At 39.1% G+C, this 210,466-nt stretch overlaps 2 protein-coding genes across 4 annotated transcripts; one reads left to right on the top strand and one right to left on the bottom strand.

Moving 5' to 3' along the window:
• Positions 1–66,372: 66,372 nt before the first annotated feature.
• Positions 66,373–155,827, bottom strand: INTS7 (integrator complex subunit 7). 3 transcript variants are annotated; one of them, XR_009505692.1, is made up of 21 exons: positions 155,547–155,827; positions 145,074–145,203; positions 143,757–143,903; positions 142,486–142,623; positions 136,349–136,395; positions 132,166–132,365; positions 131,560–131,682; positions 115,787–115,904; positions 113,497–113,631; positions 110,004–110,101; positions 106,765–107,004; positions 104,759–104,896; positions 103,445–103,651; positions 89,800–89,994; positions 89,132–89,235; positions 88,019–88,087; positions 78,237–78,369; positions 72,626–72,724; positions 71,088–71,273; positions 69,577–69,694; positions 67,775–67,859 (listed from the first exon to the last, which is right to left on the bottom strand). XR_009505692.1 is itself a non-coding variant. In XM_059938474.1 (20 exons), the coding sequence occupies exons 1-20, from the start codon at positions 155,638–155,640 to the stop codon at positions 67,572–67,574; spliced, it is 2,889 nt and encodes a 962-aa protein (XP_059794457.1). In that variant the 5' UTR covers positions 155,641–155,825; the 3' UTR covers positions 66,373–67,571. The 3 variants fall into 3 exon arrangements, 2 of the variants coding, with proteins under 2 accessions (XP_059794457.1, XP_059794468.1); XM_059938474.1 differs by lacking the exon at positions 69,577–69,694 and having other exon boundaries at positions 66,373–67,859; positions 155,547–155,825; XM_059938485.1 differs by lacking the exons at positions 69,577–69,694; positions 145,074–145,203; positions 155,547–155,827 and having other exon boundaries at positions 66,373–67,859; positions 143,691–143,778.
• Positions 155,828–156,064: 237 nt separating this feature from the next.
• DTL (denticleless E3 ubiquitin protein ligase homolog) lies at positions 156,065–191,672 on the top strand. The gene is made up of 16 exons (XM_059904336.1): positions 156,065–156,146; positions 161,326–161,451; positions 162,275–162,373; positions 163,379–163,440; positions 163,525–163,645; positions 169,024–169,089; positions 170,309–170,421; positions 171,682–171,755; positions 173,624–173,727; positions 174,043–174,147; positions 176,825–176,937; positions 182,325–182,414; positions 184,820–184,955; positions 188,376–189,208; positions 191,048–191,158; positions 191,260–191,672. Exons 1-15 carry the CDS (start codon positions 156,095–156,097, stop codon positions 191,144–191,146), a joined length of 2,193 nt encoding a protein of 730 aa, XP_059760319.1. The 5' UTR covers positions 156,065–156,094; the 3' UTR covers positions 191,147–191,158; positions 191,260–191,672.
• Positions 191,673–210,466: the final 18,794 nt, after the last annotated feature.

The following is a 210,466-nucleotide window of genomic DNA, read 5'->3' as shown; positions in this document are numbered from 1 at the left end:
GTCCCTATAAATCTTGCTATTTACTGTGTGGGCTGCCAACATCAGTGTCACCTGGGATGGATTAGAAATGCAAAATCTCAGGCTCCACCCTGATCTTCTGAATCAGGATCTGCATTTTAATAAGATTCCCAGGTGGTTTGTGTGTACATAACATTTGATAAGCAGTGCACTACAGTACAACGAACAACATCACATCAACTCAAAACTTGAAACCAAGGGAGAGCTATCAATGGATAACCTGGAGCAAGCCTTCTTCCATGGGGGTCTTTAATGTGTACTCAACAAATATTCATTAGATGAATATATTTTCATGGAATAGGTACCATGGAAGTCCCATTGTGCAGACTAACTTGCATTGACAAAATCATAAATGAACCAGAGGTCTAGATAAGTGTTTGAGTATATAAACAAGACTTTTTTAATGTATTAATCAACAAGTATTTACTTATTAGGTGTTTTCCATGTGCCCAGAATTTTGCTTCTCCCATTCTATTTGGGGGAAAGAAAGATAATATAGAAAAGACTTATAGGAGATAATGAAATGCCTCGATGCTATGTGGGCATTTGATGTTTGCAATTGGAGTTCTAAGAAGGGGGGAAGTATACTGACTGAAAGAGTCAGTGGAACCTCCATGGAGGAGGAGGTGAGCGGGTGGGTAAAGTATGGGAGGTGTTAAGGAAGCAGACAGGAGGCCTTTCCAAGAAGGAAAGAGAACAAGGAGAGAAACTTAAAATGAGCTTGATTTGTCTGGGAGACAGAGAAGTGAACGGCCCTATTATGGCAAAGGTTTTAGGGGAGTGAAGGACGGAAAACAAGAAGGTTATGTAGGATGAAACTAAATTGTAGATGGTTTGAAAGTCAGAAGTAGAATGTGCTATAGCATGTGTTTGGACAATGCTGGTTATTTTCCCCAATCCATTTTTTCTTTCTACTTTACAAGAAGTTTTTTTTTAATTGTAGTATAGTTGACTCAGGGGATTTTTTTTTTAAGTTGGTCTCATAGCCAACCAAGACGTAGACTGTATTTCCCAGCCTCCTTTACAGGGCAGTGTGATCATATGACTATCTTTTGTCCAATGAGATACAAACAGAAGTGTTATATCAGCTGTGACTTCTCTAAAGTACCTTTAAAGGATGGGGACACATCCTTTTTTACATCTTCCACTTTCCTGTTAACTAAATAGGGGTGAGGATAACTAGAGCTCAAGTAACAATTTTGGACCAGAAGCTGGAAGTCACAGGCTAACATGAGCAAACAGTGACATAGGAGGAGTCTGGGTCCCTGGTGATCAGGCCATTCTAACCCCAGACTGCTTTCCTCTGGTCTCTTTAACATGAGAAAGATGTAATTTTATATCTTCCTTAAGTCACTAATATTATACTTTGACTTTTCTGTCATGCACAGCCAAACCTAACTCGAATTCATAAAACATGTAATTGAAAGCCAAAAACGCAAGTGTTTATGCATCAGGCACCATCCTGGTTCCAGGTGCCCAGCCCTATGACCCTAATAGATTAGTTACCTAATCTAAGCCTTTGTCTTCTCATATGTAAAATAGGGAGAACATTCCTCAAGGGTGGTTATGAGGAGCAAATTAGATTATATAAAGTATCCAGCACAGTGCTGGTGTACAGCACGCTCTTAATAAATATACTCTTTCTAATTATACACAGGGACATAGCAACAAACCAATATGGGACACAGTGGCTGTGAAAAGTCAGAGGGTATCTACATCTAGAAGATAAGTTTGGCAGTAGTGGACTTCATAGTTTGAAAGGTGAATAGACTACAAGCAGGGAAATGCTTCAGAAAGTCTTCAGGCTAGCCTGTGGCATTAGCATTGGAACTGAAGCAGATACTTACTGAGCCCTTTTTCTGTCCCAGGCACATTCTAGGAGTTAAAGCTACAATGACAAACAAAAACACACATGTTCTTACACTCACAGAGTTTACAGCCTGGTATGGGAGTCAGACGTTAAACTACTAATGAGTAATGATATGACCATGGTAGGCGCTGCAAAGGAAAGAAACAAAATGTTCTGAGAGCTTGCGTTAGAGGCGAGTAACAGAGTGAGGTAGGATTCAGCTGAGATGTGAAGGATGAACCTGAGTTAACTAAGTGAAAGGAGGCGGAAAGTACATCCCCTGCAGGGAAATGAAAGGCAAAGGCCCTGAGATGGAAAGGAGCAGGATAAGTTCTCATGAATAAGATAAAGCCAGTGTACCTGAATTGGTGGGCCCACAGGCGAGCCTAGTATGAGACGAGCTGGAGAGGAAGGCAAGAGACAGGTCCTATAGGGCCTTGTAGACCATCATAAAGGGTTCTGTCCCAAGGATGATTGGCTGCTGGCAGGTTTTGAGCAGAATCCTAGGACAGCAAACCATCCCGGTTTGCCTGGGACTGAGGGATATGAGACTTTCAGTGCTAAAACTGGGACACTTCTGGGCTAACCAAGAGGTTGGTCCCCTTAGTGATCTAATTTTTCCTAAAGATTACAGTCTGGCTGCCATATGGAAAACCAAGTGTGGGAGGACAGGAATGGAATTCATAAGACCAGTTAGACTGTTGGACTATCCAGGCAAAAGAAGACAGTAGCTTGGGCTGGGGTGGTGGCAGTGAAGTTGAGGGGAAGAGGATGGATTTGAGAGAAATTTAGGAGGTAAAATTGGCAGGACATGGTGAGAGGTTGGAAATGCTATTTCCAAGACCACATGGATTAACTCAAGTGATTTCACTTTCAAAAGTGAAATCTGGACTTCAAATCCCACATAGGAGCTCCTCTGATTATATTCTTCTAAGCACTGAAATACTAGGGTAGACCCAAGAGGACATCACCTTAGCCAAAATACAAACTATCTAGTCTAAGCCTTGGTTTCAAGAATCAAAGGCTATAAAGAAAACATTTTGGCTCCTTAACTTGCTGCCTTTAGGCAAGGGACATTTAAATCACCTTAGATCAATGTGTTCCCCAAGGAAAACAATCTTCTTTATAGCCTAACAACTACACCTAACCCCAAAATGAAGCCAGGAACTCTTTCACCTCCTCTAAAGTACTTTTCCTCCTACTAGAAAGTAGTCCAATAGTTACCATGAGCTATTGATCTAGGTTTTATTTGTATGAGAACTTGTAGTCTGACAGTATTTCCAAGCAATCATTTGCTTCTCTTACTTCTTAACCGATATTTCTAAACTGATAACAGTTAAGGAAATTTTTTTTTTTTAAGTTTTATTGGAACACAGCTCCCCTCCCCCCATCTGATTACATTTTGTCTGTAGTTGCTTTCATCCTACAGTTGCAGAGTTGAGTAATTGCTTTTTGGGGTTTTTTTTTTTTTTTTTTTTTTTTTTGCTTTTTATTTATTTATTTATTTACTTGTGGCCATGCCACCCAGCTTGTGGGATCTTAGTTCCCTGACCAGGGATCGAACCATGGCACCCGCCATGGGAAGCTCAGAATCCTAACCACTGGACCGCCAGGGAATTGCCAGGAAATTATTATTTACTTATAATTGTCACTGTAGTTTTATGATCATTTTAACATTCTTTGCAAGATGTTCTACCTTTTTAGTAGGAATAGCAAAGAGTACATGTAACTTTTTTTTTACATCTTTATTGGAGTATAATTGCTTTACAATGGTGTGTTAGTTTCTGCTGTATAACAAAGTGAATCAGCTATATGCATAAATATATCCCCATATCCCCTCCCTCTTGCATCTCCCTCCCACCCTCCTTATCCCACCCCTCTAAGTGGTCGCAAAGCACCAAGCTGATCTCCCTGTGCTATGCAGCTGCTTCCCACTAGCTATCTATTTTACATTTGGTAGTGTATATATGTCAATGCTACTCTCTCACTTCGTCCCAGCTTACCCTTCCCCCTGCCCGTGTCCTCAAGTCCATTCTCTACATCTGCATCTTTATTCCTGTCCTGCCCTTAGGTTCATCAGAACCATTTTTTTTTTAGATTCCATATATATGTGTTAGCATCAGTATTTGTTTTTCTCTTTCTGACTTATTTCACTCCGTATGACAGACTCTAGGTCCATCCACCTCACTACAAATAACTCAATTTCGTTTCTTTTTATGGCTGAGTAATATTCCATTGTATTTATGTGCCACATCTTCTTTATCCATTCATCTGTTGATGGACATTTAGGTTGCTTCCATGTCCTGGCTATTGTAAATAGTGCTGCAATGAATATTGTGGTTCATGACTCTTTGAATTATGGTTTTCTCAGGGTATATGCCCAGTAGTGGGATTGCTGGGTCATATGGTAGTTCTATTTTTAGTTTTTTAAGGAACCTCCATACTGTTCTCCATAGTGGCTGTATCAATTTACATTCCCACCAATAGTGCAAGAGGGTTCCCTTTTCTCCACACCCTCTCCAGCATTTATTGTTTGTAGATTTTTTGATGATGGCCATTCTGACCTGTGTGAGGTGATGCCTCATTGTAGTTTTGATTTGCATTTCTCTGATGATTAGTGATGTTGAGCATCCTTTCATGTGTTTGTTGGCTATAACTTCTTAATTGCTGCCTCTTTTTTGCACCATAAAACTAATTGGTAGCTTAGGAAATGAAAGGTTAGGATTGTGAACCAAGCAAATAATGATGAAAAAAGCTTAATGTTGTAGAATCAAAATTTACACTTAAACACAATTATGCTTTTTTTCCTGTTTGTATTTAATCTAAAGTTTCTAATAAACCTGCAGGAACTTCTTTGTTAGTGTTTTTTACACCTGTAAAGTGTATAAATGTTTTCTTAGCCAAGTAATAAGTAGCATATCTTAATATTACTAAATTATAAGAGATCAACTATTTTACTTTGCAATATTTAGCACTTTTAACTTAAATTAATTTCATTATAAAAACACTAAAAATAATGTTAATGAAATAATTCTGAAAATCTTATGGCGGTGACCAGGATGAGTTTGTATGATTTGGGGGTCAAGTATGTGTGTGGCAGAAGCAGGCATGTTTCTGTCTGCCTTTTAAAGGTGGCAATAAATCCAGCCTTCATCCCTGAGGATAACTAATTCAGTCAAAACAGCTAAAAGGCTGCCCCAACATCTAGGAGCTCTAAGGAAGCCAGTTTGGGGATAACGTAGCACCCACCCGGCCACAACCCACTCTCAGGGTCACCTTGGACCTTGTCGCCACCCAGACTGCTTCAGTTATGAAACCTGAATCTCCGTATTCCAGCCTCTGGCCACAATCTCCTGTTCTTCAACTTCACCCTCTCACTCCTGCTACCCTAAAACTCCCCAATCTTTCCTGTTCTCCCTCTCCATCTCTCTCCACTGGGCTTCTCTTACCTCACTTTTCACTTTAATTGCTCTCATTGTTCCCCTCAACTTGCCCTTCCCGGTAGTCTTCAAATTACACCTGCCCTGCAAAACCTGGGATGGTTCCTGAGTCCATTTTTTGGTCATACTCCTGTGGGGGCTGTTGGGTTCAGCTGAAAAAAAATCACACAGCTCTGAACGGAAGGGTGGTATTAACACGCTATGGATTCCAGACTCAACCAGGTGTCCTGAGCCACTTGGAAATCCTTTCATATATCCCTGATCAGCTACCCGTCCCATTGGTCTTGTTTCAAATAGTCTCCTCTTTACTTTAAACTTCTGATCTGCATTCTCTCCCCTCAGACTCAGTGGAAGGCCTCATCAACTGGAAACCTATCTGCAGCTACCTTTATGTGCTGTTGATCATCTAGAGAAGTTTTAATTCATGTTTCTTAGACACATTAAATAAAAGAGTTACTAGGAATTTCTTATTTTGTGTTACTATTTAAAAACCATCAAACTTCTAGGTAGTGAACAGGACCTGTTGCATAAATGCTATTTCTAAGAGGAAAGGAGGAAAAGACACAGACTTGAAGGTTCTATTTATATGTATATAAATTACTATATATATCAAGTAGATATTGATATTATATATACCTGTATATATAAAACAGCTTTATAGATTTATAGTCAAATATATATAAGCTTTATTGAGATTTAATTCACATACTACACAATTCACCCATTTAAATTATACAATTCAACAGTCTTTAGTATATTCACAGTTGTACAGCTATCACCAAAATCAATTTTAGAACATTATTATCATCCCAACAAGAAACCCTGTATTCATTAGCAGTCATTCCCTGTTTCCTCCCAAATTTCCCAATCCCAGGAAGCTGTTCCCCTGTTTTCTGCCTCTATGAATTTTCCTATTCTAGACATTTCATATAAATGGAACCACACAATACATGGCCTTTTGTGTTCAGCTTTTTTCACTTAGCATAATGTTTTCAAGGTTCATCCATGTTGTAGAGTGTATTAGAACTTCATTTCTTTTTATTGTCAAATAATAGTCCATTGTCTAGATATACCACATTTTATTTATCAGTTCATTAGTTGATGGACGTTCGGGCTGCTTCTGCATTTTGGCTATTATGTGTAATGCTGCTAATGAACATTCATTACAAGTTTTACATGGACATACTTTTTGAATTTTCTTGGATATTTTCCTGGGAGTGGAATTGCTGGGTCATATGGTAACTCCGTGTTTAAACTTTTGAGGACCTGCCAAACTGTTTTCCAAAATGGCTGCACCACTTTACATTCCCACCAGCAATGTATAAGGGCTCTGATTTTTCCACACTCTTGCCAACACTTGCTTTTTCCCTCTTTTTGATTATAGCCATCCTAATGGGTGTGAAGTGGTACCTCATTGTAGTTTTGATTTGCATTTTCCTGTTGGTTGATGACGTTGAGTATCTTTTCATGTGCTTATTGGTCATTTGTAAATTTTCTTTGGAGAAATACCTATTCGGATGCTTTGTCCTTTTTAAATTGTGCTAACTGTCTTTTTACTGTTAAGTTGTAAAAGTACTTTATGTATTCTAAATACAAGTTCCTTCAGAAGACCTAAATAGCCATTTCTCCAAAGAAGACATACAGATGGCCAAAAAGCACATGAAAAGATGCTCAACATTACTAATTATTAGAGAAATGCAAATCAAAACTACAATGAGGTATCATCTCACACTGGTCAGAATGGCCATCATCAAAAAATCTACAAACAGTAAATGCTGGAGAGGGTGTGGAGAAAAGGAAACCCTCCTACACAGTTGGTGGAAATGTAAATTGCTACAGCCACTATGGAGAACATTATGGAGATTCCTTAAAAAACTAAAAATAGAGCTACCATATGATCCAGCAATCCCACTCCTGGGCATATATCCAGAGAAAACCATAATCCAAAAGACACATGCACCCCAGTGCTCATTGCAGCACTATTTACAATAGCCAGGACATGGAAGCAACCTAAATATCCATCGACAGAGCAATGGGTAAAGAAGATGTGGTACATATATACAAGATGTGGTACCACATATACATATATGTGGTACATATTACTCAGCCATAAAAAGGAATGAAATAGCGTCATTTGCAGCAACATGGATGGACCTAGAGATTGTCATACTGAGTGAAGTAAGTCAGACAGAGAAAGACATATATCATATGATATCGCTTATATTTGGAATCTAAAAAACTGGTACAAATAAACTTATTTACAAAACAGAAATAGAGTCACAGATGTAGAAAACAAAGTTATGGTTGTCAAAGTGGGAAGGGGGAGAGGGATAAATTGGGAGATTGGGATTGACATATACACACTACTGTATATAAAATAGATAACTAATAAGGACCTACTGTATAGCACAGGGAACTCTACTCAATACTCTGTAATGACCTATATGGGAAAAGAATCTAAAAAAGAGAGGATATATGTATATGTATATGTATATGTATATGTATATGTATATGTATAACTGATGCACTTTGCTATACAGCAGAAACTAACACAACATTGTAAATCAACTATACGCCAACAAAAATTTTAAAAATAAATAAATAAAAGTCCCTTATCAGATAGGTGATTTGTAAATATTTTCTTTCACTTTGTGGATTTTCTTTTTACTTTCTTGATGATGGAGCACAAAAATTTTTTAAACTGATGATGTCCACTTTATCTAATTTTTCTTCTGTTGCTTGTGATTTTGGTATCATATCTAAGAAACCATTGCTTAATCCAAGACCACAAAGATTTACACCTTTGTTTTCTTCTAACAGTTTAAGTTTTAGTTCCTAAATTTTTTGTTAATCTTTGTATATTGTGTGAGGTAGAGGTCCAACTTAATTTTTTTGCATGTAGCTATCCAGTGGTCCCAGACTATTCTTTCTCCATTGGATGGTCTTGGCGACCCTGTCAAATCAATTGACCTTAAATATGAGAGTGTAATTCTGGACTCTCAGTTCTGTCCACTGATCTACATGTCTCTACTTATGCCAGGACTGTGCTGTATTAATTACTGTAGCTTTGTAGTAAGTTTTGGAATTGGGAAGTGTGAATACATCATCTTTGCTCTTTTTTTTTTCAAGATTGTTTTGGCTACTCTGTGTCCCTTAAAGTTCCTTATGAATTTTAGAATCAGCGTGTTGATTTCTGCAAAGAAGCTAGCTGGGGTTTTGATAAGGATTGTGTTGCATCTGTAGTGTCCTGGGAAGTATTGCCATCTAAACAATATTGTCTTTTCATTTGTTTAGGTCTCCTTTCATTTCTTTCAACAACATTTTGTAGTTTCCAGAGTATAGGTTTTACATTTCTCATATTAAATTTATTCCTAATTATTTTATTCTTCTTGATAATGTTGTAAATAGAATTGATTTCCTAATTTCATTTTCAAATTTTTCATCGCAAGTATATAGAAAATGATTTTAGTTTAGTATTAATCTTGTATCTTACAACCTTACTCATTAATAGTTTTTTTAAAGTGGATTTCTTAGGATTTTCTATCTATAAAGTCATGTCATCTATCCCCTGAATGTTCTTAAAGACTGCAACAATTGCACTGTGGCGGGGCTGAGCTGGGGGGTGGATCTTCAATCCCTTCAAAATAGTGATATATTTTTTTGCTGAAAGCTTTTCGTTTTTCTAGCTAGAAAGGATGAGTTTCTCAACAAGAAAATTCACTACTAATTCTTTACACATTACATTTCAACTAGATGCAGCTGAAAAATCCAGTTTTGCTCTTTACCCCAAGGGTTGCCCTTATCAACCTACATAAATATATGAGATGGGGATTTCCCTGGTGGTCCAGTGGTAAAGAATCTGCCTTCCAATGCAGGGGACGCGGGTTCGATCTTGGTTGGGGAACTAAGATCCCACATGCCCGCAGGGCAACTAAGCCTGTGCGCCACAACTACCGAGCTCGCGCGCCTCCACGAGAGAGTCCACGTGCCGCAAACTACAGAGCCCAGCGCTCCGGAGCCCGCGTGCCACAACTAGAGAGAGAGAAAAACCCACATGCCACAGCTAGAGAGAAACCCGAGCAGACCGTGCGCCTTAACGAAAAGATCCCGCATGCCTCAACAAAGATCCCGTGTGCCACAGCTAAGACCCGACACACACACACAAAAATAAGGAAAACAAAAAAATTAAATAAATATTTTTTAAAATAAATAAATATATGAGATTATGATTCCAAAATAGTGTCAGTATTCCTCTCTTTCATTCAGAAGGCAGCAGGGTTTAATGGAAAGATCTCAGTCTCTGGAGTTGGAAGACTGATTTCCAGTCCAGCTCTGTGCCTATCAGCAGTGAGACTGTGTCTGCCTAACTGACTTCTACATGGTTACTGTTGAGAGCCCAGTGAGCTACTTCTTCAGGCTTCCTTCTGTGAGCTGGCTGTTTCCCCTGCAGAGGACTGGGCCTCAGAGGGGTGGCAGTGCCCTAGACCAGAGGAAGCAGAACCAGCTGAGCTGTACCCTTGGGAAATACCTACTTCTTTTCTTTGGTTTCTTTAGGGGTAATTCCTTTCCTGGTTTAAAACTATGATGACATTCCACCTCATTGAGAAATGCTCTCACTCTAAGGGTGGATCTATCTTTGGTGAAGGTATATCCAGATCTCACCCAGCCTGGTCCCTGCTGGCTGAAGAGGATCTGTGAGATAGATCACAGTAATGATCAGGAAGAACAAACAGGCTGTGGCTTTACGTTAGTCACAGAGCCATGGCTTTGTCACCAGGATGGGGGGATTGGCAGGGGGAATTCCATTCCTTAACATAATGCTCATTGCTTTAGCTGCACCACTGCTTCCTTCCTTAATGTGTAATTAAGAACTGACTTTATGAGACAAACAACATGTCCGTTGTTAGGCTCAGTAGCATAGTGGCAAGAGTGTGGCCCTATAGTCAGTTTGCTTTTGGTTCAGATCCTGGTTCTATCCCTTAATAGCATGTGACCCTGGCAATCTACTTAACCCCTCTATGCTGCCATTTCCTCATCTGTAAAAAGAGTGTATAGTAATTCACAGAACTGAACAAATATGTATAGTCCTTACCATATGATAAGCACAATATACATTTTCGCTATTAGGAGTAATAGTAGTAGTATACTTCTTCAAGGCATTTAGTTGATTAAATTAAGACAATTATTTGAAGTGTTTTTCAATCTTTAGTATGCATAATAATCACCAGGAATGATTTCTAAAGTGAAAACTTTCAGGCTCTACCCAAGAATTTCTGATTCAGTGGCAGGGCTCATGAAGTTGCATCAGTAGCAAGTAATATACTCCAGGATTCTGAGTCAAGTGATCTGTGGGCACTTTTTTAAATGAAATTTTATTTTAATATAATTTCAAATTTACAGAAAAATTGCAAAAAGAGCACAGAGAACTCTCATATATACTTTACCAAGATTCATCAATTTTTGATAGTTTTCTACATTTGTTTTACCAATCTCTCTTTTTCTCTATTTGTCTCTCTATATAAAATTTTTTTCTAAATCCTTTAACAGTAGGTTGCACTAAGTGTCCAATGACAGAGGAGGAGATAAAGAAGATGTGGGAATATTACTCAGCCATAAAAAAGAATGAAATAATGCCATTTGCAGCAAGATGGATGGACCTAGAGATTATCATACTAAGTGAAGTAAGTCAGACAAAGATAAATATCATATGATATTGCTTATATGTGGAATCTAAAAAAATGATACAATTGAACATATTTACAAAACAGAAACAGACTCATAGACATAGAAAACAAACTTACGGTTATCAAAGGGTAAAGGCGGGGGAGGGATTAATTAGGAGTTTGGGATTAAAATATACACACCACTATGTATAAAATAGATAGCCAATAAAGACCTGCTGTATAGTACAGGGAACTATACTCTATATCTTGTAATAAACTATAATAGAAGAAAATGTAAAAATAATAAATATATGTATAACTGAAACACTTTGCTGTACACCTGAAACTAACACAACATTGTAAATCAACTATATTTCAATAAAAATTTTAAAAAGGAGAGTAATTTGCATATCATGCCCCTTTACTCCTTAAATCTTCAGTCTGTATTTCCTAAGAATAAACATATTCTCTCTACATGAACACTCTTCAGTTATCAAATTCAGGAAGTTTAACCTTGAGAAGCTATTTTTACCTAATATATAATCCATATTCCAATTTTATCAATTGCCTCAATAATGCCTTTTATAACAACTATTTTTCCCCAAACAGGATCCAATCCAAGTATTGCATATTGCATTTAGTGTGACCTCCCTTTGTCTCCTTCAATCTGGAACGGTGCCCCAGCCTATCTTTGTTTTTGTCATATTGACATTTTTTGTAGAATACAAAACAATTATTTCATTGAACGTTTCTTATTGTGGATTTGGCTGATGTTTTCTAGGGATTAGAGTTGAGTTATGCAGTTTTGGCAAGAATCCTTCATAACTGATATGTCCTTTTCAGAACATCCCCTCTGGAGACACATGATATCCATTTGTTTCTTATTAATGACATAGACTACACTTTGAAAATACTTGATTACTTTGAGAAGTATTTGTCTAGCCAATTTCTGTTCTAAAAGGCCTTAGAACCTAGAGTGGTCAAAAAAGGAAACAAAACCTTTACTCTTCTGATATTTCTGATTGTTAGTTAAGGGGCCTATCTGTCTATTACCTTGGTACTTCAGAAGAAGATCACATAACAACCACAGCTGCTATTACATTCAAACCTACAACACACCTTCATGCTTCACTTATACAACTCCCCACTCCACCCCTTTTTATTCTTAGTAACTCTGGATCATGACTTTTATTTTGTTGTTTATACTGAAAAACTATGTGATTTATCATATGACATAACTAGACCTATCCTTGCTACTGATGGTAGTCTGAGACTAGTAGAGACAATTTAATTAATTTCTTGCGTCACACATTTTACAATGGTATATCAGCCTCGTCTTCAATGGTGTGCTTGAAAGTACTCACTTATTCTTCCTTTATCTCTAAAACACACTTATCAATGAACTATAACTAATGTTTTACCTTATTATTTATAGTTCCATGTAAAATCTCTAACCTGCTGTCTCATTGTACCTACTTCATCATTGACTACATAATTCTCCTGGCATTCCTTCATTCATGCATTCATTCTACAAATAGTTCAAAGACTAAGAAAGAATGTGATTTAAGTCTTAAAGAAGCTAGCATTTATTGAATATCAGCTTTATGTCAGCCACTATTACATGTATTACCTCACAACAACCAGAGAGGAATGTTTCTGTTACCAACATTTTCAGACAAGGAAACTGAATTAAATAACCTAACTTGACACCAAACCACTAACAAGTGATAGAACTGAGACTTAGTCCTACATCTGATTAACTCTAAATATACTCTTCATGGGTACTACCTATAAAATTGCAATGGTAAAGACAGAGCAAACAAAATTAAATTTACAAATTTCAGAAAGCCTCTCAAAATTGAAAGTGCAACTTAAGGTCAAATGAAAGCATTACCTTACAAAATGGGTAGGAAACTTACGGAACTTTTACCCCTCAGGGCCCTTCAGGGGAAAACCAGAAGTTTCAAAATAGATTCCTTTGAAAACTTTGACAATAAAGTTGAAGTTCCTGTGTTCTCTCCCATCCCACCCACCCCTCTTCCTTTCCATTTGTTACTATTATTGTGCTTTTATACTTTGCATAAAATAATGTGACTAAAAATACAAATAAATACAAATTAATGTAAAAATAGCATGCTATATGTAATACTGTACAACTTGGTGTTGTCACTAAATATGTTTTCAAGATCTAGCATTTCTAACAAACATTTGTCTGACATACGATGTTTAAATACACATTTCTAATAGATTTATTTTAAAGACTGTATAGTATGAATATGCCAAATGGTATAATTTTTTACAATTTACTTATGTATTCTAATGAAAAATATTCAGGTTCATAATGGGTTATTAGGGAAGCTAAATTGATTAGAAAATGCCTTTAACTTTTGAGATTAGCATTATGAATAAAGCTCCCAAAGCCAGAGGACAAAGGATGCCTGGAGTTGGCATTTGGTGTTAGGAAGACCCTTTGGCTTGAGTCTTACGATCTCAAAGGGGTCTCAAATTAGACACTATTTCAACAATAACTATGTATTAGGAAAAAGAGACAAATGTCAAAGTGAATGGTATGTTAAAGACTAATAGTATATATTTTCTCACATGTACACATTATCTTTTTTACTTATTTAATTATTAACAAACTTTATTTTTCAGAGCAGGTTTAGATTTCCAGCAAAATTGAGCAGAAAGTACAGAGAGTTCCCATATAATCCTTGCCTTACACATGTCCAGTCTCTCACACTGAGTTTTTAATCATGAATTGGTGCTGAATTTTGTGAAATATTTTTCCTGCATCTATTCACATGTTCATATGATTTTTCTCTTTTAGACGGTTGATGTGATGTGTTACATTAACTGATTTTCAAATGTTGATCCATCCTTGCCTACCAAGGATAAATCCCACTTGGTCATGGTACATAATTCTTTTTGTACATCGTTGGATTCAATTTGTTGACTATTTTTGCATCTACGTTCATGGTCCATTGTTGGTCTATAGTTTCCTTTTCTTGTACTATCTTTGACTGGTTTTGATATTAGAGTAATGCTGGCCTCATAGAATGAGTTTAGAAGTATTTTATTGGCTTCTCTCTTTTGGAATAAATTGCAAAGAATTGGTATAATTTGTTCTTCAAATGTTGGATAAAATTCCTCAGTGAACTCACCTGGGCATGGTGCTTCCTGTTTTAAAAGGTTATTAATGATTGATTCAACTTCTTTAATAGTTGTAGGCCTATTCAGATGGTCTGCTTCTTCTTGTGTGAGTTTTGGCAGATTGTCTTTAAAGGAATTGGTCCATTTCATCTAGGTTATCAAATTTGTGGACGTAGAGTTGTTCATAGTGTTCCTTTAATATACTATTAAAATCCATGGGATCTGTAGTGATGTTTCCTCTTTCATTTTTGATATTAGTAACTTGTATCTTCTTTCTTTCTTTTTCTTTGTTAGCATGACTAGAGGCTTATCAAGTTTATTAATCTTTTCAAAGAACTAGCTTTGGTTTTTATTTTTCTATATTCTTTCTCTAAAACTCTTCACTTCTTTATCTAGATCCATTTCTGATCTATATAATTTTCATTCTCTCTGAATAAGTTTTTTAAACATTTCTGGCAAGGCAGGTTTACTGGCAACAAATTAGCTCTATTTTTGTTTGTCTGAGAAAGTCTTTATTTCTTCACTTTTGAAGGATAACTTCACAGGGTACAGCCATGTCAGCCATCTCTAGTTTACTAATGAACCCATCAAAGGCATTCTTCATTTCTCATGTAATTTCTCTGTTTTTAGTAAGGTGCTTCACCCTCTGACCTCAGCCACATCAAGGATCCCAGAGCATAAAACCTCTCTGAGTCAGCCTCACCAGAGAGTAAACCTCCATCTAGTATTCCACTGGGATGGGGGAGGTGTACACTTGTACCTAGGCAGGGGCAGCAGGCAATCTTGGAACTCTTCTTTATACAAACCTTCATTCAATCATTTGGTTTTCAGGGCCATCCCAATCCAGTACCTCCAATTTCCTTCTGGGGTACTGCATGGGTGTTGGTTTGGCTGTTGTTATCTCCCAGAAGGCACTAGTGTTTCTGCTTTCTCCTCTTTACTAAGTCATTTATCATCACCTATCCCCTTTCCATCTTCCAAAATCTTGTTGACATCTCTCATTTGCTGTGGTCTTTTCACTTGTTCTCTTTGTCCTTGTAGATTTGTCTCTTTTTTTAAATCCCCCCCCCCCAGCTTTAACCTTTTGAGATTTTGGAAGAACACAGAGACCAATAAATATGACTAATTCATTAGGTTATCCAGAAGCCTATTTATTTTTCATGTAAGATTACTTTAAAAAATTATGACTAAGGGACCCAAAAAACTGTAAGTTGTAGGGTCTCTTTCAACTTTTAAGTAGGTCTGATAGCTATGATCTTCATAAACTCCTCCTGGAGACAGAATCCCAAATGAATTCTAGATCTGGCACAATATCAACATTCTCATATTTTTATATACAAACATAAATTAGTGGGTAGTTATCTTCTTTAAAGAGGAATTTACTATGGGAAACAAATTCCATTAGGATATTTAAAGTAAGATTTTATGTATAAAAACTCAATTTATAGCTTAGAACATAATCACTATATATATATTATAGTATACTTACGTCTTTTTGCAAGCCAAGTCACTCAGCATATTCTTTAATTTGGAAGCTGGAGTTTCGTAAATGGTACAATCATTTAACTCACATTATTATAGCCTCAAAAAGAAGTGGATCATACTAAGCGAAGTAAGTCAGACAGAGAAAGACAAATATCATATGATATCACTTATATGTGGAATCTAAAAAAGTAACACAGAGGAACTTATTTATAAAACAGAAAGAGACTCATAGAAACAGAAAACAAACTTATGGTTACCAAAGGGGAAAGGGGGGGAGGGATAAATTAGGGATTTGGGATTAACAGATGCAAACTACTATATATAAAGTAGATAAACAATAAAGACCTACTGTATAGCACAGGGAACTATGTTCAATACCTTGTAATATCTATAATAGAAAAGAATCTGAAAAAGAATATATATGTATATATATATATATATATATATATATATATATCACTTAGCTGTACACCTGCAACATTGTAAATCAACTATACTTCAATTAAAAAAAAGAGAAAAGAAGTGGAAGCTGCAAAGGAAAGGAAGACAGGCAGAAAAAAAAAAAAAAAAAACAAGTTTTAAGAATGATTGGGCAACAAATAGAGACAAAGTAGGATTACAGCCACAGGTGAAAGAAAGCCATCCAAATACCTGGGAAAAGGTACTGATGGGAAAATAATGGTGGGTTCTCACTCATGGTAATGAAGGGCTTAAAATGGAAGACTGGAGAAAACAATTGCTGCAGACATGAATCTAATATCATGGTTATAATCAAGGGCATGACTGTTTTTGAACAGTTTTCCAAGTTACAAGATGTGCTGGGTTTGAATAACGGGTTGTGCACCAAGAGTTCCTAAATTAAAATAGTGATGGCCAAGAGAGAGAACTCATATATTTAAGAGAAAAAAAGTAATCAGGGACTTCCCTGGTGGCCCAGTGGTAAAGAATCCACCTTACAATGCAGGGGGTGCGGGTTCGATCACTGGTCAGGGAACTAAGATCCCATATGCCACGGGGCAACTAAGCCCGGACGCCACAACTACCGAGCTCACGCACCTCAATGACAGAGCCCTCGAGCCGCAAACTACAGAGCCCACGCACTCTGGAGCGTGCGCCACAACTGGAGAGAGAAAACCCGCACACCACAACTAGAGAGAAGCCCACACGCTACAACGAAAGATCCTGCATGCCTCAACGAAGATCCCGCCTGCCGCAACTAAGACCCGATGCAGCCAAAAATAAATTAAATAAATAAATAAATAAAATAATAAATAAATTTTAAAAGAAATAATCAAAGTAGACTCAGTGAGAATCAGAAGGAAAGAATCCAGTGGAATTCTTCCAAGTTGATTTCAGAATTTCAAAAGCATTGATATTCCAAAAGAGGGGGAAAAGGCATGTGGAGTCATTGACAAGGAAATCATAGCATCTGTGATGATATCAGGAACAAAACAAACAAAAACAGAGTGATAAGCTCCTCAAAACAATATTAACATAATAACTAATGTTTATTTAGCATTTACTACATGACAAGCACAATGCTAAATATCATAGCATTATCACATTTAATGATAAATGCATCACACACGCTGTAATCAATCTCCCCAAAAACCTCACCCAAAACTCTACACCAGGGGAATTCTGAATGAAAAGGAATCTGCCCTTCTTAGAAAGAAAGCATAAAAAAAAAAAAACAAAAAAACAAAAAAAAGAAAGAAAGCATAGTACTTGTCTGGACTCAGTTACTGAAATGATAGAAGTAATAATGTTGATAATATAGACACTCTATTAAGTGTGCTAAAAGTGGAAATTCATGGAAATAGCCTATGTGATCTTTGGTCTGCCCATCTAACATTGAGGAGCAAAGTTCACAGTCAAATGGTCTTCATCTCCAGTTCTGATAAAAGCAGTATCTAGCCAACTCAAATTGTGGGCTAACTTCAGGGTTCAACTCTTTATTTCATGAGTTTAGAAAACCCCTAATTTCATCCCTTTATCTTAGCAGATTCCAAGGTGCTTCCATGGGCAACCATGATGATGTCATGAAGAGCTGGAAAGTTCACCTAGCCCCATTTTCCATCCACAAGATCAAGAGAGCCTCTGTTTAGTGGCCTTTACCCTGTGTCAGCCCTGGCCTTTCTCTCTTCCTCTGTAGTTCCCAGCACATCACAGCTAGGGTTGAAGGCTTATTCCTATACCCAGTCCTAGCTGCTCCTCCTCACACCCAGTTTTGGAGTCCTTCCTGACTGAGGCAGGGAGTTTGTCTTTATTTGGGCTACTCTAACAGAGTGCCATAGACTGGGTCGCTTATAAAGAGCAGAAATTTATTTCTCACAGTTCTGGAGGCTGGGAAGTCCAAGATCAATGTGCCGGCACAGTCAGTGTCTGGTGAAAACCCACTTCCTGGTTCGCAGATTGCCACCTTCTCACTGTGTCTTCACATAGTGGAAGGGGCAAGGGACCTCTCTGGGGTCTTTTTCATATGGGCACTAATCCCATTCATGAGGGCTCCTCTTTTATGACTTAATTTCCTCTCAAATGCCCCACCTCCTAATATATCACATTAGGGGTTAGAATTTCAGCATATGATTTTTTTCAGTCTATAACAGAATTCAGTATTTATAGGCTTAGTCTCTCCCTGCAACCTCATTTCATGGGGCTAAGAAGGAAGTCTACTCTCTAAGATCTGGAGTCTGGCTCCCTTGTTATGGCTGCTAGGTGCCCATGTGGCTTATCCATTGCCCAGTTTCTTTGGTTTCTGGGCAGATCTGGGACGCAGCATTCTTAAGGAGTGGTGGAAGGTGATTGTGCTGACCTGTGAAGCACACCTCTCCTCATGGCCTTGGTCCCACTGCCCCTAGTCCTGAATTTTGACCACTCACCTTGCCCAGGATCTCAGTACTGAGGTTGAAAATTAAAACTCAACACAGTTGTTGGAACTACTTGTTTAATTGCCAGGGTCATGGTTCTCCAGACTTCCAGTTGGGGTTACAATCTTGATTTACTCTTGTTGTACTCCCTGCCCACCTCTGACTTACCTCCCAGTGCCAAGTTTTCTGAACTGTGATGAAGGTAACTAGGTCTCGTGGGCCTTTTGCCTGCTCTACCCAGCTGGACCTCTGTCCAAAGCAGTGTGCTGCATGCAGCAAAGGAAGATCCAGAGGTAAATTTCCCATAAAGCTTTCTCAGGACGCTTAAACGTCAGGGCACCTGTATTCTAGGTGGGGAGAGAAAGCCAGGTTGTTATCAATAAGAATTTTTGCTGGTAAATTACCTACATTGATCCCAAAAGAAAGGGATATGAATCTCCAAGTCACCAGTATTTTGTTGTGATTTCTTTACTCATTCTAAATGAATATTCACTTCCATACCTGTAATTTGGATTATTTTTCTGAAAGAGGAACCCCTAAATTGTATAAGCTTCAAGCCCCACAAAATCTGGATCTGCCCTTAGGAAGACCCATGGCCAAGCCCCATCTCCAGACTATGATTTCATTGATCTGGGGCCATAGATATCCGCTGAGGTCAATTTTCTCCCCTAGTGGATTTTTAGCAATGTCTGGTTTTGGTTATCACATTTTTGGTTATCACAACTGAAAGTGAGGGGAAATTTGCTTTTGGCGTCAAATAGCTAAAGGCCAGGAATGTTGCTAAACATCTTTTTATTTATTTTTTAATAGGATCAGTATTTTATTTTATTTTTTTTTTATTTTAATTTTATTTATTTATTTTTTGGCTGCATTGGGTCTTCGTTGCTGTGCCGGGGCTTTCTCTAGTTGCAGTGAGCGGGGGCTACTCTTTGTTGTGGTGCAAGGGCTTCTCATTGTGGTGGCTTCTTTTATAGCGGAGCACAGGCTCTAGGCACTTGGGCTTCAGTAGCTGTGGAGTGCCAGCTCAGTAGTTGTGGCTCATAGGCTCTAGAGCACAGGCTCAGTAGCTGTGGCACAGGGGCTTATTTGCTCTGCGGCATGTGGGATCTTCCCAGACCAGGGATCGAACCCGTGTCCCCTGCATTGGCAGGCATTTTCTTAACCACTGCACCACCAGGGAAGTCCCTGCTAAACATCTGAAAATGCACAGGACAGCTCCCACAAGAAAGAATTATCCAATCAAGAATGCCCATGGTATCACAGATGAGAAGACTTGATCTAGGATGGGGCTCTGAGCGTCAGCATTTTTCAAAATGTTTCCAATTATTTGAATATTATAATAATAATTTATCATTATTATAGTAATAATAGCTAACCTTTACTACCGAGTACTATGTGCCAGTCACTGTTCTAAATTAACTAAGTTGTTTAGTCTTTGGAATAGCTTGTAAGTACTATTATTGTTCCCATTCTATAGATGAGGAAATTGAGGTACAATATATTAAGAAATGTGTCCTAAGATTCAATCCCAGACAGTTGGCCTCCAAAGTCTGAGCTGTTAACTGCTATTATATACCTGAACATCCTTGACTGACTCACTTCATCCATAGAGATATCTAGAAGGGAAGGAGAGCCCCAGGTGCCTCCTATAGCCACAATCCTCTGCTCCCATCACTTGGAAATGAAAATAAAATGCAAAAAGGACTCAAAGTAGGTATAGCTGAGATGGGGGAAGATGTATAGAACCGTTCTGAACTGTGTGCCACAGGGGCCTGGGTATTTGTCCCAGTTCCTCAGATATGTCTATGACTAGTTCAATTTGCTGGATGCAATTTCTTAAAATGAAAGTTTTATCCAGAAATGATAGACCCATATTGGGGTACAAATTCTTTTTAAAAAAGTGCCTTGCCCATTAGACGGTAAATAGGTAATAGTAATTGTTGCTACCATCACCATCTCTGGAGCAGTAATGGGTTGTGTGGCAAATGTCCCTTTTACAGATGGCTGCCTTTAATTGAAAGCCATGCCAAACAGCTGTCAGAAGTGCTGACTAACAGACTGGGAAAAGTACTGCCAAATGGGAGGAAAGCAGGCAAGTTCGGTGGCAAAATGGGAGAAATATATAACCTGAAATGACTCTCTCTTTATTCACTGTTAGAAAATGCTGAAGTGGAAAGTACCAGCACTTTGGGACTTCTTGGTTCAATTTCAGAAAACCAAGATGAAGAAGACAGTTTCTGCCTTTAGCACAGCAGATGTGGTGGGGATAAGACAAAGGCGCAAGAACTTCTACAATAAAATAGACCATGGAAAGAGGCACAATAAAGGGCTCTTCCAAGCTTGGAAGAGAACCCCAAGACCCATGTGAGAAGCACAGCTATGGCCAACTCCTTGATACCAGCCTGGGGAGACGCTGAGCAGAGAATCTAGTAGCTGTGCCATGCTTGGACTTCTGACTTACAGAAACTGGAAGATAATAAATTTGTGTTGTTTTGAGCTGTTTGTAATAATTTTTACACAATAGAAAATGAATAGGATGAATTACATTGGTTGATTTTCAAAAGCTTAACCAAGTTTACATCCCTGGGATAAACCCTATTTGGTCACCATACACTATCCTTTATATACTGTTAGATTTGATTTGCTAAAATTTTGGTCAGAATTGTTTGTATGTGTTCATGAGAGATACAGCTTGAAGCGAAAGTAAGAAGAAATTTGAAGGAGAAAGACATGGAAGTAAGATGAGAAAGGAAAACATTACAGATGAGAGAACAACATAGTAAAAGTGAGCAAGTGTCAGAGAAGGGTTGGATATAACCACATATGGGAAGTCAAGTGGTGGGGAAGGGCTAGAAAACTGGGGAGGAGATTGCATCCTTAGTTTACGAGAATAATTAAAGAGCCACTGAAATTTGTTGAGATGAGCAAGCCAGAATCAGTGTGTGGTTTGAAATGCACTAAGCAGAACCTGAGGGACAGTAGGGAAGCCCTTGCAATTGTCTGGTTTGAGGTCAGGAGAGCCTGAACCTTGCAGGGTAAGAGAGAGGAGAAGAAGCAAGCACTAGAAGAGATCTAGCCCCTTAGCACTCAGTCTAGATGTTAGATGGCTCTACACTCTCTTTGGACACCTGAAGAACATCATCTGGTGATTGGAACCAACCACTGAAGGCAAATCTGAGAACTATTGACTAGCTGCAGGTCCAGCTCCCTGTGTTCCTGGTGGATCCAGGCCTGGCTGGTTGGTCCCAGAAAGTACACAGTTATTAACGGTGGCTCTAGAGGCCCAACCCAGAAGGACTCCAAGAAACTGGTTTGAGTCTGCTGTCCACTCTGGGATGGGAGGTAGTTCAGTTTAATTGATGAAATAGGGGAGAGAGGAACAAGGGAGCTTGGGAAGCAGAACCGTGCTCTCTCAGTAAGGGCTTGAAGCATCTCTCTTGGGTTTGCGGTCCTAATGCAGGATCGGAAGCAGAGGCTGATGGGAAGGACTTCTCTGGAGGGTACCATCACCAGCCCTGGAGTTTATCCTACGTCAGAGGTTGGAAGGGAACGGAGCAGGCTTGGGGGAATGTAGCATGTTGGACATTTATTCTTGAGGCTTTGCTGCATGCAAGCTCCCTGTAAGAGACTCTATATTTGTGACCACATTGGGCAGTTATCCCACAATGTCCTCTAGGGAGCTGCCTCTAAATTCATTCTTTCTCCAAGAGGATAGCTTTTACTTTCACAGCAAAGTCGGGTTCCTCTAATAAAATGCTGGCATTACCCGGGGGATGGCAGAAAGGGGTGCTTAGTACATCGGCTCCTCTGACCATCTCCTCAGAGGCACAGTTATCCATAGGGAGAGGTAACATACGTAATGGGCTGAGGTGGACTGATGAGGAGAGGTGAGAACACACCTGAGAAGCTGAGCCAAAGAAGTGGGGATGGGGATTGGCCACTGGGGTGACACTGGCAACAAGATGAGACTCCGATTTACAATTTTGCTCCAGGTTCATCCTATAGCCTTATGTAGCACTCCCTCTCACTCCCTTCTCTGGTGGTTTGAATTATGTCCACTAATCCTTTGATCTGCCACCCCTCAACAGGTGAAGAGAGCTTGACCTTCCTTCCCTTGATTATGAGCCAGAGTTAGTGACTCCTGCTAATGGAAAGAATATGGCAGAAGTAACTGTGTTACTTCTGAGATGAAGTCATGTGGCTTTCATTTGGCCACCCTCTCTTGGATCACTGGCTCTGGGGGAAGCCAGCTGCCATTTCATGAGGAGAGGTCCATGTGGCACGGGACCGAGACATCCTGCCAACAGCTGTGTGAGTTCAGCCATCTTAGAAGTGGATCCTCCAACCCCAGTCAAGCCTTAAGATGGCTGCCACCCTGTCAACATCCTGACTCCTACCTCATGGGAGCCCCTGAGCAGAACTATTCACTGTTAAGCTGCTCTCGAATTCCTGACCTAAAGAAACTGAAATGATACATACTTGTTGTTTGAAGCCACTACATTGTGTAGTCATTTGTTATACAGCAATAGGTAACTATTATACCTTCCAATGGGTCTCAATCAGCTGTTTCAGGTCAATATAATTCAGTGGTTCTTAGCATGGAAGGACCCAGCAAATAAAGATTATTAAGACTAATCTCTGGGGACTTCCCTGGTGGCGCAGTGGTTAAGAATCCGCCTGCCAATGCAGGGGACACGGGTTCGAGCCCTGGTCCAGGAAGATCCCACATGCCGCAGAGCAACTAAGCCCATGTGCCACAACTACTGAGCCTGCGCTCTAGAGCCCATGAGCCACAACTACTGAGCCCATGTGCCACAACTACTGAGCCTGTGTTCTAGAGCCAGCGAGCCACAACTACTGAGTCCGTGCGCCTAGAGCCTGTGCCCCACAACAAGAGAAGCCACTGCAATGAGAATCCCGTGCGCAATGAAGAGTAGCCCCCGCTTGCCACAACTAGAGAAAAACCCGTGCGCAGCAACGAAGACCCAACGCAGACAAAAATAAATAAAATAAATAAATTTAAAAAAAAGAATCCTTAAAAAAAAAGACCAATCTCTGTATTTTGTAGGTAGGGCAATGAGCCCTGATCTGGAATAGGGCTAAAGTGCTTTGCTTTGTTTAATTTTGCCTACTTGAATAAATGCTTTTGAACCTCAGCATAGAAAGTTGTATGTTGGAATATACAAATTCATGCAAAGCACTGAGAGGGAAACAGTACACTTTCTCCATCTACTCTGATCCCAGAAAGGTGGCTCTTAGGTTCACTAGTCTTGACATCCATGCTTGAACAAGGAATGAACAACCTGGCTTGAACAATGACAAAATTTTGAAAATATAGGGCACTGTCTTAGCAAAGTGCCATCTAGACTAAGAATCCTGGGATAACTTTGGGCTGGTTTGTTTCTGGACCAAACAGGGATTGCTCAGTCAGGGAAGCCAGCCAATGGGGGAGTCGGTGAACATATCTGAAAGGCCCCTGGAGGCATTCTAGAAAGATCTGTGTGGACAAAGAATATCACCTGCCATTTTAGTAAACAAAGGATGTTGCACCCATAAAGCCATCAGCCACTGTAGCCGCCCCTGACGGTGTGCCCTGAGGGGATTCAAGATGGAGAAAAACAGGATACTGGCCCTAAAATAGTTAAGGTGCATAGCAAAGGAATGATTTCAATGAGTCCAAACTCTTGCATCTTCCCATACATAGAAAAACACTAAAATCATTAACTTGAGATGTCTGTTTTTGTGATTAGCAGTAATCTTTTGATGTTGGACTACATGTTTTGTTTGTTTCTTTGTTTGTTTTTCAACAAAAACTCTTATATACCCTGGCTCCTCCCTTACCTCTTTGGAACAGTCCCTCAGAGCCATCTGAGTGTCTGACTCCTGGACTTAGGTCCTCAGTAAGTCCACAGAGTAAAATATAATTCTCAACTTTTAGGTTGTGCATTTTTTTTCAGTTAACATCTGCTTAACTAACCTTGCTTAGCTCATGATAATTTTGGCTGAGTGCTTATCAGTGGCAGTGCTTGTAGCCTAACTGGGGCTGTATTTTTGCTGTAACGTGTCCCAGTTAATGTGCGCAGCAAGAGGTGGTGAGGTTTTGGACCCAGGTCCCCAGGTGGACTGGCATTTTACACGGCCTCTGCTCTGCTCGATTAACCTTGTGCTCCTCCGTGTTAGAGCTGCCCTTCCTAACCCCCCGGGGAAGCCAGCAGACGCTTGTTTGAACTGGATTATAGATTACACAGATCCCTTAGGTTAAGATTCTTAGTCAGACTGGTAGTTAAAATTTATTTTTGTATCCCCTAGATTTAGCACAGGGTCTGGCTCAAAAATGTTTGAATGAATGAATGAATGGACAAAAGGATGACTACCACTCCCTGGGATGGTGAAATCCCAAAGGCGGGTCCGTCTGGCAAGCTTGATGCCTTTCCTGTTCCTTGCAGACAAGAATCACCAGCCAGAGATCCTTAATTCTTCACTCAGAGCACAAGGACCTTTACAGATTTTCTTTCCTGTGCTTTGTCCTTTTTAAATGCAAACTGCGACACCGGGTTTCACAGAGGCAGAGGATTCTTACTCTGAATCACTCTATTATATTTGAGCTCTACCTTGGCACTACTTCCTGGCCACACTGGACTCTCCCATTCCCAGATGGGCCCTGGGGTTTAGTTCCCATCAAAGACCTCCCAGGAAAGTCTGATATCTTCATCCCCAGTCTGGGTACTCTTAGCCAGGCTTAGCTGACAAAGGCACCTCAGTTCTCCCTTTCCGAACCAAAGTTTCTGGTTGACAATCCCCACTCCTCACCTCAGCCCCAGGGGAAATCATTCTGTACTGAGTTATGCTAATATATTAATCAAATAAGACTCCTGTTTTGTATATCCAGGAGCCTTTCATTTTTTGATTTTTAAAGGGGCTTTGCATATCCCTGCTCTGATTTATTGGTTTTAATTTTATTTCTCCTCACGGTTTGCCTCACTGTCTACTTGATGGGGCCCCCAAAACAGCATGTGAGGGTGACCTTCCTTTTGAGTGCTCAGTACTATTGACTGTTCATGGGCACAGCCTAGGCTACGAGGTCAGCACCCTTAGTGAGTCACCTCTTTTTTAAAAATTGCATTTTTTTCCCAGCTTTATTGAGATGTAATTGACATACAACATTGTATAAGTTTAAAGTGTACAATGTGATGATTTAATACACGTACATACTGTGAAATGATTACTACAATAAGATTAATTAGTACCTCCATCAACTCACATAATTACTGTTTTGTGGTGGTGGTGTTTGTGGTAAGAACAGTTAAGATGTAGTCTCTTAGCACCTTTCGAGCATATAATACAGTATTGTTAACTATAGTCACCTTGCTGTACATTAGATCCCCAGAACTTATTCATCTTCTAACTGGACGTTTGCACCCTTTGACCAACATCTCCACCCCCAAGCCCCTGGCAACTACAATTCTACTCTGTTTCTATGAATTCAGCTTTTTAGATTCCACATATAAGTGAGAACACACAGTATTTGCCTCGCTCTGACTTATTTCACTAAGCATAATACCCTCTAAGTGCATCCATGTTGCAAATTTCAAAATTTCATCTTTTTATGGGAAAATTTGTTTTTTAAAAAATTTTATATTGGAGTAGAGTTGATTTACAATGTTGTGTTAATTTCAGGTGTACAGCAAGGTGATTCGATTATACATATACATATATCTATTATTTTTCAGATTCTTTTCCCAAAAGGTTATTTCAGAATATCGAATAGCATACCCTGTGCTATACAGTAGGTTCTTGTTTACTATTTTATATACAGTAGTGTGTATATGTTGATCCCAAACTCCTAATTTATCCCTCCCCCACCCCCTTTCCCCTTTGGTAACCATAAGTTTGTTTTCTATGTCTGTGAGTCTGTTTCTGTTTTGTAAATGATTTGTATCATTTTTTAGATTCCACATATAAGTGATATCATATGATATTTGTCTTTTTCTGTCTGATTTACTTCACTTAGTATGATCATCTCTAGGTCCACCCATGTTGCTGCAAATGGCATTATTTCATTCTTCTTATGGCTGAGTAGCATTCCATTGTATATATGTACCACATCTTCTTTTTCCATTTGTCTGCTGATGGGCACTTAGGTTGCTTCCATATCTTGCCAGCTGTAAATAATACTGCTATGAACACTGGGGTGCATGTATCTTTTTAATTAATGTTTTCATTTTCTTCTGATATATACCCAGGGGTGGAATTGTTAGATCATATGGTAGTTCTATTTTTAGTTTTTTAAGGAACCTCCATACTGTTTTCCTCAGTGGCTGCACCAATTTACATTCCCACCAACTGTCTACAAGAGTTCTCTTTTCTCCACACCCTCTCCAACGTTTGTTATTTGTGGTCTTTTTGATGATAGCCATTCTGACAAGTGTGATATGTTATCTCACTGTGGTTTCGATTTGTATTTCTCGGATGATTGGTGACAATGAGTATCTTTTCATGTACCTGTTGGCCATCTAAATATCTTCTGCCCATTTTTTTTTTTAATTTTATTTATTTATTTATTTATTTATGGCTGTGTTGGGTCTTCGTTTCTGTGCGAGGGCTTTCTCCAATTGCGGCAAGTGGGGGCCACTCTTCATCGCGGTGCACGGGCCTCTCACTATTGCAGCTTCTCTTGTTGCGGAGCACAGGCTCCAGTTGCGCAGGCTCAGTAATTGTGGCTCACGGGCCCAGTTGCTCCGCAGCATGTGGGATCTTCCCAGACCAGGGCTCGAACCTGTGTCCCCTGCATTGGCAGGCAGACTCTGAAGCACTGCGCCACCAGGAAAGCCCCTTCTGCCTATTTTTTAATTGGGTTGTTTGGCTTTTTGATATTGAGTTGTATAAGCTGTTTACATACTTTGGATGTTAACCCCTTATTGGTCATATCATTTGCAAATATTATCTCCCGTTCAAGTAGGTTTTCTTTTTGTTTTGTCAGTGGTTTCCTTTGCTGTGCAAAAGCTTTTAAGTTTAATTAGGTTCCATTTGTTTATTTTTGCTTTTGTTTCCTTTGCCTTAGGGTACTGATCCAAAAAAAAATGTTACTACAATTTATGTTAAAGAGTATTCTGCCTATGTTTTCTTTTAGGAGTTTTATAGTATCCAGTCTTACATTTAGGTCTTTAATCCATTTTGAGTTTATTTTTGTGTATGGTGTGAGAAAATGTTCTAATTTATTCTTTTACATGTAGCTGTTCAGTTTCCCAGCACCACATATTGAAAAGACTGTCTTTTCTCCATTGTATATTCTTACTTCCTTTTTAACCATAAATATGGGTGTTTATTTCTGAGCTCTCTATTGTGTTTCATTTATTTATGTGTCTGTTTTTGTGCCAGTACCATACAGTTTTGATTACCATAGCTTTGTAGGATAGTCTGAGGTCATGGAGCTTGTTACCTCCAGCTCTGTTCTTTCTCAAGATTGTTTTGGCTACTTAGGGTCTTTTGTGTTTCCACGCAATTTTTTAAATTATTTGTTCTAGTTCTGCGAAAAATGCCATTGGTATTTTGATAGGGATTGCATTGAATCTGTAGATTGACTTGAGTAGTATGGTCATTTTAACAATATTAATTCTTCCAGTCCATGAACACAGTATATTTTTGCATCTGTTTGTGTTGCCTCCAGTTTCTTTCATCAGTGTCTTATAACTTTCTGAGTACAGGTCTTCTACCTCCTTAGGTTAGCTCATTTAATTCTTAAAATAATTCTGTGAGGAGGTAGTAAAATTAGTCCCCTGGGCTCTGTTGCTCCCTGTATTCGTTTGCTAGGGGTTTTGGAGGCTGGAAGTCTGAGATCAAAGTATTGGCAGGGTTGGCTCCTTCTAAGGGCTGTGAGGAAAACATCTGTTCCAAGCCTCTCTCGTTGCCTTGGCTTCTCCCTGTGTCTCTTCACATTGTCTTCCCTCTATTTGAATCTGTCTCTGTGTCCAAATTTCCCTTTTGATAATGACTCCAGTCATACTGGATATGGGCCCACCCTATTGACCTCATTTTAAATTGATTACCTCTTTAAAGACCCTATCTCCAAATAAGTTCACATTTTGAGGTACTGAGGGTTATGGCTTCATCACAAGTATTGGGGGGTGGGGCATTGAGGGACACAGTTCAACCCATAACTATCCCCAAATTACTGAACTGTAGGTTTCATAACAAAGATACATGGAAGCTGGTGCTGGCAGCCTCAGTGAGGTAGAGGCAGGAGATAGCCTATGCTATGTATGAGTCACTCACAGTTCATAAACCCACTCACTAGGGTCACTCTCCAGGAGTGAAGCGTTCTACCTGATTCACTTGCTAAAGACAAAACAACAGGACCCAAATGGAGTCACTTGTGCTGAACCCACATCACCAAAGTAAAACTTAGTACCTACCTAATTGCAGTTTCAGCCTCTCCGAGGAATGTAATTTTAAACCAGTCAGTCTGGAATTTCCTGGTCAGCAGTAGCGTGGTAATCCCCTCAATAGACCCCTTCCATCCCCCAAAGAAGGATGTGGTAATCACTCTTTTGCCTGTCCCCCTCTGTCTATAAAAACCTTCCATTTTGTATGATCCTTGGAGCTCCTTTCTAATCCCTGGATGTGATGCTGCCCCATTCATGAATCCCTGGATAAAACCAATTGGGTCCTTAAATTTCCTCAGTGAATTTTGTTTTTTAACACACCAAAAAGTCAAATATTTTGATTTCTTAAACAGGTACCAAAAGATCTAGATTGAATTAGACTTTGATTCCAGGATCAGCCACCTCTTTAAATCTGAGTGACCCTAGAAATTCCTGTAGGTTCATTTCAAGAATAAGCAAGGCCTGGGCCAGCCACTAAAGCAACCACTGAGAAACGGAACAGAAAGAACAAGAGAGAAAGGATATATTAGGAGGGGTGTGAACCCAAGGAGAAGGAAATGGAGTGTTGAGGAAAGAGGAAAGAAAAAGGAGGTCAGAGAACTGCAAACTGCCTCCAGTCACCTGAGACTTAAATTGCACCTCCTTGCTGGAGATCAAAGTAACATATGTAAATATATTTTCAAAGGTTAAAAGTGTTGTTTTTACGCAATTGTAAAGTGTTATTTTCTAAGGCAGAAATACCACGACATTGTACCCTTTGGAAACTGGTACTCTAGGTTTTCTGACAGACTGCTACCTCGTCTTTCCTTCACTTAATTTTTTAGCCACAAATAAAGCATTGTAACTCTTCTGTAGGTCACCAGCATCCGTCTTCGTTGCTTTGAGGAGGTTTGTGTTATAATCAGCAAATATGAAGAACTTCCAAGGCACATTAACCTCCGTGCTAACCTAACTGGGAGTGTCAGGTTAAAACACTCCCCTTCCTCCTGAGGTCCCGGCGAACTCTTATTGTAGAAGGCAAGAGAGTTGGAACAAATGTCCCTGACTCTCAAGTTTCATATTTTGCTCCTGGTTTCGCCTAAGACCCTGTGAATAGAAATTCAGCTGTGTTCCAGAGCCTTCCAACCACTGATTCTCAAAACTACCCAAGGCCAACCTGATGGGCCTCAAACAGACCCAAGAAAGTGACTCTTCCCTTTAGTCCTTTCGGACAAACTACTTACAAGTCCATACACTCCGGTTTTTATGTACACCTAGGAGCTACTCTCTAGTAGCTTGATAAGTGAATTATTAAAAGATAATCTAATTTGGAATTCATAAACCAAAATCAATGAGATACTAGTTCTTATCGAGGATTTCTAATTTCTAATTTAGTATCCCACCAAGAAGTCTGGCTTCCAGGGAAAGCTCTGATGGAGCCTCGCCCACACCTGACTGTCTCTAGACCAGTGCTTTGTCATTGGTCTACAGTCAGTATTGCCATATTTGGGTCAAGGTCTTCAATTGCTGCCATTCTTGCTTTAATTATAATTTACTGTTAACTTAGCTTCATCATTATCAAGTTAGTTGCGATATGGTTAGCCTTAAAGCAACTAGTGTTGCATATTTGCTTCAACTGTATTTTTTGGCCTCTAATTTTCCAGTAATTATACCTAAAGACAATTATGCATTGCAATTTGAATATGAATCATGTATGCCCTGGTTGCTAAAGCACATTGACACTTAATCCCCCCCAAATATACTTTACAATGGCCCCTCAATAGTATCCCTGAGTTATTTTTCCATTGGGATGTGAGAAAGGATGGGGTTGATTGGCTGTGGGCTATTTTGCCCAGCTTAAAGTCGGCTCAAGGAGGAAAAGAAAAGGTTGAAAACCACTGTCTTACACTTGAGGAATAAACAACTGAATATACAACACATCTTGCAAATAGCTTATAAGTGGCATGTGCAAACTCTTTTCCCTTGATAGATGCCTGGGAAATGAATGTCCACACTTACTTTCTTTCACCACCTACTCAGCTGCAGGCTTGCTGTGCTTGTAGCAGGAAGCAATGGAGTCTGACGGATCAGGCGGCAGAGCAGCGGTAAGGAATGGGAGGGGGTGGGGCTGTTCCGAGCAAAGGTTTCAGGGCAACTGTAAATATGAGAGGCAGGGGCACAAACAACACCGAGCTCTGCAAACAGTGGCCGAAGCTCGCAGCCAGAGGTTTCTGTTTAGGGCTGTGATAACTGCTGGTTGTACATTAGTAAATGGCAGTGACTATGAAAGCCCAAAGAGACTTTGGAAGACTGGGCATTCACACATTCAGGAATCCCTCTAAGCTGGGTCTGGGCTGACCTCAGGCACAACCGTGGTCTCACACGCTTCCTTTCCTGTGGATCCCACTGAATTTCATTTGTGTCTCTTTTGTAACATTGTGTTCTGTCTTGCTTTATAGTGGTTTATGAAGGTCTAATTCCCTTGCAGACTTCATTTCTTTGGGGATAGGACCAGGTTTCACCTGTCTTCAGGGGACAGCTTGACAGAATGCCAGCAGTGGAGTGGGGGATCAGCCTTCTGTTAGAATTGTCTCTGTCCTAAGTACTGAAAACCCAACTCAAGCTTTCACCAAAAACAAACAACAAACAAACAAACAAAACCCCAAACAAAGAAAAGTATTGATACACAGAGGTATTAATAGTTTACATTATGACTTAATCCAGAGACTCTAAGACTTTCAGATCTCTCTCTCTCTCATAAACAGATGAGATGGAGAAGGATGGATGGAGAGCTAGACATGGAGAGATAGAGATATATCTCTCAATGTCTCCCTTTTTTCACACACACACTCAATTCTGCTTCTTTCTGTATTGCCCTCATCTTCTCCTACAAATGAGCTTCCTCCATACAAGTGGTGGCAGTGCTTGTAAATAGTTTATCTCATTTCTGCTTAGCAACCCAGAGGGGGGAGGACTTCTCTTTCCCTGATCAGCATATACAAGTCCAAGGAAGTCTCTGATTGGCCAGATCTGAGTTACAAGCTTACCCCAGGGAGGGGAGAAGGGTTTTGTGACGGACAGTCCCACCAGAATCTCCTGGTAAAGCGGAGAGAGAAAATTCCCCAGAGGAAAGGGTATTTGTAAATGCTGTTACCAAAAATAAGTATTTGGAGGGTGCGGGTGGAAAAGAAGCGGAAGTTGGGCCCACAAAATAGGAACTGTCCATTTCAATGGATGGGATGCCGTAGGTAAGGGGACAGGGCCTTGTACTGAAATAGACATTAAACTGAGCCATCCATTTCCTCCTTTGGGCAGTTCCCGGTCCCTCTGTTCTTGGAGCCTCCGACTTCCTTCCTTAAATATCCTTGTCCCAGCTGCACCTAAAGTCACTTCTGAGACTGTTGGGGAACTGCAGCCAAAGGGAGCTGAAAGGACCCTCCCCTGCTTGACTCTCTCCAGGAGCAGGAGAGAAAATGTTTTTGATCTGGAACAGAAGGAAGGTTCACAGGGAAATCAGAAAGCTGTAGTAGGAAAGAAAGGAAAGCTAGCACTGCGAGGCCATAAGGCCCATTCTCTCGAGTGCCTGAGGAGTTAGGAGCTGGGTCACAGCAAGTCCCATTAGAATTAGTGGCAGGGTTCAGAGAGGTGCCATTCAACTGACACGCAGGGTGACTGTTCTCTTTCCCCTCCTCTCTTCCCTCCTGCTTTTTCTCTTCTCCGCTGTTTCCACGTTATCAGAGACCTCCAGGCAGTGTTCCTTCCCTTGACAGAGGCTCAGCAGGAGGAGTGCTACAGTCCAGAGCTGAGGTGTTGAAGCAGGAAGCAGAGAGTGATTTAACTCAGGCTCTGATGGGCCTGGGGGTGGAGGCATAGCTGGTGTCAGTCCAGTAACCTGCTCCATGAGGCTTTTCTTGGAGTCAGTGGCCCAGAAGACATCTGCGGAGGAGGATGGTTGACAAACCAGGCTCCTGAGCCCGTCGCAAGTGTGGCCCTGGCAATGGATTCAGTGCCAGTGGGAACCAGGACCAGGGGGACGAGGACGACTACACCTGCACAAGGATTTGTGCTGAGTCCTTGTTTGTTTTTTGGTTTTGTCATTGAAATCATATTCCAGTAAGACTGGAGGTGCAGAGAGAAGGAAGTAGTATGTGGTTTCCGTAGTTCTTGGCAATAGCTGGGAGGCTAATTGGCACAAGAGTTTGGGTATAGGAGAAATTCAGTGACGGGAGTTTAAGAACCACCCGCAGGGCAGTTGTGATGCACGGGAAAGAGAATGGGATGTGGCGTCAGCAGATCTGAAGTTAAAGGCTGACTCAACTGCTCATTCACTATGTGACCTTGGACAGGTTACTCTGTTCCTCTGTGCCTCAGTTTCCTCATCAGAAAGAGTCAAGACAATAATACTTCACAGGGTCATTGTCAGCATGAAAAGAGCAAATACTGTAACATGGCATTCCATTTTTCGGGGTCTGTTACCTTCCCCAGGAAGCTATAAGGTGTAATTGTTAAGAGCTCAGACTCTGGAATTTGACAGAACTGAGTTCAAATCCCCGTTTAAAATTACAAATAGATATTTATGTATGAAATGATGAGATGTCTGGGATTTGCTTCAAAATAGTGCAGGAAGGGGAGAGTCAGTGGGGATGTTGTGGAATGAGACTGGCCATGAGTTAACAATGGCTGAAACTGGGTGATGGATATATGGGGTTTATTATACCAATCTGCGTACATTGTATATACGTGCAGTCCTCACTTTGCATGGTTCTGATATGCATGGATTGCAGTTACCATGGTTTAGTTAAATAGCACCAGTCTCCCCGCAACACAGCTCAGATTTCAGTGACCACAGGATATTAACCGTAAGTAATTGCATAAAGTACACACTTTAGTGCACAAACTACTGCGTAAAAAGCAGGTGCTCGTTATCATCAGCCGTCTGTCACAACACTTCTTTCAAAGTCTGTCTTTGGTTATTGGTCACTGCCCATCTGTTGTTAAGTTTACACACAGACACAAAGCATGTGCTGAGTTGCCTCCTTGTCTCCTAGTAATAAACCTATGTGACATTTTACAAAAATGGATCATCAGAAAGAGAGATTTGGCCAACAGAAATAAAAATGCACCAAAGAAATGAACAGTGATGACACTGAAAGTGAAATTAGAGCTTATCTACAGGTGAACTTGTAGATAAATAGCCGACTGTGGGGAGGTCGACATTGCCGCCATTCAAGGCTATGGACACAGACAGAGGATTCAGTGAAGGCAAACTCAGGGAAAACAGTGGTTGTGACGAAAAGATGATGATATTCCAGAGGAAGTGACACCTGGAAAAACCTTCACATTGAAGGTACTCTTGGAGGTGTTTCACAACATGGAAAGCTCAAAGGACAAAGTGTTGGAAGCTGATCTACACTTAGAAAGAGCGTGACAATTCACCAAGGCATAGAAAATATGCTTAGTCGTTGTGTGACGTGAAGGCAAGCACTGTTCAAACTACTCTTGATACATTTCTTACAAAGAAATAAACACTTTCCTTTTCAAAGTGTCTAATGTTTTAAATTACAGTGTACTAAATAAATATTAGCTTTACTCTTTTTTTCATCTCCCTATGTATTACAACGGACAGTAAGGGAAATTTTAATGTTCTGACAAAAATGTTTGAAGGTCACAAAAGAATTGTAATTTTTTCATTGTTTATTAAGATTGCTTTGCGTGGTTTCAGCTTACACTACCATTTTCACAATCCTACGCTACTGTGGAAGATTTCCATTTTGACATTTTCAGTACTGAATAGTTTTTTTTCTAATCCCCATTCAACCACTTTCTTATGAAAATTATTTAATCTTCCCGTGTCTCAATTTCCTCACCTGTCAAATGGGGATAACAATAGCATTCATTTTGCTAGTTGTGAAGATTTAACAAGTTAATGCCTGTCGAGTACTCAGCAGAGTGACATAAATAAAAGATTCAGTGAACAGTGGCTGCTATTATATTTACAGATCTGGACGAGAGGGAGATAGAAGACACTGAAAGGTCACAGAGTATCATTGTGTTATAATAATCATGGTCTACCATAGATGCCTCACAGCAATTCTTGTTTGCATACTTCCTTAAAATGCTGCCTTCTGCTACACGGAAGGATTTCAGCACAACTTTTTCTCAAGGAGCTTCCAAATCTGGATAAAGACACAGTGATGTAGCTCAGTGTTTCTCCACTTTTTTTTTTTTTTCCCACTATTACCACCCCCCTCCTGCCCCACGGGAGCCTTTTTAGACATCTTTTCCCTAATCTACCCCCCAATGAAATATTAATAGCATAGCTATACTGTATATTCATGTGTTCATGTACTATATGTATATTTGTGCTTTACACAGAAAAGGAATAAAGTCCTACCCCAATCAATATTTTACCCTCTTGGGAGGATATCATTGCTATTGAGAATGATAGCATGATAGCATGATGTAGATGAAAATGTAACAGACATGTTGATTGCCTATTCAATGCACTTCTTGCCATCTTCATCTTCCTACAACTACCCCATCCACCCATCCCCAACCCACTGCTTTCCCCTTTCCAAGGGAACCCTAATATTTTATTTATGTCTGTATGTTAATCCACTATCATGCATGTGGTCATGTACTTCATTAAGCCAATTAGGTAATCCCGTTCTCTTTGCTAGTGATTTCACTAGTGATTGGTTAGGAATGAGTGTGTGATACAATTCTGGGCAACGAGATGTGAGGGCAAATCTGCCAGGTGGCTTTGGGGAAAGGTTTCTTCATGACGAACAATGGACACACCAGAAGAGATGGTCTAACTTTTTCCCTTGGATGTTGGCAGGTTTAGGTGAGTTACTTAAACTCTGACAGCTAGCTACGTTTTATCCATCAGATGAGTTAGCTTAAGAACCCAACTGACATGCTGAAGATACAGAATGAATGGAAATAACCAAGGTTCTTGATGACATGGAGTTGCTGAAGTAATCAATCCTGGAGCTGCCCTACCTTGAGACTTCTTGTTATATGAGATAATACTTTTTCTTTTTGCTTTGGCTTGCTGAGTCACTGTTTTCAGCTACTTGTAGCCAAAAAGATCCTAGGTGATGTTGGGGGGAAAAAAGAGCTATGAGAACAAAATAATTTTGAACAAATGTATTACTAAAAAGTCAAGGTATCCACATAAATTGAGGATAATTGCATTTGGAGGCAAGATTGGAAACACATTCCTGAATAACCTTATCCACGTTCATAGCTCCAGCACCCAGACCCCTGAAGTATCTGGGTTTGAACCCTATTCATCCATTGATCACATGGATGGCCTTGGTAAGTTACTCTTTTGAGTGTCAGTTTCCTTTTTAGTAAAACTGAGACAAGAATACCTGCACTGGATTGTGAGAATCAAAAGAAATAATACCAACAAAGTGTTTAGAACAGGTCTGGCATATATATATTTAATATAAAATAATATATAATAAAACTTACATGTAATATATATATTTAATAAAAGGTAACTCTTATTATCATCATTTCCTTTATGCTGATGGCTTCCAACACAACCTCTCTGTCTCTGTCTGGTCCCAAATTTTCTCTGGATGTTCTCACTTGGATATCTCAATGTTACTATAAATCTAACTAATTTCCTGCCTCCCTCCTCTAAACCACACTTCCCTTCCTGTGCTCTGGATCCAACACTCTTAGCCCAGAATGCATTTCTACTTCAGCATCCTTAAAAAAATGTATCTGTCTGGACCCAGGTCCTTGATCCCTCAGGCATTATAAATGGTCTTCTCTAGTCTCCCAAAGCACTTTGTGTCTCTCATGTCGTTTTTCATTATGAGTAGATTATAAACCTGTCTTCCCCAACTGTAAGCTTCTTGCAGACTGAGGCTATAATAGGGAGATGGCACAGCATCCTTTCTGCCATTCCCTGCCAGTACCCTGATTTTTACTCAAGTACTTACTCTCTGGTCTATTAGATTTGGGGAAAGATAACCCCTACCCTCCAGCTAAAGAGGTAGGTTTTTATTGCCTAGATGTAATCCCATCCTGCCTGTCAAGGCAATTAGTTTAGGCCTGGGTTTCTGAACCAGTCAATGCCTGACATTTCTTTCCACATGGGGATTGGTTTTGAAAGGAGCATGTGACCTAGTCTGACCAGTGGAAAATGAGGTGAACTTTGCTAGGTAATTCTGGGAAAGCAGGGTCTATGCTTTTAAAAGTGAAACTTCATAAAAGCTTTCCTCTCTTTTGTAAATCCTGGTATCTAGAAGAGCCATTTATCACAATGTGGGAAGCCAACCCTAAGAGGAGGCCCATGCACAGAGGGGAGATGACCTGGGAGACACCCAGTTAATTCATCCCTGAAGCCTGCCCTACCTCTCAACTTCCATTTACATGAGCCAAAAATATTATTTATTAAATTGAAGTAACTTGTAATAGGAAGAGTCCTAACGGATACAGGGACTCTGTCTTCAACTTTGTATCCACTGTATATCTGTCACATGGCAGGCATTCAATAAATGCTCGTGGGTTGGATGAGCCCATGATTCTAATATGGTACCCTGCTGGCTCTCTGGATCTTGCCTGCAGAGCAATTTTCTCCACACAAATCCCCATCAGCTCCCCTCCTCATCTGAACTTTTGGTAGGAGTAGGTTGTTTTCTAAAACTGAAACAAAGCATCCTGAAGTGACAGGAATGTTCGTGTCTATCCAGTCCAGCTCTCTCTTGGAAATTCCTGGATGAACACAGGCAAATCTAAACTCACTGACCCTCCTTTTTCTAGACTTCGGACTTCAACCTTTAGATGCCAATTGTGGTTATCATTTCAACATACTTTCATGAAGTTTTAAGCTTATTACTTCCTGGGGATAACACTGGAATCACATAATTTAATCAATAAGCAATCTACAAATCACATTTTAGGGTGGATTATTGTTATTAAGTATTCAATCACCAAATATTTGAGATGCAAAGTCCCATGGAATGATATAATTTCTAAGAAGTTTTCTGTTGTTTATTTTCTTCATTTCTGGATGTAGATTATTAAGAGCTGTATTGTCAGTGAGTAGTATTTCTTTTTTTTTTTTTTTTTAACCAAGGTTTTTTTTTTTCATTTATTTATTTATTTATTTTAGGCTGTGTTTGGTCTTCGTTTCTGTGCGAGGGCTTTCTCTAGTTGTGGCAAGCAGGGGCTACTCTTCATTGCAGTGCGCGGGCCTTTCACTGTCGCGGCCTCTCTTGTTGCGGGGCACAAGCTCCAGACGCGCAGGCTCAGTAGTTGTGGCTCACGGGCCTAGCCGCTCCGCGGCATGTGGGATCTTCCCAGACCAGGGCTCGAACCCATGTCCCCTGCACTGGCAGGCGGACTCTCAACCACTGCGCCACCAGGGAAGCCCCAGTGAGTAGTATTTCTTGATTTAAATATCTTATCCCGTGTCTAATTTCCTCCTGCCCCCATAATTTATTGTTTTAAATGGTACTCCCCTATCTTAGGGACAGCAGATGGGCCAGAGATCGGCAGTGATCCTAAAGCAGACATCCATAAGTTGCCCAGGACCTAGGAGATGGTCTTACATGAGAGTATCATCCAACCGCATTGCTTTATACTGTGCTTGGCTAACTAGGTAAATCATCTCTCAGAGATTCTGAACGTGAACCACAGATAGAGAGGGACACATAAAGAGGAATGAAAAACTTAAGCTCAACCACATTAGAATTAAGTACTTCTGTTCATCAAAAGACCAAATAGGCAGTGAAAAGATAAGCCATAAAGTGGGAGAAAATATTTGCAACATTATGTAAGTGATTGTTACATAAAAGAATTCCTAAAAATTAACATGAAAGAGATACACAACCCAATAGCTCTATCCAAAAATTTTGAATAGGCACCAAAGGGAAAGTCCCAATGGCCAATAAAAAATATGAAAAGGTATTTAGCCTCATTAGTCATTGGGAAGTGTGAATGTAGCCCCAATAAGACACCATTATACATCCACCAGATTGGCAAAATTAAAATATCTGAAAATAACATAGACAGGGGTATGAAACAAGGGGAACACAAATACACTGCAGGAGAGAGTATAATTGCTACAACTACTCTGAGAGAGTTTGGCATTACTGAGTACCTTATGAGTCATCAACTGCACTCCTAAGAACGTACCCCAGAGAAATCTGTCCACAGTGCACCAAGAAACATGTAAAAGAATGTTCAGAACATAATAGGAAAAAAAGCAGAAACAACATAAATAGCTATACATGATAGAATGGATAAATAAATTATGGCATATTCTTACAATGAAAGACTATTGGGCAGTGAAAATGAATGAGCAATAGCAATATGCAACAACATGTTTGAGCCAAGCTGGCAGTGAAAGAATATGGAAGAGATGTGGCCATTGTCCTCCATGGCTGATGGCTTTGCCTTCTGGGAGCTTCTTCTTTATCTGTTTCCTCTCTCACAGCATCTGAAGTGAGCTTTGGATTAAGCCCTCTTTGGAGCTATGCAGATTTCGCAGCTGGCTTCCTGCTGGTGCAAATGTTGGGGTCCAAGGGTTGCTTTCTGCCTTAAACACCTGGAGACTTTTTTTTTTTTTTAATGCTTGTAGTTTCTTTGAGAATGTAATTGCCTTGAAAATTGAGAAGGCTTCAGTCAGTTCCATGAGCCACTCACCACTCCCAAGTTCTTCTCCGAACATAGGTCTTTAAGTTGCTTTATTTCTTTGCTTTCTTGATCAACCAGTGATTTTCTCTCTCATTTTAATGATGGCTACCTTGAGTCCATCTGAAACGACACTTAGTCCCTTTTTAAAAAAAATTAATTAATTAATTATTTTTGGCTGTGTTGGGTTTTCGTTGCTGTGCGCGGGCTTTCTCTAGTTGCGGCGAGCAGGGGCTACTCTTCGTTGAGGTGTGAGGGCTTCTCAGTGCAGTGGCTTCTCTTGCTGCGGAGCACAGGCTCTAGGTGCATGGGCTTCAGTAGTTGTGGCACGCGGGCTCAGTAGTTGTGGCTCGCGGGTTCTAGAGCGCAGGCTCAGTAGTTGTGGCGCATGGGCTTAGTTGCTCCACGGCATGTGGGATCTTCCCAGGCCAGGGTTCAAACCTGTGTCTCGTGCATTGGCAGGTGGATTCTTAACTACTGCACCACCAGGGAAGTCCCAGACCCTTAGTCCCTTAGTCTCATCTTTGACACAAGCCTGGCTCTTGGTTTGGCTGAGAAGTTTTAATGGCCCTTTGAAAAATGCTTTGAACAACCACAATTTTAGCTCTTCTTGTTTGGGGTAAAGAAGAAATTGACTTGTCTGACTCTGTAAAAATCCATGATTCTGGACATACTCTGCAATCTGGTCACTTCTTGCCTGCACTTGTTGTAATATCTTACTAAAAAGCAGGAAGGAGCAGCTAGTACACACTGACAATGGAGTATTATGCAATTACTTCCTTTAGAATTAGGGGCTTAGTAGGCAAGTGGTCTGTCCTTCAAATTATCACAGATGGTGATCTTGTCAAATGTTTTTGCCTCAGCATAACAAGACACTGGCTTTCCAGTAAAAAACATCAATTTCTTATCTCTCCAGTAAAAAACAATGACACATATTTTGAGTTTTTGTAACGGCAATACCATACTTTTGGAAACAATTTCTATATTAGTTAGGGTAAGGTTATAGATGGATAACAAAGAGACCCCATCAATAATCCCACACCTTTAAGAAGACAGAAGTTTCTTTCTTTCTCAGGTAACAGTCCAGGGTGGCTCTGTTCTGCCTGATCACTCAGGGATCCAACTTCCATCCAACTTCCTTCGCTCAAGGTTCCAATCCCATCTTGTTAAGCCACTTCTCCAACCCCTAGGCCTTGATGTTATCTGCATAATCAAGGTTCAGTCAGTGCCTTGCCAGGGTTCCAGTGTGTGGGAAGGGGGAAGAGACTGGGGAGGAGACACACCCAGGTGTTAAGTGTAGGCCTGGAAGTGGACACACTCACATTCCTTTGGAGGAAATTTATTTAGCCTGTTGTCCATATCTAACTTCAAGGAAGGCTGGGAGATGTGACAAGGATAAAAGAAAGAACAGATTTGGGTGGGCCATTCGAGTTATATTACCCCCAAATCTTCAATCTAAAGTCTTCAGTTTACTTGGCAGCTCTGGTAATAGATTGAGACTCAGGTTGTTGGCCATAAAGTCGGAGCTACGTAGAAGACCAAAAATACCAGAAGTTCCCCTTTCATGTATATTATCTATGAAAAAGCCACATAATTTCACAAGCATCTGGCTGAAACAGTGGAACATTGTGATCTTAACAATTTCTAGCAGGCCAGACATAGTAAAAGGAAATTAATTGTACAGGTCTCATTATTACTAATTTCACATAAAAATTCACAGCTATGTTTTTCAATAAAAAAGATGATGAAGAAGAAGAGAAAGAAAGAAAGAAAGAACGAACGAACGAACAAACGAAAGAAAGAAAGAAAGAAAAGAAAGGAAGGAAGGAAGAAGAAAGGAAGAAAGGAAAAGAGAGAGAGAGAGAAAAAAAAGGAAGGAAGGAAGAAAGAAAAAAAGAAAGAAAGAAAAACCCAGCGCCATGCCTGGCATAAAGTAGGCACTTAAGTCTTGTGAGTTCCCTTTCAGAGTATTAAGTTGTCTCCAGGGGCTGTCCTGGCTTACCTAAGAAAAGATGATGCGATCCAGGATAGTGGAGGGAGTTGATGCAGCCCAGAGAGCCCAGAGACTCAGAGAACAAAGGCAGCAGCACTAAAGTAGCACCTGGGGTTGCGCCCTGGGGAGCGGTACCCTGAACACCATGAGGCAGTGGCGGCCAATAGAACACATGAACAGCCACTTCTCACTCATCAAGACCTCTCCTGGCTGGCAAGCCTCTTCTCACCTCTCTCCTCTCTAGCCTCATTGACTATCTGCTCCAATCCCATCTTGTTAAGCCACTCTCTCTGCCTTGTAGTGGAAAGGCAACACAGCCTGTAAGGGTTGAAGCAGCTGGGGGCAAAGGCAGGGTGTATGTGGCCCAGGGGGAGTTCACCCACCACGCTGTGTGCACCTGCTGCCTGACTGGTGCGAACAGTGTGATCTCCCAGTGGCCACTCGGGTTCTTGTTTGCTCCGTTTAGGCAAGTTGGAAAGTGCAGGAATGTGATGTCATAGATTTTCCTAAGTTTCAGCAGGATAATTAAACAGATGCTTCTATTTCTAGATATTTGAGTAAAGTCCTGCCTGGGTTGCCTCAGCCAAAGTTCACTCATGTTGACTCTAAAGCCCTGTGTTGGACTATGTCCACTGTCAGGAGGTGGCTGGCCACACAGAAGGGAGGGAAAAGGACAGGACAGTAAAGACACCGCCATCGCAGTGATTAAGAATCCGCCTGCCAATGCAGGGGACACGGGTTCGAGCCCTGGTCCAGGAAGATTCCACATGCCGCGGAGCAACTAAGCCCGTGCACCACAACTACTGAGCCTGCGCTCTAGAGCCCGCGAGCCACAAGTACTGAGCCCGCGTGCTGCAACTACTGAAGCCCGCGTGCCTAGAGCCCGTGCTCTGCAATGAGAGAAGCCACCGCAGTGAGATGCCCGCGCACCGCAACGAAAGTGTAGCCCCCGCTCGCCGCAACCAGAGAAAGCCCACGAGCAGCAACAAAGACCCAACACAGCCAAAAATTAATTAATTAATTAAAAAAAAAAGACATCGCCATCTAAGAAATTCCCGTGAGAGAATAAGCACTCCGATTATTATTCTGAGCTCTGTAAAACAAATACAACACACACACACCCACCATGAATTGACACATCAGCTATTTGCAAACCCTTGTGCTACTTATGAGAAGGAAAGTGGGAGGAAGGCCTTTGCTTTACAGTCCTTCAGGTGGACAAGGAAAAAACAGGGAAGACAGAATGGTCCTAAAAGAAACATTATTCGTGAAATAAAACATAGCACAGTCAGTATGTCAGAGTAAAGAGACAGTGAAAGAAATGTGTTTGTTTAATGATTCACTTATTCAGTCATTCACTCCACAAACATTTACTCAATACCAACTCTGTGCCATCCATTGCGATAGGGACTAGAGACACAAAAACAAATAGGACACAGACCCTGCCCACACAGCTAGAAGCGGGAGGCAGGAAGTTAAGTAAATGAAAGCACAGATATGTCATCAGAGCTTTTGTAGACACGGGTACAAGGGTCAGGTTGATTCTAACCATCTGGGGAGTCTGTGGGCAGAGGTCAAGTGGAGGCTTTCGAGAAGCGGTGGCCAGGGTGATAGCTGTGACAAGTGAGAATGCAGCAGCACGTAGAGAGCAGGCTCAGGGGTTGCGGTGCCAGGGCAGCTGCTATAATCTTAGAAAGCCAAGCTCCCAAAGCAACTTTTTGTTTGGCCATTGACAACTGGGATGCAACAACGATATCAGAAAGGTGCATGTTCCAGGGGAGAATGTGATGTTGGGGAACTATTGAACCTTATGAACGAGTTGGACTGCTGCTGGGAGCCCCCTGCCCTCATCAGGGCAGCTGGTTGTCATACTGCTGACACCTCACTGGCACAGGAGCCACCCTGATGAAGCAAAGAGCCAGCTGTCCCACTAAGCCTCCTTTTAGGAAATGTTACCCTAAAATTGCCACTCTGGAGCAAACACAAAGGAGCTGGAGGTCACCATGGTTGGGACTCTGGAGGTAGACAAAACTAAGCTGGAAGCCTGGCTCCTTTTTTTTTTTTTTTTTTTTGGCCACACCACCTCATGGCTTGTGGGACCTTAGTTCCCCGACCAGGGATCGAACCCGTGCCCCCTGCAGTGGAAGCACGGAGCCCTAACCACTGGACCACCAGGGAATTCCTGGAAGCCTGGCTCCTTATTTAACAGATGGACAAAACACTTGTATTAGTAAGAACTTATTAGCTGTAATAGACACTCAAGCTAGGATAAGTGAAAAAGGTCAATTTAACATAAAGATATAGGGCTGTCTCTTAACACCAGAGGGCAGGACGGCATCCAGGTCCCGGGGAAGACCAGAACTGGTGGGTGGTTGCCCACCAGGAACCATTCTCCCTGTCTCTGCTTCTTTCTGGGCAACTGCTTCCTCTGTCTGTCTGTCTGTCTCTCCCCCTCTCTGTCTCAGCATAGCCAAATATGGCCACCTACAGTGTCCTTGCTTCCATCTTACAGGTCCTACCCCAGGGAAACCCCGTGTTTTTCTCTGGACACAGTTCCAGATGCCTGGGGGAGGGCTCTGACTCAGCTGAGGCCAGGAGTGCAGGGTTCACGCTGAACAGATATCTGCCGGGAGCTAGCTCTGTGGGCAAGGGGCAAGGGTTCTTGTGAGTTGGGCAGGCACCCCAAAGGAGGTCAACCATAGTTCTTCAGGGACTCTAGACCCTGAAGATAATAGTCACGCCTTACTTGGTCATCAAACAGATTTGATGAGTTAATATATGTAAAGCAATTACCATACAGCATGTCCTTAGTAAATGGAGGTGATTATAATTATTATGAGTCAATAAAGAGAGAATGTGATCTATTTTTAGGAAAACCCAATCCAGGAGGCTGGCATGCAGCCTTCTTTCCTCTACCAAAGACGTTCACATTAACATAAAGATGCAGGGCAAGGCCCCTCTTCCTTTGCCTCAGCCCCATCCGTCTCATCTCTCATCTCACAGTTACAACCTAAAGCTCCCATTCCCACTTGCCCCCAAGCTTTCTTTGCTATTACTAATCAATCATTTACTCTTTGGGCCCTTGCCACCCCAGCAGGTAATGGCTGTCTTTAGGAGTGTTAAGTTTATACGGTGATTATATGTCTTTCTTCTTTATTAAACTTTAGACCTGTGGGCTGAGAGACCACATCTGAGTACCCAGGACATTGCCATGCATCTAGTGTTCACTTGATAATATTTGTTGATTCATCGTGTTTTCACGTCAAGGGCAATATCCATTTATAGACCCATAAAATGAATCTCAAGAACTCATTTAATTCAGGCCACTGCCTTTAGGCAGGGTAAGGTTTAAATGTCGCGTGTTTTATTTCCACTTTCCTGTAGGCCTACAGGCACAGAACCTGGGATTTGGAAGGGACCTGGTAGGTCTAGGTCAGGCACCTGTGCAAGGCAGGATTCCTGCCCTGAGACATGGGCATCTGGTCTCCACTTGATACCATCCTAGAAATCTCACTCCAGCTTTATCTTTTACAGTTTCGGGAGTTCTTCTTTGTATGAAGAATCTCAAATCTACCTCTGTGTCAATTCCATTAAATGTTCCCAATTCTGTAGGACCAGAACTAATGCCTCTGAGACAGACCTGGGACCTGGGACCCTTTGCTACAGTGCTGCAGTGCTTGCATCTGGACAAAAGTCTCCCTGAGCTACAAAATACAAAGAAACTATAAGGGACTAAAAATAACTGCTGTGCATGCACAGTTGGGGCAAATTCTGGCCAAAAGATACAAAAAGACCAAAAAGACCAACTGCCACTTCTGAAGAGCCAGGAGCAAAAACAGGGGGTCAGGAGCAAAAGCAGGGTACTCGGCATGCCCCCTGCACATAACACCACAAAGGGGTGGGCAAACCTAAGCCACCCCTCCGGCCCGACCCCTGGATACACCCCTGCCCTCACCCCCATGTAAGGAACCAGCTCGCCCCACCTTGGGGAGCAAGGGAACCTGTTACTTGTTCTCACTCACCCCTGCTGCAGCAGGGACCCCAGTAAAACCTTGCCTGAATTTCTTGTTCGGCCTCTCATCAAATTTCTATTACGGTGGCCAAGAACCCTGGGCGGTAACACTTCTTCCCCACGGCAGCCTTCCTCGCACACAGAATGAGGGCCCGGTTCACTCTCTCATGTCCCCTCTGAGCCTCTTCTCTTCCACCCAAGTGTCCTTAAGTCTTTCTCCACAAGAAATGGTTTACAGACACTTTGTCAACCCTTTGGCACCTTGATATGCTGTGTTTCTCTTTGTTTTCCTTTCTTAGGGTTCAGAACCCAGCCCATAACACTCAGTGTGGTCTGACTGCTGAGGGGAGTGGGATTGGGACCTTTGTTCTCTATCTAGCTACTATGATTTTTTTAATACTGTGTAATTTTGAGCAAGCTTTTCTTTCGGTTGGAGAACCATCATAATTTTGGCTCATATTAGTTTTAAATTCATCATACATTTTTTTCAAAAAATGGAAATTACTTTCTAAAAAATAAATGTAATATACATCATCATGGAAAATTCAGGGAAACAAAAAAGCAAAACATGAAGGGAATAACCACTATATTGTAATGCTTCCCTTTAAAGATAACTATTGTTTACATTTTGGTATATACTCTTCTAGACATCATTTCCTATGTATAACACACACACACACACACACACACACACACACACAGTTTTACAAAAGTGGGATTAAACTTCTGTGGCAGATTAAAGACGGCTGCTAATTCTTTTCTACTCTCCTTACTGAAAGGTGGCATCTATTTCCTCTCCCCTGCTTCTGGGCTGGGCCTGTGGCTGTTTTTTTTTTTTATACGTAGGATCATTCTTTTTTTTTTTTAAATTAATTAATTATTTATTTATTTTTTATTTTTGGCTGTGTTGGGTCTTCGTTTCTGTGCGAGGGCTTTCTCTAGTTGCAGTAAGTGGGGGCCACTCTTCATCGCGGTGCGCGGGCCTCTCACTATCGCGGCCTCTCTTGTTGCGGAGCACAGGCTCCAGACGCGCAGGCTCAGTAATTGTGGCTCACGGGCCTAGTTGCTCTGTGGCATGTGGGATCTTCCCAGACCAGAGCTCGAACCCGTGTCCCCTGCATTGGCAGGCAGATTCTCAACCACTGCGCCACCAGGGAAGCCCCCTGTGGCTGTTTTTAACCAATAGTATGTAATGGAAGTAACACAGGGTAATTTCCAAGGCTGGGCCTAAGGAGATCTCGGCTTCTGCCTTCAGCTCTTGGAAGACTCTTCTTGGAGGCCAACCATCATATGAGGAAGCATAACAGCCCCCTGGAGAACTGAAGCCGGTGTCTGAGAACACACGGAGCTCCCTCCCAGCTGGCAACCGGTATCAACGATCAACTGTGCAAATGAGGTCCTTTTGGACCTTCCAGTTATCCCAGAGTCCCAGTCAGGACCAAGTGATACAAAATAATCCACAGGATCATAAAAAGTCATAAATTGTCATTTGAAACCACTAAGTTTTGGGGTAGTTTGTTACAACAGCAATAGATAGCTGAAAAAATGACACACAATCACAGCAAATGGTAATACAGTGTTTTCTATGTGCCGGGCACAGTTATAAATTCTTTATACATATTAACTCACAGATCCTCACAAAAACCTTATGAAGTAAGTACTATGAGTATATATATTATGGTCCCCATTTCACAGATGAAGAAACTGAGACACAGGGGAATAAGAAACTTGCTCAGGGCCACACAGTGAGTGATGGTTCTGGGATTTGAATCCATACAGTCCAGAGTCTGTGCTCTAAACCACCATATCCCACTGCCTCTCTGCTGCTTCCTCTCGTTTAAGATATATGAACAACTTTCAAGGTCAATAAATATCAATCTACAAAGTCATAATTAATGGCCACATGTTGAAATCTGTTGAAACATTGAGTCAATTATCCAAAGTATTAGCAATCTCTTCTAGTTTTGAAATTCTCTTCATTGGATATATAGCGTGTTAAAGTCGTCAAGCTGTTGATAAAATTTGTTGAATAGAACAGAGTTCAGGAGTGAACCCCCTTGAACCCACCTGAGATGTCCATCCAGAGGGCCATCATTTAGCAATACTCTTTAAGTACAGATTGTTCAACAAACTGGAATCTGCCCAGGGTTCTATTATCTTAGCCACTGGTTCCCGAGCACAGGCTGGGAGATAGGCCACATAGAAATTGTATAGGCACTTGTTAAAATACAGATTCTTAGGCTTTGCCCCAGACCCTCCAGTAATAGAATCTCTGAAAATGAGGCCCAGGAATCTGCATTCTAATGCCCTCTGTATCATTCTGATGACAGCTAGGTTTGGGAACCATTGATTTAATCTCCATTTCTCCTCATCCACATTGATAGCTCTGTCAAATCCCATACCAAATTTCATGTACACTAAGTCTGTGGGAATTTTCTGGTAGTCCTTTGAGAGGTGTCCTGGCTCTGCTGTTAACCAGATATATGATTTCATCTCTGGACTGTTTTTATCTATAAAATGAGGAGATTGGATTAATTTTCACAGTGGATGCTGTGGTGTGCCCACACATACCTTCTTCAAGACTGAGTCACTCATTCCCTCAACTGTTGGGATGGCTGATAGTTCACAGGTGACCCAAGACCGTATCTCCCCCAGAAGCATAGCCTGTATCCAGTGGCTAGCTGATGAGGAAGTATGAAGACCCGGCCCCCTAGCCTCAAGGTGAGCCAGTTCTGAAGAACCATCCCATAGGGTTGACCTGAGACCTTTGTTACATCTGCATCTCAGTTCAGTTCATCCCTCTGCCATTCCTACTCCCTTCAGTCACCCATAGGCATGGCTGCCAAGGGCACTCAGTAAACTTCCTGCCCACAGTCTCCATCTCGGTCAGCTTCCTAAGGAACTGATTACCACAGTGACCTTCCGCTCCTGATGTGGATTGAAGTGACAGCACAGACTCTCAAGACCTTTCCAAACATCCTGGGCTCTCCGTTCAGCTCAAGAAAAGCATTCTCCTTGTCATCCGCCTCCCATGCATTCTTCATTCATGGAACAAACTTTTACTGTACCCCTACTACGTGCCAGGCCCTGAGCTCAGTCTGGGTATTCAGAGACTTTCCTGGATCTCCAGTAGTGGAAGGAGAGAAAGCACTTAGGAGCTGAATGGCTCCTCTGTCTCTTTGTCATTTGTCAGTACTGTGGTATTTCCCATGCTATAGGACTAGCCCACCTTCTTGCTCTGAGCATGACCCAATAGGCCTTTTTTTTGCCCTGATTGTGGTTGGCAAGGCCCTTCCTTGTAGGGGATTTAACCTTCCTGACGTCATTCTCATGAGCTTGTGTCTCTCTTTGAATTCCCCTCTTAGCTTCTGAGTTTCTCCTCCCAGCTCTAGTAGTCGGGCTGGGCAAGGACCAACATAGATGTTTCATTCATTCAGGACACTAATGTCTATTTTATGTTTACTGGGCTTGCAGTGGAAAATGTAGGGGAAACAATCTTAAGCCCTTCCAGAAGGGCTGAGGCAGAAGTAAGGGATTAGATTTCAAATGTTCATCCAATAATCCATCAAGGACTGACATTCCTCAGGCAAAACTGGAATAAGTCAGCTACATTTGCTGCTGCCACCCCTCTCTTGTCAACTCCAGGCCCTGAGGGCACTCTTCAGCTCCATCCCCACTCCTCTTCATGGATTTGCAGCCTCCCTGCCTTCTGTTCTGCATACTTGCTACTCCCTTTGCTGTCAAACATTTTCATTTTTTACTTGCCTGAGACTTAGTCATAAGACATCTTTTCCAGGGATCACCATATTTTATGCTTTTTCTTGTATCATATTGCAACATAAAAAGTTTTGTCCAATGGACATTAAGAAAACAGAGAGGGGGCTTCCCTGGTGGCGCAGTGGTTGAGAATCTGCCTGCTAATGCAGGGGACACGGGTTCGAGCCCTGGTCTGGGAAGATCCCACATGCCACAGAGCAACTGGGCCCGTGAGCCACAATTACTGAGCCTGCGCGTCTGGAGCCTGTGCTCCGCAACAAGAGAGGCTGCAATAGTGAGAGGCCCGCGCACCGCGATGAAGAGTGGCCCCCACTTGCCGCAACTAGAGAAAGCCCTCGCACAGAAACAAAGACCCAGCACAGCCATAAATAAATAAACAAAGAAAGAAAGAAAGAAAGAAAGAAAGAAAGAAAGAAAGAAAGAAAGAAAACAGAGAGCTCTTTTCAGCTCTGCAATCACATCATGCCCAAGGGCTCTTCACTGAAGAGATAGAACAATCTAGCACAAGAGCAGAAAGGACCCAAGCCCAACACTCTCATTGTATAGATGAGGAAACCAAGAAACAGTGAAGTCAAGCAGCTTTCCAAAGGTCACACAGCACTAATTGCCAGAACAGGAAAAATGGCACCTTCATTCAGTGAGGAAGGAGTCCATGAATGGTACATTTTAGGAAGGGCTCTGCCTGTCAGAGGTGCTAATTTCTACATACTACCTAAGAGTATTACTCTGATCGACTGTTTATAGAAGTAGACATATCCTTATCAGTCAGGCCTCTTTTACCCGCTACTACTCCACCAGGGGTCAAGACCAAGCCCTCGCTGCCCTTTTTAACTAGATCACGAGCAGAATAATCCAGGTTCCAGGCCACCTGGTTCCAGAACTTACAAGTTGTCTGACCTTAAAAACACCATTTAACTGCTGTATCCATGGTTCTCCAGCCTGGCCTTGCTCCCACAGCTGTGGGGCAAGGAAAAGCACGCATGATCTCTGAGGGAGAAAGAGCCCTTTGTACCATGAGTTGTTCTCCCTCCTTCCTGTGCATTGGAATCCTCTATGGAGCTTGAAATTGGAGGAGGGAGTATGGTGGGCGAGCAGGGACAGGGGGGAATGAGGGTGGGACCTGGTGTCTGGGAAGCTTTTCTCTTTTTTTTGGAGTAAAATTGCTTTACAAAGTTGTGTTAGTGTCTGCTGTACAGTGAAGTCAATCAGCTGTATGTCTACCTATATCCCCTCCCTCTTGGCCCTCCCTCCCACCCCCCTCCATCCCACCCATCTAGGTCGTCACAGAGCACGGAGCTGAGCTCCCTGTGCTATAAAGCAGGTTCCCACTATCTGTTTTACACATGGTAGCGTATTTATGTCAAACCTAATCTCCCAATTCGTCCCACCCTCCCCTTCCCCCGCGTGTCCACATGTCCGTTCTCTACGTCTACATCTCTATTCCTGCCCTACAAATAGGTTCATCTGTACCATTTTTCTAGATTCCACATATATGAATTAATATACAATATTTGGTTTTCTCTTTCTGGCTTACTTCACTCTGTATGACAGACTCTAGGTCCATCCACATCTCTACAAATGACCCAATTTCATTCCTTTTTATGACTAATATTCCATTGTACATATGTACAACATCTTCTTTATCCATTCACCTATTGTTGGACATTTAGGTGGTTCCCATGTCCTGGCTATTGTAAATAGTGCTGCAACGAACATTGGGGTACATGTGTCCTTTTGAATTATGATTTTCTCAGGGTATGTGCCCAGTAGTGGGATTGCTGGGTCATATGGTAGTTCTATTTTTAGTTTTTTAAGGAACCTCCATACTGTTCTCCATAGTGGTTGTATTAATTTACATTCCCACCAACAGTGCAAGAGGGTTCCCTTTTCTCCACACCCTCTCCAGCATTTACTGTTTGTAGATTTTTTGATGATGGCCACTCTGACCGGTGTGAAGTGATACCTCATTGTAGTTTTGATTTGCATTTCTCTAATAATTAGTGACGTTGAGCATCTTTTCATGTGCCCCATGGCCATCTCTGTCTTCTTGTTATTTAAGCTCCACAGGTGATTTTGATGCACAGTCAAGTGAGGAAACCACTGACAAAGTATAAAAGACAAATAGGAGAGGAGAAATAAATTACACTGTTAGCTAAAAATAAGTCTTAGATTATCTGCACATTTTAAACTCTGTTTAGAGTTGATAACTAATTGTCTGCCTTTTTCAGGGCACTCAAAACGCTGATCTCAGGTTCCTTTCCTTCTAGAAAAGATGTATATTACATCAGTGACATTTCTCTTACCTTGCAGTCTACACACACACACCATGAATCATCTCCACGTGTCTCTGTGCTGAAGTCAGATTCTAAGTCATGTCTTTTATCCTTTGACCACTGAGTAATCACTCTGGCCCCAGTCTGTTCTTTCAGGTCCAGGAAAACAATCTGATGAGGCTCTGGAAAATGGATTCACAGTAGCCCAAATCTCCACAGGGTGCTCTATAAACCCGACTGCTAATGTACTGCTTGGGAATATCTGTCAGAGTCCTAGTTCTCCTTTTTAAATAACTGAGTGGCCTTGAGCAAATTGCTCAATCTCTAGGTCTCCGAGATGATTATTACCTGCTCATCATGCTTTACAAGGTAGTATTTCCCTCCTTATAGCAGTTCTCTTCGGAGTACCAGTGGAATGTAATCAGAAACTTGCTGCAGTGGCCTTAACATTAAAGAAAATGGGTAGGAATGAGAAGCATAAATTTGAAGAGCATTTCATTCAGTCCCTGAGACACCAAGGTAGACACTGTTACTTCTGTCTGCCCAGCACCTCCTTCCCCTCTTCTGGGGACAGAGCCTCTTTCCTTGGGGGAACCGCTTCTTTCTCCCCCCATACGGTTCCGGGCCGCTGATCAAAGTGCCCTGGACTGTCCCTCTGGGGCCACAGGGGTGGACACGTGACCCCAGCTTAACCATAACAACAGCCCACTCATCCGGCCACAGCAATTGGTCTGAGGATTCATCTAAGGACCAACTCCCTCCCTCCCCCCCAAAAATCAGGGAATTTTCTAAATGAAGCTGGTGGGGAAACTCTTCTTTCTGGTCAAGTTGCTACGTAACTGTGACACCAGAGCTGCCACATGAGAAGGATGGGAGGATGAGACCACCATCCAGAAGTGAGGCTGTGAGAGACAGACATGGAAACAAGGAAAGAGAGTATGTTGTATGGTGTTAAGTTCCCTCTGATTAACTCTTTTTTAAAAAATAAATTTATTTATTTATTTATTTTTGGCTGCGTTGGGTCTTCGTTGCTGCACACGGGCTTTCTCTAGTTGCGGCGAGCGGGGGCTACTCTTCGTTGCGGTGTGCAGGCTTCTCATTGCAGTGGCTTCTCTTGTTGCAGAGCATGGGCTCTAGGCGTGCGGGCTTCAGTAGTTGTTGCACACAGGCTCAGTAGTTGTGGCTCACGGACTCAGTAGTTGTGGCTCGTGAGCTCTAGAGCGCAGGCTCGGTAGTTGTGGCGCATGGGCTTAGTTGCTCCACGGCATGTGGGATCTTCCCGGACCAGGGCTCGAACCCGTGTCCCCTGCATTGGCAGGTGGATTCTTAGCCACTGCGCCACCAGGGAAGTCCCCCTCTGATTAATTCTTTTTTTTTTTTTTTTTTTTTAATTTCTATTTATTTATGTTGGGTCTTCGTTTCTGTGCGAGGGCTTTCTCTAGTTGCAGCAAGTGGGGGCCACTCTTCATCGCGGTGCGCAGGCCTCTCACCATCGCGGCCTCTCTTGTTGCGGAGCACAGGCTCCAGACGCGCAGGCTCAGTAGCTGTGGCTCACGGGCCTAGTCGCTCCACGGCATGTAGGATCTTCCTAGACCAGGGCTCGAACCCGTGTCCCCTGCATTGGCAGGCAGATTCTCAACCACTGCGCCACCAGGGAAGCCCTGATTAATTCTTAATCCCAAGAATTCTTTGGATTCTTTGAGCTACCCCAAGATTTCCACCCCCCAAAGCCTCAAAGCCTCTTTTTCACTTAAGCCAGTTTGTTTTAGAATTTCTGTCACTTGCAACCCAGAGTCTTGATGAACAGAAATACTCTGACAGCTTTCCTCTCTACCATACACTTTCTGAAACTTCAAAAATGTGAGGCTCTGTGTATCGGTGAGCTGAGTGTGTTCTTGTCTCTCCTAGATCAGCGCTGGAAGGTTCAGTGGTCGGTCACCTTGCTTACACTGGTGTAATATTTCCCAGCACCCCCTTCTCTGTGAGAAGTTGGCCAAAAGTGAAGTTGCATGTGCTGTGGGGGGCGGCAGTGAAACATCAGCCGTCACGCTCTGAAGGCCACTGTTGGCTGGAGCTGGGGAGGGGCACACCGAGAGGCAGCCAGGCTCGTGGGCGTCCCTGCTCTTCCCCGCTGCTCTGTGACTGCCGGCCCTGCTGACCAACAGTGACGCCTCCACACACCATGAGATGCTTTGCTGCAAACTCACAGAGGCAGTAGCTACAGAGAGCCAACGTCCTTCCAAAGATTCCACACCAGCCCCTTGGTGGCCCCAGTCCAGCAGCCAGACCTGCCTTGCTCCTTCTTGTAAGCTCTGCTTTGTTCACCCGCACCACGGCTGGTGAATGACTTTTCAGTGATCCTTCAAGGACTTTCAGTTCTTTACTTGCCCAGCTCCTCCCACGATTGTGCATGATCTAATTCTTATAGTATTAATAAATTCCTTATGCCATAATACTCATAGTGGTTCTGCTTCCATAACTTAACCCTAAGCCAGATGTCGTTGGGTGAACCCTAAGGAGCTTCCCGCTGCCTTTCTTTGCTTCACGCCCACACCCAGGCCTCCTGTCTCCATGGTGCTGCTCCCCTCTGGTTGCTCACCTTTCCACACCTCCATGTGTTCATGGGAAGATCTGATCCCGTTCCTGCTCATCTTACCATTGTGTTATTTGCTGTCTCAATCTACTCTTGCCTGTGGCCTCTGCCTGCTTCACTTTTACACTATTTCCTACTCTCCAGTCCAATCACAAGGCTGTCTGGCAGGTGGCCTGGAGATTTAACATAGACTGGCATCCAGCTAAGGCGAAAGCCAGGACATCCTGCCCAGAGCCTCCCACTCCTGATTTCCAGTTAGGAAATGTCATTAGAGAAGGAAATAAATACCTTCAATGAGAACTTGATGGGCACTCTGTGTTGCCCACAGATGCCAAAAAAATATTTTTAAAAATGAATTAACATAGCAGAAACTATTTGATGTGAAAATTATCAGGGAATATTTAAAAAATCAACATGGTATGCTGTTGGCCCATCGAACGCTCCATGAACAGCCCTGAAATTTCCACTGGGATGGGCTCAAGGTCTCTGCCAGTTCTGTGATAATGGCTCAAAGGCCAGAGCTATTAACCCCAGCCCGGCCATTGCTCAATACGCGACCTTGGTTGAGTCAGCTGGTCTATATAGATTAATGAAGTAGATAAAGATTTAAAAACCATGGTATCTCAGGCTTGGAAGCAACATGAGGAGTTATCCCTAATTCAGGCAGCTGACCCTTGCTTATCTCCATCCAACCCCTCTGGCTTTGCTCGACCCCTCCCTCAATTGGGGCCCTGTGGCCATGTACCACTGTCGCATCACTGTAGGCAAAGGCTAGGGATGGTGACTTAGGCCTCTGTTGGGACTCTGTCCAAGAGTTGGGACAAGTGTCTAACAGTGGAATTTTCTCCATACTTATTTAGGCACCTTAAGTTTTTAAAAGAACACTCCTGCCCAGTTTGACATGAGACATGGACGGCAGGAGAGGACTGAGAGAACTGGGAACATGCAAGAGGAAGAAGAATGTATTACAAACAACAATCAAGCAAGTAGCTGCTGGTACTGGGCATCTAGTGCTTCCTACATACTTTATATCTGTGTTGACATTTAATCCTCACAACAACTCTATGAGGTAGTTGTGTTTTCTCCAATTTACAAATGAAGGAATTGAGACCCAGTGATCTCCAGCAATGTACCTTGAATTGCACAACTGGTAAGTGGCAGATTTGGGATGCCAGACACTTTGGGGTGACCCCGACCTCTGTTCTTTTTCCATGTATAATCCTATACCTCTCTACCCATCTCTCAGTCATGCTTGATTAAGGGGCTTTTCCAGGTTTCTGGTCAGAAGGAAATTGGAAGGCAACACATCATATCATTATATCATCTATCAACCCATATCATATGCCATGTCATGTCCTATCATATCACATCCATGGTTGGTTGGGTAAATTTATGATTAAACAATGCAGTTTTCTTTCAGTCACACAGATTCAGTTATTCTCACCTCTTCCTTTTGTCGTCTACATACATTCCCCAGGTGAATAACTCCTCTGGGTATTTGGGCTGGGTGGATTCTGCCAGGCTAATGAAATCAAGGTCAGGTGACCTGACGAGGTAAACCAGGTGAGCAGTGGCCTTGACGTTGGTTTGACAAGGTTTATTTGGTTGTCCTACACATCACACCTGTCCTACATCTGTCCTCAGAACCTCCTGGAGCACCATGGGCAGCCAGCAGAGCCCTGACTACAGCCTAGATTAGAAAATGACTTGCCCTAGTCAGTTTGTGGCAAAGCTGGTCCCAGAGGCCAAGTTCCCTGACTCTCATTGCATGTTTAAATGCTTCTTTCATGTATATATAGGATGAATCTTTTTTTTTTTTTTAATTTCCTACTTTTTTAAAAAAAATTAATTAATTAATTAATTTATGGCTGTGTTGGGTCTTCGTTTCTGCGCGAGGGCTTTCTCCAGTTGTGGCAAGCGGGGGCCACTCTTCATTGCGGTGTGCAGGCCTCTCACTATCGCAGCCTCTCTTGTTGCGGAGCACAGGCTCCAGACGCGCAGGCTCAGTAGCTGTGGCTCACGGGCCCAGTTGCTCCGCGGCATGTGGGATCCTCCCAGACCAGGGCTCGAACCCATGTCCCCTGCATTGGCAGGCAGACTCTCAACCACTGCGCCACCAGGGAAGCCCATGTAGGATGAATCTTTACCCATGCCTAATGCTGATTTCCAGAGCAGGGTTGAGGGCTTTAGCCACCCCCTCTTCACCTCCACCAGCACCCCATGCCCACACACATTCACCTCCTTCTTTCTTATGAATAGCTGATGTTTTCCCAGTTCAGATAAAGTCCTATGCAAACATGGCAAGCGGGTTCTCAAGCTCACTTTCAACCATCAAGGTTCCTGGGTAGAAACTCTGGAGCCACTAGCACATGTTCCTGTCTCTTCCAGGAGCCACCATTCTTTTTCTTTGTAGATTCTGCCCTTCCTCCTGTCAGAGCCATGTTTAAACATCGTTTTCCACTCCTGGATGACCAGGTTGCTATGGTGACTTTGTTTTTCATAGACACAGTGCATCTGGCTGGTTTTCCCAAGTTTCTGACCAGAGGTAGCAACGGCGGGTCAAGGTGTGACCCAGATGACTTTTAGGCTATACAGATTTTAGAAGCAAAAGTGGCCATGAAACTTCCATTATCTAGAGACCTGTCTTCATCCTACAGAGAATGAAAAGTTAACTGAGATTTGCTAAGGCCAATTCTTTGCTTCTTTTATGCAGAAGGGATGCGGAAGTAATGGCCACTTTGCCCCAGAACCCAGCAAATGGGCTGGGCTCACTCCAGCAGGGAAATTTCACCAAAGTGAAAACACCTGAGGGACAACACTGGCCCACCAACCACGACCAAATGAACTCTCCAGCGGTAGGCTGGCATGGGCTCCCCTCTCCCAGGGGTTGTTGATTGCTCAGGTTTTACAATCCTCAAGTCCTGTGCCAAGGAGCTTTTGTGGTTTAAATCAATGTGCTTCTGGGAATGAGTGCCCTTATTATTCCTAGTTCACATTATTTGCCGTGCTCTTATACCACTGTGACATAATACCCTTTGTGCAGCTGTACAATAACAGTCCTTTCAGGAACCTCTAAGAGCTTTCTAATTAGGACCACAACCACACAACAGACAGAGAAACTGAAGACCAGAGACAGGGATGACAAAGCTTCGCCTTGGTCACAAAGGAGTCCAGCCCAGTTCTGACGCCTACTCGGAGGCTGTAGGGTCAGGGCTAGGCCACTAGTTTATGAAGGGCACCTCTGCAACATTGGCTGCAGAATTATTAGGCTGCCTGAGTGCTGGGTCCTTTGTAGTAGGGTCACCTAAGCAGTTGAGTTATTGAGTTGAGGACCAGAAATATCCAGCATTAGTTATGCAATAGCTCTTGAGTTTACAGTTAGTTCTCAGTGGCTAGGGTCCTAGGACCAGAAACTCTATTAAGCCTAGGTCATTAGAAACTGAATTCTGCATTAAGTAATTCAACTCAAATGACTGCCTACTATGCGCCAGGCACCATGCTGGACAGCAGGCATGCAAAGATGAACTCCCAATCCTCCCGTTGGATGTTCACAGTTTAGATAGAAGGCGAGATAGCTATGTAAGCAGGGAGATACACGTAAGCAGAGAGTAGACCAGAAGGCTAGGGTAGGACCCAACTCTGTGGGGCTTTCAGGGAAAGCTTCTTGGAGAGGAGGACTTTCAACCTGGGTAAATCTACAGAGATGGACTGAGCTTGCTAAGCAGAACCATGGGGGAAAAAAAGCATCACACACTGAATGCCAAGTGCCACAAGGGCCCAGAGGTGTGAGATGCACTGGGGTTCAGGAAACAATGAGAATGTCAACACGTCTAAAGCGGCAGCCATGGTTATCTCACTGTTCTTTCTCTCTTCTGTTTTTATAGCCAAAACGCTATCCCTTTTTATTCTCAATATCTTTTTTTGGATGTTGTTTAAAAGACTGAACATCGGGTTGTTTTGTCTTTGCGTATTGCTTTAACCCTCCACTTCTCCTTAGGGCATTGTGGATGTCTCTGACTAGGGAAAGATCACATATTGGGGAATGTCCAAAAGAAAAGCAGAAAGATGAATATTTCACTGCATTATAAGGACGTAAGGGCAGCTCAGGGAACCTTGGACAGGAACTCAGCTGGGCTGTCCTTTTTTATTGTTTGTACGCAGAGCAAAAAACATGGTCTTGGATGACTCCCAAGGTTACCTGTCACAGGTCCAGCCATCCAAAGGGAGTCTGTGGCCCAAAGCTCGTGGGGTAGAAGTATAAAGGAAAGCAGATGGGGGGTGGGAGGTGAGGGGAAAACATGAGCTGGCCGGCAGTCTAATAGGTGAGCCGCAGAGGAATGAAAGCATCAGAGTGGAGCTCTACGAGTCTGATTTGTGCCTGGCTCTGGAGTCAGGCTGGATTGGAGTGGTGAGAATCCAAGGCCACCTCTGCCTTCCTCTCCTTGCCTTTGTCTTCCTTGGCATCTTACGTTGCCCACTCCACCTCCCACAGGGTCTTTCAGGCAGCTCTTTATACATGAGCTCAGTTTATGAGAAGGACAATGGGGTGGACTGCTCAAGTCTCACCTCAGTGCGACTGGCACCTCAGCACCTTGGCACTGTGGACAAACATGGATCAAGCTGACACACATGACAACCACCAACCAAAGCTTCCAGAGAGCAGGGACTCTACCTGCTGCAGTGCTTTGCATATAACAGGTGCTCAATCAGTCCTTGAAAAGGAAAGGCAGGGAGAGAGAAAGGGAAGGAGGGAGGAAGGTGCACCAGAAAAAAGCTGGCTGGCAACAGTGAAACCCAAATCACCCAAAGCAACAACATATTCCAAATTCTGATCAAGAGAAGGCTGGTGCTGGAGGAAAGTGAAGGTGACTCTAAAGAAAAAGACAGATGATGGGAATTCCCTGGCGGTCCAGTGGTTAGGATTCTGGGCTTTCACTGCCAGGGTCCCGGGTTCGATCCCTGGGGAACTAAGATCCTATAAGCTGTGCGGCTGGAAAAAACATAACAAAACAAAAAACGGATGAACAGGCCTTTTTTTTTTACTTTCTTGCAAGTCTCGGCTCTGGTTCCCTCCCTACTGCCTCAGACCTCAGATCAGAACCTGAGCTGCACTCCAGGGCCCCCGCAATGGCAGTGGTATGTGCTCCTGCCTTGACACTGCTGCTCGCAGCTCAGAAATAGTAGAAAGCCTTCCCTATACCTCTTGCCTCCGAGGTGAACACTGAGTCAGCAGGCAGACCAGTTGGGACTGCTCCACGCAGGGATGTGAACCAAGGCTGGAGGCAGAGAATAGTCACGAGGGGTGGGACGGCGGAGGGAGCCGTTTTTTCTCATCAGCAGGACACGGTCACATTAGCCACTACATGTCCACCTTAACGGTGACTCCGAGGGCCAGGCAGGCTAACTGCTCCACACAAGACTGAACACGATACAGGTCATGGAGGAACTCTGGGCTTGGCTGGAGAATCAGAACATGGAGGGATGGACGAGGGTTTCAGTGATGGAGAAGAGTTTTCAGGTGGTGGGAAAATATGAACAAAGTCATGATGGTGAGAGTGTGCAAACCAAGCTCGTGGGATGCCCAGGAAGCTAGTTTTATTACAGGCTGGGATATACACAGAGATGGGGTGAGAGGTGAGGCCTGGCCACCACGCTGGAGTCTCACTGTGGAGGGTTTTAAATGACATACTGAAGAATTCAGGCTGTACAGGAAACCCAATGGGAATAAAGATTTTGGACCAGATGAGTGAACTGGGAAGCAGTGGGAAAAAGGATTACTCAGAGGAGGCAGACACTAGCGGCAGGAAAAACAGGAAGTGAAAGTGGTATTCCAGGAAGACATAATGAGGTTGTGAACTAGGGTGATGGTGGTGGCAACAGGAGGGAGGAAACACAGTGAAGGACAGTCCCCCATCCTCCAAAGTAGGCCAGCTCTTCTCCCTGCCTAGACACATATCTCACACACAGACAGACACACTTAGGAGGCGAGAGAAAACATAACGTCTTTACCACCCCCCTCTCCTCTCAGCTGTCAATTTTTGTCCCTTTAAGTCCTCAAACCTGGGACATCATCTTTAAGGCAGAGATGATCTGAAACATCACTGTTTTATGAAGCTGACGTTTCTTTCCCCGGTGTTCTCTGGGCCACCAGGCCACGCTGGCCACTCTACCACTGACACGGAAGGCAACCAACGTTTGGTGGGCCCGCCAGTAGCCGGCTTTGTGCATGTATTATTACCTTTAATCTTCACAACTCTTCAACAGGCAGGTATTAGCCCCATTTCACAGACGAAGAAGCCAAGGCTCACAGAGATGTTATGAGAGTAAACAGAGACTCAGAGAACAGTCAGGGGGCTGACGTGGGGCGTGGGACAGTGGACAGAGGTGTTTGTTCCCATTAACAGGACATGGTAATTTTAGCCACCATTTGTCCACATTCATGCCAACCCCAAGGGTCAGGCAGCAGAACATACATGAGACTGGATTTGATACTGGTCACAGAGGGAGACAGGGCACCATGTCTGGTTGGAGGAATCAGGGCCAGGGTTTCTGCTGGGTCTGGAGGGGCAGATGGGCTTTTCAATGTGGTGTAGCTGGGGTCAGGGGAGACTGCATTCTGCTTAAAGCTATTTCCCTATGACCCAGGCTTTAGGGAGCTTTCTATCCCCTCAAACACAGAATTGAAGCAGGAGGTTAAGATTGCTGTGAGGGGTTTAGCTGGGATGTAAGGAAAGGTTTAGTGAACTGGGAAGATGGTTAGATACCAAAGGAGCAGACTCTCAGGCTGAGAGAGCTTTTCCAAAGGCCACACAGCAAACAGCAGTGACTCTGATCTGGATGGTCCTGTCTAAACACACTCCTCTCCCCTTTCACTGGAGAAAATGATCAACTACCAAGGAAGCTAAGGCCCTCCTGGCATAATCAAGGCCAGGGTGGGTTTCCCACAGCCTGTGCAAAAACAAGCAGTGGCATGGCCGTGAACCCAGGGAACTTGTCTATGATTGTATTCCCAGTTCCTGGTACCCTGTACGTGTTCAATCAACATTTGGTGAAGAATAAAAGATCACCTGTTTCCAAAATTGTTTGTGTACTTGTTGGCTGTGCCTTTTGCACAGATCTGAGAAATTTGAGTTCACAAACGCTTGCTCAGACAAATGGACAAATGCTGACTGAGCTACAGTGCCCTGTGATGTCAGCTGAGTTACCTTGGTGCTTAGGATGAAGGAAAAGTGCTTTCCATCAGCTAACCTGGTCAGCATGCAGGGGAGAGAGGCAGGGGGAAGCGGTGCTTGGGGCAGACACGTGGGCCCCCTCCTGCACCAAGGGCCCTCAAGGAGATTCCAGATGTGCTCACTCCCTGAGAGAGACTACTCCAGGCAGGGCTAATACTCTCTTGAGCATCCCGGGGGACACTGTAACCACTAAGTAGGATAGATATGATCTTGCTTAAGTGATTCTGTGATTACAGTCATTTCTCCCTAATGCCCTGATATCTTGAAACGTGACATTGAGGGGTTCGTGTCCTCCAACGGCCTGGCCAGAAGCAGTAGTTTCTGCAACAGGAGACAATATTTAATTCTGAGTGTAAGTTCCTATCTCCTCAAGGCTAAATACTGACTTCACACTTTAGGAGTGTACCTTTTTTCCAAATGCTCTTTTGTTCCTCTCTGGCTTCCAAGTAGTAGGTACCCAACTGTCTCTGCTTATGTCAAAAAGATGCTCTCTGAGGAGGAAAGTACACTGCATTCGAAGTGCTGGAAAAGGAGAAAATGCCACATGACGGCCAGTTTTCTAATTACCTAAGAGCCTGTCCTGTTACATATAAGGGGGGTGCTACTAGAATTTCAGAAATGGCATCTTTTGTGCTCTGTCAACAGCTTTTATAAAGCCCTCTCCACATTCTCTAAAAATAGGTCTTTTCTGTCAAATGAGACTGCAAGTTGCTTGAGGGGTCTCCCTGTCAGTTTCCTTTTGCATTTCTCAGCCCAGTTCAGGGTCCGGCATTGTCAGGAAAGCCCCTCTCTCCAACTTGCACTTCTACAGTAGGCTTTTCATCTGCTTCTCCTGTCAAGTGGGCGAAGGGGCTGGGGGAATTTCAGAACTAACCCTCCTAATCACAGGACCGGCTGCCTTTGCTGGCAGTGGGGGTGGGAGGGGAAAGCAAGGATGGGGGACACAAGTGTTAACAAGTCGCCATCACTTTGCTCATCTCCTAAGTGTGAGATGACACATAAACAGAAAGCATCTTTAGCCTCACTGCTTCCAGTGGGGGAGCTGGGGGTGGGAGTGGTAGAAATTGAGGCAGCCCTGCCTACTTTCACCTTCCATGATCTTAAGAAACAGGAAAAGCAAACATTGGTATCTTCTCATAATTCCTCAGTCTAACTCAGTTCTATTTTACTTGTCACAGTCTTCTATTTTAAATTTCTTTCTTTAAAATACAAATAAGCTACAAATAATCTTCATCAAAATCCACAAACGAAATCTCCTGAGAAAACCAAAAGGTAGAGAGTATTTCTTCTCTGCTTACAATCTGAATTTTGAGGGTACTGGGTAGATGTTCATCTTCCTGATTGTTCTGATTCATTTGGTATTACCTCACATATATAATTTTATCAAGAAAAAATCATCTGGAAACAACAATAAAAACATTTTTAGTCTCAGTTTGCCAGCTAAGTATCACTAGACAAAAGCTAGACCCGTAGTCATGATCTATGAAGAAAACAATCCCCAAACTCATTTCACCAAGTCTCAATCTTTAACTAGACCTAAATAATAAGCAAAGAACACAATTATTGCACAACAAACTGGACTGTGCAGGAGAGAACTGCTCTGGGAGAGATTAGCAAGTAAGCAGGAGGATAAGGGAAAAGATATAGACTGAAAAAATGTTTTGTAACTGTAGTAGATTTGAAATAAGTAAATTTACATTTAGCATTCTTCATTATACTGTGAAAATCAATGACTCCAGATCTTGGTATGTTATTTAAGAAAAAAAACATGACTTACACTCTGTTTAAATCTGTTACAATTAAACATCAAATTGCTCATAGAATGAGTAGACTGGGAGATACCACAGGATAGTGGACTAATGCCAGTTAAGCCAATAAAATACACAGCCCATGGAAAGGTCTTTGTGTTCTTGGGCAAGAAATGGAAAGGAAGACCACAACCTCCTGGAGTGCTGTTGGCAGGAAATCTAAGCCAATTCACCAGACTTTTGGACTTCTCAGTACTCCCATCATACTTTTAATGTTGGTGACTGATAAAACCTAAATCCAAGGGCACATTATAGAGAGAACAGGGCTATGTGGTTGAGCAACACAGTATTGTATTATCTGAAGCAAAGCAAACACACGAACCCCCGATGCCTTCTTTGCCATCCACACTCTTCCATGTGAAAGCTTTGGTGCATCAAATAATTCCAATGTACACACCTTATCTAGAAACCTACTTAAGGACTATCTAGGTCCTAAGGTAGCAGTGAATCTCATTTCTTCACTTATTACTCTTGTACTGTCCAGTTCTATAGGCAGTAGCCACATAAGGCTACTTAAGTTTAACTGAATTAAAAGTAATAAACGATTCAGTTACTCTAGGCTTACTTTAGATACTCAACAGCTCTATGTGGCTAGTGGCTATATTGGATAGGACAGACTTAGAACATTTCCATCATCTCAGAAAGTTCTGTTGGACAGCTCTGCATATACTCTGTATACCAGACGGCAGGGTCATCTTATTCTCAGTATACTGCTGGCATATATTGGCACAAAAAGATCAAATGACCTATCCAAGGATCCACGGCAAGTGAGTCTTATAAATAGAACTTAAACTGACATCTCTGGGACCCTAGACTGAAGATCTTGTTTGGCTGGTTTGTTCTTCTCTGAACCATATTTCAATGTGAAAAGTGACTGACAGCCTTCAGTTGCAAATTACCTGCTACCTTGGTGGGTTTGAGCCGGAAAGCCACATCACAAGATCTCTTAGTTTAAGTTGGACTACAATAGTACTTTAGTTTCTAAATAGTCAATATACTATGGCCATCACCACTGAAGGCAATCAGTACTTTTGGAAAGTGTTTTCATAATTTTCTTTGTACATTTTTCTTTAAATATTTTAACTAAATAGGATTTCAGCACTGCAGTAGACAGAAATTCCATTTTGTTTAGGTCAACATTAAGCTATTTTGTTCTTAATCAATGTACCCAAAATGAATATGAGGGAAGATAGCTTAAATGTGTGTTGACTAGCCGAGAAAAGGTAACTTTTATCTTGAATAAATAAAATGCTAAGGTTAAGAACTGATCTATGGACTTCCCTGGTCGTGCAATGGTTAAGAATCCGCCTGCCAATGCAGGGGACATGGGTTCGATCCCTGGTCTGGGAAGATCCCAAATGCTGCGGAGCAACTAAGCCCATGCGCCACAACTACTGAGCCTGCGCTCTAAAGCATGCAAGCTGCAACTACTGAGCCCACATGCCGCCACTACTGAAGCCTGCATGCTCTAGGGCCCATGCTCCGCAACAAGAGAAGCCACCACAACGAGAAGCCCACGCACCACAACGAAGAGTAGCCCCCGCTCGCTGCAACTAGAGAAAGCCTGCGCACAGCAACAAAGACCCAACACAGCCAAAAAACAAAAAACAACAAAAAAACCAAAAAAAAAACTTATTAAAAACAAAAGAATTGATCTAACACTGTGAAAAATAATACTAGGGAGGATAATAATAGCGGTAATAATAACAGCAAACACTTATGTATATCTGCTTACTATGTGCGAGGCACATTCTAAGTGCTTTATATATATTAATTCTGTATTAACTTGCTTAATCCTCACACCTAACCCATGAAGCACTATTATGCTTCCCAATTTGGGGAATAAGGAAACTGAGGCTTAGAGAGATTAAGTAGCTCATCCAAGGCCACAAAGTTAGGTAGAGTTAGGGTTTGGAACTGGACAGAGTGGCTCCAAAGGTTGGGCTTTTAGCCACCAGGTTATACTGCAAAGTCACTAAATACTGGGAAAAATCAGTCCTGTCTTCTTAAATCAATCGGCCAGTGCCTTTATCACTCATATTTCTAAAATCAGGGAACATGTTCACTTCATAATCAGTATGTTTATCTTTCTTTTCTGCATCTTTCCTTGAGCATTCTTTTCCTTTTCATTCATGAGTGTACTGTTGAAATTATAAACACAGTTTCCCCCCACCTCAAATAACTGTTTAACAGTTGATGCCAAAAATGCAGTAGATATTATACCAAAAATAAAATCAGTGTCCCAACTCCAGATCTAATGGACATCCTGAAAGAAAATAGCCTTTTTTCCTTCACAGTTACTTTTCACTCCAAACTATTTGGATTTGTTTTTATTTTAATAATTCCTTTCCAATTTGTGCCAGGGGCTCTACAGTATACCAAATCAATCAGTTTATAACTACAGCTATGAAAAGCCTACCTTTTAAGAACATAAAATACAGGAAGGTCTCAAAGTGAACTGGGGGAATTGGTAGTTTACAAAATTGGCTTCTTTTCAGACAATTCTGCCTTGAAACAGCACCAGAAACCTAAAATTAACATTGTAAAATTTCATTCTGAAAATAGCCACTTTAAAAGAAAAGAAAAGAAAAAAGATTTTTCTCAATTTAAGAAAGAACTTTTTTTTTTTTGTCTTTAGTCTTTCAGATAACAAAACTCTAGACTGGAGTCAAGAGGTCCCATCCAATCCAGTCATTTTACAGACAAAGAAACTTCCGTCTACAGAGATGACGAGACTTGCCCAGGTCACAGGGCTAACTCTTCGGAGCCTACAGTGGAACCTAGGCTTTCCGGTCAGCTCTTTCCACACCTGGTAGAAGGGCAAGAGGTCCTGCACACGTCCCCCACTACACTCTCTAGCAATTCTTCCTAAGGCTTATGTTCCCAGATGCTGTCACGCCTGTGCACATCATGCACTGTGTACATCTGGGCATCAACCACAGTGGACACTGTAGATTTACACACGTTTTATGACAATGCCCTGGCCACTGGCAGAAGAAGTGCTGTGCTGGGACAATAGCTCATGAAGCCAAGAGATCTTAGAGGGACACGAGTTGCCTGTCAATCACTTTCACCCCTAGAGGCCACATTACACACACACAAAAATCCCCCAAACTCATTTTTTTCCCTTTAAACTCTATCCCTCCTTTGAGCCAATGTCGACTTTAAAGAGAAAAAGGCAAAACGAGCAAAGCAATTGAAAGATTTATTTTAAAAGAAAACTTCCAGGGAATGTGCCCTGCGCTTCACCTTGGGAGCTACTTCCAGCCCAAGTGCCCATATCATCAGTGTCTGCAATCCTGTGATCCCTGATGTCTAGAAATCATGATCCTGAAGCACTGAACGATCCCAAATCAAGAAAGAACAGTTAAATTACATGTAGTATACCGTGTTAAGAAAAGAAAGTGTATTATTATTATATTTTATAATGGTTTTCAACCAGTATTGACATAGAAAAAAAGGGGGTTTTCTGGCTAACGAGAAAACTTCTATTCCCTGAGCATCCCAACTAACTGAGGGTGTATTATAAAGAGACTGCTGTTTCTAGACAACCAAGTTTAGCGTTACCTAACCTGCCAAGAAGAATCTAAACCAATCAAAGGAAAAGATCTGCCCTCCTAACATTAAATGTGATTTTTTTCATTCTTATAAACAATAAAAAAGTCTGTATTGCATAAAATCACACATATATTAGAAAAAACAAATTATTAATTTCCAATCTTTCTATGTAATTGTTAGCTGCTCTTTGGGTCAATTAAATACTAAAACAATAAATTAAGATTGCTTTAGCAGAGAATAGATAGGTAAACAGTTGAAATAATACGGCAGGATGTTTCCATTCTGCTAGACTGCATGCTCTCAGAATCCACAAGACTGGATGTTTCAGGGGACACTTTCAAGTCCAACTACGGGAGTACTCAGTTTCTACTACCCTGGGTAAACCCGGCACATACTGGTCAGAACCTCCAAAGGCCCAGCTCAGAATCAGAGGTCTATGTCAGGCAGCAAGTGATATATTCTGGTAGGAAAGCAGTCAAATTTACTAATTCAGTGATCCCAATATGTGACTTTTTTCTGAAAGAAAAAGAGAAGGCTCAGCAAAAATAAACGTAATAATAGCAAAACAATGAAAGTGCTAAGTAGGAGATGAAGGACTTGGTTTAAGAAGAAATAAGGAGAAAAAAATCTTTCTGGTTAGGAACCCAATGATTTCTCCAAGTAAATTTTTAAGAAAAGAAATTTTTTTTCAGAATGTTCTATCACAGAAAGCAATGAATAAACGGACTCCACAGTCTAACTTTTGTACCTTTATCCATATGAAAAAGCAAACTATTTTCGCTAATTTGCTCAGTCCCTGGGAAGTCTGTAGTGCCTCTGTTGCACGGCTAAAACCGCGTGTAGGCATTTCGCTGCTGCTGCTGTTGTGACGGCTGCTGGACCTGCTGCTGCTGCAGGCGGATCTGCTGCGAATAAGGGTCTTCCAGGGATTTTACAAATATGGTGGTTCTGGGACCAGTCTTCCATACGATGCCGTTGGCGTCTTTCACAGAAGACTCCACTGTAATGTTGTGTGTGCCAAGGATAGCAAAGTTCAGCAGGAACTGGGTACTGAAGTAATCATTGTGAGGCTCGACCCTCTGCTCCATCTCATTGGTCATATTGTCAATGGGTATCTGGAACGAAGAAAATCGTTCAATAACAATAGCTAACGTTTATTGACTGCATGCTGTGAGCTAGGACCAGTTTTAAGTGCTATTTAAATCCTTGCAAACAACCAAAAGGTAGGTACTAATATTATCCTTGCTTCATGAATGAGGAAGCTGAGGTGGGGAGGTTAAGTAACTTCTCCAAGGTCATACAGCTAATGAGTGGTGACGCTGGCATCTGAACCCAGGCAGGCTAACTCCAGAGCCTGTACTCTTAATATCAGGTGACACTGCCTCCTCACTAGAAGGAGCTTGAGTAGAAGGAGCTTTCTCAACCCCTTCTGATGCTGGCCTTTCTGCCTTGTGAAGCAGTTCAGAACATGCCACCCCAAATACGCTGCTGTGGCACAGCGATTATTTTGAGCTAAGGGCACTTGAAAAACAACAGATACAGAAAGGGCTCTCTGACCTGCCCCTTTTTACCTAAAACATAAATCAAATTTTCCATGAGAAGGTAAACCTCCCTGCACCAAAAAAGAGAAGACTATCACCAGAGACTGGGAATCGATGTTTAGATGGATCTGTACAAACCAACCTAAGAAAATAACCCGTACCTTCCACTAGCCTCCCCCAGTGCCCCAACACATCTCCTAGTCATTCTCCCTCAACTTACTGTCCCTAGCCCCAAACCCTCTGTCTTGCCATTTTGTCAGAAGTTTACCATCTGTGTGTCTAAAAGGTATCTAAGCTTTCTGTTCTGGTCACTTCTTCGGGTCTTCATCCTCTTGTGAAGACTCCCATATATATGTAAAATTCTAATAAAACTGGCATGCTTTTCTCCTGTTAATCTGCCTTAAGGTCAGTTCAATCTTAGGCTCAGCTGGAGACCCTAAGAGGGTAAAAGAGAAATTTCTCCTCCCCTCTCCTTGTTCACCCAACCCCAACTCCAATTCTCATCTTTCTTTGCCCTGTGAAGAGATATTCTAAAGAAACTGGATGCAACCACCTGTTTCAGTGAGTTTAAAATCTGAAAGACTGAAAAAGAACATAATGCTATGCAAATATATGGTTTTTCCCCTCCTAGCTAGTCTGATTTTATATTACTTAAGTAATGTAGTGATTCTTCCCTCCTTTAACAAATTAACTTTAGAACTTGCATGTTGCTTACTTAAAAATCAGTGTCTTGTTCAGATGGGCAGTACAACATATTATGAAACACAGATTTATGTATTTAGCTAGATACTCATACCTTTGTCCTTCAAAGAACAGAGTAACACCTGCAGGTGTATCTCTTCTTGTACCCAAGATGAAGTATGTCAAGAGAGACACTTATTCTAAGAATGCATATAGAGGTAATCAGAATGAATATTTGATTAGACTGCTCTATGTTTATGTGTGTATTTCTGTTGTGTAATTAATTATATAAATGTGCCCTGAAGCTTTGTGTCTCAATAAGCAGTTATCATGAGGTCAGTTTTCCAGAGACACTGATCTGTAACATTAATGAAATGAAATCACCACAAATTCAAGAGCTTAAAATTATTTATAAGTCCTTTTTCATTTTTTGTTTGCACATTCAACTTTTGTAGGATTTTTATTTCCCTAAAGAATATGCACACCAAACAAGAACTTCCTTCAAAGGACCAGAAACAGGCCTAGTAGGCAACCTGATCACTCTGAACGCATGATGCATTTTAAGTTGCAAACTCACTGCAAGTAACATTACAAAGCAATCATGTACTACCTGGCTTATTACGTCAGCTTCTTGACTTTAACCAGTGCCTCTTGAGAGGTAAGTCAACAATGAGAAGACCAGTAGTACTTCTCGACTTGAATGCTTTTTTTAAAAACAGTAGAAATCACTATATATAAGAACAAAGAGAATCATGGTTACTGTTCTTTCAAACTCAAAATGAGCAGAGAGCTGCAGACAGGGATAAGTTGACTATGTACGTTCTCCTTATGATCCTCTGTAACAGAGATCACTGAAACATAAGAGAGTTGTACTGTAAATACAGTAAATGATTTTTTTCATTATTCACCAAATATCTACTGAGTGGCTACATAAGGTGCCATGCTTTGTGCCCTCGAAGTCAAAAGAGAGGGAGAGAGTGAAGGCTGAGCCTTCTCAGAGTGGGTACAGAGCCCCGGAGAGAGAGAGAAAGTTACCAAAGTAAGGAAAGTAGTGATGGCTTAAACCAGACCTTCCTTAGGCCTTTTAGCCTAAAACCGCCAAAGAGAATAAAATGCTCTCATTTTATATCTTTACTGATACCCCTTTCCTTGCTCTGGACCTCAGTTCAAGGATGCCCACAAATAAACCCAGACATAACCAATTTGGACATTTAAACAACTCTGTTCATACAACTGTGCACTTGTTCACTTGTTCCATTTACTGTGAATAAACCACCAAGGAACTGGAAAGAGATGTCTAAAGAAAGGAACATTTTACATTTGGAACGTTGGTGTTTCATGGGCACAGATTCAGAATCTTAGCTTTGGCTACCAAAGCAAGCATGATTTTGGTTAACCTACCTCATGATTTCTCAAAGCAGCAAATTTCTAGGGTTCAACCCTTAACGAAAGATTTTGCTTCATCTGATCACTGTATGTCAATATAGTATACTTTTTTTGGAACATGCTAAAATTTACTTAAAACAAAGGAAAAATAAATAGATGTGTTCTTTTGGGGTCAGGGGGTTAGGGAGAAGGTATTCTCCACTCCTGATACTTCCCTCCATGTGGAGGGACCTTTCATTAGATGAACAGTACTGGTCTCTAGGGGAGAAGGTGCATCCTACTGATTGGTAAGTTGTGGGGTGGAGACTGGGCCTGGGGAGCTAAGCACCTTCTCTCTCCCTTCTTTGGGCTTCAGGGTACTGCTCCTCCCAGTTTTACAGGGGCAGACTCTTGTGTGTACTGGCGGAGGCTGGTGGGAAAACTCAATTCAGAGCCACAAGGCTAGGCAGTCCTTGCTGCCAACCTGAGCTAGGTTTCTCCCCAGCTCTAACAGCAGTGACACCCTTATTTTGATCTCTGCCTGCCTGGATGCTTTGTCTATCAACTGGTTCGGGCAGGGAAAAGAGAAGTGCTGTTTATCAGCCCCCTTACACCCTAATACGTACTTTTAACTTATGTCCATCTGATCCCTTCGGAGGTATAACTACAATCTGCTTAACCATGAAAAACACTGGAAAACTTCCATCAATGAGTTGATAAAACCTGCATCACAACTCTGCCTCTTTTCTAAATTACCTTGTAGTCTTGTCCAGATTTACTCTGCAGTGTGGAAGAAACATTCAGACAGACAGACTGAATTTTGCGGAAGAGTCCTGGTTTAGATCCGTGCTGGACCACTCCCTCTACCTTCAGCGCTAGTTGCTGGTTATTCTGGACAGCAATGGGTTCAGCAGGGTTCCGGGGGGATGGTGACAGGGCAAGCTGGAAAGCCAACATTAAAATAAATGCTAACAACCAAAAGCAAGCTTCCTTCCAACAAACATGTCTGTGCTAATCGTTGATTATAGATTCAAACGTTACTTGTACACACACAGGCACACATACATACACACAGACACACCCCTGCAATCACCCGACTGTGCTGGGACAACCAGACAGATATACCTTTAAAGTCAAGGGTTCCTTATCCCTAATGTCTCCTTTTAAATACCACTGTTTTGTTTTTTTTTTAACCCCCAGCCCCAGTTCTGTTTGAGGGGAACAGAGGATTAGAGAATAGCAAGGGTACTGTTCTCCCAATTTCTGAGGTGGGGCATTTCTTTGACAATGAACCAACTCCAGTATGGAAATGCACTATATAAATTTTCATGTCCAGCTGCTGTCTCTATGGTCTTAGGTAATTTTAAATAAACTAAATTCAAATGTAAATGAATCTAGAATTCTAGGATTACATACGCTATCAAGTCAGCATGGTATAAAAGTCAATTCCCACAAATAAACCAAATGACATTTTTAACCTCTCAGTTTTTCTTTAAAAACATATTAAGAATCCTAAATACCCTTTAATTAAAGAAAGCTCAAATCTTGCTTAAATAAAAATACGGAAGAAATTGGGTCTTTCTGGTAATGTCGTTGAGTCACTGAACCCTGGAGACATCTTACCTTAGGACTTCTTATCTACATAATCAATTTTCCTTGTTATTCAGGTCATTTTGAAATGGAATGCTCTATTATTTGTAATCAAAAACATTCAAATAGATGCAAAACTGCACTGAAGACATTTACTGATAGGGATAATCTAGGGAATCTCTTACAAATGACAATTTCCCCCCTTTCCCAACAATTTCATTCTTTGAATCAAAATAGCTTTTGAATTTTGAGTGGCTTAAATATTTTAAAATACTGACTCTACTCATTGCCCAGCTCCTCAAAATTTGTTATTTGAAGACAAAAGTGCTTTGCAGATAGGGCTGGTGATGTTTTACTGGACCTGATTCATTCTAAGTTGGGTTTAAACAGTTTGATCAGACATGGACTCAGCGCAAGATCCTTGTGGGCTACTATGATGAACAGCACTCAACTCATTCTTGAGGACAGGGACAGAGCTCGAGGTACCCAAATGCCTGTCACACTGCATATGGCACTATCAGGAAAGAAAGGAGAGGAGAGGGTTTAACTCCCAAATCACTTGATGAAGGGAGGAAAGGCTTACAACTGAAGAGTGTAAGTTCTGTCCAAACCAAAGGTAAGATCCTGAAGCAGAGCTATGCCCCCTATAATCTTCAGAAGAAGGTATTAAACTATATTAAACCTGAGTGTTCTTCCTATATTACCTTGATGCTGGTAGACTGCAGTTTCTGGAAAAAATATCTCTGAAATGAAAGAGGAACTTTCAGCAAAGAAATGATGGCATTGCAGAGGCATGCTGTATGCTGGGGAAAAGAAAGAAAAATCAAAGGAAAATAAATTTCCAAATTTCATCAACAAATAGTTACTTTCAGGAAGAAGTGTAAAAACTACAAACGCTCATAAGATTACTACAAAAGTACACACCAATCAGGTTAAGAGACATAACACTCAGGAACTGCATACATTTGTCAAATCACTCATGTCAAGGAGGACAATTACAGATTTTTACTTTATTCTGAAATATATTCAATAAAAAATGACAGAGAAAACCCACACTCCTCAAGACCAAGCAATGTGCAAAGTTTGCGTTTCTATGGAGCTTAGAGCTACTAGACATATATAGTTATTTTAGATACTAAAATATAAAGTAACTACCACGTGACAAAATATGATAAAGAACATGTATACGGTAAAAAATGAGAGCAAAATATTGACATCTGAGGCTCGAGTCCAAATCCCCGTGGAACCTTGTCTTGGAACTGCCTCATTCTTCATCCCGTCTCTACCAGGTGGCCTCCCTGTCCACGTGGCCAGGAGTCTCCAGCGAGTGAGAAACGGTGGAAACTTACTGGAATTCAGATTACAGATTACCATATAGTCCAACTCTATAGATCGCTGAAACTTAAATATAACACCTTTCTAAAATCTATTTCACAAATTTAACTGAGTTTTGAAAATCCCAGCTTAACTGCAGAGGAAAAGAACTACTCTAACGAATCTTTTGAGTCTTAGTGAAAGGGGTCATAGGACCAGAATTTAAGAATTCAAAGATTTTATTTATTTATTTGTTTATTTTCAACTACTTTCTTGAGGTACCACTGACATGCAAAAAGCTGTACATACTTAATGTATACTACTTAATGAGTTTGGAGATAAGTATACACCTGTGATACCATCAAAGATATTTTAAAGATCACCCAGTCTAACCCTCAATTTTGCTGATGACACAGGTCACCCAGACAGCTAATGGAACAAGCTGGGACTGGAACCTAGGTCACCAGACTAGGTCACTCAGTGATTTTGTTTTATCTCACCAATGATTTGCAAACTTAACAGAAAAAAAAAATTACAGTACCGGAACACCTGTAACTTTGGGTGACCCAGAACCATTCCTGCTTGGTCTACCATCCCCTCCTCAGTCTACTCCTCTCTCAGTGGCCCCCAAAATACCACAGGCTGAAAACTATTCCACTATACAGTGCTGTCCGTCCTTTTAAGTTCCTGCTTCCAAGCAGGGTATCACCTAGTGCCTCTGCTGTAAACATTTTTAAAAAGTAGGGCATTAAGGCTAAAAGCCAGAAGAATCCATTCCTCATTGGTTTCAGATTATTGAACATTCTGTGCCTGACAGACTCCTAATATAAATGCCAGGTCTATTACTTGAGATAACCAAAACACGGATTTAGAGACACTGCGTCTACTCAGGTTTAACTGCTAAAACAGCACTATTCATCTTCTTGCAACAGGGGATCTGAGACGCGTTTGCACGGACATCCTACTTGTGGTGGAACATTTGATGCCACAACAGTATTTAAGGAGAGAAACATCTTTAAAGGACGGACTTAGAGGACCACAAGTGACCTCAGGCTGTTCCCGGGCAAAAAGGTACCATTTTCCCTTTTAAAATAGATGCAGATTTTGCAATTCCCCACTGGGAAAGCAGGACTGCCTCTGAGGCCACTAGCCCCTTGGGCACACTTCGACACGTATGTTAGTTGCAGATTATTATCAAAGTACCAGTCTGGGCTTCCCTGGTGGCGCAGTGGTTGAGAATCTGCCTGCTAATGCAGGGGACATGGGTTCGAGCCCTGGTCTGGGAAGATCCCACATGCCACGGGGCAGCTGGGCCCGTGAGCCACAACTACTGAGCCTGCGCGTCTAGAGCCTGTGCCCCGCAGCGGGAGGGGCCGCGATAGTGAAAGGCCCGCGCACCGCGATGAAGAGCGGTCCCTGCACCACGATGAAGAGTGGCCCCCGCTTGCCGCAACTAGAGAAAGCCCTCGCACGAACCGAAGACCCAACACAGCCAAAAATAAATAAATAAAGTAGCTACAAAGTACCAGTCTGGAGATGTGAAATCACATATCATGATTAGTAAACCGATAAGAGGACTATCGCATCACGAACGCTCCCTTCGTTGCCAAACCGAATACTTTTCAGCCTTTGTGTTTTTTGACACTTCTGTGGCACCTGATAATGCTCTTCTTCCATGAAATTCCACTTAACGGCCCCTGCCCTCCCTTCTGATTCTTCCCTCCTCCACCTTCTTTCCTAAGATTCTCTTCCTTTGTTTGTTCCTTCGGTGTTGACGCTCTCCTTAGTCCTTTTGTCTTCTCAGTCCACTTGTTCTTCACAGGCGGCTTTCTTCACTCCCAGGACTTTAAGAAGCTGTATGCTCGTGACACCTCAGCTGTACATGCATCCCAGCCTGCCTCCTTCTGACACCAAACCTGCTATCTAACTGCCAATGTTTAACACGTTTAAAAATGAAACCACCTTCTTCCGCTATCCCTCTGTATTCAGTCTCAGTCAAGGATCAACCATTTGTGCACCTGGTCACCTAAGCTGGAAACCCAGAGGTCATGTCTCCATCCTCTCACATCTAATTTAAAGAAAACAAAAAACAAACAAACAAAAAACCAAAACCAAGCCTTGAAAGTATTACACCTAAATAATCTTTCTTATGTATCTGTTCTTCTCATTCTTGTTCCCACTTTATCAATTTGGCCCCTATGTTGGATTACTGCGATAGTCTTGTAACCACTCTTCTTTCCTTTAATTTCACGCCCTCCAGGCCATTACCTGTTCTGTTTCCACATAACAATAGTGTACAATCTTAGCTTACCCACTTCTCTCCCACACCCATTTAAAATTCCTAAAGAGTGCCCCCACTGTCTATGGGATAAAGTCCAAACTCCTTAAGACTGTGTTCAAAGCCTTTTGTCATCTGGCCTCCACCGAACTCTCTAGTCCTAAGCCTGCACATTATGCTGCAGCAATAACACACTGTTCCCAGAAGACATCATGCTATTTCATGCCTCCGCTTTTTTTTTAAGATAAATTTATTTATTTATTTATGGCTGCATTGGATCTTCGTGGTTGCATTGGATCTTCGTTGCTGCACGCGGGCTTTCTCTAGTTGTGGCGAGCGGGGGCTACTCTTCGTTGCGGTACTTGGGCTTCTCATTGAGGTGGCTTCTCTTGTTGCGGAGCACGGGCTCTAGGTTTGCGGGCTTCAGTAGTTGTGGAACACAGGCTCAGTAGTTGTAGCTCGCGGGCTCTAGAGCACAGGCCCAGTAGCTGTGGTGCATGGGCTTAGTTGCTCCGCAGCATGTGGGACCTTCCTGGACCAGGGCTCGAACCCATGTCCCCCGCTTTGGCAGGTGGATTCTTAACCACTGTGCCACCAGGGAAGTCCTCATGCCTCTGCTTTTGAACATGCTGTTCTCTGCCTGAAATTCTCTACACTTCCTTATCTGCCTGAAAAACTCATATGCAAATACCTCTTCTCTCTGATGTTCACCCTCACCCCATTTCCCCTATCCTTTGACATGAATTACTTTCTCTTCTGTGCTACAACTCTACTTTGTGCAGACCTCTATTACTGCACATATATTATATTGTATTTGTTTACAAAATCTTTCTTATCAGACTATGGACAACTTGAGGGAAGAGCCTCTTTGTCATTTTTCTATTCACAGGATTCCATAAATACTTGTTAAACTGAATTTTGGGTTCAGAAAGTATCAAATCTATAAAATACAATTTGGAAAGGGGGAAAAGGGAATAAACATTTATTAACCACTCCTTATATGCCAGGCCAGGCACTGTGCCAGGCATTAGGCATTATTCCATTTAAACTTCACAAAAACCCTATGAGGTAGATATTTTTCCATATCATAGAAAAGGGTATTAGAAATTTGTCTAAAATCACACCTGCTGAGTGGCAGAGGTAGAATTTGACCCTAGGGCTCTTTTCTCTGTATTAAGTACCTACTGGGCAGAAAATTCCCATTCTTTCCATTAGACACAGTGGATTGAACTCTATCAAACTCAAGGTACTATCTGGCATCTATTTAATTTCCTAGGGTGGAGCTTAGAGGAAATACATGTAAATAATTTAATCAATGTCTCACATAAATATGTCTACTTCCTACAAAGATAATCTTTACAATCTTCCTTAGCAACCAATCTCAGTATCAAACAGCTACCTGTGTCATTTCAATTCAGCAAATATGTATTTACAGTCTTATGTGGAAAGCAGTGTGCACAGCAAAGTATCTAACCTTAAAATCTAATTTAACTCTTTAATGACACATCCTGTCAATTTCTTCTAGAACACCTGATAAATGGTGAGTTCAGAATGAGAACAGCAGGAGGCAGAAGAGAGCTACAGGAAATACCAGTATCCAATGTGTAGGCAGGGCAAGAGAAACTCTCCAAGGTGTAAAGTTCAAAGACAGTGCTATGGACTGAATGTGCTGTCGTCTCTAAATTCACATGTTGAAGCCCTAACTCCCAATGTGTTGATATTTGGAGGTGGGCCTTTGGGAGGTCATTAAGTTTAGATGAGGACATGAGGGTGGGGCCCCTGTGATGGGATCAGTGCCCTTATAAGAAGAGAAGGAGAGAAGAGAGCCCCCCCTCTCTCCAACACGTGAGGACACAGTGAGAAAGCAGCAGCTGGCAAGCCAGCGAGAGACCCCTCACCACGAAACAAATTGGTTGGCACCCTGAGTCTGGACTTCCCAGCCTCTAGAATTGTGAGAAATGTCTGTTGTTTAAGCCACTATGTCTATTTTGTTATAGGAACCTGAGCTCAATACAACACTGGAGAATGGCCAGACAGGGAGGAGGAAATCTGGGTGAGAGTGTCAGTCTGTCCTGTGACTGGGAAGTCAGGGGATAAACAGCAGGTGTTCAACAGTGCCAAAGGCAGCAGATTCAGTAGGCTAAGTGGACATGAGTATTAAAGGACAGCAGTAGCATCACCTGGCAAGAACTGATTTACTGATAGTCAGAAAATAAGCCCAGTTCCTTCTATTTTAATTGGCCAATAGTTTTCAACCCTGGTGGGATGACAGAATCACCTGGGAGCTTTTAAAATTACTAATGTCTGGGCCTCACAGAGATTCAAAGATAACTGGCCTGGGGTGGGGCCTGGATATTGATGTTTTTTTAAAAATAGCTTCCAAAGTGATTCTAATGTGTAGCCAAGGTTGAGAACAATTGCAACTTTAGTTAAATTGTTAAAAAAGGAAAAAAAAAGTTTTATCTGCATTCTGGTAGAGCAGATTTGACATTTTAGTGTGACTATGTAGCAGCTACAGATGTGCCAAGTGCTTTCATGGATTATCTCATTTCATCCTCACAACAATACTATGATGTAGGCACTGTACTAACCCTGATACAAACCAGGCACAGAGGAAACAGTCACAGAGAGGTTAATGTGTTGAAGTCACACACAGTAAGTGCCAGAGTCAGATAAAAACTCACTTCCACATAATAATACTCAATAAAACAAATGTGACTTGCCATATAAGAAACAGGGGTATATTTCCGACTGAGTGATTCCACCTCCTCCAAGACATGATTATATACAGACATCATTCTTCTCTCATATTCACTATCAGCATGGGCTGCTCCTGTAGATCCATATTCCTGGAAACTGAAGTCAAAAATTAATATCAATCAATCAACCAAAATAGTAACTAATTTAATGTCAAAATGTGTCAGGTATTTTCCACACACTCTCATTTAATCTTTAAAATAATGAAGTAGGCACTGTTATTTCCATTTCACAGATGAGAAAACTGAGGCTTGGAGACGTTAAGTAATTCGCCTTCAGTCACACAACTAGTAAGCGACAAGCTAGAATTCAAATCCAGACCTGACTTCAAATTATACAAGTCTTAATCACTTTGGTTGTTAGCTAGTATAAAAATGTTTAATTAAACCTTGTCCCTGCCATGAGGTGAAAGAGACATAAGACATTTGAAAAGGTAAACTATCAATAAAGTCAGCAGACAAGTGCCAAATAACCAGTAAAGATATGCAAGTAATCAGAATATAGAGGGAGCTGAGGAATGCCACAGAAGAGATAGGTCTTGGACAAATCACTATGCAAGTAGCATGGATAAGATCTGAAGAGATGGAAAGTTTGGAGGGCATTCATAACTGGAGAAATGGCATGAATCTAAAGCAAGCAGGTGAAATGCACAAGAATGTTCAGCAGAGAACTAGCATATAGAGCATGCTGGAAAAAGTTTTACCTAGATTTCTTTTTCTTCTACTGCCTCAAACCCAAAGACATTTCTGAAAGTATTTCTAAATGGGAAAAGGTGGCAAACTCCTGCATTCTAACTAAACTTCAAGAGAGCTATTGGAAAATGCAATATAGGTAACTTAACTATGTTGGGTTAACACTATTCTTATTATTCCCTTATTATCCTTTAAATGCTTACTATGTGCAAGGTACTTCAGCTGGGTACTTTACATAGGTTTTCATTTAACCATTACAACCACTCTAAGAGACAGGCATTATTACTTACCTATAGTTTATGCATACGTGGCTCAGGGAGACGAAAGAACATGTCTCTGTTCATACTCACTCCTAGCTGTATGTACATGTGTATCTGCCTGGCTCTAAAGCTTTGTTCCCTACTCTGTACTATATCTTAAGTTCTATTAAGACAAGAAGTGAACCTCATTTAGTGATAGACTTTAAGGAAAACTATACCACACAATAAAGCATAAAGATTTAAAAGTCTTTGACAAAGTGTCCTGCTAATAAAAGGGTATAAAATCAGAATATACTGTTCCACCTTCTACAAAAGGAGTATTCCTTTATTTATTTTTAATAAACTTTATTGAGATATAAGTTACAAAATCGCAAAAATGCACCCTTCCTAGTCAATCCCTACTTGTGGCCCCCAGCAACCAGATTAGCTTTCTATCACTGTAAATGAGAGTTTCCTAATATTGGATATAAACAATCATACTATATGTAATATTTTGTGTCTGCTTTCCTTTACAGCACATTTTTGAGTCATTAATGTGTTTTGCATATTTCAACAGGTCATCCATCTATATTGCTGAGTAATATTCCACTGTATGAACATACTACAATTTATCTACCCACTCACCTGTTGAGACATTTGGCTCTTTCCAGTTTTTGTTGTTACAAATAAAGCTGCTAAGAAAATCTGTGTACAGGTCTCTGTGGAAATATGTTTTCATTTCTCTTAAGTAAGTAGAAATAGAACTGGTGGTCATATGGCAACTGCCAAACAGTTTTCCAAAGTGGCTGAATCATTTTTCAGTCCCCAAAATGTATGGATTCAAGCTCTTCCACACCTAATACTTGGTATTAAAGGGCTTTTTAACTTTAGCTATTCTAGTGGGTGTTAGTTGTATCTCACTGTGATTTTAATTTGTATTTTTCTGATACCTAATGATGTTAAGCATCTTTTCATGTGCTTATTGGAATTAACATATCTTCTTTTTTGAAGTGTCTGTTCAAATCTCTTGTCAATTCTTAAAAATTGGGTTGTCTTGAGTTGTATGGTTTTCTTAATATTCTGACAGAATATGTTTGAGAATATTTCACCCTACAACCTATCTTTTCATTTTCTTAATGGTATCTTTCAAAGAGCAGAAGTTTAAATTTTTAAATCCAATTAAACAAATTTTTCTGGACAGTAAAATTTTGTGTCCTGAAAAAATCCTTGCTGATCTCAAGGTCATGAAGATTTTCTCCAAAGTAGTATTCTAGAAAGTTTGGAATTTTATCTTTTACAGTTTGATCTGTGATACACTTGGAATTAATTTTTATGTATGGTGTGAGGTAAGGTCAAGATTCTTTCCCCCCATACAGCATGTTCCAGCACAATCTGTTGAAAAAACAGATTGTCATCTTTGTCAAAAATCAAGTAATACTCCTATGTATCTATTTTGGTCTCTCCGTTCTACCCTCAAGCCAATATCACATTGTCTTAATTACTGGAGCTTTATACTAAGTCTTGAAATCTTTAGCAAGTCCTCCACTTTAGTTCTTTTCCTTTATTTTACAATATGGTGAATTACACTGATTGGTTTTCTAACATCAAACCTAGAATTTCCGGAATAAACCCTACTTGGTTTTAATGTATTATCCTTTAGAGTTTTGTTAGGTTCAATTTGTACATGTTTTGTTAAAGATTTTTAAGTCTATGTAGAATACTTGAATTTTTCCTGTTCACCTAAACTATCACATTTTTTGGCACAAAGTTATTATTCCTTTAATATGCTTTTAATATCTATGGGATTTGTGATGGTACTCTTATTTCATTTCTAATATTGGTAATTTGTGTTCTTTTATTTCCTTGTTCAGAATAGCTAGTTTTATCAACTTTATTGATCTTTTCAAAGAGCCAGCTTTTGGTTTCTTTGACTTTCTCTACTGTTTATTTATAATTCACTGATTAGCATGCTCATCTTTACTATTTCTTTGCCTCTAATTACTTTGAGTCTAATTTCCTCTTTTTCTTGCTTTAATATGATAGAAACTAATGTTATTACTTTTAAACTTTCTTTTGTGTGTGTATGTATGCATTTAAAGCTATAAATTTCCCTCTAAGCTCTGTTTTAACTGCATCACACAAGTTTTGATATGTCATGTTCTCATTTTCATTCAGTTTAACTTACTTTCTAATTTCCCTTGTGATTTTTTGACCAATTGGAATGTTTAGAAGTCTTGTTTAATTCCTAAACATTTAGGGATTTTCCAGAGATCATATTCTAATTTAATTCTATCAGATAACATATTCTACGTAGTTTCAATGCTTTTCCATTTACTAAGACTTGTTTTGTAGCCCAGCATATGGTTTACTTTGGTATATTTTCCAAATGCGCTTGGAAAGAATGCATATGCTGCTGTTGGTAGGGCATACAGGTCAATTAGGTCAAGTTGGGCATACAGGTCAATTAGGTCAAGTTATTCAAGTCCTCTATATCCTAAGAAATCTTCCGCAAGTTGTTCTAGCAATTATTCAGAGGGGAGTGTTGAAAACTCCAACCATAATTGTGGATTTATTTCTCCTTTCAGTTGTCAGTTTTTGCTTCGAATATTTGGAAGATCTGTCACTAAGTATATAAATGTTTAGAATTATGTCTTCTTGATGAATTGACCCCTATTATGGTAAAATGTAGCTCTTTATCAAGTCTTTGTCCATAAGTCCACTTTGTATGATACTATCACGCCAGCTTTTAGGGTTCCTTTTCCGTCCTTTTGTTTACTTTTAATATATTTGTATCTTTGTATTTAAAGTGGGTTCACACATATGGTCACCTTATCTTTGATAAAGGAGACAGGAATATACAATGGAGAAAAGACAGCCTCTTCAATAAGTGGTGCTGGGAAAACTGGACAGCTACATGTAAAAGAATGAAATTAGAACACTTCCTAACACCATACACAAAAATAAACTCAAAATGGATTAAAGACCTAAATGTAAGGCCAGACACTATAAAACTCTTAGAGGAAAATATAGGCAGAACACTCTATGACATAAATCACAGCAAGGTCCTTTTTGACCTACCCCCTAGAGTAATGGAAATAAAAACAAAAATAAACAAATGGGACCTAATGAAACTTAAAAGCTTTTGCACAGCAAAGGAAACCATAAACTAGACAAAAAAGACAACCCTCAGAATGGGAGAAAATATTTGCAAATGAAGCAACTGACAAAGAATTAATCTCCAAAATATACAAGCAGCTCATGCAGCTCAATATCAAAAAAACAAACAATCCAATCCAAAAATGGGCAGAAGACCTAAACAGACAATTCTCCAAAGAAGATACACAGACTGCCAATAAACACATGAAAGGATGCTCAACATCACTAATCATTAGAGAAATGCAAATCAAAACCACAGGAGGACTACTGGGCATATACCCAGAGAAAATCATAATTCAAAAAGACACATGCACCCCAGTGTTCATTGCAGCACTATTTACAATAGCCAGGTCATGGAAGCAACCTAAATGCCTGTCGACAGACGAATGGATAAAGAAGTTGTGGTACATATATACAATGGAATATTACTCAACCATAAAAAGGAACGAAATTGAGTCATTTGTTGAGACATGGATGGATCTAGAGACTGTCACACAGAGTGAAGTAAGTCAGAAAGAGAAAAACAAATATTGTATATTAACGCATGTATGTGGAACCTAGAAAAATGGTACAGATGAACCGGTTTGCAGGGCAGAAGTTGAGACACAGATATGGAGAACAAACGTATGGACACCAAGGGGGGAAAACCCCGGGGGGTGGGGATGGTGGTGTGCTGAATTGGGTGATTGGGATTGACATGTATACACTGATGTGTATAAAACTGATGACTAATAAGAACCTGCTGTATAAATTTAAAAAATAATAATAAAAAGCAGATGATTAATATTTAAAAAAAAAAAAACCACAAGGAGGTATCACCTCACTCCAGTCAGAATGGCCATCATCAAAAAATCTACAAACAATAAATGTTGGAGATGGTAGGGAGAAAAGGGAACCCTCTTGCACTGTCGGTGGGAATGTAAATTGATATAGCCACTATGGAGAACAACATGGAGGTTCCTAAAAAACTAAAAATAGAACTACCATATGACCCAGCAATCCCACTACTGGGCATATACCCTGAGAAAACCATAATTCAAAAAGAGACATGTACTACAATGTTCATTGCAGCACTATTTACAATAGCCAGGACATGGAAGCAACCTAAATGCCCATCGACAGATGAATGGATAAAGAAGGTGTGGCACATATATACAATGGAATATTACTCAGCCATAAAAAGAAATGAAATTGAGTTATTTGTAGTGAGGTGGATGGACCTAGAGTCTGTCATACAGAGTGAAGTAAGTCAGAAAGAGAAAAACAAATACCGTATGCTAACACATATATATGGAATCTAAAAAAAAAACGGTTCTGATGAACCTAGGGGCAGGACAGGAATAAAGATGCAGACAAAGGGAATGGACTTGAGGACACGGGGAGAAGGAAAGGTAAGCTTGGACAAAGTAAGAGAGTAGCATTGACATATATACACTACCAAATATAAAACAGATAGCTAGTGGGAAGCAGCTGCATAGCACAGGGAGATCAGCTCGGTGCTTTGTGACCACCTAGAGGGGTGGGATAGGGAGGGTGGGAGGGAGACACAAGAGGAAGGGGATATGGGGATATATGTATACATATGGCTGATTCACTTTTTTAAAAAGCAGAAACTAACACAACATTGTAAAGCAATTATTATGCTCCAATAAAGATATTTAAAAAATAAAAAATAAAATAAGCAGCCCACAAAACCTCATAATAAACCTATGAATTAAGATGAGATATAAATAAATAAATAAATAATAAATGGGTTACTTGTGGTAAGCTTATAGTTGGGTTTTGCTTTTTTATCTGTCTGATAATGTCTTTACTTAGAGTAAGACTATCTACATTTATTGTAATAACTGGTATGACTGGGTATAAATCTACCATTTTGTGATTTGTTTTCTACTTTTTTCATCTGTTCACTGTTTTTTTTTTCCTCTCTTCCCCTGCCTTCTTTTGGATTAACTGAGGTTTTTTTTAAAGTATTCCATTTTACCTCCTCTATTGGCTTATTTATTTTCTAGTGGTTGCTCTAGAGTTTATTCATCCTCCATTACCACAAGTTATCTTCAAATAATATATACTTGATGTAAAATGTAAGAATCTTACTACTGTATTAATTCCAACCCCCACCCCCATCATTTGTCTCACATCACACATTTTACTTCTATGTGTTATAAACTCCCAAATGCAGTTATTTTTTTCTAAATGGGCAATATTTTTAAAAAAAAATAAAAAATGAGGAAAGTCTTTTTTATTTACTCACATATTTACCATTCCTAGTGTTCTTCTTTGTAGATCTGAATTTACATCTCAAATAATTTTTCTTCAGCCTGAAGAACTTCCTTTAACATTTCTTATAGTACAGGTCTAGGTCTGCTGGTAACAAATTTTCTCAGATTTTGTCTGAAAATGTCTTTATTTAGTCTTAATTATTCAAGGGTATTTTTACTGAATATAGAATACTAGGTTAACTTTTTTTTTTTCTTTCAGGACTTTAAAGATGTTGCTTCACATGTCTTCTGGCTTGCATTATTTCTGATAAGAATTAGTAAAAAATTCTTATTTTTATTCCCTTCTACATAGTCTTTTTTCTTTGGCTGCTTTATATTTTTCTTTATCACCAGTTTTCAGCAATTTGATTATAATGCGTGCCTTGTGATTTTCTTTATGTTTATGCCACTCTGGGTTCATTAAGCTTCTTGGATTTGTGGGTTTATATTTTTAATTAAACATGAACATTTTTTAGCCACTTAAAATATTTTTCTGTCCCTTGTTCCCCTCCTTCTAAGATTTCCAGTTACATGTATAGTAGTACAAATGACACTGTCTCACCGGCAATTTTAACTTTGTTCAGTTTTTCAGTCTTTTTTCTTTCACTGTCCAAATCAGACAATTTCTATTGCTATGTCTTTAAGTTCACTAATCTTTTCTTTTGCCGTATTTAACCTACTGTTAAACCCAACCTAATCAACCTTGAATTCTATATTCATCAAAACTATCTTTCAAAAATAAAGGCAAAATCAAGATATTTCATTCTTATGCTCTAGAAGTTCCATTTTCTTTTTACACCTTTAAATTTGTTCATTATCTTCTACCTTTAAAGTTTTGAAAATACTAATAGTACTAAAATACTATTTTAAAGTCCAAGTCTGTTAATTCCATCATCTGTCATTTGTGAGTCTTTTTTCTAATTGGCTGAATTTTCTCTTGGTTATTTGTCACATCTTCCAGCTTCTTCTCATGACTAGTAATTTTTGATTGGATGCTAAAATTGTGGACCTTATACCTTTGAGTTTTTGGATTTTGTTGTCTTCAAAGAATGTTAAGATTTTGTTTTGGTGGACAGCCATTACTTGTCATAATCCTGACTCTGTGAAGGATCACTTAAGCTTTGTTAGGACAGGTCTAGACTAGTCCTCACTTTAGGGCTAGTTTAGCTTGATTACTAAGGTGGTGTGACCCTTCTGGTGTCTCTTTTGAATGCCTTGAGTGTTCAACTAGGTCTCTATAGTTTGGCCGGTTGGAACTCAAACATTTCTCAGCTCTGCATAAGCTCTGGAAATTGTTCAGTTTACAGCTTCCTGGTAATTATTCCCTCCCTAGTAGCTGTTTTTTGCCTGGCCTTGTGGGATTTCACCTTATATATGTACAGCTTAGCATTCAGCCAAAGATTCATAGCACTCTTCCTCTGGAAAGCTTCCTCCACCCCTGTACTTGGCCTGCAAATTCTAGCTTCCTTTGTTCTCTGAACCCTGATATCTAGCTCTTCAACTAAGCAACACCACCATGTTTTACTTTGGTTACTCCTCCCTGAAAGGCAGTCTAAAAAGTGCCTCCAGGCAGAGGAAAGCAAGGACTAATGTAAAGTTTACCTTATTTGTGTCCCTTCCCTGAGGGATTACATTCCTGGGCTGCCTATTGGCCAATGTCTGAAAACAGTTAAACTTATATTTAAACTTGCATATTTTATCCAGGTTTCTAGTTGTTTACAATAGAAGGAAAAGTCCCATACTTGAATGGCTTCATGACCAGAGCCATTCCATTATATTTTAGGCAGTAAAAATAAAGGTTAAGTGCAAAGCTAGAATAGAAAAATGTAACGGACAAGCATCTCAAAATATTTTTTCTTAATAATCCTAAAAGGTTGGTATGAGCTAGATAATAACATTTATAATTATAAACATAAACCCCATCCTATCCCACACTTACTGATACTGGCTCAAGCACAATGTTAGCTGCTAGAGAAGCTAGCTAGAAGTTGGATAAGACAAGGTCTCTTTTCCCCAAAAACCTTCTAGGCTATGAAAGATATACACAGATTTTTGTAAAAACTATAGCGAATTTTATCAATGTCATGCTTCACTCTCTTGAGGCTCTTTTTAGCAGCAGGTCCTTCTTTATATGAAAGGCACAAAATATATAGTATCAAGAAGAGAAGTTTCAGAAGGAATCTACTCTTTGCAGTTTTACACCAGTATGACTGAAACCCAAAGAGCTCTCCTTCAAGGTACAATCTTTCTTTTCCAATTTTTCATTGCTAGGAAGGGCAAAGGCTAGGGGAGTGGGTTTAGGGGATAAAACGGATGGAGAAGAGTGAAGAAAGGTGGTAGGAAGTGGAGAGGGTGACAGTGAGAGTAGGATTTGAGAGCTGACTAGATAACTCCCTTCACCCCATCCCTGCTGACAATATGTGTTAAAAAATCAATCAAGAAAAATACTAATTTCTCTTATGTCAACCAACAGTACAATGACATTTGTGTGCTATGAGGTAAAATGAGTACGGCATGATCAGAAATGGCATGAGCCTGGAAGTATCAATTAACTGGCAAAAACTGAAAAATATGGAGGTGAGAGAACATTTTGAAATTTTAAAGGGAGAAGCTTAAAAAAACAAAACAAAGGGGAAAATGAACATAGATCAAAGAAGGATAAATGGAAAAATAAGTAAAAATTAGTATGTCATCGAAATATTAAAATGAATCAGACGAGTGGAAAAAAAAATAGCCAAGTGGCCTAGTCTGAGAGTAGATAGCACTTTAAAACAGAAGGCAAGGATTTTGGTACTGCCTTGGAAAAAAATGGTGAGTCAATGCTTTAGGATAGAGAAATTTAAAATGCTCTGTTGATTATATTCTCTTTGAGGAAGCTGATCTTGGAATCACAGGCCTTACTAGATTGGAAATATATTATACAGTTGAAAATGCATGTTCCAAAACAGAATACTATAGTGGGAAAAAATAATGGACCATTCTTCAATAAAAATATTTTGAACAATTAATCAGTTAATTAGAGAATGGAGAAGAATTTTAATAAAGCAAGAAGAGGAATATCTTTTTGTTTGGGAAACCAAAGAATAAAAATTTCAAGTTCAAGCTTAATTATACTATTAACTCAATTTTTTACAGCGAAATTTAGTTATAATATACCAGAAGAAAATGTTCAAATTCAAAGAACTTCTTCCTAGTTATTTAGAAAACAGGACACAGGAGGTAAGTAAACAATGGAGACAGAAAATCTAGGTTTGTCACTAGCTATATGACCTTAGGCAAATGCTAGAGAAGTTCTTCCTCTTTGTTTCTTCCTCTACAAAACCTCTTCCAAAACAATGTTGTGATGATTAGGTAAGATAACATATTTGAAAGTGTTCTGTAATATAAACTATTTAAATACCTTGCTGATTCTGGATCCAAAATCAGGGCTTCTATTGCGTGAGATATCAGTAAACAGCTCTGCTGCTGTCTGCATTATGTTAAGGTTATACATTATATATGATAATAGAGAAATGTACTATAGACTTTGTATTATATGAATATTAAACAAGGCAAGATGAAAATCATATTCTCAGTGAAGGTAACCACATGTTATTGACTCAAATAGTCTGTGGCTCTATTTTTTTCTTTTTAAGGGATATATGTTGTCTGTGATAGTTCCAGGAAGAGTACTTCAGAGGTTAATGTTGGAAGGAGGAACCAAGCAACAGGCTTTGTGATTCAATCACAGAAACTTTTTTATCTATCTTGGATATAGGGGTTTCACTGATGAAAGTTTAAAACAACCACCACAATAAGGGTCTGTAGAGTGGTTTCCCTGGAGGTTCCTAGGCTGGGGCTCAAGGGATCTGTTAACTCTCCTGAAACAGTATGCAAATTTTGGGGGGTATGTGCATATATGCATTTTTTAGGGGAGAGGGTCCATAGTATTCATCAGGTTTTCAATCACTAAATCAAAATGCCAGGAATTACTGATTTATAGGTCCTGCAACTTAAAAGCAATTTATCTCTTCCCTCCTTTCAAAAAGGATCTGAGGCTGCTAATAAGAAAATACGGAGAACTTAATGGGGGCTTAGGGAACATAAGTGATGACTGAAACGATTGAATATATCATTAATAAAGGTGATGGGAACTAGGGTTGTTAGCTGTGAAGAAAAGATAGGTGAAGCAAGACAGAAAATGGCTCTCTGGTGGAAAAATATTTTGTGCTGTCCATTGTAGCTCAAGTGAGCACAAAGTATTCAACACTGTTTGGACCTGGGTTTTGGATGCTCTTCCCAGAGGTGGAAAAAGACCACCACTGAGTCACCACTTTTTAAAAAGCCTGGTTGAAGTAAAAAAGTAAAATTATACTGCTCATACTAGGTTTCAAAAGAGAAATTATTATTTATGGTAAATCTGTAGGCTTATCTAATGTATATGTATATTTTAGTTAAGCGTATCTGAAATATTTACTCTACATTTAAAAGAATACTTCCAAAGAACAGGAAATATTGGGCAAGTTTAGGATACAGTTCTACATTCCTCAAAGTTGCGGAATCAGCATCAAAAGATGCCTGATAAAGATCCCCATATCGGGAAGCAAGGCTTCGGAATTCTTCCATGGACAGTTTCATCTATAAAGAAGGAAAAATATCAATTATGATAAATAAACAAATATGCTATCATTATTGTATAAACAACACAAAAGCCAAAACATAAGAAAACAATCCTCAAACAATAAAAAAAAAAGAAAAAATATTTCAACTCTTTTTCATTTTCAATTCATTCATTTTTATAAACCCTATTAAAGAAAATTAACAAAGATGGCAAATGAAACTACAAATGTGTACAAGATTACAATTTACACATGATGTATAGAAACAAAAACATTGCATTTTTAGCTTCTTCAAAGTTTCACTAAAATAATATAGTTATAAACATCCCAAAGTTTCTTTAAAATGTATGTCCTTTCTCTTTATATAACTATGTAGCATCTAGTGAGATATCATCAATCACTCTGTCATTTTAATAAGACTTCAGGCCTGTTTTTTGCAACACAGATGAGTTTAGAAGTATTTGATGTTGCCTCTGAGTCAAACCGCTGATTTTTAAGTTTCAGAATTTTTCATCTCACAACTAACCTCAAAAACCTCTAAAGTGTAAATAAAAACTGCACTGAAAATAAAGTTAAGACATACCTGATTGGAGATGCGACCGCACCGCTGGAGGTCGTTCCCTAAGGTCATGGCAATTGTTGTGGCAATTGCAGGTGGCGGGCTTGTCTTGAGGCTACTACAAGTACAGATAAGTTGAGAGAAGGCTTGGAGAAGGTCAATCCTGAGCTTTACAAATTCACACTGAAAACTTAAAGGATTCAGTGGTGTACTGGCAGCCTGGGGAATAAAAACAAGCTATATTTAAGACAAAGTAAGCATAAAAGGAAGATGCTGAAGGACAAAGGATTTGTCAGAGTCTGCAAAAGAGCAGTAGTTCTAATGATGGATAAACACCTACATTATTAGGGGAGGATGTAATATTAGAAAGAAAAACTTATTGTCATTAGCATCAACTCTGAAAAACTATGTTCCATCAACACTCAGGTTCCTTACTTCCTACACTTGCAAAGACCCCACAAGACATGGGTTAGCTAGACCGTCATCTGTAAGATATCATATGAGGGATGCTTCACAGACATTACCATTCCCCCCAGATCCCCTTATCACCTTCCTACCTTTCTAACCTGAAATTCGCATGCTGGAATCATTAAACAGAATTTTTTAAAGTTGGGAGGGGGAGAAAACAAAGGTGAGGGCAGGAGAAGTATATTGTTAGACCGTCACTGTTAAAAAAGCATGCTGCTGGCAGAGGTGAGGAAAGAGCCAGCCAGACCATGTGGGGCCTTCAGACCACAGGCAAGGTTCTGGATTATATTTTAAATGCAGTAAAAAGGCAGTTTCAACAACAATAACAAAAACAAACAAACAAAAAAGCATTTTGCCTCATGGCTGCTTTCTTCCATAACTAGCCCAGATTAATTTTAAAAAGAATGTCTCATTAGACACTTGAGAATGCACAGAGAGGCCACCAAGGAATAGGTTATAACACACAAGTAAGTTTCAGTGAGAATGGAGGGGTGTCAGGGATAAGTCTTGAATAGCAAAAAGTAGCATTAGCTAGGTAAAGGGAGCAAAGAATGTAAGTTAAGCCAGCGTAGGCAGAGAACTAAGACAACGTTTAACTATTTATCAGCTATCCTAGTGGAGAACCTAGCATGGTGCTTTCAACAAAAGGCGTATTAAAAATATGCTAACTTAACAATAAATGGAGGCGTAATGAAATTAACTTTCTTCCCAGCATGACTCGCTTAAAACATGCCGATGCCGTTCTTAGATAGTATTTCACACTATTCTTTTAGCAGGAGAGCCTGGTGTGTGACTTGAGGTTCTAGAATAAGTTACAATATTATCCATCTGACCAAGTATTGACCTTAGTGTAGTTCTCTCTAGTTTTAAGTGTCAAATGATAGTTTTATTATTTGGTGGAATTCATATTTTACTCTAGGAAATAGTTCGCCACTTCCTGTATCCTTTATAAGAACATACACTTGCTCTAGTATCCCTCTCAAATTGCAAAGTTACAGCTATATAAAATTATGTAAGCTAGAGGTAATAACTGTAATCAATATATTGAATTCTGTGGTTTTCAAACTTTTGGGATGTTTTGTTCTAATCATGAAACAGCACAGATTAGGGATATTAAAGAGACTATTTCAATTGTTTTTAATTTCTTGGAGATTTGATTTGCTCTTATAGGAAGATAAATTCCCCCTTCCTCTGCCCCTTAAGCTGCTACTTGCTATTTTTTATTTACTGCTTGTCAATAACTTTAGAAGGGTCAGGGATACAAGTGGGTATATATGATATATATACAGTTATACAGTGTAAACCATCTTACCAGACAAAAAAACATTTGCAATATTGTCCTAACATGCATTATGAAACTGAAAGCGAAGCAAGATGTAGTTATAATGAAAAAGATTTACTGCTACTCTGAATTTATTTCTGACTAACAAGAAATATTTGATGATATAAGAGGGTAACTTTGAAAGTGATTGTGCATCTTACATCGTGTTATACTGAAGGAAAACAATGTTAGATATAGTATGCATGTTCAAAAAGAACAGAGAAAAGATAAACGTGTGATAAAGGTCAATCAAAGACTTTAAAAAGGTAACATCGTCCATGAGAGACAGAAAACATATAAAAATAAAATTTAGACTATAGCGCTATGAACAATGCCAATGAGAAATAAAAGGGATATTATTTACTTTTCTTTACATGGGGTCTAAAGCTTAAAACAGAAGTGGTTTCTAAGGTCAGCAGGTAAAGCAAAAATTGTATATAGTCAAAATTATCCCTGAAAATTCCTCAAGAAGGAACTACTTCCAGTAAACTTAACATAGGTGAAGGAACAGCAAACTCAGAGCCCCGGCGTACAAGCTAATTGAGAAGAACTGTGCCCACTATTTAAACTGCTATTTTGTGTCCCCATTATTTAAATAGCTACTTTCCCTCATTCTTGTTTTTTCTTTCTTGATTTTTTAAAAGTCTAAACATACAGAGGTAAATCTGAGTTAAACACACATATAATGCTACTTCACTGAATTTCTGACTTGTGGTACATATTCTGTTTTCTATATGGAGCAGCTAAAAAAACCAATGTGGCTGAAAGGAAAGCTACTTGATAAACTCAGTTAAAAATATTTATATATATTGTGGTAAAGAACATGTGACAACCAAGAGTGAACCACAGTGCAAACAATGGACTTTAAGCCCCTAGTAACCACCACCCTACTTTCTGTTTTTATGAATCTGACCACTTTCATTTAAGTGGAATCATATAATATTTGTCTTCTTGTAACTGGATTATTTCACTTAACATAAGCTCAGTTTTTGAAAGAATAAGCCAAGCTTAAAGCAATGGTAGACTAAATTGTTTAAAACCAGACCTCCTGCTAAGAACAAATGGAAAACTGAGTAAAATATTATGAACATCTATCTAAAAGCACTGAAGAGCTACTAAGGCAACAAGGAGCCAAAATCATGGAGAGATGGGCAATCCAAGAAGATAAGACTGACATCTGGTGATATTTGCTAATTTGAAAGCTGCTCCTGGGAGTCTGAGAAGCTGAGCGGAGCTTTCAGCAGTCTCATAAGACTAAGAGGGCTGTGGAAAACACTTCCGGCTTTTGGCTGTAACTTCAAAGGGCTATACCCTAGGAGTTAGGAGAACCAAAAATATACTGGCTCTTCCAAGGACTGAAGCTTAGCTCTGAATCAGTTCAATCCTTGGCTGGATTCAGGTAACCTGCCCTTAGCCTAACTGCCTGCCAAAAGCAAGAGTGACATAATCATTGTAATTTTTCACACACACTGTCCAAAACTAACTAAAAAAATAACTGAGTATACAACAGAGACAAAATTCCTCAAACCGAAAGGGGGAAAAAAGGTCAAAGACACAAACCAGATAACAGACTATCATATATGAATTTCAAGATAATTACAATCAATATGTTAAAGAACTTAAATGACAAGATAGAGAATCCTGGAGAAGAACTACAGAATATAAAATAACCAAATGGAAATTCTGGAACTGGAAAAACACAATAAATGAAATTAAGAACTTAATGAATGAGTTTGACATGCTGATTAGACACAACGTAAGTGAGAATTATGGAAATGGAAGATAGGTCAGAAGAAAATAAAGTATGGAGAGATAAAAAGGTGGAAAATGAGGAAGAGAATATAAGAGATATATGAGTCATGGTAAAAAGAATTATCATGGGTGCACTACGTCCTAAATGAGGAAGAAAGGGACAGAAGCATTGGCTGAAGAGATAATGGCCAAATGTTCCATAACTGATCAAAGTCATCAAGCCTTATATCCCAGAAGTACTATGAACCCCAAAAGGCATTTATACTGATAGTAGTATAAACTGGAAACCACCATAGGCAACTTTTTGGTAGTATTTATTAAAGCTGAACTTAAGTGTATCCTATGGCACAGAACTACCATCCAGAAGATATGCACACCTATACCAAAAGATGTGTGTAAGAAAGTTCATAGTCAAATTATTCTAAATAGCCCCAACCTGGAAATAACTCAAATGTTTCTCAAAAATAAAATGGATAAACAGATTGTTATAACAGTTATCCAAAAGAATATCACAATGAAATGAAAATGAACAAACTAGTGCAATATGCAACAAAAAGCATGAATGCATCACACAAATATAAAGCTGAGCAAAGAAGCTAGAATCAAAAGCATAATACTGCATGATTCCTTAAATAATAATGAAAAACAAGGCAAGACTAATCTATAGTTTCAGAAATCAAAAGTGACTTCTACAGAGAAAGGTAAAGGTAGTGACCTGAAGGGAAAACATTTCTTAAAGTGATAAAAAGCCACAAATCAGAAGATAATATTTGCAACTCATATAACCTACAAAAGATTGGTATCTAGAACATCCAAAATGAAAAGGCAACCTAATGAATGGGAGAAAATATTTGCAAATCACGTATCTAGTAAGGGGTTAATATCTAAAATACATTTAAAAACTCATACAAGTCAATAGTAAAACAACAACAACAAATAATCCAATTAAAAAATGGGCAGAGGGGCTTCCCTGGTGGCACAGTGGTTGAGAATCTGCCTGCCAGTGCAGGGGACATGGGTTCGGACCCTGGTCTGGGAGGATCCCACATGCCGTGGAGCAACTAGGTCCATGAGCCACAATTACTGAGCCTGTGCGTCTGGAGCCTGTGCTCCGCAACAAGAGAGGCCGCGATAGTGAGAGGCCCGCGCACCGCGATGAAGAGTGGCCCCCGCTTGCCGCAACTAGAGAAAGCCCTCGCACAGAAACGAAGACCCAACACAGCCAAAAATAAATAAATAAATAAATAAATAAAAGGGCAGAGATCTGAATAGGCATTTTCCCAAAGACATACAGATGGCCTATAGGCTCAACATCACTAATCATCAGGGAAATGCAAATCAAAACCACAAGCACAAAAATCAACTCACACCTGTTATAATGGCTATTATCAAAAAAACAAGAAATAACAAGTGTTGGCAAGGATGTAGAAAAAAGGGAATCCTGGTGCACTGCTGGTAGAAATGTAAATTGGTGCAGCCACTATGGAAAACAGTATGAAAGTCCCTCAAAAATTAAAAACAGAACTACTATAGGGCTCTGCAATTCCACTTCTGGGTATTTATCTGAAGAAAACAATAATACTAACTCAAGAAGATATCTGCGCCTCCATATTCACTGCAGCACTATTTACAATAGCCAAGATATGGAAACAATCTAAATGTCCATTGATACATAAATAAAGAAAATGTGGTATATATACACAAAATGGAGTATTATTCAGCCATAAAAAAGAATAAAATCTTGCCATCTGTAACAACACAAATGGATCTAGACGGTATTATGCTAAGTGAAATAAGTCAGACAGAGAAAGACAATTACCGAATGATCTCACTTATACTTATATGTGGAATCTAAAAACAAAAACAAAAACCAAGCTCATAGATACAGAGAACAGACAGATGGTTGCCAGAGGTGGGCGTAGGGAAGTGCATGAAATGGGTGAATGGGGTCAAAAAGTACAGTTATAAAATAAATGAGTTATGGGGATGTAATGCACAGCATGGTGACTATATTGTGAGGGAGTGGCAAAGATAGCAGAGTAGAAGGACCCTGAGCTAATCTCCTCCCACAGGCACATCAAAATTACAACTATTTACAGAGCAAATATCAATGAAAGTGACCCGAAGACTAGCAGAAAAGAACTTCTACAGCTAGAGGTGTAAAGAAGGAACCACAGAGAGATGGGTAGGAGGGGTGGAAATATGGTATAGTCAAGACCCATACCCCAGGTTGGTGACCAACAAATGGGAGGCTAATTACAAACTGCAGATGTTCTCCTCAAAAAGCAAGGGCTTTGAGTCCCACACTGGGCTTCCCAGCCGGGAGCCCCTAGAATGCTTGGCTTTGAAGGCCAGCAGGGCTTATTTTTGGGGGAGCCAGAGGGCTGTGGGAAATAGAGACTCCACTCTTAAAAGGCACACACAAAAGAAATCATAGAAGGAAAAGATCAGAGCAGAAATAAATGAAATAGAGACTAAAAAAACGATGGAAAAGATCAATGAAACTAATGGCTGGTTCTTTGAAAAGATAAACAAAATTGACAAACCTTTCACCAGACTCATCAACAAAAAAAAGAAAGGCCCAAGCCAATAAAATAGGAAATGAAAAAGAAGTTACAACCCACACCATAGAAATATAAAGGATCATAAGAGATTACTATGAACAATTATACAACAATAAAAGGGACAACCTAGAAGAAACTGACAAATTCCTAGAAATGTACAATTTTCCAAGATTGAATCAGGAAGAAATAGAAAATAAGAACAGACCAATTACCAGTAATGCAACTGAATGAGTAATTTAAAAAACTGCCAACAAACAAAAGTCCAGCACCAGATAACTTCACAGGTGAATTTTACCAAACATTTTGAAAAGAATTAACACCTATCCTTCTCAAATTATTCCAAAGTGCAGAGGAAGGAATGTTTCTGAACTCATTCTATGAGGCTGGCACCACCTGATACCAAAACCAGACAAAGATACCACAAAAAACAGAAAATTACAGGCCAATATCACTGATGAACACAGATGCAAAAATCCTCAATAAAATATTAGCAAACTGAATCCAACAATACATAAAGAGGATCATACACCATGATCAGGTGAGGTTTATGCCAGGGATGCAAGAATGGTTCAAAAATCAATGTTATACACCATATTAACAAACTGAAGAATAAAAACCATATGATCATCTCAACAGATCCAGAAAAAGCTTTTTGACCTAATTCAACATCCATTTATGACAAAAACTCTCCACAAAGTGGGTATAGAGGGAATACACCTAAGCATAATAAAGGTCATATATGACAAGCCCACAGCTTGTTCTCCACTCAATGGTGGAAAGATGAAAGTATTTCCTCTAAGATCAGGAACAAGACAAGGATGCCCACTCTCACCACTTTCATCCAATATAGTATCAGAAGTCCTAGCCACAGCAATCAGGCAAGAAAAAGAAATAAAAGGAATCCAAATGGGAGAGGAAGAAGTAAAAATGTCCCTGTTTGCAGATGATATGATATTATATATAGAAAATCCTAAAGACACTACCAAAAAACTACAGGAACTCATCAATGAATTCAATAAAGTTGCAGGATACAAGATTAATACACAGAAATCTGTTCTGTTTCTATACACTAAAAAACAAACGATCAGAAAAAGAAATTAAGAAAACAATACCATTTATAATCACATCAAAAAGAATTTAAAATACCTGGGAATAAATCTAAGGAGGGAAAAGACCTGTACTCAGAAAACTGTAAGACATTAATAAAGGAAACTGAAGACGACACCAAAAACTGCAAAGATATGCTATGCTCATAGCTTGGAAGAATTAATATTGTTAAAGTGCCTATACTACCCAAGGCAATCTACAAATTCAATGCAATCCCTACCAAAAATATCAGATGGCAGTTTTCACAGAACTAGAACACATAATTCCAAAATTCATATGGAAACCTTACAGGACCCCAAATAGCCAAAACAATCTTGAGAAAGAAGAACAAAGGTGGAGTTATCACACTCCCTGATTTAAAACTCTACTACAAAACTACAGTAATCAAAACAGTACTGTTTTGGCACAAAAACAGACACATAGATGAATGGAACAGAATAGAGAGCCTTGAAATAAACCCACACGTATATGGTCAATTAATCTACAACAAAGGGGGCAATAATATACAATGAGGAAAAGACAGCATCTTCAATAAATAGTGTTAGGAAAACTGGACTGCTACATGCAAAAGAATCAAATTGGACTCCTTTTTCACATTACATACAAAAATAAACTCGAAATGGGTTAAAGACTTACATGTAAGACCTGAAACCATAAAATTTCTAGAAGAAAACATAGGAAGTACACTCTTTGACAGAATACTGTCTTATTGAGCTAAGTATTCTCTGTCTTACCTAGCAATATTTTTTTGGTTATGCCTCCTCAGGCAAGGGAAACAAAAGCAAAAATAAACAAATGGGACTATATCAAACTAAAAAAGATTTTGCACAGCAAAGGAAACTATCCACAAAACAAAAAGGCTGCCTACCGAATGGGATATTTGGAAACAATATACCTAACAAGGGGTTAATATACAAAATATACAGAGAACTCAAACAACTTAACATTAAAAAAAAGCAAAAAACCCAATTAAAAATGGGCAAAGGACCTAAATAGACATTTTTCCAAGGAAGACATACAGATGGTCAAAAGGCACACGAAAAGATGCTCATCCAGGGAAATGCAAATCAAAACCACAATGAGATACCACCTCACACCTGTCAGAATGGCTACCATCAAAAAGACCACAAGTAACAAGTGTTGGAGAGGATGTGGAGAAAAGGGAAACTTGTGCACTTCTGGTGGGAATATAAATTGGTGTAGCCACTATGGAAAACAGTGTGAAAGTTCCTCAAAAAATTAAAAACAGAACTACCACATGATCCAACAATTCCACTTCTGGGTTTTTATCCAAAGAAAATAAAAACACTAATTAAAAAAGACATATGCATCCCTATGTTCACTGCAGTATTATTTACAATAGCCAAGATACAGAAGCCACCTAAGTCCCCATCAATAGACAAATGGATAAGGGAGAGGTGGCATATATATATACACAATGGAATATTAGCCATAAAAAAGAATGAAATCTTGCCATTTGTGACAACACTGATGGACCTAGAGGATATTAGGCTAAGTGAAATAAGTCAGACAGACAAAGACAAATACTGTATGATTTAACTTATATGTGGAATCTAAAAAACAAAACAAATGAACAAACATAACTAAACAGAAAGAGAGTCACAGATAGAAGAGGTGGTTGCCAGAGGGGAAGAAGGTGGGGAGAGGAAACTGCTAAGGGAGATTAAGAGGTACAAACTATCAGTTACAAAATAAATGAGCCACAGGTATGTAATGTACCATATGGGGAATATAGCCAATAATTATGTAACATCTTTGTATGGTGACAGATGACAACTAGACTTATCATAGTATCGTTTTGAAATATACACAAATACTGAATCAGTATGCTGTGCATTAGGAACTGAATTTCATAGGTCATTAAATGTAAATAAACAAATGAACAAACAAATTCATAGAAGAATAGATCAAATTTGTGGCTACCAGAGGTGGAAGGCTGGGTGGGGGTTGGGAGGGAGAACTGAATGAAGGTAGTCAAAAGGTACAGAATTCCAGTTATAAGTAAGTCCTAAGGATATAACGATATAAGGATATAAATACAAAACAATAAAGATAACTAACACTGCTGTATCATATATATGAAAGTTGTTAAGACAGTAAAATCCTGAGTTCTCACCACAAGAAAAAAAATTGTTTTTTCTATTTCTTTAATGTTGTATTTATATGAGATGATGGAAGTTCACTAACCCCATTATGATAATCATTTCATGACGTATGTATGTCAATCATTATGTTGTACACCTTAAATTTATACAGTGCTGTATGTCAATTATATCTCAATAAAACTAGAAGAAAAAATAAATTTAAAAAATACTATATTGAATATTTGAAAGCTGCTAAAAGAGTAGATCTTAAAAGTCCTCTTCACAAGAAAAAAAATTTTGTAACTACGTATGTGACGGATGTTAACTGTCACCATACTTACTGTAGTGATTTCACAATATATACAAATATCGAGTCGTGTTGTACATCTGAAACTAATACAATGTTATATATTAATCATACCTCAAATATATAGATATATAAAGTTTAATTGCATTAGTAATTTGGGAAACTCCAATCATAACTTCCAGAACATACCAAGTGAGGGGGAAAATGTAGAGTAACAGGAACTCTTATACACTACTGGAAGGATTGTAAATTTGTAAAACCACTATGGAAAAACTCCTGGTATTAGCTAGTCAACTGAAGATGTATATACCTTATGCAATTCCACTCCAAGGTAGTATTTTAGATCAGTATCTCTTAATAGGGGCAGGAGTATCCTCAGCATTTCTGGAGATTAAGCATCTCCAGCCACTGACCATTAGGCCAACAGCAGTCCCTCCAACCCCTCTATCACTGGGACAAACCCCTCACACATTTCTAAATTGGAGCAGGGGGCAGATACATAGTTCTGACTGAGTAACGCCCTAGAGAAAGGGTTTTCAATCTCAGTATACTAGTGACATTTTGGACCAAATAATTCTTTGTTGAGGGGAGATGTCCTGTGCATTGCTGGATGTTCAGCAGTATCTTTGGCCTTTACCCACTAAATGCCAGTAACACCTTGGCGAGTTGTGATAACCATAAATGTCTCCAGACATTGCCAAATGGAGCTAAAATCATCCCCAGTTGAGAATCAGTATCCTAGAGAAACCTTTACATAGGTGCATCAAAATATGTCCAAGAATGTTCACAGCAGTAGTGTTTTAATAACAAAAAACTGGAAAAATCAAAATTTCCATCAACATTAGAATGGGAAAATAAATTGATGTATAATCATATAATACATGGGTATACAGCAGTGAAACTGACCTAAAGCTTTATGCAACAAGATGGATGAATCTTAGGAATATAATTTAGATAACCAAAGCAAGTCAAAGAAAAATACATGATTCCTTTTTATATAAAATTCAAAAACAAGCAACATAAAACAATACCTTAAGAGTTAAAGAAAAGCATGTTAAAATTGTAAAGAAAGGCAAGGGAATGGTACATACAAGGTTCAGGATGGGAACTTCCCTGGTGGCGCAGTGGTTAGTGGTTAAGAGTCCGCCTGCCAATGCAGGGGACACGGGTTCAAGCCCTGGTCCGGGAAGATTCCCCATGCTGCAGAGCAACTAAGCCCGTGTGCCACAACTACTGAGCCCGCGTGCCACAACTACTGAGCCCGTGCGCCTAGAGCCCGTGCTCCACAACAAGAGAAGCCACGGCAATGAGAAGGCTGCATGCTGCAATGGAGACCAACACAGCCAAAAATAAATAAATAAACAAACAAACTTATAAAAAAAACAGATTCAGGATGGTGGTTACCTTTGTGAGGTAGGAAATGGTACACAAACATGGAGGGGCACACATGAATTTTAAAGGAAATGGTAATGTCCCATTTCCTAAACTGAGTGCTAGGTATACTTGGATATTTGATATTTTTATATACGCCACATAATATATATGTAGATATCATACCTATTCAATATTTAATAAAATAAAAAATAAATTAAAAACCCACCATTGCAGGCAGATTGCTAAAATCGTTCCTCTAACTCATGCCTCCACTCCCACCCCCGCCCCAGTCTCCACACCTTATATAATCTCCCTTAAAGTGTGGGTAGAACCTGTAACTTGTTTCTATCTAATGGAATATGACAAAGGTAATAGATTTTGAGGATGTAATTTAGGTCCCTAATGAGCTGACTTTATATTCATCAAAAGGGAGATTATTCTGGGTAGATCTCTCCTCATCAGGTGAGTCCATTAAAAGAGGGTCTTGAAGGTAAGAGATTCTCCTGCGTGCCCTGAAGCTTCCACAAGTCTTACAGCTGTGAGGAAATAAATCCTGCCAAAAACTATACGAATTTAGAAGAGGACCCTGAGCCCAGGCCTCAGACAAGACTGGCCCTGGCTGACACCTTGATTGCAACTTTGTGACAACATGAGCAGAGGACCCAGTTAAGTCATGCCTGGACTTCTGACTCACAGAAACCGTAAAATAATAAATGGGTGTTGTTTTAAGCCACTAAATTTGTGGTAATTTGTTACACAGCATGGAAAACTAATACAAACACTTTTTACAATTTTTATTTCTAAGAAGCAAGATAACTCTCATTAAACACTCCATTGGGAAATTAGGCACCCAACATTGCCATAGTGCCCCACAAGCACAGAATTTTTAACTTCTCTTTAGCTTGGTTGAAGAAGGCAAAAAGTATAATCCTCATAGCTGACAACCTCAAATTAGAACATTCATGTGCCAGAGAGTAAAAGGGCAATTCATGCTCAAATCATCTTCGTTCAAAAGACAGAAAGCTACCGTCAAATCCATACTTGTCAAATGAACAGATTTTCTAAAAACCTTAAAACAAAACAAAACAAAACCCTGAGAGTATAGTACAATCAGAAATGTGAGAAGTTCCAAATGATTGTACGGATCATACTGCCTTCCCCTTCAGACTATTCTCAAGTGGAGAATCATTTCCTGATTTCTTTTTATCCTCAAAGCAGTGTCTGGCACATAGCAAGTGCTTACAGTCTGTTGAATAAAGGAACTCCATTTCAAAAGATGATTTGAGGCTCAATAACCTGCCCTTGCCTGTGTTAATGGCAGAACGGAGACAAAGACAAGGGCCTTCTGTCAACTGGGTACTTTCTTCCTACATCAGAATTCAGTCCTTAATTACTGCCAAGCCTCATTAAACACACATACCACACAAATCATTAAAAGACTATTAAATATTCAATGGGATTTTTCATAATATTAATTCTATCTGCCTCACTGTTTTGTGAGCCTGTTTCACATTTCTTACCATTTACTGTACTGCATGATTAACAATTTTCTGTTCCACATCAACTAGAAAATGAAATTACCCTACTGGTTGGAGGCAATAACTGTACTTTTTCATTTTCTGAGGTATTTATTAGCCTAATATAGGCAACAGCAATCTTTTCCTAGGATAATCAAGAGGAGAGAATCACAGCAGTCAATGCTACCCCTTAAAATGGAGGGCAGCCATTCCTATATTCCTGTTTTAAAACAGCTGTTAATCAATAAATCATTCTTCAAAAGATATGTACCCACAGTAATCTGAATAGTCTGTCTCTTTTGTGACATCTGTTTATTCTTTGTTCTACTTTGAAACATTTCTCTTTGCATGGCCCACCATTAAAAATATTTTAGATTATGTGATAAATATAAAACAGGTAGCAAAAGTTTTATGGCCCCATCTAAATATATACAATTTTTAAAGTCATGTGACAATACTTTAAACATGTTTAATGCTGATTACATAAACCCTTTACTCTTAAGGGGAAAAAGTCCTTGCATTAATACAGAAAATGCACATTTTAGGGAACAGGTTCTTACTTAGGAATATAACTAGTTTCAAGGAAATGTTAAGGATCTGCTCTCTCTGCCACACCCTTTCTTTCTTGGCAAAAAAAAAAAAAAATGGAAATAGTAGCTGGCTGACTGTTAATTTGGAATAGGAGGATATCATAGTGGGATAAAAGGTGAGACACTAGCATCCCTCATAATTTCCTCTTTATTTACAAAGCAAGAAACTCTAGTTTCTTAGTGAGTAGTTGCCAGGTATGAGATGGGGTGGAGGGTTTATGTTTGACGGTAGCAGTGACCCAGGCTGGGGTCTTACTAACAGGAGTCTGGAAAGGGAGGATCCTATCTCCACTTTATCCTTCCTGCATGGATTCAGCAATCCTCTTCACGTGTGTACCTGATACTTGATTAAAAACAAAATGATAAATGTTCACCAATCTATGAATGTTAAAAAGTGGGGGAGGGGTTAATGATCTACTTCCATGTCCTATTTATTACTTTAATACTGCCAAATACATATATATCAGCAGATTTTTCAAGGTTAAAAGAGGATAAGCCCCAAAAGAAAAGGGAGACCATCATCACACAAGTCATCATCACCAAAGGAGAATTAAGAGGACTTACTGTTAAGGAAGCAATCCCTTTGTGGTAGAATTTTAAAGACTCAGCAATGCAAGAAAGTGCTGAACTATAATTCTCCTCTTGCAACCCAGTGAGACACTGCTCTGCATGTGAGAACTCCTTCAAACTATTCAGCCAGAAGTAGAAATGTTCTGAGGCAACCTGAGTCAGCAAACTCTGATAAAGCTCTCTGGCCATGTCGTGATTACCCTAAGAAAAAAAAGCGGGGGAGGATAATGAGGTTCTTACACTTGAATTAGTTGATGTAGCAGCTAAAAGAGAAACCCAAACCTTGGATAAGTTTTAACAGTCACTCCTCACATTATAACTCTGTGAGACTCAGTCTAAGTATTTCTTCAGAGAAAACATGCTGAGCTGCTTTTATGTAACATAATGACTGAAGTTCTCTACCAAAACAGTTCCAAAGAGAAAATGAATGGAAGTAACTATAACCCATGTCTAGAATTTTAGTTCAAAATATAGAAAGTATAAATACTTATTGTATGTCATTTTGTACGGGCTATTTAGTGGGGTGGGGAAAACTCCAGTTAAGTTCCATCCAGCGATTACCAAGAGGAGCGCTGCGCCCTCTGGAAATGACTGAGGGAAGGGTAGTTGTGGGAGGATGTGAATGCCCTTTAATGCCTGGGGGCGAGGGAGGCTCACTGTCCTGCAGTGCTTGGATGCTTGGCACAGTTGGGTATAATAAAGAAATATCCTGTCAGGAGTGCTTCTTCTCCCATTTGAGAAACACTGTAAGATGTGAACATGCGCTTCAATCACCTAGAATAATGCTTCTCAAATTTTGTTCTCTGGACTTATCCCCAAAGAATTTCTATACTATCCAAGCTCTATATTTCCTCTCAAACAAAATTAATAAAAATCGTTAGGCTTTCCATATGGTTGAGAGGGAACAGAATACTAAAACTTTCCCGTTTCCACATAAGAATGATAAAGTTGGAGAGGGAAAGGGAAGAACTAACTACACGGTGTACTGAAAGGGGAGAATACAAACGTGGGTGGGAGGGAGCTGTGCTTACGGGAGCACAGGACAAAATGAAAGCGTTGCTAACCACCTACAGCCAGAAAGAGCTCATATTTTTGGGATTCCCATGGAACTTCCCCATAACAACACATATACCATTCTCCGTGTATATGTTAAAAATTAGGTCCTTTCCTTCATCATCTTTTAATCCCATGACTAAAAAGTACTTCTACCTTCATCTTTAGTTTGGACTAGGAGTAACAATCACACAACCTAAGGTTGGTAATCTGCCATTTTCACCAACCCAGTTCACACAGAAGGATAATACATACCATTCGGGATGCCTGTCTGGCAATTCGGTATACAGTCCATCCATTGGAGACGCTTTCAAGCTGCTGCTTAATTACTGCCTTTACTTCAGCAGACAGTGCTTTCTGACTGGCTACAAAAATCACAGTGGCCAAGCTCACCTAACATCGAGCAAGAAGTAAGAAAGTCAAGAAAATCATTAACTCTATGCAATGTCAAAGATAACTTTACCCAAAAGGGTGAAAAACTAATTAGAGCCTATCAAAAAAGAACAAAATTTGTCTTCCTTTGACATTTATAAAATTTCCACTTCATTCCTTTGCTCAGAGCATTGTGTGTAACAGCAAATAATTAGAAACAATGCCCATAAATATAGATAAACTATGATATAATCGCACAATGAAATACTATAGAGCAGTGAAGTGGATAAACTAGAAATACACTTATCAGTATAGACGATTCACACAAAACAGGCAAAAATAGGCAAAATGCAAAAGATTATATGCAGTATGAGAACACAAAGTTAAAAATATGCCAAAAATATTGCATATCACTTAGGATATATACTAAGGTAGTAAATATATAACAACATGCATGTGAATGACAAACACCAAATTCGGGAGACTGGTTACCTATCCTGATAGGAAGGAAGACGACACTAACAGAGAGGTACACAGCAGGGTTCAAGTCAAGTGTACTAGTAACACTTTTTTCTTAACCTAGGTGATGGATGCAAAAGCTTTCATCATGGGCTTCCCTGTTGGCGCAGTGGTTGAGAACCTGCCTGCCAATGCAGGGGACACGGGTTCGAGCCCTGGTCTGGGAAGATCCCACATGCCGCGGAGCAACTAGGCCCGTGAGCCACAACTACTGAGCCTGCGCGACTGGAGCCTGTGCTCCGCAACAAGAGAGGCCGCGATAGTGAGAGGCCCGCGTACCGCGATGAAGAGTGGCCCCCGCTTGCCACAACTAGAGAAAAGCCCTCGCACAGAAACGAAGACCCAACACAGCCAAAAAATAAATAAATAAATAATAAAAGCTTTCATCATATTATTCCTTATGTGTTTTTGAATATTATCTTTCATAATTTAAAGTTGCTTTAAAGTCGTACTAAGAAAAAAGCAATAAAAAACATTAATTGAAAATGCTGCTTCAATGAAAAATAAACTTGGCTAACTGCTTCTCAGTATTCCAAAGCTGATACATACAAGGACCCATACAGACTGTGATAACTGCCTGAGTCCCACGAGCACTGACGGCCACTTAGTCATCTGGGTGACCTTTCCCGATAGCAAATGATGAAATGGGGGCAATCTTTTACACAATGCCCCCTGCAGGATTAAACATAAAATGGGCTTGAGTAAGTAATTTCACTAAGTTTTTTCCCAAGCCATAAAGTCAGATGACCACAAACAATATGGAGTGGCTACTTTAAAGCTTACATATAATTTATGCATATTTAGAACGTAGTCTACTCTCAGCCCTGGAGAACTTTCAACTAAACATTATTATACAGCTTGCACACCTTCTGGTTTTTTCTAAGTATGTACCTTTCCCAACCCCAGGACTGTACTGAAACCTAAACTGGATCCTAAACAGCTAAAGAGGTCCTGGATTGGCAAAGAGGAATTGGGTTAACTTATGGTCATTGATATCACTAGGTCTTTAACTTACATTTTTGGAAGTACAATACACGGTTTGGTTCACCATTTATTTGCTTTGTATAAAAAAGAAAAAAACCTTCATTTTCCTTTTGTCCTTTGTAATAAAACAAAAATATCAGATTGAAGGCTTTGGCTACACTAAGCTGATTTGACAGGGCTTAGGAAGAAAGCAGCTTTACATGTGAACTAAATGGGGCTTTCTATACCAAAAGCGGAAATGGTAAAAAGCTCCAGGTCCCAACCCTATTTGGACTTCAGCATGCTCTTGGTCTTAGCTGATTACTTTAACCTGTGGAATTCTGAAAGTAATTCCCACTGGACCAGATCCTATTCGTCCACAGCAGGTTCAAAAAGTGGCTCCTTACCAGAAGTTCTTGTTGCTTGTCTGTGGCTGATCGTCCGATCACCTTGTAGAGCTCCATGAGGTCACCGAGCATTCCATCGCCCAACACGGGCAGCTGCATGGCAATGGCGGCCAGGCAGTGGCACATCAGGATCCGGGAAGCGTCCTGAGCACTGTGCAACTGAGTCAACAAGGTCTCAACTACAGACTGGCTGAGATGGGGCCTACCCTTGGCCAACTTCACCATACAATTCAGAGCGATCTGCATATTGAATAGAAAATGGACCAGTTACATTCTGAAGGTATGAAGTGAAGCTTTAAAGAAAGTAACTCTCTACAAGTTACTAGGAAAAATCAAGGAAAAGGGTTTTTTGTAGGCATGACATTTTTCTTCGTAAGAAACACATGACATTGAATCCCATATTAAGATCTGCAAGTGTGCCATGTTTAAAACTAGAATAATAAGACAGGATGGTACATTAAACACTCATTTTAATCTAAGACTATTCAGTCTAAGACTTGAGATGAACATCATAAGGAATAATGCTGAAAAGGCCAAATAAATGCCAAACTGACTGTCATATTACTGCACTTTCATTACTTTTCAAGAACTGCTTCTAAAGTGTGGTTTGTAAACTTACCCATAACGGCATCTCCTAGGATGCTAATTAAAATATAGATTCTTGGGCCCTATCCATCCCAAACTTAATGAATTAACCTTTTTTTTTTTTTTTTTCTGGTGTTTGGGTTACTGAAAGTTTGCAGTTTAAAAAAGGTGCCCTAGGTGACTTCAGCACACTGAAGTGGGGAGGAGGCTTCTAATTTTCTCTTATTTCTCAACAGAAATCTAAATATCAGTTGGTCTCAGAGCTTCTATTCAGGCCAGTTAATCACAGCCCTAATATCCCAGCCATCAAAACTAGAAACCCAGAAGTCCTCTAACTAACATAGCCAACAGGTTGCTAAACCTAGTCATTTCTACTTTTGTCAAGTCTCTAATATCCATCTATTTAGCTCCCTTTCATTCTCTCTACTACAACATAAATGTCTCCCTAATTCCAATCTCTTGAAAAGATGGGCCCATTAATCCATCCTTCACGCTACAACCATGTAGCTTTCAGTGTGTTAGGAAGAATAATCATGTCTTTAGGGTCTGACAGACCCAGAGTTTAAGGTCAGCTTGCCCTTGACTGACTAAGTGTCTGTGAACAAGTTATTTTATCTCTCTGAGACTTAATTTCCTCATTACTACAAGAGGAATACAAATTTCACTAGTTAAGGTTATTGTAAACAGTGAAAGATGTATATACAAGCCTTCAACAAAGTTTGGTACATAATAGACATATTTAAATAACAATAATAGCTATAACAAAAGTTAGAGCATGGTCACTACTTCAAAATTTTAAGATCTCATTACCTACAGAATCAAGCAAAAGTTCCTCAGCCTGACATTTGATATCCCCCATGATCGAGCTACAAACTACTTTCTAATCTCCCTTTACATCAACCAGCCACAGTGGGCTACTTATCATTCTTCCAACACAACAGGTACATTTCTGCTTTCCTGTCTTTCATAACAGTGGTCCCTCAGGTTCAAATGATCCTTCCTCAATACTGAAATTCTACCCCATCTTTCAAGGCTTAATTCATATGACATCTACTTGTTCAAGTCTTCCCTAATATCCTTAGTTGAAATTAATCACCCCCCACTCTGCCCTCTCAATTAGAATTGCACTTTTGTTTATACTACCAGAGAACTTGCGACATTCTGCTTGGTATTACAACCGCTTATATAAATATCAGTATCCTCTTATGGAGAGCTCCTCTAACAAAGGGACTTTGCTTCACCACCCATGTACGTCCCACTGTGCTGAGTCCAGTGTTTTATTGACACCTACGATTGGTGGCAAAGGTTTTGGTTTGCTTTCTTTCTTTTTAAACTTTTTAAGTAAATGTATTGCGGTTCCAAAGGGATTCTGTGGACTTGCCAATCACATGTTGCCTACTTCCTTCACCACCCCTTGATTATCAGCTTTTATTTAATGGTACTAGTATCTTTACTGTACATCATCATGACCACAACATACCTTTTCTTAACATGCTAAAATAAGTCATGACTTCCCTCAAGCCATACCTTAGACAAGCTATAGTTCTTACATTCTCCAATGTCTACTTAATAGCCTTTTACTTCTATTAATTCGACTTTTCTTAATTATTTTGTACCATCAAAAATTATATTTTATGTTTCAATCCAATACCAGTCTCATTAAAAAAATTTTTAACTATCTCTAAAATGATTCTATAATTAAGTGAAAGTGAAAAGCCCTTAAAACTAGGGCTTCTATACTCTAGAAATTAATAAACACTTACACATTTATGAGTTTGACTGCAGTAATTTCATCAGTTCTTTGTGATCTTATCAGTGTTACCTTAGATTATAAACTTCCAAAAGTGCAGGAGCTCTGTCTATTTAACTTTACATTATCTAGGACCATCATATGTATCTATTACAACTTAATAAACACTTTCAACTGATGGCAAAATAGGCCAAAGCTCAAATTTTTACCTCGCCTATATTTTGGAATAACAACAGTCAAAATGCTAGTTTTGAAAGTGAAGATCAAGGGCAAATATTTGTTTAAGCCAGGAGTTGACAAACTCTTGAACTTGGGCCAAATCCTGCCTGTTTTTTTTTTTTTTTGAAATTTTTATTTATTATTTATTTATTATGTTTATTTTTGGCTGTGTTGGGTCTTCGTTTCTGTGTGAGGGCTTTCTCCAGTTGCGGCGAGTGGGGGCCACTCTTCATCGCGGTGCGCGGGCCTGTCACTATTGCGGCCTCTCTTGTTGCGGAGCAGAGGCTCCAGACGCTCAGGCTCAGTAGTTGTGGCTCACGGGCCCAGTTGCTCCGCGGCATGTGGGATCTTCCCAGACCAGGGCTCGAACCCGTGTCCCCTGCATTGGCAGGCAGATTCTCAACCACTGCGCCACCAGGGAAGCCCCCCTGCCTGTTTTTGTAAATAAAATTTTACTGGAACACAGCCACACCATCACCCTTCCTTTTTTTTTTTTTTTTAAAAAAAAAAACACATTGTCCATGGCTACTTTTTTTCTACAGTAGTAGAACTGAGCAGTTGTGACAAAGAGTGCATTGCCTGCAAAACTTAAAATATTTACTATCTGAACCTTTACAAAGAGATTGCCGATCCACACTTTAGGCAATGAAGACAGGCATTATATTAAAATAACCGATGTTTTCACCTTTAAAGTGGCTTGAGCACCTGGGCTATCATCTTCACTACAAAGTACCAGAAGGGATTCCAGGCCAAAGACAGCATCTTGTTCCAGTGCCAAAAGGTCTACAGGAAAAACACTAATTTTTTTTAGCGATCAAGTAGAGAAGATTAAATGTACACACACACACTTAGAAGAAGAAAACATTAAGGAGTCTAAAATATAGGAAATACTTCAATGCATAAAGCTAACCTTCCTGAAAAAGTACATGTGGCATTACTTCTAAAATGCAAAGGCTATCTTTAGACTTGTATATTTCCACTACTTTATTGAAGATTATAAAAATATATACATTATATCAAGCCGAAAAGCTTCTGCACAGCGAAGAAAACCATTAACAAAATGAAAAGGCAAGCTGCTGAATGGGAGAAAATATTTGCAAATCATATATCTGATAAGGGGTTGTTAATATTTAAAATATATTAAGAATTCATACAACTCAACAGCACAAAAACTCAATGTGATTAAAAAATGGGCAGAGAATCTGAATAGACTTCTTTCCAAAGACGACATACAGATAGGCAACAGGTACAGGAAAAGATGCTCAACATCACTAATTATTAGGGAAATGCAAATCAAAATCACAATGAAGGATCACCTCACACCTTTTAGAATGGTTATTATAAAAAAGATAGGAAATAAAAAGTGTTGGCAAGGATGTAAACAAAAGGAAACCCTTGTGCACTGTTGGTGGGAATATAAATTGGTGCAGCCGCAACGGAAAACAGTATGAAGGTTCCTCAAAAAATTAAAAATAGAACTATTATATGATCCAGCAATTCCACTTTTGAGTATGCATCTGAAGACAAAAACATTAACTCAAAAAGATATGTGTACTCCCATGTTTATTGCAGCATTATTTACACTAGCCAAGATACAGAAACCACCTAAATGTCCACTGATGTATGAATAAAGAAAATGTGGTATGTATGTGTGTGTGTATGTATGTATATATATATATATATATACATACACACACACACACACGATGGAATATTATTTAGCTATTTTTTATAAAAGAAGGAAATCCTGTCATTTGTGACAATGGATGGACCTTGAGGGCATTATGCTAAGTGAAATAAGTTAGACACAGAAAAACAAATACTGTATGATCTCACTTAAATGTGGAATCTAGAACATACAAACAAACACCAAGCTCATAGATACAGAGAACAGACTGGTGGTTGCCAGAGGTGGCGGGGAGGAAGCTGAGGGGGGGCGCAAAATGGATGAAGGGGTTGGAAAGGTGCAAACTTCCAGTTATAAAATGAGTAAGTTATGGGAATGTAATGTAAAGCATGGTGACTATAGTCAGTAATACTGTACTGCATATTTGAAAGTTGTCAGGAGAGTAGATCCTAAAAGTTCTCATCACAAGAAAAAAAAACTTTACAATGACAATGTATGGTGACAAATGTTAACTAGATTTATTGTGGTGATCATTTCACAATACATACAAATATTGAATCATTATGTTGTACACCTGAAACTAAAAATACACACACATACATTAAACCAAGATCTAAAGCCACAAAGGTATAAATAAAGCCTAACTGAAACAGTGTCACCAGCTTAGCTAAGGAAAAAACTAGCAAACCATGTAGCATGTGTCAATCTTCCAAACAAGACATAAATTATGCAGGTCCATTTTCACCTAAGATGCAACTTTCTCACGAAAGTGGAACTACTTTTAGGAAATAATCAAGACCCCACTTAATCTTATAAATGTTTTAAGTCAGATCATAAAGAAATGAACCCTTTAGATGTCTCATGTAATAGCAGTACTATACCATCTTTTCACTACCTTTGGGCTAAAATTTCTCTAAAGTTTCTAGAAAGTTCTGAATAAATTACTTAACCACATTTAGGTTAATGTATGTCAGCTTTGGGACGTCCCTGGTGATGCAGTGGTTAAGAATCTGCCTGCCAATGCAGGGACACAGGTTTGAGCCCTGGTCTGAGAAGATCCCACATGCCACAGAGCAACTAAGCCTGTGCGCCACAACTACTGAGCCTGTGCTCGGAGCCCATGAGCCACAACTACTGAGCTTGCATGCCACAACTACTGAAGACTGCACGCCTAGAGCCCGTGCTCCACAACAAGAGAAGCCACTGCAATGAGAAGCCCGAGCACCACAACGACGAGTAGCCCCTGCTCGCTGCAACTACAGAAAGCTTGCACACAGCAATGAAGACCCAACGCAGCCAAAAATAAATGAATGAATGAATAAGTAAATAAACGAATATGTCAGCTTTGAGGACATACAGCAATTTGCTGTGTTAAATGGTAGAAAATACTTATTACTATGGAAAAATAAAACAAGATTAGTTATTCAAATCAGAATCAACATACAACTTAAAGAAATGTCTCCTGAGTTAGTGTAGGGGCTTGGCAAGCAATGTCTAGTGAAGGTCAGGTTGCTAGGAAAACAAAGGCACTAGTAACAAGCAGTGCTGAAGCCTAGTGGGGATAAGAGGGACTGCTGATCCTTAACAAAGATCAAAATAAGCACTGAAACAGATGAAACATCCAAAATGCACTTCCTGTTTTTGAACACCAGCATGAACTTCTTTAAGTGTTTAGGTCAAAAGACGTTAGGAATACAATAAAATATATGCATCATTTTCTATGCATGTCCTTCTTGATTGTGCAAATCATTTAATGCTATAGATACCTAGAGATAAACTCCATGAAAATTTAATTTGCATTGCTCTGTTAATTCATTTGCCCCTAGGTGAAACTGTTTGTTATTTAAGCCACTCGATCGATAACTTCATATGTTTTTTTTTTCCCTAAATTTTCTAGGTTTTTTTTTACAGGTGAACAAACTGATACCACTGGATAGTTATAAGCAAAGGTAAGCAATGGGAGGAAATGGGCAATGCTCCATAAAACCTTTCAATTCTGCAATCCCAATCCTAAAGTCCTCATTTTTTTTTAAAATAAATTTATTTATTTTATTTATTTATTTTTGGCTGTGTTGGGCCTTCGTTGTTGTGCATGGGCTAATTACGGTGAGCGGGGGCTACGCTTCGTTGCGGTGCGCAGGCTTCTCACTGAGGTGGCTTCTCTTGTTGTGGAGCACGGGCTCTAGACAAGTGGGCTCAGTAGTTGTGGCTTGCGGGCTCTAGAGCACAGGCTCAGTAGTTGTGGCGCACGGCTTAGTTGCTCCGCGTCATGTGGGATCTTCCCGGACCAGGGCTCGAACCCGTGTCCCCTGCACTGGCAGGCGGATTCTCAACCACTGTGCCACTAGGGAAGCCCCACTCTATTTTTTTCCCCCAAAGGATTAAGCAGTCTTGAGAAAATGTGCCCTAAGAACATTCAGGAGGAGGCAACCAATAGATAAAAGCACACAGGCTAAAAATAATAAGGGATTAAAAAACCAAATACACACAGGATTCTGGTCAAACTCCAATCTAAAAGTTTATACATAGTATCAGTCTTGATCAAACTTACCTTTTTCTTGACAAGAGACAGTAATATTAGTTAGGACTCTCACTCCATGAGCTGCAATGCCCCTATTATTATGGTAACAGCACTCTTGGGCTAATTTGACTAAATCAGAGGATCTAGGGGAAGAACCCACATTTCCTAAACAAGAAGAGAAAAGTAGTACAGATTTAATTCATTTATATAGTTCATAAGCAGTTCATTTTAAGCAGTTCATTTTTATCATTTTCAAGAGAAAATCTCTAACAATAAGTTTCAACAAAATTTTCTACCTCTACCCCATGATCAATATACATCACCATTTCTTTTTCTCCTGTCAAGGTACCTAGAATAAGTATATGCTAATAGTTTTGTAATGATTAAAATCTAAAATCAATATACTTTCCCACAAAAATATTAATAAAAACTGACTAAAGAATACAGCAAAAGCCAAAACAACTATAGATTGTACCTTGGGCATTCAAATAGTCTCTCATTAAAATGGAGTCATTACAAGGCTTCTTGTCAAATAAAACCTTACATTCAAGAGAGGAGAGAAACAAAAGTTTTAAGTTTGCTGTTCCCACTTCAATTGCTGGCACATAGTTACACTGCAAAAGGTTTATACAGGAATTTATTATTTTAGAGCTAGAAAGGACCGGGGATCATCTGATTCAACAACCTACTTTTACAGAAGAAATTGAAGCCTAAAGATTTTAAGCATCTTGCCATGGAGGTCATAAAACCTGTTAGTTATGCACTGGCCTTGTGCTTTATATATTAAGTTCTATCCTATAGTTGCAGTAACTTTTAAAAGTCACACCTGAAATTCTGTAACATAAGGTTTATGTTGTGCATGTTTTTATTTATAGTAGAGAAGCTCTCAGTTATAAGTGAGTGAGCTTCAGGAAGAATCAGGAGATTATAGCTCATTCAACTTCTCAGCGGGGTCTCTCATTCCTGTCTTCCTTTCCCCTGCTTATTTTCCCATGATTCCTATCAACTGCAATCTTTTACACCAACGGCGATCATATTTTTTGAGGTTTGAAAAGGACACTATTATAAATAACAACAGGTATAAACCAAGACTATCTCAGGCAGTGTGGGACATACGGTCACCTTACTGATTTCCAGCTTGACATAAAAGTACTAGCTTAGGTAAAACCTCAGTGCTTTTTAAATAGGCAAAACATTTGAAAGATGAACCTATGAGTTCTCTTTACAAAACCATGGAAATTGTAATTTCCTCCATTCTTTTTCTTGCCCACGTGATATGGACAATGCAGACTCATCTGTAAATTTACAAACGTGTTTTCGAACTTACTTTTTTCCTTATTTTTTTCTCATCAAGATATTAAAGAAAACTTGGGGAAAAAACCCAGAAAAACCCAAAGAAAAAAACAAAAATCATCCCCAAACCCACAAACCAGCATGACCTTATTATTAACTTTCGGGAATACTTTAAAAAATCTTTTTCCCCCATGCACACCAATACAATTTAAAAATTCATATATAATCAGGATAAGCAGACACTTCCAATTTCTACCTTTAAAATATAATATTTGTGAGCATTTTTCTATGTCAATTGTTTTAGGAATAAAATTATTATTTTCAATTTTTTTTACTTAGAAACAATTTACTAAGATAAATTCACAGGGTTCAAAAGGTTCAACCAATAGCAGAAAAAGGTAGAAAGTTAGTAAGAGAAAAGTCTTCCTCATCCACCTAATGTTATGTTTCTTGTGCATCATTCCAAAGAGTATAAAACAACAAAAAACTTTAGCCTTAAGTCTGTTATGTAAGCAAGCTCCTCACAGGGCATTAACAAAGGCATTTTGGAGTTAAATCATCTTAAACAGGCAACTAGGAAAGCATTATTGAACTGGGGTAAAGTTTTATTTTAATCATTTTCCAGAAGGATAACATACGCCTAAAAGGAAGCATATGACATTTGCTTTTAAAATTCACCACTGCTTGGCCTTTGAAATACACTTAAATCCAAAGGGTATTTTAAGTCAGAGACATACAAAAGCAAACCAGCTATTTTAAGCACCCTCAAAAATATTGTTTCATCCACATATAATGCAAAAAAGGGCAAATCGAGAAAAACTATAGCCTTGAGTTAAGATCAAAGATGCAAGATTTTATTATCTTAGGAATTAGTTAAGAAATCATTTTCAAAGAAATTCCTAACATATAACCATATGAAATTGAAACCTTTCCTGATTTGAAGCTTTACAGAGGAAACGACTTGAAATATCAACATGAATAAAGGATTAGCATGTTATCCATATATTATCTCCTTTCTTCTCTTTACCTGAAGCTATGCTGAAGTAATGTTTGACGGCGATGGTCCCTGACAGCGTGGAAAGAACAGACAACATCCCAAGTTTCAAGCTGTCATAAGGAGTCTGGAGGGCACATTCACAGAGTGCCTGAAATGCAGAAGAGAAAGGAATACAGAAGTTAAAACATCAGTATACCTTAAAATTGTCTACTCGTTTTAAATTTTCTAGCTTTTAGAAAAATTATATCTTTTTCTCCGTGATAAAAAACTTCAAACTGCCACAGCCAAGAGGAACCTAAGGAGACACATTAGCTAAATATAATGTTGTATCCTACATGGGATCTGGAACAAAACAAAGACACTGGGTAAAAACTAAAGAAATCAGAACAGAGTATGAGCTTTGGTTAATAACAATAATGTACCAATATTGGTTCACTGAGTGTAACAAATACACCATACTCATGTAAAATATCAATAATTGTGGTAACTGGATGTGGGTATGTGGGAGTCCTCTGTACTACAGTCTCCATTTTTCTGTAGATCTATACCTGTTCTAAAAAATAAAATTAAAAAAAAGTCATAATGAATGACTTTTTATTAAGATCACTATGAATTATGTACTATTTAGTCCTCACAAGCAGAACCGCCAATATATTTTGCTTACCTGACAGATATCAGTTCATATGTATATATGTGTGTGTATATATATATATATATATATATATATATATATTTTTTTTTTTTTTTTTTTTTAAATAGTAGAGAGTGTAGCATTCTATCTAGCTAATAAGTGAGTGAGCTATCTATCTATCCTCCTCCATTTCAGGTCGTTTACTCTACTCTTGACTAAGGTGATCTGAAGTATTACCAAAATCAAGATGCTAGTTTTTCTTTCACTGCAGTTAACCTTGAATATGTGCTCCTAGTACAGTGAGTCTTGGCTCATCCTGTATAGTTACTCTTACGACTCTATAACATTATTGCATGTAATGTAAATGGTCAAATAACTGTCCTGTTAAATTAAACCAACTCCCATTCTCTCACAAAGACAAAGTTTCAGAAAATGAGCAAAACTGAAAGACTAGGGAAACAATTAAAAATAAAATTTCAGGGACTTCCCTGGCGGTCCAGTGGTTAAGATTCCGCGCTTCCACTGCAGGGGGCGTGGGACTGATCCCTGGTTGGGGAACTAAGATCCGCAGGCCGCACGGCGTGGCCAAAAAAATAAGAAATTAAAAGAAAAAAGAAAGAAAACATTCTTCAATAAAATAAAATAAAATTTCAGAAAGGGTTAAACAATAAATTTAATATGACCCCGATAAAAATATCAACAGAATCTTGGGGGGAGGGGAGAACTTAGATAACCTGTTTACAAATCAGAAAATATGCAGAAAATTCTGACAAAGTATAATGACAAACAAAACAAGCCTTACCAAATATTAAAATGTAATCTATAGGAATAAAATAAGTTTTTCCTACTTGTGGACAGAAATCAAAAGAGAACTGGTCCCAGAAATAGGTTCAAATACACACAGAATTTAATATATGATAATGGCATTTCAAATCAGAGACTATTCAATACACAGTTCAAGGGCAACTGGCCAGTCATCTGGACAAAATAAAACTTGATTCTTGCTTCCTTTTTATGGCAAATAAAAAACAAAACTGTAGAAAGTACTAAGATTTAACATGGGAAAAGAAAAAGTAAAAAGATAAGTGCCAAAATTGGGGAAAAAAATTTGTATCTTGTAAGATCAACAAAGGCCCAATAATCTTAATATATAAAAAGTTCTTAGTAATAAATGGGCAAGCAGCCCAAAAGAAAAATCAGTAGTTCACAGAATTTATATAAATGTTTTTAAAATATAAGATGTTAAACCTCACTCATAATTTGAAAAATTTAAATTAAAATGAGTTGCTTTCATCAATCTGATTGGCCAAGATTAAAGTTTAGTAATACATAACACTGAAAACAGCGTGGGGGAAATAGGCACTCACACACTGCTGATAGAAAGGTAAAAGGGTGTAAATTTCATTGACGGATAATTGGCAATAAATATAAAAATATTTTTTATATATATATATATATCACTGAGCCCCCAAATTCCTCTTTTAGAAAATTATGTTCACAAAGGCAACTTTTTTTAACAAACTCGTCAATGGAGCAATGTAAATGGCAACAGCAAAAATACTGGAAACAACTCTAGCGTCCATCAGTAGGGGACTGGGAATAAAGAGAGAATACCACACAGCTGGTAAAAGAATGCAGTGGATTTATGTGCTAATATGAGATGTTCCCCAAGATGCATTCTTTTTTTTTTTTTTTTTCCCTAATTTATTGTATTTTTGGCTGCATTGGGTCTTCATTGCTGTGTGCAGGCTCTTCTCTAGTTGCGGTGAGCGGGGGCCACTCTTCATTGCAGTGCGTGGGCTTCTCATTGTGGCAGCTTCTCTTGTGGAGCATGGGCTCTAGGCACACGAGCCTCAGCAGCTGTGGCACTCGGGTTCAGTAGTTGTGGCTCACGGGCTCTAGAGCGCAGGCTCAGCAGTTGTGGCGCACGGGCCTAGCTGCTCTGTGGCATGTGGGATCCTCCGGGACCAGGGCTCGAACCCGTGTCCCCTGCAATGGCAGGTGGGTTCTTAACCACTGCGCCACCAGAGAAACTCCCCCTAAGATGCATTCCTAAGTGACAGAAAGTTCTTAACATGCATAGAGTATATTTGCATTTGTACAGAAAAAAGATGGGACATACACATGCTTGAGTGTGGATGAAAAAATTCAGGAAGGATACCTAAGAAACTAGTAACAGTGATCACCTCTACAGAGGAGACCTGAGGGAAGAGATAGAAGACACTTATATTTTGCTCACTGCACACCTATGAACTGTTTAATTTTATCACGTGCATGTATACTTTTTCAATTGAAAGAAAAACTTAGTTAATAACAAAAATAGCAGCAGCAGCAGCAAACATTATTGTGGAAGGCATGGAAATGGACTTGAAACACAAAGTAGGTTTTTGGTAATGGAAGGGAAGACAGTCTATGTGATACAAACAAGAACTGGGGCAACAAGGCCAGAATATGAAGTGTTTATTTGCGGTAAGAGGAGATATATCCAAAAGGGATGAAGGCTAAGAGAGAGAAATATTGAGTAGGGAAGATTAGGCCAGATTATAGAGGGCCTTGAATATTAGGCAGAGTAATTTAAACAGGATGAGAAAGGACAAAGGAAGCCACCGGAGAGGAATAACGTCATCTAAAGTGTTGGGAAGATTATTCTGGCAATGATAAACACAACAAGTTAACAAAGAAAGTTGAGAGGTAAGGAGCCATCCTGTAGCTTATGGCAGTAATCCAGGCAGGTTGTGATTGGTGATGGCCTGAACTAGAACTCGGTGGCAGGAATGGAGAGTAGAGGATAAACATGAGAGACATTTTGAAGGAGATTGTATACGAGGGAATGAACAAGAAGGATTCAATTATTATTACAAAATTTCAAAACTGATGACCAGAGAATGTTGGTTCCATTTACAAAGACTGAGAATTTATGTGGATAAACTAATTTTTGAGTAAGAACAGAAAACAGGAAGAGATATGAAGTCCAAGAAGAAATATCCACCAGGCATTTGGAATCTGAGATGTAGCAGATTTTTTTTTTTTTTTAATGGGCATGAAGTTGAGTTTTTAAATTTTTATTTATTTATTTATTTATGGCTGTGTTGGGTCTTCGTTTCTGTGCGAGGGCTTTCTCTAGTTGTGGCAAGTGGGGGCCACTCTTCATCGCGGTGGGCGGGCCTCTCACTATCGCAGCCTCTCTTGTTGCGGAGCACAGGCTCCAGACGCGCAGGCTCAGTAGTTGTGGCTCACGGGCCTAGTTGCTCCGCGGCACGTGGGATCTTCCCAGACCAGGGCTCGAACCCGTGTCCCCTGAGTTGGCAGGCAGATTCTCAACCACTGCACCACCAGGGAAGCCCTGTAGCAGATTTTTTTTTTTTTTTTTTTTCAGATTTTTAACTGGAAGACTCTCATTAGAATTCTGGCTTTGCCGCTCACCATCTCTGTGATCTGAGCCAATTACTGAAATCTTTGAGTCTCAACTTCTTTGTAAAATGGGGGTAAAGATTTATACAGAATTTATACATCTCTGGAAAAACATATAAAAAATTAGACACTGGTTGCCACTGGGCAAAGGAGCTGAGTGGATGGCAGAAGAGTGGGAAATATTTTACTGTATAGCCTTTTGTAGCATTTGAATTTTGACACATGAATATACTGGCAAAGAAAGGAAGTGAAATTTAAAATAAAATATAAGGCGGGCAGTGATATCTATTGTCTGTAAGATTAAACAGCTACTGAGAGTCAAAGCACTTCACAACCTCTGCAAGCTACTATGTTGGAGAGCAACTGAGCTCAGGTAAGAGGACTAGACTGTTAGAAGACGCATGTGCTTATATTAAGGGAAGCCCTCAGAGTGGCAGAGAAGAAATGGAAGAAAGGGCCTAGACTGAAGTCAACTCAAAGATTCAACTCTGAGGAAAAGGGGGAGTGAAGAATCCAGAGAAGGTGCAGTTCAGAGAGCGGGAAGAGTAAGTGAGGACAGTTAAGGACCAAAGAAGGGGGGTGCTGACAGTGTCCAATGTATCAAAAGGAAAGATGATAAAGGCAGAAAAAGGCTCTGGATTTAGCATTAAGAAGAACACTGGTGATCTTTTAAAGTAACTAAGCAAAGTAATAAGGAAACAGACCTATAAGCAAGTATGTTAAAGAACGAGTAGGGGATGAAGATATAAAAGCAGATATAGGGCTTCCCTGGTGGCGCAGTGGTTGAGAATCTGCCTGCTAATGCAGGGGACACGAGTTCGAGCCCTTGTCTGGGAAGATCCCACATGCCGCGGAGCAACTAGGCCCGTGAGCCACAACTACTGAGCCTGCGCGTCTGGAGCCTGTGCTCCGCAACAAGAGAGGCCATGATAGTGAGAGGCCCGCGCACGGCGATGAAGAGCGGTCCCTACTTGCCGTAACTAGAGAAAGCCATCGCACAGAAACGAAGACCCAACACAGCCAAAAGTAAATTAATTAATTACTTAATTTTTAAAAAAAGCAGATATAGATGCTATTTTTGAAGTTCAAAAGAAAGCTTTTTTACAAAAGAAAAAAAAAGTCATTGCCATTTGGTAATATTACAGTTTTAATTTATTTATTTAAATATGTAGGCTACCTCCATTTATCCACTTTTTACTGCCTAAATTGTTCTGCCTTGTACTGTTAGTTTGTACTTAGGAATAAAATTATTAACCAAATAGCCCCATAGGTTATGTCCTGTATTTACACATATTCAAAATTATGTCTTATAAAGTGCTCTATGTATAACAGATATTTAACCACTTGGGATAATCAAGAAGGTTGAGACATGTTACATAAGATGATGATATTAATAATTTTAAAGAAGAAAAGATTTACCATTTAAAAAATTGAACAAAGTGTTCGAAAATCTATAAAATTATCTACAGTGTTATCTTCTAATTTCTGTCACTTTGCACAGTACTGGATACCTAAAATGCTCTCTGTAATTACATACTGGTTTAAAGGTCCATTAATTCAATGTAGTAAGCTTAATGGAGCACATCAAAGTTCCCCAGAAATAGCACATCAGTCATATTTCAATGATGAAATATGGTTCAAGTTTCTGTTTCAAGGATGTTACCTATTACAAAATTGTTCTTACCAGGACCATTTTTCAAATGAACAAAAAGGAAAAATCTAACTCTTCAAATGGAGCCCCCTTTCTCACACACCACCACTGTCACTGTCACTGTCACTGACTATTTGGTCTGAATTTCTCTCTCCAGGCTGGTTTAACTCACTGCTCAACTGAGGCTCTGTCCTGAATTACTGTTTTCTGGGTCAGCTCCTAAATGGGGGCTTCTCCTCTACTATAGAATGCGACTGGCCACCAGGGATGTGTTCCAAAAAAGCATGGCAGAAAGTTTATAATCTTCAAAATAAAGAAAAATGTCATGTTAAAAGTACTCTGTGAAGGGGATTAAGAGGTACAAACTTTCAGTCATATAATAAGTCAGAGCATGTGATGTACAGCATAAGAAACATGGTCAATAATACTGTAGTAAGTCTGTATGAGGACAAATGGTTACTAGATTTATTGTGGTGATCATTTCATAACGTATTTAAATATTGAATCACTATGTTATACACCTGAAACTAATATAATATTGTATGTCAACCATACTTCAATTAAAAATAAACAAAAGGACATTCTGAGATACTGGCAGTTAGGACTTGAACATGATTTTTTGGGGAAACACAATTCAACCCATAACACATATCGTCACTCATATAAAGAGGGTGTGTTATGGTTATGTTTTTCAGGCTTTTCAGAATGTTTCCAAATAATAAGCCAGATTTTTCAGAATATTTTCTATTACCTTTAAAACATTATATCAAGAAAAAATCCCTAAGGTCTCTAGCAGTGGTTTTGAAACCCAGTTGTTACATCAAAGTTGGCACTAGAGCTGAAGGAAGAACTGGACTAATATTAGTCCTGGCTCAGACATTAAACATTGAATTTGCCCTGGGCACAGGCCTTAAATAATCTGTGCTTCAGGGAGATCAGCTCGGTGCTTTGCGACCATCTAGAGGGGTGGGATAAGGAGGGTGGGAGGGAGACGCAAGAGGGAGGGGATATGGGGATATATATACACGTATGCACATAGTTGATTCACTTTGTTATACAGCAGAAACTAACACAACATTGTAAAGCAATTATACTCCAATAAAGATGTTAAAAAAAATAAAATAAAATAGAAAGGACACTGGATGCCTATCAACTAATCATAATTTATGAATCTTATTAGGATCCTAATCTGAGCAAAGAGAATCAAAATATTTATGAGACAATTGGGAAATCTGAACACTCACTGGATATTTAACGATACTAAGAAATTATTATAAATTTTTTTGGAGTGATGATGGTATTGTGCTTATGGGTTAATAAGAATTCCTTATCTTTTATAGATAGGTGCTAACTTATTTACTAATAAAATGATATGATGTCTGTCAAAAAAAAAAAAAAAAAAAAAAAAAAAAAAAAAAAAAAAAAAAAAAATAAACAAAAGTACTCTGCCAGAGACACAATACCTCTAAATTTTCTATGTCTCCATTGTACTAACTACAAAAAGAAAAAGATTATTAAAAGAGCTCATTCTCATGTTTAACTTGTCATTCCTTCTAGGATCAGGTAAGATACAATCAGAAATCTTAGGAGAGATCAAGTCAAAAATAAAATTACATCTTTGAGAATACCCAGAACAAATAATCTTTTGCTGTGTAACAGACAGGTTGCATAAATCAACCTCTTCAGATAAGACAATAACATCAGAATAGTGTAAACTATTAATACTGATCAACACAAATGGATATTATAGCAAGACATATAAAAAAAATCCAAAGAGAAATACAAACACATGAAAAAATATTTTTGTTCCTATGAAATTATTTGTTTTTGACTACCTTAACAATAATACGCTATACTTGGGCCTTGATTTAGGCTCTTCCTTCCTTCAGGTTTTTAAGACATTCAGAATGAAAGTATTTCCTTTAAACCTGGAATATCTGATTACAGGTGGAAATTATAATACCTACCAACACACCCGTAAAAATAGCAATAGAATGCACACAATTTGCACCTGAAATACCAAAACTCAAAAATCAATCAGCAGTGATAAGACTGGCTGAGAGGAAGAAAGGGAGGAAAGAATGAAGAAAGAAAAGAAAGAGGGAGGAAAACCTTGAAGAAAAATAATTACTCTTGGTGACTGAGAGTAAAATTTAAATTTGAAATCAACAAGCTATTACCTTGTAAAGGTTAAATCATTAGAACTGTTTTCTTCTGCTCTATTTCAATATTTTCAAAAATACACCCAGGCTTTGAAAAAATGATTATTTGACCACATCCATTTAATTAAAATCAATATGCTCAGATTTCAGGCACAGTGGGAAAAAGTTCTTTGTGGGAGAGACAAATATTTAATAACATGTATTTTCAATTAAAAAGAACTAAAGAAAAAAGCCACAAGAAAGATAAAGATAAATCAGAACAAAAACCTTCAAGGAAGATGTGGTATATTGAAGAAATACTCCTAAGCTGTGAAATCAACGAAACAGTTAACACTTAAGTAACCATTAATGTGGTTGTGAAGTTCAATGCAAATATTACAAAAAAAATTTCATACGATAACTGCATAGTATAAAAAAAGTAACTGGTAATTAAATTCCAGATTATTTTAACAACATACAGGGGGAGGAGGGAATGAAGGGGAGTAGAAAAGAGGAGAATTTAAGCCTGCTAAATTTGCAATATTTCAACCACCATACTTTTCATTCTTTATAGAGATACACAAGTTCTTATATTAATATATTAAATATAGAGGTAGGAAAGTAAGAATAATGTTTAATTACCATGCTAAAATCTTTTTAATTCACTAGAGAATAAAGCAACAGTGAAAACTTGACCAAAATAACAAAGTAATGAAACAAAGGAAACAAAAAAGGACATATTATAAACAGTCTAAAATAAGACTGTTTATAAAAGAAGTACAAAAACTCAGTTACATCAATAAATGTAAATAAGTTATACTACTAAAAAAGACTCAGATTAAGTCTAAAGAGGTAAATCTAATTATATGCTATTTATAAGAATCAAACCTAAATGACAGAGAAAGGCTGAGGATAATAAAATTGGCAAAGACCTAATAGATATGTGGAAAGAAAAATAAACAAGAGGCAATATTAATATTACATAAAGAACTTGAGGCCAAAATAGCTTTAAATAGGAGAGAGGATTCTTTTACATTAATAAAAGCTCTATCTGTGGAACAACACAGCATTAAGATTTTTAAATTAAAATGGTTACATATAAATTGGCATGAGAAGCTAATGAATATCAAAACTTCACAGATCAAAAAGAGAAACTAATTTAAGATATAGTATACTTGAATAGTATCAATAAGATTTCATACAGTTTTATACTGAAATATATATTAATAATATATATTAACACATAATATATATATGATATATTTATCTGTATTACTTAATATATATATATTACATTATATAGAAAATATACTCTTTTCAAATTCTGTGAACTGTTTACAAAAAATGATCCTACACTGTGCCACAAAGAAATCTTAAAATGAGGAATTAATAACAAAAGGTTAACAACAACAAAAATTCCATCAACAAATATAAAAAGCTTATCACGTCAAAAATAGAAACTTCCAGTTATAAGAAAAATAAGTACTAGGGATGTAATGCACAACATGATGACTGTAGTTAACACTGCTGTATGTTATACAGGAAAATTGTTACAGTAAATCCTAAGAGTTCTCATCATAAGCAAAAAAAAATTTTTTTCTTGTTTTTCTTTTTATCTATATGAGATGATGGATGCTAACTAAATTTACTGTGTTAATCATTTCATAATATTTGTAAGTCAAACCATTATGCTTAAACTTATGTATGTGATGTATGTCAGTTACGTCTTAATAAATAGGATAAAAGAAGAATAAGAAAAAAGGGGATAAAAACATTATTTAAACTAATTCCATGGTCAAAGAGGAAATCAAAACTGCTCTCATGGAAATTAAAAGAACAAAATCATTTACAATACAGTCGCCCCTCAGTATCCGCAGGGGTTCCAGGACCCCCCCACTCCCTGCTGAGGATACCAAAATCTACAGATGTTCAAATACGACTGGTGTAGTATTTGCATAGAAATTGCATACGCACATCCTCCCACATACTTTAAATCATCTCTAGATTACTTATAATACCTAACACAATGTAAATGCTATGTAAATAATTGCTGGCAGGTGGCAAATTCAAGTTTTGCTTTTTGGGACTTCCTGGGATTTTCTTTGCAATACTTTTTTGAGTCATTGGTGGTTGGTTGAATCAGCAGATGCAACACAGAGGGACGATTCTGCAACCAAAAATCATGAAACACCTAGGAATATCTCACAGAATATAAGCAAAATTTGTATGCTGAAAACTAAAAACCACTGATGAGAAACTGAGGAAGATCTAAATAAATGGAGAGATATGCCATGTTCATAGATTAGAAAACTCAATACTATTAAGATGTCAATTCTTTCCAAATTGATCTATAGACGCAAATACCAATCAAAATTCTAGCAGACTTTTTTGTAGAAATTGACAAATTGTTTCGAAATTTTGTATGGAAAGGCAAAGGACCTAGAACACCCAAAATAAAGAAATACAAAGGTAGAGGACTCACAGTACCTGATGCCAAGACTTACAGAATTCCAAGCTACAGAAATCAAAATTGTGTGCTATTGACTTAAGAACAGATACACGGACCAAAGGAACAGAACAGAATCCAGAAATAGACTTATATAGATAAGGTCAACTCATTTTCAACAAAGATGCTAAGGTAATTCACAGAGAAAGGATAGTCTTTTTAACAAATGGTGCTGGAACACCTGGCTATCCAAACACACCTCGATTCCTACCTTGCACCATATACAATAGTCAACTCAAAATGGATTACATAGAGCTAAATATAAAACTTAAAACTAAAAAACTTCTAGAAGAAAATATATGAGAAAATCTTTGAGACTTTGGGTTAGGTAAAGACTTCCTAGATAAAAAACAAAAATACAACCCCAAAAGGAAAAAAAAAAATTGATAAACTACATTTCATCAAAACAAAAAAACTTCTGTTCTTCAAAAGATACTGTATTCAAGGCACATACTGGCAGAAAATATCTGCAAAATACACATCTGATAAAGTATTTATATCTGGAATATGTAAGGAGCTCAGTAACAAGAAGAAAACCTAAAAAAAAAAAAAAGCAGCATAAAAGATTAGAGCAGGCACTTCACTAAAGAAGAGATCTGGATGACAAGCCTATAAGATGTTCAACATCATTTGTCATTAGGGAAACGCAAATTAAAACCACGATGGGATACCACTACACAACTATTCAAAAGGCTAAAATTACAAAACCATACAATAAAAAGTGCTAGCAAGGATAAAGAACTACAACTCATACATTGCCGGTGAGTATGTAAAATGGTACAGCCATTATATAAAACAGTTTGGCAGTTTCTTACAAAGTTAAACATACATTTACCACACAACCCAACAATTCTACTCCTAGGTATATACCCAAGAAATGTCCTACAAAGATCTGTACAATAGAAGCTTTATTTACAATAGCAAAAAAACAAAAACAAAAAAAACCTGGAAACAATTCAAATGTCCATGAAGCTGTCAACGGATAAATAAACTATGGTCCATATACTGGGATACTACTCAGCAGTAAAACGGAACGAACTACTGCTTCATGTTACAACATGGGTGAATTATGCTAAGCATTATGTTAAGCAAAAGAAGCCATACCCAAAAGGCTACATATTTTATGATTCCATTTATATTTTGGAAAGGCAAAATTATAGGGATAGAAATCAGTTCAGTACTAGTCAGGGGTTAGGAGAAAGACTGACTAGAGGGGCCCAAAGGAACTCTGGAGTGATTTGAAAATGTTCTATATCACAATTGTGGTGGTAGTTACACAACTGTACACATCTGTCAAAATCTGAACTGCATATCTAGAACTGTGTACCTAGAAAAGTTTCTGTAATTAAATTATACCACAAAATCTCACTTAAAAAGTGCATTTCAAATTAATGGCAAAGGGAACACTAAAAGTTGTAATTTATGGAATGTGGCCAACCTGCACTAAGAAGAAAATTAATAGCCTTAAGTGCTTTCATTATTAAACAGAAGAATAAAAATAAATGTACCAACCACTTGAAAGGCACAAGAAAGCCATGCTTCTGGCAAGAAAAGGGGAATATAAACACAAACACAATAGTAAGAATAAAATAAAGATAAAATTTTAAACACGGAGATACTAAAAATTATAAAGGTTCTTTATACTGATACTGATGAATCTGCAAAATAAATTAAATGGAAAACGAATTATCAAAACTGATTCAAGGGGTAGAAAACTTTGATAGGGCAATAACCACGTAAGTAATTGGAAATATTCTCAAAACTCTATCCCTGGAAGAAGTTCCAGGTTCAGATGGACTTACGGCACTTTTAAAGCTATACCCTCAGAAGACCGAAAATTCTTATGTCATAGCTCTTAACCATTTCAGAGCATGGAAAGGGCAACTATTTACACTGAATTTACATTTTATTTACAACTACTTACATAATATTTACATTATATTAGGTATTGTAAGTAATCTAAAGATGATTTAAAGTATATAGGAGGATATACATAGGTTATATGCAAAAACTATACCATTTTATACAAGGAACTTGAGCATCTGAGGATTTTGGTATTCAGCAGGGGGTACTGGAACCAATCTCCCAAAGATATCAAGGGACAACTGTATCGCAATTAAAGGAAAAAAACATGCAACCACATGAATGAGTCTCATCAGTATAATGTTGAGCAAAAGAAGTAAAAACAAACAAAACTAAACAATATTTTTAGGGAGGCATATATATAGGTGGTAAAACTATAAAGAGCAAAGAAATGATTATCACAAAAGTCAAAACAGTGGTTTCCATTGGGTGGGTATTAAGGCTCTGATTAGGGAGAACCATGTGAGAGAAGGAAGCAGGGTTCTGTGATTTTGCAGTGTTCTCTTTCTAGCTGGATGGTGGTTACATGGGTTTTGATTTACAATTATTACTTAAACTATTAAATATACATTGTACATACTTTTTTGTATGTGTGATTTATCTGAAAATAAGGAAAGAAATGAGATGGAATAATACAGTGCTCTCACTTGGTTTGGTTCCCTAAGACTGAGCACATTCTCTTCTTGGATAATATGTTTAGTAGAAAAAAACACCAGAGGACAGAGCTCTCTTAATTCTTAATTAAGTCCTCTTAAGAAGCTCTCTTAAGCATATTAAGCCTCTCTGAACCCTAATTTGCTCATCTATTAAGTGCAAATACTAATTACTGTCCTTATGTCTTGGGATATTTGTGACTATCAATTATAATATACCAAACATGTTTAGAAAATTGCAAACAAACAAAAAAAACACAGCAGCTCAGTTTTCATAATCTGAAATTCAAAGGTTTTTGTTACACTGTAGCTATGATCATATCAAGAAATAATAAAATCCATGAAAGTAAGATTTATTTCTGACAATTTTCCATTTCACTTTAAGCAGCATTTTTTTAAAAGTGGTGCATCTGTCATCAGTAATGGGTAAACAAATAGGGTTCCACTTTGAGAAAAAATAAATATAAAACATTAATTTAACCTAGGAAATGCTATAAAAGATGTCACATTAAAAGTCTAGAGATTGAGATCTGTTCTTGTATTTACAAAAGAAAACTTAAGAATGTCTTTTCCTCTGTGTGAAAAGGAGAAATACACTTCGCTAAGTTACCCATCCAGTACCTTTCCCTAATAAATACAGTCAGCACCAAAACTGTTCTCCCTAAATTGAGTAAAGGAGACAAGAATAAAATAAACAATTTAACTGGGCTTCTCAATTAGCCTTGGTGCTGCTATGGGACAATTAAAAAGAAACTGAGAGGCAAGTCTAATTCACTAAAACAAACCTAAACATTAAAGGATGTAAATTTTTCAATAACTAAGTAATATTTTTGTATGGTGACACAGCATAACTAGACTTATCATGGTGATCATTTTGAAATGTATAGAAAGATTACTACGTTGTGTAACAGAAACTAACACGGTGTTGTAGCTCAGTTATACTTCAAAAGCAAGCACACAAACAAACAAACATACAAACAAACTCATAGATAAAGAGATCAGATTTGCGGTTACCAGAGGCAGGGGGTAGTTGGATGAAAGCAGCCAAAAGGCACAAACTTCCAGTTATAAGATAAATAAGTACCAGGAATGTAATGTATAGCATGATAAATACAATTAACACTGCTGTTAAGTTATGTATGAAAGTTGTTAAGAAAGTAAATCCTAAGAGTTCTTATCACACAAAATATTTTTTAAATTCTTTAATTTTGTATCTAGGAGATGATGGATGTTCACTAAACTTATTGTGTAATAATTTCATGATGCTAAGTCAAATCATTACACTGTACACCTAAAACTTATACAATGCTCTATGTCAATTATATCTCAATAAAACTGGAAAAAAAATAAAGGGAAAAAAAGAAAGAAGTTTTATATATTTACTTTGCCACTTCTAACTTCTGCCACCAATATCAACAATGCTCTTAGAAATTTTTTAGATTGAAACACTTAGAAAAAGACAAAGATAATATTGTGTTGGCCAAAAAGTGCCTTCGGTTTGTAAGTAAAACTAAAAGACACCTTTTTCATTTCCACCAAAAGCTTTACTGAACAACGTATTCACCCTTTTGTGCCACTACCTTCTGTCATTTTTTAGGCAACTTCATAATTCCATCTTCCCAAAACTTTTTATCTTTTTGAGCAAAGAACTGTTCCAGGTGCCTTTTACAGTCTTCCAGGGAATTGAAATTTTTTTCCATTAAGAGAATTTTGTAAAGACCAAAACAAATGGAAATCCGAAGGTGCACTGCCTGGTGAATACGGCGGATGAATCAGAACTTCCCAGCCAAGCTCTAACAGTTTTTGCCTGGTCATCAAAGAAACATTCTGTCTTGCATTATCTTTTTTTTTTTTTTTTTTTTTTTCTTGCATTATCTTGATGAAAGATTAGTCTACTGACTAATTCTAGACACTTTTCGTCGAGTGCTACTTTCAGTTGGTCTAACTGGGAGTAATACTTATTGCAATTAATCCTTTGGTTTTCCGGAAGATGCTCATAATACAGGACTCCCTTCCAATCCCACCACATACACAACATCACCTTCTCCGGATGAAGACCGGCCTTTGGTGTGGTTGGTGGTGGTTCATTTCGCTTGCCCCACGATCTCTTCTGTTCCACATTACTGTACAGTATCCACTTTTCATCGCCTGTTGCAATTTGTTTGTTTTTTTTTTAACATCTTTATTGGAGTATAATTGCTTTACAATGTTGTGTTAGTTTCTGCTGTATAACAAAGTGAATCAGCTATACGTACACACAATTTGTTTTAATAACTAAACGTTTTTGTTACGTTTAAGTAGAGAATCACACGTGGAAATATAACTTATGTGGAACCCAAACATCAAAGCGATTAACATAACCAAGCTGGTGTAAATGATTTTCAATGCTTGATTTGGATATTTTGAGTACGTCAGCTATCTTCTGTGGGGTATAATGTTGATTGTTCTCAATTAATGTCTCGATTTGATGGCTATCAACTTCAATTGGGGTATCCAACCGTGGAGCATCGTCCAGCAAGAAATCTCCAGCACGAAACCTCACAAACCACTTTTGACATGTTCAGTTAGTGACAGCACCTTCTCCATACACTGCACAAATCTTTTTTTTGCGTTCAGTTGCGTTTTTACCTTTCTTGAAATAATAAAGCATAATAGGTCGAAAATGTTTTCTTCCATCTTCAATATTAAAATGGCTACACAAAAATTCACCAATTTTGATAAGTCTTGTATTAAATGTACGCTGATATGACAGCTGTCACACACAATCTAACAAAATTGTTTCGAATGAAGTTAAAGACAACTAAGTGCCACTAGAGCGATCTTACAGGAAAAACCGAAGAAACCTTTTGGCCAACCCAATATAAAAATGTAAAGCAAAACAATATGCTCTATTATAATGCTATATTATTTTTCTATATAAAATATTAATGTTCAAAGTTCTGCATACCTGAATGTTTTCCCTACTCCAAGTATGTGGTGTTTTATTGGCAAGTAATTTCAGATCTTGAATAGCAAGTCTCTTTACTGCTTTCCTGGGGTCATTCTTCAAATACTGCAATAGAAGCTGAATCTACAAAGGAAATAAGTCACTCCATGAATGATACTGTCACTGAAATTATCATTAGGGATGCAGTGTAAGTTAGTGAAACTTATATTTGAGACAGGGCTCATTTCGAATTACAGCCCTGTCATGTATTCGCCATATGCCCATGTTTGGGCCTCTTTCTCCTCTTGTATAGAAATATACTATCATTTAACTTGCAAGGTTCTAGCACAAGACCTGGCCTCAAACACTAAATTCTTCCCTTTTCTTTCCCCGCCAACTCCATGCTCTGCCATGTACCCCCACCTCCCCCTCACTTCTCTCAAGGCTCCTAAGAATCAGCACTATGAACAGAGGAAAAAAGCAAGCAAAAGGAAATGAAACCTTCTCTGATCTTTATCAGAGAAAGGGATCTTAATGTTATCAAAACTTATGGGTTACTTATTTTTTAGCATATACTTAATACGCAAGTTTATTGAAGAAAAGGCAGTTAAAGAAAATTGAAATTACCTGCTTAGGCGTATCAACCAAAGACGAAGCTGCAAGCAGAGTAAAGGTGTGCAAAGAAACAATCACCATTTTGTTGGAAGGATAGGATGTGACTAGCTGTTGTAAAAGCTCACGAGCACTGGACGCCAATATTGCATCATGGTGCATGTGCTGCAGGATAGGGATCAACTTCAGCTTCAAGTCTACTGGCGTGGCTAGACCTAGATACAGAAAGAATGCTTAGAGATTTCTGATCATCATCCTGGATAACAGTCCACAGTTAAAAGGTCTGATTCAATTAGCAAAATGACCATTTAAAAACAAACAGTAGGCTTCCCTGGTGGCGCAGTGGTTGAGAATCTGCCTGCCAATGCAGGGGACACGGGTTCGAGCCCTGGTCTGGGAAGATCCCACATGCCGCGGAGCAACTGGGCCCATGAGCCACAACTACTGAGCCTGCGCGTCTGGAGCCTGTGCTCTGCAACAAGAGAGGCCACGATAGTGAGAGGCCCGCGCACTGCGATGAAGAGTGGCGCCCCCTCGCCGCAACTGGAGAAAGCCCTCGCACAGAAACGAAGACCCAACACAGCCATAGATGAATAAACAAATGAATAAATTAAAAAAAAAAAAAAAAAAAAAAAAAAAACAAACAGTAGACTAGTATTATGGTTATAACATTAAAGATGTTATACTAGAGCTAATCAACAAGTTCAATAGGTGTTTTTCAAAAGTATTTATCTTAACATTAAGTTGTGGGTGCTTATTAAACTACATGCTGATAGTAGAAAATGCCCTTAAAAGGCACAGTAGAAAGCAGTCATATTTGCTGCCTGTTTCTTCCCAAAGGATACTAAAAGATATACACATACATGTATACATATACACACGTATATGCACAAACGCAATGGCGATGATTTGATTATATTTACAATTTTAATTATTTCCTTCAACTCTAAGATCAGGATGTGAACAGACTGCGTATGGAGCAGTTCTGAAACTCTCTGAACTTTGTGTAGCAATGCCTTTCTTTACAGCATACATAGCTGGAACTCCATGAGGATTAATTCCAAAGCATCTTTTCCTGTCAACACTGGAGCTACATACACAAAAAAGTCTTTTCTTCTACAGCATGGCTTTGAGGTGACAGTGAACAAAAAACTGTCAGTCATAATGTACTACACATATGTCAAAAGCTAATTTATCTCTGCTGATCACTGGTTTTGCCACTGTGAAGTAACTGTTAGTGAGAATATATAAATACCATTTCAACATCCAACAGTGGCTTACATCAACTAAGTCCCTTATTATTTGGCCTCTCTTTGAGTTTAGCCAAAGCAGAGAGTCCCAGGAGATGGGAGGGAGAAGAATGAGGTCAGAGCATTTACTCCCTGGTTTTCTCTCTTCAGGATCATATCAGGCTTATGTTATTATTGTTTTGATCCTTAAGGTACTGAATGCATTTGAATGACCAGTCTATCTTTGAAACTCTTTCTCAATAGCTTCTGCTTTTTCACACTCTTCCTGGTTTTTGTCCTTTCTCAATCTCTTTGTATTCTCCTCTTTATCCACACTTTAATTTCTGGTATTCCTTGGGCTTGGTAACATATTATCTTCTCACCCTATGTACTTTCCCTGAGTGAGCTTATATAAACCCATGGCTTCTATTACCAGCTATATGCTTTTAAAGACTGCCTCCCCCTCTCCTCCCCGCCCCCGGAACTTCAGATATGTATATCCCATTACCTCTGGTCATCTCCAATGGGATGTCTCTAATGTATTTTATACTTAATACAGCCCAAAGAGAACTTCTGATCTTTACTACGAAACTGCCCCTCCAACTTTTCCCATTTCAGGATATGACAATTCCATCATTACAGCTCCTCAGAACTTGGAGTCTTTCTTGATTCCCTAATTTCTCTCACACCCACATCCAAATTTATCAACAAATCTTGTTGGTTTCTATCTTCAAAATATAACCCAAATCTGTCTTTCCACCTTCATTGCTATCACACTGGTCCATTTCCAGCACCATCTCTTGACTGGATCATTGCAAAAGTGTCCTAAGTATTGTCTCTACTTAGGCCTTTCCCCATGGCAGACTCCTGTTGCATATCCCTCCCTTCTCCTCTGCAAGTCTATTCTCAATCCAGCAGTCAGAGGGACTCTTTGTACTTATAGACATTTTTACTGAAGGCTTAGGGAGACTCAAGATTTTACTTTGCAGAAATACAAGCAACTTAAAATTTAATTTAAGGATACTTTATTCCTAAAACTTGCTCACCACTTCTATAATTTGAGCTCCAATCTTCCTCCACCTTGCCCCCATTCCTACCCTTGTGTTTTTCTCCATCTCTCTTTCCATCTCCTAATTCCTGTTCATTTGCTTTCATTTTAAATTTATTTATTTCTTTGTTTGTTTGTTTTTATTTAATTATTTTTGGCTGCATTGGGTCTTCGTTGCTGTGCGTGAGCTTTCTGTAGTTGCAGTGAACAGGGGCTACTCTTCATTGCGGTGCATGGGCTTCTCATTGCGGTGGCTTCTCTTGTTGCAGAGCACGGGCTCTAGGCGCGTGGGCTTCAGTAGTTGTGGCACGTGGGCTCAGTAGTTGTGGCTCGCGGGCTCTAGAGTGCAGGCTCAGTAGTTGTGGTGCATGGGCTTAGTTGCGCCGCAGCATGTGGGATCTTCCCGGACGAGGGCTCGAACCTGTGTCCCCTGCACTGGCAGGCGGATTCTTAACCACTGCATCACCAAGGAAGTCCCTACTTTAATTTTTAACAGATAAAACTTATGGAACAAAAATGAATCTTAAATATGCATATTAATGGATTTCTACATATGAATATATCCATAGAGCCACCACTCAAGCTATACAGAATCCTCCAGCACCCTAGGAGGCTTACCTCTATAGCTTACATCAACTCCCTTGCTATTTGCCTTCTGTCTGGGTGGAGAGCCCCAGCAGATGGGAAGAGAAGAATGCTCAGGTCCGAGTATTTACTCCTTGGCTCCTTCTCTGCAGGGTCACATCAGGTCACATCATTCTGAAGGTCAGTTTTTCAAAGTGGCCCTCTTGATGTGACTCCAGGTTCTGGTAACCACTCCCTCTCCTGCACCATAGAGGGGTACAGGACTACATCATCCCCTATAGTTTACCCTGCCTACACCTTTGTAAATGGCTCCTTCATTAAACCCTACTTGAATTATCTCAGCTCCAGTGTGACATCTGTTTCCTGCTGAGATCTTGTCTGATACAGCAGGCATTCAATAAAAACCTGCTCAATGAATGAGTGATGCTTCCTTCTAATGATAGCTTTCTGCAGGACAGCCCTTTTCTGGCAGCAGGGGAAAAAAGACAAAGAAATAAACGGAAACAAGCCAAAGCTCAACCACTGTATCTTGGTCTTCAATTAAGTGATTTTATTGTGGCTCCATTTCCTTTTCCATAAAATAGAGGTAGTAGTATTACCTATCCAAGTCTGCCAAATTGTGCAATTCAAAGAAATGCCATCTAGAAATACACAAAGAAAGTTGTGTTCTCTAGAGCTGTGCAATGCTGTAACCCCACAGCTTCCTTTTATGAATATTATGAGGGTAAATGGGGTAATACATGTGAAGCACAGTATGGAAGATGAGATTAGAATACTAAGGCTTTGTAGGCTACAGTAAGGAATTTGGATTTGAGTTTCATTGCAATTGGAAGATACTGGAGGGACATTAGCAGAGTGAAGAGAGTTCCAGAGCTCCTAACAGCACAGCTCTCCCCCAGGTCAGAACGTTTTCCCCCTAAATATCTGCATTTCTCACTCAAATATCACTTTATCAGAAGTCTTCCTTGATCAACATATATAAAACAGAAACTTCCCCCCTTCTATCCTGCCATCTGCTCTGGGGACTCTATCCTTCTTACCGCACTTGTTCTCCACAGCACCTGATATGTCATAAATTTACTTATCTGCTGCTACCACCAACCCTTCCACCATTAGAATGTAGGTTACATGAGGGCAAGGGCTTTGTTTTGTGTACTACTCTATCCTAAGCACCTAGAATAGTTCTGGCATTTAGAAGACACTTAATAAACATTATTTGAATGAATAAATGAATGAATAGTGACTAGCACGCAGTAAGTATTTAATAAATGTTAGCAGCTATTATTAATATAAATCCCATTAAGTTACTTCATAATACCAAATGAAGCATACATACCTTGAATCATTTCACTGATTTTGTTACAGATTCCTACAGCAAAATCCCTTTGGAAAGAGAAAACAGCAAAATCTTTAAAACCAGTTAAATTTGCTTCAGTTTTCTGAGGACTTAAAAGAAACAGAACACAGTAAGCACAGGAGAAATGCAATACTCCAAATCGAAACTAATATTACTAAGGTCAGGTGCCAGGTGGGGTAAGAAGTGCAACTGAAACCAAAACTCCAAACAGCGGTGGGCTTATGCCAACACTGTTCCCACGTGATTTTCAAGGAAAGATGCTCTGATTTATGAGCATTGTTGCCATTTGCATTACTAAATGACTGAAAGACTCAAGGTCACTATCTCAGTCTACAATGTTTTAGGACGCACTTTTAATTAACAGAAACTTTCAACACACAAGCGATCACTTACGTAAACAATAAAATATATACCAAATATTCTGAATTTTAGAAAAACAGAGGAAGTATGAAGTAGTAGAAACACAGTAGGAAATATGGATAGAATCTTACTAAGAGCCAAATTATTTAAAAGTGGCCATTTTTTAGATTAAAGACCTAAATGTAAGACTGGATACTATAAAACTCCCAGAGGAAAACAGGCAGAATACTCTTTGACATAAATCTTTTTGGATCCATCTCCTAGAGTAATGGAAATAAAAACAAAAATAAACAAATGGGACCTAATGAAACTTAAAAGCTTTTGCACAGCAGAGGAAACCATATGCAAAGCGAAAAGACAATCAACAGAATGGGAGAAAATATTTGCAAACGATGCAACAAAGGATTAATCTCCAAAATACACAAACAGCTCATACAGCTCAATATCAAAGAAACAAACAACCCAATCAAAAAATGGGCAGAAGATCTAAACAGAAATTTCTCCAAAGAAGAAAGAAGACATACATATGGCCAAAAGGCACATGAAACAATGCTCAACATCGCTAATTACTAGAGAAGCACAAATCAAAACTACAATGAAGTATCACCTTACACCAGTCAGAATGGCCATCATCAAAAAGTCTACAAATAATAAATGCTGGAGAGGGTGTGGAGAAAAGGGAACCCTCCTACACTGCTGGTGGGAAGGTAGATTGGTGCAGCTACTAGGGAGAACAGTATGGAGGCTCCTTAAAAAACTAAAATTAGGGCTACCATATGATCCTGCAATCCCACTACTGGGCATATACCCAGAGAAAACCATAATTTGAAAAGATACATGCACCCCAATGTTCACTGCAGCACTATTTACAATAGCCAAGACATGGAAACAACCTAAATGTCCATCAACAGATGAACAGATAAAGAAGATGTGGTATACATATACAGTGGAACATTACTCAGCCATAAAAAAGAATGAAAAATGCCATTTGCAGCAACATGGATGGACCTAGATTGTCATACTAAGTGAAGTAAGCCAGACTGAAAAAGACAAATATGATATAGCTTATATGTGGAATCAAAAAAAATGATACAGATGAACTTATATACAAAACAGAAATAGACCCACAGACATGGAAAATAGACTTGTGCTTACCAAGGGGGAGGGGGAGGAGGGATAAATTAGAGGAGTTTGGGATTAACATATACACACTACTATACATAAAATAGATAACAAATAGGACCTACTGTATAGCACAGGGAACTATACTCAATATTTTGTAATAACCTATATGGGAAAAGAATCTGAAAAATAGATATATATATATATATGCATAATTGAATCACTTTGCTGTACACCTAAAACTAACACAACATTGTAAACGAACTATACTTCAATTAAAAAAATAAAATAAAAATTAAAAATAAAGTAGGCATTTAAAAAATATTATATACATGTAAAGTATTTTCCAAGGTGTTGCTTTTGAGTCTGTTGCAATTGAAATATCACTGACTGTTGCAGAAGTTATTAATAACATGAATGTTTGGGATAAAACATTATATAATATGTAAGGAAATATGATACAGATAATATGATCTAACTTGGCTCTTTTAGTCATGATACATGATACACAGGGCATGGAATACTTCCCCTCTGCAGTTCAGATGTCTATATAAAACATTTTCTGCCATTAAGATATTATTTAATATTCTCTGACAAAATGGAAAGCACACATCAAGTACACAGTGGTTGTCTGCAGGAAAAGTACCATGCAGTCATTTGAGTTTCGAGATGAGCTACCCATGTTTTTTCATGAAATTCCATAATTATTCAGAGTTGGCTATTTGCAGGTATTTTCTAAAAAGATGAATAAAGTAAGCTTGTAACTTTCAGGAAAGTAACTGGGAAAATTTTTTGCCAATCTTAGCTTCTAAGCAAAAATTAGCATTTCAGAAAACTTATATCTGTCACCATGAGCTTGACAGCTTAATATTTAAAGACCTTCCTGATGAGATCAGTGGTGATAGCAACAAACGTGATCCTTTGATATTTTACAATGAAAAAAGGTCAACATTTGGAAGACCTGCATAACACAGTGAACCAATATTTTCCAGAAGACCAATATCTAAGTTATAAAACCATACACGGGTAAGAGAGGCTAATGACTTTCAATATAACAGTACATATTCACTGGTGGTTTTAGAGTTCACAGGGCAATCAACCTTTAAGAACCAACACTTTTCTAGTTTTGGTACAGTATCAAAGAAAAACATCCATAATTACCTATAAAGCCTTTAAAAACACTCCTCTCTTTTCCAACTATATATCTGTGTGAGGCTGGATTTTTTTTCACATATTTTAACCAAAATAACATTGCAACAGAAACAGTGAACACAGAATCAGATATGAGAATCCAGCCAGACATTAAAGAGATTTGTAAAAATGTAAAACAAGGCCACTCTTCCCACAAACTTGATTTCAGTTTTCTAAAATAATTATTTTCATAAAGATATTTTTATGCTAACATATTAAGAATTTGTTACTTTTTAAATGAATTAATAAATATTTTTAAAATTTAGGCATTTTCATTCTAATTCAGTAACTATCAGTTGATATAATCCACATAAACAAAAAAGGCTCTTTGAGGACTTCAATAATGTTTGAAGAGTGTAAAGAGATTCTGATACCAAATAGTTTCAAAACTACTGCTCTGGTATCAGCCTCACATCTGATAAGAAAAAGTAAGTTGTAAATGTCTTTCAGGTATAAGGCAAAAGGTATATTAGGTATGTATAGATGACCTGTTCACATTTCAGAGTGCTCTTGTACTTGTTATTCCTTCTGCTTGGAATATCCTTCCTCTAGATCGCTGCCTCTTCTTCAGCACCCAGTATCAGCTCAAATGTCACCTCCTCAGTGAGGCCTTTCCCTGATCACTCTACCTAAGCAGCTCACTCAGGTCATCATCACAATGACAAAACTGTTCTATTTTTCCATAACATTAATGAGCAGCTGAAACTATTTTGTGTTTACATCACAACAGGTCATTCATCTTTTCCACTTCTGTATTCCTGGTGCTTGGAATAGAGTCTGGACATGATGGATATTCACTAAGTATTTCTTCACTAACTATATAATAACTTTTTAAAAAATAGTATCTTTTTTTTTTTTTTTTTTTTTTTAATTTTTGGCTGCGTTGGGTCTTTGCTGCTGTGCTCAGGCTTTCTCTAGTTGCGGCGAGCGGGGTCCACTCTTTGTTGCAGTGCGCGGGCTTCTCACTGCGGTAGCTTCTCTTGCTGTGGAGCACAGGCTCTAGGCGCGTGGGATTCAGTAGTCGTGGTGCGCGGACTCAGTAGTTGTGGCTCGCGGGCTCTAGAGCGCAGGCTCAGTAGTTGTGGTGCATGGACTCAGTTGCTCCGCGGCATGTAGGGATCTTCCCAGACCAGGGCTTGAACCTGTGTCCCCTGCATTGGCAGGTGGTCTCCCAACCACTGCACCACCAGGGAAGTCCCACTAACTATATAATAACTTCTATAACAACTCAAAGTTTAAGTCTGTTACACTCTTCTATGGTCAATAAACTGCAAGTTAGAAACCTGCAGTTTTCTTTCTTTTCTTTTTTTTTTTTGGTCTAATAATATTTTTTTAAATTCTTAATGTCAGCATTAAGAATATGTTAAGAATATATAGTCTCATATGGTGAAATAAACAGAATAATCTGATTCTCCAGCTTCTTCCCACCACCCCCCACCCCCAAATTCTGATGTCACACCATTGGTCATACACTCCTGCACTGTTACCATCTACTGGTACCAAGGGGCTACTCCTTTTAGATGGTGAGTGCACCCTTCAGTTCACCACAGTCACCACGTGAAGTCACCTCTCTCATTGACAACGCCTCCCTGGTCCCTGAAGGCATTTGGGCTTGCAACTCCTGCTCTGGGACTAGCTCTTAAAAATTATAACCTTTTTCAGAACAAGTCACATGTGGTTGTGGTAGCAGACAGGTGGAAACAGGATTAAATAAATTCTTAAGGTCTTTTTTGGCCAGTTTCTCTAATTTGCTTAAGATCCAAAATTGATGGAGATACTAACATAAAAATCCATCAGTATTGGTTGAGATATTTGATCTCAAGCCAGGTCATCATTTCTGGGGGAAGAGGTAAATGCTAATCTGAAAAAGACGTATTTCCTTATTCACACTCTGATACATCTAGATAGGTCCTTCAGACTTTCCTATTGCACTAATTTGGTATTTTTAAACATCACAAATCACAAGTATACCATATTGAAGCCTGGTATGTGAAAAACTGCTTCTACATAAACTATTAAATGTTTACTGGTCATCAATTCAATAAGAAAAAAATGCCAACTTTCAAAAGCACAAATAGGAACTGTCTTTACTCAGATATTTCTCTTCCTCAATTATTGCCACACCTACTACTTTCGATCAGTGAATTAAAAACTATATGCTTTCTATTCTCTAATCTCCTTTTCCAATGAGTAATCCTGGAATTCTGAAGGCTTCGTAAGAGCAGCTGAAGAGATGAATGTGTATGTACTAATAAAGTATAAAGGAAGACAGCTGGTGATTAACTCTTTCAAGTCTTATCCAAATTTAGCAGAGGCTCTTAATGTAAATGCTACTTTTTATTGAAAAAAATTCATTAGTCATCTGATTATAAAACCAAAACTTGCTCCTAGCAGGATATACAAAAATTCGTAAAAAAGGAAACAAAAATAAGATAACCATCTTACCAACCAGAGACAATATTTCGATATATATCCTTCTAGTCTTTTCTCTATTCCATAAATATAAATACTTGTTTTTTAAATAAATCTATAATATCATATAACCTATTATGTAACCTATTTCCAAATATATTTCTAAAATATATTCGTTACAAAAGCTGATATAGTATTTTGTTGTACGGTCATATCTATCTTATTAGCACACTGGTTGGAATTTAAATTGTTACTAATTTTTTTGGTTACTATAACCCTATAACTAGCATCCTTGTAAGTAAATATCAGTACACACTGCTGACTCCTTAGGGTAAGTTCTTATAAGTGGATTTTCTAGGTCAAAGGAATGTACATGTTTGAAGCAAAATACATATTACCAAAATGTCCTCCAGAAAGCAATGCTACTTCCCCATCAGTCACTAAAGGGAATAATATATATTTTTTAGAGAGGATAATCAAGCAAGTCAAACACAGTAATAAAACTATGGTCAACATTTCATCCAAAAAAAAAAAATATACACACACACACACACACACATAGATATACTGTTTTGTAAGACAGTAGACTATGACATCCCAAAGAAATTAAAATTGGTTTCAACTCAAGTTACTGTCTCTGTCAAACTGTGCACAGTTCTACTGCCAAAAAGCTAAACTTGAGAAGACAGTAAGAAAGCAGCAATTTAGTATTAGGACTGTATGTCTGGGGAAGGCTGTTCAGTAGACAAAGCTTCTGCTCCCCAATGAAGCCTTCCCCAACTACTCTAATCCCATGCTGATCCTGTCCTTCTGGAAGCTCTAATTTCATTTACAGTTAATGCCAACATCTGTACTTAACTTTTCTGTTTTATGGATTTAAGTCCTGTTTTCCCAACATGACGGAAACCCTCTTGGAAAATACACCTTGCCATTTACATTTTTCTGTATCCCTTAGTGTTTTATATACACAGATGAGTTATTCCTTCAAAACCTCTTCCTGGGAAGCCAAATTATAAAAGGCCTATGCTTACTTTGATTGTGCAGAGAAGTTAGCAGCAGCAAAAACAGCAGCTTCAACTTCTACGTTATCATGTGAATCCAGACTCTGACGAATACTATGATGAGCATTCTTCCTCTCAGGAATTATTGATGCCAGACTTCCCAACATCCTGCACAAACAGAGAAACCCAAGAAGAATGGAAATACAATAAGCTCAAGGTCAGAAAAGGAAGAAACAGGCAAAGCTAAATTACCAAAACTAAAGTTTACAGGTCATTCCATAAATCTCAGGTTAATAAAGTATCAATTTTAGAAATCAAGCAGTGACTCAAATTCTAAACACTTTTCCATACTTCAATATGTCAGAAAAACTAACATGGCTTATTTAACACAAGCAAAACTTTTAAAAATCACCTTGAAGTACATGCCAAGTACAAAAGAGAGCCCAGAAAAAGAAACTTTTAAATTATTAAAGCATCAAAATATCAATTTTCCAATGTTGTATGAAGAAGTCCATTTTAGCAAAGCATTAAGAGTTCAATACTTTTGTTATTCAGCAGATCCGCAAAGTAAAAAGTAAGACTTCTCAGTCTTTTTTTCAACATCAGTGATTACTTGTATCATGATTTTCAAATCTCTCCTCAATATCAAGAGAAGAGAGGAGAATGCCCCCTGGGGCTCATATCAGAACTGAGGAAGGAAGAGTTTAGGAAAGTGAGTTTCAAACAATCCAAAAATTACGCATATAATTTCACAGATGATAGACCTAAAATGAGGATATTGGTTCAAGCTGGATATAAGGCTTACAAAATGAAATTCTAACAAAACTTAAAAAAAAATTTTGTTTAATGCCAAGAAAGAAAAGGAAAGGCTGAAGAAACTAAGATGGTTATATCTGGCATTCGCCAAGGAGTCCAGATATAAATTATCATATACAAAAACAAGCACATAACCAAGGATGAATACAGAAAACTGACATGAAACAGTAGGACAAGGTCAGGAAGGTAAAAGTTCAAAATAAGCTGAGGCTAAGCCACATTCACCTTAGAGTTATCAGATCAGAACATCCACCCGCAAAGAGAAATATTTCAAACGTGAGTTACCGAAACAGTATCATAGATGGTTAGCTGCAAGGCATTTACAGATTAGGATGGTTACCATATTTTCTCATTGACTGTTAGTAGAAAATATAAAAATAAATTCTTAATATTAGAAATGATAAAAGTAAATATATTGCCTTTTGGGGATATATAATCACAACTCAAACAATCTTGTGGTGACTCATTAGCATAACAGAGTATACCGGAGTGTGATGGCTCTTGCTACAGGATCATTACTATGAATCACAGAGAAAATCCTCTTCACAAATTCATCCACATTTAGAATCTTCTCCAAATGCTTCTCACTTTGTTGAGTAACTTTAAGAACACATAGCCTCAGGAAATTGTTTCTATGAAAAACCACAGATAAAATAAATTAGATCACTTTATAAAGTAATATTTAATTAGGAATCAAAGCAACACTAATGATATTAATAAATTTTAGCAATAGGCCAATGTTTTTCAATCTTAATATTCTCTGTCTTACCACTGAAATAGTTAGAGTCTGTACAGTCATCTTGTGATATCCATGGTGGGGAGGGGGACTGGTTCCAGACCACCCCCTGCCATACCAAAACCCTTGAAGACTCGAATCCCTTATACAAAATGGCATAGTATTTGCACATCCTCCCACACACTTTCAAATCATCTCTAGATTATTTACAATACCTAATACAATATAAATGCTATATAAATAAGTGTAAATACAATGTAAATAGTTGCCAATGTGTGGCAAACTCAAGTTTTGCTTTTTGGAACTTTCTGGAATTTTTTTTCCAAATATTTTTGACCCATGGTTGGTAGACCCCATGGATGCAGAACGTTTAGTTGCAGAGGGCCAACTGTACATGAGATGCGTACTAAGCATAAGCAGTTAGCAAAGCCTGCAGTCCTGCTGCAAGGCACCAAAACAGTAGTAACACAAAGAGAAGCCCTGGACCCAAACTCAATCTCCTCAGTCATATTATAATCAAGGAGATGGTCATCTTCCTCTCAAGCTAATTCTACAACATCATTTCTCCAAGTCTGATTTGGTGTGTGTATAAGCACATGAATGCATGGAGAAGGGTGGAAAGAAGTGGGAGAGGGAATGGCAGAGAGAAAAAGTAGGTGTATATTCAGTGCTTGCTTAGATGTTTCAGGCACTTCACAGTGACCCATAATCTCATGTAACATGTAATCTCATGTTATAAAATAAACTGTTAAATCAGAAACTTCTCCAAACTATCTGCACAAAGCCACAGATATTTCTGAAATATACAATAATATATTAAGGTTGTCTTAATTTTGAATTATCCTGTCCCCAAAGACATAAGTACTCTCTGGCTTATATCCTTCACTTTTGCTTAAAATGCCATTAAATTTCACACCAAAATTTCTTGCAAATTGCCATGTGCATCCATTAAAATGGTAATGAACCATGTGGAAGTCCTAAAAGGCAAAAAGAATACAGACCACAATATAAAACAAAGAAATATGAACAATGTGCTTTAGGACACCAAGGCCTTAAAAAGACTTACCCAACTCTGAAAACATCAGCTAACTTTAGGAAAGCAGAATTGATGAGAATGGGGAATGGATACTTCTGAAAGAGCCTGGGAAAGCGGACAACTGCTTCACACTGTTCACCAAGTTTGCCAGATCTTAGACCTATGAAGAGCATAAAAAGGGAAGAACAGAATACAAATTTGTGGCTACAATAAGGCAAAAACAGCAAATATCAACACACTATTACAGAGTAAAATTATTTACACAGTAAAGTAATAATCATTCTTAACAATTAAGTAAAGTACAATTGTAACTCATTACCTTTTCAAAAATAAAAATGGCATATGAAATAGTAATTTGGTAAAGTGTCACTTTTAGATATAGAATAATGAAAAAGAAACAATTTTTTAAAAAAGATTGAGTTGATAAAATAGTTGGGGCCATAAGTAAACCTCAACAAATTTAAAAGGACTGAAATCATACTATGTATGTTCTCTGACCATAATGGAATTAAATTAAAAATCAGTAAGAGAAAAATATCTAAAAATTCCCAAATATTTGGAAATAAAGCAACACACTTATAAATAATCAATAAGATGAATCACTGAAAGAAGTGAAAGAAGAAATCAGAAGGGAAATTTAAAAAAAGAAAAGAAAAAAGAAACTCAATCCTTAATTTGCACCATATACAAAAATTAACTCAAAATGAACCATACACCTAAATGTAAGAGCTAAAATTATAAATTATATAGAAGAAAATACAGAGGAAATCTTTATAAGCTTAGGTTAAGCAAATAATTCTTAGATAAAACAAAAAAAGTGGAGTTTTTAGATTAAAAACATCATAAAATTAAAAAATGATAAGTTAAACTCTATCAAAATTAAAAACTTCTGCTCTTCGGCTTCCCTGGTAGCCCTAGTGGCACAGTGGTTAAGAATCCGCCTGCCAATGCAGGGGACACGGGTTTGAGCCCTGGTCCGTGAAAATCCCACATGCTGCAGAGCAACTAAGCCCCTGCGTCACAACTACTGAGCCTGAGCTCTAGAGCCCGCAAACCACAACTACTGGGCCCGCGTGCCACAACTACTACAGCCTGCGTACCTAGAGTCCATGCTCCACAAGAGAAGCCACTGCAATGAGAAGCCCGCGCACCACAATGAACAGTAGCCCCCACTTGCTGCAACTAGAGAAAGCCCATGCGCAGCAACGAAGACCCAACGCAGCCAAAAACAAATAAATAAATAAATTTATTAAAACAAAAAACTTCTCTTCAAAATATACTGTTAAGAGAATAAAAAAACAAGCCACATACTGGAAGAAAATATTTATAGAACATGTATCTGATAAAGGACTTCATCCATAGTTCTTATATCTCAATAAAAAGAAAACTTAATTTTTTAAAATGGGCAAGATTTGAAGAGAAATTTCACTAAAGAGGAAATAAGGATGGCAAACATAAGCACATGAACAGACGCTCATCATTGTTAGTCATCCGTGAAATGTAAATTAAAAACCACAGTAAGACACCACTACACATCCACTAGAATGGCAGAAAAGACCGACAATACCAAGTGCTAAGAGGATATGGAGCAACTAAAACTCTCATACATTGCTGGTGGGAATGCAAAACTATACAGTTCTTTGGAAGACAGTTTGGTCATTTCTTATAAAGATAAATATACACTTATTATACACTCAGCAATCTTACTTCCAAATATTTACCTAAGTGAATTGAAAATATCTGTCCATACAAAGATCTGTATGCAAATGTTCACAGCAGCTTAATTCATAATAGCCCCAAACTGGAAACAACCCAACCCAGTCTATCAACTGGTGAATGAATAAACAAACTGTGGTCCATACAATGGACTCATACTCAGCAATAAAAAGAAACCGATCACTGATACAACAACATGGGTGGATCTCAAAATCATTATGCTAAGTGAAAGAAGTCAGTCCCAAAAGACTACTGTATATGACATTCTGGAAAAGGCAAAACTATGGGAATAGAAAGCAGAACGTGGTTGCCAGAGGCTAAAGAAAGAGAACTGACCACAAAGGGGCACAGGGCAAGTTCTGGGGGTGAAAGAATTGTTCTAGGTAGTGGTTTCATGACTGCATACATTTGGTGGATTTTATTATATACAAATTATACCTCAAAGAAATCTGATTTTTTTTTCCCCCACGCCACACACAGCTTGTGCAATCTTAGTTCCCCGAACAGGGGTTGAACCTGGGCCCACGGCAGTGAAAGCGCACTGGACCGTCAGGGAATTCCCTCAATGAATCTGATTTTTTTTAAAATCCAACAAATAAAAGGAGTTAATGTTCAATCCTTTAAAAAATTCACTAAGAATGAGTATCTTGATATGGAATTAATAGTATCACCTCCAAATATTTTTCTTTTCGTATTTTGCCATTTACAAAATGCTGATTATATCTGCACAAGAATAAGCACCCTAGAACATCTCTGTTCAGTAAAGTTTGTTCACTGTTAAAAAATGACAAAGGAAATGTCTGAGGTGTAAAACAAGGAATGTCGCTTGCCATTCAGTTCTACAAAGATTAAGTCGCTGACCTACAGCACACCCTGAAAGGAATTTAGGACAAAGAACAAGATGAGGCACCCTGTGCTTTAGGGAAAACAGGCAAAACAGGCCCTTAGATAGTTATATTTCAGGAAAAAAAAATTTTTATGAACCCAGATTCTTGCATCTTCCCACACTTAGAAAAGCACTAAAATCATTAACTGAGATATCTGTTCCTTAGACTAGCAGCAACCGTCTACCAAGACATATGCTGGATTGCACATACTCCTTAGCCAAAATCACATGTATACTGATCTCTCCATCTACCTCTTTGGAGCAGTTCCTCAGAGCTATCTGGAAGGCTGTCTCCAGGGCTATAGTCCTCAGTGAGACGCTGAATAAAACTCAACTCACAGCTCTTACATTGTGCGGTTTTCCCCCAGTTGACAGAGGGCTCTTTACTGGTTGCCACTTTGTTCCAATACATAAGACAACCACAAAGTAAATCTGCACATGCAATTTCTACAACTTACTAATGAGTTAAGTTCTATAGGTGCACTCATGTTAGTTATTTGGTACTTGGAAAATATTTCCTCATAGGAAAAAAAATAGCACTATCAGTACTCATAGTACTCCATAATCTAATAACCACTTATAATAGAAGTTCCTCTGGGAAAATTAATTCAAAATTAACTCTAATTTCTAACTGAGATATTTAGAACATATCCCTTCTTTGCCTGCTCCCCTCTCCCTACACCCCTCACCCACCAACTTCCATACACACAAGAACTGCCACTAGAAGCTCTAGGAGTCTTCTTTCCACTAAATGCACAGTACCAACAGAGACACTGTAGGTTACTGGCAATGGCTCCTGTATCCTTGAAAAAGGGGTCAAGGGACACACAGATAGGGCAGTGAAGGACACAAGGGAAGGGGAGAAAAAGAAAGGCAAGTCCGAGGATGGAGGTGTGAGAACAGAGAAGGAAGAGATGTGTGTTTATGTACGTGTGCTGGGGGAAGGGAATGCTGGGAGAACCCACAGTAATTGGACTCGTTTCCTTCTCTTCTCTCTCTCAAGAGTTGAGTGATACAAAGGTTAGTAAAGTTCTGTTTGTAATAAATTAACCTTGGTTGGGATGAAAAAGGTAAAGTAGGAAGGGGTCTACGTACAGGGAGTCTCCTCAACAGAATATGATCCGCCTCACCTTCCCTTTAAAAACAGGACCACAGACCAAATCATTTATTTAAACATGCTGATTTAAAATGTACCAAAGATAATTTTGCATCTGGTCAAAGAAAGGTTTTGATTTCTCTAGTGTGGTCAAATTTTATTTCTTTAAGATAAAGTAGACCCTCATTCCTATAACAGAGCCATCAGGGTACATGAGCTAAAGAATAGTAAATGTCTCGCTTATTTTCTGATATGAGTTTTATGAGAGAGGAAATGAGAAGCTAGGCTGGCTCAGAAGGTCAGAAGCTAGGGTGCAAGAGAAGAGAGAAGAGAGAAGCGCATTAAGGCCTGCGATGCAGCAACAATCCTAGGCTGGGGCAGTATGGTACCCAGCTTGCTTGCTCTAGGTCAATTCCAACTCCAGTATAAGCCAAGCACCTGAAAATAGCAGCTCAGCACAAGCAGATCTTATTCTTAGAGGGGTTTAAGAGGTTATTCACTTTACTTCTGTTGCTAGCTACAACAAATCTGAGGGAAAATACCCTGATCAGAAGACCAATGATCATAAGAATGTCACCGTAAGACCCACTGTGGAAGGATGTGATTGCTGTTTCTACATTTTACTTTTTATTCTCCCACCAAAGAAACAGAGATCTCTTCCTTTTCAGTGCCTGGAGTTTAACGGTGCTCAACTTAGTTGCAACATGCAGGTAGACTAGGAAGAACTAAAATAAGTTGTCCGTAAATTGCTTATTCAGTCAAAATCCATTTGGCAGCAATGAAATTCATTATTCTAAACGTATTTCTCACTTAAAATGTGCAGAACATTTTGCTACACTAGTGGTTTATCAGCTCTGGTTCTGCATCAGAAACACTTGTGAAATTTTTCAAAAATGTCTATACTAGGGTTCCTCTCCTACCTACCAAATCTCTACAGTGGAGGCCCAGGCATCTATTTAGCTGTTTTGAGAAGGTAGGCGAGTAGATCCTCAAGCTATCCTCTGCCATTTATCTTATTTGACTGAAAACTAGTAGGCTGCTGAATCTGGCCCTCAGAGTAATTTTATGATACAATGTTTTCAAAGGTTTTGAATTCATTGTCAAATCTTAAAAATGAAATGAGATTCCACATAAAACCCAGGATTTCTGGGGTTTTGGGTTTTTTTTGAAAATTTAAAGATCTGAAATGTCACTAAAGAAGGTGAGAGAATCCTGACTAAAGAAACATTGTAGTATTGCAGGTCTGTGTTGAAGGCCAGTTCGGGTTTGTGTCATTTCTGATAATAGCCACATACCAAGTTGTATGACTTTCTCCAGCAATTTTTGGCTGCCTTTGGGCACACATGACTAAAATAGAACCTTGGATGAGAATTTAAAGTACTGGTAAGAAACTTAATGAAATTAATGAAATGAGGGACCATAAAATCTAAACTGGATAAAGAAGTAAAAACACAAAGGGATTGAGAGGTAAGGGAAGTAGAGAGGTGAGTATACTGAGGTCTGAATGAAAATAAAGAATGATTAAAATAGCAGTTAATCATGATGATGATGATGATGCATATTAAGTGCTTATTCTGTGCCAGATACTCTAGTAAGCATTTTACATGTATTAAAGCTCTCACTGTACTCACAGAAGTTAGGTATTATTCAATAATTCCCATTTTAAAGATGAGGACACAGGTAAAGAATAGTTAAGCGACTAGCCTAAGAAACAACGGCTAATAAATGGCAGAGATGGAATTCAAATCCTGGCAATCTGGTCCTAATTATTACACTAAAATGCATTTCTAGCAAGCAACTAGAGGACAGAGGTTAAGATTAAAGAAGAGATATTTGAATGGGATTTCAGAGTGGTATAATTCTGAGGGATGACAAATTCCAAGGAATTGAAGAGAAATAACGTAAATTATGGTAAACTTGGGATTTGTGATACATCAAGTTTTCAAAATAGCATACATTTCTAGGTAGCATGTATCAGTCAGAGTTCTTAGCTGCAAGCAACAGAAGCTAACTCTGACTGATTAGGCAGGAAATGAGTTTCTATTGAGTGTTTATTAAAGTAATAAGCAGTTTCAAGGCAAAACTCCTAAGAACACCTAACTCCACACTGCCAAACTGATTAGATGAGGTACACTATTGTTGCTGCGAAGCACCAGATGCTAGAATTAGCTCTCCTATCATCTAGGAATGTAGTAGCCATTGCTGCTACTACTGTACACTATGGACACTGCAGCCACTGCTGCTGCCAGGGAAACTGCAAGTACTCTTCAACTCTGCCTTCTTGCATCTCTAAACGAAATCACACAGCCTGGAGGAGGTTTGTCTGATTGGCAGAGCCTAGTTCACATCCTGTGCTTTTTTTTTTTGGCTGCACCGCTTGTGGGGATCTTAGTTCCCCAACCAGGGATTGAACCTGGGCCCTCGGCAGTGTGGGCATGGAGTCCTAACCACTGGACAGCCAGGGAATCCTCTCCTGCGCTCTTAAAAGGGAAACCAGGAAAGTGAGCTTTTGCTTCCACCTTGATGAGACAGTGTTTGTGGTGTGAGCCATTCCTCAAGCATAGGATGTTCACAAGATGCTAAGTGACCACCAATATGACTAATATCCACTACAAAGAACACTGCCAATACACACTACTATGCAATCACATTTTAGGAGAATTTGTTGTATACATTTGCTTTAGCTAAAGGGTGAGAATGATTCAAAATGGAACCATAATACCCTAACATCTTAAACCATAACATCTTAAAGTCTATTAAAAGTGAGGTGGGGAGGGGAGAAATACAAACACAAGTATGCACCACACATTACACCAAGGCAATCTCATAACCCACAGCTTAGTAAACTGATCACGGTAACATCTCAGTAAATTATATTTAAAAAGCAAGAATAAAAACAACTAATAGGATAGTCAATTCAACTGATGATGCATTAATAATAAAGCATCCTTCCCCCAAACTTTAGAATCTGTAAATATACATGGTGAGAATGTACACAATATTGTGCAATATGCACAAAGAATACTGATTTAGAATCATAAACAAATTATTTTTATGAATACCAACTTTTAGGAATATTTAATAACTTACTTTGTAAGTTACAAAATAATAGCTTTTAGCCATATGTAAAAATGAGTCTATGGATTTCAGTAAGAACTAAAGAAGGGCCTTGGATTTTTGGATCCGTTCATAGTCCATCAAGGGATCACCAGCCAGGCTTTAACAATCAGTCCTTTATAATGCTGGTTTTTATGTGGCTTTGAGTTAAGAGTCTGACCTTAATTCTACATGATCTTACAGGTCCACTTCTCAATACTGCCACACTAAGTTTGGTCTGGTAGTACAGATTCTCAAGAGAAAGAATTTGATTGACTCAGTGTGGGTCACATGTCCACTTCTGAATCACTTATGACCTGGAATTAGTCACTTGGTACAAACTTGGCTGCAGAGACCTCCCTCTTTAGTAGGGGATATGGGGATACTCACAGGGCCTCATATTTGTTTATCATAATACCAACTACATCTGTGCCAATATGGACAGAGTAAAAGCAACCTGTGGTCTCTTCCACAGTCTGAGAATTCAGTTGTTTTGGAACATAGGTGAAGTGACAGCATCTAAGGGAAAACAGATAGCTGTCCTGATTTACATCAATTTTCTATTTCATAATTAACTTTTTCATTGAACATACCATCAAGTTTTCCATGCAACATTAAGTTCACCAACACCTCAGACAGCAACTCCACCCCCTACATTTCCTCCCTTCTCATTGCCCAGGTGCAAGAAAGGGAAACCACTCCCTTCCCCATTGCTCTTTGATCTCATCCCCCCCACAAGGCTAACCTTACAGAAAGCAGATAGGCTGAGTGATGTCATTTAAGGTAGACTCTCCTTTTCACCCAGAGTGAAGGAGATCTTGCATAAGTTTTCCTAAATCACTGGGACAACTTCTCATCAGCTGACTTAAAAATCTTCAGACTGACAGTGTAGAAGTTACATTAGGGAAAGTTACACTGAGTAACTTATGGGAGATATGTCCTTTGTAATACCTATATTATAGAAATGATTGATTATGAAATGTGTCAGATATGCATAAGTTATACTTGATTTGACACTTAACTCTGCTCTGTCTTCACAGCTCAGGCAGCATGGTTATCAGCTTAAAACTTTAAAAAAAGGGAAGGCAAAAAGACCTCTACATAGGAGCTAAAGTGACCTTCAAAAATGTAAACCAATCCATGTCAGTCCTCTGCTTAAAGACTTTCAAGGTCTTCCCAATGAATGCACTTTGCATAAATCCAAACTTCTTGTCCCAACAAGGCTGTATTTGATCTAGCCCCGTCTGCCTCATGTGAGCTTCTAAAAGCTGTTTTGTTCCCTAATATAGCCCCAAGTCTGAGTGCCTAACACAGTGTAGGTGATCAGTAAATATTTGTTGAATGACTTAATGGCTATCATATGAATGATGATTTTCCTGTGTTACTAACTACATCCTAAATGAACAGAGTTAAGTCAGCTTTAAAAGAGCATCCATTTATTCCTAGAGAGATCAGAAACAAGTTGCTTACTGCCATGCTTGCTCAAAATGCTCAGAACAAAGTGCAATGGTTATAAACATATAACAGATTATAAATGGCAGCATTTCCCAAGTGTATTTCTTGACACTAGTGCTACAGATATTTCTTTATAATGGAGTTCAAGTATCACATCTGTATATCTAACTGCCTACCCAACATCTCCATCTGGATGTCTAAGAGACCTCTCAAATTTAACAGTCTCAAACTGATCTGATTTTCATCCGCTCAGTAAATGGCAATACATACTTCCAGTAGCTCAGACCAAAAACCTCTGAGTTTCTCCTGACCACTTAACTCTCACATTCTCATCCAGTTCATTAGCTACTCTTGTTGGCTCTACCTTCAAAATATATACAGACTCTCAGCAATTCACACAGCCTCACTGTAACCACCCTGGCCCAAGCCACTGTTCTCTTCTCCCTGGATTGTTGATACAACTGCCCCCTCACTACAGTAGTCCCTCAGTATCTGTGGCGCATCCATGCATTCAAGTAACCCCACATCAGATTCTACCTGTAAAATACTCACCCAAGGCACTGCTGGGAGGATTTAACACCATCACTTAGTATCTAGGACAGACACCTGGTTTACCACTCAATAGCCACCTATATATTTCTTACAGATCTGAAATATTCCTATTTCAATTTTTAAGCAGGAAAAATTGTGTTATATTTTTTCTTACTATAACTGCAAGTTTTTCGGAATTAAACACTTCTAGATTTCTCATTTCTTCAAAGTCCCATCCCAATTCTGTTCCACACCACTGCTCTACTGTCATTATGGGATGAGTCCACCTGGACCACAGTGGTAGAAAATGTCTTTACAAAATTAGTAGGAATATTAGATATCCAGACCTGCAACTCTTAAGAGGGTAATAAGGAAGGAAATATCAGAATGGGGAGGAAAAGATTATGTAGTGCATAAAAAACACATTTAATGTTATGACTTTATATTTTAGAGGGAAAAGTCCCCATAGATTTGTTGAGAAATCAAAGCTCAACATCATTTTCTTGGCTGATGGACCTGCACTAAAGATACTGTGACTCAACCAAAGGAATATCTCATTGGAGTGCTGTGGCATTTTTATGTTGATCAAAAGGAGTTAAAAGCTTTTTTAAAAAGTCTGAGAAACTCTTATCTAGACGAACCTGCTGTAAATGTTTACAGGTTAAAAAACAAACAAAATAAAGAGTCCCCAAAAAGTATAAGATAGTGTCAAGTCGGAGAGCTGGAAAGTGGCTCAAAGTGGACTTTAAGAAAAATCCTTCTAACCTCTAGTTCTTAATATATTACACATTGGTTGTAGTTAATTAAAACTTAACTGTATACCAGGTGGCAAAATGGTTCCCCATTCAATAAAAATCATTTAAGTACACTGAAAACAAAGGTTTCATTTTAATACTTGAGTTCTTTACTGACAAGTATTTGCCCTTGCCTCCCACATCCATATCTAAGAAAGAAGGCAAATCTCTTTTGCATTTAATAAAGGCTTCTTTTGCATACCATTATATCACAATATTTACAACAATCTTGCTAGCTCAATGGTACTTTACCCACTTTGCACAGAAAAAAAAACCAAGGTTAGGTTAACTTAGGTTAACTTAGGTGACCTGTCCATGATCATAAAATGAACGATATGAGAATTCAACTCAGTTTATCCAAAGCTCCTACTACTACACCAAGCTCCCACCACTCCAACTCCCGTAAGGAAATAGAACTCGTGGAATCCGTCTGCAGAGAATGAGCAGGGGCTCTGATTTTCGGATGGTCTTGGCCCTATTTTTAACCTGCCTAATAACCGGCAGGTAAGAGTTACAGAAATCACATGAATCGTTGTAAGTCGGTACAAGATTATTATTCAGCACTCTTGGTGAAGACCTGGTCTCAACTTAACATACTGAAAAATAATTTCACAATTTCAATTTATCATTTTTAGAAACTGCTTAGAAAATCGGGAGACTGCCCTCAAGTGGTCAAAACGGCCCCACTCGCTACTTTTTCACCTGTACGAGGCCAATCTAGCAACGCTGCAATTCCCTGGCAATCTCGCAAAGCGGCAAAAGCCCTGGACTCACCAAAAGCACGGGCGCCAGCGCCAGCCCCCGCCCCCGCCCCCGCCCAGGGAGGATAGGCGCATGCGCCTTCCCGGCTTCGCCCGAGGCTACCACCGCCTGGGGGCGCCACTTCCCCCCACATGCGTTTCACCCGCTCAGCCCGCTCTTTCGAATACCTTTGTCTAATTCCATAAGGGCAGAGTTAGCATCCAGCTCCTGTTCGCCATAGCCGGCATCTGCCAGAAAAGACTTAGTTGAGTTTGACGCCATGACCCGAATAGTTACTCGACTAGCCTATTCAGAAACATTGCAAACTCTGCCCCAGCACCGCCATCTTCCTCCACCACCTTCTCGCGGATTTTTCCTCCGCGCTCTGTCAAGCCGTGTTACGCATGCTCCCTGGTCTCCCAGCCGTTCGCCAGCGCCTCTGCGGCCCCCCGCGCAGGCGCTCAGGGAGCTCAGGAACTCTAGGTTCCCGCGGCTGGGAGAAAAGGAGGCGGGGATTCGAAGGGGGAAGTGACTCGGACGCGCCCGGACGCCGCGGCGGGAGCCAATCAGAGGGCGTGACGTCAGTTTGGCGGGGAGTTTGGTGGCCGGGGCTTACGGTGGCGGGAGTTGGAGGCAATAACTAGTCGTGTTCTAAGGGACGCCACATAAGATTTCTGCTGAATCTGGGGGCATTTCCACGGCTTCTCCCTCAGTTGAAAGTTTTCCTCCGGCCCAGATGCTCTTCAATTCGGTACTCCGTCAGCCCCAGTTTGGCGTCCCGAGAAATGGTGAGTAACGGCCCTAACCGCTGCCTGTTGCCGGCGGGATTCACCTCCCCCCGAACAACACCTCGGACCAACGCCGACTCCAGTTCTGTTTCCCAGCCGCCGAGTTCTCCCACAGCCAGAGTGAGTTCATGTTAGCGAAGAGTACTGAAAAAAGCTGCACTTTCGTGCTCTCGAGACACTTTTAGTCGTAATCGGGATTTTTTCAATTGTAGTGTAGACTGATGGAGGGAGGGACGCTGAGTTAACTGGCCTCCATTACGGCTATGCCTGTTTTGCACATTAACTGGAAAACGCGTTCATTGGAGTATGTGTGGTTTTCTCAACAGCTATGTGAGATCGTCAAGACTCGTATTCATTGATTAATTCATTCATTTGTTGTGGAACCTTAGTGAGCCCTACTCTTTGCTATATACACCAGTGACTATGACCCGCTGTTAAGGAACTCAGTCAAGCAGAGAAGACAGAACATCTGCTTCTAGCATGGTCAGAATTTTTTCCTCCTGATTAATACATGGGCATAAAAACTCGTAGTTATAGAGCGAAAAATGCCCATAAGCACATTTCCCAGAAATGACCATTATTAATAGACTGAAGTATTTTATTCCAAGTGTTCTTCAATGCCAGAGGTAATAAGTATTGTTATTTACAGAAATGGGATAAAAATGTTTTGTTTCCTTAACGGTAAAACTTGGAAATACTTCCATGTTAGTGCATAGATATCTGATTTATTCTCTCCAGTTCTTGAAGTTCCTTAGGTTAAAACATTGGCAATAAGAATTTTGAGCTTAGGTTTGGGTGTCATCAACCTGAAACTTTCTGGTAAGTTTCTGATAAGGGAATTACTACCCAGACTAAGCTTGGCTGCAAATGAAATCTCATTCATTTAAAGATGGACTAGGTCTTTCCGCTTGAAGCCATGTGGAAAACAGGAAGAAAATAATGTGAGAAGTGAACTTTTTGTATTTAAGGCATAGGTCTAGGAGAAGGATATTGAGAAGGATACTGGGGAGTAGTTCCTCCACTTCCTGCCTCCAATCTAAAACCCTACCATCCTTACCTCTTAGACAGTCTTTAAGTTATACTCTAAATGCTTCTCTTTCTGTCTCTCCTGTGACCTTGCTTAAGATACTTCTCTATCCTCTGTCATGAGTGTCAGTACAGCATGGTAGTTATGATCTCTGTCTTTGGAGTTAAACTTCCTGAGGTTTAATTCCACCTCCACTCCTTACTGAATCTGTGTGACTTGGAGCAAACTGTGTAGCCTTTGTTTTGTAACAGATTTTCTCCTAATTCTACATTCTGTCTGTCTACTTCCCTTTTCTCTCTCATTCACAAATACTTATCAGGGAGGGGTAAATTTTCCCCTCTACCCCTCTTGAGTATTTATGGCTGCACTAATAATAAAATTGACACAAGACAGATTAGCAAGAGAAAAACAAATTTTAATTCATGTACATGGAGGTCTCATAGAAATGGGACTAAGAAATGGCCAAAGCAAGGCAGCTTTTATACTTTTCAGACAAAAAAAAAAAAAACCAATGTACTTGTGAGGAATTGACAGGACAAAGAAACTTAGGTTTGGGATACTTACTAAGTGAAGAATCTAAACAGAGTTTGGGCTTCAGGTAGTAAAATAAAAGAAGTAACAAGGTTTGTTTTTACACAGGCTTCTTGGCTCTGAATTCCCAATCTCTGACGGATTAGGGTGTCCTTCTACCTCCAGTTGCAAGGAGTGCACCTTTCATAAGAGATTTATTTCCTGCTTTTCAGGGAGACAGGGAGGTCAGAGTTTCCTTCTTGTGTCAGCTGCTTCTCAAGCAACTTCAATGCAAAATAATCAATATGCCATTGTGGTATGTTTTGAGACAGCCCACCCTGAGCCCCCAAATACTCATGCGTTGTTATGTGTTAGGCAGTGAAATTCATTCATTGTTATATATAATGCACTGAACTTTATAGGACCATCTTCTTTCCCTTTCCATGAGGGTGTTCCATCCTAGGCCCCTTTTCTATTTCTTCCTACTCCCATGGGTGATCATAGCTGTAACCAGGGTTTTTTTCTACTACTACCTGCAACCTTCCATTCCCTATACTTTACATCCATTCCTGTAAGAGTTGTATGAGCATCTTCATTCAGATGGTCAGTCCTGTAAGCATCTCAAACTCAAATACCCAAAACCGAACTCACTTTTTCCCCAAACCTGCTGTATTACCTATTTTAGGAAATGGTCTCATTATTTTAAACTGGTCTTCACAGTCAGAAACCTGAGAGTCAATCAGAATTCCTCCATTTTCCTCAAGATACGCATTCAGAGAAGTCCCCTTAAAATCTCTAATCCTTCCTCCTCGGTATCCCCACTGATTTTGCCTCTTCACCATATCTTGGAGCTGTCCTATGCTTACCATTCTATTTCCCTAGGTTGGGCCATAATACGTTCTTGTCTGAACTGTAACAAGTCTCCCAAATGGCCTCTTAGTTTCCCTCTTTCCAGTTTATCCTCCACATTGCTGCCAATGATCTTTCTGAAATGGAAACTGATTACTCTTCTGTGTATTTTTAAATTGGTATCTGAAAGTTTTTATCATAAGTTTAAACAGATGCAAAGGATGTCATCTCTGGCCATATTGTGAGTGATGATCTTTTTAAATAAAAATGCTACTGCTACATCAGTCTTTAAAATGTATCTAATAGACTGTAAATACTGTAGTGATTTAATAATCACATCAATCATTTTTAAAAAGTATGAACTAATTCTAACTGCTAGATATTCTACATAGTTGTTTTTTCCCCTTGAGCTTATTACCACTTTATTTCTCCTACAGAATTTATCTTAATGTGATTTGATTTTAAGCTTGAAACGTCATTTTATTGATTACGCTATCTTATTTCTCTGTGTAAAAAAATATGTTTAAGTTGATGTTTTCTGTGATCATAAAGCTCTAAATGTTAAAAGTTTCTTCTGGGTTGACCTATCATTACTATTTTTAGTAGTATGTCGTTGATCAAAACAATATGGATTACTAATTTCAATAAATAATTAAGCAAAATAAAAATTTATTGAAGGTCTGTGTTTTAAAGAGATGGATTTGGGTGTTTATGATGCCTTTATTAAAGGAGTTATCCAGTTGTCTCAATGGGGTCCCAGGAGTTTTTGTACCTTGAGTCAACGCAAGGTATAAGATTGGGTCATGGAAATGCCTTTCTTGAAAAGTGGAAGAAAGGTAGTGATGAAGAGGGGGAAAAGCTTCGACCTCGACATTGTAGACAGGTCAGTTTTAGAAATACATATATATATGGAAGTTGAGTATCTGGAAATTAGTTCTCCGACAGCTCTCATTCTCCTTGAAAAATCTGCATGTAACCCCAGGGGCTTAAGTTGTGGGTTGAAGAAATAATAGGCTTTTCCAAATGAGTGTTGTGAGGGAAAGCATTACAAGCTCATGTTGGAAACAGAATAGAACAATAAGGATCCAAAAGTAGCTTACGGGGCTTGTCCATGAAGTGTGTGTTGTCACAATCACAGAGGTGGAGGGGTAAATAGGGACCAGTTACTAAGCCACATTAGGCCATTTGTTGGTGTTTGGATATAGTTTGTAGGCAATGAGACAGAGTTGAGGGGTCACTGTTTAATTGTAAAGAATTTAGGTCTCCAGAGCTTATCATCTTCAGTTCCACTTAAATTGTTCAAGATTCCTTTTGAATTCATGAGTTGTGATCATTAGTTTTTGGTTTTGTTTTTTTTAATCCCAAATTACAAGTGTATGTTTATATAACTTTAGAACAGAGGCTTTTGTTTTAAAATTCATTCTGTAGATGGATATTTGTGAACTCGACCACATAACTAATTATTGTATTCATATTCTTCTTTTAGTGGTCTTTAATGGCTTGTTTACAATCGTATCTGGCCTTAAGGTAATACCCCCAGGAATAATTACTAAATCTGGATTGAATTTATTTGCCTCGTTTGCATTTCTTCAGGTTATTTCTATGAACATGCAAAACCAGATTTGTCTGAGGTTATATCAGGCTAAGATGTCTTCTCCAAATGGTATTTTTTTATGAAAAGTGAGAATTGAAAGTACCCTAAAGTATGAGTTTGTTAATTATTTAGACAGCTCTCTAGATTGTAACTTCATTGTTTCCTCCCATGCTTACTAAACATTTGGTTCTCAGTAACTATATATTGAATGAATGTTTCTTTTATATATTTAAAATATGTTGACCCACATATCAAAATGATAAAACAAATCAAGATGGTTTACTATTTTTTAAAATTTATTTATTTATTTATTTATTTTTGGCTGTGTTGGGTCTTCTTTTCTGTGCGAGGGCTTTCTCTAGTTGCGGCGAGTGGGGGCCACTCTTCATTGCAATGCGCAGGCCTCTCACTATCGTGGCCTCTCTTGTTGCGGAGCACAGGCTCCAGACGCGCAGGCTCAGTAGTTGTGGCTCATGGGCCTAGTTGCTCCGCGGCACGTGGGATCTTCCCAGACCAGGGCTCGAACCCATGTGCCCTGCATTAGCAGGCCGATTCTCAACCACTGCGCCACCAGGGAAACCCCAAGATGGTTTACTATTTTAGGACCATAGTACACATCAGCTTTCTGACCCAAGCGGAATAAACTTTCCCTCCACCTTGAATTTCTTCCTCTCTCGTATACTAGGGGCTACAGTAGGCACATTGACATACCTTATTTCCTTTAACTCTCTGACCATTGGCTTATGTGTGATGTTGCTGGTAACTTGAGTTTGCAGTAATGATTTTAAAACTCTGAAAACATAAAATTTTAATTGACGAGAATGGCAGTTTTAATGGCTGTGGTAGTCTTTGTGGTTGTGTTTTGTGATTGTCACCAAAGGATGGGGGAAGGGGTAAGATCTTTTCTAATGTGCAAAGGCCACTTGTTTCTTGCAGTCTTAAATGTATTGGCAATAGTCTCCATTTAAGATGCTAAGTCCAAAGCTGTATCTCACCAGAAGCTGAGATTGCTCTTTCATTTTTTCCTTAGGACCCCTTAGGAAAATACCTGAAACTGTGTTCTAGAGGGCCATGGATAATGAGTGGATCTATACTTAAGTATATAAAGTTTTTAGAAATGAATTTATAACCTCTGCATTTGTTAAAAGTACTGAAATGTGATATATTGGAACTCTATAAGGAATTTTGTCTTACCTTAGGATGGTCTTCACAATACCCTCTACAGTCCCTTCTTACTGGTTATCAGTGCAACTATAATGATGAGCACACTTCTTATGGAGAGACAGGAGCCCCAGTTCCTCCTTTTGGATGCACCTTCTCTTCCGGTAAGGGAATTACTGTATAAGCTAGGTTTGGTCAGAAATGATCTATTTCACTCTTCAGAGGGAAAATATCTTGGGGTGTCTCCCTTTCAAGAAAAAGTAAATTAGATAGATGATAGAGTTTTTCTAATAACTGTTCTCCCCTGATTTATGAAATAGACTTTTCTTAATCTCTATGCATAATTACATATTTCTGCTAAGGGATAAGATTCTTATAGCACCATTTTTGTTTGTTTGTTTGTTTGTTTTTTTAACTGATATCAGGAAAGGGTTGCAAAGGTTCAGCCATCATGAAAACTTTTGCCCCTTTTGACCTGATTGAATCTGTCTCTTTCTACAATGCATTGGGGAACATATTAACAGAAATAGAGTACTTGTCCCTGCTGTTAAAAGTTTAAGAAAGGAAAAGTAAAAAATTGTGAAAAGGGAATATAAAATTAATAGGTTCAGCCTGCTGGTGGCCTGTATCGTATGCTTTTATTTGCCATGCCTATATCATATGCTTTTATTTGCTATTGGCCAGTACCACTTTTGTTTTGTTTAATTACCATGCTTGATTCAGCCCTTCTTTAAATAAGAGATTATTTGAGGATTGGTGTTTTTGAGTCACTTACTGAATTAGGTATTACGGCAAATTTTAAGCCATCTTTAATTCAGAAAAACCTCTCTACCATAGCAGATGCTATTTGGGTAGGATCATCTTACCTCTTTTCAAATAGATTGTAGCTATTCAGTTAATTTATATTATGTTGTTTATATAGATTTAAACTCAGCTTTAAATTTTTTTGTTACTCTTTATATATTTTATTCTTTATTTCTTATTTAGCTCCCAATATGGAGCATATACTAGCAGTTGCCAATGAAGAAGGCTTCGTTAGGTTATATAACACAGAATCACAAACCAGTAGAAAGAAGTGCGTCAAAGGTAAGTCGGGGTCTAAAATATTTGTTTGAACATTTTAAATTCATAAAGCCTCAAGGAAGTTGCTATTTGAATAAATTCTCAGTGATACTCACTTCTGATTAAGCCTGTTTAGGGGCCAGGCTGAAAGTAAATGGTGGACTGCCTTTCTGTCAATAACTGTTAACAGCAGCAAAGCCTTTACTGAAAGTTAAGAAAAATACATTTTAGGATTAAAAACAGTTTTTCTTTTAAAAAATTAAAATTTGTTATATTATACTTAATGTGGGGAAATGTTGCTTTAAAATATTTATATTGAACAAACATCTTCCATACATAAGGCAAAGTTCTACTGACCTTAGGAAGGTAATAATCTGGAACTAGTAAGTCAAGTGTTGAGGTAGCTAAAGTAAAACAAAGGCTATAGATGATGTAGGGGAAATACAAAGAAAACGCCACAGGTGTCACAAAGAGCTCTTACGTATCAAAGAAGGTGAGGAAAATTTTTCATGAAGGATGGAACATTTGAGGCAGACTGTGGTATTTAGACCCGTGGAGGTGGAATAGGACACTATTCCAGGTGGAGAGAAAAGCATTAGTAAAAGCCTAGAGATAGGAAACCATAGGATATAATGAGCATATAGGGAGCGCTCCGGTTTGGTTGGAATAGGATATACAGAGAACAGTAAGAGATACGGCCAAAGCGAGCAGAATTTTGAATGTCAAACCAAAGTACTTTAAACTCCATTCAGAGAGCATGATGAAGATTTTTGAGAATGTTTCATAAAGATTTCATTTTAGAGAATATATACCCTCATGGAAAACAATCTGATATCAAACGGTAGTTTTATGGGGTAATGAAGGGAATGTGCTATGTGTGCAAGTCCACAGATTCTCTTTGGCCCATGGACCTTAGTGTGCTGACCACTGATCTTTTCACTACAGCTTTCAAGGCACTTCAACTGCTATTGGTATGGCTACCACAAGACATAGTTTAGACAGTTCACATTCACCATTTTCTTTGTTTAGAATGGATGGCTCACTGGAATGCTGTCTTTGACCTGGCCTGGGTCCCTGGTGAACTTAAGCTTGTAAGTGACTTTCATTTTATTGGGATCTGGGTAAACACTGGTAAAGGGTTGCTTTATTAAACTGTGAAACCTTATTTTTGAAAGGTTACAGCAGCAGGTGATCAAACAGCCAAATTTTGGGATGTAAAAGCTGGTGAGCTGATTGGAACATGCAAAGGTCATCAGTGCAGCCTCAAGTCAGTTGCCTTTTCTAAGTTTGAGAAAGGTAGGTATATGCTTACCCTCTTTCATCTCCTTAACCTCTTTCATGGTGAAGTAATAGTAAGCTGTAATTGTTTCCACCCTTTCCCCTGTCAAAGATGCTCCTTTACCTACGTAGATGATCGATTCTTAATATGACTTGGAAACCTCAATGATATTAAGTTGGATTTTAGTCCCATTCTAATGGATATTATTTCCAGCTTGTCCCTGAAAGTGTCTTCAGAGAATTTTTTTCTATAATCTTGCAGATAAGGTAAAAATTCACAAATAGCCACAATCCCTCTGTTCAACTTTGAGTGGCCTTTGAGGTCAAAGCCTGTACTGGACACTGATTAACTCCATTTGTAAAATAGTTACTTTAACTCTACTTGTAAAATTTAAATGGAGTATGAGGCTGGGTGGGAAACCTGATAAACTGGACATGATTCTTTACCTAAAAAATTTACCACATAATTACTTTAAATGGCCCAGTTCCCTGGTATGTTTTCAACTGTTATTTACTCACAATTAATCTTTCTATATTAACTATTATAATGGAGAAGGGAGAAGGAAGATTTAAAGACGGCTATAATACAGACCAGTACTATAGTAGCCAGGGAAAAACTTAGCAGGGGTATCTTAATGAGCTCTTCATTTCTGTTTTTTTGTTTTCTTTTCTCCTTCCTCCATTTGTTTCTCACTAAATAAGAGTGAGACAACAAACATTCATCTCAAAGAAGTGGCTGATCAATCTGATTTTAATCTCAGAATAATAGAAATAAACAGTATAGTTTCCTTTATCATTAAAAAATATTCTATTTTTAAAAGGAATGTTTTTGTTTATTCACCTGAGCACTCAGGAGTACTACACTGAGTTGTTGAGCTGGTTTGGACTTTAAAAAAAGGTCAGTTGGTTGCTGTTGAGACTGGAACCTTGAAGAGGAAATACATGACATAGTTTTTATCTCTGCATAACTTTTCATTAACACATCTATTGTATAAAGTTAGGTATGCTTGTGTTCTAGTTTACTACACCCCTGTGTCAGAGTTCATTGTAAGTTTATAAAAATAATTTAAAGTCATGAAAATGTACTTAAAGTAAATTTGTTTATTTAAAGGGTAATAGAAAAGGGAAACACCGTATCTTTCGGTCCCTTTGCTTAATTTTTAAAACTCTGTGCATTGAATCTATGCCAGTGTGGTCTAGTAGAAAAAGTGGTAACCTTTATCACGGCTCCCAGTAGTTCACAGGTGCCCTAGTGTGAGTAGTCTGGTTGGACACTGCTCCCAAGTCCTCATAGTTTGGTCGCTAAAACACAGATTTTAGCCCCTACCCCCTCAGCCAAGTGTTCTTGTGCAGGGCATACTTTTACAACCATACATAGAAGCCCTGTGTTTTGTTCTGCTTTCTGCCTTTAAATTCTTGGGCAAAGTCATTTTTATCTCCCAGGACCTTCATTTCCGAATTCACAAAAACATTGTAAGCATAAAAATGAAGTGTGATGTGAATGCACACACACACACACCAAAACAAACAAACACAAAACTGAGGAGCATATAAATGCTTAGTGGGTTGGTTTTTTTGGGGTTTGTTTTTTGGTTTTTGGGGGGGTTTTTTTGTAGGTAACATGGTAGGAAAGATCATGATCCAGTTCTTTCAGCCCTACATGGGCAGGATACAAAAAATCCTAAAGGACATAGTTATACTAGTGGAATTTGCCTTCCCTAAGTATCTACCACCTGAAAACATGGAAAATGTTTTCATCTCTAATTGTCAGTTACTCACAGATGTGTGTTTTGTGTGATTAAAATGGGTGTTAGAACTTCTAGTGGGTCATTAAAAATAATTATAAGTGTTTTTCTATTTCCCCTCCTACAAACTTATCTTCAAATTTGCACCTTCTTTCTCATTCTTCATTCTCCAGTTTAAGGCCAATCCTTCTTCCTAGGGCACTGATTCTCAACCCTGACTCATTAGTCACCTAGGGAGGTGTTTTGTTTTGTTTTGTTTTTATTGAAATATAGTTGATTTACAACATTGTGTTAATTTCTGCTGTATAGCAAAGTGACTCAGTTATACACATTGGGGAGGTTTTTTAAAATACCAATTAAGTGTGAATCTCTAGGAGGTGGGCCAGGCATCTATTGTGTTAAAATTCCTCAAGGGATTCCAGTGTGCAGCTAAGGTTAAGAAACATTCTTGATCCTCCCCAAGACCTTATGCTATCACTTACATCCCCACAGCTCCTCTGTCTTCAAGCTTTCCTTCTCTTGGCTCTTTCTCCATAGGAAAAACTCAAGCATATCTGTGGCCTGTCCAGAAAGAAACATCTTAACCTTGTATTCTCCTTCAGCTATCATCCTGTCTTATTTCCTATCTCTTCTAAGTTTCTTAAGAGTAATCAAAACCTGGTTAAATGTCCTCATCTCAGTTTGGTTCAATCCATTCCATCTCTCTTCCTGAAATCACCCTGCCTTCTACTTGTTCAATATTTGACACTTCTGGCAAGTTATTTTAAAATTCATGAAAATTGTTTTCTTCCTTGGAATCTGTGATACCACTCCCTCTGGTTATCAGTATTTCTGTTTATTCCTTCATAATTGCTTTTGTGAACTCCACTTCTTTACCTAACTTGAAGTGTTGACATGGCCCAGGATTTGGTATTTGGCCATCTTTTCCTTTCAGTCTGTACCTTCTCCCTGGACAGTTTCATCTATTCCAATTTTGTTTTGTTTTTTGCTCCACTTATATTGAACCAGATTGTATTTCCAGCTTTCACTTTTCCTACAAGCACTTCAAGTTCAGCATACCTAAAACTGAACTCATGATTTCCCCCAGCAGCACCATCTTTCCCTTGTCCTCTGAAATCATTTCTCTTCAGCCTGAAGAACGTCCCTTAACATTTCTTGCAGTTCGAGTCTGGTTGTAATTAATCCCCTTTGTTTTCCTTTATATGAAAATTTCTTTATTTCATCTTCATTATTAAAGGATATTTTTGTTGCATATAAAATCCAGGTTGACAGGGTTTTTCCTTTCATTACTTGAAGGTGTTGTTCTACTGTCTAACATGGTTTCTGTTGAGTACTCTGTGGTCATTCGAATCATTTCCCTGTATGTAATATGTTGTTTTTCCTGACTGCCTTCGGGATTTTCTGTCTTGGTTTTCAGCAGTTTGACTGTGATGTGTCTAGGCATGGTTCCCTTCAAAGTTATCCTGTTTGAGGCTTGCTGAGCTTTTTGAATTTGTAAATGTACAAATATGTGTCACTGAATCTGAGAATTTTTCTGCCGTGATTTCTTGAAATATTTTTTCTGCCGAATTTTCTCTCCTGGGACTCCAGTTACTCATGTATTAGACTTTTTGAAATTGTCCCATGAATCCTTGAAGCTTTGTTCATCTTTTTCAATTTTCTTAAATTTGAGATATAATTAACACCCCATAAAATTCACCCATTTAATGTGTACATTTCACTGGTTTTTAATTTTCTTATAAAGTTATGCAGCCATCACCACAATCTAAGTTTAGAATGTTTCCATCAACCCGAAAAGAAACCAGAACCTGTTAGCAGTACTTTCCGTCTTACCAGCCCTACACAACCACTGAACTACTTTCTCTCTCTATAATTTGCCTCTTCTGCACCTTCGTATAAATGGAACCACACAATATGTTGTTGGCTTCTTTCACTTAGCATAATGTTCAATCTTATTTTTCTCTCTTCCTCAGATTGAATGATTTCTGTTGATCTGTCTTCAAGTTCATAGACTTTTTCCTCTGTTTCTCCATTCTCCTCTTAAGCCTATCCAGTGAATTTTATCATTTCAGAAGTTGTGGGCTTGGGTTCTAAAATTCCATTTGTTTTCGATAAGTTCTGTTTGTTACTCTGCTGAGATTTCTCACCTTTTCATTGATTATGAGTGTCTCTTTATTTCACTTGACAGTCATATCTGTTTTACAACCAGACCTGATAAGTCAACATCTGGGTTGTTTTGAGGCTGGCCTCTGTTGATTTCTTTTCCCTTGAGAATGGCGCATTTTCCTGTCTCTGTATATGGCAAGTAATTTAAGATCATACCCTGGGCATTGGGAATGGTGTGTTGGACTCTGAATTCTGTTATGTTGCTCAGGAAAGAGTTGGTGTTTTTGTTTTAACAGGCAGTTAAATCATTTAGACTCAAATTGCATAATGTCAAACCTGTGAGGAGGCAGTCAGTTCAGAAGGTCGGATCTCAATTCAGTTCTTTAATTTAAGCCTTAGTTGCAAGCTGCTTTTAGCTTTCCTATGCACATATGGTTTGGGGGTCAGCCAGAGACTTGAGCTAAGTTTAAACACAGAATTAGGGTTTCCCTTTCTCTGCTCTCCAGGCTTCCCCACTTCCTCTGGCAGCTCTTGTTGCCCCTGTCCTCTTTTCCTAGTTCCTTTGGCTTGAAAGATGGTCTTTTTGTTGGCACTTTGGCTGCCTGGTTCTGATGCTACAACTGTGGCTGCCCTCAAGGTAAAACCTCAAAAAATCAGGAACTTACCCTAGGCCAGTCACTTGCTTCAGGTGTTGACTCCCTTACAAAAATTTTATGTTTTTGGTCAATCTCTATACGACCCTCAAGTAGCTGTTTTTTGTATTTTGACCAGAGCACTTATCTAATTAATCCACCTGCATTAGCTGTAAACTAATGCAGGTGGATTAATTTGATAAGTGCTCACTCTTTCATCAGGAAGCAGAATTTTTTGGTTTAATTTTAAAGAATAAAGTATGACAGATAAACTGGAGTTCCCCTGTGTTCCCTCCTCCGATCTCACTGCCCTCCTTCCATCCCCAGAGGCAACCCCTTTCACAAACTTTATGTGGATCTGGTTCGTATCTTTATACTGAGACAATACAGCTTGGAGGTTTGGAATATGGGCTCTGGATACATACTGCCAAAAATAATAACCTTTGCAAGTTACATATCCTCCCTGTGCCTTAGTTTGCTTATCTGTAAAATGGGGATAATAATTCCCACCTAATAGGGTTGATAACAAGGATTGAGGTCATTTATAAAAAAGCACTTAGGATAGTGTCTAAAACTTAATAAGCACTCAGTATATTTTGGTTATTGCTTATTTATCGTTATTCTTACTACAACTTTATAGTATAGTATTTCATGTGGTTTTAAAGAAAATTTACAGAGAGGGATTATTCTATCAAGTTTTTGCTCAACATAAGCATTTTGAGTTCTTTGTAATCCTTTCCCTTCACAGCTTTGTTTTCTTATTTGTGTTGAGCTATATATTTTATCATTTTTAATCTCCAGTGCCAATTACAGTACCTAGCATATAATAGATACTCTAGGAAATTTAAATTGAAATATATGTGTCACTGACTGGTTTTGTTAACTTCTTGATAAACTGTTTATGTGTCTGCAGCTGTCTTCTGTACAGGTGGAAGAGATGGCAACATTATGGTCTGGGACACCAGGTGCAACAAAAAAGGTAATCTAGTTCCATTTTAATTTTGATATATGTGGGATTGCCCCATAATAATTCTGAATGAAAGAATCAACTATTTCACCTGATTACCACCAGGGGGCACATGTTCATAAACCCCAATTCTGCTCTGTTCAGTTCTCAGGATCTTAGTGATTGTTTTAAGTATTACCCTCCATATTTACCTCATATTGTCTTCTGAACTATAATGCCATTTACCTAAATTATTGATTGAATTGAAATTATTAGTACATGATCTTTTATTTTAATTTTAAAAATTTGGGAACTTTAAAGAATTGGATTAAACTAAATATATAATTATACTCACATTGCCCCATGATGCTATTAAGCAGAAAGCAATGATCATCTCCCTGCTTCACTTTTTTTTAAAAAAATTATTTTTAATAGACTATTTTTTAGAGCAATTTTAGATACACAGCAAAATTGAACAGAATGTACAAAGAGTTCTCTCTGTACTGATATACCTCCTGTTCCCACACAGCCTCTCCCACTGTCAACATGTCCAGTGTCCAACCAGAGTTGGACATTTGTTACGATTGGTGAACCTACTCTGACACATCATTATCACCCAGTGTCCGTCTGTACTTTACATTATGGTTCACTCTTGGTATTATACATTCTCTTGGTTGTGACAAACGTATAGTGACATATACCTACCATTATAGTATCATACAGAATAGTTTCTCTGCCCTAAAAGTCCTCTGTGCTCTACCTATTCATCCTGAACGCCCCCCTAACCTCTAGCAATCACTGATCTTTTACTATCTCCATGGTTTTGCCTTTCCCAGAATGTCAATTGGAATCACACAGTATGTAGCCTTTTCAGATTGCCTTCTCTCTCTTAGTAATATGTATTTAAGGTCTGTTTATGGCTTGGTATCTCATTTTTTTTTAGCACAGAATAATATATCATTGTCTACATATACCACAGTTTTATTCATATATTCCCCTACTGAAGGATATCTTGGTTGCTTCCAAGTTTTGGCAGTTATGAATAAAGCTGCTATAAGTATCCTTGTGCTTATTTCCTTTTTATACATCATCATCTCACCACAAGAGATGTAGTACAGTAGCCCTGCTGGCTTCTAATTTCACTAATTTAATAAAGAATATAATTAATTTTGACATCTTATATATAAATGTTACATTCAGCATGGGAATAAAGTTCTGAAACCTAAACCATTTACCTTGGAATATTTTTCAGATGGATTTTATAGGCAAGTGAATCAAATCAGTGGAGCTCACAATACCTTAGACAAGCAAACCCCTTCAAAACCTAAGAAGAAACAGAATTCAAAAGGGCTTGCTCCTTCTGTGGTAAGGTTTTATAGCTGTATACATGTGTGCAGATCTTGACAGTAGCATAGAGTCTCATTTTAGGGAATTCGTTGGGCATAAAATAGGAGCTAGAGATTCAGCCAATGAATGAGAATCTTCATTTCCTCTTGATGTCACTGGTTTATTGCTTAATACCAGTTCAGTACCTACGGTACTGGTACTCAAACTCTAGTGTGCAACAGAGTCACTTGGGGAATATGTTAAAAATTCAGTTTCCTAAGACTTATCCCTAGAGATCTCCATGCATACACATCATCTACAGTATGATGTGATTCATTAGGAAAGGGAGATGGGTAGTTTGAAGAAGCATATTAAGTACCATGATACAGTATTCTGTAGGGGAAAGGAATCCCTGTTGTTCTTTTCATAATACAAACTGCAGAAAAGATATGGGTTTTTTAGTTTTTTATTTTTTTAATATTTGGCAGAAGATTATAAAACATTTTGAGAAATATTGGGGTAAAATATAGTACCTCTTTAGCATATTATAGTCAAAGCTCAAACAATGCCATAATACAGCTTTTTTCTTTAAGAAAAATCACCAGTGTTCTTATTTGAATTTGTTTATTTTTCTAGTATTCTTGGTCTGTAGAGTCTTAGTTAATATTTTGGGGACGTGTGGTTGCTAGAACATTAGGACTTAAAATTACACGGGCATGAATGGGAACTGACAGGGTTAGCATGTGGTTTTTGGAGGCCAGATGAAGTTAAAATGAGTAACATTTCAGACATTTCATCAGATTCTTAGCCAAGAAAACTTAACAGCAATTAGGAGGTAAAACTCTACTAGCTCCTTTAGATATTTCAGAGCATGTAACCATCTTTCATTCACAATTCTTTAGACACTCCTATATGACAGTCTGGATAGACGGCAACATTTTATAGATAAAACAGGTACAGGTTAAATGAGGTTCCTAAGGATAGACAGTAAGGATGATTTCAACTAGAGCCAGTAGACTTAGACAAGTACTAAAATCTTGTGTTAATCACCAGTTTTTTCTTGAATACGAGTCAAAGTGTTCATACTATGTAATATAACATGATGTTTAGGCCATTTTCTTGCTAAAATTACTTCTTGGTCTGCATATATATCTAACTAGGATTATTGGAAGGGCAAGATCTAGTCATACTCAGTTCAGGGGAAGAAGCCATCATTTTAGCACCTTGGTCTCTTGATAGTGAAGATTGTTATACCCAAAATAGGATTTCCTTCTTTTCTTTTTCTTCCTTGTGCTATAGGATTTCCAGCAGAGTGTTACTGTGGTCCTCTTTCAAGATGAGAATACATTAGTCTCAGCAGGAGCCGTGGATGGGTAAGACGAGTCTTTATTTCTTGGTTCTTTTGGTGAGCTGTCTTTCGTGAACTGTGATGGGGAAGTCACCTAGACCCATTATAATTCAATGTGTGTGCTTTTAGCTTTCAACATAGTGAGTACCCAGCTGAGAAGAGGAATTACAGATCACACTGGAAAATATCTAGTTAGGACTCTTGCTCAAATAATTAAATGAGATAATGTATCACACTTAGCACATTTCTAGCATATAGGAGGAGTGTTGGCTGCTGCTGCTATTATAGAGAAGCTGGCTGGGTAACTTGCTTGTCTGTGCAGTATAATTTAATCAAGGATTCTTATTTTGAGGAGCAAAATTTCTGTTACAGGTATATATCAGAGATATTGCAGGTTTGGCTCCAGACCACTGCAATAAAGCTAATATTGCAATAAAGTGAGTCACACGAATTTTTTTGGTTTCCCAGTGTATATAAAAGTTATATTTATATTATGCTATATTTATATTAGTATATCATAGTTTATTATATTACTATATAGTTATATTTACATTATAGTCTATTAAGTGTGCGATAGCATTATGTCTAAAATAATCAATGTACAGACCTTAATATAAAAATATTTGATTGCTAAAAAATGCCAAAACAATTACAATAGTAACATCAAAGATCACCAATCACAGATCACTATAACAAATATAATAATGATGAAAAAGTTTGAAGCATTGGGAGAATTAGCAAAATGTGGCACAGAAACATGAAGTGAGAAGATGCTTTTGGAAAAATGGCACCTATAGACTTGCCACAAACCTTCAATTTGTAAAAGAACGCAATATCTGCAAAGCACAATAAAGCGAAGCACAGTAAAATGAGGTATGCCTGTATTTTGGATTTTATCTTCTCTGGTTTAGTAATATCCTAAAAGGAGTAATTTGATTCTGGGCATGTAACTGGCATTTCTGGGAGCAATCTAACTAGATTGATAGGCCTAAAGATTTTCACATACTTTCCTTCTATGATTGCTCTGAATTTTTGGCTTCCAAATAAGTTTGTGATACTTCTTGATTGTTTGCTTTGTTGGAATTTAAGTTCACTGAGTATAGGGGCTCTTTCTTTTTAAAATTCTCTTCTTTGCCCCATTTTTGCCCATTATATCTCCCAAGGCATCCCTCCCTTCAAAAGTTTTAATTTAAAAATATGATGGCTTAATAAACTAGAATTTCTATTGTGTCCTCTGGACACTTAAACTCTTCTGTGGACTGAATTCTCAGGCACAAATGTAGAATTATCTAAAGGTTATTATTTATATTTGTAAATGGCTGTGAAATCTTTGCTTCCAAGGATACTTCCCTTTTATAACCAAGCTTGTGTTTTCAAGTTTCCTACAAAGTAGATGTAGAAAATTAAGAAAATTATTCCAGTAGATGAAATGAAAAAATACTTTATTTCACAGGAAAATTTGTTTAGACTAGATTACTTAAGGAGTTAATATATAGAGATATAACCATAGGGACAGAGCTTAATACTTAATGATGTCAAAGGTTACATGCAGAATGTTAAAGGCTTAGGAAGTGCTTTTTTCTGAAAACAATGAAACAATGACTATCAGCAGTCAGCCTTCATCTTCCTCTTCCGCTCCCTTGAAGTAAACTCAGGGCAACCCATCAGTGGGTCAGATCACATCTGTTTCCTTTCTGCCAGAATTGTTAGCCTGACATTGGAGACAAGAGTATGAGATAGTTCAATCTGTTTCCCAATGACATATCCTCACTGTACCTGGTTGATGTGCCAGAGGAATTAGATTAAAAGTCATTTCACATTTCAAACGTAGTTGAAACTGATTGGTGTTGGAGAAGGACTACAAAATAACTATTTCTTTACCTTGGTTTTTAGGGTAATCAAAATATGGGATTTACGTAAGAATTATACTGCTTATCGGCAAGAACCCATAGCATCCAAGTCTTTCCTGTACCCAGGTAGCAGCACTCGAAAACTAGGTAAGCCTTTGCGTATTCATTAGGACTTTTTTGTAGGACTTTTTTGGATATGTAAGTTTTTGTTAAAATTTTTAAAGTAAATATCAAGCTAGTTTTCAGCAACTATTATTCTCTGTTGACTTGAGAAACTAATATATGGAAGTATCTTTTTGAAGTTCAAAAGATAGAAACTCCCAAGAATAATTTTGGCTTGTATATACTTTAGGGAAGAAGAATTTTGATGATTCTTCTTGTGAAATGATCTAAAAAGATCATTTTCACCTCAGTTCTACTCTCCTTCATCAGCACATGCTAACTAAAGTTTCCTTTTTCTAGGATACTCAAGTCTGATTTTGGATTCTACTGGCTCTACTTTATTTGCTAACTGCACAGATGACAACATCTACATGTTCAATATGACTGGATTAAAGACTTCTCCAGGTAGGAGCTTCGTCATTCAGATTCTCTTTCCTGGAAACTAATATGGTGTTTTTTGTTAATGAGAATTTAATGTTGATTTTTTTTTTTTCTGTACCAAATTTATGAAGACATATAAGGACTTTGGGGTCTTTGATTAGTTCCAGTGATGTTTTCATAGATGTATTTACCTTGTGATGATTTCACAAGTGAACAGAATCCTGCTCTATATGGTAACTTAATAGTGAGTCTGTCCCGAAATTATACCCCTTTGGGTATACTTAAAATTATCTCAGTTTTTGTGGGATAGAGAAGGCTGTTCTGCCTGGGTTTTGTCCTATTTGGGAACTGTTCATTAAAATTAGGGGACCTCTGGGTGTTTTCCCTAACCTCACCTTTTTATTTTTCTTCAAGAAAATTATAAGTGGAATCTGACTTTAAAGCTGATAAATGACAGTTTAAAAAATCAAAGTTTTTCAAGCATACTCTAAGAGGGTATGAATTTGAATTTTGAATTTCATCATTTTAAGAACATTATCAATTATTTAAGCAAGCTGCATATTTGTAACCTACTTCTCAGGTATAGCTCTGTCAGAAACTGACTTTGAATTCTATAACCAATCCCTAGAGCTACCCGGTTCCCAGTAAAGTAAGATGTGTTGATAAAAAAGAAATCTTAAAATAGTACAGAATTTAGCTGGGCTCTTAGAGACGTTTCTAAAGACTGACCCCTAGCCATTGTTAGGACTTTGGTATCTGCGGCAGTTACCCAATTGGTATTTTCAATGCCCTGGGTTAGGTCTGACGTTGTCTAAACAAGAATAAGAGTATTTGGAAAAGGGAAGAGGTTTTATAACTTTGCTTGCTGTCTTCGTGAATGGAATTAGAACTTGGACAACTTCTGATTTATTTAGCCATATAAAACAGACTCTTTAAAATTTTTCCCTAAAAGATAAAAGCCTAATTATATTATCAGATGTCCAAGAGCTCTTTCTGTATCATTTTGTTATAGTGTGGCACCAAAAGGGGCTTTGAATTTAGTTGTCCTTCTGCCATTAAAATAAATATGCCCAAGGCCACTTTACTAATAATTTAGTAACCTTTTTCCTGTGCTCCTGAAATAATTTGATTGGCTCTCATATATAGATAGGTAGGTAAGTAGATAGATAGGTATGTTCCTTAGAAATTGAAAGACAGACGTGTGTGTGTGTGTGTGTGTGTGTGTGTTTGTGACACATCTGGTAATTGCTCGTCTTTTTCAAAACTTTAGAAAGGGTCCTGGACTCAATACTTGATCTCCTATACTTTTAATTCACAGCATATTATTACACTAAGTGATGTTCATAGAGATGACTCTGAAGCACTTTAATGAAGCATTTTAAAAGCCCGAACTGTCAAAGATTAAACTAAACTAATTAAAGCCAATATAGGTTTTAGAAGGATTTTTCACATGGTTTGAAACATTTACTGTGTACTTTATGTTGGCTTTATTAGACCAGCAGAGGGCAATGAATTCTTACGAGTTTAGTGGGAAATTTGGTCTATAGTTTTCCATTCATAGCTAAGAGTTGAGAAAGATGAACAATTGTAGTTTTGGAGTTGTAGTCAGAATAAAGGAGCCTGTTTATTTTGTGGGGATTTATCTATCATAGTAGCTCTATAATATGTGTATCTGAATTGATTCATATCCTGCTTAACTTTCACAGTAATAGTATTTGATGTGGGGGTTATTTGATGTGCAGGCTTTTTCTTAAAGGGCTATAAATACAAAGGTTTTTTTCCAGTGTTATTCTAGCAAAAGGAAGGGATTTTTGTGAGTACTTACAGAAAGCTGTTAAGTCCCTTAATAATTCTTTTTTCCCCTCCATTAGAAGATTGGAGTGAAATATTTTTTCCTGCCTAAATGTATCGTTAAATTTTCTAATGACTGAGATTTTTTTCTTTTATTTCCTAGTAGTATGCTGATGCCAGAGGCCTCAGGTTTTGGTCTCCTTAGGATAAAAGAACCTGTCAAGCACATTATGCTAGATTGGATAGTGAGAAGTCTAAACCTAACCTAGTTGGAGTATCTTACATATGAATATATAGCTTACCCCACTGGCCACTTCTACTCTTCAGCCTATTTAAAGTGCTAGATTAAAGGTTACCACATCTCAGATAAGCTATCCATAAATCTTAACTCTCCTTTCATTGATTTTTACCTATTCATACAACAAACGTTTGAAGATCTCCTCTGTTCAAAGCATTATAAGGTCTAAGTGAGGAAAGAAAATGATATTTATGAAATTTATCCTTAAGAGATTTAAAGTCTAAGAGGAGGAAAGACCAATGTTTAATGCAATGGAAAAAACCTAGCCTGAGGTGGGGAGAGAGGGTCTAATAAAGGTATTTTACTAAAGGATTGGACCCTGGCTCCGTTCTTGTCCTTTAAGAATATTTTTCATCACTTTCTTCTCTGCATCCAGCTCCATACCAAGTATTTGGGCTTAGATTGTGAGATTGGGTCTCATATAAAGCCCCTTTCTAGGATTTCCATTCTTTTCCTGCCAATGTCCAGTTCTTTTTTATTTGGTGACTAGCTTGACCATCTGCTTCAGTAATCAGTACACTAAAAAAACTTGTTAGAACATGTATACTCTGCATTTATTTGAAAACTGGAAATAACAAGAGCCAAGTAATTTGATTTTTTTTCCTCTGGCAGTGGCTATCTTCAATGGACATCAGAACTCTACCTTTTATGTTAAGTCCAGTATTAGTCCAGATGACCAGTTTTTAGTCAGTGGCTCAAGTGATGAAGCTGCCTACATCTGGAAGGTAAGTTACCAAACTTTCCCCACAAAGGTGAGGCTGAAGTATTCTTGCAAATATTTCTTCTGTCCAAGATGAAGTAAGGTTAATGTAAACACATACTTTAACTTTTCTGTATCAGATGTTTAGTAAAAATTGCTTCTTGCCTCTTATATAGCCAAAACTTCACTCTGATTCTGACAGAAGATATCACACTTTCATGGTCAGCTTCTCAGAAATTGACAATCTATATCCTCCAACAGTTTTACAGATTATCAGGAAGCTGAGAATTCAGAAGACTGGAAAGAATCTTCAGTACTTTGTCTTGCTTCCTGGAAAAACATGCTGTTCTGCCTTTCTGCCCTGTGTTTTCAAACTCTCATTCAAAACACAGTGTTTGAATCCTAGAATCCTACCCCCGAATCACACTTGCAAAAAACACTCACTCAAAAATATTCATATAATAATTGTGTTCTTTACTCTCCTCTAAGTGGCCAATCTTCAGGTTATTGAAATAGATGTGGTTGCTTTGTCAGTTTTGTATATCTTTAATAGCATTATTTATTCATTTATTTATTTATTTTACAGATTTCCCATTTCTGTTACAGAAATTTATAATTTCTTTTTTTACATTTTAAATAAACAGTGGTTCTAAAGTGACTACTATAGGCTAAGAAACTTAATGCTGTCAATTTGAAGTCAAGTGGAGAAAATTGAAATATAAGTAGCACTTGCTGACCACTGGAAAATGTCTCTTGTGGAATAATTAATTATAGAAATGTCTGAGTTCAGAGAAAGAATAAGCATTAGGCATTGTTTTCCTAGGGCTAGAAATTATTATCTTCCAGATTGCCCTATAATATCATAAACTTCCTTGATATTGGTGAATTGAATGATCAGAGTTCATGCATTTTGGATTTTGGAGTCATAATGTCTAAAACTTCATAGACCTATAGGTTCAATATTACCAAATTCCTTCTCAGGAGGAAATTGTATCATTCTTAGTACTGCCAATCTCTAGAAAGTCATATCTTTAATGCAGGACAGGGGTAGATCCTGTCAGGTATGAAGCATAATTCTTCAGCTTAATTTCATCTGGTCCTGAGGGAGGTACTAAAAAATGCTTTTTCTATATACCTCTAGGTTTGCAACTCTAGTTGCAAAAATGCAACACTACCTTATCAAAAGCTTTAGTAACAATAACCTAGATGGTCACAAGGTGGAGATATTGTTCTATCCAAGATGCTTTTGTGTTGACCTTACCTCTTTTTCTTCAAGCACATTTGTTGTATTTATAAAATGAAAAATGTACGTATAAAATATATACTTGAGAACCCCCTCTTATGGTAAGAGTTTTTACATAGCTTCCTGTCTATAAAGTTCTTCTGACTTGAGCTTTAAACTTTATGTGACTAGCACTAATGTTTCTGTCTCATAATCTGGTCTTATGCTGCGTATTTATTGCCTTTTGGTTTTCCCTTTCCCCTTCCCTCACTGTCTTACCTACATTTTCCTTCTCTACTTTGGTTCCCAACTTAGTTAGAGGATTTTATTCCTACCAAGGTCTGTATCTTTTTAAGTTTTTTCTTAAAAACAAAATTTCAGACATACCAAAAAGTATAATAAAGGATTATGCAAAAAAAGAAAACTTTAGGCACTGATCATTTCTTTAAATCATTTAAAATCAGCTTCTTAATTATATATATACATAATTAAAGTTCCTCCCTAGCTCTAGTACAAATGCTTGCTTTTTTTTTTTTTTTTTTTTTTCCTTCTTGGTTTCAAGAAATCAGTGTTGAGGGATGCTTCCTCTCTTTAAAGACATGCAGTAAAGATACTTGGCGGTTCATTAGTAACCCATTTTCAGACATCCAATCAGTGGGTATCACACACATGGGTGACCCTTTCTGAATTCTAGGCTGGGTCACATGTCGGTGCTGAATGATGTGGTTCAGACATGATGTTCTCCTGCCTGTCCACACATAACTCAGTGTGCAGGTTCTGATATTTGAGATCCTGGCAAACTTACTGCTCCTAAAATTGAATGTGCCTAGTGAGGTGGCTCAGTTTCTCTTTTCCATGATAAGGAAAAGTGGGAGGGGTGTAGTTTAAAAAAAATTTCACACAAGCTGAGTATTCAGGCTGTTAGGTCAGAATTCTCTCAGGTGTTAGGATTCTCCTATGCCAAAAAAGCCCATGGGCCCAAGAAAACAGGGTGAAAACAGGGTGAAAGAAGGGAGTTTTAGATCTCAAGACAGAAGAGAATGGCCTTTTAATCCTCACCACTGGCCGGGAGATGTAACGTAATTAGACTTTCTGACACTGAGGCCTAAGACTTAAGAATAAAAAGATTTAATATTATGTTATTTTTCTTTTTTAATTTCCTACCGCTTGTCCTACCCTCACCCCTACCCACCTCCCCTTCCCTGGTTCATTTCTGATAGAGCCACTGAATGGTATTGAAGTGGTTATAAATAAACTGATTCGGCACCGTCATTCTACCACTGACTGGCGAAACATTGAGCCTGACACGTTAGGAAGTATAAATGATCTCATGGCAAAAATGAAGATTAGGTTTGGTTTCTAACTGGGCAGAGTAAGGAGGTTTTTTGAGAAAAGGTGCTGATCTTTTTTGCATGTTCAAGTATACAAAATGTTTTATGAAGTCTGTAGGTTAGAGCCAGTTACTTCATAGTTCTGGGAGTTTTAACTTCGGAATTTCTCATGCCTTTAGTTAGTCTTTATTCTATAACAACTACAATTTGTAAGAGAGGACAATTTTCTGTGATTTGACCATTCCCAGAATGCATAGATGTTTAAATGTCTCTTGGATTTAATAGTCTCCTCTTCCTGTTTGAAAGTAGAGGGAGGTTTTTAAAAAATGAAATTCTCATTGTGATAATATTTTTATAATAATGAAGTGACAATAAATAAAAACTTATTTGAATAAAAATGAAGGATTTAAAAGTCACCTGAGTTTCATTAGAAGAAATTAATCTTCTTTGAAGTAGTCACCTAGTATAGTTTACCATACTAGGGTAGTCCTCAACTGTGAAAACACTTGTTACTAACATTCATAAAAACTTGTTGGACATTAGTTCTCATTCCACCCACAACATGCCCTTCCCTCCACTTTTTTTTGTTGAGATAGAATTTGTATAATGTAAAATTCACCACTGTAGTCACCTTAAAGTGTACAATTCAGTGATTTTTTTTTTTCATATAATCACAGTATTGTGCAACCATCCCCACTGTCTCATTCCCAAACATTTTCATCACCCCATATACCCTTTAAGAGTCACTTTCAGCTTCTGGCAACTACTAACCTATGTTCTGTCTCTAGGGATTTGACTATTCTGAACATTTCCTATAAATGATCTTTTATGCCTGGCTTTGCTTTCACTTAATGTTTTCAAGGTTTATCCATGTTGTTGCATGTATCAGTACTTCATTCCTCTTTACGACTGAATATTCCACTGTATGTATAGACCTTGTTTTACTTATTTATTCATCAGTTGATGGGGATTTAAATTATTCCACTTTTTGGCTTTATGAACAAAGCTACTATGAACATTCATGTACAGAGTTTTGTTTGAACATGTCTTCAGTTCTCCTGGGAGTGTATACCTAAGAGTAGAATTGCTGGGTCATATGGTAATTAATTCTGTGTTTAACTGTTTGAGGAACCTTCCCCTCACTTTTAATGCTGTGTAAAGTGCCTGGCTCATGGTAATCATTTCAATAAATGCTGACTTTTGTTACTATTATTCCTGCCTTATTATCAAATTGTAAAAAGTTTTTCTAACAGGTCTACCCTTTTTTTTTCTTTTAAATCCTATAGATAAATGCAGAAATGTACATACATTCTATTGGTGAATATTTGTTTTTTCTTGACATTTATTTTAATCTTTGGTATAGACAGTCAGGTTTTCCTAGGTATTTTAATGCCTAGGAAACTGAGGAAGGGGCAGGATCATGAAATGAAGAGCTAGAAGCAACAGGCAAGCAAACCAATGAGTAAAATAATGTGTTGTTACCAGGGAGGGTCAGGAGGGCATGAGGATTTCCTCTTCCTTTTAACTTGCTGCTTGCAGTACTCCTTGGGCCTCGGGTAGAGAAACTTTATGGGCTGGGGCCATAAAGAATTTCTGTGACTGCTGAGATAGAGACTATCTTGAAAGTCTTTTCTAAAATATGCTACCTTGTGAAGGAGTGAACTCTTGTTCTCTGTGGCATTGTAGCAGTAGACAGCAAGTGAGTCCTTTTAGATCTCAAGAAAAAGCCCAACAAGGCAAATTAGATTCTGCTCTTTGTCTTCTTTGGCTTTTTGAATCATTACATATGTGCCATTTAACCCAAGAGAGGAGTAGTACTAATTGAGTTGGATAACCTTATGAATCAGTGCGTCGAATCTCCTTAACTACAGTCTGAGGAGTCCATTAAGCTTACTTAGTCATTCTCACAAATGTTCTTCCCAGAATGCCTCCACTTTCTTCATACAAATGAGCAATGATTCAGAGCCTCAGGAAAATGAAAAGAGAATAATTTCTCTTTTTCAAACACACGTGCTAATAATAGCTGTGTGAGTTTGTACTCCATGTTGTGCTGATTAATGCCCATGGCCTCTGATAGGGATTGACAGCTCTTGAATGAGTCAGCTGTCAAACGCGTATCACTAATGGCATCCAATGAGGGTGAAAATATTCTTAGTCACATGTGTAGTACTGCACAATGTGACACTTCTTTAGACATTAAAATGTATTAAGGTGTGGCAATACTTAACTTGAAAATTCAAGATTTCTTTAAGCAAATGAACTTAAATAAAATTTTAGAGGAATTTTTTTTCCAAAAAGGATACAAAGTGCCATGTAAAATATAGCTTATACCCCTTCAAAATGAAGGAGTATAACTTTGGGCTTTCTTAAAAGTCAGTGAGTCTTCTTTTGGAAGAAAGACTGTCCTCTTGTCCCAAGAGATCTGCTAGCACGTCTCAGGTACCTTCAGGACTTAGTAAGTGCAGCGTTCCTGGAAGTAGCTGACTAGAGAAGATCTAAAATTATCTAGGCTCCACTTGAAGTGTACTACCTAGCTGCTGAACCTTACCCTTTCAGTCTTGAGTTTTAGTCAAAATACATATAGCTAAGTTGTCCTGATTTGAAATAAGACCTGTCCTGGTATCTAAGCTCATATTGTTTACTTATTTTGGCTATTTTCATTGTTTTCTCACATTAATGACAGAAATACTTTCATTGCCCATTGGGACTTTTTCTGAGCTATAAGTAGGCATGTCTAGGGGCTTTTGGTAACAACCCTAAAGCTCTCTAAGGTACAGATATGGAGAGATTCGAAGCCTCTGTCTGGCAGAACTACCACTGCTCTGCTGACTTGTTTGTTTCTTTTTGATGGTGTGATAGGTCTCCATACCCTGGCATCCTCCTACTGTGCTCCTGGGTCATTCTCAAGAGGTCACATCTGTGTGCTGGTGTCCATCAGACTTCACAAAGGTTTGTAGGTGAATCTGTGGTTGGTTTAAAAAGTAGATCACAGGTTTGTAGATTTTCCCAAGGTTAGCTTGAGAGTTAATACAGACTTTTATGTTTAAATAGACATTTAAAAGATCTAGAGGCCATCCAGGATCTGTATCATCATTAATCACACATATTCTGTTTTTTATACCAATAGATAAACTGTATTATGCACTAAAGAATAAGTGGATTTCTTAGTTGCCTAGAGTCATTCCTTTCCTAAACATAGAATTTAAGTCTTTAACATTAATAAAATTTCATTTTAAAATCGAAGGTAAAAAGAAAATCTAAGGTGAAAACTAGTGTTTCTAACTTTCTACATATTATCAATGTGGTGTATTAAAGGTAACACCTTGACTGTTCTTCACAGTTCAGTTTGGGTTCTCACATGCCTGAAAAATGCTTTCTGTGAAGTCTTAACGTGTTAGGCTGTCTGTGACTAAACTAGAGAAGAAGTAGCTCCAAAGTATTTTAGACACTTTGAAAAGAAGAAAATATACTCACTTAAAAATTTTTTTAATAGTGATACTAAAAACAAGTAAAAAACCTGAAAGGTAGAAATCCCAGAAACATAAACAAACTCCACGTATATGTAGGGATTTCATATAATAGTGGCCCTAGTTCCACTCACTTCTCCAGTCCCCTACCTTTGGTCTTCGGGTTATTTTGGGTTTGCAGGAAATGTCCCTTCTGTGGAGAGCTCCTTTTCATCTATTAGGTTTTGAAGGTTTGTTGCCTATTGTTCCCATCTGTTTTTTTATCTTCCAGAATCTTCTCATGGTCTGATCTACTCATGGCATCCCTGCTAGCTTTCCAGTACTACTGTGGATTTCCTTTTATTTCTATATCCCTATATAACCATTTCTGTGATGAGCTTCATGATAGACTTTTTTTGAAATCATTGCTTTAATCACCAAAAATTACACCCCAGTGGCATTTTCCCTCTAAGATTCCCTGTGATTTCCAGTGAAACACCTGCTTTTAATGTGGAATTTTATATCTTCATAGAACTTACTGAGATGAATTTTTTTTATTATTCATTTAATTATCATCTTTTTCCATCCATCGTATATTGCCCTTATCTCTTTGCACAGAAAAAAGACTCAAAGGAAGTAGCAGGGCTGTTTACTCATACCAATTTAACAACCACCTTTTTAAAAGGTTCTTTAAAATAATTTTGTCCCGAGCCTAGAATTAGGAAGATAAAATACTGCTTTAAAAAAAAAAAAAAGATTTACACTTTGAAATTGGAAAAACTTGGATTTAAATTCTAGCTCTGCCACTTAATTGTGGTGACCTTGGGCAAATAACTTAATTCCCATTTTATGGATGAGGTTATTTGAGTATAAGGCTTTTTATATTGTGAGAATTAAATAAGATAAAGAACATAACTTTTCGGACACTCAGATTTAGTAGTTGCTCTGTAAGTAATGACTTGTTTATAGACTATAGAATAACTGGGGGTTCCAGGCATGTCTTTTGAGCAGCTAAATATGTGTGTCTTCTTTTGGCCTCCTAGTGAGGAAAGGAAAAAGCTGCCAGCCTCTTGGGGACCAAGACTTAAGAGAACGTGTGTTCTTTTTTTTCCTCTCTCTTTAGTTACTGAAATAGAGAAATTATATAAACAAATGCTGGGGAACAGCTCTGGTACCAGTGGCCATTTGCCACAAGCTCTTCAAGCTGGACTTTCTCTGCCATAAAAGGCTTGGGACCAAGATCAGGAATGGTTAGATATTTTTAAAGGGGCAAAGGTTATTTTTAACTTTTTTCAGTCTAGTGAACGTGTCGTTTTCCCAGATTGCTTCTTTACCTATCTGAAAAAGAATCTCAGGGAATGGTTTCATTCTACTTGCCACAGCATACTAGAGTCATGGACTAAATCAGATCTTGGGAATTATCCCATTACTTTAACAATAAGCCAGAACTTGAGGAAGTCAGTGGAAAGTCATACAAATTAAATGTCAGTGACGTACACTGACTGATCTTTTAAGAGAAAGAGTAAAAATGACATCTTAATTTAATTACATGTTTCGTAGTTACACAGAAGGTGATAAAGATAATGACTTGCCCAACTTCTTGAGAATAAAATGAAATGAACCTGGTTTTATAGTAGAGCTTTAGGTAGCTAAGAAATGACTGGTCACAAAAGTCATACCAGCAGAATGTATATAAAGAAGAAACTATAGGATTCACTTCGTTGGAAACCTGGAATGATTCCTGAAAGCAAGGAATGAAAGTATCTGACCTTTCAGATAACATTTTCTATATCCTGTTACATCAGGCAGAATAATTCTCTAATCATGAGCCCTTAAGACATACCTGCTTTTTACTTTGTTGTGAATCTTTGATTGAAACTTATTAACTCCCTTCCTGGTTCTCTGTAGATTGCTACCTGCTCTGATGACAATACACTGAAAGTCTGGCGCTTGAATAGAGACTTAGAAGAGAAATCAGGAGGAGATAAACTCTCCATAGTGGGCTGGGCCTCTCAGAAGAAGAGAGAGGCGAGAGCTGACCTAGGTAAGGATCCCATGCATGTTTCTAAGTTTTTTAATCGTTTGATTGGTTTAGTTCTGTAGTACAGATGGTGAGCTAGATTTGATCTTATTTGGTATATTTTCAGAGGAAAGTACCGTCTCATTGACATTCTTTTTAATACATATTTTCTGAACACTACTATGTTTATCATCTACACAAGGCAGTAGAATATACCGGTAGATTTATTTTTTAAGTATTTGTTGAACATCTACTATGTTCTAGGCACTGTTCTAAGTTGCTGGGGATTCAAAATCCCAAAGATGTAAATGAAGCTTACATATTAGTGTGAGAGTCAGTAAACAAGTTAAAGAAGTAAAATTTGTCAGATGACAATACGTGGTTAGGGAAAAAGGAAAGAAGGAATGAGAAAATAGCAAAGCATGCTGTTAAAATTTTAAATTAGGTACCCAGGGAGACCTCAATGAAAAGATGATATCTGAGTAAAAAAATTGAAGTAATGAAGTAATAAGCCATATGGATATTTTAGAGAATGTTCTAGGCAGACAAAACAAATGCAAAGGCCCTGAAGCAGGAGCAGGCCTGGCATATTTTGTGTTCCTCAAAGAGGCTAATGTAGCTGTAGTCCCTGTGGCTAAAGCGGGCAAAAGAGAAGAGGGGAACAGTAGTTGAAAATAAGGTTCTTGTACGATTTTGGCTTTTATTCTGACAGACAAAAAGCTGTTGGACGGTTTTGAATAGAGAAGTGTATGATCTGACTTTTCTTAACTTGACCATTCTAACTTCTGTGTTGAAAACAAATTGTAAGGGGATCAGGGTAAAAGCTACAAGCTAATTTAAAAACTCATTGAAATAACCCAGAAAGCAATGATGGTGACTTAGACCAAAGAGGTAACAAATGGTAGGACAAAAAGTCTTCAAAATCTGTATATATTTACATGATGGAGCCAACAGAATGTGCTGTGGGATCAGATGTGGGACATAAGGGAGAGTTATCAAGGATAACTTCAGAATTTTTGGCTTGAGAAGCTAGAAGGGTGGAGTTGCCGTTAACCTATATAGGAATCACTGCAGGAGGAACAGGTTTGGGGGAGGGAACAGCTGGATATGTTGTTTGATATTATTAGACATCTAAATGGGGATGTCAGAGAGGCGGTTAGATGTTTAATTCTGCAATTTAGGGCTGGAGTTGAAATTTGGGATTCATCATCATATAGGTAAAAGGTAGCTATAGATGGAAAAGAGAATAGGTCTGGGGTCTGAGCCTTGGAACATCCTAATATTTAGAGAGGTGAAGGGGCAGGTACAACCTGAGAAGTAAGAGAAAAACCAGGAGAGTATTGTGTAAACTAAGGAGAGAGGGATGAATTTGGTCAGATGTTTTTGGCATGCAATGTAAGATGAAGGTTAAAAACTGACCTTTAGATTTGGCAGTGCGGGCAGCCTTAGTGAGAGCAGTTTTTGGTGGCGTGTTGGTGGCCTGATTAGTGTTGTTCAGGAGGATGGGAGAAGAGAAGGCTCTTTCAAGGAATCTTCCTAGAAAGGAAAGAAGAGAGATGAGGTGGTAGCTGAAGGAGGAAGCTGTGTTGAAGTTTGTTTTGGTTTAGTTTTGTTTTTAATGAGAATATAGCATTTTGTATGCGATTGAAAGGATCCTATAGTGAAGGGGAAGATCGATGCAGGGAAGTTTGCTGGACCAGTGTCCTCGAGTGAGGGGATGATATCTAATATACATGTTGAAGAGTAGTCCTTTGTCAGGGGTGTGGATAGTTCATGCATAGTAACTAGAAGGCAGAAACATAGGCACAGTGAAGGTAGGTGGATAAATGGGATGGTCAGAACTTGTGGAAGTTTCCATCTGTTCTGACAGCTTCTATTTTCTTAGATAGGAATCAAAATCATCAACTGAGAATAAGGATGAGGGGTGGAGGTGATAGAGAATTGAGGAGAGAAAAGAAAGTCTGGAATAGTCATATAGAGAATAGAAGAGTAAATGGACCAGGGAAATATGATATTGGGCATAAGAGTCAACCTAAGGCTAGCACTCACTCATTGAAAGTGAGCAGTCAGCATGGTTGTGCGTCTGCTGCACAGGTACAGGTACACTGTAGGTGGAAAGTTGGTTTTAACCAGTCATGTGGTATTTTTTTTTTAATGTTTTTCAGTAATTTAATAGTTTATTTATTTATTTATTTTTGGCTGCCTTGGGTCTTCGTTGCTGCACGCGGGCTTTCTCTAGTTGCGGTGAGCAGGGGCTACTCTTCATTGCGGTGCGCGGGCTTCTCATTGCGGTGGCTTCTCTTGTTGCAGAGCAGGGGCTCTAGGCTCACGGGCTCTAGGCACGCAGGCTTCAGTAGTTGGGGCATGCAGGCTCAGTAGTTGTGGCACACGGGCTCAGTAGTTGTGGCTCACAGGCTCTAGAGCGCAGGCTCAGTAGTTATGGTGCAAGGGCTTAGTTGCTCCGCAGAATGTGGGATCTTCCCGGACCAGGGCTCGAACCCGTGTCCCCTGCATTGGCAGGCGGATTCTTAACCACTGTGCCACCAGGGAAGTCCCAGTTTATAAGAATTTGCCTGAAGTACTTGTCATTGCCTGTAAACAAGGGACAAGACACATAGAGAAGAGTTCTATCCACTATTTGATTTGCTTTACAGAGAGCGTGCGTTGAGTTTCTGAAATGTTCTTTGACGTCCTTTGGCTTGTGGAAAATCATAAATTGTAAATTAAGGTGGAAAGCCACATGAGGCCTGATAACAAGTAATTGATGGAATTACTTCTTATGGAGATTAAAAACTATCTCCATTTAATAGATGTGGAATGCGAGGCAGAGGAGGTGAAAGGTTGTGCCAAGTCACATAGTGATTGTGCCAGACTGTAGACCTGTACGCTCCTTAGTGTGCGGTGCCTCTCTGCCCTGTGCTCAGAAGTATACACAGGAATGCTAATGGCAACTTTACTTATGAAAACAAAATATCATTAACAACCCTAATGTCTTACTGTTACCTTAGAATACTTTGTAGCTGTTAAAAATGATATAAATCTGTATTAATGTGGGAAATGTTCATGATATGTTATGAAGCAGGTTACTAAATATTTGGTACATCATGGTCCCATTTTTGTATAGAAAAAAGAGATGTATTATATCACATGCACAAGTATAGAAAAAACACTAAAAGTGGTTCACTTGGATGCTGTTAAATTTTTCTGTAATTTCTAGATTTTTACAAGTATGTGTTTTACAGCAGGGTGTTTGGGGGGCTGGCAGTTAGGAAAAGGGAAGGAAAATGCCAAAAGGGTCCAGTAAGAATCAAATGACTTATGTGATCTACTCACTGGGAAATCAACCCCTGGATGATTAAGTTAGCTATAATTTTCCTTCATGAGAACTCGGGGATATTCTATGGCTTTCACTTGTGATTTTTGTGACCCTCTTTTCTTTTTCAGTAACAGTGACAAGTAGCCAGAGTACTCCTGCCAAAGCCCCCAGAGTAAAGAGCAGTCCATCCATTTCCTCCCCATCATCAGCAGCTTGTGCTCCAAGCTGTGCTGGAGACCTCCCTCTTCCTTCAAATACTGCCACATTCTCTCTTAAAACCCCTCCTGCCAAGACCCGATCTCCCATCAGCAGAAGAGGCTCCGTGTCTTCTGTCTCTCCCAAGCCACCCTCATCTTTCAAGATGTCCATTAGAAACTGGATGACCCGAACACCTTCCTTATCACCACCCATGACTCCACCTGCTTCTGAGACCAAGATCATGTCTCCAAGAAAAGCCCTTATACCTGTGAGCCTGAAATCATCCCAAGCAGTGGCTTGCTCTGAGTCTAGAAATAGAGTAAAGAGGAGGCTAGACTCAAGTTGTCTGGAGAATGTGAAACAAAAGTGTGTAAAGAGTTGCAACTGTGTGACTGAGCTTGATGACCCAGTTGAAAAGCTTCATTTGGATCTGTGCTGCCTTGCTGGTAACCAGGAAGACCTTGGTAAGGACTCTCTAGGTCCTACCAAACCAAGCAAGATTGAAGGGACTAGTATGAGTGTCACAGAGCCTCCTTCTCCTGCCAGTCCTTATGCTTCAGAAGGCTGTGGAACACTACCTCTTCCTTTGGGATCTTGTGGAGAAGGCTCTGAAGTGGTAGGCAAAGAGAATAGCTCCCCAGAGAATAAAAACTGGTTATTGGCCATGGCAGCCAAACGGAAGGCTGAGAATTCGTCTCCACGAAGTCCATCGTCCCAGACCCCCAACCCTAGGAGACAGAGTGGAAAGACTTCTCCAGGCCCGGTAAGTTGGCAGTGGTAGAAGATGCATTTCCCAACTTGGCCAGGGCAGGCACAGATCTCTTCTCAGAAGTCAGAATGCTTTTTTTTTTTTTTTTTTTTTTTAAAGTAAATCTATTTATTCCTAGGACTGCCAGATTTAGCACATACAAATGCAGGACAGATATTCATGGGACATATTTATACTAAAAGTTTTTCATACTAAAAGTTATTTGTTGCTTGAAATTCAAATGTAGCTGGGTGTGTCCTGTATTTTATCTGGCAACCCTATTTACTTCCATTAAAATCCCATCTGTCAGGGTCCATACCCCTCAGCCCCCTTGCCTGATTCATCAAAGCCTTCTTCATCCTCCAGGATATCAATTCAAAAATATCTTCCCTCTCCTTTGTTTGACATTATTCCCTCCCCTACCCCCCAGCCCCTGCAGCCTCTTTTTATAGATTCTCTCCCCTTTTTATAGATAAAGCTGTAATTCATGGACAATTTGCCAACATCCATAAATAGATTTTCAATATGTAATTACAGCTTATAATTATTTAAAATAAAGCGAAATTAAGATACTTACAAAGCAATTTAAGTGAAGAATCCTTCTAGATTTTTATGATTTCTCCCCAATCTTTTACGATCATCTTGCTCACACCAGTATTTTTGACAACTCACCTGTATCTGCCTTTTTTTTAAACATTCAGTTTAACTTATCTTTTTATTTAACTTAGATAATTTCAAAAACAGATATTGCTGGCAGAAATAGCTTTGTGAACCTTGAAAAGCAAGTGACTCATTATGGTGGAGGCAGAAGTAGCTGTGAGCATTGGGTGAGCTATGGACACCAGTCAAAGGGAATAGAAAGCTTCTGCTACTCAGTTTGCAGGTTAAGGATGGAGGTGGGTTAAGGAAGTTTCTCCTGTAGTTCATAGTAGCTCTTTCTCTGTGTTAGGGAGAAGGTGGAAGAATGATTGAAACCCAATTTAGGAGTCATGATCAGTGACATCTGCCCATTTAAAGGGCAGAAGCTAGATGACCTTAGGCCAGTTCTAGTTTAATAAGTGCTCATATCCCCCTCCTACTGTCATGAAGCCTATTCCATAATTTTAGGAAAGATAAACTAGAAATATTTTAAAGATTACTTCAAACACAAACTCCAAGACCTGCTACAGAATATAAAAAAAAAAAGCTATAAGTCGTCTTTCCTTTCTTCTCTCAAAATTATCACTGTAGGTGATCTTTGCCCCTAGCTAAAATTCCTATTATTATAGGAATTTTATTTCAGGGAGCTGGTCCGAGCTATGTTTTAGCAGAAAAGCAATTTGAATAAAAAATTGTTTTCATGAATGTGTACACCTTAAAGGCTTTAAAAAAATAGTGCGCTGGTCCAAGATATTTCTGGCTTTATAATTTCAATCTTTGAAGCTTAAGTTTCTTTAAAATAATTTTTTTCTTTATGTACATGTTGATAATGTAGACTTCAGAAAGGAGTAGTATCTGCCATTTGAATACTTATCTCGTTTGTAAATTTGGGAGGGTGATTTACACACATATTTCAAAGAGGATGGTAATTGTAACCTCTTTGGTTCCTATTATGAGACTTAACTGGTAAATATTTTCTGTTCACATGAAAAATCTGTTTCTTCCTTCCTTGCATGCTGCCTTAAATTTTTCTGTATTTAGTACAAATCAACCAAAAGAGACATTGCCATCAAAGTATTTGAGACTGAAATCTATCTGACTAAATAAGCAAATTTCTAGGCATCCTATCTTAAAATACCCTTAGTGATAACTTGCTGAGGTAACAGCTGAACTTTATCTTAGACTATCTTTAAAATCTAAACTTTCTTCTTCTAGGTTACCATTACTCCCAGCTCCATGCGGAAAATCTGTACATATTTCCATAGAAAGTCCCAAGATGACTACTGTAGTCCAGAACAGTCAACAGAATTATAGATTCTCATCTGAGTGAGTTAACTGAACTTTGACCCATTAAAACAAGATAAAAAATTCAACAGAGTGACTCTGTAACTCTGGTTTTAAGAAAGCTACCGTTTTTTCCTTTTTAGAGAAAATCCTTTCAACTCCGAAATTTACCTAGCCTGGTTCTACTGCCATGGTGTACCTGCAGCTTCCTCGGAAAGAATGCTGTGTTTAAATTTCATAAAGTAAGTTTGTCACTGTGTAACATTTTGAATGAGTAGTCTTTACTTTTTAAATTATGCATCTTCTGTACAATAATGACATCCCCTGTCATAGAGGCAAAAAAACAAGTGTTGTCTCTTGTTACTCTGAAACTTTCTGGGCACAGTGGAAAGTATCTGTGGGCCACAGCAGGAGGCCTGTCTGTGAAGGTCAGCTGCTGAAGAGGACCCTGGGTCTCTGCTGCTTCCAACAAATACAGTTTCATATAAAATATATATAATCTTTTCACTACATTTTTGTGGGTATTTTTAAGTATGTGGTAAAATGTGATGTTTAGACAAGCAAATTTATATTGATTCAGTGTTAAAATACAATCTCAAGTTAAAATCATCTTTATTTTAAAAGCAGTGATAAATATCAGCTCGTTGGAGAAACTTGGAGAACACTAGAAATGTTTGTCTTTTTTCCGCCCATATACATCTCCCATATGAGATCTAAGGTTCTCATATTTTTACCAAACAATCTACTATGTTTCCAGCCCAACATCACGTTCTAGAAGAGGCTATAGTTTTTGCCATTTACTGGAGGAAGATGTTTATAGAATCAGTAGTCACTGAAGCTGCAGTTTGAATTCAGTCTTCAGTTCTCTAGGGGCTGCTACTTTTTTTAAAAGAAGTCATCAGATTTTAAGAAAAAGTAATGATTTTTTATTGGTATTTTTATAAAAGTAGGTAGTTCTTAACTGAAAATCCAGAACCTAAAGAGTAAATCTTGACTTTAACTTGATTTTTTGGATTCTCTTTATATACGAAAAAGCAGTGATCTTCTAGTAGAGCCCTGAGCCAAACATCATGGAATTTTCTCTAGGTATTTAATATAGAGAGTGTATAGACTGACTCTCAGTTAATAATGTGCAAAATGTCTTGAGTATCCCTTACCCTAAAGTTACGTATCAATCAGCTTGAAATGAACCATTGTTTTATATTTTAGCCCTTTGTAACCTCATAGAAACAAGCTCCGTGTACTTTCTATGTACTGTGTCCTTGGAAGGGAGTCCCCTTCCGATCATGAAACTTGATTCATTTTATCCACATCCCTGAGGACTGTGTAGACTTTATTCATACTTATGTCATCATTTTAAAATCTATTCTTAATGATAACTCTTCAATTCCTTTGATTCTTATAAATGAAGGTGTAACAACAAGAACCGCATGGGTCAGTTAAGCATGGGTTCTCCTGGTTTTATCCAAGGAGAAAGGTAAATAAAGGAAAGCCACAGAAATGCTATTTTCGAAACAAAGTATGCCGTAGCATTAACTGAATATTTAAGAACTCTACTTATATTTGACGTTTGATTTTTGTGTGTTTGTGGGAAGGTGTTATTTATGACCAATACCTGAAAATAATGCAGTCTATCTTTCTTGATTTGAAAGCCAGTGGGGAAAAGGATCCATGAAAAAGAGAACTAAAGTAGGTGGTTTTCTTCTTTGTATCCCTGCTCATCTGACAGTTTCTGCTGAGTGAAATTGGGGATAAATGTGGCTGTCAGAAACTGTGCTGAGAGTCTACTGAGTGTAACATTCCCACTTGGAAAACTAGTACTTCAAGTGGGTGCCAAAGGTCAAATGTAATGAGATAATAATTATCCCTGCTTGTGTCAGTGTCAGACTTTGAGCTGCTCCTGAATAATAAAGCCTTTTACCTTATCTGATGTTCTTTTCTGAGCTTTTGCATTAACCTAGAAGCAGTCTGTCTACACAAAAGAACTATAGCAGTAATCAAGAATCCCTTCTACTTGCTCATTGAATAAAATTTGTTTATTCCCAAGGACATGATCTAGTTCAGGATGAAAGAGGTTTTCATAAAATACGTCTTGCTTGATCAGACCTTGAGTGTTTAAGGTGGCTTGGATTACCTGATAAAGGAGGGTGGAGTGGTGTAATTCTTTTTCGAAACAAGTATTTCCAGCCCAAGCTTTTCTATTTGAATACACTCCAAGCGCTATTGCTACAAAGCTGTATTAAAGTTTCCTTTTGGCTGTTTCAACACAGGCCCTTAATTTACTTTTGCAAGGGTTGACTAATTAGTCCTTTAAAATGTCTCTTAATCTAGGCTGCATTTTCAGTTGGTGGTAAATCAGAATCATGTGTAGCTTACCCCGTTGGGGTGGCAGAAGGCAGGTTCAGCCCACCATCCCTATCCCCAGCCTTAATAACTTAAAACTTTAAGATTTTTGGGATACCCTGTGCAGGAGGCATTTTTTAAAACCTCAACTGTGCAATATGCATGTCTAGACATTACTTTTTTCTTTTTAAGTGTGTGTGTATGTGTGTGTGTGTGAGTTGCTTTAACCCTCACCTTGAAATTAGCCAGTGGCAATGATCTTGTATAGGTCACAGCAGTTTAACATATGCTTTCTGAGAGCCTGTTGTAGCCGACACACTGCTGCTCTTAGGTCTGTTCTTCTGCTTTTCCTAGTCCCAAAAGGGACAGGACTTCCTCTCACACTGCTCTTAAAGCAAAGGACAAGCAGTCTCACAGAGAGAATCCGTTCCACAGCTAGGCAGTGCGGGCAACATTTTACAGATGTGCATCAGAAGAGAAACTGGGTGAGAATGTCGTACCAGAAAACCTGAGTTCTTGTCCTCCTTGTGGCAGTTCAGCACAGGTGGTTTCTGCTTTGTCATTTTATACAGGGCTGAATGCTGGCCCCGTTGAGCATCAAACCGCTTCCCACACAGGTCTCCATAGGAGATCCTTTGCCTGCCCTCGGTTCGGATCATGCCACATCTCGGATTAACCGGTTACGCATCAGATGCCTAGGAATTGTGGAAAAACCTGCATTGTGCATGTGCACTTTAGAGATTGTTTGGACGTTATAAGCAAGCCAAGCAACATTTTGTTGGATGTGAAGTGAGTCAAATACTTCATTAGATCCAATGCCAGGAATACAAGCCCAGCTTGTTATAAAGGACCCACTTTGTCATCTAAAGGGGTAGAAAAACCTGTTTTATTTCTGAGCTACGTTTGAGCGCATGCTAAAAAGTGTAAGGGTTGTTAAAGAATTATGTAAAGTCAAGTCAGCCTTTAAAAAAAACATTAGGCAGCTTGTTTGGATCAGTATGCCTACAGCAAGTATGTACAACACAAATGAGAGGTGTTATAATATTAAAGCATAGGCTTATTCCATCCCCGAAGTTCATCCCTCCCACTTCCCTGCTAAGCCAGGAAAGAGGACTTCAAGGATATATAACCAGGTTCTTAATTTTGAATTTCAAAGGTTTAATATTCCATTTATACCCCATTTCTCTTTAATTTCCTTAACTTGCCACTTGCCCTTTCCCATTTTGACATTCTAAATAATTCAAGCCATTTTGTAGAATATGAATAGCACATTTCAAATGCCTTTGATTGGAAGACATTCAATTCAGCCAACACATCCATCACCTGGAAGATGTTCAATTCAGCCAACACTTATTTATTCACTCCTGCCAAGCCCTGTGTGAAGCACCTGGTCTGCAGAGTTCCTCCCTTTATTTTCAGTAGTCAAAGGAGTCACTTTATCTGTGGCGCTTTAATAGGCTAAAGTCAGCATTTGAGGGAAACGGGCAAAGATCAGATTTTCAGGTCCTTTGAATGAAGTTGTGAGCAGCTACGATGTAGCAAGTGCTGGCTAGATGCAGACTCTTCCCTCCAGGAACTTCATTCAACTGCCACTTAAAGCACCTTTAACTTTTCAAAGTAAAATGCTTTCCTCATGCATGTTTCGTATTCTTTACAACACTGTAAATAACAGTTAAAAACATGATCTCTAGACTGCGTAGCTTTGAATTCCAGCCCTAGCTGTATGACCTTTGGCAAGTTCCTTAACCTCTCTGTGAATCAGTTTCCATGAGATGTGTGGTTATTACATGTACAGTTCTTAGGACAGTGCCTAATAGCACGTAATAGCTTACATATATTGAACAATTACTGTTAGCTATTATTCTCATAAGGTAGGGAGGGCAGGGGTTGTTAACCATATTTGATAAATGGACATAAAGGTTTAAGTAACTTCAGTTCTTCTGACATTCCTGTTCCACTACAGTTGTGATCCTCAGTTATGGGAACTAAATCAGAATCACCTGGGAAGCTTTGCCTGGGCCTCCAGTCTTAGCACTTTTCAAAAGGAGCAAATGGGCCTCTGGGAAAAAAAATCTCTATTTCCCCAGGTGTTTGAGATTCATGACTCTTTCTCACCAGGTGTACATGAAAATTACAGAGGTTATTTCATATGTAGCCTCAGCCACTGTTTAAAGAGGCTGTGGTTTGCAAATCTATATCCTGGACTCTCAAGTAAGCCAAAGACTTTGCTCACACAAAGCCCACCCTCCCGTTTCCTGACTGCTGCCCCCAGCTGTGCTACATTGTTTAAGATGTGTTCACCTTTAGGGAGGAAGCTGCTGCTGGGGGACCTTTAGAGCCAAGGCTTGATCACTTGTTAGGCTATTGTGTTCCCTGGCCAGTGAGTAGGCAAATAAATAAGAGGTAAAGCTCAAAACAGACCATGCTGCTGTATTAGTAGCTCTGATTTTGTAAGAAACTTAAGAGTCAAACATTTGATTGAGGAGTACTGTGTAAGTCTCTAGATTCTTTTCCCTCACTTCAGTGAGATTCTTCCATGGGCTCTTTTTCAATGCCAGTAATACTTAGTGCCTTTATCTCATCAGTGCCAAAATACCAGCCATGAAGGTTTGACATTTTGGTGGACAAACCCAACATTGGGGTTTCAGTTGGCATCTGCGTAACAAACTGTGTTGCCACTGCTGCTGTTCAAGACCGTGGTTTCCAATTACGAGAACTTATAGAATGTAGCATTCTCTTATTAGGAGCTGGCACCTTCCTCTCCAAACAGTCCTCCATGCTGGACCCCTTCATCAGTTTGTGTCAGAGTTATCAATTCAGGTGAAGATGTAAAGGGCTGATTTTTTTTTTTTTTCTGTTAACAGCCTTACTGTTAAATCCAGAGTCTAAAAGTAATTATACAAGTGGGCCCTTCCCTATTATATTACCAGATAATATATGTTATTGAAATAACAAACTATAAATAAACCATCTGGCCTTGCTATGCTGATACGAAGTTAGCACATACTGTCATACGTCACTCGATAATCATTCAGCACCAGTCTTTTCCCCTTTTTAATTTCTCTTCCACCTTTTCCCCATCACCTACAGTACACTCAAACACAATTTTCCAAGAATTATTTGAAAAGACGCATAATAGGATTTATGAAGTGTAACTGTCAAATAATAGCGGTATAGGAACTGAAAAGTTAAAATTAAAATCCAGTAGGCATTGTTGCCCCGGTAATGGGTCAATATTTGGCCCAACAGTTAGTGTCAAGTTGGAAGTGCTACTTCCATAAAAGCCTTATTAGATTTTTCTAGCTTTATGTGGGAGTACGATTCCAAGTCCAAAAATCAATGTCTTCACAAAGAGGTTGACTAGCAGACAAGTCGAAATGAATATTAATAACCTTTGAGTGGGGAAGAGAAATGATAAACATTTCTCAGCTCCCTAGTTAGGTAATGAGGTACTGGCCTTTAAGTGTTGCAGCTATAATTAAGTATCTGGTTTTGGAAAACTACCTCCTAAAACTAAGAAATGTAAGCAACAAAGTCTGGAATTATACATGGAATGCCTGCAGAGCCAGGAAAATTAGAATGTGGTTTTTTGTTGATTAAGAATGGTTTCTATTCCAGCCAACTCTCCTGTACAATAAATTGCACAAAGAGAGGATGCTGTTTAGAGCAGCTCGTTAACTCGAGTTATCCTGTGGTGTCCTCGTGCCTTCCTGTTTACTTTGACAGCATTTCTAATCCCATTCACTTTTTCATGGTATTTTGGCCAGCTGAACAGTAAATGAAGCCAGGGTTGTGAGTTGGATTCCCAAATGGCCTATTCACTTCACTCTGTTCTGTGGCCACAGGCAGCCTGTCACATGCCTCCCCTCGCAAGCCACCCCGAAGAGGGGTGGCTAGAGTGCTTAGGCTCAGTATAAACAAACTCATAGTATGCACCCTCACTACACACATCCTGAAGGCATTCTGAATTCCTGTCTTTCCTCAGTTCTCCCTATCTGATGACCAAGTTTAGAAACCTCTTTTAATCAAACTTATAGATTCTTTCATGTAATACACACAGTAACCCAATAAGTGACTATAAGTGTTATCTACATTTTGACAGATCCACATTCAGACAGAAACTAAAGCATGAAAGTTCAGTAGCTTGCCCAAGGACACATAGCCAACAAGTGGCAGCTTGTAGATTGGTATGACTCAAAAGCCCACAGTACTAATTCCCATACTATAATAACTCACAGAAAGAAGCCTGGCCCTGGCCCTCTATTAATCAAATATATGCTTTTCATTTTGTGCACATTTGAAAGAGAACTCTCAAAATACTCCAAAGACATTTCCTACTTGAGTAATAAAAAAATTACTCTTTGGGAGAGGAAACCATTCTTAACTACAGGAGGAAGGTGATATATAGGTCGAGAAGCTTGGACCAATACTGATAACGTTATAAGAACACAAGAAGACGGACAAACAGGATCAAAAGCTAGTAAAACAGGAACAAAGGCACAGAAGTTAAAATTCTTTAGGAAAGAAAAAGTGGAATAAAGCTTGCTCATGAATATAAGGGAGAGAATGAAGGATGAAGATGAGGATACACATAGCCTGTGACCCAACAATTCTACCCCTGTGCTCTAGGGAAACTCACATGCACTGGGCATGTGTACAGGGATGTTCATAGCAGCATTGTTTATACCGGCCAAAGGCTGGACACAACCCAAGTGTCCATCTACAGTAGAATGGATAAAATGGGATACTCATAACGGAAGACTGTATGAAAAAGAATGAACTAGCTACACATGACAATGTGAATGAATGTTAGAATGTTGAACAAAAGAAGCAAGAACAAAGGAATGCATACGGTATGATTCCTTTCAAATCAAGTGTTAAAAAACGGGATGCTGAACTAGTATTTGAGGGATACATATATGGATGGTAAGAGGCAAAGATGATTATTACATTAAGTCAAGACAGTGGTTCCCTCTGGAGGGTTGTGCTTGGAAAATAACACTTGGGGGGCTTCCTAGGTTATGGCAAGTCTCTGTCTCTTGCTCTTGGTGGTGACATGCTTGTCTGCTCTGATTATACCTTGCATTTATGTTTTATGTACTTTTCTGTATATGTTTTATGATTCACAATGTTTAAAGGAATGAAGGTGAGATCTCTAGAGAAGACAGGCAAGAGGTGGGGATGGAGAAATTCTAGATAGACTGGATAATAACAATTAATAATAACAATTATTCAAAGGGAATGAGTTACTAGGGGAGCCCGTGGGATCTTCTTGATACTTTCTACGGAGAAAGGAAAATCCCCTGTTCCCTCAAAGCAGAAGGATGAACTAAATTGCTTCTACATTTACTGTCAGGATTCAGTATACTCATTCAGTTTAAAAGAAAAGAACTGAGCCTTCAGAAAACAGTGCAATGGCTCAAACATGGGGTCGGGGTTTTCATAACGGATTAAGCCAGAAGTTAGCGGGGGGACCTGACAGTGGGAGAGAATCCTGCAGCAGTGCCAGCACTGCAGCCTTTAGCCACCTAAAAACTCCACGCTATATACATTTCTTCCTTTCTCCTTCTTTCCCACTCCTGTATTTTCTTTCTCTTCCCAAGGTGGGTCATCAAATCAAGACAGAAATGGGCCATAGAAATCAGATTCTTATTTTAAAGGTGTAGAAACTGGCCTGGGGACGTTAACCAGCTTGACCAACATCACAAAACTAGATAGTGTCAGAATCCATTCTGGTGTCCCACTTTCTTTGCGTCCCGGCCCTACTCATCTATTAGCTACTCCTCCAAATAATGTACTATCCCTCCTTTGTTCAAGGCGTCTCCTCTGCCTGGAATAGTTTTTAACCCCTTATGTCTGCCTTTAAAGTCCTCGTTTTTTAAGGTCTAGTTCAAACACCCCTCTCTTCCTATAGGAAGTATTCACAGATTTTCCTAATTAAACCTTCCTTCCATTCAACCCCATAGTGCCTCGTTTAAACACTAAATAGTGCTTATCACATTTGTCTTAGAATTATTGGGTTGGCCAAAAAGTTCGTTCGTGTTTTTCCATAAGGTGTTACAGAAACACCCGAACGAACTTTTTTGGCCAACCCAATATTTCTCTATTTCCACCAGTAGATTATCCCCTCCTAGATGTCAAACTGGTCTTACTCGTTTCTGCATACCCAGTGGTATGCTAGAGCTGGCTCATACTCATGAAAGCCAATTATTAGATATTCAAGAATTTTGTGAGCTGGTTGTTAAAATGTTGGTAGCCTGAAATCAGTCTAGTGAGAGTATTTATACCGTGGAATAGACAAAAGCTACAAATCATGGCCTTTTTTTCCCGAGAGAGCCAGCGTATCAGCACATCCGGACCCATTTCCCACCATCACCATCAACCCGTGTGCTTGCTATAGTGCCCAGTAGAGCAGTTGCAAAAAGCATGAGGAAGGGAACCAGTGAAAGTGCAGACCGAAATGTAAAGAGAATTCAAAAAGCGTCTGCTCAGTAGCCCAGGGAAGAGAATTCTTTGAGAACTGGGTAGCTAACTGCTGCTCAGAAGTTTATGATAAGGCCAGCACATCTTTGTTCTTCTCCGGAGCTATTTCAGTAGCATGATAGGGATGAAAGATGGCTGGGAATGAAAAAATAGGGGTGGTTAGGAAATAGGCAGTAAGGGTAGATTCCTTTCAAGAAAAGAGAAAGCAGTCTTTCTCCTATTAAACAGCTATTTGCTAAACACCTACTATGTGTCAGGCATTGCACTAAACAAAGATGACAGGACCTGTCCTCAAGCTGCTCGCAGACTCCTCGGGCAGACAACAGGAGAACAAAACACAACGTGATATAAGGTCTCTGATCAAGGCATGATGTGCAGACTGTGGGACACATCCAGCTGAGCCTGGGCATCCAAGGAAGGTTTTATACAGAAGTTGACTCTGAGCTGAGCCCTAGAGAAGAAAAAAGTTTCCAGATGGTAAGTGAAGGAAGGGCATTCCTCATAGAGGAAGTAGCACAATAGCACGAACAATGGTTTGAGGGTGAGAAAGAGTGCCCGTTGGAGGAACTGTAAGTATCGATGATTCCAGTTTCTCCCTAGGGCGGGAGCACATAAAGAACAGCAGGAGATGTGGCAGTGGAGGTAAGCAGGGGTCGGGGCATAATAGCCCCACTGTGCCACTATACGGAGTTTGGACTTTATCAGGAAGGCACTAGACAGCCACTGAATGACTAGGCAGGAGACAAACACGATCTGGTTTTTAATTTAGAAAGATGATTCTGGTAGCAGTGTGGGAAGTAGATTGGTAAGGAGCCAGGCTTCAGGCAGTCGACCCCGTTAGGAGGTGATTGCAGTAATCCCAGCTCGAAAGGCAATGGACCTGAAGGAAGCAATGGCAGTGCAGACTAGAGGACAGTGTCAATTTGAGAGATGCTCCTGAAATGGCAAACTAGTGGTTTTTTTAGGTGAGTAAGCGAGAGAAGAATCAAGTCAATCCAAGGATCTGACACTGGCAACTGGGTAGATGGTGGTATCATTTGGGGGGAAAGGGATATGGTAGAAATGACAGGATTACGGGAGGAAATTATTTTCCCTGTAAACCCCTGATGGGAGAGTGGAGACGCCCTATAGGTAGTTATATGTATAGAACTGGAGCTCCGGAGAGCAGTCTGAGGTGGAAAGAATTTTAGGAGTATTAGGTGTGAAAAGAATAGTTAAAGTGGAGCTTAAAGAGGAGATGGGCCAGGGAGAATGTGTAGGGCAGTGGTTCTCAAACTTGAGTGGACACTCCACCAGTTTTTAATTCAGGAGGTCAGAGGTGGGACCTGAAAAGCTGCATCTCTAACAAATTCTCAGGCCGTGTTGATGGTGCTGGTCTGGGAACCACGCTTTGAGGACCGTTAGTGTGGAGAGAAGCCAGCATTTCAGAGTGATTAGAGAAAGAAGAGCTGACAGGAGTGACTAAGAAGGAACCATTTTAGGAAGAGATGGCCCAGGACAGAGTTTCAAGGAGTAAGTTTCAACCATGTCGGGCAAGACGAAGAACAAATAATGCCACTTGTATATGACAATTTAGAAGGTAATACTGGAGCCAGGTGGTCGTGTCAGGGAGGAGAGGGGAGGTGGCAAACACAGTTTCCTCTTCCAAGGGGTTTGGCTGAGAAGAGAAGTGAGAAAGGATGGACACTGGGGGCAGGGGGAGGGTCATGGTCAGGACGAGACCTATGGTTGGGAAAGACTAAGTACATGTGTGGGCTAGGAGAAAGGAGGCAGGAAAGAAGAAGTGTTTACAGGCAGGAGTGGGGATAACAGGAAGGAAGGGGATCCAGAACACAGGGAACTTTGCCTTAAGGAGGAGGAAGAAGCCCTACCTGTGAGGCCAGAGGAGCCTTCAGGATGCAGGGAAAGGCCAGAAGAATCAAGGGGGAGAGTTTTGAAGCCTAGATGTGCTGGAGTAAGTTTGTAATATTTGTAAGCCAACGGGAAGGGGTCTGCCCAGAGGCAAGGGCCTATGCTATGGCTCAGGGTCCCGGAAATGGAGGCTTGGGAGGGATGGCATCAGGAACAAAGACAGGCAAGGATATAATTTAGGAAGTGCCCAAAGATGCAGCTGCAGTCACCACAGTCCTATGTATAAACTTGAAAAAAAAAAAGTTTAATCCAAAAAAATCAAAAACACTAATTCGAAAAGATACATGCACCCCAATGTTCGCAGCAGCATTATTTACAATAGCCAAGATATGGAAGCAACCTAAGCGCCCGTCAACAGATGAATGGATAAAGAAGATGTGATATATATATATATATATATATATATATAAAACGTATAAAGTGGAATATATATAATATGTATATAATGGAATATTATTCAGCCATAAAAAAAGAATGAAAATTTGCAGTAACATGGATGGATTTGGAGGGTATTATGCTAAGAGAAATAAGTCAGAGAAAGACAAATACTGTATGATATCACTTATATGTGGAATCTAAAAAATAAACTGGTGAATATAACAAAAAAGAAATAGACTCATAGAGAGCAAACTAGTGGTTACCAGTGGGAAGAGAGAAGCGGGGTGGGGCAGGAGAGGCATAGAGAATTAAGAGGTATAAACTACTATATATAAAATAAATTAGCTCAAAGATATATTGAATAACTCAGGATAATAGCCAATATTTTATAATAACTATAAACAATATGACTTTCAAAATTGTGATTCACTATGTTGTAAACCTGAAGCTTATATAATATTGTACATCAACTGTACCTCAATTTTTTTAAAAGTTTAAAAAAATAAAATAGATCAAAATAGATTTTCCAGCAATCATTGGATGTTGGTTAGATAAATTAAGATATGAGTGTTAGGAAAAATGTTATTGTAATGATAGGAAAAAGATAGGAAATAATATAAATTACCAAATAATAGGTATAATATCTAATTTTGTTCTTAAAGGTATAAACAAATTTGAATATAAAGGTACTGTAGTAGTAGTCAACACTGGAGAGTGGACTCACAAGTGATTGATTTATTTTCTAGATTTTTCTACAAGCATATGTTAGTTTTGTAATTTTTTTTTAAGTTATTTTACAAAATACTTTTTAGTTGAATCTAGGGAGGAAAAGAGTTACTTGTTTCTCAGAAGCAAAAGGGAAGGAAGAAATAATGAGCAAAAATACAGAGAAGCTTTGTATTTTTCCCCCCTAGGGTAAATAATTCCACAACAAACATCTTTTTTTGTTTGTTTTAATAAATTTATGTATTCATTTATTTATATTTATTTATTTTTGGCTGCATTGGGTCTTCGTTGCTGTGGGGTTTCTCTAGTTGTGGCGAGCGGGAGCTACTCTTTATTGTGGTGTGCAGGCTTCTCATGACGATGGCTTCCCTTGTTGCGGAGCACGGGCTCTAGGCGCACGGGCTTCAGTAGTTGTGGCACACGGGCTCAGTAGTTGTGGCTCATGGGCTTAGTTGCTCCACAGCATGTGGAACCAGTGCTCGAACCAGGGCTCGAGCTAGTGTCCCCTGCATTGGCAGGCAGATTCTTAACCACTCACCACCAGGGAAGTCCCATTTCCACAACAGACATCTTTGCGTGTGTGTAAAAACATAGAACATAGAATCTTATATATAGAATACTTTAAAATATATGTAGTATAATTATGTTATAGAATTTATACATAGAATACATATACACATTTCCACTACTTCTTCATAAAAGATTCCTAGAGGTGGGATTACTGTGACAAAGGGTCTGAAAAACATTAAGGCCCTTACGTTAAAAGTGCCAACTCATTTTTGGGAAAGTTGTACTTTGAATGAGAAATTTCTGATACCGATATAAGGGAAATTGAGGAAATTCACTCAAAAAGAAAGTGTCAGGGACTTCCCTGGTGGTGCAGTGGTTAAGAATCTGCCTCCCAATTCAGGGAACGCGGGTTCAACCCCTGTTCAGGGAACTAGATCCCACATGCGTGCCGCAACTAAGAGTTCGCATGCCACAACTAAGGAGCACATGTGCTGCAACTAAGGAGCCCACGAGCTGCAACTAAGGAGCACACGTTCCACAGCTAAAGGAGCCAGCGAGCCACAACTAAGGAACCTGCCAGCCGCAACTAAGACCCAACACAACCAAAAATAAATAAATAAAATAAATAAAATTTAAAAATTTTTTAAAAAGGAAAGTTTCAGAGTCATCTGCAGAGAATGAAGAAACAAATGGGTGTGGGGAAGAGAAGGAAAGGAACTAATATGTGCCTGTTTGTGCCCCAGTCTGTGCTAGGCACTTCAATAAATGCAACCCTACTAAGGGTATTGTTATTATTCCCATTTTACAGATAAAGAAACTAAACCTCTTTGAGTTTAAACCATTTTCCCATGGAAGCTAGTGAGTAGTGGAGGAGAGTTTTAAGTCCTGGCCTCCAAAGCCAGATCACATGGAAATGGCTTTAAATAACCACTATGAGAATTGCAGTATCTTCTCCCTTCCCTAGAGAATGGAAACTAGGACACTGTGGCCCAGCTAAAAGCTGGAGGGATCTGGGGTTATGGTATATGGAGTCCTGAGGGAAGCTCATGTGGGCACTGATTCAGTCAGACACGAGGCAGAAGAGAATGGAAGAATACCCCAAGATTCTAGATGCTCACCAGGACTCCTGAAGCAATGCCTTTGGTCTCTGGTCTCAACTGACCAAAAATGATAGAGTCAGAATTGAAATATACATACCTTCAATTAGGAGTGAACAAGGGATGATTTAAAAGATTGTTGAACTACAGGAGGAGATCTGATTAAAGTCAACAGACATTTCCCGGAGTTTATGATCATCTTGTGGTGAGACATAGTATAATGTCTCACCCAGATTCTAATCTTGACTCTACCGCTTAGTAATTCTGTGACCTTATGCAATTTACTTAATCTCTCTGAGCCTCAGTTTCCTCATCAAAAAAATGAGAAATGTAATAACAGTAACTCCTTCATTGTCATTGCAGAATTCAATGAGTTAGTAAGTATAAAGTCCTCAGACAAGTGCCAGGCAAGTGCTAAGTTTTAACTTTTTACAGTTGCCCTGAGGGGCCAAAATTCCTACCTTGAAGAGCAAATGGTGGGGAAGAGAGTCAGACACACATGGTCTTTTTTTTATTGAAGTATAGTTGATTTACAATGTTGTGTTAATTTCTGCTGTACAGCAAAGTGATCCAGTTATATATATGTATATGTATAAATATATTCTTTTTCGTATTCTTTTCCATTATGGTTTATTACAGGATACTGAATATAGTTCTCTGTGCTATACAGTAGGACATTGTTGTTTATCCATTCTATATATAATTAGTTTGCATTTGCTAATCCCAAGCTCCCAATCCATCCTTCCTCCACCTCCCCTCCCCCATGGCAACTTCAAGTCTGTTCTCTATGTCTGTCAGTCTGTTTCTGTTTCATAGATAAATTCATTTGAAGACACACATGGTCTCAATGGAATGGTTTGTGAGGGCTCAAACACCACAGAAAGCTTGTAACTTTCCAGCATAGCTCAGCAGTCTGGGAGCAGAGGCAAAGAAATCTGAGTTAGGGATTACCTGAGATGGGGAGTCAACAAGGAAAGGCCCAGAGAAGGATAAAGAATGCGGGATCCGTGAGCAGCCTGGAGGCAGCAGGCCACAAGGTCCAGGCTGGATGTTGAGGAAGCAAGAGGTTCTGGGAAGCGTGAGCAGGTGAGGAATGAAATACCTTGACAGGTAGAAAGAGTTAAGTATGTTGTGGTCAGAGTAGGATTATGAGAATTTGAAATGCCATGGGCCATTTTGTTGCCGTGCCCAGGTTACGTTCATCACAGTGAGTGACAGGTTGGCAGAATTTAGGGTCATTTGTAGTTTTTCAAAATGATGGTGAAGCCAGGGTGTCAGAAAGATCAAATAACAGGTGCCCGGGATGAAGTGGCCAGGAAAGCTGAGAGGCAGGTGTTAAGCCACTGAGGAGGATAAGAGAGTGCTGGAGATCAGGAGACAATCGAATGGACAGGGAAGCCTGTAAGATGGGATGGTCTGCCCACGAGGGGTTGGGGAGCCATGACCTGGAGAAATACCAGCAGCTCAGAGAATGCCAGCCTCTTCTCCTGACCTCGAGACCCAGGGGAGGGAGAGAAGCTGCCTGCTCCGGAGAGAGCCAGAGGACAGGACAGGCCGTGTTTTCATTAGGATAAGAAGATGGAAAGAGTATGTGTTGAAAAGATGGAGGAGGTGAGGAAGTGCGTTCACCAGCTAACTGGTGCTATACAGCCAAGGGGCAAGGAGACACTTCAAAGGCATAGGAACAGTTAAGTGAAGCTCCGTCTTGTAATAGGATTACTGCCTGACAGGAAGAGAGAGTGGGAGGCCAAGAGATGTCCCCACACAGCCCTGCCTGGGCCCACCACGCCAGGACAGGACCCTGCCAGAGGGAAGAGCCGACCTATTTCTGTTCATTCAGGCTGCTGAGTAATGGCTCCAGGGGCAGTGCCCGCATCTCATAGGGCACAAGGGGAAAGTGAGAAGTAGGGCTTGGCACCTTATTTTGGGAGCAGTCGTCAAAGGCCCAGCCCTCTGGTTCGTGTGTCTGACACTCCTCTACAGTTCTCACTTGGAGCCTAGATGACCAGCACTGCTCAGAGAGACAGGTGCCCAGAGAGAAAGGCCCGGTAAGAAAAGAAAAGCTCTATGGTTTCCCCAAAGACAGGGAATTTTGAGTCCTTACTTCCTGAAGGAGATCAACAGTCAATCCAGTTGGTCAATACAACGAGGCTAGTGCCTCAGCCTAAGGCCCTCAGGAGTGAACCCTGTTTTCTCTCCCTGCTCAAACGTTCTTTAAAATGACTGCAAAATGACCATGACCTGCGGGATACTTAAAAATACTCTGTTCTAAACCTTAGGGGTCAAGGTGTGTAGTTTGAGTTAGAGTGTATTTGAGCGAGTTTCCAAAGGCGGGGGTGCCAGCTACACTCTCCCAGCCAGTCCTCTGTGTGTCCCCAGTGATGCACATGTGTGACTCTGCTGGTTGGGACTAGGGCTCAGTCTAATGTGGAAACAGTCACATATACACAAAGGTCAAATCTCTGACCACATGGTATCTTGAGCTAACTGGCCCTGCGAGCCTCTGGGACAAGCCTTTGGATTAGTTGCTGCTGAATGCATAGCTCCGACGACTCTGCCCTGGGGACACTCGTGGCTCTATGATAGTAGGTCTTTAGTTACCTTAAGCCCCCAAACTCCCTTAGATCCATTCAAGGACTCCAAGTCTGGACTCTAGGTGAATCCCATATCTTGACTTCCTATATACTACCTCCTTTTCTTAAAAAGTAAACTCTGTTAATTCTCTGGGATTTCTTCTTAGGAATTCAAGTTCTCTCTTCTCATATTAAATAGCCCTGTGAAATAAAGGAATTGGGATCCAACAGGGTTGAGTGGTTTTCACTGAATCATAACTCTGCAGCACAGCAGTGGTTAGAGCTCAGCGGGGTCCCTGCCTCTTTCAGTTGGCCCACGCTGCACCTGCTTGCCTCTGGTTTGTGCCAGTCTAAGAACCAAACTATGGATGGCTACAGGCATGCGCCCCTTCTCCATCACTGCCACCTGTCTCTCTGGGACAGTCTTGGACATCACTACATCAGGTAGAGATTATCATTACACTGGAAAACTTTCTGACACATACCTTTCTGTGATAACCCCACCTGGGTGGAATTATATACCCAGCTCAAATATTATTGTCCTGCAGTCACGGCTTCTGATGGTTTTTTCCTGTCATTGATCTGTCATGACCCACCTGTAGTCAGAATGACTGTCTCATGCATAGAAATGCTCAGACCTTTGTTCTGAATTGCATTAGTTTTCTGTAGCTACAACCAGGACTTAATCATTTATCAGATTAAATGCCATAGTGTTGGGAGCATAAGTTTCTACACTTGTTCTCTGAAAAGCTCAAGGATTTCTTAACCATTTGGGGGTTATCCTCATTTGGGGGAATCTTTGAAATCTAGGGACACACACCCCAGAAAAGTTCACAAGATACTTATACACAAAATGTTGCTTATAAGAGTGGAGGTGGGGCTGCAAGTTTACAGACCCTATGAAGCCCACTGATGGACCTCAGGAGCTCTGCAGGTCTTGTGTTTAAGGATGCCTGGCTCAAGCTACTATAGGGCAGTTCAGCTCCAGCCCAACACTAGTGGAAGAGGGTTCACAGGTTTAGTCCCTCTGTGGATGAGTTGACTTTACACACAGGAGCTCTTACCTCAGAACCACAGAATAATCTCTAAAGTTCAGACCTGGAAGGAGGTTTAGCATGTGCTCAGTTCAACCTCCTCTTTTTATAGATTAAAAAGAAAAAAAAAAAAAAAAACACACACACACACAGAGAAAACTAGTCATTTACTTGAGGTCACATGGCAGTTATAGCGCTAGGACTAGAGCCCAGGCCACACCACATAATACTAAGTGAATGGTCTTTTAATGGTGAATCAGGGATATAATTTTATATATGGAGGAAAGCACATGACAATAGTCTCCTCATTTTTAAACACATGAACTAAGATAGGCAGTCAGTATTAACTGTCTATCATGCATCTGTTCATTTATTCATTTATTCAGTTATCAAAAAATGTATATCTAATGTGCACTATGTGCCAGGCACCCTGCTAGGTACTGTTTACCATAAGGCTCAAGCTTTCCTTAACGTAGTATTAACACACACATACAATTGGTGCCAACATCCCCTTTTATGACACTATATTTTTCTCACTGTCCACAGATATCGATTCAGATGCTGTCCACACACTCAGGGATTCCATTGGCCGTGGCTTCAAGGTCTTTTCCATATCATGAATTGAGTTGGAGGGAGGTAATTTTAAGGTGCTATACCATCTATGGCCAGTTCGGTTCTAGACTCATCCTTGGTGAGCGTGTGAGTCTGGAATAGAACAACTCTAAAAGTCTGGCTAAATATGAGACCTAAATGCCTAAAACTCAAAAAGGCAGCCACAATCCCGTATTAAATGTAGGCAGAACTAGCTCTTTTATGTGCTCGAGCAAGCGTTCTGATCCTACCCTGTGTACCCCACCATCTTGCTCCGCCTTGTCCTCACTGCCTGACATTCTGTCACTTCCATGCAGACTTTCTCTCATCCTGGTCTGACTCCACCTGCACCTGGAGCTTTTCCCTGCGAGAGCAGAGATCACCTTCAGGCCTAGACAATGGCCTGCCACGGCAGGTCCTACATACACACGACCTTAGACTTTCAATTGGGTGACCTTGCATTAAGCCAGGGTCATATCAGACCAGGCCAACTGTCCCCAGCCCTCCCTAATCTGGAATCACATTCTGGGCTTCTTTGGGGGTCAGGACGGGAAAGGGATTATTATGGAGTACTAACTAGGTGTTAGGCATTATGCTGAATACCTTACATGGCCAATGTGTCTAGTCTTTTGTTTGTTTGCTTGGGTCATAACTTTTTTTAAAAATTTGTTTCTAACTAAAAACTTTTTTGTTGATAGAGGAATGCCTTCTGATTAGGAGCATGTTATAGTTTATACTTTTTTAAATTTCAATTTTATTGAGGTATAATAGACATATATAAGATATTTAAAATGTACAGCATGTTGATTTGATATATATATATACATTGTGAAATGATTTCCCCTATCTAGTTAATTAACACATCTATCACCTCACATATTTATCTTTTTTAATATAACATTTAAGTTCTAGTCTCTTAGCAAATTTCATTTTTACAATGCAGCATTATCAACTATAGTGATCACACTTTACATTAGATCCTCAGACCTTATTAATCCTATAGTTGAAACTTTGTGCCCTTTTACCAATCTCCCCTGTATTCCCTCACTCCTCAGACCCCGGCAACCACTTTGCTACTCTCTATTTCTATCAGTCTGACTTTGTTTTTAAGATGCCACATATAAGTGGTACCATATAGTATTTGTTTTTCTCTGTCTGGCTTATTTCACTTACCATCGTGCCCTCAAAGTCCATCCATATTGTTGGAAATGGCAGGATTTCCTTCTTTCTTTTTTTTTTTTTTTTTTTTAATTTATTTTATTTATTTATTTTTGGCTGCTTTGGGTCTTCGTTGCTGCGCACAGGCTTTCTCTAGTTGCAGCGAGCAGGGGCTACTCTTTGTTGTGGCACACGGGCTTCTTATTGTGGTGGCTTCTCTTGTTGCAGAGCATGGGCTCTAGGCGCGCAGGCTTCAGTAGTTGTGGCACGTGGGCTCAGTAGTTGTGGCGCACTGGCTTAGTTGCTCCGTGGCATGTGGGATCTTCCCGGACCAGGGCTTGAACCCGTGTCCCCTGCATTGGCAGGCAGATTCTTAAGCACTGCGCCATCAGGGAAGCCCTCCTTCTTTCTCATGGCTGAATAATATTCCATTGTATATATGTGTCACATCTTCTTTTTCCATTCATCTGTAGATGGACACTTAGGTTGTTTCCATATCTTGGCTCTTGTGAATATTGCATGCAAATATATCTTTAAGAACCTGTT

The sequence above is a fragment of the Balaenoptera ricei genome, chromosome 1 (genome assembly GCF_028023285.1).
Source record: "Balaenoptera ricei isolate mBalRic1 chromosome 1, mBalRic1.hap2, whole genome shotgun sequence".
Taxonomy (NCBI): Eukaryota; Metazoa; Chordata; class Mammalia; order Artiodactyla; family Balaenopteridae; genus Balaenoptera; species Balaenoptera ricei.
This window is presented reverse-complemented; position numbering and strand designations above follow the sequence as displayed.

Excerpts from the sequence above, each read along its gene's own strand:
- INTS7 (XM_059938474.1), bottom strand. The coding sequence starts at position 155,640 with ATGGCGTCAAACTCAACTAAGTCTTTTCTGGCAGATGCCGGCTATGGC. Across the intron at positions 142,624-143,756 it reads GCAAGAGCCATCACACTCCG|GATGTTGGGAAGTCTGGCAT; the intron begins GTATACTCTGTT and ends CTGTTTGTGCAG. Across the intron at positions 72,725-78,236 it reads ATACCCCTGTTTCTTATATG|CATACAGCATGCCTCTGCAA; the intron begins GCAAGTCACATT and ends TCTTTTCCCCAG.
- DTL (XM_059904336.1), top strand. The coding sequence starts at position 156,095 with ATGCTCTTCAATTCGGTACTCCGTCAGCCCCAGTTTGGCGTCCCGAGA. Across the intron at positions 169,090-170,308 it reads CACCAGGTGCAACAAAAAAG|ATGGATTTTATAGGCAAGTG; the intron begins GTAATCTAGTTC and ends AATATTTTTCAG. Across the intron at positions 176,938-182,324 it reads AAGCTGCCTACATCTGGAAG|GTCTCCATACCCTGGCATCC; the intron begins GTAAGTTACCAA and ends ATGGTGTGATAG.